Genomic DNA, 288,358 nt, shown 5'->3' with positions numbered 1-288,358 from the left:
GGTAATATATAACTGTAAAGGAACTTTGTTTTTTGGTGAAAATTGGGGCCGAAACTCAGATATTTTTTCAAAATTGAAAATTTCTTTTGTCCTTAGTTGAAAATTATGTTTTTGAATACCACTGAAATGTTAAATTTCAACACAGATGTATGTTTCAGATTGTCAAGTACATTTATTGGGGTTTTTTTTATTTTCTTCAGAATGAATTAATATTTTGATGAAATAGTCATTCCCTTTACTTTTAGTATGATATAATTGTAATATGCATTATACTTTTTCTTTTAGATGTAGATTTTGTAACACCTTTGTGCTCCCAGCTGACTTATAAAGGTCTACTAGATGATACATTTGGTATATCATGTGGTAAGTTGTATATTCTGATGTTCTTTTTCATTTCATTATCATAAATATATCCCATGATGTCTGCAAATTTACAATTCAATTAAAATCTTTCTTTTCTCAAATTATAAATAGAGTTTGTTACAAATGGACAACTTCAAAGAAAAATATGTAAGGCACACATTAAAATATGAAAATACAATAGTACACACTCATAGTTTATGTATCAATAGTCTCCAATCCTCAGTCATAAGTCTCCATGACTATACTAGTACCTTTTAGACATTTAGGTCTCAACCTAAATTATTTGACAACAGTCTAGTATTTATACAATGTCTCAAGCAATAAATCAGTCAAAGTCTAGAAAGTGAATAATTTTGTATGATCTGCAACATTCTGCGATGGAGATTCTTGTATTAATGCTAGTAGTTTACTTCAGTTGTTTATGTCTTACGTAATATTTAATAGCACTAACTTTTTTATGTTGTAGGTTATATAGAATTTGGTAAAGATGTAACTGGAAAGGATCAGAGTACCAAACTTCTACTTAGCAGTGAAGATCAGGTATAAAGATTGTTTAAAAATAAACATCAGTAAAACTAAAAAAAAACAAGCAGATAAGATAAGATAATTTTATTAACCAATCATGGTGCCCAAAATTTGAGCTATACAATCAAATGAATTACAAATTAAAGCACAGAAAACGATTAGAATGATAAGAATGATTGAAGTACATTTAAACTAAAACCAACATAAATACACATTCACACTAAGTTACCTGATTATAAACCAAGTTATTCAATTCAATTAAATTCAATTCAATTCAATTCAAATCTTTATTGCCATAAAACTACATATTTATAGTGTGTGACACAACACAACATGATTATAAACCAAGTTATTGACAAAACATAAAGTTATTTTGGGTGTCACTGTGACCTTGAGAAATTACATAATTTTTGGTCTATGGGAGACAACTCCTGGTCGATTTTATTACATATATATAAAAAATATTATATGTTATTCAGGTTTCAGACAGGGTATATACTGTGACATTCCCGGCTTAGAGTTTATATCCCCTGAGCCGAAGGCGAAGGGGATATAAGACCTAAGCCGGGAATGTCACAGTATATACCCTGTCTGAGACCTGAATTACACATATATTACGGATTACCCCTGACTTAATGTTATTTTCCAGTGCAGGTATTTGTTGACAACACATATATGTTGAAAAACCCAACCTGTTATGTACGGCATAAGTGAAGGATTTTCTAATTTGCTGTGAACATAATTTTATCGTGTATGTAATAATTTATAATAACACTTTTAACATTAAATTTCAGTATTAAAAGTGTAAATTGTGTCATTTTGTATTAAAAATGTATTATTGACTGACGTACGTCATTATTTTCCTTCTGTGAGCCTCTGACAGTCCCATAGCTTTTGACTACGTCATATAGTAACCAGTGTTATGATGACGTTTTTGAGGTTCCAATTGGGGATAAAAACGTCGTATATACCCCGGCAGTTTCCCGAATATATACTGACATCTCTGTGTTGTTATCCAATCACAAACCTCGACACATTTGTAATCCGTAATATATATTTATATTTTTCTTCTTCTATTTTTTTCAAACAACATTGATATTTTCTATGATTTTCTTTCGTTCTTCAAAAAGGGAGTGTCATGTAAGCATGATTATATATGGGATGATAATTTAAAATTTGAGTTGTTTCCCTTTAAACGATCTTCTGCAGTAACAATATGACATTAGTCCTTAGAAGATTGAACTTTATTTGCTTGTTTTTAAAAGAGGTCTATAGTTTTGATGCTAAATATAGGTGAGTTGTTAGTTTATCTATCATGACGAAAGAATTGATCCGGTATATAACTTTCATTTCAAAGTTAAAAGAGTTACCACCAATTTTTTTTATGTTTTGTAGATTTTTGATGAAGTGAGAAACAAGACATTTCTCCAATGTATTTGAATATCTGAGTTCTAAAGCCAAGTCTATACAGACTAAGTTTGATGTGAGTATTTGTCAGTTTCATGACATAATGTAGAAAATGTATGTAGAAAAAAATTCTTAGATTGATTTTGGAGAGGTATATCATGTATAATTTGAACATTCTGCTGCTTTTCATACAAAAAAATACAAAAAAACAATGAAGGGAAAAGTCAACCAGATAATCAGCAAAACTCATTCTTAATGGTAACATTTTGATGAAGTGTTCATATGAATATTTATACCCCCGCTTTAAAAAAGGGGAGGTTAACTGTTTTACCTCTGTCTGTCCTTCTGTCAGTCCGTCAGTTCGTTCATCCCATGAATATTTTTCGTCGCATTTTTCTCAGAAACTACAATACAATGATTTCTGAAATTTGGTTTCAGGGTTTATCTAAGTCAGCTATACCGTGTGATGCGTTTTGAGATTGATCACTTGACAACTTCCTGTTAACCGAACACTTGTATGATTGATAGCGTGAAAAGGATGATAACTCAATTTTAGAATTTAATATTTTTGGAGACGGTCAATTTCCGAAATTTCATGCTTGATCATCATGATTTTTTCTTTGGCCGTTGACGATATAACTATTGCTGTATTCTTTGACAATAAGGTATATTTAACAAGGCAGATTTATCAATGTATTATCGTGGTATCAATATATATTAGAAATGTTAGATACCTGAATTATTTGTAATTTTGGCAAGGACAGTTCATCACATCCACTGAAAACATGATTTGGTAAAATATCACTTATCGGCATCTCCGGGCGGCAAACCAGATTAATTTCCTGATGATCTTTACTACTGCATTCTGATTGTTGTAAATTGCTACATATTATCATTTTTTGTGAATCGATGTTTGTTTACATTATCAACAAATGTGAGTAACATTTTAGGTCGAGTTGTCGTTCGTAGTGATATAGTTTGTTCCAAAACCATTGTTTGTTTCTGGTACATAACACTATTCAGTACATATTTGTTAAATTGAATAGATATTACTGTTTTGAAATCATTTTTTAAAGAGACTTATCTATGTTCTAAAATTCAATTTTTGCATTGTTGCTTATTATTTATTACCCTTGTTGAAAGACTTAATCATTTTATATAATTTGTTTGGAAATATCCTGTTGATTGAAAAAAATGGCCGACCGTGCAAGGGCTGTATAGCCAGTCAAGGTCGTTAAAAACTTCCATTTGTTGTTGATTGAAAGCAGAAAAACTGTATGTAGTTTTTGACAACATCCGATGATTGAGATGTTTGTGGCCTGACGTTCAGTCCGACCATGGGGTCCGACCATGGGAAGCTGCGCTCTGCCGGCTGCGTTCTTATTGGAGTTATTCAATGCTATATTTCTCTTCTTTTGGTCTACATAATAAAAATTGTACTGATTGAAAAAAAATATATATTGTTTTCATTTATTTTATTTAGATAGCGCTATTACATTAGGCATCCATCGTATTTTTATTTATCAGTTGTCAAATTAGACCAATCTGTGATCTGTATCCCCTGCATAATGGATCCTTTTCTACCTCAGGCATAGATTACCTTAGCTTGGTTTGGCAAAACTTTTAAGAACTTTGATCCTCAATGCTCTTCAACTTTGTACTTTTATTTCACTTTTTTAACCTTTTTGGATTCGAGCGTCACTGATGAGTCTTTTTGTAGACGAAACGTGTTTGACGTATATATGTAAAAATTACGAGTCAGGTTGTTTTGCTTTAATGTGAATGGACATTTTTTTTTCACACATCTCATTTTTAGCTCACCTGATCCGAAGGGCCAAGTGAGCTTATGCCATCACTTGGCGTCCATCGTCGTCCGTCGTCTGTCGTCGTCTGTCGTCGTCCGTCGTCGTCTGTCGTCGTAACTATTTCAAGAATCTTCTCCTCTGAAACTACTGCGCCAAATACTTCCAAACTTTAACTGAATGTTCCTTAGGGTATCTAGTTTATAAATTGTATCCGAAGTTTTGATCTATTAACAAACATGGTCGCCATTGCTAAAAATAGAACATAGGGGTCAAATGCAGTTTTTGGCTTATAACTCAAAAACCAAAGCATTTAGAGCAAATCTGACAGGAGTAATATTGTTTATCAGGTCAAGATCTATCTGCCCTGAAATTTTCAGATGAATCAGACAACCCGTTGTTGGGTTGCTGCCCCTGAATTGATAATTTTAAGGAAATTTTGCTGTTTTTGTTTATTATCTTGAATATTATTATAGATAGAGATAAACTGTAAACAGCAATAATGTTCAGCAAAGTAGGATTTACAATTAAGTCAACATGACCGAAATGGTCAGTTGACCCCTTTAGGAGTTATTGCCCTTTATAGTCAATTTTTAACCATTTTTCGTAAATCTTAGTAATCGTTTACAAAAATCTTCTTCTCTGAAACTACTGGGCCAAATACTTCCAAACTTTAACTGAATGTTCCTTAGGGTATTTAGTTTATAAATTTTATCCGAAGTTATGATCTATCAACAAACATGGTCGCCATTGCTAAAAATAGAACATAGGGGTCAAATGCAGTTTTTGGCTTATAACTCAAAAACCAAAGCATTTAGAGCAAATCTGACAAGGGTTATATTGTTTATCAGGTCAAGATCTATCTGCCCTGAAATTTTCAGATGAATCAGACAACCTGTTGTTGGGTTGTCTGATTCATCCGAGCACACATGATAGCCAAGTTGAAAATTTTTGTCACATTTTTCTTAGAAACTACAATACAAGGATTTCTGAAATTGGTTTCAGGGTTAATCTAAGTCAGCTATACCGTGTGATGCGTTTTCAGATTGATAACTTGACAAATTCCTGTTTACCGAACACTTGTATGATTTTACACATGATAGCCAAGTTGAAAATCTTCGTCACATTTTTCTCAGGAACTACAATACAAGGATTTCTGAAATTTGGTTTCAGGATTTATATTAGTCAACTATACAGTGTGATGCTTTTTCAGATTGATAACTTGACAACTTCCTGTTTACCGAACACTTGTATGATTTTACACATGATAGCCAAGTTGAAAATTTTCGTCACATTTTTCTGTGGAACTACAATACAAGGATTTTTGAAATTTGGTTTCAGGATTTATATAAGTCAACTATACTGTGTGATGCGTTTTCAGATTGATTACTTGACAACTTCCTGTTTATCGAACACTTATATGATTTTACACATGATAGCCAAGTTGAAAATTTTTGTCACATTTTTCTCAGGAACTACAATACAAGGATTTCTGTAATTTTGTTTAAGGATTTATATAAGTCAGCTATCCTGTGTGATGAGTTTTCAGATTCATCACTCGACAACTTCCTGTTTACCGAACACTTGCATATTTTTACACTATTTATATTATCCACTTGCGGCGGGGGTATCATCAGTGAGCAGTAGCTAGCAGTTTCACTTGGTTTTTTTACTAGACATCCGGCTGAGTCAGTGTTAGTACCAGATTACAAGGCAACAGTTGACAGGATAACATGTCACCCTCACTTGACACAATATTCTGACTTGCAGTCACATTGACACTAGACACATGATGCATGACCTTTTTGTTAAAGCATTGATAACAACATGTTTGGTAAAGAATAGAAAAGAGTTACAGAAATCACCAAATACTTTGGAAAATTGAACAGAAAACACCCTTACAAAAACTCTGCAACTAAATTACGAGGTCTGAAGGCACAGAAAGCAGCTTTATCACACCGCATGTGTATTATGTTTGAATCTACCTTGTTTAGCAAGTACACTAAAGTATACACACAGCATAAAACAAAACAAATTTTAAGTTTTGTTTGCCAAAACTAATATATTTACTGTAAATATATTCTGTCACAAGAAAAACCATTTTACATCATAGTTCAGGAGGAATTTTCTTATGCTATGAGAAAGAAGATGTGGTATGATTGCCAATGAGACAACTCTTCACAAGCGACCAAAGTGACACAAAAAATAAAAACTATAGGTCACCATGCTGCCTTCAACAATGAGCAAGCAAATCCCATTCTGCATTGTCAGCTGTAAAAGGGCAAAAAATTACAATGTAAAACAATTCAAAAGAGAAAACAAACAGCCTTATTTATTTTAAAAAATGAATAAATAACAAATATGTAACACATAAACAAATGACAACCACTGAATTACAGGCTAGTTCTGTTTGGAATAAAGTTATATTATATTAACGGAATAAAGTTTTACTATAATAGATACAAAAAAAAGCATGTGTAGTTACTTTCAAAATGATTTACCTAATACAGCAAATAAAGAAATGTATAATTGCCAATGAGACTAGAATCCACCAAAATCAAACTTATTGATAAGATGTAGAAATTGTCTTCTAGAAAACATGATCTTTTTTTGATTGTTGAAGAAACTTGGATGTATATTTGCATTGTTTATTGGGTTTTAAACTATTTTACTGTTAGAAATATTGTCAAAAAATCTTTTGGGTAGGGACTGACAATACAGGATTTTACATACCACCTCTTCTAGCAATTAGAGGATATAGGGTATACAGTTATCAAATGTTCACAATTTGGTGAAATTGTTTCTATGACAGTCTCCTGAATTTTTTCCATAACATACACCAAACAAAATCAATGTTATTCATGTTTTGTATATAACATAGATATTGGTGCATGTGAGGTTATCATTGGAAAGAAAACTAAAGGAGAGTTTGAGGAATACTTACAAACAGAACACAGTGAGTTTACTTACCTTAATTAGAAATTCTTACCAGAACTATTGATCTGTATCAGTTATTGCTATATTTTGGTGCATCATTACGTTATGCTCCATTCATGCATTAAAAGAGTATCTTGTACATTTTTAAGCAATAAAAATCACTACAATGTATGTAGATACCATATTGTGCATTTTCAGCTTTCTTTTTTGTTAAATACTTAAGGAATGACTGTAATATTTTTATACCACCCCAAAATTTGAAAAAAAATTTCGTTGTATATTGCTATCACGTTGGCGTCGTCGTCGGCGTCGTCCGAATACTTTTAGTTTTCACACTCTAACTTAAGTAAAAGTGAATAGAAATCTATGAAATTTTAACACAAGGTTTATGACCACAAAAGGAAGGTTGGTATTGATTTTGGGAGTTTTGGTCTCAATATTTTAGGAATTAGGGGCCAAAAAGGGCCCAAATAAGCATTTTCTTGGTTTTCGCACTATAACTTTAGTTTAAGTTAATAGAAATCTATGAAATTTTGACACAAGGTTTATGACCACAAAAGAAAGGTTGGGATTGATTTTGGGCATTATGGTTTCAACAGTTTAGGAATTAGGGGCCAAAAAAGGGCCCAAATAAGCATTATTCTTGGTTTTCGTACAATAACTTTAGTTTAAGTAAATAGAAATCAATGAAATTTAAACACAATGTTTATGACCACAAAAGGAAGGTTGGTATTGATTTTGGGAGTTTAGGTCCCAACAGTTTAGGAATTAGGGGCCAAAAAGGGACCCAAATAAGCATTTTTCTTGGTTTTCGCACCATAACGTTAGTATAAGTAAATAGACATCTATGAAATTTAAACACAAGGTTTATGACCATAAAAGGAAGGTTGGTATTGATTTTGGGAGTTTTGGTACTAACAGTTTAGGAATAAGGGGCCCAAAGGGTCCAAAATTAAACTTTGTTTGATTTTGATCAAAAATTGAATAATTGGGGTTCTTTGATATGCCGAATCTAACTGTGTATGTAGATTCTTAATTTTTGGTCCCGTTTTCAAATTGGTCTACATTAAGGTCCAAAGGGTCCAAAATTAAACTTAGTTTGATTTTGACAAAATATGAATCGGTTGGGTTCTTTGATATGCTGAATCTAAAAATGTACTTAGATTCTTGATTATTGGCCCAGTTTTCAAGTTGGTCCAAATCGGGGTCCAAAATTTAACTTTGTTTGATTTCATCAAAAATTGAATAAATGGGGTTCTTTGATATGTCAAATCTAACTGTGTATGTAGATTTTTCATTTTTGGTCCTGTTTTCAAATTGGTCTACATTAAAGTCCAAAAGGTCTGTAATTAAACTTAGTTTGATTTTAACAAAAATTGAAATCTTGGGGTTTCTTTGATATGCTGAATCCAAACATGTACTTAGATTTTTGATTATGGGCCCAGTTTTCAAGTTGGTCCAAATCAGGATCTAAAATTATTATATTAAGTATTGTGCAATAGCAAGTCTTTTCAATTGCACAGTATTGCGCAATGGCAAGAAATATCTAATTGCACAATATTGTGAAATAGCAATTTTTTTTTTAATTGGAGTTATCTTTCTTTGTCCAGAATCAACTTAAATCTTTGTTATATACAATATACAATGTATATTCACTTTTTACTACCAACTGATAAATTAAAATAATCTTTACCATCCAGTGATAACAAGCAGTTTTTTTTCATCTTAATATTTTATGATGTATTTAAATGAGTAGTTATTGTTGCAAACTCAATTAGAAATTTTAATTGAGATTAGTTTTGGAATAAGGGAAAGGGGGATGTGATTAAAAAAATTGGGTTCATTCTCATTTGAAATTTCATAAATAAAAAGAAAATGCCTTCAAACATTTTTTTGAGAGGATTAATATTCAACAGCATAGTGAATTGCTCTAAGAGAAAACAAAAATTTTAAGTTCATTAGAACACATTCATTCTGTGTCAGAAACCTATGCTGTGTCAACTATTTAATCACAATCCAAATTTAGAGCTGTATCCAGCTTGAATGTTGTGTCCATACTTGCCCAACCGTTCAGGGTTCAACCTCTGCGGTCGTTTAAAGCTACACCCTGCGGAGCATCTGGTTTCTGTCTATGAAGACGTATTGTGCAATAGCAAGTCTTTTCAATTGCACAGTATTGCGCAATGGCAAGAAATATCTAATTGCACAATATTGTGAAATAGCATTTTTTTTTTTTAATTGGAGTTATCTTTCTTTGTCCAGAATCAACTTAAATCTTTGTTATATACAATATACAATGTATATTCACTTTTTACTACCAACTGATAAATTAAAATAATCTTTACCATCCAGTGATAACAAGCAGTTTTTAATTCACTAAGAAAACAATTATGAAGCTTAGAAATGGAAAAATACTAAATACTAAACTTGTTCAAAGGGTATCTACACGTCTCAATCTTCAAAATCGGTTATCTAAAAATACTACAATCGCTAACATTTTTAACAATAAAAATCGTGGTTACCCTTCTATCGATAAGTGTCATGCCAAAAAATGACTTACATGTCCCCGTCTTTCCACCAACAATACGGTAAGGTCCACGTTTAATGGTCGCACATTTTCTTTAAATTTTGAAACTGATATAACTTGAAAAACAAACAGTATTATTTATTTACTCACATGAAACAAACCGGGGTGTGGTATTCAGTACGTAGGAGAAACTGGACGATATTTATCTAAACGCACTCAAGAACATCTGTATCGTTTTAAAAGACCAAATAAATTCAAAAGTATCATTTACCAACACCTTAAGAAGCACAACCGTCCTTTTAAATATTTAGCAGTTCAACCTTTAGAAGTAGTAAATAAGCAGCCTGGTGAATCGCATTCAAAGTTTGCACGATCACGGAAAATAATTGAATTAAATTGGATTAAAAAATTACAGACAGTTTACCCTCTCGGTCTAAATGATAATATCATGGAAATTGGTAATATATCTAGAACCAATTCCGTTAACATTTTGGATATAGTTTCTAAAACTGTTCGTAAAAACCGTTCTCACGGTTGTAGAACAAATCGCAATCAAAGAAAATTTCGGGCCAATCATACCAATATTTCGGACCTAATTTCTATTTCAAAAAACAACGGCAGACATTATCTGTTAACAAAACTCTGTTCGTTACCGGTTAATAAGTTAAATAAAATTTTGGAGGATTGCAACACAATTTCATATAGCAGTCCTAAGTATGAAATTGTTCAAATTATTATGGCATATTGTTATTCTAAATTATTTCCCAAAATTGATCGCCCTGAAGATCATAAAAAACATTTTATTAAAATTAAGTATGTCAATAAAGGCTTTGATTTTGTAAATATTGCCGGTATATTTAACGACCATTCTGTTAAAGAACAAATTCCTGGATATTTTGACAATACTGAGCTACCTCTTATTTGTTATATTTACAAGAAATCTACCCGGAAATTTGTGTTTAATTATAGTCAATTGTGTAAAGATGTTAATATCAGTGAAAATACACCTACTTCATGTAATTGCAGTAATTCCGAATATATTTATGGACCCATGTCCCATGTTATAACAGGAGATCTTAACATCGTTCAAGACCGAGAGTTAAAATCATTCCTCAGTAAAGGACCTAAATATCGTCCCCCGTCAATTATTAATTGGAATGAGTGTCGTAATATCATCCACGACTCTCTCCATACTTACTGTATGAAATGGATAAAACGGGAAAAGGCTGACAAAAAATCTTTGGACTCTTTTTTTAATTCAGTAATGAAGATAGTTGATATACGTATTCAACATTTTAAAGAACATTTTACTATTAACAATAACCACAATAAACCTATTTCTCGTATCAAACATAAACTAAAAGAACTAGCCAAGGAATTTGTTTTTGTCCCAGCCGATAAAGCTGCTAATAATATTATTATTGTTTGACGGAAATTTTACATTGAGGTTCTGAAAAAGGAAATCACCAATTCACCAACATTCCAACTGACTCCATTTTCAGAAAACGAAATCTGTAACAAACATAAACTTCTAGCCACCGCTTTACAAGCAGAGCCAAATACAATGAAAGTCCCAACTATGTATTGGCTTCCGAAGCTACACAAAACCCCTTACAAATATAGATTTATTTCGTCTTCAAGCCATTGTTCAACTACTAAATTGTCTATTCTTCTTACCAGCACACTTGGTACAATTAAAAACCTTATAATAAATTGTTCAAATAAGGCCTTCGAAAATAGTGGAATAAATTACTTTTGGAGTGTCAAGAACTCGTTGGAAGTACTTGATAAATTGCATGCTTATATTGGTGATTTTGAATCTGTTCAAAGTTTTGATTTTTCTACCCTGTATACCACATTGCCTCACATTCTCATTAAGAAAAAATTCACACACCTAATTAAATGGGCATTCAAAAAATCAGAATGTGAATATATATGTTCAAACTCTTTTAGGTCATTTTTTAGTAGCAATAAACAAAAAAACTATGTTAATTGGACATGCTTTGATACTATATATGCCCTTGAATTTTTACTAGATAACATTTTTGTTCGCTTTGGGGATTCCGTATATCGTCAGATTATCGGAATTCCAATGGGGACTAACTGTGCACCACTTATTGCAGACCTCTTTTTGTATTTGTTATGAGTTACAATTTATGACAAAAATAAGCAAAGACCCATCAAAACAACATCTGATAAACAAATTTAATAATACTTTTAGATATTTGGATGATATTTTGGCTCTCAATAATGACGACTTCAGTATGTATATTAATGAAATTTATCCTGCTGAACTTACTTTAAATAAAGCTAATACTAACAATGACCACTGCCCTTTCCTCGATCTTGATATCTATATCACTAACGGAAAGCTGAATACTAAAATTTATGATAAAAGGGATGATTTTTCATTTCCTATCGTTAATTATCCGTTTTTAGATGGTGACGTTCCCTTGTCACCATCTTACGGTGTTTATATATCTCAACTTGTACGATTCGGTCGTGTATGTAACAATGTTTTAGATTTTAACGAGAGAAATTTATGTATTACTGAAAAATTATTACACCAGGGTTTTCGATATCACAAACTAGTCAAAACATTTACTAAATTTTATCATCGGTATAAAGACATCATTCGTAAATATAGCTCAACATGCAGACTTCTTATACGTTCAGGTATTTCACATCCAATTTTTTATGGAAATATTCTGTATAAAGCACAAAGGTGTCAGTATTCACCTCAGAAACTTACAAAACCTTTGAATAGACTTATTAAGAAGGGATATAATTACGATACTGTTGTCAAGTCATTAAAGATTGCATATTTTGGCGTTAATATTGAGTCACTGATAAGGTCTTTGCGTCGGAACTAAACACATTTATTCTAAAAACAGTTGTTGGCATGACACGGGTTATGTTCTTCTCATATATGTTATGATGGTATGATACTAAACCCCTAACAGGAAGGATTGTGCCTGATGTTCATATGATGAAATCATAATCTTTCAGTCAGTTTAATTGAAGTCTGGAGCTGGCATGTCAGTTAACTGCTAGTAGTCTGTTGTTATTTATGTATTATTGTCATTTTGTTTATTTTCTTTGGTTACATCTTCTGACATCAGACTCGGACTTCTCTTGAACTGAATTTTAATGTGCGTATTGTTATGCGTTTACTTTTCTACATTGGTTAGAGGTATAGGGGGAGGGTTGAGATCTCACAAACATGTTTAACCCCGCCGCATTTTTGCGCCTGTCCCAAGTCAGGAGCCTCTGGCCTTTGTTAGTCTTGTATTATTTTAATTTTAGTTTCTTGTGTACAATTTGGAAATTAGTATGGCGTTCATTATCACTGAACTAGTACCGGTATATATTTGTTTAGGGGCCAGCTGAAGGAAAATTGCATTATTTGTAAAAAAATTGATTTATTTCGTTTCTTTTAAAGAAATAGGTTATTCACAGAAAATCCTCCAGAATGACAAAACAAACTATATATAGGTTTAGCCGAACTATATCCTGCAAATTCATATTAGTTGATAGCAATCTATATATAATATCTAAGTTTTGAATACTGATAAGACATTAATGCTTGCATTTATAACTGCAAAACTTTTGACTGCACAAATGTGAGTGAAAATAAATGCAGTCGTAATAAAAAAATCACGTTATGAAATTAAAGTGTTTGTAAAGTATATAATCCCAAGTGTCAAAACAAGGGTCACCGTGGGACCTAAGTTTAGTTTGTAAATCACCGCATTCTAATTTTGCATCTGGGGTCAGTTTCACAACAATCTTACGACTTAAGCTGGTCGCAAGTCATGAATAGTTCAGTTTACTTGCGATAAATCTTGTCTTCAGTTTTTTTTGTAAAAACGACTTCTGTATCTGAAGTTTGTTAAATATATATAAAAAAAAAAGAAGATGTGGTATGATTGCCAATGAGACAGCTGTCCATAAGAGACCAAAATGACACAGACATTAACAACTGTAGGTCACCGTATAGCCTTCAACAATGAGCAAAACCCATACCGCATAGTCAGCTATAAAAGGCCCTTGACAATGTAAAAACTTTTAGTTTTGCAGCTATATATGTCGTGGACAGGACTCCATTATGATTGGATCCATATCATAGTGACCTGATTTTAGTTTATGACCATCCCCTATTATATGATGTATATGCATACTTAGTTGGGAAAACCCTGGTTCAAAGGTTCAAAATATATTGACCGGACACAAACCAAACAAGAACAAATCAAACAATGTTTGAAAACTTGACGGCTCAAATGTCAATGCCACTGCTAAAATAAACTGATTTAATTTATGAAGAACCACGTGCCATCCCATAATACATCTCTGAACTAAGTGTGTTTTACATCAGTTCTTTAGTTCAAGGCAATGCATTTGATAAGGTCTTTGCATCGGAACTAAACACATTTATTCTAAAAACAGTTGTTGGCATGACACGGGTTATGTTCTTCTCATATATGTTACATGTATGATGGTATGATACTAAACCCCTAACGAGAAGGATTGTGCCTGATGTTCATATGATGAAATCATAATCTTTTAGTCAGTTTAATTGAAGTCTGGAGCTATCATGTCAGTTAACTGCTAGTAGTCTGTTGTTATGTATGTATTATTGTCATTTTGTTTATTTTCTTTGGTTACATCTTCTGACATCAGACTCGGACTCCTCTTGAACTGAATTTTAATGTGCGTATTGTTATGCGTTTACTTTTCTACATTGGTTAGAGGTATAGGGGGAGGGTTGAGATCTCACAAACATGTTTAACCCCGCCGCATTTTTGCGCCTGTCCCAAGTCAGGAGCCTCTGGCCTTTGTTAGTCTTGTATTATTTTAATTTTAGTTTCTTGTGTACAATTTGGAAATTAGTATGGCGTTCATTATCACTGAACTAGTATCGGTATATATTTGTTTAGGGGCCAGCTGAAGGACGCCTCCGGGTGCGGGAATTTCTCGCTACATTGAAGACCTGTTGGTGACCTTCTGCTGTTGTTTTTTTATTTGGTCGGGTTGTTGTCTCTTTGACACATTCCCCATTTCCATTCTCAATTTTATGTAACATAGAAAATGTGGTGCACACTGAATAACGTGCGTAGTGAGTTATTTAACAGTGTGCACCACATATTTTATGTTATTTCAAATAGACAGAAAAAATATTACAGTAATTTCTTATAATTTAATGACGTCATGGTTACATGACTAAATTATGTCTATGGGCTCATAAACAAAATAACATCAACCAATCAAAAGAAGGGTTACATCCAAAATTAAATTATTTATGATTATTTTTGGTATACTCATTTTCTTAAGTATAGGTTAATCACAAATTTAAATATTTAACTAAGTACATTTCTTCTATTGGTTTGTATGGATACTTTTGCAAAGCCAGAAATCAAACATCAATGATAGCTGTATTTGTCCTGCAATACTCAGATTTGGGTATTATTACAAAATATTCTACACTAAATGTTTACTTTTTTGCTGTAAACTTTAAATAGTAACGGAATACAGACTAGTTTTATTGAGTGGACAATAAGGTCATCAAGGTGCATGAACATTTTATTGTTGGGTTGCAAAAACACCTTATAAGTGAGATGTTGTATGAGCCGACTGGGAAAAGTGGGCTCCTAATTATTCAGCAAAATGTACAAACAGCAATACCCATCAGTGGCAGATCCAGAACTTTTCTTAAGGGGGGCTCGCTCCAGTCATGCTTCAATGATTCCCTATATAATCAACAAAATTTTTCCCACTAAAGGGGGGGGGGGGGGCACGGGCCCCCTCCCTGGATCCACCTATACCCATCTTATATAATCAAGTCCTTTAATTTTCAACTCAGATCCATAAAACTGCACAGAAAGGTCACATGGAATACTGTGGATTCATTTATGTTCATGGGTATCAATTTTCATAGATTGCCGAAAACTTGCATATTTTTGGATATTTGATTTCTTGGTTTTGCCAATCTCTGTTTACAAAACCTATTGAACATTGTTGTGCATTTTCAGTTTTCTTTGTTGTTAAATACTTAAGGAATGACTGTAATATTTTTTCTGTCTATGAAGGGGGTTATTTCACAGTGTACACCACATTTTTCATGTTATTTCAAATAGACAGAAAAAATATTACAGTCATTTCTTATAATTTAATTCTAAATTCCATCTTAAACCGTAGAAAACAATAAAAAAAACCGTTAATGACGTCACGGTTATATGACTAAATTATGTCTATGGGCTCATAACAAAATAACGTCAGCTAATCAGAAGACGTGTTACATCCAAAATTAAATTATTAGCTCACCTTTCCTAAAAGGAAATGTGAGCTTTTCTCATCACTTGGCGTCTGTCGTCGTTAACAATTTTTCAAACATCTTCTCCTCTGAAACTACTGAATGGATTTGGATGAAACTTAGCATGATTGTTCCTTAGATTATCCAATCTCCGGCGCAGAGCTCACATATCTGTTCCGTTCAATACTTTGTAACACTACACTCAATAAGACCTCTGCCATACCTTTTTTTGCGTACTTTTCTCTTCCCAATCTCTAAACGAAATTAACAGTAATGTTTATTTATTTAAGATACTGTTCTTGAGAAAAGTATGGAAATTATCGTTTTAAAGAAGGTAACTACATTTACATTGATGCAAAATTGAAAAAAATCGCTATGTTTATTAATTTATACTTCCAGTTCCATTTCCGTTAGAGGTTATAAGTCATTCGAAAATTTTGTAAACACAGCTGGTTGTGAAGGACTATTTTGTTAACGTTATCAACCTTTTTATCCTATTTCAAAATATTTTTATATGGATTTCTACCTATAATTTTAATTTTAAACATGTTTTGTAATGCCTGTAATAGCACAGATTCTTGGAGATACCACTCTTTAAATTTTGACCTTACAACGTTTTTTGACAAATTTACATGCAACTTTATAAGCAATTACATTTCTACTTCTGAAAAAACAAAACTATGTAATGCTTGTTTCTGCATGGTAAAGAAGATTAAAGAATGGGGTGAAAAAATTAATAGGTAACTTGTTTTATACAGAAAACTAATTCAATTCAAACAGTTCAATAGAAGAGAAATTTTCCTACTGTATTTTCATGACCATGGCATGTATTGACAAGGTTCATTTTACAAACAAAGTAATCAATTTATGTATACAGACAAGACAGTATGAGGTGCCAATGACTACCATTTTTATTACATGTACCTGTATAACATCTGTAATTGGTCACCATTAAAACAAACACTACTACTACCTGTCTTCAACAATTCCCACAGCTTCAACTGGCCTCTATATGTATATGTATTAAAATAACATTTCTATGTTGTACATTGTACAGTCATATATGTTGACACTTACTTAGTGTATAATTTTTATACTTTATACTTTGCATTAAGTCATCTAGAGACTATATTTGTGGGTAGTTTAATACAAAACATACCATAAGGTACATGAACCCCAGTGGCATAACATCCTGGAATAGTACAGGGGATTGACTAATGTTAAGCTATCCGTGACATTTATACTGTATTAGTAATCATCTATAAACACATTCTCAGTAAATACACTTTAATAAGCAAGTTAAAACTACATGTACATGGACCACTAAACATGAAAAATATATCTGACATATATTTGAATATGGTTTTAATGAAATGAAACATGTTATATACGTTACATTACTTGCAGATGTTCCCAAGATCAACATCCAGCTGATTTGTTAATGAATGGAAAGTTTGGAATCATATAGTAAGTGATTATCAAATGTTTAAGTTGTTCACACAGCTGAATGTTCACCAGATTTTTTTAAAAGCAAAATCACTGTGAAACTAATTGCCTCATCTACTTCTCATTTAATTTAAAAAAAAATTATACTAGTTTTAGTTTTCAATTTTTAACATGGAATGTGTAAATCCTACATTGAAAACATTTTACAAATATACTATTATTATTATGGATTTCTATCCCTAATTTGGACTGTTATATTTTTAAGGCATAACAACTACTGTTTCTTCATACTATGGTTTTGTTGATGTATTGATAAAAAGTTATTTAGAATTTATGAGTGATATATTTGTTTTTAAAGACTACCACCAGTTTTGTCCAATACAGTATGTCCAGAAAGTCCACCACAAGTATTTTCCCATACAGTTGGTCCAGCAGGGGATGCAAGTACAACTGACAAAACAGAGTAAGTAATGTACTTGTATCAACATACATGTATTAATATGTTTTCTATCAAAGATTAGAAAGTGAAAGGGAACATTTAAGATATGATCACGACATATTTACATGTGCATGTTTATGAAGGGATAAATTTGAGTAATAAATATGATAGTCATGATAGTAGATGAATAATAAAATTAATAATAATGTTAGATTTACCATAATTTGTTTTAAAATAAAACTCTTTACACAAGTTTCAAATTAGTTTTTACACTAAAAAGTGCTTAGTTTTGCCTATTTAATTTGTGTCTGGTTTTGTGAATTCATTTATAAAGGTAGAAAGCATAGTTTATAGGTGGTTCATGTGCATTGGACATCACCTAACAAACAAAATATTCTATGAATTCTTACAGAAGGTCAAGTTATACAATTAATTGCTCGACTGTATGCTGTCAATAAAATGATAACCTTGAAATTAGAGCACTATTTATTTTAGACAAACAAACAACTTTAGATTTGATTAAGTTTATAATGAATATGAAAATTTTTATATTTTATAACTCTTATTGAATGTTTTAAACTTAACAGAATGTGGTTTTATTTTTCATTAACTGCTGCTTGTACCAATTCATTTTATTTTAGCAGTTACAACACAACTATGCCAATAGATGATTTAAAGGGGGCATCTGGAGTAAAAAGACAGATTACTGAGTATAACATTAAAATAGCTATATCATATAATAACAATGACATTAATCAATTTATAAATCATTTTAATATTTTCATTTTTCAACTTCAGTTTAACATTTTTAAGTAAAGACTAAGTAATTTCTCCAAAATAGTACTTGAATTACAAATATTACATAACTTAAAAGATATGTTGACTATAACGAGTAACAAAAATTATGACTATGCCAGTTTATTACGAATAAGTACCCAAAGAGACCTGAGTGAACAAGATATTTTTATGGCCATTATTCAGGAAATGAAAGAGCGGTATTATTAACACTCATTTAGTCATTTCATAATTAATACAATACAAATGATTACGGTTAAGTGGCATGATTGTCAATGAAACTCCAAATGTTGATATACATGTATAATATGTGAACAGTGACAGTTAACTGTAAAGCTTTTTACAACGATCAGACTGATTATTATTCATACTGCATGTGGAACATAATAAGCGAAAATTAAAGAGATACATTTGATACTGATTTATACTGTACATTTGAAATAAATTTATTGATGATACCAACTGAAAACCCCTTATTAAAGTCTCCTGACCTGAAAAAAAAAGTAAAAACACAAAAATAATGAACTCCAAGGAAAATTCAAAAAGGAAAATCAAAAATCAAAAGGCAAAATCAAGAGTCCAAACACATCAAACGAATGGATAACAACTGTCATATTCCTGACTTGGTACAGGCTTCTTTAAATAATATTTCAGGTATAGACAGTAATAACTGGTTAATGAGTGGCTTTTCTATGCTTTACACCAAAAAAAAATTTAGTGGAAAAAAGAAATTTTAAAATAGCACAGATCTTCCTCTATTGCTTAAAATATACCGGTATGTACTTAGTGTTTCTTAATTATTTACTTTTGAAATATCTTCAGCTGTCCCAGTTTGCTTGATACACTTATATCAGTATGTGTAAAAGATAAGGAAAAAGACAGTTAGACAAATATAACAAGTGTAGCAGTGGCGTACTCATGCCTGATGTTCTCCAGGAATAATAAAAATTCTGCTATGCAGAGAGTTTTGACTCTATTGGCTGTGAAATGAGATGCTAATGATGAGGTATGAACAATTCATCACAAAAACTGGTCAGTATAATCAAACTGAAGATAAAGAGAAGCACTGGAGTGAAATACACCATCAAAAATACTAATTTGCTTTATTCTTTTGCAAACAACCAATATTATAGTGTTCACATACTTGGGATTGCAGGCTATAGATGCAAACCGCTAATCAAGTACAGGCTATAGATACAAACCGCTAATCAAGTACAGGCTATAGATACAAACCGCTAATCAAGTACAGGCTATAGATACAAACCGCTAATCAAGTACAGGCTATAGATACAAACAGCTAATCAAGTACAGGCTATAGATACAAACCGCTAATCAAGTACAGGCTATAGATACAAACCGCTAATCAAGTACAGGCTATAGATACAAACCGCTAATCAAGTACAGGCCACCATACTGCAAATTAAGACCATTTGATACATTGCAACTCACATATTGCTATATTTTTTTGTGTTTTTTTTAATTCATTTGGCCTGTTTTCCTAATTGCTTTTTTGCTTGAATTACAATGTATGCTCTTTATGCTCTATACTACTAACAAAGTACATTATATATAAGTCTGTACCTAAGGGAAATACACTTGCTGTAGGTTGGTTCGAATCCAGCTGCAGACAAATAAATGTGTGCCATTTATGCTATTAACACTTACTTGTGAAAGCATTCTTTAACATTTTACAAAAAAGCCATGGTTTTTAGGACAATAGCCCATTTTTAAACTGATATGAATTGAAAGAAAAAAAAAACACTTTTCATTTAAGTGCCACAATGCAAAAAAATGGAATATGAAATATAATAGATTGATCAGGAATAGATATTAAAGAATGATTTCACAGTTAGCTTAACATGAATTAACATGCTTTTCTTTTATATGGTGTTGGTGTTTAAACTAACAGAAATACAACAGCTATTGCTTTGCTTTTTATGCTTATTTCTTGCATGCCTATAAAACTGTCTTTGATCAATAACTCATTTTTTTCAGACTAACAAAACATTTATTTTATATTCATTTTTAAGTAAAAAATACAATATTGCTAACTTTACTTAAAGCTTGGATTGTAATGTATTGTGTTGATTATCAAACCATATTTTCATACCTTTCTTTTTTTTTGGTATTCTATTTCACAGTTCATTAGAAGATTAAACAGGATGTCATTGAGCCTTTCATGTTCTGGGAAAATAAGGATATTAGACAAGGCTGTCAGTGCTTCTAAAATTCAGTTAGTTGAAGCAATTCGATCAAACCCTCTAATGAAAATTACTGGCGATAATCTAGACTTCTACATAAGAACTAACCACCAGAGCACTGAAAATAGCAACCAGGATATACACTGGTTTGCTTCAAATGCATTTTTTGCTAGACTAAGCTATGAAGGTCTTTCTGAGAATAAGCCAGAAGTTAGTCCTGTTTTTGTTGGTGTTAATGTTACCATGGTTACTTGTTGAAATATCATTTGTTCATACAATTTCTTTTTTAAATTATATTTCTAAGAAGCTGAAATGAATCATCTATAACAGCTTCTTTATTACTGTTTTTACATTGTACTTGTTCCGGTAGAGAAAGTCTTTGTTCTGAATAATTAAAGAAATTGTGCTCACCAAAACAAGTCTTTTAGTGAACTGTCATTTTTTTGTCCAATTTTACATACTTATTTTCAAATTCAATATATGTAAAGTGTCTCTAAAATCTGTCTCATTATGTTAGAGTGCATCTGATTATAAATTCCCCCCATGACAAACTTTAAATGGCAAAATTTAATATTGAAATGAGAAAATTTAGGGGAGACAATTATTAAAAAATGATTATAGAAGGGATTACTTCCCTTAGTTCAGTATTTAATAAATTAATGGATAAAAAATAATTTAAAAAATGATTTTTTTTAGGTAAGATTACAAGACATAGATGCAGAAATGTTTGTGTTGAATCAATGTGAAACTGTTAAAATGATTGATGTGAAGAAAGTACTGATTGGTCGTCTTCTGTGCGACAGTGAGGAATTTGAGTGGCTGAACAGAAAATTACCACAACACATACCACATCGGTACCAATATTAACTCTTTACTTGGCAAAAAATATCCTTATGATTTCTTTACACATTTTAGAATTTACTAAACACAAATTGATGTCAATAGTTACACTAGAAATAGTAAATATTTAATATACTGTACAGATTGTCTGTTTCAAATTGTGAATACAGTTTTTTCTAAAATTTCATATCAAATATTAGATAACTGGAATATAATAATAATACCTGAATCTCTTTGGTGTACTTACTGTTATATGATAAATCATCAATCTCATTTCAATTTAAATGTATTAGAACCAATGTCTTGTCCTTCATTCAAGAAATCCTGTTTTCCTGCATTTAATATAAAGTGTATATGCTTTCTTTTTTTTAAGTTACAGTGACAGTATGTCAAAAAAAACAACAGGTTTTTACATTAAAAATCATGTTGAAGAATGAGTCAAAAAATGAGTATTGTTTAAATATCATGAGTGACTATGAGGACCAAATAATAGAGTGGTACACAAAGGCATATGGTAATTACCTGATCATAGTTTTACAATAGAGTCAGGAAACCTTTTCTTTTAATTGTGCTTAATTGATTTTTCTTTAATATATGATCAGTTTATCTTCTAATTTTAACATCCATTAAAATAAAATTAGTATACGATAAAATTGAGAATGGAAATGGGGAATATGTCAAAGAAAGAACAACCAATGTGTCTTCAGCACAGCAATAAAATCAAGCATGTCATCAGCTGGCATCTATGCAATTGTGTTTCTTATTCAGAGAAAATGGACGTCACAATCCCAAACCCAAATGATCTGAAATTATATCACATACAAGACAATATATTAATCAGAATTGATATGGTATGATTTCAAATGACACAACCCTCCATAAAAAACCAAAATAACACAGAGATTAACAACTGTAGGTCACTGTACACCCCCCCCCCCCCAACAATGAGCAAAGCCTGTACAGCATAGTCAGCTTAAAAGGGCCCAAAATAAAATGTTTCAAAATTCGAAAGAGAATACTATATAAAAAAAAATGAAGGAAAAACAAATATATAACACATTAACAAACGGCAACCTGAAAATGTGCAGAAAAATAAGTTTTAATAAATGTATCAATATTGAGAAATAGAAAATATCAGATTTTTTTAACAGGTAATACAGATATGTTAGATAGGCATGGGGTTGTTTTGGGTGGAGATACGCTGACCAGGGAGAGGCTGCAAAATGCCAAAAATATAAGACTGTTAGCATTGACACCAAGGGGTCGATTTTAAAATTTGGCTCCAGTGATATGTGAACTTGATTATGTCATCTTTAATATCTTTTACATTAGCAGCAACATCCCTATTACAGTAATGTAAAAGTGGTGTTGAATCTTTTCCAGTTCTACCAGCACGACCTATCTCCTGTATATAGTCTGATAGTGACCTTGGAGGACGAGCATGTCTGACTCTCTTAATGGAAGGTGAATTAAAGTCCATCTCTACAACTGAAGTGCAAAAAAAACAGCTTTATTTTGGGCTTCTCACATGATAATTCTTTAATAACATGATTTTTAACCTCATCATCTTGCCCACTACATAAAATACCATATAGACAAGTATCTAAGGTTGGTCTTTCAAATATGAAATTACAGTAACTAGCTGCATTACCAATATACTGTAGAGGCATGAATAAAAGGGTTACTGGGAAAATATCAGGGTTTTTTAACAAATCATTGCAAATTGGTTTGTATAAATTCTCGTAACAATCTTAAATGTCAAGTGATGGCTCTTTAACTTTAATCTGTAGATAAATGTTCTCTCTGTCTGGACTTGCTCTTACTACTGCTGGATTAGTCATCCCAAGTGATGCAATGACATCTGTCTCGTCCTTGGTAGTGATGGTTGCACTTAACCCTAATCTAGGTACTCCTGGAAAAAATACAGGAAGCTCCCTCATGTGTTGGAAAGCCTTCCGAAAGGACTTCCCCCTGTTGAATGAAATAAATGTAAAAAATCATTACATGTACTGCCATTTCAATATTAATGTCAAAAACACCACCACCAAAATATTTGACCTCCACCAAAATAAATGGTTATTCTATTTAAACATACATCACACCAAAAGAAGACACTTTAAATCATTATTTCTGTAGGGTGTTACATGTATTTACCCAGTTTTTATGAGGGAATTCAATAAAAGTTTGTTAAAACTGCTTCACTCCTTGGTTGCCCTATTTTCAGAGTAAATTTCTGGGGTGTGATGTATATTTTGATGGAATAGCCATATAAGTATGGGAATAAAGCACTGTGAAATCATTTGTTTTTTCTCTATTAAAAATGAAAGGTTTAATTTTTTTAAATGAACGAAGATATTGTGTATTACCATTTTTCAAACTTGTCAGTGGTTTTTCTACATCTATTTAATTGTTATATAGAAAAGAAACACTGAAATAAATTGTGTTTAAAAAAGTCAATTGTCAACCACCTTTCTTTCCAAAAATACTCATATAAATATGATAATTTAATAATAACTTCCACATAATAGATAAAAATAGTGAGAAAAAAATGATTTCACACATTATAAATGTTATTAGCTGAGGACTTTAATACATTTGTTTGTCTGCAGTTGGATTTGAACCAACATACAGTAAGTGTATTTCCCTTAGATACAGACTTATTTATAATGTATTTTGTTAATAATCTGCATAATATTTAATATGCTGAAAACAAAAGCAAAATTCTTCAAACATAAACTTTGAATGCAAACAATGGGATAATCCATCACCAAAAATACCTGGGCATTCAATGGTTTGGATCCATTTAATGCCTTGTATACAGCCGCATACAATACTACTCAAAATGAAGTATACAAGTGAAAGTACCAAGTCAGGAGTCTTTATTTCAATGTTGACTGTGTGTTGCAGTAATTCATATCTGGTTTTGACCCTTGAATTCAATGTATGTTAATCAGGTCATTTGGTTTCTGTTTTTGTATTTCATTTTTTTTTTTGTGGTATGAGAATTTTTAACAGCTTAAAATGTGGTGCATGAGAATCCATTATCCAGCACTAAGTTACAAGTGTTTTTTATGATAAAGCAATCTATTAATGTGTATGAAATGCTACAACGTAATGAAGTTGGTACTCACCATTTTTCTTTCTTATACTCACATTTTCTTTTTTTTTAATATGTAAAATTGTATCTGAAGACTCTAATGAATTATAATGATTCAAACTCCAACATACAAGTTCTAAAAATAATAAATGTAAAACTGCATTGAAAATGTACAACAGCAAAATATCAATGATATATAGTTTAGTGTTTACAAATTGTCTGCATTTGATTTTTTATTCATTCCAATTTGGTCAGTATGGAGAATAGTACATATTTTAAATCGAAAAAGAAAATTTACAATCACAGGGGTACATGTTAAAGTCAAAGTGATTTGATTTTTTGGAATGCCATAAACATATTCAATGATGAGCTCAATTGTATGGTAAAACAAGATATGGTTGTGATACATTTACAGTAGCACAAGGGTTTATAAGTCGTTAGGATGGTTAGGATGTTAATAGTAACAAGGTTATAATATCAGAGAGGTCAACTTTCATTTGAGAATTTTGAAGAATATTTTCAAAAAGAAGGGCGTAGAAAACTGTGCTTTTTAGGGGAATAATGACTTTTTTCAATAATTGTGCATTGAGATTTTTAAGAAAAGTATCAAATTAATAGGTATAACATGTACACTAGTTAAAAGTATAATTTTTTAGTGTACCAGCGCAATCGCAACCATGAAATGCGCTAAAAATCCGAAGTCATTTCTTAAAGATGTAGTATGCTAAAAGAGACAAAAAGTCAGTAAAATATCCTGAATATTTTTTTGCCAAAGTTGAAATAGATGTAACAAAACATGATTTCGTCAGTGTTGGGGTATAAATAATACAGTTGAAAACACTTTGTTTGTTCAGATAAAGGAACTTCTTCTTCTTCTTCTGGAAGTCCACCCTATCTGCAGGGTCACCGCATTTAAAAATTTTGTTTATTTTTAAAATTGCGTTATTTAAAATTCTATCTACTGGTTAAAATTTAAAATAATATTAACAGAGTTAGAATAGGATAAAACTAAAAATTAGTTAAAATGTACACTATACATTTAAAATTATAAAATGGATAAAAGTAATCTTATCAGTTGTTTAAATTCTCTTAGCAAAGGAAAGTGAAAGGAACTACTAACCTGTACTAGTAATTGGTTAAATTTATGGACTAGTATGGTTTCTTAATAAGTTTAATTATATGTAATTAAAAGATAAAATGGTAAGGGATACGAATAAAACAAGAAACTTGTAAAAATTAGTTTTAAGTAAACCAGTAGAGTTTGTCAATAGAATTTGGGTCTATAAGATTATTTACAGGGGTAATTAATACATATGCTCTAGTTATGGTTTAACTATGAATTACTTAGTATTAATTAAGTATATAGACAAAGTAGTATAATACTTGTTATATGTTACATTCCCACGACTGACAGCCACTTGTAGTTTAAGCTCAGAACTCAACTGATTGTTCATTTGTTTTCCAAAAGTTGGGTTCTTTTAGCATGCAATGCATAGATCCAGTCTTTGCAGATTCGTTCCAAGTCTCTCTGCTGAGGCACAGCACATGTATGACCATGTATATTTCACTGAATTGGAAAATGACAGACTATAAGTTGATTCTTCCTATATTTGCGTAAAAATCATGCATTTACTCTGAGACTACTATAACACATAGTAGTCTCAGATTTACTGCGGCATCAAAATTATATCATCTGAACACATAATTTCTTAAAGAAATCAAACTGGGATGGGATCTTCTTAATTTTTTTTTTTCGATTTTGAGTTGTAGACTTAAGTACGAAAATTTCGAAAATTTCGAGTCAGTGCCAGTGGTACAGGGGTATGCTGAACTATCCCAAGGAAAAAAGGTTGCGTGTTCGAATCTCGCTGCCGGGGTTGCAAAAATCATCTCCTATAATTATTGTAACTTTTCTTTCGCAGACATCCATTATCACTCAACTATAGTACACAGTTCTTCAGAAAATAACCAAAGAACCAAATTTTAAGATATTTTGGGGGCATTTCAGAGACTTGTTTCATCGCCATTTGCTGACGTACAGATGTGGTTAAGGGCTCAAATTAATCCTCAGATAACCAGCAATGTGATTTACTGTGCATCAAACTTCTATCATTATCGGTTTATAGGCATGTCGACTCTAATGACATGTATTTTTTTCTGTTTAAACCATTTATTTTTCTTGGAATTTTGAAGAATATTTTCAAAAAGAAGGGCGTAGAAAACTGTGCTTTTTAGGGGAATAATGACTTTTCCCAATAATTGTGCATTGAGATTTTGAAGAAAAGTATCAAATTAATAGGTATAACATCATACACTAGTTAAAAATATATTTTTTTAATGTACCAGCGCAATCGCAAACTTGAAATGCGCAAAAACTCCGAAGTCATTTCTTAAAGATGTAGTATGGTAAAAGAGACAAAAAGTCACTAAAATATCCTGAATATTTTTTTGCCAGAGTTGAAACAGATGTAACAAAACATGATTTCGTCAGTGTTGGGGTATAAATAATACAGTTGAAAACACTTTGTTTGTTCAGATAAAGGAACACGTATGACCATGTATATTTCACTGAATTGGAAAATGACAGACTATAAGTTGATTCTTCCTATATTTGCGTAAAAATCATGCATTTAGCAACAAAAATATATCATCTGTATGTATGCCGTCATACGACAAAATTATTTTTTATGTCTACCTGTGCGAATTTCAAACGCGCAATTTTACACCAGTAATGAAAACCTTCTATCATTTATGGGTAGACTTTACATAGATAAATTCAGCCGTATTTGACGTGAAACTGTACTTATGTGTCCCGTCATACTTTGAACCACACCATTATTTTATTTATTATTTTTACTGTAAGTCTGTTTTTTGTTATATCTACTTTACGTGAGTCTGCATTTATGTATGCCGTCATACGACAAAATTATTTTTATGTCTACCTGTGCGAATTTCAAACGCGCAATTTTAAACCAGTAATGAAAACCTTCTTTCATTTATGGGTAGACTTTACATAGATAAATTCAGCCGTATAAGAAAAGCAAAATGAGAATGTTAAATTTGATGTATGCCTTTTTGTGCTACTTTGTTACATTTGTTGTTTATGTAGTGATATTAAGATGATAGCACAATATTGACTGTTGTACCCCTATTTTTGACATTTTTACTCTTTGAGTATGTTTGTTTTGTTCATGCATCGTTGACAATGTAATGGAATTTGATACGACTGTCATACAAGTGAGAGGTTTAGCTAGCTATAAAACCAGGTTCAATCCACCATTTTCTACATTAGAAAATGCCTGTACCAAGTCAGGAATATGACAGTTGTTATCCATTCGTTTGATGTGTTTGGACTTTTGATTTTGCCTTTTGATTTTTGATTTTCCTTTTTGAATTTTCCTCGGAGTTCAGTATTTTTGTGTTTTTACTTTTTTCTGAACACATAATTTCTTAAAGAAATCAAACTGGGATGGGATCTTCTTAATTTTTTTTTTTTTCGATTTTGTGTTGTAGACTTAAGTACTTAATTTTCGAAATTTTCGAGTCGGTGCCAGTGGTACAGGGGTATGCTGAACTATCCCAAGGAAAAAAGGTTGCGTGTTCGAATCTCGCTGCCGGGTTTGCAAAAATCATCTCCTATAATAAATGTAACTTTTCTTTCGCAGACATCCATTATCACTCAACTGTAGTACACAGTTCTTCGGAAAATAACCAAAGAACCAAATTTTAAGATATTTTTGGGGGCATTTCAGAGACTTCTTTCATCGCCATTTGCTGACGTACAGATGTGGTTAAGGGCTCAAATTAATTCTCAGATAACCAGCAATGTGATTTACTGTGCATCAAACTTCTATCATTATCGGTTTAGAGTCAAGTCGACTCTAATGACATGTATTTTTTCTGTTAAAACCATTTATTTTTCTTGGAATTTTGAAGAATATTTTCAAAAAGAAGGGCGTAGAAAACTGTGCTTTTTAGGGGAATAATGACTTTTTTCAATAATTGTGCATTGAGATTTTTAAGAAAAGTATCAAATTAAAAGGTATAACATGTACACTAGTTAAAAGTATAATTTTTTAGTGTACCAGCGCAATCGCAACCTTGAAATGCGCTAAAAATCCGAAGTCATTTCTTAAAGATGTAGTATGGTAAAAGAGACAAAAAGTCACTAAAATATCCTGAATATTTTTTTGCCAAAGTTGAAATAGATGTAACAAATCATGATTTCGTCAGTGTTGGGGTATAAATAATACAGTTGATTAAAACACTTTGTTTGTTCAGATAAAGGAACATGTATGACCATGTATATTTCACTGAATTGGAAAATGACAGACTATAAGTTGATTCTTCCTATATTTGCGTAAAAATCATGCATTTACTGCGGCAACAAAATTATATCATCTGAACACATAATTTCTTAAAGAAATCAAACTGGGATGGGATCTTCTTAATTTTTTTTTTCGATTTTGAGTTGTAGACTTAAGTACTTAAATTTCGTAAATTTCGAGTCGGTGCCAGTGGTACAGGGGTATGCTGAACTATCCCAAGGAAAAAAGGTTGCGTGCTCGAATCTCGCTGCCGGGGTTGCAAAAATCATCTATAATTATTGTAGCTTTTCTTTCGCAGACATCCATTATCACTCAACTATAGTACACAGTTCTTCAGAAAATAACCAAAGAACCAAATTTTAAGATATTTTTGGGGGCATTTCAGAGACTTGTTTCATCGCCATTTGCTGACGTACAGATGTGGTTAAGGGCTCAAATTAATCCTCAGATAACCAGCAATGTGATTTACTGTGCATCAAACTTCTATCATTATCGGTTTAGAGTCAAGTCGACTCTAATGACACGTATTTTTTCTGTTTAAACCATTTATTTTTCTTGGAATCACAGTTTGAAGAATATTTTCAAAAAGAAGGGCGTAGAAAACTGTGCTTTTTAGGGGAATAATGACTTTTCCCAATAATTGTGCATTGAGATTTTGAAGAAAAGTATCAAATTAATAGGTATAACATCATACACTAGTTAAAAATATATTTTTTTAATGTACCAGCGCAATCGCAAACTTGAAATGCGCAAAAACTCCGAAGTCATTTCTTAAAGATGTAGTATGGTAAAAGAGACAAAAAGTCACTAAAATATCCTGAATATTTTTTTGCCAAAGTTGAAATAGATGTAACAAAACATGATTTCGTCAGTGTTGGGGTATAAATAATACAGTTGAAAACACTTTGTTTGTTCAGATAAAGGAACTTCTTCTTCTTCTTCTGGAAGTCCACCCTATCTGCAGGGTCACCGCATTTAAAAATTTTGTTTATTTTTAAAATTGCGTTATTTAAAATTCTATCTACTGGTTAAAATTTAAAATAATATTAACAGAGTTAGAATAGGATAAAACTAAAAATTAGTTAAAATGTACACTATACATTTAAAATTATAAAATGGATAAAAGTAATCTTATCAGTTGTTTAAATTCTCTTAGCAAAGGAAAGTGAAAGGAACTACTAACCTGTACTAGTAATTGGTTAAATTTATGGACTAGTATGGTTTCTTAATAAGTTTAATTATATGTAATTAAAAGATAAAATGGTAAGGGATACGAATAAAACAAGAAACTTGTAAAAATTAGTTTTAAGTAAACCAGTAGAGTTTGTCAATAGAATTTGGGTCTATAAGATTATTTACAGGGGTAATTAATACATATGCTCTAGTTATGGTTTAACTATGAATTACTTAGTATTAATTAAGTATATAGACAAAGTAGTATAATACTTGTTATATGTTACATTCCCACGACTGACAGCCACTTGTAGTTTAAGCTCAGAACTCAACTGATTGTTCATTTGTTTTCCAAAAGTTGGGTTCTTTTAGCATGCAATGCATAGATCCAGTCTTTGCAGATTCGTTCCAAGTCTCTCTGCTGAGGCACAGCACATGTATGACCATGTATATTTCACTGAATTGGAAAATGACAGACTATAAGTTGATTCTTCCTATATTTGCGTAAAAATCATGCATTTACTCTGAGACTACTATAACACATAGTAGTCTCAGATTTACTGCGGCATCAAAATTATATCATCTGAACACATAATTTCTTAAAGAAATCAAACTGGGATGGGATCTTCTTAATTTTTTTTTTTCGATTTTGAGTTGTAGACTTAAGTACGAAAATTTCGAAAATTTCGAGTCAGTGCCAGTGGTACAGGGGTATGCTGAACTATCCCAAGGAAAAAAGGTTGCGTGTTCGAATCTCGCTGCCGGGGTTGCAAAAATCATCTCCTATAATTATTGTAACTTTTCTTTCGCAGACATCCATTATCACTCAACTATAGTACACAGTTCTTCAGAAAATAACCAAAGAACCAAATTTTAAGATATTTTGGGGGCATTTCAGAGACTTGTTTCATCGCCATTTGCTGACGTACAGATGTGGTTAAGGGCTCAAATTAATCCTCAGATAACCAGCAATGTGATTTACTGTGCATCAAACTTCTATCATTATCGGTTTATAGGCATGTCGACTCTAATGACATGTATTTTTTTCTGTTTAAACCATTTATTTTTCTTGGAATTTTGAAGAATATTTTCAAAAAGAAGGGCGTAGAAAACTGTGCTTTTTAGGGGAATAATGACTTTTCCCAATAATTGTGCATTGAGATTTTGAAGAAAAGTATCAAATTAATAGGTATAACATCATACACTAGTTAAAAATATATTTTTTTAATGTACCAGCGCAATCGCAAACTTGAAATGCGCAAAAACTCCGAAGTCATTTCTTAAAGATGTAGTATGGTAAAAGAGACAAAAAGTCACTAAAATATCCTGAATATTTTTTTGCCAGAGTTGAAACAGATGTAACAAAACATGATTTCGTCAGTGTTGGGGTATAAATAATACAGTTGAAAACACTTTGTTTGTTCAGATAAAGGAACACGTATGACCATGTATATTTCACTGAATTGGAAAATGACAGACTATAAGTTGATTCTTCCTATATTTGCGTAAAAATCATGCATTTAGCAACAAAAATATATCATCTGTATGTATGCCGTCATACGACAAAATTATTTTTTATGTCTACCTGTGCGAATTTCAAACGCGCAATTTTACACCAGTAATGAAAACCTTCTATCATTTATGGGTAGACTTTACATAGATAAATTCAGCCGTATTTGACGTGAAACTGTACTTATGTGTCCCGTCATACTTTGAACCACACCATTATTTTATTTATTATTTTTACTGTAAGTCTGTTTTTTGTTATATCTACTTTACGTGAGTCTGCATTTATGTATGCCGTCATACGACAAAATTATTTTTATGTCTACCTGTGCGAATTTCAAACGCGCAATTTTAAACCAGTAATGAAAACCTTCTTTCATTTATGGGTAGACTTTACATAGATAAATTCAGCCGTATAAGAAAAGCAAAATGAGAATGTTAAATTTGATGTATGCCTTTTTGTGCTACTTTGTTACATTTGTTGTTTATGTAGTGATATTAAGATGATAGCACAATATTGACTGTTGTACCCCTATTTTTGACATTTTTACTCTTTGAGTATGTTTGTTTTGTTCATGCATCGTTGACAATGTAATGGAATTTGATACGACTGTCATACAAGTGAGAGGTTTAGCTAGCTATAAAACCAGGTTCAATCCACCATTTTCTACATTAGAAAATGCCTGTACCAAGTCAGGAATATGACAGTTGTTATCCATTCGTTTGATGTGTTTGGACTTTTGATTTTGCCTTTTGATTTTTGATTTTCCTTTTTGAATTTTCCTCGGAGTTCAGTATTTTTGTGTTTTTACTTTTTTCTGAACACATAATTTCTTAAAGAAATCAAACTGGGATGGGATCTTCTTAATTTTTTTTTTTTTCGATTTTGTGTTGTAGACTTAAGTACTTAATTTTCGAAATTTTCGAGTCGGTGCCAGTGGTACAGGGGTATGCTGAACTATCCCAAGGAAAAAAGGTTGCGTGTTCGAATCTCGCTGCCGGGTTTGCAAAAATCATCTCCTATAATAAATGTAACTTTTCTTTCGCAGACATCCATTATCACTCAACTGTAGTACACAGTTCTTCGGAAAATAACCAAAGAACCAAATTTTAAGATATTTTTGGGGGCATTTCAGAGACTTCTTTCATCGCCATTTGCTGACGTACAGATGTGGTTAAGGGCTCAAATTAATTCTCAGATAACCAGCAATGTGATTTACTGTGCATCAAACTTCTATCATTATCGGTTTAGAGTCAAGTCGACTCTAATGACATGTATTTTTTCTGTTAAAACCATTTATTTTTCTTGGAATTTTGAAGAATATTTTCAAAAAGAAGGGCGTAGAAAACTGTGCTTTTTAGGGGAATAATGACTTTTTTCAATAATTGTGCATTGAGATTTTTAAGAAAAGTATCAAATTAAAAGGTATAACATGTACACTAGTTAAAAGTATAATTTTTTAGTGTACCAGCGCAATCGCAACCTTGAAATGCGCTAAAAATCCGAAGTCATTTCTTAAAGATGTAGTATGGTAAAAGAGACAAAAAGTCACTAAAATATCCTGAATATTTTTTTGCCAAAGTTGAAATAGATGTAACAAATCATGATTTCGTCAGTGTTGGGGTATAAATAATACAGTTGATTAAAACACTTTGTTTGTTCAGATAAAGGAACATGTATGACCATGTATATTTCACTGAATTGGAAAATGACAGACTATAAGTTGATTCTTCCTATATTTGCGTAAAAATCATGCATTTACTGCGGCAACAAAATTATATCATCTGAACACATAATTTCTTAAAGAAATCAAACTGGGATGGGATCTTCTTAATTTTTTTTTTCGATTTTGAGTTGTAGACTTAAGTACTTAAATTTCGTAAATTTCGAGTCGGTGCCAGTGGTACAGGGGTATGCTGAACTATCCCAAGGAAAAAAGGTTGCGTGCTCGAATCTCGCTGCCGGGGTTGCAAAAATCATCTATAATTATTGTAGCTTTTCTTTCGCAGACATCCATTATCACTCAACTATAGTACACAGTTCTTCAGAAAATAACCAAAGAACCAAATTTTAAGATATTTTTGGGGGCATTTCAGAGACTTGTTTCATCGCCATTTGCTGACGTACAGATGTGGTTAAGGGCTCAAATTAATCCTCAGATAACCAGCAATGTGATTTACTGTGCATCAAACTTCTATCATTATCGGTTTAGAGTCAAGTCGACTCTAATGACACGTATTTTTTCTGTTTAAACCATTTATTTTTCTTGGAATCACAGTTTGAAGAATATTTTCAAAAAGAAGGGCGTAGAAAACTGTGCTTTTTAGGGGAATAATGACTTTTCCCAATAATTGTGCATTGAGATTTTGAAGAAAAGTATCAAATTAATAGGTATAACATCATACACTAGTTAAAAATATATTTTTTTAATGTACCAGCGCAATCGCAAACTTGAAATGCGCAAAAACTCCGAAGTCATTTCTTAAAGATGTAGTATGGTAAAAGAGACAAAAAGTCACTAAAATATCCTGAATATTTTTTTGCCAGAGTTGAAACAGATGTAACAAAACATGATTTCGTCAGTGTTGGGGTATAAATAATACAGTTGAAAACACTTTGTTTGTTCAGATAAAGGAACATGTATGACCATGTATATTTCACTGAATTGGAAAATGACAGACTATAAGTTGATTCTTCCTATATTTGCGTAAAAATCATGCATTTACTGCGGCAACAAAATAATATCATCTGAACACATAATTTCTTAAAGAAATCAAACTGGGATGGGATCTTCTTAATTTTTTTTTTTTTCGATTTTGTGTTGTAGACTTAAGTACTTAATTTTCGAAATTTTCGAGTCGGTGCCACTGGTACAGGGGTATGCTGAACTATCCCAAGGAAAAAAGGTTGCGTGTTCGAATCTCGCTGCTGGGATTGCAAAAATCATCTCCTATAATAAATGTAACTTTTCTTTCGCAGACATCCATTATTACGGGGCGCCGAATGGGACTCTTGTGGTTTTGTACTCGAAATTCAATTTTGTACGGACAAAAGTGACTTTTGTTCAACAAAAATGAGTTCAGTTTAACAAAATTTGTATCATACTACAAATTTAAAATTTTGTCATACAAAATTATCTATCAGCGGACAAAAGTCACTTTTGTCATGACAAAATTCATTTTTGTTACACAGACTTGAGTTTTGTTACCTAATTTGAAAATTGGGCGACAAAAGTCAATTTTGTATTCAAATTAGTTTAGTTTGGATTCTGTGACCTAATTTACATACAAAATCGACTTTTGTTACACAAAATTGCCTTTTGTGAGACAAAATTGACTTTTGTGAGACAAAATTGACTTTTGTGAGACAAAATTGACTTTTGTGAAACAAAATTGACTTTTGTGCAACAAAATTGACTTTTGTCTCAACAAAATTGACAAAATTGACTTTTGTCTCAACAAAATTGACAAAATTGACTTTTGTCTCAACAAAATTGACAAAATTGAATTTTGTCTCGACAAAATTGACAAAATTGAATTTTGTCTCAACAAAATTGATTTTTGTCTCACGAAAGTCAATTTTGTCTCATAAAAGTCAATTTTGTTCTCACAAAAATGAATTTTGTCGTCACAAAATTGACTTTTGTCTCAACAAAATTGACAAAATTGACTTTTGTCTCAACAAAATTGACAAAATTGATTTTTGTCTCAACAAAATTCACAAAATTGATTTTTGTCTCAACAAAATTGACAAAATTGACTTTTGTCTCAACAAAATTAACAAAATTGACCAAATCAAATTTTGTCTCACAAAAGTTAATTTTGTCTCACAAAAGTCAATTTTGTCTCACTAAAGTAAATTTTGTCTCACAAAATTGAATCTTATCTCACACAATTGACTTTTGTGATTTAATTTCAATATCAGGTAACAAAAGTCAATTTTGTATGCAAATATGATTATATTTGCATATTTGCATACCTTTTAGACAAAATTGACTTTTGTCATGACAAATATGAATTTTGTCTACAAAAATGAATTTTGTCATGACAAAAATGAATTTTGTCTACACAAATGAATTTTGTCATCACAAAATTGAAGTTCTCATAAAACAAGTCTGTAGCACATAGTTTTGTAAGACAAAAATGATTTTGTTATGACAGAATTGAATTTTGTACAAAACCACAAGAGTCCCATTTGTCGCCCCGTAATTATCACTCAACTATAGTACACAGTTCTTCGGAAAATAACCAAAGAACAAAATTTTAAGATATTTTTGGGGGCATTTCAGAGACTTGTTTCATCGCCATTTGCTGACGTACAGATGTGGTTAAGGGCTCAAATTAATCCTCAGATAACCAGCAATGTGATTTACTGTGCATCAAACTTCTATCATTATCGGGTTTAGAGTCAAGTCGACTCTAATGACATGTATTTTTTCTGTTAAAACCATTTATTTTTCTTGGAATTTTGAAGAATATTTTCAAAAAGAAGGGCGTAGAAAACTGTGCTTTTTAGGGGAATAATGACTTTTTTCAATAATTGTGCATTGAGATTTTAAAGAAAAGTATCAAATTAATAGGTATAACATGTACACTAGTTAAAAGTATAATTTTTAGTGTACCAGCGCAATCGCAACCTTGAAATGCGCTAAAAATCCGAAGTCATTTCTTAAAGATGTAGTATGGTAAAAGAGACAAAAAGTCACTAAAATATCCTGAATATTTTTTTGCCAAAGTTGAAAAAGATGTAACAAAACATGATTTCGTCAGTGTTGGGGTATAAATAATACAGTTGATTAAAACACTTTGTTTGTTCAGATAAAGAAACATGTATGACCATGTATATTTCACTGAATTGGAAAATGACAGACTATAAGTTGATTCTTCCTATATTTGCGTAAAAATCATGCATTTACTGCGGCAACAAAATTATATCATCTGAACACATAATTTCTTAAAGAAATCAAACTGGGATGGGATCTTCTTAATTATTTTTTTTCGATTTTGAGTTGTAGACTTAAGTACTTAAATTTCGAAATTTTCGAGTCGGTGCCAGTGGTACAGGGGTATGCTGAACTATCCCAAGGAAAAAATGTTGTGTGCTCGAATCTCGCTGCCGGGGTTGCAAAAATCATCTCCTATAATTATTGTAACTTTTCTTTCGCAGACATCCATTATCACTCAACTATAGTACACAGTTCTTCAGAAAATAACCAAAGAACCAAATTTTAAGATATTTTTGGGGGCATTTCAGAGACTTGTTTCATCGCCATTTGCTGACGTACAGATGTGGTTAAGGGCTCAAATTAATCCTCAGATAACCAGCAATGTGATTTACTGTGCATCAAACTTCTATCATTATCGGTTTAGAGTCAAGTCGACTCTAATGACACGTATTTTTTCTGTTTAAACCATTTATTTTTCTTGGAATCACAGTTTGAAGAATATTTTCAAAAAGAAGGGCGTAGAAAACTGTGCTTTTTAGGGGAATAATGACTTTTTTCAATAATTGTGCATTGAGATTTTGAAGAAAAGTATCAAATTAATAGGTATAACATGTACACTAGTTAAAAGTATAATTTTTTAGTGTACCAGCGCAATCGCAACCTTGAAATGCGCTAAAAATCCGAAGTCATTTCTAAAAGATGTAGTATGGTAAAAGAGACAAAAAGTCACTAAAATATCCTGAATATTTTTTTGCCAAAGTTGAAATAGATGTAACAAAACATGATTTCGTCAGTGTTGGGGTATAAATAATACAGTTGATTAAAACACTTTGTTTGTTCAGATAAAGGAACATGTATGACCATGTATATTTCACTGAATTGGAAAATGACAGACTAAGTTGATTCTTCCTATATTTGCGTAAAAATCATGCATTTAGCAACAAAATAATATCATCTGAACACATAATTTCTGAAAGAAATCAAACTGGGATGGGATCTTCTTAATTTTTTTTTTTTTCGATTTTGTGTTGTAGACTTAAGTACTTAATTTTCGAAAATTTTGTGTCTGTGCCAGTGGTACAGGGGTATGCTGAACTATCCCAAGGAAAAAAGGTTGTGTGTTTGAATCTCGCTGCCGGGGTTGCAAAAATCATCTCCTATAATAAATGTAACTTCTCTTTCGCAGACATCCATTATCACTCAACTATAGTACACAGTTCTTCGGAAAATAACCAAAGAACCAAATTTTAAGATATTTTTGGGGGCATTTCAGAGACTTGTTTCATCGCCATTTGCTGACGTACAGATGTGGTTAAGGGCTCAAATTAATCCTCAGATAACCAGCAATGTGATTTACTGTGCATCAAACTTCTATCATTATCGGTTTAGAGTCAAGTCGACTCTAATGACACTTATTTTTTCTGTTTAAACCATTTATTTTTCTTGGAATCACAGTTTGAAGAATATTTTCAAAAAGAAGGGCGTAGAAAACTGTGCTTTTTAGGGGAATAATGACTTTTTTCAATAATTGTGCATTGAGATTTTGAAGAAAAGTATCAAATTAATAGGTATAACATGTACACTAGTTAAAAGTATAATTTTTTAGTGTACCAGCGCAATCGCAACCTTGAAATGCGCTAAAAATCCGAAGTCATTTCTAAAAGATGTAGTATGGTAAAAGAGACAAAAAGTCACTAAAATATCCTGAATATTTTTTTGCCAAAGTTGAAATAGATGTAACAAAACATGATTTCGTCAGTGTTGGGGTATAAATAATACAGTTGATTAAAACACTTTGTTTGTTCAGATAAAGGAACATGTATGACCATGTATATTTCACTGAATTGGAAAATGACAGACTAAGTTGATTCTTCTTATATTTGCGTAAAAATCATGCATTTAGCAACAAAAATATATCATCTGAACACATAATTTCTTAAAGAAATCAAACTGGGATGGGATCTTCTTAATTTATTTTTTTTCGATTTTGAGTTGTAGACTTAAGTACTTAAATTTCGAAAATTTTGTGTCGGTGCCAGTGGTACCAGGGGTATGCTGAACTATCCCAAGGAAAAAATGTTGCGTGTTCGAATCTCGCTGCCGGGGTTGCAAAAATCATCTCCTATAATAAATGTAACTTTTCTTTCGCACACATCCATTATCACTCAACTAGTTCTTCAGAAAATAACCAATGAACCAAATTTTAAGATATTTTTGGGGGTATTTCAGAGACTTGTTTCATCGCCATTTGCTGACGTACAGATGTGGTTAAGGGCTCAAATTAATCCTCAGATAACCAGCAATGTGATTTACTGTGCATCAAACTTCTATCATTATCGGTTTAGAGTCAAGTCGACTCTAATGACACTTATTTTTTCTGTTTAAACCATTTATTTTTCTTGGAATCACAGTTTGAAGAATATTTTCAAAAAGAAGGGCGTAGGAAACTGTGCTTTTTAGGGGAATAATGACTTTTTTCAATAATTGTGCATTGAGATTTTGAAGAAAAGTATCAAATTAATAAGTATAACATGTACACTAGTTAAAAGTATAATTTTTTAGTGTACCAGCTCAATCGCAACCTTGAAATGCGCTAAAAATCCGAAGTCATTTCTTAAAGATGTAGTATGGTAAAAGAGACAAAAAGTCACTAAAATATCCTGAATATTTTTTTGCCAAAGTTGAAAAAGATGTAACAAAACATGATTTCGTCAGTGTTGGGGTATAAATAATACAGTTGATTAAAACACTTTGTTTGTTCAGATAAAGGAACATGTATGACCATGTATATTTCACTGAATTGGAAAATGACAGACTAAGTTGATTCTTCTTATATTTGCGTAAAAATCATGCATTTAGCAACAAAAATATATCATCTGAACACATAATTTCTTAAAGAAATCAAACTGGGATGGGATCTTCTTAATTTATTTTTTTTCGATTTTGAGTTGTAGACTTAAGTACTTAAATTTCGAAAATTTTGTGTCGGTGCCAGTGGTACCAGGGTATGCTGAACTATCCCAAGGAAAAAAGGTTGTGTGTTTGAATCTCGCTGCCGGGGTTGCAAAAATCATCTCCTATAATAAATGTAGCTTTTCTTTCGCAGACATCCATTATCACTCAACTATAGTACACAGTTCTTCGGAAAATAACCAATGAAGCAAATTTTAAGGTATTTTTTGGGGCATTTCAGAGACTTGTTTCATCGCCATTTGCTGACGTACAGATGTGGTTAAGGGCTCAAATTAATCCTCAGATAACCAGCAATGTGATTTACTGTGCATCAAACTTCTATCATTCTCGGTTTAGAGTCAAGTCGACTCTAATGACATGTATTTTTTCTGTTAAAACCATTTATTTTTCTATATACTTGAAAATTTTATAGTTTTTTTATTTTACTATATGACTTTAAATTATTTGTGTTAATCATAGGAAAGACTCTTTGATAAAACATATTTACTTTGAAAAAAGATGTATTAACTGTAATCAAGAAACAATCATTGTATATTATCCATGTGTTTGTGTGCCACTGCAAAGTATTTGTATAGTTATTAATCAAGTCAAATATAGAGTTATCTCCCATATGAAAAACAGTTTTTCCATAATCACAAAGTAATCATTGGACTCAAAGTGAAAATGTATTAGTTCAAAGACTAAGTATGTTAATCTGAAGCCATAGACCATGAGTTTACATGCTGACAATGTTCCCTGAATGAAAACAGGTCAAATAGATCCTTAATAAGGAGGCTAGAGGGTACCAAAATGATAGCAAAATTTTAAACATTTCTTTTTTTCATTACAAATTTTAATTATTACACTATAAGTTGTTTCTTTATGTTATTGTACAAAAATCAACCAATAAAACCGATTAGTTTTGGCCCAGATGACTATATGTTTATATCATTGAAAAAGTTCCAAATTATCTCCCTTGTTATTTTTTTTTTTCAAATAAGCTGTACTTTAACAAATCAATTAACTAAACAACTGTAAAATTTAAGCAATTTCTGTAATATTTGATTTTGATATTACTCTTTTTTTTTTCCTATTATAATAGTTCAACAGAAAAAAGTATCCGAACAAAAATGCAAGCTTCGTTCAAGGCAGATTGTGAGCTTAAATGAATGGTAACCCCACTTTTTTTGTTTTTATTTTCTATTAAGTAAATGATAAAGTTTATTTATAGAAAAAAAAAGAGAAATGTTATATTTAAAAGTTATACCTGTGAGCCCACTTCAAAAGGATGTTCAATGTCACAGTAGATGGAATTGCTACAGGCCTGTGTTTTTGCGTATTTAGCTCTTTTGATTATTCATTGTACTGGTTTACATATTGTCTGTCAGCTTTATTGTCATAATTCATGATACCTAGTTTCACATTAAAGCTATCAAAAGAATTTCTATATTTTATCGTATAAGAATTCAAAATACAGTCAGGCTAAATTTAGCATCAAACTTGAAAGTTCTTATTTGTCTAATTTGGTATATATCAATATCTATTTTATTGAGTAGAGCTAACAATATCTTATCATTCTATCAGCTTTTCTCTCCCAATATTTCAATATTCAGTTAGTTTTTCCATTATTTTACATATTTCTTCTTTAATGCTCAGATCATTTTACAGATTAGTGACATGATCAAATGATCAATATATTTATATGCATTGTTATATAGATTCATGAATGTTAATTATTTAAATCATCATACTAATATTGCATTATATTGTTTATTGTATTATACATTATATGCACATGCAATAAAGACAGTTTAAATTTCTAATTGTTTGTATTTTCCAGTCAACCAATAGGCGAGTGACATTCAGACCTAAAAAATATTTTAATGCACCTATCTAACACACAGCTATATTATATATTATTCGAAAGGAAAAAATGTGCAGATTCCATTTTTCCCGGTCGTAAAAATGAAATATGGTGCAATTTTTTTTAAATTGGGGTCAAAGGTCATTCATAAAAAAGAAAAAGAAAAGCAATACATGAACCTAAGACCGCTGACTGCCGGGTCACCAAAAGATTGTTGCTGAATTTGCGTTTGCTTTTGAATTGAAGTAATCGACTGTCAGTAGAAGAATCTAGACGAAAGTATATATTTACAGCTTCTATTTGAATAGTCATTTTAAAGCTCGACTGTTTTATTTATTATTTGGGAATGTACATAATTTTTCCGATTGTAACCCTTTAGCAAATCCTAATTTCTACTAACAGACGATTTATGCAAATTGCACAAACCTTTTCGCAATATAAGTTTATGCTTATATATCACATTTCAAAAGCACGCTATTGGTTTGCGTTCTCAAAAATTCCGGATAAAATGTCAATGATTCCGGAATCAATACATTTAATGTAGGCCGTTTGACATTCGAATTCAACTATTAGATATTCCTGAATATCAGAGAGATGTTCGTGCGTTAAAATACTACTTGCATGCAATACTATTAAATTCACTCGTGAAAGCTTATGTTCGTTTTTGTTAATTAAATACAGGACACGGCAGACAGAGCTAAAATACATGTGACTTTCAAGCACGGTCATCATTAAAAACGGTATTCTGACCTCGAGTTGTTTCTATTTTGTTTCTTTACTTGAGTCACTGTCCTATTATAAACTTTGACCTGTTCGAAAAACTAAGGATTGTCTAACCAAAGAGTAGATTCCTTAACTTTGTAATGTATAAATACTTTTAACTTTTTTTCATTCGAGCGTCACTGATACTTTTCTTGTAGACTTTACTCGTGTCTGGCGAACAACATTTTGATTCTGGTATCTTTTTATATCTACATACCTTTTTATATAAATTTGTTATTCTTGAAAGTGTGTAAAGGTATTCATAAACTTCTGAATTAAAAATTCTTCGACAAAACTAAGTTTCCCTGTATAATGTTTGAATAGATTTAAGTTAAATCAGGAAATCCTTAAAATTTAAGATGGTTATATGAGACCAAAATAAGTCTCTTTATAAGAGGTCCCAAATCAATTGCATGCCACAGGTTTCACCGCATACAACATATGTTACTAGAACAAAATATAAAGATATGATAGATAAAATAAATGTATCCAGAATTCTAGATTATAAAGCAAACTGAGTATAATGTGAATGCATCAAGACGTGTAGGATAGTTGGTCAACACAATGAATACAAATTGAAAATCATGTTTATGAATTGAAAAGTATTTTAATTCACGACCGTTTAAAATTTTAATATTTAATAAATTTATCTTACTTTTTGTATCATCCATATATTATAATACAAAAAAAAATCTCATAAAACCCAAATAACAAAATGGTATGAAATAATTAACGTAGAATCATTGTGTATAAACATTTTTTTTGTAGATTCAAAGAATTTGCTAAGATTTAATTTTTATGCTTCCTGTACAAATAAATATTTTAAAATACCAAAGCATCTTATCTTGTCATATAAGATACTTATTTCTTAATTGCAACTCTGAAATCATTCTGATTTCAATCATTGTTAGTTTCTTTAGAAACATAAATATATATTTTATATTTACTTCTTTGATTCGGATTGAATTAAATAAATTTGATAAGAATATTATCTTTCTGTTTTCCGATCTAATATTAATATTTTAACCAGAATATTCTCTCTCGTAAGTTTATGATGAAATACACAGTATCTCCTGGTTCAATCTTCAAACATAATTAGTTTACATGTTATCGAGACAACAGACACTACCACGTTATAATTGACCTAGATACACACAGTGTACAGTAGTCGTTTTAAAACAAATATAATTGCATCTTCAAGGGCTATCAAAGGACCATATCAAAGACTTGATAACGACCTGTTGAGACCTGTATAAATGACCGAAAACTTTCGAGACGTTCCGAGAAATTTCTTCTGACTTCCGGCCGAGAGATATCGAGTGGCCCATAGACACATCCAAAACTCACCAATATATAAGCATGAACCCCTCAGGGGGTTCATGCAAAAAATATGATGAAATATTTGAGTTGGACGAGAAAAAGGGAGAGAAAACAACGCAATAAAGAGAGTAAAAAGTAGACGTCTTTGTCACATCAATAGTGACAATAGTCTCTTGTTTGTTATAACAGCCTACAAACCGTGTCAAGATCGGAAATCACTATCTTACATGTTTAATACAACCACAAGCAAAGTTTAAAAGGATATATGAATCACATTTTAAGTCTGTCCGTCCGTCAGTCCCCACTTGTGTGTGGCCCGTGTCGAATTAAATCAGGTAACTTAAACATGTATACAGATATACAGTTGATCAAAAAACCAATGATTTAAGATATAAAATAAAATTGAGAATGAAAATGGGGAATGTGTCAAAGAGACAACAATCCGACCAAATAAAAAAACAACAGCAGAAGGTCACCAACAGGTCTTCAATGTAGCGAGAAATTCCCGCGCCCTGAGGCGTCCTTCAGCTGGCCCCTCAACAAATATATACTAGTTAAGTGATAATGAACGCCATACTTATTTCCAAATTGTACACAAGAAACTAAAATTAAAATAATACAAAACTAACAAAGGCCAGAGGCTCCTGACTTGGGACAGGCGCAAACATGCGGCGGGGTTAAACATGTTTGTGAGATCTCAACCCTCCCCCTATACCTCTAACCAATGTAGAAAAGTAAACGCATAACAATACGCACATTAAAATTCAGTTCAAGAGAAGTCCGAGTCTGATGTCAGAAGATGTAACCAAAGAAAATAAACAAAATGACAATAATACATACATAACAACAGACTACTAGCAGTTAACTGACATGATAGCTCCAGACTTCAATTAAACTGACTAAAAGATTATGATTTCATCATATGAACATCAGGCACAATCCTTCCCGTTAGGGGTTTAGTATCATACCATCATACATGTAACATATATGAGAAGAACATAACCCGTGTCATGCCAACAACTGCTTTTAGAATAAATGTGTTTAGTTCCGATGCAAAGACCTTATCTAATGCATTGCCTTGAACTAAAGAACTGATGTTAAACACACTTAGTTCAGAGATGTATTATGGGATGGCACGTGGTTCTTCATAAATTAAATCAGTTTATTTTAGCAGTGGCATTGACATTTGAGCCGTCAAGTTTTCAAACATTGTTTGATTCGTTCTTGTTTGGTTTGTGTCCGGTCAATATATTTTGAACCTTTGAACCAGGGTTTTCCCAACTAAGTATGCATATACATCATATAATAGGGGATGGTTATAAACTAAAATCAGGTCACTATGATATGGATCCAATCATAATGGAGTCCTGTCCACGACATATATAGCTGCAAAACTAAAAGTTTTTACATTGTCAAGGGCCTTTTATAGCCGACTATGCGGTATGGGTTTTGCTCATTGTTGAAGGCTATACGGTGACCTACAGTTGTTAATGTCTGTCATTTTGGTCTCTTATGGACAGCTGTCTCATTGGCAATCATACCACATCTTCTTTTTTTTATATATATATTTAACAAACTTCAGATACAGAAGTCGTTTTTACAAAAAAACTGAAGACAAGATTTATCGCAAGTAAACTGAACTATTCATGACTTGCGACCAGCTTAAGTCGTAAGATTGTTGTGAAACTGACCCCAGATGCAAAATTAGAATGCGGTGATTTACAAACTAAACTTAGGTCCCACGGTGACCCTTGTTTTGACACTTGGGATTATATACTTTACAAACACTTTAATTTCATAACGTGATTTTTTTATTACGACTGCATTTATTTTCACTCACGTTTGTGCAGTCAAAAGTTTTGCAGTTATAAATGCAAGCATTAATGTCTTATCAGTATTCAAAACTTAGATATTATATATAGATTGCTATCAACTAATATGAATTTGCAGGATATAGTTCGGCTAAACCTATATATAGTTTGTTTTGTCATTCTGGAGGATTTTCTGTGAATAACCTATTTCTTTAAAAGAAACGAAATAAATCAATTATTTTACAAATAATGCAATTTTCTATTTTGTGATTTTTAACAATATAAGACAGTCGAAATTCATATTTTAAAACTGAGCCTGTGAAGCTTTTGCCTTTCTGGAACAATTTTTGATACTTCACTGTTAGTGACATAATTCTGTGTAACAGATGTTTACAATGATTTCAGTACATGTACCAGTACAAGTTCCCAAATGCATATGTTTTTCCTTCACAAGAACAAAATTATTAAATCCTGAAGAAAGTATGACGTATTAAGACCACTATTGTCATCCGTAATCATACTTAGGTAGATCTACTGCCGTATTAGTTTGTTACGAAGTGACACGATGGCAATCTTTTTGAAGTCTGATATTATGTAGCTTGCTCAAATCGTCTTGATTAGACTTATACATACGTATTTTTGGTTTCGGACACTTTAGAGTTTTCTTTCTGCACCGATCTACATGTCAATATGAATTTTGTTTAACTTGTGATAGACCCACTATCTATTGATGATTTCGAAAGCGTTAAAAAAGAGTTTTCTTAGAAACACAGATAGATGATGAGCTATATAACTTGTAAAAGCATGAACTGCTGGTAAAGATACATATATTTAATAAAAGAAACTATACATGCACAATAAACATGGTGCATCGCCAACCATAATTCACACTGGTTTTAGAACTCGTAAACATCACACAAGTGTTCTACAATACAACGAAGTGTCAGATCATCGTCGACCCTCTGACATTACTCCTCTTAAATTGTTAATCCGTATTTAGAATTTAGAATAAGAAGCCTGGTGATATCATATTATAAGCCCGGTACCTTTGATAAGTATGATTAAAAGGACACTATGATCTCTGTATACCAGAGACTAAATGCTTTGAAGTAAACAATTATAGCTTATCGTATGGCCTAAAGCAAGAAGCAATAGCCAACACCGTATAAGCTATAAAGGTTTTAAATTAATTTTAATTAGATAACCAAAATCTTGATTCATGCTCAAAACTACAAACAAAAGCAAAAATCATAAAAAGCAACTAACGACAACCATAATGAATAGCAAATCAATTTGAAAGTAAAACTTCGAAGAATATTTAAAAACACGTAATCCTATTTAAAATACAGCTTGAGTAATATATACCCCCTGAGGAAGAACAATTCTTTTTTTTTCAAATATTTACGAAGAATTCAAGATTGTCCACTGAACGAATAGATATCCCCAGATATTAAAGTATTTATAGCATGTCAATACAGGTTCTTGACGTGACCCTAGCACATACGCTATGCTTCCTCTAAAATGTGCATTGATCCAATTGAGAAAGCAGTATTTTTCAATAGTTATTCGTAATCTTTTTGTAAGTGCAAATTGACTAAGAACAGTTAGATATTGGTTTTCGGCCAAGAAAAAAAACGTTGACATTTCAGCTTCTATGGTCCTTTTAATTTTTTTTTTTTATACTTTGCGTAAAATTAGTACCAAAGAAATTGCCTGCGTGACTATTCATACTCCTTTTCGAAGCGTTTAGGTCCATTAACTTGAGGGAAATTAACAGAGAAAGCGATTTCGGAAATTTGATTGAAAAGGGGGAGCGTTTAAAAAATGTATAAAATCCAGAATAATACAGTGATAATGATATGTTTTAAACAAGTAATGAACTCTTGAATAATACGAGCATCATTAATTTTGGTTTCGAGCCGAAAATATCTAAGAAATGAAAAAAAAATATGAAAATTGGCACCATTTTTATAAAAAAATCCAAAATTGTTACAAAAACCTTTTTTTGGGGGGAAAGATTACTTCTTTTATTTTTGAAAAGTATTTTTTTATACATTGACATGTTAAACGTACATAATGTTTGCATTGTGACAACAGAAACTAAAGTTGCATGTTAATTTTTTCACGCTTCAACACTGTTGGTCATTTTTCAATTTTGAATTATTTCTCGATTTTAATTCAATTTTTACAAAAATTGCACCGTACGATTTTTTTACGACCGACCAAAAAAGGAAGTTCAGATATTATACTATATAACATATAAAAAAAATCAGCCGTGTGTTAGGTGGGTGCATTAAAGTCACTAACTAAGCGTCTTTTCTGGAAATGTCACTCGCCTACAATGGTTTACTTTTTTAAATTGTTATTTGGATGGAGAGTTGTCTCATTGGCACTCACACCACATCTTCCTATATCTATAGGTTATCTGTATTCAAATACAATTATTCAAAGTTGCAAGTCAAACATTGAACCATCATTCCCCCAACCCATCAAACACTACACTCAATAAAAAATTATGTATTACTTGATGTTCCAATACATTTCCATGTGTCAAAAATTATTGGTGGCCAAGCTTGGTCAAACTGATAGATTTTTGTGTTTTGGTTTGGTTTCCAAATGCTATAAATAGCAATATGTAAGCTATAGAAAAGAAGATTTGTTATGATTGCCAATGAGACAACTCTCCATAAGAGACCAAATGACACAGAAATTAAAATCAATTGGTCAACATATGGTCTTCAACAATGAACAAAGCCCATACCGCATAGTCCGCTGTAAAAGGTCCTGAAATGATAAATGTAAAACAATTCAAACGAGAAAACTAATGGCCTAATTTATAGGTACAAAAATAGAAAGTAAGCTGATGGGAGAGACATTTCAGCATGGGCACTGTTGTTTAGTTTGTTTTTAGCTTGGAACATTGCCAAAGAAGTCCAGTTATGGATATTCAGTAGAAACTACAGGAAACCCTGTGTAAAAAGAGGGGCAGTTGTATACCACTACATGAATGAGGCATATAAAAGACAGAACTGGTGTACAGGCAAATTTGACAGAAAAAAAGTGATATCAGATTCTGAAAGGGAAGCATTGACTGTTTTTGCCATGTCTGCTATATGGACAAGTGGCCAATGACATATTTAGTTATAAAGGTGGCAAAATATATTATTGTTATAGCTGAGAACTTAGTCTAGTATAAAAACAGAAGATGTTGTATGATTACCAATGAGACCACTCTCCACAAGAGACCAAATGACACAAAAATTACAACTGTAGGTCACTGTATGGCCTTCAACAATGAGCCAATCCCATACCGCATAATCGGCTATAAAAGTCCACGAGATGACAATGTTAAAAAAATCAAACAATAAAACTAGTCTAGAACTATTGACTATGATTATTTGTGACAGACTTAACCGTTAAAATTCCATTGACTTTCTGTTTAGACAGTAACACAATTAAGTGGACTAGTTCCGTTCGTTGTTGGCTTAAGCAAGAACGTATATATGTTAGTTGTACATCATTGACTTAATTAAGATAGACTTACAATGGGAAGAACATGTGACACCTATATCTGTGAAAACTTACTGCACAATTCAGGGTACTTTTAATTCGAAAGTTCGTTTTTCTGTTCATTTTCAAACTTAAAGTATTAACAGTGAGTATTGCACTAATCCAAAATTGGTTTCCGTTTTTTTTTACTTTAATTTGCCTCAACCAAATGTTAGGAAACTTATACACAATGCTTAACACAGATTTAGTTTAAACTATTTTAAACTAGTTATAAATACTTAGAATCTTGTATAATCACTGAAAAAAATAATAATAGGTAATTCGTCCTTTTTTCAGACATGATAAAATTCTCTATAGCGCATTGGTAGTGCTGAAAAATAATAATGAAGCGGTCGTTGTCTTGACAACTCTGCTGATATAGCCTTGACGTTGCGTAATCCTTTCGGTGACATCATGATTTTCCCCTCTTTTCCCGTCAGCAACACTCTTTCAACGGCTGATATATGAAAAAGGAGTTCAGTAACCCCTTGAAAATTATACACCAAAAGAAAGGAAAATAATACCTTAAAAATATTTAATTTTGATAGAAAAATCGTAGGATTGGTTTTAATTACAGAATAAATTAAGCTTGAAATTTCTTAATTTATTTTGTTTCCTTACCATTTTCAAATGTCTAGAACCCGGAAACTAGATCGGTTACCATATTAAATTTTTCGATTTTTCATTATCTTTTTAAAAGTTCTACGTGCATATGATTTCTTTTAAAAATCGCAGGACAAGCCATTTACGTACCTGTTACCCTAAGCAAGAACGTATATATGTTAGTTGTACATCATTGGCTTAAGATAGACTTACAATGGGAAGAAAAAAGAGGGACCAAAGATACCAAAGGGACAGTCAAACTCGTAAATCTAAAACAAACTGACAACGCCATGGCTAAAAATGAAAAAGACAAACAGAAAAACAATAGTACACATGACACAACATAGAAATTAAATCTAAAGAATAAACAACTCGAACCCCACCAAAAACTAGGGGTGATCTCAGGTGCTCCGGAAGGGTAAGCAGCTCCTGCTCCACATGCGGCACCCATCGTGTTGCTTATGTGATAATAAATCCGGTAAAAAGTCTAATTCGGTAGGTCAAATTCATGAAAGGGAAGGGGATTGTAGTTACGACGTAAGGAACATATCCGATATGCGACACCTATATCTGTGAAAACTAACAATGCACAATTCAGGGTACTTTTAATTCGAAAGTTCGTTTTTCTGTTCATTTTCAAACTTGTATTTATATGTGGTTTTATTATTGACTGAGGGTATAATATGTATAAGGATTCAGAGGCGGATTTAGAGGGGCAGGAGGCCCGGGTCCCCCCTTTTTGGGAAAACATTTGGTTGCTTAAATAGGGAATCAATGAAGCGTAACTCAGTGGAGTGGGGCCCCTCTTAGGCAGTCAGTGGGCTCCCATTCTTGTTTTCGTCCGCCACTGGGATTATACATGTATTTTCTATTCAAGATGGAGTATTACTTACTGAGTATTTTTACTGGTACATATGCTTTATAGAATTTACAATGGTTTTGTCCATTTTTTTAATAAAGCAATCATTATTTATTATATCAAACGGTTTTGTTTGTTGGCAACCTCAAATAGCTAAAGCACCAAACAGCAGATTCACTGTTACAGTCTTCAAAAGAGAAAAATAAAAACAAAAATTGACACTGACTAGCATTAAGTCATCTAAAAATTAAAAAAATAAGTAAAAAGCTGCATCGGACATGATCACGACTAACCTCTCTAAACAGTTTTTCGTTTTACCTGCGTTGCAATCGTTTTAGTAACCAATAGCTTGATTTATTACGTCCATTTGCAAATATGTCATTCATGTCCAGGACGTGAAACCATTCACGATGACTACAATTAATAGGTAGGATATGTAATCGCAAGCGTACTCCGTCCTGGTGTACAAAAACCTATTAAGGACCAGTGGCAAATATTTCATTCATGTTCAGGACGAGAACAAATTAACAATGAAAACATTAGATAGGATATGTAACCGCTAGACTCTGTCCTGTGTGTCCAACTGCGTATTAAGGTCCAGTGGCAACTATTTCATCCATGTACAGGACGAGGATCAATAACTAGATTGAAAAAATATTTTCACGGCTTCTACTAGACGAAATCCTTTTGTACTTGGTCTGCAGCTTGGTAATGTTGTAGCCAGTAAATAAGTACTCCCACCGTGTATATTTTTTAGCACTGTATCCGTATCACAATGTTTCAAAGATATTTTGTTTATTAGCTATGTTGCACGCTGTCTCGATAATATATATATTTCATTAGAAAAAGCACTGTGTTAGCCTGTACCAAGGATTTGTATAGTCTAACTATACAAATCCTTGCCTGTACCCAATCGTTTATATATATATAGTAGACCACACGAGTGAAGTTTAGGTGGTCGTGTGGTCTAGCGGGTCCCTGCAGTGCAGGTGATTTGGTGTCACGATATCTCAGTAGCATGGGTTCGAATCCCCGGTGAGGCAAGAACAAAACATATTAAACATTGTTGGGTTGATGTTTAGACGAGTTGTATTCACAGATCCGGACATCCTGGCATTTATGATCGTATATGTCACTGGATAATCAAGCAATTCAGTAAAAAAAACTGTAAAATGATCGATTTATCAATCAACTATTAAAACATCTGCATTCATCCACAAATTTTGCCAGTACTACATGTACTGTGGATGTCGGAACGGAAAAAGTAAATTCATTCAAATCATTTGAAAGAGATAAATACGAAAGAGATGCGGGCTTACACAACTAAGTTTATATCATCACTACATTTCCATGTGCCTGTCTCAAGCCAAAAACATCTTATTGAAGTTTTGTCCGCTATGGAATGATGCTTTTGGAAGAAATTGAGAAATTTGTTAACTTTTTGGTGTCCGGGATAATTTAAGGTTTACTGACATATTCTACATCAATAATTTTTCATTCCTTCATTGTTGGATTGTTATCTCATCTATGTTATACAAAAAAATATTTTTATTTACAGTTAAATGCTTACAATGTCAAATTGGCATTGAATGATTCAGTCACATGTATTATGTTATATTTAAATGCTTTTATCATTTGTGGGTCTGGAGTTTTCCCAGAAGTAATTAATACATTCCCAATTTCCATTCTTAATTATAAGTACAAGTAAAAACGATTATTTTTCATTTTCTTGTTTGATAGCTTACTTACAAGAATATGAAGTAGAGGATATAAAGAGCATGTGTTGATCACCTTGGTCTATGTGCATATTCAACAAAGGACACGTTCTAGCATTGTAAACAAGAATATAATTCGTCAACAAAAATCTCTGTTTTGTTTATCTTGTATTGCTTATTATTTAGTCAGTTCAGTTTCATTCTATCTTGAAGTTCTTTAGTTTTTGCTCAAGCCACAAAAGACGGTAAACAATCCTCATTTCAGGGGCTAGGTAATCTCTCATCTAAAGAGTGACAGCCTACTACCTTTATCAGCAAACTGTGACTTGTCAGAAGAGATCTTGTTTGCTGATCATATTTTCAATTCAATGTTTCTCTGCATCTATGTATCTATATATCATAGTTGTCAATTTAATAGACAAAAATGGAGAGAAAAAAATATGTTTTTTTCATTTAATAAAGGATAGTAACTCCTATTAGAAGTCGTCTGACAATTTTGACGTATGTATAGACAATTGAATTTATGCTCATGTCAGATTTTCTTTATTCATAACGGTTTTCAAAATAATAGAAAAAACTTGAATGTTTGCCGCATGTTCTATTTTCTATCACCATGGCTGCAATGTTTGTTGACAGGCCAGGTCGTCGGACTCACTTTTAATCTAGATACCCTAATTATGAATGTAGCCAAGTTTACTGATATTGATTTCTTGATTGACAACAAACCTGATACGTTTGGACAGGAACATATATATTATATTAGATATACTGTTCCCAGGTTTGGAGGACGTGTTTTTCAACAGACAGTCGGCATATCCATGAGAACCAATGGTGCCCCTCTTCTTGCCGACTTGTTTTTAATTATCATGAAACTGACTTCATACAGGAACTTCTTATGAAGAAAGATATGAAGTTAGCAATATCCCTTAACTTTACTTTTCGATAAATATAGATGATGTTCTCTCACTAAAAGATTCAAATTTGGTGACTATTTTGAACGCATCTTTCCCATCGATCGCGAACTAGAGATAAAGCATACAACAGATACAGTGAAGTCGGCCTTATATCTTGACTTACATCTATAAATTGACAATGAGGGTCGGTGGAAACAAAACTTTACGACAAAAGAGATGAGTTTCAGTTTTCCAATTGTGACTGACTTTCCATTTCTAAGTAGAAACATTTGGTATCTCTCGCCCCTCTTTTAGTTAAAGTTGGTCCGATAGTTTCAGAGGAGATGATTTTTTTAAAAGTTAATGACAGAAAAAGACAAGTTGGTCCATTGGACCCGGTGAGCTAAAACTGTCAATCATAAACCATGTCGATGAAAGGAACCATTTATACCGGAAGAAAAATGACAAGTACAGTTCACAAACACTACACAGGATTGGGAAACAAATACCAGAACAATAACCTGGGTTAAACTTTGGTGCTTCAGACGGATAACCATTTCCTGATCCACTATAGTTACCTATTATGGCAAGCAAAACTTGTGTGATTTTTATTCCATATGGAAGGACTCACTAATACTTTGAGATGTAGAACAGCAAAAAAAGTTATGTTCATTTTCTGTTTATGTGTTTGCTGTGCATGTACTGATGTCGTGTACTCAATGGATATCCCACATTCTTTGGTTTTCTATTATAAACTACATGCAGGAATGTCGTAAACAAGGATAGGATAGCGAGACCCCCCTTTAAAACTGGGACAGATGTATAACAGTACAACATAAGAACGAACTACAAAAAAACAGTTGCAATTGAAAAAGTCTGAACTCATCAAATGGGCAAACATTGAAGTGGACGTGTACTTGCATTTTCATCCGTATTATGCTTGAAATATTTGCCAGTGAACCTTCAGAGTGTACAAATTAGTTTTTTAATATGTGCAATATATACAAAAGAGCGTAATTGCTGGTCCTTTTATCATAGCTGACTACGCGGTATGGTTTTTTTTTTGGTCATTGTTGAAGTCCGTACAGTGACCTATTATAATAGTTGTTATCTTCTAGGTAAATTGGTCTCTGGAGTGAGAGTTGCCTCATAAAGAATGATACTATGAACGATCTTCCTATTTTTCTATAATCATTACATCTTTCTAACCTTTGTAGAGGAAATTTACTTTGATAGCGTTTGCCAAAGACAAATTGAAAATATTAATTTCATGGTGTAAAGTTTCGATTGAGGGACATGAACACAGTTGTAATTTATCAACAGCGATAGCAGTGAAAAAAATTATTGAAATAAGTTTTCTTAAAAAAATATAATGCTAATACAAGCAAACAGTGTCAACTATCAGGACTTGTTCCAGTATCGGGATAGTCTAGATCCCACTTTTATAAAGTTGTTACAACATATTCCTAGATACATCTGCATGTATGGCAGTCACAGCTTTCACCACATATTTTGTGTTAACAAGAGTGCACAAGCTGAAATATCTCACCTGCTTCACCATTCATGATTGATTTAATGTTCAGGTTTAAGTTTTACTACAATGACCAGAAAACAAGAGTGCACACGCTGAAATGTCTTGCATTCTTTACTAATCATTGATGTTATGATGATAGACCTAAATATAAAGCTTTATTACAACTGTCACATAAACTCATTGACAACATTAACCAAAGAAAAGAAACATTGATCAATGAACCATGAAAATGAGGTCAAGGTCAGATGAACCATGCCAGGCAGACATGTACAGCTAACAATTCTTCAATACAACAAATATAGTTGACTTATTTCTTACAAATTAAGAAAAACAGACCAAAACACAAACACTTAACGCTTAGCAATGGACCGTGAAAATGAGGTCAAGGTCAAATCAAACCTGTGTAACAGACATATAGATAATAAAATATTTCCATACACCAAATATAGTTGACCAATGCATAAAGTATTAGAAAAATAGACCAAAACTAAAAAATTTAACTTTGACCACTGAAACATGAAAATGAGGTCAAGGTCAGATGACACATGTCAGCTAGACATGTACACCTTACAATTATTCCATACACCAAATATAGTAGACCTATTGCATATAGTATAAGAAAAACAGATAGACCAAAACACAAAAACTTAACTATAACCACTGAACCATGAAAATGAGGTCAAGATCAGATGACACCTGCCAGTTGGACATGTACACCTTACCGTCCTTCCATACACCAAATATACTAGACCTATTGCTTATTGTATCTGAGATATGGACTTGACCACCAAAACTTCTTAACCTTGTTCACTGATCCAGGAAATGCAAATAATGCAACAGGGTGAGTATCTCAATAATAAGAACTCACATTCCGATAACTGAATTAATAAACATCTTAATGCAGAATGTTTTGTTATCCCAATAATTAACCTAAAAATTTAGTTGATTCTTGAAAATTGCAATAATAAGTGCATGCAATAATTTTAGAATTTACCATAGGTAAAAGGTTATCAATTAGTAAGACAAGTTTTTCCAAACAAAACATGTATATTAAATAAAATAAATCTTATCTTATCTTATATAATTCTTTTGTTTCTTTTGTTTGGTTGCTGTCTCATTGAACAAAACTATACTGAGTGCCAATAAAAACGCAACACTTAGTTTTCAAAAATAAAATTTATATTTGATAATCTTTCAAAATAAATTGTTCTTGGAAATGAACAATTTTAACAATAGATCGATATCAAACAAAAATGTGTCATTGTCATTTTTCGGGCGCAATAGGTAGACGAAACATCCAATGTCGAATCATCAACTCACAGTCCTAACAAAAAATGTTACAACCCCATGGTGCAGCGTAATCTCGACAGCGCCGTTGAATTGATCATCCCGGACGTTTAATGTGATCCCGAGGATTGTTTTCCACTTGTCCCGCAAAGCAAAATTAAGCTGACTTTTTGATATTGGTGGTGGTTTTCATCGTCTAAACCATGTCAAATCTAATGCAAAATTTGCGCGATCGGACCAAAATCCGGCGATAAGCATGACTTTTGGCCAAGGCGAGTTCCAAATGTCTATGTAACCACCAATGACAGTTTTTGGTACATAATGAATGATTTTTGGTCTACAGAATTCGATGTTTACGCCAGACGGCCGTTTAGATGTAAGATTGTGGTGCTCTTTAACAATTTCTGCGCAAATTGTGCTTTTCTGAAATTGCTCCACAGGTTCTACCGTGATCACCATAGAACTCTCGTGACCTTTTGACAGCCACCAGAGTTGATATCGGATATGTTAAAGACCAAATGTATCGGTCTTGCTGAGTGTTTCTTGCGTTTTGTACCCCGGGATGTGGCTAATCATTAAATGATCCATTTTGGTTGAATTTGTGGATGATTTGGGTTATTGGAGAACTTCAGTCTTCTCGTAATTGTATGCTGTGAATAGGTTCATTTGATCATGCCCAAAACTGCATGTCGCAAATTGTCAGAAAGTCCTGGCATTTACTCAGATGTTTATTGCAGTTTCTTAACAATAAGGGCGGGAAAATTCATGACATTAGCCAAGCTTTAAATGACAATATCGTGACAATGGTGAATGGTGCGTATGTTGAAAAGCGGTAAACTCGGTTTGTCCTTTCAAAATAACCCTTACTTCACATTTGTTCCAAAAAATCACTCAACCGTAAAGTTATCGATAATTGTCTTAAAAGTCATTTTCAACCAACTATACAAAGTTTTAATATAAATAAAATAAAAATTATAAGATTTTTTTGAAAAACAAAAGTGTTGCGTTTTCATTGGCACTCAGTATATATTGTATTTCTCCTTATATCCAGAAAATATAACTTTTGAAATAGAAAATGAATAGCATATAGATGGACAACAAATGCCAAACAAGTGAAACTGCGAGCTACTGCTCACTGATGATACCCCTGCCGCAAGTGGATAATATAAATAGTGTAAAAATATGCAAGTGTTCGGTAAACAGGAAGTTGTCGAGTGATGAATCTGAAAACGCATCACACGGTATAGCTGACTTATATAAATCCTGAAACCAAATTTCAGAAATCCTTGTATTGTAGTTCCTGAGAAAAGTGTGACGAAAATTTTCAACTTGGCTATCATGTGTAAAATCATACAAGTGTTCGGTAAACAGGAAGTTGTCCAGTGATCAATCTGAAAACACATCACACAGTATAGCTGACTTATATAAATCCTGAAACCAAATTTCAGAAATCCTTGTATTGTAGTTCCTGAGAAAAGTGTGACGAAAATTTTCAACTTGGCTATCATGTGTAAAATCATACAAGTGTTCGGTAAACAGGAAGTTGTCAAGTGATCAATCTGAAAACGCATCACACAGTATAGCTGACTTAGATAAACCCTGAAACCAAATTTCAGAAATCCTTGTATTGTAGTTCCTGAGAAAATGCGACGAAAAAATAAATAGTGTATAAATATGCAAGTGTTCGGTAAACAGGAAGTTGTCAACTGATGAATCTGAAAACACATCACACAGTATAGCTGACTTATATAAATCCTAAAACCAAATTTTCAGAAATCCTTGTTTTGTAGTTCCTGAGAAAAGTGTGACGAAAATTTTCAACTTGGCTATCATGTGTAAAATCATACAAATGTTCGGTAAACAGGAAGATTTCAAGTGATCAATCTGAAAACGCATCACACTGTATAGCTGACTTAGATAAACCCTGAAACCAAATTTCAGAAATCCTTGTATTGTAGTTCCTGAGAAAAGTGTGACGAAAATTTTCAACTTGGCTATCATGTGTAAAATCATACAAGTGTTCGGTAAACAGGAAGTTGTCCAGTGATCAATCTGAAAACACATCACACAGTATAGCTGACTTATATAAATCCTGAAACCAAATTTCAGAAATCCTTGTATTGTAGTTCCTGAGAAAAGTTTGACGAAAATTTTCAACTTGGCTATCATGTGTAAAATCATACAAGTGTTCGGTAAACAGGAAGTTGTCAAGTGATCAATCTGAAAACGCATCACACAGTATAGCTGACTTAGATAAACCCTGAAACCAAATTTCAGAAATCCTTGTATTGTAGTTCCTGAGAAAAATGCGACTAAAAAATAAATAGTGTATAAATATGCAAGTGTTCGGTAAACAGGAAGTTGTCAACTGATGAATCTGAAAACACATCACACAGTATAGCTGACTTATATAAATCCTAAAACCAAATTTTCAGAAATCCTTGTTTTGTAGTTCCTGAGAAAAGTGTGACGAAAATTTTCAACTTGGCTATCATGTGTAAAATCATACAAATGTTCGGTAAACAGGAAGATTTCAAGTGATCAATCTGAAAACGCATCACACTGTATAGCTGACTTAGATAAACCCTGAAACCAAATTTCAGAAATCCTTGTATTGTAGTTCCTGAGAAAAATGCGACAAAAAATATTCATGGGACGGACTGACTGACTGACTAATTGACAGACGGACTGACGGACAGACAGACAGAGGTAAAACAGTATACCCCCTTTTTTAAAGCGGGGGTATGTGTAATGATGTAAATTATGACCATATAGGTCAGAGGTCAGAGATAAAGCAAAGGCATGTACATTTACCAGGACTGCCACTTGGTATTGTGATTTCCAAAATGTACAAATCTCATTAGCTACCTTCTGTATTAAAGACAACTGCATATATTGCAGTTTGCATACCATGAATCATGTTTGCAGAAAAATTCACTACAGGCAGCAAAATAATTAAACTAAAACAACTCATTTAAAATTCATTTTTTGAAACATTTTTTATTTTTATTCCTCATATGTCTATAGCTATGAGATTAAATTTATAAGACATTTATTTACATTGTCAATTTCAATATTCTAGTAATGGTTGACATATTCACATCATGTACATGTACAATCCTTAACTGATCAGTTCTACATTTTCATTATTTTTATATCAATATTTTCTTCACTGTTTTTTTTTTAACAAGAATCAATAATCTGTATTCATCATTGGGACAGGTAGGTAAAGTAGGTCTCATCATTGGGACAGGTAGGTAAAGTAGGTCCTTTTGTGATCTTGGATTTTATTTTGAATTTAACCAGCAGTAAAGCATACAGTTCTAAATTATAATTGATATTTGGCTTCTTGAGTGCCTGGATTCTGACAACACATTGCATATACATGTAGACACCATGTGTAGATTGGTTCTCACATGGATTCTGGCAGTACATGTACTCTGATTATACATGATGATGTAGTCCCAAGTATTGTTGATCTTGGCTTCTTATGTTGTAGTCAAGTTCCATCAAGGGTTGAGATCTCATAAAAAGAAAGAAATGAACACAATTAAATTTTGAAACAATTATGGAAAAAATACAAACAGAACATAAAATTGAGAATGGAAATGGGGAATGTGTCAAAGAGACAACAACCCGACCAAATAAAAAAAAAAAACCAAAAAAACCAAAAAAACAACAACAGCAGAAGGTCACCAACATGATATTTGTGATAGTTATTATTGGAAAACAATTCAATGCTCTCTATCAACCAAAAATATGCTATACTACAAAAGAAAAAGAAACAAAAATCATCACAATTTATGGTTGAAATTCATTTTAAACTTATTAATTAAAAAAACAGGATGATCTAAATTGTGTGTGAAAACCCTTGAAATTTTTCTATCATTCCTTGTCATAATGACACAACATCCACAACTACCACAATCATGCACAACATACACATTATATACCATGCACATCGTCAATTAAGAGATAATTCATCATATATTTAGTACATAATTTATAACATTTGAAAACTCTATCTTCATCTTCTTATTTGACCATTCTTAAAATGTCTATCAGTGAGGAGGGATAGGCCCTTTATTGGGACCCTGGAATCAGGTGTTTTCAAGCTCGGGATTCCAGGATTGACCCTTTCATGATCTGGGATTTTTTTTTCGAATTACGAGATGCCGTGATTTATATTTATTAAAATTCAGGACCTTGGGATTTCGTGTTTTTAAGCCCAAGATTTGGGATCAGGACCCGTCGTGACCCCTGATCAGTGTAGAAGAAATATTTATTATTTCACCAAATTTGACCTGTAAAAAAAAACCATAAATCTATATTATGTACTTTTCCCTGTACAATTTTTCATTTTTGAAAATATTAATCTAAGACAAAAGATTGTTTTAGACGAAGACATGATTTCTTTCTGTTCATAAATTTATCTATCTTGTGCAAAGCAAACATTTAAAATGTTTTTTTATATATTAAACTTAATGCTCTTATCATCAAATGAAACCATCAAACCATACAAATACCATTACAATACTGGTACAAATGTTGAGCAAGAAGACAGTTGCCAAAATAGGGCAGTAATTGATTACCCTTCTGGAGCATCAGAAATCACCTCATTTTTGTTGTTATTTGGGATTGACTTTGCAGCCTTTAGTTTTCTATATATAGTATGCTGACTTCTATAAAGTCTTGTTTTCATTTAATATAGATCTAAAAAACCAAACTGAATATTTCAGATTTTTTTTATAAAAATATTAAAACACATAACTTTTTTCAGTGAATACTTACTTGATCATTATGGAAGTAATAAATTACATCTCCTATTCTTAATTTGTCACCATTTTTTGTTCTGCCTCTGGATTTTTTAATTTTTTCCATCAGGGCTTCGTTTTAAAGATCTGTGACCTAAAATGTAATAATAACAACTGTTAAACATTTATCGTTAAACGAAACCATCAGAAAGTGACAAATAAAGGTATATAATTTGAACAAAATCCATAAAATATATTTTTATATATACATATCAGGGCCGTAACTACCTATGAGGCAGGGGAGGCAACTGCCTCCCCTGAATTTTCTACAACAATAATTTTTTTTGAAGTAATAAAATGAAATATGGACAAGATGTACACAAAGAACTTGAATTTGTATTATAAACAGCACAAGTTTACAGTTTTAACAGTTAATATGATACGTGATATATCTGTCATTTGCTGGAATTTTTTTATCGAAAGTGAACCATTCCCGAGTCAGTATTTGTTTTAGGTTTTTTTCGTGTGGCCATGCATCCATCTGTTATAAATGATGCATTTCCTATGTCGTACGAGAACGCTTATGAAACTTTGCTTTAAACAATTTTAAATAAAGCTTTATTAATTACATTTATTTAGGGGTGCATGCAATTAAGCAGAGAAAGTTCCCATTGTATTGTGAATCTTTTATGATATCGGGACTTTGTTACCAACTGAATCAGCTGTTAGATTTTTTTTTAACGTATCTAGTCTAGTCAGGCAGTACGTCTCCCGATCATACGAGAACATTATGGTCATTAAACACTCCCTTTCGTTGTAGTTCTATACATGTCTGTTCAGCTTTCAACAATATTAAAATTCAAGGTCCTCGATAACAAAACATATCTTGCATTCTATTATCTTGCTGTTAGTCACTAGTAGGTCTTGTGTGGACAAAATGCACTTCTTGTGTATTAAAATTTTAAACTTGTTGCCTTCTTAGCTGTTGTTCGTGCGATTCTTTGTCAATTGTGTTCTCCAATTTATTTATATTGTAGTCCTGTAGTGTTGTGTTGTCATTTTGATATTATATTTCACATGGCCATAAAAGTTCGAGGTTTGGTATGCCACAAAACCAGGTTCAACCCACCATTTTTTCCTTTAAAAATGCCCTGTACCAAGTCAGGAATATGGCCATTGTTATATTATAGTTCGTTTCTGTGTGTATTACATTTTAACGTTGTGTCGTTTGTTTTCTCTTATTTTGGAGTGTAAATTCACATTGAGATAAGACGTGTCACGGTACTTGTCTATCCCAAATTCATGTATTTGGTTTTGATGTTATATTTGTTATTCTCGTGGGATTTTGTCTGATGCTCGGTCCGTTTCTGTGTGAGTTACATTTTGGTGTTACGTAACTGTTCTCATCTTATATTTAATGCGTTTCCCTCGGTTTTAGATTGTTACCCCGTTTTTGTTTTTTGTCCATGGATTTATGAGTTTTGAACAGCGGTATACTGCTGTTGCCTTTATTTGGATGGTTTTGTTTAACTTACCAGTTTGATTTCTAACAAAAATGTCTTTAAATACAGATAATAAATGTTTGCAAAACAAATTACTTCCAGGTTCAAGTATTACTGGTGAGTCCTAAAGTAAGGAAATCGAAGGAAAACCGGCAATTTTTAGCCATTTTATTGAGAGAAAAAAAATCGGCGGTCACAATGTATTTAATGTTAATAATTATAGTTCGAAGTACGGCCTTCAAGACGGAGCCTTGGCTCACCCCGAACAGCAGTCTCAGTTTGTTTTTGCATAAAATTGCTTCAAGGTTCAAGCAATATTGATGAATTTTTAAGTAAGGAAATCGAATGAAAACGGGTTATTTTTAGCCATTTTACTGAGGAAAAAAAATCGGCGGGGGGCTCCGCCCCCAAACCCCTGCCTCTCCTGAATTCGAACCCTAGTTACGGCCCTGTATATGTAGGACTCAAATCTATGGTGGGTTCCAAATCTATGGCAGATTCCTAATCTATGTCAAATGTGATGTCATGCCATCCCAAATCTATGGCAATGTTTTACAATCCTAATCTATGGCAAGTTTTGTAATTTCCTAATTTATGGCGGATTTTTGTTGTTTCCAAATCTATGGCAAATAATGTTCAAAAGGAAAGCAATGCAGTACATATACGACCAATGACTTGTCTTTAACAAGTGGACTTCTCGTTTCTCGTTTCTCGTTTTGATATAGATTAGACCCTTGGTTTTAAGCTTGACCTATTATGGTTTACTTTTATAAATTTTGACTTGGAAGGAGAATTGTCTTATTGGCACTCATACCACATCTTCCTATATCTATGTACAACAACGGGATCATGCCTATAAACTTTTGTGAAATAAACATTCCATAATGGTCAACCAGAACATTTTAATAACAATAAATTCATAGAACTTAAAAACAAACTTAAGTCCCTTATCAAACAAGAAGGCAGGTTTTTATATAAAAAAGACAAAAAAAAAGAACAGTTTGAATTTTCACATAATGCAGGGACTTTCTATACTAGTAATGTTACTGATTTCATTGTTAATACTTTTTTTTTACCTTATGACAATTTAAATCAGACTAGTATCGGTAATTTGATCTTCACTTTATAAACTTTGCTAGCCATAAAATATTTAATATAAATCCTTTTCTAAAACATCTGATACTGAAATCAGCGATGTCCTTTGCATCTGCAAATTGTTGTCTAGGGAAATACCCTCAGTTGGAAGAAATCTTTGGGTTCTGCCATCGACAATGTAATTTGGCGTTATTCAATTGTGACGTTATGAAAAAGATTTGCCAATATTAGATTTGGAGAAAATAAAAACCTGCCATAGATTGATTTGTTTGACGTTTGTAATGTCACATTACACAAACATCACATTTGCCATAGATTAGGAATCTGAATAAAGAATTCTTACAATTAAAAAGAAGATTTGTAGAGCAAACCCACAAAACAAGTTTGTTGATATAAGTCAGATGTTTTTATTGTCATATTCCTTTTAAAAGTATGTTGTTTTCTCCAAGCACTTTTAAGGTTCATCCACCAACAAAACCTAACCAACTGCACACAAAACAGAAATAATATAAAGAGAATAAACATACATTGTCTGGATCTAGATCTAAATGATCAGTGACTGATTCGGCATCATATAAACCTCTTACTGATTACTAATAACAAGTGCAAATAAATACTATGTTGAATATTTTTATATTAATTCTCAACATATTAACATGATTGCATACCATTGTTATTTTCAGTTTGGTTTCCACACAGAAAACTCTGAATTCTTCCATGGCATATTTCCTCAACTGTTTGTCTTGCTGAATTAACTCTGCAATTAATACTTCATGCATTCATTTTTAAATAACTATATAACTGATAAAATTTGAAATTCAATTCAATAGTAAACATGTCAATAAAGACCACACTTGCAAATATTTATAGTCCACTAAAGTCAAAATAAAAACTAACACATGTTATGATGATGCATACCACATATGTGACAGTTTATGTTTTAAAATCAATCATACACGTATAAAAATTTAATACTCTACAATTATAAGTACCAATTGTGATTTTAAATATACAATAATTTCATTACAGTCTGAACAAATGAGCAAATTATGTAATAAATGAAGAGACAAATGTCATCACTTATTGAAATTGATTTTTTGAAAAGTCAATCTATTTAGAATTCTCTCCCCTCGACTATAAATTTGTCAATAATAGTGTCTCATCTAAACATTTTGGAGCAGATACTGCTCTTTTTGTCCCCATTCAATTTAACAATTAACAAACTTCTTTTCAAGATGGAAGAAGGGGAAGGGGGGAGGGGATTTACATTTTTTTGTAATTGAATGTCACCAAATGTTTGTACATGATGTTCTTCCTTTGGTAGCTGTTTAGAAAAGAGGTTGTATGTTAAAACATGTGCTTGAAGTAGTGCCCCCTTATCAATTTGTTTTATTGCACAAATTTAGTTTCCTTGGTGACACACATAATTCAATTTCAACCATATTATCAGTGTAAATTAAATGTTCATTCAAGAGAATTCCGTGAAAAAGGTGTTTTCTTCTTAGGGACTCCAGATAATGTAATAAAATTTGATAAAAAGTAGATTTTTTGTGCAACAGGTGAGTTGCTTTGCTAATTATTGTAGAAATAACATGTCAATAAATTTTGTAATTTAAAAATGTCAGCTTCCTGAGTTACAGACAAGGAGATAGAGAATTTTACGCTTACTGTCAAAATAATTGCATTAGAATGTGTTGTACCTGTTGTGTACTCAGTTGGAACACCATGCATCCTTATATTGTCTTCAGTTTACAAATTGTGCTGCATTTTTTGTTTCCTTTTGGTCTCTGGAAACCTGTTAAACAATAATTACATTCATTGTTAACAATTACTCAATTTTATTATTACTGATATAGGTTTGGTTATTAGACACTGTAAACTTTAGATTCGCCTAGGTTAGTATCAATAATAGACTGCAGCAGGCTTCTTTAAAATATTCTCTCCCTTTTTAAAAATTATAAAAATTAAAAATGATGTCAATTTTAAACAATTTACTTATATTCAGCTAATTTGGTTACCGGCATGATTTGGAAAGATCATGTATCATTATAACTTATTATCATATTGGCATTCATACCACATCTTTCTACATCTATATGAGAACTGTGTTTCAAATTGAGGCAACTACAAAATTCATCAAAAACTCAATGCCCCCAAAACAGAATATGATGCACAGACTGCAAGTGATACTGAATTAAGCCAATATTCAAAGGTGTAAAAGACTAATAAAAACATATTCTTCATGTTAAAACTTGTATATAGTTTGCTACCTGTGAATGTATTAATGACTCAGAGAAAGAGTCCAGAAATAATGACCACACGTACATGTGAACAAGTTTGTATAGATCTGTTCTTTTCAAGTTAAATCATTAATTATATTTCGATTGAAAAGAAATGTATTGATCTATTCTTAGATCTGATAATTTTATTTTTTTTTGGAAAAAGTGTTTGTATTACCTCTGCTAGCATACACTAAAGTTGTACTACCTGCTCATATCCAGCCCTTTTCACTACAAATGGAGCAAGCTGAACCTGACACACATTAAAACATATCATGATTATAAATTGCAAAAAAAGTAACAAGAAGAAAATATGTCCACAGTACACTGATGACCCACTACCATTCAAAGTAACCTTGAACTTTAACTTTAACCTGAGAATATTCTGCTTTTATCTATCACATTTTTTAATTTTTATTGTTTAGTGAAATAAGAGTAAATTATTATAGGTCACTGGCTCCATATCACTTTTGTAAATGATTTTAAAACAACATTTCTGTTCTATAATAGGATGGATTTTTGTTTTTAATATAATGAGCAATTTGAAAAATGGTAAAACTTAATACTTCAAAATAGTAAATAAGTTAACTTTAAATTGTAATGTTCCATGCAGTCAAGAAACATTTTTTAAGGTGGTACTGAACATCTTGACTGAAATTAATTTGTCTTGCTCAATTTTCATACAATTTGGCAAAATATTTACTTTGATCCCTTGATCAAAATATTAAAATCTCAAAAAACAATATTAAAATTAAAATCACTTTTTCGAACAAAATCATAGGGTATGTAGCAGTTTGACAAACACTAATTTAGGCCATTGAGAAGCATAATATTTCCTTTAAAACACAGCTGATTGGAACTCTTCAATGATTATACAGAGTTATCTCCCTGTAGTGTTAGGTACCAGCTTAAATTAACATTTATGTAACTTTGTCATCACTTTTTGAAGGACCTTGTTGGCCAAGTGGCATAAGTTGTTTTACTACTGTAATCACAAGCCAGTCAACACATGAGTTGAAAACCTTTATGTGCTGGTGCACTTGACTCTAATTAAAATTGACTAGAATTGTCAGTTTCACAATCGAAGGTTGGTGGTTTTTTTTTCAGACACTCTGGCTTCCTCTAACAAGCTGGCCACCACAATATAGTCCAAAAGTGGCCCTAAAAAGTGGTGTAAAGCACCAACAATCAATCAATCAATATAGTCTTTTAATAATTCTAAATTGTTTGATTTCTAAAAAGATTTACTTACAACAGCTTTAAAATCCTTCCTTTGACTAGATTTATGGTAGCAGATAAAAGAACTTCGACATTTGTGATGGATACCATTTCACTCAGCACTGTTGATGGCTAGTTGTATGTTTTCCTGTTATGACATGCAAATTATTAAAACAAGATAATATAGACATATTCTATGAAATTCTAAATAAATGTACTTTAAAAGACTTACTAAGACTTTCAACACTATTTATCATTATAAAAGTAGGGAGATTTTTTTTCAAAATCAAATATTCATGATCAAGATATCAAAAATGGTACATGAAAAATAAAATTGGGCATTATAAACATAATTGATGTGGCTTAGTCTAAATAAGAGAAATACGACAATAAAACATATTTATTAACGGCTTCAATTTTCTTTAATACACATGTCTTTCACAAAATACTATAAATATAAATCTAAAATATATCCAAATTTCATAAAAGTCTCTATCTTGGTAGACAGACTCTCTATTACTACAAAAAGCTATCATTTGATTTAAAGGGGGTGAAATACTATATTGTCCAGCTTTCTTTTTAGTTGTAATCTTTCTCTTTTAAAACTCAAAACTCTTGTCCTGCTTTTTTTTATATTCATCATAGCCTAGCTCCACCCCCACCCCCACCCCAACTTAAAATCAAAATCAGAACCAAAAGCTACAACAGTTGGGACATAAAAAGTCAAGTATTTAAATCACATAATAAATTATTACTAGTATATTAAATACCTTCTGTATATCTGTGGAGCAACTGAGCATGGAGGATAGCAATATCAAAAAATATATCTCACCCAAATATCGGCAGTGCAGTAAATCTGGTGGGAGATCCCTTTCAAAAAGAAACAAATTCAGTTAGGAGTTCATTTGAGATGAAAAAAAGTCTGAAAAGAGTGTGTTAAAATTTGAATAGCTATCAATGTGTTTAGTTGCAGTACAAAAATATCATTAGGTAATGTCTAAAGCATTGACAGTGATGTTATATATTTATCATGATAATTGTAAAATATTTCTCACCTTACAAAATCTGCAATTTTCTTTAGCTGCAGCGCCTAGTACTGTGACAAAACTATGCTGCCATTGTATTGTCCATCAACCCTTTACCCAGCTGTGAAGTAACAATAACATCTTTTTTTCAAATAGGAATCACACATCACTTTCCCTTCACTTTTAAAATATAAAGAAAAAATCTGAACTCTGTGTTATTAAAAATTGTTTATACTATGTGGAATTTTATAGAATAGCTAGATTTTTTTTCTCACATTTTTATTTTTAGCTATGTAGCATAAAAACATGTTTTTAAGGACTGTTTTTACGGACAAACAGACAAATGTACAGATGAACAAACTTACACATCAATATGTATCTCTCCTTAATATTTAGGGTACATGTATAATAAAATGCATGTTTACATAAAGCAAGACTACAAAATCTTTGTAGTTCTGGTTATAGATTCTTTGATAGATTTTATTTGGCCATCCATCATATGTTAAAGATTATTAAAGTATTCTGGAAGATAATGAGCAATATTATGAATCTTATATTAGTTGCTTCACATTATTTATATTTGTATTATGTTTTTCAATCCTTTTCATACTCTTGCCATTACTGAGGAAATACAAAATATTGCAAGGCATGCTGGTTATTACAACTTTTGAGAATAAAAGTAATGTATAAAAAATCAACTTTCCAACTTTCACCATTGACTCCATTGCACACATGGTCACCAACAAATAATCTTTGTCTTTTGAGTTGTTGGCCATAAGAGACTCAATGTCTTTTCTCCGCTTTATCCTTTTGTTCTGGTGTGATATGAAATTTGATTCTTTAGGATACCTGTATCAGAAACGTTAAAGCAAAAGAGAATATTTTAAAAATTGTGGGGGTGGGAGGGGGGAGAGAAGGATCACTGCTACACGGTAAACAAAATTATAAGAATTTGTCAGAGAACACAATTATTCATTGCTTTTGCAAGTTATAAAGGGACTTAAACAGTTAATAATAATTATTCCATGATTGTGTCCTGCAACTGTAAAAAGTTGATCAATTTCATTCAAGCCATTAAAGAGGGTTGTCACATAATGATCTTACATTAAGACCTGTTGCAACATATTGCAATAAAGATTAAGTTAATTCAATTATCTCCCTTGAAATATTTTAAACCACAATTATTTTCCATTGTGTACATTCTCAATGGCTTATTGTAACATTATAAGTAATGTTTCATCAATACCGATCATACAATTAATGAGGAGTTGTGTTTTACAAGTCCAGTGTTGACACATATTGCAATATTAAACTTAGAATAGTTCAATTATCTCCATTAAAATATTTTGGACTATTCTTATTTCCCTTTATGCCCTTACAAGACATATGGAGGGTTTGACGGACAGATAAAAATACATTATTGCATTTGTTCGGCAATTTTAACTTTTAATAGCTGCAAATTGATTATATCAGATGGCCTTATATAAAAGATATCTTCATCCTCAATTGTAATCTGAAAGAAACATACCAATGTGTAAATTTAACTAATGCAAAAGCAACTTACTTCAGTGATCAAGTAATTAACCTGTACAGGAACTGCAACCATGCAAATGTGAATCCCATACCGGTATATAAGATACAAATTGCTGTAATTTTTTTAAATGATATAAATGTATTCTAGAAATAAGTAAATCATATAACATGAAAACACAACATTTCAAAACTTTGATCAATCAACAATTATCACATACATTGAGTTATCTCCCATATATCAAAGCTTGTAGAAATAGACTTGTTTCATAATTTTATTGTATGAATGATATTTTATATAAATCTTAAAGAAAAATATAGGACAATTAAATATTATACATATAGCAATATTGTGTTTCAAAAATATTTTCGAACACAGGCTTTGCTAATTGTTGAAGGCTGAACAGTGATCTATAGTTGTTAATGTCTGTGTCATTTTGGTCTTTTTGTGGGTAGTTGTCTCATTGGCAATCATACCACATCTTCTTTTTTTATATTTACAGTTTACAAGTATTTCTATTATATATTTCAAGAACCAAGCAGGATATAATAATAACAATGACTGACTATCTTGTAAGGCACTGTTTCTACTGTACTGAGACTGACTATCTTGTAAGGCACTGTTTCTACTGTACTGAGACTGACTATCTTGTAAGGCACTGTTTCTACTGTACTGAGACTGACTATCTTCTAATGCACAGTTTCTACTGTACTGAGACTGACTATCTTGTAATGCACTGTTTCTACTGCACTGAGACTGACTATATCTTGTAAGGCACAGTTTCTACTGCACTGAGACTGACTATCTTGTAAGGCACAGTTTCTACTGTACTAAGACTGACTATCTTGTAAGGCACTGTTTCTACTGTACTGAGACTGACTATCTTGTAAGGCACTGTTTCTACTGTACTGAGACTGACTATATCTTGTAAGGCACAGTTTCTACTGCACTGAGACTGACTATCTTGACATGTAAGGCACTGTTTCTACTGCACTGAGACTGACTATCTTGACATGTAAGGCACTGTTTCTACTGTACTGAGACTGACTATCTTCTAATGCACAGTTTCTACTGTACTGAGACTGACTATCTTGTAATGCACTGTTTCTACTGCACTGAGACTGACTATATCTTGTAAGGCACAGTTTCTACTGCACTGAGACTGACTATCTTCTAATGCACAGTTTCTACTGTACTGAGACTGACCATCTTGTAAGGCACTGTTTTTACTGTACTGAGACTGACTATATCTTGTAAGGCACAGTTTCTACTGTACTGAGACTGACTATCTTGTAAGGCACAGTTTCTACTGTACTGAGACTGACTATCTTGTAAGGCACAGTTTCTACTGTACTGAGACTGACTATCTTGTAAGTCACTTTTCTACTGTACTGAGACTGACTATCTTGTAATGCACTGTTTCTACTGTACTGAGACTGACTATATCTTGTAAGGCACTGTTTCTACTGTACTGAGACTGACTATCTTCTAATGCACAGTTTCTACTGCACTGAGACTGACTATCCTGACATGTAAGGCACTGTTTCTACTGCACTGAGACTGACTATCTTGTAAGGCACTGTTTCTACTGTACTGAGACTGACTATATCTTGTAAGGCACTATTTCTACTGCACTGAGACTGACTATATCTTGTAAGGCACAGTTTCTACTGCACTGAGACTGACTATATCTTGTAAGGCACAGTTTCTACTGTACTGAGACTGACTATCTTGTAAGGCACTGTTTCTACTGTACTGAGACTGACTATATCTTGAAAGGCACAGTTTCTACTGCACTGAGACTGACTATATCTTGTAAGGCACTGTTTCTACTGTACTGAGACTGACTATCTTGTAAGGCACTGTTTCTACTGTACTGAGACTGACTATATCTTGTAAGGCACAGTTTCTACTGCACTGAGACTGACTATCTTGTAAGGCACTGTTTCTACTGTACTGAGACTGACTATCTTGTAAGGCACTGTTTCTACTGAACTGAGACTGACTATATCTTGTAAGGCACTGTTTCTACTGCACTGAGACTGACTATCTTGACATGTAAGGCACTGTTTCTACTGTACTGAGACTGACTATCTTGTAAGGCACTGTTTCTACTGCACTGAGACTGACTATCTTGACATGTAAGGCACTGTTTCTACTGTACTGAGACTGACTATCTTGTAAGTCACTGTTTCTACTGTACTGAGACTGACTATCTTGTAAGGCACTGTTTCTACTGTACTGTGACTGACTATCTTGTAAGGCACTGTTTCTACTGTACTGAGACTGACTATATCTTGTAAGGCACTGTTTCTACTGCACTGAGACTGACTATCTTGACATGTTAGGCACTGTTTCTACTGTACTGAGACTGACTATCTTGTAAGGCACGGTTTCTACTGCACTGAGACTGACTATCTTGACATGTAAGGCACTGTTTCTACTGTACTGAGACTGACTATCTCGCAAGGCACTGTTTCTACTGTACTGAGACTGACTATCTTGTAAGGCACTGTTTCTACTGTACTGAGAATGACTATATCTTGTAAGGCACTGTTTCTACTGCACTGAGACTGACTATCTTGACATGTAAGGCACTGTTTCTACTGTACTGAGACTGACTATCTTGTAAGGCACTGTTTCTACTGCACTGAGACTGACTATCTTGACATGTAAGGCACTGTTTCTACTGTACTGAGACTGACTATCTCGCAAGGCACAGTTTCTACTGTACTGAGACTGACTATCTTGTAAGGCACTGTTTCTACTGCACTGAGACTGACTATCTTGTAAGGCACTGTTTCTTCTGCACTGAGACTGACTATCTTGACATGTAAGGCACTGTTTCTACTGTACTGAGACTGACTATCTTGTAAGGCACTGTTTCTACTGCACTGAGACTGACTATCTTGTAAGGCACTGTTTCTACTGCACTGAGACTGACTATCTTGACATGTAAGGCACTGTTTCTACTGTACTGAGACTGACTATCTTGTAATGCACTGTTTCTACTGTACTGAGACTGACTATCTTGTAAATAAGGAGATAGACCAGTCTGTTTATACAAATATTCTGCCCACACCTGTAACGGGTCACCCATGGTCACCCATGGTCAATCCTTGATCTCCTTGCCAAGTTTCAAATGAGAAATCTGTAAGGAAATGAAAAGGTAAGTGGTAAAAAAAATATGCCCACTTTTACTGTAACAATCTGAAGTTGTTATTAGCTAGTGGAAGTTGAAGTTAAATAATGATTTGAATAACACTTTATACTGTGGATCGATTTATTTTCACAGGTATCAATTTTTGTGGATTGCTAAAAACTTGCTTTTCCTTGGATATTTGATTTTTTGGTTAAGCCAATCTCTGTATACAGACCTTATTGAAAAGACTTTATTTGTTGAACAATTGAATTGTGGTTCACTTGTTCCCACAAAACACATGAAAATTGGTATCCAACGAATAATAATGAACTAGTACTTCATGTAAATAATTTACCAAATTTTTCCTAGGATCATAAGAAACTTTGATTTGAAAGAAATATTTGGCATGTGAACCTTTTAATAATCGTTTCCAATTATTAATGTTTTGATACCTTAGTCTGAAAACTTAACTTACTAAATGGAATATGGTAGTCCGCTTTCCATTCACACAGATCTTTAGGTAAAAACTGGTATTGTCAAACACTGTAGTGACCATATAACATGGCTGTCCATCCTCATAACAGTAGAATATATTCATACTGACCAAGTACATATGTAGTCGAGTGGTTTTCATTGGATTTGATAAACAAATAAAACACTCCTCAGGTTTTGGATTCTCTTTTATTATGATACGAAAAAGGTTGTAGTCAAAAGACCCTGTAATTAAACATAAAATTATAACCAATGGTTCAAGAATAATAACATGAGTACAATATAATCTCAATGAATTTCTAATTAAAATAATACAAGTTCTTAAATCTTTCTCTTATTTTGTTATTCTAACAAAATATCAATGTAACTCTAATTGAATTAAGTCGCTTATTAATGTTACAAACTATTCAATTATTATAATGTTTTTAAAATATAATTACATGCAAAACTAGATTCTACACGAAACAAACTAAATAGCTAATGTTAAGCAAAAGCAAAGCAATTAAAAATAAGCATAAGCAAGCAAAATAATAAGCATTGATAACAAAACATATAAAGCCCAACTCAATGCTTACCTCACACTTAGATGCAAAGGTCGAAAACAATATCCCCTCATGGGATGGAATCAGCAGTACATAGTAACTCCTTAATATAAAATAAGGAATATAACTATTGTGCCACAAAAATGCACAATTACACTAATACACATTTTGTACATGAAACTTTACTTTTAGTTTTCATTGACTAATTTTAATGAAAAATACTACTCAGATAGTTTATATTAATATCTTATGGTTTAAAATATTAACTCATAAACGTTTTTAATACTTTTTATAGTTTTTAACCATTTAATCTATTTAGCTGTATTATCCGTCAGTCAATCAATCACTCATTTCAAATACACTAGAATTATTAATTAAATGACAATTAAATATATGTGAGTAATCATAAATACCTAAATGAATAATATGGTGACAAATTAACACAGTGGCTGAGTATAAAGACTCAAATGGACATCAGAATAAGAATAAGTATATATGGTTCAAAATGTCTGCCTTTATGCTGAGTAAAACCAAAAGAATACTTTTAAAGAACAAAGAGATTTCCCTCCACACATATACATGTGATTTAACTGACCAATGAGAATAGACAAAGTGACCAATACTGACCATCAGTACAATTAATAGGCATTTAAAGGGTTCACATACCAGAACTCAGGTCATCAACTTAATTAGCATATAAAGATAAACAAAACAGCATGCTTTATTCTTTTATTATTGACATAATATTCTATTCTGTAAATAAGTAAACAAATCCAATAAATACGTTCCAATGGATATTTTATTATACAGAAAACCATAATATCATATATATCAAAGTATAATTCTGAAAGTTAAAACTATATACATACAAACCATTTAAATTTCACCCTTCCACATACTCTCTCCTGGTATATCTTCTAATACATATATAGCTGGAAATATGAAATGAGATGTCAAGAATAAAATTGAGAAAAGAAATGGGGAATGTGTCAAAGAGACAACAACCCAACCATAGAATAGACAACAGCAGAAGGTCACCAAAAGGTCTTTAATGCAGAGTAAAATTTTTGCACCCGGAGGCTTCCTTCAGCTGGCTTCAAAAGAAATATATATACTAGTTCAGAGATAATGGACGTCATACAAAACTCCAAATTATACACAAGAAACTAAAATTAAAATCAAACAAGACTAACAAAGTTCACAGGCTCCTGACTTGGGACAGGTGCAAAAAATGCGATGGGTTTAAACATGTTTGTGAGTTCTCAACTCTCCCTTATACCTCTAGCCATTGTAGAAAAGTAAATGCATAACAATAAGCACATTAAAATTCAGTTCAAGGGAAGTTCGAGTCTGACGTCAGAAGAAGTAACAAAAGAAAATAAACAAAACGACAATAATACATAAATTACAACAGACTACTAGCAGTTAACTGACATGCCAGCTCCAGACGTGTATGCTAACGATAAAGCACAATTTAAGGCAAAGGTTACTTTGGATGATATCTGAAGGAAAGTTTTGATTTTTCTATAATATGAATCCCGAAATAATTACATTGTTTAAGATTCACTAAAGAAAAAGAAGAAAGTATTTAGATACAATTAAGATATGGATGCTTCAACTACAACAGTGAAATATAAAAAAAAATGTTTTAAGTAGTGAAAACCAATGATTGTTATAAGTTAGAGCAATACTCACTTAATCATAACTGATCCAACCAGTGCAAACTGTTGCTTGGTTCCTAAAAACAAACAATATCAACATTTATCTTTCCATTGAAAACTAATAAACTGCAACCGGCCTGACAAGAAAATTAGGTTTTACATGCATGCAGGTTTTTTGTTGTTATTGGCTTTGAACTAGCTGTCAGTTATTGCAATGTTACATATTGTTTTTCATTAATTTTTTACATTACTTTGGCATTTAGTTTTCTTGTTTAAATTGTGTTGAATGTTGTACCTTGACATATGTATAATTTGTTTCTTTTTACAAATTGTGACTTGGATGGAAGAGGTGTGTCTCATCGGCACTATTACCACATATTCTTATATCTAAACATAAATTTGAGAATTGGGGCCTTTTATAGCTAATTAACTACCGATATGTCATATGAGAATTGCTCATTGTTAAAGGCCTTACTATGACCCATAGCTGTTAATTTCTGTGTAATTTGGTCTCTTGTATAGAGTTGTCTTATTGGTAATCATACAACATATTTTTTATACTTATATTCATTGTTGCTTAAGAATGTGGACTGACATGCAAATACCACATATAAATAACCACGATTTAGGTGCCTTTACAGATACAAGCTTGTTAAAGCTTTCATTTGACTGTGTAGATCCAAGATCATTTAAAGAATTCCTCGTACCCATCATTTTTTGCACTAAATTATTCAATTCAACAGTTAATCCTTCAGACTTGAGCGGTTTCCCATTTGATAAACTTTCATACCCGAAATGAAATTAATAAAATGAAAATAAAGGTTACATTTCAAATTTTCATTTGCACAAAATCTAAGCCTGAAACTTTAGTGTTAGTATATATGCTCAATATTTCTGAAAATGGGCCAGTGTCAATACAGAAACAGTCAGTTCATAACACTTTTATTAAATGATTATAAGAAAATTACAAACTGTTATCAATACGGCTTTTTTCCCACTTTTTTCTGTATTGGCCCTGTTTTTCTTAAACAAACGTGAACATTATACAGGGCCAATACGGCTTTTTTCCCACTTTTTTCTGTATTGGCCCTGTTTTTCTTAAACAAACGTGAACATTATACAGGGCCAATACGGCTTTTTTCCCACTTTTTTCTGTATTGGCCCTGTTTTTCTTAAACAAACGTGAACAATACAGGGCCAATACGGCTTTTTTCACGCCTTTTTCTGTATTGGCCCAGTTTTTTTCCGTATATGCCTTTTCAAAGAGCAATATTAAAACTTGATTTATATTGACAGTGAAACATCTTTTGTATTGCACATGCTGATTTATCCGTATAAGGGCTTATTTGCTCATATTATTTAATAAACGGTAAGATTCAGCATGTTAAAGAATCAATTTTTAGGATTTTAGGATTGACATATATATAATTGGTTTCTTTTTACAAAATGTGACTTGGATGGAAGAGGTGTATCATTGGCACTCATACCACATCTTCTTATATCTATCAATTCTTTGAGAAATAAGACAATACATAAAATAATATGTTGTCAGTACCAGTAGAGAAGATCTTACATACATTTGTCTGGATCTTGATGATAGCTCCACCAGTCAGCATCTTTAAAATATTCATGTGTTCCAAAAAAATGTGGTACAATTCTTTGCAATCCAATCTTCTTTTGTGGATAGTTGTCTCATTGGCAATCATATCACATCTTCTTTTTTTATAATTAATGTCATCTTCATTATCATATCCCTTAATGGCATACATAAAGCACCTCAATATATATTGTTTTGTTTCATCCTTTTGCAATTCTTTGTAACTACAAAATAAGAAACAAATAATTAATGTAACAAATTTAAAAAGCCGAAATATTTGTCAACACGATTTAATAACAACATTTTCGTTTAATAAAAAACACCTTATATCAGTACCGTTGTGCAAATCAACAGCCGAAATATTTGTCAACACGATTTAATAACAACATTTTCGTTTAATAACACCTTATATCAGTACCGTTGTGCAAATCTTTAGACTGATATAATTTTTTCCTTATCTGCATAGTATCGCCTATTCTAGACGATCCGGTACATAGTAAATTTGCTGGTTGGTCCTTTTTATAGATTTTTATATATATATATATAAATATATATACTAATTTAGTTCTTTCAATTTTCAATGTACATGTAATGTTTGTGAATTCAATCAACACAAAGACCTTTATATGTCTTTGAACAACACAAATTGAAATTTTATTGTTATGTTTTTTTAGAGTTAGTAATCTTCACAGATCAATATAATAAGATCTATAAGTATGATTTGATTTAGTAAAGGATTGGATTAATCCTTGTCATAGACATACTTGTAACACTAAAATTAATTTGTAAAAATACCTCTTTGGAATATTAGACAAGCTTGTTGATAACCCCTTCTTCACATGGCATTAAGCCTTGTCATAGACATACTAAAATTAATCAGTAAAAATACCTCTTTAAAATATTACACAGGCTTTTTGATAACCCCTTCTTCACATGGTTCTGGTCATCTTTTTTCTGAAGGTTTCCAAACTCAACTCCAAGTCTGGCTCAGATGTTGCTGCATCATTATCAGCATTTATCGCTATTTTGTACATTTTTCCTTTGATCTTTTTTTGTGATAATTTTCATATCTTGATTATTGCTTGAGATGGAAAAATTATCGCTAGAAACTAAGGAGGTCATGTGGCGTTGCTAACGAAATTGACATTGAAACTGACAACGTCGTCATAGGTAAAATAGCGATAAACAGATTATCATTGGTCATCTCAACTGTACCAGCTCAAGCGAGAAAATCAATCTCATTGAGATAATCAATGATAATATATAAATATGACTGAAAAGAAGATTGAATAATAATTATAAGCCTACAAAAAAGACAACACAAGAGCGGTCAAGATATACAACGGCAAGCATATTTCTTTATTTGGAAAATAGTGATAGCTGTTATATTGTGCCTAATTATCTAATTACATGTAGCTAATGTAAATAAAGCAACTTAAATAAATATAAACTGAACTTGTACATGACATTGGTATATGTCATAAAAGTGTAAGAATAAAATCCAAGTTTCCTGTAAAAATCACAAAATAATCACCTTTCAAATTTGAGAGTATATTTGAAATAAGAGTTCTTTCCCTTTATATGATAATTTCAATGCATTTTGAGGAACTCAAATTCTTTTTTTTTAATATGAAACATACCATTAATTTCACATTCATCATCTTTTAGTCTGTGGACCATTGACACGGTCATATCTGCCTCCATGGATTTACAGACCCATGACAATTCAAATGACACTGATGCTCCAGAACTGTCTCTTTTCTGTTTTGATGGAATTCACATGTCTTACATGTCTTGCTTCTTAAATCGAATGACAGCACATTTCCTGTCTCCTTTCCAATAAAAGTTGCATGTCCTGCAAGAATTAATATAAAAGGTATTACATGATGCAATGATAAATTAACAGTTAAGTAAATATTGTTATGAAGTTTGGTTTCAATTTGAATAGGGGTGTGAGTTAATGGATATTTTAATGAAATGTTAACAGATATAATATTACAGATATTAATATGACGAACAGATACTGATAATAAAGAGCCTGTAGTTCAGTGGTTGTTATATCTGTCATATTTTCTTCATAAATTGTTTTATTATTAATTATGTCTTTGGTGTCTTAATTTGAATTGTTTGGTATTTTTCATGTTAGATATAAGTTTTTCTCATTGTTGAAGGTTTTATAGTTGTGTAGCTATAATTGCCTACTTCCAATTCATGTGAGCTCTGGTGGACAGTTGAGTCACTGGCAATTATGTACAATGTAACACATCTTACTTCTATAATGTATACAAAATGATGGCAAAATTTCACCTTTTTGCTATACATGTAATTAAACCAGGTAAGTTAAAGAGATCTAGCCTAGGGAATGAATAAAAATAAGTATGGGGAGACATTTCTTTAACTACAACTTCTTTATATATCAAACTAAATTGTAAAATTAATTCTTTGTCCAATTAAGTTACTTTTATTAATAATTGATTCAGCAAAATTTAACAAAATACAGTAATTAAATCATAAATGTCAGACCCTACATTATATAATAATGTCTGAAAGAAAAATAAAGAGTATGAATTAGTAAAATTGTTTAAATGACAGGGTAGGGGCCTATGTAAAGTAAACTATACTCAACTTTCAATTTTCTTCTTCTGTACGCTTTCCCTACAGCATCTGAAAGAAAAATAAAGAGTATGAATTAGTAAAATTGTTTAAATGACAGGGTAGGGGCCTATGTAAAGTAAACTATACTCAACTTTCAATTTTCTTCTTCTGTACACTTTCCCTACAGCATCTGAAAGAAAAATAAAGAGTATGAATTAGTAAAATTGTTTAAATGACAGGGTAGGGGGCCTATGTAAAGTAAACTATACTCAACTTTCAATTTTCTTCTTCTGTACGCTTTCCCTACAGCATCTGAAAGAAAAATAAAGAGTATGAATTAGTAAAATTGTTTAAATGGCAGGGTAGGGGCCTATGTAAAGTAAACTATACTCAACTTTCAATTTTCTTCTTCTGTACGCTTTCCCTACAGCATCTGAAAGAAAAATAAAGAATATGAATTAGTAAAATTGATTAAATGACAGGGTAGGGGGCCTATGTAAAGTAAACTATACTCAACTTTCAATTTTCTTCTTCTGTACGCTTTCCCGACAGCATCTGAAAGAAAAATAAAGAGTATGAATTAGTAAAATTGTTTAAATGACAGGGTAGGGGCCTATGTAAAGTAAACTATACTCAACTTTCAATTTTCTTCTTCTGTACGCTTTCCCTACAGCATCTGAAAGAAAAATAAAGAGTATGAATTAGTAAAATTGTTTAAATGACAGGGTAGGGGCCTATGTAAAGTAAATTATACTCAACTTTCAATTTTCTTCTTCTGTACGCTTTCCCGACAGCATCTGAAAGAAAAATAAAGAGTATGAATTAGTAAAATTGTTTAAATGACAGGGTAGGGGCCTATGTAAAGTAAACTATACTCAACTTTCAATTTTCTTCTTCTGTACGCTTTCTCTACAGCATCTGAAAGAAAAATAAAGAGTATGAATTAGTAAAATTGTTTAAATGACAGGGTAGGGGCCTATGTAAAGTAAACTATACTCAACTTACAATTTTCTTCTTCTGTTCACTTTCCCTACAGCATCTGAAAGAAAAATAAAGAGTATGAATTAGTAAAATTGTTTAAATGACAGGGTAGGGGCCTATGTAAAGTAAACTATACTCAACTTTCAATTTTCTTCTTCTGTACGCTTTCCCTACAGCATCTAAAAAAAAAATTAAAGAGTATGAATTAGTAAAATTGTTTAAATGACAGGGTGGGGGGCTTATGTTAAGTAAACTATACTCAACTTTCAATTTTCTTCTTCTGTACGCTTTCTCTACAGCATCTGAAAAAAAAATAAAGAGTATGAATTAGTAAAATTGTTTAAATGACAGGGTAGGGGCCTATGTAAAGTAAACTATACTCAACTTTCAATTTTCTTCTTCTGTCACTTTCCCTACAGCATCTGAAAAAAAAAATAAAGAGTATGAATTAGTAAAATTATTTAAATGACAGGGTAGGGGGCTTATGTTAAGTAAACTATACTCAACTTTCAATTTTCTTCTTCTGTCACTTTCCCTACAGCATCTGAAAAAAAAATTAAAGAGTATGAATTAGTAAAATTGTTTAAATGACAGGGTAGGGGGCTTATGTTAAGTAAACTATACTCAACTTTCAATTTTCTTCTTCTGTACGCTTTCCCGACAGCATCTGAAAGAAAAATAAAGAGTATGAATTAGTAAAATTGTTTAAATGACAGGGTAGGGGCCTATGTAAAGTAAACTATACTCAACTTTCAATTTTCTTCTTCTGTACGCTTTCCCTACAGCATCTGAAAGAAAAATAAAGAATATGAATTAGTAAAATTGATTAAATGACAGGGTAGGGGGCCTATGTAAAGTAAACTATACTCAACTTTCAATTTTCTTCTTCTGTACGCTTTCCCTACAGCATCTGAAAAAAAAATAAAGATTATGAATTAGTAAAATTGTTTAAATGACAGGGTAGGGGCCTATGTAAAGTAAACTATACTCAACTTTCAATTTTCTTCTTCTGTACGCTTTCCCTACAGCATCTGAAAGAAAAATAAAGAGTATGAATTAGTAAAATTGTTTAAATGACAGGGTAGGGGCCTATGTAAAGTAAACTATACTCAACTTTCAATTTTCTTCTTTTGTAAGCTTTCCCTACAGCATCTGAAAGAAAAATAAAGAGTATGAATTAGTAAAATTGTTTAAATGACAGGGTAGGGGCCTACGTAAAGTAAACTATACTCAACTTTCAATTTTCTTCTTCTGTACGCTTTCCCTACAGCATCTGAAAGAAAAATAAAGAGTATGAATTAGTAAAATTGTTAAAATGACAGGGTAGGGGGCTTATGTAAAGTAAACTATACTCAACTTTCAATTTTCTTCTTCTGTACGCTTTCCCTACAGCATCTGAAAGAAAAATAAAGAGTATGAATTAGTAAAATTGTTTAAATGACAGGGTAGGGGCCTATGTAAAGTAAACTATACTCAACTTTCAATTTTCTTCTTTTGTAAGCTTTCCCTACAGCATCTGAAAGAAAAATAAAGAGTATGAATTAGTAAAATTGTTTAAATGACAGGGTAGGGGGCCTACGTAAAGTAAACTATACTCAACTTTCAATTTTCTTCTTCTGTACGCTTTCCCTACAGCATCTGAAAGAAAAATAAAGAGTATGAATTAGTAAAATTGTTAAAATGACAGGGTAGGGGGCTTATGTAAAGTAAACTATACTCAACTTTCAATTTTCTTCTTCTGTACGCTTTCTCTACAGCATCTGAAAGAAAAACAAAGAGTATGAATTAGTAAAATTGTTTAAATGACAGGGTAGGGGCCTATGTAAAGTAAAAAAATACTCAACTTTCAATTTTCTTCTTCTGTACACTTTCCCTACAGCATCTGAAAGAAAAATAAAGAGTATGAATTAGTAAAATTGTTTAAATGACAGGGTAGGGGCCTATGTAAAGTAAACTATACTCAACTTTCAATTTTCTTCTTCTGTACGCTTTCCCTACAGCATCTGAAAGAAAAATAAAGAGTATGAATTAGTAAAATTGTTTAAATGACAGGGTAGGGGCCTATGTAAAGTAAAAAAAATACTCAACTTTCAATTTTCTTCTTCTGTACACTTTCCCTACAGCATCTGAATGAAAAATAAAGAGTATGAATTAGTAAAATTGTTTAAATGACAGGGTAGGGGCCTATGTATAGTAAATTATACTCAACGTTCAATTTTCTTCTTCTGTACACTTTCCCTACAGCATCTGAAAAAAAATAAAGAGTATGAATTAGTAAAATAGTTTCAATGACAGGGTAGGTCCTACGTAAAGTAAACTATACTCAACTTTCAATTTTCTTCTTCTGTACACTTTCCCTACGGCATCTGAAAGAAAAATAAAGAGTAGAATTAGTAAAATTGTTAAAATGACAGGGTAGGGGCCTATGTAAAGTAAAAAAATACTCAACTTTCAATTTTCTTCTTCTGTACACTTTCCCTACAACATCTGAAAGAAAAATAAAGAGTAGAATTAGTAAAATTGTTAAAATGACAGGGTAGGGGCCTATGTAAAGTAAAAAAATACTCAACTTTCAATTTTCTTCTTCTGTACACTTTCCCTACAGCATCTGAAAGAAAAATAAAGAGTAGAATTAGTAAAATTGTTTAAATGACAGGGTAGGGGCCTATGTAAAGTAAAAAAATACTCAACTTTCAATTTTCTTCTTCTGTACACTTTCCCTACAGCATCTGACAAAAAAATAAAGAGTATGAATTAGTAAAATAGTTTCAATGACAGGGTAGGGGCCTATGTAATAATTGATAAGGGAAAAAACCGACTAAATTTAAAGAATATTTTTGCCACCAAAAAAATGCAAGTTGGCAATCAAATTTACCGCAAGTGAAAGAATAGTTATCATAGACTTTGATTTCATCTTTTATATATTAGACCTGTTTTCGCACCTTTTTTAAATGCTTGGATTGTTATTTTTTTTATGAATGGAATAAAGAGTTTGAATTTGTCCCGATTCACGGCATTGTCAGAATGGTTTGATCAGTTATAATATACATATACACCTCCTCGTCCATCTTTATACTTAAATGCATGTTTGTATTAAAAAAAGTAAACTTATTTTCTGAATATTGTCATCTTCGTCATTTGTGCATGGTATTATTCTGAGGTATTGCACACAAATTATATGTATTATATAGTCTACATCTTAAACCTATTAACATGTTCTTGGATTAATTTGCACTTCTCATAAGTGCAAATTGGAACCACACTTTTTTTTGTCGTAGAATCATCAAATTTGGCAATAATGTACCTCTGGGGATAAATAACACAATACAAAAATAAATTTGATATGGCTCGCCCGGTTCGGCAACTGGAGCGAAAACAGTGACAAAATCCTGTAGGATATTTTTTTCTCCCATAGGATTTTTAAAAATCCTACAGGATTTTGAGAAATCCTATAGGATAAAGTCATAATCCCGTAGGATATTTTAAATATCCTATGGGATATATAAATGCTATCGGATTTATTTATCCTATAGGAAAATTTATCTCCTATGGGATTAAATTAATATCCTATGGGATTTAAAATCCTGTAGGATTTTCAAAAAAAGTGTTAAATCCGATAGGATTTTTTTTATCCTATAGGATTATCATGAAAGACTTTTTGACAGAAACTAATGTCCCTTAGGATATTTTTTTCTCCTAAGGGATTTATTTTGTCCTGTGGGATATTTTTTCTCCCATGGGATATTTTTTTCTCCTACCGGATTTTTTTTCTCTCCCTTAGGATAAATTTTGTCCTGTAAGATATTTTGTTTTCCCTTAGGATTAACTTTGTCCTATAGGATTATTTTTTCTCCTATAGGATTATTTTTTCTCCCATAGGATTAAATTTTGATACGTTTTGTCATCTAAGATGGATTCGTCAGTTTTGTTGGTATCTTACAAACGTTAACAATTGTTGCTACATAGATATTGATCACTACGTAGCTACTACGATATTGAACTCAACCTTTGTATTTAGCCTAGCTGCTACATAGATATTGATACCAGGGATCAGTTCAATATCGTAGCAGCTACGTAGCGACTATGTAGCTGCTATCAAAATCTAAGTAATAACTAGTCTATAGCTACACGTTCAATAGTCAATATCTTATCGGCTATATAGGGCTATGTAGATTTATGACTTTTGAACGGGTGGCTAGCCTAGCTGCTACATAGATATTAATAGCAGCTAAGCTAGCTTCTCGTTCAATAGTCATAAATTTACGTCGCACTACGTAGCTGCTACGATATTGAACGCAACCCTGAAAAGGGTCGTTATAGTTTCAATAATTATCGTAACGGATACATGGAAATATTACTTTATAGGATTGTGCAAATCTTGCCTTCGTATATGGTTTTCATGATATTAATTATTAATGAGTCTGTTTAATAAATGTTGTTTGTTTTACGTCCTGTGGCAAATATTACATGTATGTTCATAACGAGAACACAATAGATAGGCTTTTCATAGCAAATATAAAAGGTCGACTGAGAGAATGGACATGGAACTTGGAATGGTAATGCAAAATGAGGATATATTGAATAAAAAACAGAGCTGCCTCAATTAATTGTGCAAGAGTACCAAATGTGCAGAAGTCTTCCGTGCATGAAATCTATGCTTAAATCGACCATCGTTTTTCAAGTACAGTTTTTAATAATATCAACTGGTTAAATGCATTTTGATGGCTTAAATAAAAGGGAGAGTTCTTTTAGATTGGATTATTTATAGCACTTTAGTTTTTTTGGTATGATGCTATATTTCAGATTTCTCTTGGTTATGTTTTTGCACTTAGTGCGGGAAATCGTGGGTTCAAATCCCGGCCTGGTCAATCCAAATACGTCAACATTTAAAATTGCTGTTCCTCCGCTAAGCAAGTGGAATTAATAATTTAATTACACCTCTCCTCCATTACATGATATATCTGTAAAAAAAGACTGGTATGCTCGAGTGGCTAAATGATGTCCAAATGCAGAGTGTTACCTTGTGAACTAGCACGTTAAAAATCTTTCTCGACACTATCAGTCTAGAACAGGGTTCATATTCAGTATAACATTTGGAACTTGAATTTGTCTCTGGACAGGTCTGGATATAAGGCATATTCAACGTTCATTATATATCTACTAAATCGTTAATAAATAGAGAAGTATTTTCCTTGTACTGATTTTTATTTCATGTACTTGGTTTGATTTCCACGAATTGATATTATAAAAATGGTATGGTTAAACTTTTCACAAAATATGTATGTGCCTTTTGTGATATTTTTAATGACAGGTAATATGAAATTAGCTCCTTACTTTATTTATACATGGAACGTTTTTGTTTGGCTTGATAAGGTGTATAGGGATCTCTCTATAATAAAAAAAAAAAAAAACCAAAAGACTGTAAAAAAAACTTTCAATATCTTGATTGTCTGTGTTGTTGGGTTGTTGTCTCATCAATATTTACTCTTAATCCCTTTTTTCGAACCCAAAGGGTAGACTTGAGCACAGAAATATTGTCCACTCTTAACTTCATCAGCTCGACTTTCGACTTAACCTTGCTGAAAAAGTAAAGCCCGCCCCCCCCCCCCCATCCTATTCCTACCAACGTGAAAATTAGTTAACAGACTAAGATGGCCACTACGATGCTTTATGCTGTTGTTTTTTAATCGCTGCCTATTGCAGCTATCATTCCCGGTTTTGGACAGAATAAAAAGTAGATGTGGTTCGATTGTGAATGAGACAACTTCAAACTATTGCTTTCCACCAAGGTCCACATGAAGCTGATGAACGCAAATTTATATAAAAAAAAGAAGATGTGGTATGATTGCCAAAGAGACGAATGACATAGAAATTAACAACTATACATGTAGTTCACCTTACGGCTTCCCACAATGAGCAAAGCTTTTGTATCTAATTTTATTTTATATGATTAATGTATTGCCTTGTGTCGTTTCTTTTGTTTACTAGTATATTGAATGTCTCTGGTGGTATGAATCTTACTTCATGAAATTTAAAATTATACCCTTTTGTGGCACCGTTAAAGTCCACAATTCCTCTAAAGTCCACAACACCGCTAAAGTCCACAACAATTTTCCGCTAAAGTCCACAACGCCGCTAAAATCCACAAACTTTCCGCTAAAGTCTACAAAATTACCTCCGCTAAAGTCCACAAGAAAACACCGTTAAAGTCCACAACAACAAGTTCCGTTAAAGTCCACAAAAAAGCACCGTTAAAGTCCAAACATTTTTTTTTCATTATCAAAAGACAATTTTCTGTTTTTTACACCCGATATTATAGATCTAATTAAAAGCACGGACTTTTGTTCTTAGAAAGTATTTCTTGTCAGCATAAATTCTATTTTGATGAATGAAAAAATTATGGTATTTGCGTTATCGATTTTTATGCGATTTTCTATCAATCACACAGACAACATTTTTGAAAAGTTATCTAACTATTATACTCTTTTTATTCTTCAGTAAATATTTGTTCATCCACAAGAAACTCCAACATAGCGTTCTCTTTATGTATATGCTGGAGACATAATTTGGAGCCTATATTTGATATTTAAATTTCCTTTGCAATATCTATAAAACATAAGTAAGATTTCCATTCAGTGTCTGTTAGGTTCACAGCAGCCAAAACGGTCCGTAAATCTCAAAAATAGACTTGGATCCATCATGTTCTTTTTTTAAATCAAAATAATGATAAAGAATACCACACATTCATGCATTTTGTGGTGCTCAGCAGATTTCCATCACTCTTTGGTTTGCATATAAAAAAGAAGATATGGTATGATTGCTAATGAGACAACTGTCCAACAAGAGACTAAAATGACACAGACATTATAAACAACTGTTTGTTTTGTTTTCAAAAAGGAAAATGAATTTGTTTCAGAATGAAAGATGAATTGAATAAATTATACGCGGATGTGGTTCTGTATTGTGTATTATCCTTGATGAGTACAAGTATAAGTTTTTTTTCAACAATGCTACATGTATATATATATATGTTCCAGACAATATGAGTATATCTGATTTGAACCCTTACGCGTACAATCTGGACCATATAAGTATACCTGAACGTATACTCGTACCGTATGAGTAAACTCGTATGGTTTAGTATGAGGTCGACCATACATGTGCATTTGTCAAATTTATCAAGAGTCAGAAAATGAAATAAAACCTTTAACCAAATAAACTAGAGTCTCTAAAGAGCCTGTGTCGCTCACCTGTATTTACTGATCCTTTGGAAATCACGTAAAATAAGGTTAAAATCATAATTTATAGTATAAGATATCATTAAATACTATAATAATATCTAAGATAATAGCAAAGAACTCAGAGACAGCAACCCAACAACTGGTTGTCTGAAAATTTCAGGGCAGATATATCTAAATCTGATGAACATTTTTGCCACCGTCAGATTTGCTCTAAATGCTTCAGTTTCAGAGATATAAACCAAAAACTGATTTTAACCTATCTTCGTTCGCGGGCAGGGTCATCGGACACATTTTTAAAACTATATACTCTTATGATGATTGTGGATAAGTTTAGTTACACTTTGTTTAAGTAATTTCAGAGGAGAAGATTTTTGTAAAAGTTAACGACGACGATGACGACGCCGGACGACGCCGAACGCAAAGTGATGAGAAAACCTCACTTGGCCCTTCGGGCCAGTTGAGCTAAAAAGTGACGCTACATTTTTTAGTATGAAATTAAGTTCAAATGCTCAAATTGCAATTGAAGTTATGGAAGTACATACATGTATATTTTGGAAGATTAGTTTTTAGAACATTTAGGAACGTTGTACTTCAAAAACCGATAAGCCAGTAAAGTAAAATGGTCAGAAGTATTTGTCACCTATAATTAGTTGTTATATATATCATGAAATATACGGATATTTTTCATAACAAATATTTAGGAACTATTTCATGTAAGATTTTAATCAAAATTAGTACCAATAGAAGCAGACCTCTCATAGGTTTATTTGTTTATTTGGTAATTTATCTATTTTGAAGCGTTAATTCTCAATTTCTGATAATATAACACAAAGTTTATATCTTATCCAAAAATTTTATTTACACCAAAAATGAAAAACAAAACTAACCGAAAAGTTTATGACCAAATAAAAAAAACAAACTTGCCGACGTATTTGTGTGTTGAGAAATCCAGAACTAATAAAAATAAGTGTCTATGAGCATTGGAGGGTGTGGATATAGGATAAAGACAGGATGTGGATATAGAATAAAGGCGATAGGAACGTTCATCTTGCATTGAGCCCGAACACCAACAATTGTTGAACTATCCTATAGTCATATTGATTGATAAAATGTACGTCACATCAAAGTTCACGGAATCGCTTTCAGAGTTAATTTCGTTTCTTTATTCTCTTTTAAAGATACTTTTTTTAGTATTTTGAAAAGGCTAAATGGAAGACTAGTATGAGGTTTTAAGCTGAAACTTTTACGAATTATATAATATCAAAGAATGTTTCTGTTCTTTTCAATGCGATTTTATTGGTTTAATACTGTAGAACAGATTTAACGTTTTGTGAGTTTATAGAAATTAATCTTGTGAGTAATTTTACATTTTACCAAGATAAACAACTAGTGTATGCATGTATATTTTCTTAAGCCCCATTTATGGGCATTGGTTTTTCCTTTTGAATGGTTTTACACTTGTAATTGTTGGGGACTTTTATAGCTGGCTGTTCCGTGTGAGCCAAGGTTCCGTGTTGAAGGCCGTACCTTGACCCATAATGGTCTTTTATAAATTTTAACTTGGATAGAGAGTTGTCTTATTGGCACTGTGACTCATACCACATCTTCCTATATCGATCAAATCAGGTTTTGTTGTGACATTTTGGTAGAAACCCATTCAACGCATCGATATCTGATACTAATCGATAAAAATATAACTTAAAGGATAGAATATTTTCTTTTTTATTTGGAATTTTTCATACTGGCTTAATTTTTCCGTTCTAAAAATCATAACAGAAATTAATAACGTTAAACGTTGGTTAAAAGTTTTGCGACAGGAGACCTTTGGGAATTCATAAACTTAGTATTTTTTTTGTTTAATGATATAATCAAGATTGTTGCATGCCGTTCAAATGTTATAGATTAGGAGGCACATTTGCTTTGTACATTATGTCAAAAAGTGATTATATGCAAAGAATAAGAGAAAAAAATTACTTGTTGAATGCAGTAATAATAAATAACGAATTTACAAACTTTTTAGAAATTATGTCCAAATTGGCCATCAAGATCAAATATGATAGAACAAAATCATATACCGATACTGTACTTTTTTCATGTAGCAAACTGATAAAAAAATACTACCGAGAAGAAAGGCCAATGCTTTGTATTGTACTAACGGGATAAAAATAACGAATAATATGTTTTTAACAATAAAAAAATTGGTGTGGACTTTAACGGTGCTTTTTTGTGGACTTTAGCGGAACTTGTTATTGTGGACTTTAACGGCGTTTTCTTGTGGACTTTAGCGGAGGTAATTTTGTGGACTTTAGTGGAAAGTTTGTGGACTTTAGCGGCGTTGTGGACTTTAGCGGAAATTTGTTGTGGACTTTAGCGGTGTTGTGGACTTTAGAGGAATTGTGGACTTTAACGGTGCCACACCCTTTTTCAATAATAGGCTACCGCTATAAAGATATAAGCTTAATAAAATAATTATTTCAGATTTTCACTCGTTCAGGAAATGTCATACGGGACAAGAATGAGTTTTAATGGCGAAAAATATTTTTTTAAACAAATGTGCATGTGTAAGCTGTTTTGTGATGTTCTATTTTATCAGGAGTTTCAGAAAAGGGGGAATAAAAACAATTATGCCAAAAAACAGTTTAACTTGCGAAGCTTTCTTTGGTATTCAATGTTACAAAAATAGTTATTCTTTTGTAGATTTAGAACTTTGAACACAATTAAAAAAATGTCTATTGAAATTGGTAGATGGCAAAATAGTTAAAGAGAACATTTTATTCATTATATATACTTTATGTAAAATTAGGTGAAATTGAGGACGAGTTTCATTATAAAGTTGAAACAAAACGAAAAGTGTATTTAACGTTTTTTGTAAATAGCTTCTCAAATATTGAATTGATTTTATCAAAACAAAAAGTATAAGATCAAAAATTAAATTTTCTATCAAGATTCTTTATTTCTTATAAAACCAAGTTTAATGGTACAAGGAACGATATTTTTACATATAATAACATACCGATTTTGCGCATGACAAGTTTGCACAAAACGAGCAACAAGAATGAGAGATTGGGGATCAACCTGGAGAACATACGTCTATATTGATATTTCTAATTAATTTACACAAATTTTTCAATACAAGAATATTTTTTGAAATAAATAAAGTGCCGAATGCATATCTATACCACATCTTCCTATATCTCACACTCACACCACATCTTCCTATATCTATACTGACTTGCCTTGGGTATACTTTTTATGTCCCTATTCGTACAGGAAGTCCTGTGTTGTTATTTAGACGTACCGATCCACAATATCTGACACACATTTGCAAAACAGGTCATTTGTAATATAAGCTGGAAAAATTTCATAGTTTTAAAATAAAGCGGAGCATCGCAATTGCGTTAAAAATTAATATTTAATTTCCTACCAAAAGATATTGGTTTTTGTTTTCAATTCTTTCTCAAATTTAGATAAAGAGTTGACACTGCAATGTTTTGTATCAGGTTTATTCCACTCAGGAACTATAGAAGGAATAAACGATTCAGGGAAAGCCTGCAAAATGGAACCACAATTCAAAATTTTTGTGTTTACTTTGCCTTTGTTTTATTTTGTTTCTAAGGAAATTGCTATGTAAGCTTCTTTGTTTATTTGAAGAAGCCAATTTTGAGATACAAAGTGAGAAACAAAGCTTTTGCGATTTCATTTCCTTATTTACAACACTAGAGTTTACAGACTATCATTATACCTTGAGAGACATATGAGAGTATGTGGCGTCCGTGGGGTTCTTCAAATTCGATTACAGAAGTAATATAGAAAAACTCCAAGGGGTAAATACTATATTACGTTTTTAAAAAAGAATATAAATCATAACTGTCTTCTATGAACGATAACTTTAAAACTGATGTCAATGCTTTTTTTTTTAACAATTCATCTTTATTCAATAATTGAAGATGAATACCATTTTATTGTATAATGTAATAAGCAGTGATGTAAGAAATATAATTCACAATGTGCATGGGAGAACTAAATAATTTAGTTAACTTAATCATATGACTCTAAAGCCCGTTCTGTCATTATTAAGAGACGCTAAAGAACTGGACAACTGTGGAAATATAAGATTTTAAGATTTGGAAATAAATGAAATTGGTGTCACAAATGGTATGTCTGCTTGTATTTGATTTTTTTTTTATAAATATATATGATGCTCTTATACACAATTATTAATGGTTGTTTTACTTTGCTTAGTTATAGCATTTAACAAATAACTCTTCGTATTCTTATTTTCGGCATCAAATAAAATTTATAATGGAATATTTTTTAAAAGACATGGAAAATGAAAAAAAATATATACAACAAAAATAAGCAAAAGGAGATGTGGTATGGCTGTCAATGAAACACCTATCCATAAACGTTGAAATTGAAGTAGCTGTAAGAAATAAATAAGTCATATTTACAGTCTAAAAATGTGTTTAGCCGGGGCCTGAACATCAAATTACACATATCTATACTTGTATTGCATTTGTAAACAAGTTCGTACCCTAAATATGTTCCTCTCCTAAACATGTCGAGGAAAGTGTTTAACCCTATATGTATTTAACCTGACCACATGTTAAAGATAAACATGTTTGGTACTGCCTCTTATAAATAAGTGAAACATTCTCAGTAAATCACATCAGAACTTAGATCAGACTAAAACCTCACTTAAACTGAATATATTTGTTTTTGTAGAACAGGAGTTTAGTATCCCATAAAACATAAATCATTATATAGAGACCTAGGCAGCAAAGATAGTCATTAGAATCTTTTTGCATTTGCCTGTGTTCTATCCTTTTAAAAACCTTGCGGTGAGGCATGGTTTCTGACATCAGAAAAAAAAGTGAAGTATAGGCCACTGAACGTTAAGCAACCAAGTATTAAACCTCACCTTTCCGTGAAGTGTTTACAATTATTTGTATTTTTATAAAAAAAAAAAAAAAGGATAAACATTTCCAAAAACTGAAAATATTTGAGAAGACGCTATTACCTTAGAAGTAAAAAAATTACCAGACAGAATAAACACGGCAGAAACAAACAAACGAAAAAAAAACCAAGAGAACAATTTGAAATACCATATACATGTTAAAATCGGTATATACAAGCGGATTATAAACGGGACAGGGTTGAGCGAACATGAATTTCTACTGATTACACTAAAGGTGGCAATCAACCGATTGAAGCACGTGTCGAGAAAATATTAGATAACTTTCTAATTAAAAATGACATAATTATAAAATTTGATTTTATGATTTTTTACAAATCTTTTTCTAGATGCCATATCCGTTGTGATAGTATCTTTCCATCAGGTCATTAGTGTACAATTTTGTTCTTAGTGCACTAAGGAGGTCCTTTGTAGTATTTCTACGAATCCCATGATTTACATGTATGCTGAGGGAAAAGTCGCACATGTTTTTATAAGTAGGACGAAAGTCACAAAAATGTAATCAAAGTGTACACGTTGGGAAAAAGTCTGTGAGAAAGGTTTAAATAATTTTATTTAACATCTTCATATTTTTTTCTGCGAAATCATAACTTTGCTAGCCGTTAAGACGGAACGATATTCCATACCGCAGATACCATTTAATGATAGACTTTGTAAATTTTGTAGTTCGAACTGTGTGGAAAACAAAATACATGTTTTAATGGTCTGTCTTTTATATACAGACTTCCGATATGAACTTTTTAAAACATCACGTGAACATATTAACTTTGACAGAATGAACACAGAGAAAAGATGTATTGCTCAGTCATATGAACTGTAAATACAAACAAAAGTTTTTAGCTCGTACAATAAATAGTTTTTTTATTAGAAGAAAAAAGTTTTTATGAAATTATGATTTACAAACAATATATCTTCAGTATTATTTTTGTCTTTCTTTGTGCATATTTGTTTCTTACATAAAGGTTACTGTGATGTGTTTCAAATAAAATCCCAAGTTTATATACCTTTATTTTCTTTTGCAAAGATAATTTCAATTGACAATTTTATTATAATATCCATCATCAGAATATTAGCATTTTAATAAAGATTGTATTCGTTTATTTTGTTACTTATGTATTATATGTCTCTGCTTATATCAAATGTGGATATTATTTTAATTTCATCAAAGATTTACTAAACAAATCCTGGATTTCATTGATAAAGATGTGTGTGTAACTATACAAATCCTTGTTGTAACTAATTCATAATTGTATATATTTTAATTAATTTTATTGCAAATTTAGTGTCTCGTAATTTTATGAAGGCTGGCTATCGATCTTTGTTTTAACTGTAAGACCAATGTGCGACACTATAATGAAATAATCATTATATTCATCTTTTATATTTAATCTCAATTACCAGATTAAAATTTCACACCTAATTGAACATTGCAGATGTACGCTGACCACTATGTGTATATACCAAGAAACTGCTAGGTGTGAAGATAAGATGTGTCAATTGTATGAGGACCTGTACGGGGGTCCTTAATTCTATAATTGTTCAGTCTTTTTCTGTGTTCTTTATATATATAAGCACTTCGTCATTCTCTATTCCTTATCTTTTTCTCTATGTTTCTGTAGTCATTATTTATTTTCCTTTATTCGGCACTTTTAACCCATTATTCACTATTCATCGACCCCATCCTGACCCTCTTTTTTAATGAACCGTTAGCAAATACGTCTCGAAGGTGGCAGCATACATCACAGTCCACGACATTATAAACTGGTAAGGCACACATACTGCTGGTGATCAACCTTTGATTTATAAACTAGAATAAATATACTAAAAAAATTTAAAGATAATATATATTTTTTACAATTTCGTTCGTCCGTTTTTTATCGACAAATGGTTCAGTTTTTTTTTCGCAGTTTTAAGTAACGTTATAATATATATATTTTATAGAATAGCTTAAAAGCAGATACATATCTTTATTTCGTGTCAAACCATTTCTTGGAACTTGTGAAGCTTTTTATGATAAATGGAATATTTTTTTCCCCGATTGACCTATTGATATCCATAATTTGTTTTATAAACCAATTGAAATACCAAACACATGACGAAAAAACAGTCGCCGAAAAAACATATTCATAGTCAAACTGTTTGTACACACGTGCGTGATTAGCGGTCCATGGTTGAATGATCATGAATTTCAATCGATTACACAGATTGCAATCAATATTGAACGTGGCATGTGTCGATAAAACATTAAATTTTGTAATTCTTAAAGATGTTATTAATATAAAATATTGAATTATTTATTTTGAAATAGTTTACTTCTATAATTCATTCCCTAGTGCCAATTATATCATATCGTCTGGTCCCTTGTACTTGCATCACTTTTTATTAAAATTGTCATAAGAATCTTTCGACAATTTCGATCACACAGATGAAGCTTTAAAAAGTTGAAAAATATTTTCACGAGTCCAACAGTTGACGTGCTTTCTTTATCATGTTTAAGCATGCGAAAATGTATTCTTAAAAAATCTAAGAGACACAGAAAACGTAATACTACTAGTATACGAAATCATTCAATTTTGCATAAAGATGATAACTTTAACTTTAAAAAAAAAAAAAACGTTCAGAAATATGAAAAGGAAAAGATGGACTTCTTTCTTGACCAAAATACAAAACTAGTAAACGGTGAATGTATATGTCCTACTGTAGACTTTGTTATGATGATCTTTAACTTAATAAATATTTATTTTTTATTATTTCAATCAACAGGTATACCTTAATTAATTTTTTTCCGGAATAGTAATTTCTTTTTCTGGAAAAGTAATACCAATTTGCGGAAACGTAAAAACGCCGCTACTTATTTCGAAAAAGTAATGCACGAAAATGCGGAAACGTGAAATTGGACTTTTGGAGAAAAAAAATAACTACTAAAGGACATGTTAGCGCCGACATGAGTTGTAAGAAAAGATTTCCAAAACAACCATATCATTAAGAAGGAATGTTTACATGCTATACTCTCGTACTAGTATTACAGGGTTCTTATGGCGTTCACCTTAGACACACATCTTTTTAACGATGTTTAACAAGAAAATCCCAATTTAGCGGACAAGCAATTTTTTTTTCTGTTATTGAATACAGAGAAAGAAAATAAATCCCGAAATTAATTTGGAACTTTGATACTCAATAGTTTCCCATCAAAATATTCACAATTAGTGTTCGTCCAGTGGCATACATAACAATCTTATTTCTATATGCAATCAACAATAAGCAAAACCCTAACCTTGTAGTCATTTATAAAAGACCCGAAATGATAAATGTAAAAACAATTCAAACGAGAAAACTAACGGCCTGATTTGTGTACAAAATGTGAAAATTCCTTGATAACCTGAATTTTCTTAATTATTTGCCTACAATATATAAGTCACTGTTTAAGAAAAATAAAAAATAAAATTCTGGACTATTATATTAACGTTAGTATAATAGTCCAAGAATTAAAGTGTTGATAAAATAAGAGCCTCACATTTGAAAGTTTTAAAACATTTCGAAGATAAAAAAAAAAGTAAAAAAATATACAAAACAGACTTTTTCGTTCATTTTGTAACATGAATGAGGAGGTTAGTTTTCTCGACTGAATTGTTTTACATTGTCATTTCGGGGCCTTGTAAAACAGACTATGCGGTATGGACTTTGCTCATTGTTGAAGGCCGTACAGTGACCTATAGTTGTTTATTTTTGTGACAATTTGGTCTCTTGTGAAATGTGGACTCATTGGCAATCATACCACATCTTTTTTATATATTTAAATCATTTTACAAGATTTTGTGTTACTGTTGCAGACAATTCTTTTCAAATATTAAAAATTATTTTAATTAAATGGAATTTTGCATTTGCAACCGCTTGAAAAAAATAAAAACATATAAAAAAGCAACATCGAAATTCTCTGAACTTTAAGCGGCATTTTCACATGAGTAAAATATAAGGTCAACGTTTGAAACTTTTTCAGTCTTGTTCCGTCTTGTTCCATAACTTTCAGTCTTGTTCCGTCTTGTTCCGTATTTTTCAGTCTTGTTCCGTATTTTTCAGTCTTGTTCCGTAACTTTCTACCCAGTCGTATAAACGAATCGTCGACAAGTGCGTACATTTTTTGGAACAACGTCAAAATCGTTGTTTTATTAGGAACGTCGTGTAACGCTAAGTGGCATCAATACCGTGCGTAACGTCAATATAAATCTGTGATTTTACTATGTCCACAACTTCGATGAACCAAAGCAAGTTAAACATCGACCTGTATCTAAATCAAATTGGTTCTCTTCTTCTTCTTCGTCTTCTTCTTTTGGTATACAATAGTCTATCGACATTCGATGATTACATACTGTTGGCATACGTGGACTAGTCTATTTACAAAACTTTTACCCCAATTTATTCAAAATATATGTTTTTTTTCTTATGTTTAATGTATACATGTATATATTTTAAATTGCGCTATAGTTCCGTAACTTTCTACCCAGTCGTATAGACGAATCATCGACAAGTGCGTACATTTTTTTAAATCAATATTTCTGGTATGTTCCAATCTGTCCTTTACTATTGACATCGAGTATATATTACATTTTCCCAAAGTCAACCTTGGAAAAAATATTTAAATAGATTGTTATTTCAAATCTTATTTTTTGGGTATTATTTATATTTTCATTTTACACCAGAAATTTTATTTATAATCAAGCGTATGAGTTTAGTTATGACAAGTAAGACAAGAGTTGTATATTATACATCTGATAGTTCAAAATGGAAAGTTATAAGTTATCGGCCGTGTACACTGAATATTACCTGCAGAAGTGAAACGATGCATGAACTTGCAAGTCCGACAGGAAATCGGTTGAATACCTGGAAGTGTCACCTCACACCCCTTACAATACCTTTGGAAGTAATACCTTAAGCCATGCTGGTGATCAGATGAGGGAAGATCAGAATTTATTTGAAAAAAGTTTATTACTTTAAAGAATTATGAACAAATTATATTTTCGAAAACAATTTTCACGGAACACTTATTCATGATTTCAACCTTGAGTGACTCTTTATTTAATTCCAATATTAACAGTTTAAAAACAACAGACCATGGTAATTTAAAAAAAATGCAAAAATTTTCCGTATAAAGTTAGTTAGTCGAATAAAACAACAGTACGATTGACAAGATATCGACACGCAATTACGACTACATCCTTATTCTTTCAAAAAGAGATTCCCAGGCAACCTCAGAATATAAAGTTTCAGGTTTTGTAAATATTAGTAGACCTGTTACTATTCTTGCGGCCTCTAATTGCAAATTTTCTAATTTCCAAGGATCCGTGTTGAAGGCTGTTCTTTGACCTATTCAATTTTTAAATAAAATATGTTTAAACTAAAAAAACTATAAAAAGGCTCAAATGTTGAAGGCTATTCTTTGACCTATTAAATTTTTAATAGTCTTCAAATTTCAACAAAATTCCGCGTAAGGGACCACAACTTGGAAATGGAGATAGGTTTTTATAAAAAAAAAAAAAAATCAAAGAGAACACAGAGTGTGTAAAGTTTTAAAATTTTTGATGGATACGAACATTTTTCTCCATTGCCAAATCAACTGTAATATTAGCACTCATACCACTAATTATATTTATATCTATTTTCAGCATAGAATATCTCAGTTTGTTATTGTCGACATTTCTATTACATTTTCTTGATAAAACTTTTTAATACATGTATAAAAATTTTAACAAGCTCACCATATTCTAATTTAAGAGTTGGCGCCCATCAAAGCCATGCACACGAAAATATTTATAGGAAGAAAAATAAAACAAAAGCAAAATGATTTGTCCTTTTAATCTCTGAAATTATCAGCAATAATGATTTTTTTTAAAGTTTTAGTTACGAATGATATTCTGGGTGTGTCTAAAGTAAACACTGCTAAGGAGTCCTTAGTGCACTAAGGACGGATAACATGCCACTAAGAACTAGATGGAGAGCTGTTACATGCAATTTCTTTTCATATTACGGTAGAAATTGTTATTTAATGCATAAATTTCAATAAATTAAGGAGATATTCAACATTATTTAGACACGTGCCTGTTTTTCTTTGATGTGCCGAAAATCCATGAACCGTTTGACACGTGTCAAATTACATATTAATTGATTACACGGGAATCCTTTTGGTAAAGTTGGATACTAATAAATGAATTGTTGTTGAAATTTTATTAATGCCCGCGTCACACTGTCCCGATTTTTACGCCGATGGCAACACGATTATGGAAATTTTCAAAATCGGGACTGATCGTATCCAGATCGGGCTATTCGTAGTGCCATCTTTAACCATCATAGAACCATCGGCAACTTTTTCTAGCTTTCGGGGACAACTTCGGGAAGGGTTCTAAATTTTTTAACATGTTAAAAAATCCCCGAAGGTGCGTCCGATGTTGAGGGTTCGTATTGAGTTCGTATCACCATCCTCACCATCGTAATGTCACCGGGAATGCATCTTTGAACATCGTATTGCATTCGTGTTTCCATCGTTTCCATTGGGCAGTATTGACATAACGATGTCTACACGAATGAATCACGAAACTACCCGGAGGTCTTACGATGACAACACGACTTCGTGAAGACCTCGTAATCCCGTCGTGCTGCCATCGAATAAAAGTACGAAGGCGACAAGATGGAACTACGACGGCAATAAATCCAGCTAAATGTAAGTTAATTTTCACGTTAAAATACATTTAAAGTGCCATGCGCGATATCCACTGGTCAGTCTAATACGACAGTTAAGAAAGACGCTCACAAAACATGGAGCTCATATCATATGATTCTATGAGAACAAGAAGGCGATAGCGTTGTTTCTATTAATTCAAATGGAACAAGAAGAGCAGCTATTACATGCTCAGGATTTACTTTTACAAGTAGAATATTATTTTTTGTCAATTTTTCATATCAAGTAACATAATGAAAATCATAAACGCGCCTCGTACACCAACACTGCAGATACACAGTATATAGGGAAACCAACTTTTTCTTCATTATTCTGATTTTTTATGTATCGTCTGAGTTGTTGTCACACGAATGTTTACTCCATAACCATTTTGTTTTCTATATGTCATATTTTTGCCGCATTTGTTGCTTTCCCCACATCCTTCCTTTTGTCTATATTATTATGATATTATCCTGGAAAGAGCTCTTTTTGAATAAAAGGGATCAACGAACCCATTACCTTATCTTTAAGATAGATCAGTAAACATGGGCATAGTTATGGGTGATTATTCAGACTAGTGCACACATTTAACAGTTCAAACAAGGCAATGCCGAGCGTGGCATCCCCTCGTATGTAACATATTGGGGACAAATATGGACACTATATTTGTATATGACACATGCAGAAAATAGTAAATTGAATAATATGCATATTTGATACATAAACTATTTTTTTTGGAAATCAACAAAAACATTCAGTAACTGGAAATACCTTTAATATTGTCTTTAGAACCAGCAGGTAAAAAAATGAGCAACCAATTTCCTGGGTATTATGCTATTTCAAGGAGAAAAAACAAGTCCATCTGCATGACCTTGACCTTTGGCCTTGAACGTAAACAATTTCAGTTCATTACAAGGAGGAACAATATACCAAATGTGGTTAAAATCTTTTGAAGAATATTGGTTTTAGTGTGTCCACAAGGGTGATATTGCCTTGTATTACAACTGCCACTGTGACCTTGACCTTTGAACTTTAAAGTCAATAGCGCTTAAGCTGTACACGACGTCTTTTAGACATCGTATGGCCATCGAGCCATCATCGTAATCCATCGTTTAGCCTTCGTAATCCATCGTATAGCCTTCGTGATCTATCGTGTAGGCTTCGGCTGCGATATGAAGCTTAAATACCCGTCTTCGGGTGCCTTCGTATGTCCATCTTTTGCTATCGTATATAATTTCGGCACCATCGTATAAACTTCGTTATTCTTCGTACTTGCTTCGGTCACTTTTTGGTATTTTAACGAGATCGGGACCAACTTCGTACGAACTTACAATTTTCGCATTCGGGTGTCCATCGTATATAAAAATCGGGACAGTGTGACGCGGGCATAACAAAAAAATCTGAATGAAGAAGTATTTTCTCAAGTGTATATTTCTTGTAAATAATAAATTTGTCACCAGAGAAATATATCTAATGTCGGATTTTTATTTGATGTTCATATTAATAAGTGACTGAAATACAAATTTTTATAGATATTTAATTCACATTTATATATATTTTTTTTAAAGTACGTGTTGAAGTTTGGATAACCGGCAGATGCTTGTTGCGTTTTCATTAAATTCATCTTGTTATTGGGCTGTGATATGCCCGGTAGTACCGAAAAATTAATCTAATATTTCGTAGCGTTCTTTGTCTCTTGAACCAATTTTATTTTTCAGGTGGTCGGACACATTATCTATAATGTGTTTTGTACCCGTATCTCTATTCTGTTTATTTTTTCTTGCAAGCGTGCTTTAATGTGGTGACAGGCGACGACGGACATGCGTTTGAACAATAGACTGGTTTGGAGCTGGAACACTTTAGTTTGTTTCTTATGGTGCACTGTTCAAAATTTATTTTCATATATGAAGACATTTTAAGAAATGTATTAGGGATGACATCAAAAGTTTAATGAAGGATAAAAAACTTAATTCACATAGTTTTTTCACTGACCCCCCACCCCCCTCTTAACTTAATTTGGGAAAAATTGATTGACCCATATGGATATATGTAAAAATCAATGTCGGATAACCAAATCTTGCAGCCGTTCAACCCCCCACCCCAAACTATTTGAATTAAGTTTTTTTTATCGTACATTGATCTTTTGATGTCGTCCCTAACTGGACAAAACGAAATCAATAAGATAATGCATTTTTACTACATGCAACACACTAAGTTCATATATGACCCGTTTGAATAATATATTTCGGGCCTTCAACAGTGAGTAAAGCGCATAGCACATAGTCATTATTTCATAAATTATTTCGTACGATATGTTAAGCAGACAATTTGTTAAAAACAATACAAATCGGATTTCCTTCTGACATACTTGCCACAGGCATTTGTCTCAGAAAAAAATTCCTATATACCTTTTCTGAGACAAGTGCCTGTGATACTTGTTCTTCTTTAAGAAAAGTAGATTTAAAGAAATTATAGTTGAAAATATTTCTGTCGGCTTTTTCTTTTTTTCGCGTGATATATTTAGGTTTAAATATTCTGATTATATTGCATTACAAAAAATAATTATTTACACATCATGTGGTAAAGGCATATTTTCAAGGCATTCATACGAAGCATTCTCTTTCTCTGTCAGAATTATATCTTTAGCTCTAAATTTACACATACTGAAAAAAAATTCGTGAATACTGTACTAAAAACTGTGAAACATTTTTAAAACATTTGTCTCTTTTATATATTTGAAAATGAAACTTAATCTGACTTAAAATCGGGAAATAATTTTTTTAACTTCTTTTACTTTTAGAAGAATAATAAAATGTCGAAATATACAAACAAATAAGTACCGTATGAAGCCTTTGTAAACAAATATCAAGCTGGTTGAAAACTAGTGGTTTGGATAAACCCCAAGAACGACACATAATTTTCTCTCTCTCAGTTCCATCGTATTGTTTTAGTGAAACCATTTGTATATATACACGCATCTTTGTCGAAATTAAAATAAAAACAAAACACTTATCAATATATATATTTATTTTGTCTTCATATCTCTTACATAACAAGCTGACCACACTCTAACTTATATTAGTCATTTAGTAGGCGCACATCAAAGTCGTGCACCTGTGGCAAATAACTTTGTCGGGAAAGAAGTAAAACAAAAACAAAATTATTTGTTCTGTAATCATTTTTCATAAGAACAACACATTTAATTATAAATATTAAGCATACATTTTTTTAGATACAATTGTTTATTACCTAAAATGAAAAGATTATGATTGTTTAATGAATTGTTTTGTCATTTGGCACGTGTCAAACAGTTCATTGATTTTCGGCATATCAAAGAAAAACGGGCACGTGCCTAAGTAATGTTGATTATCTTGTTTATTTATGATTATTTTTCTATAAAATTTGAAATTTATGCATGAAATATCAATCTCTAACATAATATGTAAAAATAATACACACAACAGCACTCCTTCTAGTCCTTAGTGGCATTGTATAGTCCTTAGTGCACTAAGGAGTCCTTAGCAGTGTTTAGACGTATATCATTCTAGCCTAACGTGTTGATGTGTCTGTTGTCAGAGATGCACATAGACCTAGGTGAACAATACTGTCTTTAGTTACATCTAGTGTTTAGTTCCATAAAATTTCAGTTATTATCAAATTTTGTTGAAGAATTTATTGGTGAAAGTTAATGTAAATGTTCAGTTGCAAATACTACATGCATATTGAGGACACAATAGAAGAAGTATGGTTACTGGCAAATCTATCCAGGCCTCTCCACAATAAAAATATCTTCACGGAAAGCAAGCTATACTAAATAAAAAAATAAAAAACACTTATGTACGATTTTCAAAGTTGTTTAAGTAATTGTAGTGTATTGGATATACCCGTTGGATGCATGTTTCTGTCTTGTCATTACTTTCAATGAAAAGCTGGTGGTATTCTTAGCCCCAACACCATGTGTTGTTTTAAAATTGCTTCTGATTTTATTCACAGGTTTTGTTCAGATGGTGTCACAGTCATGTCTCAGTACCCAACAAGTCGGTTGAGTACAGGAACCCTGATGAGTTCAAAATGATGAGTCCTCTATGCAGAAAGAAAATTCCGCACATAGAGGCGGGCCTCTTTTGGTCACTAAACAATAATGAATAATAGTTCAGAGAAATGGTTGCTACACTAATCTCTAAAATGCACTTTTGAACTTAAATTGAAAAAAAGCACATGAGATTACCAAAGGATAAAGGTTTCTGCTTTGAGACAGGCGATGGATGTATATTCATGACTTTTGATATCTCAACCGGCCCCTATTCCTTTAGCAAATGAGGAATAAACAACCACAATGCATTAAACAAGAGAAAACTCGATTTAAAAGAAGCCAGAGTCAAATGTAGAAATAGGTAACAGAAGAAACTACGCAAATGGCAATAATAAACATAAAATAACAAACGGACCAGTAGCAGTAACTCAATGCAAGCTCCATGTTTGAAGTACACTTATCGGTAATTTGTGTCATTGGTAGAAAAATTAACAATTCTTAAACAATAATATCTGGGAATATTTGGTCTGCTCCAATAAAATAATATCCTTACCTACTACAAAAACATATAAAACTATTCTCTGTTCTTTGGTTGAGTTCACAAATAGATTTTTCTCTAAGATATTTCATTCTCCCATAGGATATTTGTTTCTCCTATAGGATATTTATTTCTCCTATAGGATATTTTTTTCTCCCATAGGATTTTTTTCTCTCTTATGAGTTGCTTTGATCTCCCTTGGGATTTTTAATCTCCCTTAGGATTTTTAATCTCCCTTAGGATTTATTTATTAAATAAAGGCAACAGTAGTATATCGCTGTTCAAAACTCATAAATCCATGGACAAAAAACAAAATCGGGGTAACAAACTAAAACCGAGGGAAACGCATTAAATATAAGAGAACAACGACACAACACCGAAACGCAACACACACAGAAACGGACCAAGCAATAGACAAAACACCACGAGAATAACAAATATAACATCAAAACCAAATACATATTACCCTTAGAATTTATTTATTACCCTTAGGATTCTTTTTTATCCCACAGGATATTTTTTCTGTTATGAAATCCCTTAGGATATTTATTAATCCTATCGGATATTTTTAATCCCATGGGATTATTTTATTAGACTAATATCCTGTAGGATAAAAAATATCCTATAGGAAATGCTTTTATTTTTCCTAAGGGATTTTTTTAATCCTAAGGGCGAAACTATATCCTATAGGATATTTTTATTCTCCTAAGGGATTATAAATCCCTTAGGATTTAAATATCCTGTAGGATATAAAAAATATCCTATGGGATTATGACTTTATCCTATAGGATTTCTCAAAATCCTGTAGGATTTTTAAAAATCCTATGGGAGAAAAAAATATCCTACAGGATTTTGTCACTATTTTCACTCCAGTTGCCGAACCGGGCGAGCCACACCAATTTTTTTTTTGTATTGTGTTATTTATCCCCAGAGGTACATTATTGCCAAATTTGATGATTCTACGACAAAAAAAAGTGTGGTTCCAATTTGCACTTATGAGAAGTGCAAATTAATCCAAGAACATGTTTATTTCATTAGTTTTATTTACACACATGCTCGTGACGCAAATCTGCAAAACAATATTTTATTTTACAAAATTTCCTGTCTCGATCACTTTCTATTTTCTTTTTATAATTAAATGATAAAGAATAATGCAATTTTTGATGAATGGAGTTTCAGTTACGAAGGAAAATATTTGTTTATACCATTATTTGTTAAAAAATCCACATATCTGGATTTAAGAAATAAGCATTATTCATACTATGACTCTTCAACTATTTCGGTTCTTATACATCATTGGCTTTGAAATGTTATGTCTTTAGTGTTCCTTACCAAGGATAATCCAGAAAAGCGTTTCAGACTCATGAAATTTCCAGTAGCAGATATTTCATACATATTCAAGATGAAAACATACATGTACCTTATATGATACTTTTAAGATCGACATACCGAGTGCAATTACGAAAGGAACATTCCCAGGGTTATGCAATAGCATTGTGTATAGGGAAAGACTTTAGCAATGTGTATATAGTGTAATGCTTTCAGTTTACTGGTGTCAAATTAATGATATAAGAATGAACAAAAGGCGAACTTATGAGAATGAATCTAGTTTGATGCTTTAAAAATAAATTGATGTGATATGATTAACAATGAGACAACTACCAGCCACTGGTCAAATGAAGTCGATGTAAGCAATTACTCATGATAAATTACAATACTGTTTTAAACAATTGAAAAAAAAAAAACATAATGTGTAAGCTATTAAAGACTGCGACATAAAAAATGTGAAAAAATTAAAACAGAGAAAATCAACGGCCATATATTTCAAACAAAATATTTAAGAAAAATAAATACTATGTTACATTTTGTAATTGTGAAGTGAAAGACATGAACCAAAATGAATGACCATCAGTAAACCACAGGCTTCTCAATTCTTATATAATCATGAACTAGGTTAAATAAAATTGTGAAAGGAAATGGGGAATGTGTCAAAGCGACAACCGGACCATAGAGCAGACAACAGCCGAAGGCCACCGATGGGTCTTCAATGTAGGGAGAAACTCCAGCACCCGTAGGCGTCCTGCAGCTGGTCCCTTAAAAATATGTATACTAGTACAGTGATAATGGAAATCATACTAAACTCTGAAATATACACAAGAAACTAAATTAAAAAATCATACAAGACTAACAAAGGATTCGGACAGACGCAAATTTGCGGCGGGGTTAAATGTTTTGTGAGATCTAAAGCATAGAGCTAACCGGGCGAGATCCTCATGCATAATCACTGAGATCGTTAATCATCCATTGCAGGAAACTTTGGTTAATTAAAAAAAAACAACTTTAAAATGCTATCTAAATGTTAGTATTCACCTCTCATTCCATTAAATATTAGATTGCAGTTACAAGTGTCATATAACTTCCCTGACCTCTTTTCTTTAACCGTAATACAACTTATATCTTATTCATTCATAATCTTGAATATTGAGACTTGAGAATAAAAATGTTAGATCTACAAAAAAATTACATTCTCTAATCATGCTAATTTTGAATAATGCCCATACAAGCACAACAAAAGAAAACAAATTTCGCTATCCCTCAAAATTGGAATTTGATAAAGAAGAAATGACATGTTATATTTTTATCTTACATGACTTTGTGTACTTTCAATTTCAATTTGGTTCTGAATTTAGATTTAGTTTTCCCTTAAATTGCGGACGGAATAGAAGACACCAGTTTAATTTTTGCACATACATTTGACATATAAAATAAGTTGAAAATGGGATTTGAATGACATATAGTATTAACTTATTCTAAGATAATTGATAGACTGATCTCTTTATGGTTTCTGAGTAAATTTTATGTGGGCCTCATCTTTTTTTTGGTTTGTTTGTTTTCCGTCTTTGTTCTTCCGACTTTATAAGTGTTGCACCAGTGTTCTTCGTTCAAAACTACGACTTTCTATCACGATATTGTTGGATCAATTCAGGTTTCATATTATTCTATTGCTATCAATAGAAAAATAATTATCACATTTGTTTGTAATTTTGTTGTGCATGAGACGTTTTTACTTTCTGTTGATGTAAAAAATCTCGAAATGCCTTCTCCTTCGTGTGCCGTATAAAATAAAAACAGAATTCTAACTGGAGTAATTCAGGTATCCTCTATGAGGTTTTACGACAGCACAGACATGCTTTCTGGATTCATGATAGACCGCACAAAGTAGTTTCTCTTTCGTGTGTCCATTTTCCTTTCTTGGAGTAAGGGAGATAACTGACGTAACTAATGACCAACGTTTTTAATCCTGTATTCCGCTTGAGGCGTGAGGGCCCTCATGGGGTTTTTGATTATGTGATTACTTGGCCGTTTTTTTAATGATTATTTGATTATTAAGCCAAATATTTCATGATTATTTGATTACCTAGGACTGTATTTTTAGTTTATGATTATTTGATTACTAAAGATAAGCAAATATTTAATGATTATGTGATTATATTGGCAAAAAAATGGTGATTATGTGATTACTAGGACCCCCCCATGAGGGGCCTCAGGCGTGCAATTACATACACTTGGCCTTCAACAAAAATTCAAAACCAAATCTTTATGTCTACTAAAGAATTTAGTATTTGGTTTTAAGTATTTTGTGGTAAAGAAATCCCTGGCTTAGTAATTTACCAATAATCATGATAATACATAGATTATGTTTGTTCAAATCAAAAACATCACTACAGACACAAGCATTAAGCGAACAAGTAGTGACATATAAACACTGTAAGATGGTGCCATCACATCCAAAAAGGTAAAATTAAAAATAGGGATTGAAAAATCTAGGAAAGGATCGTTGTTACTGTTAAAATTTGGTTTATTTAAAGTAAGTTTGTTTGGGTGAATTTCCACAGTATAGCGAGAAAATTCTTGATTATTTAAAGGAAAAATATCATCAAGATAATGGAAAATTTTGTTGAATTTATCAATAAAATGCAATTTAATCAGGTCTTTACAAAGTTTTATGTCATGAACTGTGATTTATAACAGTACAAAATCAAGTCTGCTATAAAAGGGGCGCAATAAGTGCCCAAAGAAATACCTAGAACTTGTTGATGATCAAACTGTGTTGCTGAAACGTACATAAATATTATCAAGGAGAAAATAATAACAGCTTCAATAATCTCAGCAAACCTACGGTAAAAATATCTAGCTAATTTACCTTTCTCATTAGGGAAGAAGGTTTTAAATGAGTTGCAGCAAATAAATTTGCATTCAAATTTATCAAACATGCATTTAATTAAATAGGAAAAATTTTGTTTGATTCATGCATGTTCTAATTTCATCAATATATATGCGTGTGAAAAAAAAATAATTATCCAATCAAATTGTGTAAGATTCAATTCAACTGGTTCACATCATAATAAGTAATAGGGCATGTAGTGATTAACTGGGTAGGCAGAAAATTACAGTTATTTCAAGTCAACTTTTTTGCTATCACGAACCAAATTTTGTAAACCAAAAGTTTTGTTTTACTTTGATAACCAGATGCTCTGCAGGGCGCAGCTTACTACGGCCCCAGATGTCGAACCTTGAACAGTTGGGGCAAGTATGGACACAACATTTAAGCTTGATACAGCTCTGAATTTGAATTGTGATCAAATAGTTTACACAGCATAAGTAATTCTGACACAGAAATGAATGTAGTCTAATGAACCAACTGTTGAATATTAATCCCCTCAAAAAGAGTTTGCAAAAATATCATGAAATATCAAAATATAAAATGACCTACAGACATGGTTAAAATCAATACTAATTAATAGTAAATTCTAATATGTGACGTCTAAATATAAATTTACATCAAATCATCTCAAGACTATCATCATTTCTTAATACATAATTTTCCAGCAGTGTACATGTAAGGGAGCTCATCAAACATATATATAACAGTATTCTCTTAATAGAATTGGCTTACCTCCCTTTCCCTACTTTTAAATTGTCTAAATTGTCCAGAAAACCCATCGTTTCCTCCTTTTTGCCCCTAATTGCTAACTGATTTGAGCCATAACCCCCTATAACCATGCCTTAGTGGTATGGAAACTTGTAGTATAATCTCAGAGAGGTTCATACACTTAAACACAAGTTAATCCTGGAAACTACAAAAATGCTTATTTGGGCCCCTTTTTGGCCCAAAATTCCTACACCATTGGGACCATAACCCCCAAAATCAATCCATACCTTCTAACTGTGGTATAAAACATTGTGGTACAATTTCTAAGCAATTGAACTACTTATACACAAGTTGATATCCTGAAAGTATAAAAATTCTTGTTTTTGGGCCCCTGTTGGGCCCCTAATTTTAAAACGCTTTAAACCATCATCCCCAAATTCATTCAAACCTTCCTTTTGAAATTTGTGTCAAATGTTCGGACTCCTTTGTGTTTTTCCATACAATACAATGTAAAATATTTTTCCCCACAACACCCATTTATTTTTTCATATAAGACTTAATAGCTCATGAAAGGTCATTTACCAAAATTTTAGAAGGTTCATAATTTTCTTTCTTTTGTTTGGAGACCTAATAATACCAATGCAAATATAAGGTAAAAGTCAGAGTCAGCCTTTTCCCACCATATATTAAATCTCAAATATCTCAAAAAGGAGGTCCATGACCTATCAATATTTTTAACTTATTATTATCCTAATTTGATGCTCTACCAGCATATAGTATCAATTTTAACTTCTTAGTTTATTCATTTTCACCTAACCTCACCTAATTTGTGACGAGTGAACCAACACCTTCTAACGGAAAACCTCACCTAAGTACATCCTTAACCAAAAGTTATTGTCGAGACAAGTTATAGACTGGAAACTACAAAAATTCTTATTTAGGCCCTTTGTTTGCCCTAAATTCCTAAACTGTTGGGTCCATTAACCCCAACATCAATCTAAACCTTCTACCGGTGTTATGAAATATTGTGGAACAATTTCAGAGCAATTGAAATACTTATACACAAGATGATGTCCTGAAAGTAGAAAAAATGCTTTTTTTGGGCCCCTTTTTGGCCCCCAATTCCATAACACTTGGGACCATCAACCCCAACCTTCTTTATGTGGTAATGAACCTTTTAAAAGATTTCATAGAGATTGATTCACTTAAACTAAAGTTATTATCTGGACAACAAATGTGTCACCGGACGACGCAGACCACAACAACATCATACATGTACGGTGATGTACCATTTATATACGAACACAAAAAATTTTGCGGTCTTAAAGGTGTCATACCACCAATTAAAAGTCCCTATCTGTTCAACCAAAATTTGCAATTTTCACAGCTTTCTAAATATTTTACCTTAAGTTTAACTTCATAGAAACTAGGTATATCCTGAATTGTACAGGTGTCACCATCCTGCATGCCAATTTTCAACATACATTCAAAATCATATAAGAAAGAAGAGAGCTCCTGAAAGGAGGTACCACTAAAAATAACCGCTGGTTTTCTGGAAATCTTAAATTAGTATACCATGGAGTGTATTAATCCACAATTTGAAATGCAAACTCCTAGACAGATAAAATTTGGCTCAAAATGGTCTTGATATATTTCTCTTTGAACAAAAGTTTCATTTCTGCAAATTTATTGGTTAGTTTAGGTGAACAATGACCAAATGATAACATCAAATGCACTATTTTTGTCCGAGTAGGCCTACTTTCACATACGTTCTAAATTTGAGGGAGTAATTGGTGGTATGACACCTAAAGAGACAAAAAAGTTGATTAGAAATCTTTTGTTTTGCTTTATTCTTGATCCTTAGTCAATTTGAAGTTAAAAACAGCCTTTCTGAGCATAGCGCAACTTATATTACAAATTTCACAGCTCAATTTAAACTGACTGTAATGTCCCGTACGAAAAACATGACACGTACTCCAGCTGGACAGTAGCCGTACTGAGAACCGTACTTATAATAATCATTTGGACTTTTCTTTGAATGTCTTATAATGGATAACCCGGCTGGACTTTCAGCGAAAGTAGCCGTAAACCGGCTCGAAATATTTAAATTAGCAGGAGTCCGGTTCAGAAAGTCCAGCTGGACTTTCATAAAAGTACGTCTGAAAAAATCCAGCCGGCATTTCTGGCAAAAAAATGGCCTCTATAAAGTTCAGCTGGACTTTACAAAGTCCGGCTGAACTTTAAGAAGTCCAGCTGAACTCATAAAAGTTCAGCTGGACTTCAAAAAGTTCTGTTTGACCTTTAAAGATGATCTCAGCAGGGGTTGATCCACAAAAAATTAGGGGGGGGGGGGGGTCCACCCCCGCAGAACCCTCCCTCTTGATTACTACTGCTTAGTTTTTCTTCAGATGGTGGATTAATTCTTCTGATTTGATATGCATCCCTTGTTATAATCTGAAAATAAAAAAAAAAACAGATGGCATTATGCATATACGTACTGCTTATTTCTTTTTCTTTTTTCTACTGTCTTGCTGGCAAAATCAAGAAACAGGGAATTGTGAAGCTAAATGCTTACTCCTAAAAGTGTGTGGTTATAATTATCATGATCAATATATTAAGACTAAATAAATTTAAAGTGCATAAAATAAAGTAAAGCTTTGAAAATCACTCAAAATGAAATATTTTGCATAATTAAGTATTTAATGTAGTTTTTTTTAATTCTTTTTACTCTGACTTCAAAAATAAAAATTAAGCTATATATTTATAATGTTGTAATCATTTCATTAATATGTTGAAGAAAAAAGAGCATATCAGATTGTACTTACCAGAATATGCAATCCAAAATACATGCAAACAGCAATCTTCCTAAATTGAAATTGATGCATTCCAGTCAGAAGGATCCATCTTCTCTAATATAATGTGAAAAGAACAAACATTTGCTTTACATCCAATGTAAATTTCTCATTTTGTTTAAGTAAGAAGACAGATCTTCCTGTTTATTCCAAATTCAAATTTTGTTGTATTGCAATTACATGAGGTTGTTTGAGGAGCTGTGAAAAAATTTCTTCTTATGACTTCTTGCATATGTCTTAATTTTGAATATGTGATATATTAAAAAAAAGAAAATCAATTATTAATTTGTTCAATTTTGAAATGTTTAATAAAAGTGATAGTTATTGCAGATATATGTATTTAGAAATGTGTTATCCTTCAAATGGCCCCATGATCAACCTCTGTGTAGATGCTACTTCCTGTGACCTGTCCAGACTGAGGTTAATTGAAAACAGATGGCACTCTCTACAAGACTATAATACTGCTATTAAATCACTGTTATGGCTCAAGTTTCTACTTGATATTAATTTAAAGAATGATGATAATTATTTATTTTATGCATTCATCTAATTAAATATAAATATACTAGAAAATGTATAAATTTAACCTATTAATAGATGTAATTTTGCTAGGGGTTTTATTTCATGAAAAAGTAAAAATGTTAAATAATTGTTGAAAACATATTAACTGGGATATAATTCAATCAAAATTATATCAACTATGTTAAATTTCAATTTTCCATTTACAGTCTATTTTAAATATTTTATAATGGAATTGAAAATTTTAGGGGAAAAGATCACATCTGATAGTTTAATCTTAAAGTATATTGTAAAAAAATATGATATCATTATTATAACTTGCAAATTTTCATTTATAACTCTTTTCCATTTTGAAAGAAATTGTTATACTTTCAAAGAACAGAATCCTAGTGACAAACTTTTTATTTCTGTAAGGGCAGATTTGGCTGATGAAAATTTTCTAAGTCTTAATTCCTGCTCATAAATGACTGTAAAGTTTTCTAAGACAAAAATCCTGCTGATCATTCTACAGAAAGAATAATTTCCCTCAAAAGTCCAGCCGTGTTTATTTTCTTGTCAGAATTACAAAAAGTGCGGTTGGACTTTTAAGAAAATACCGGCTGGCAAATAACCGAAGTATAAGAAAAAGTACGTGTACGGCTCAAGTCAGACTGGACTTTTCAAAGTCAGACTGGAATACGTCTCAAGTCCAGCTGAAGTCCAGTTGAACTCCTGTTGAAATTTTCGTACGGGGTATAACTTTGATAGAAAATACTTGAAAATTTCATTTTGGGCTACAGGAACATAAACTTTCAATATCAAGATCAGTTTTTGCTGATTTTTCCTTGTTTGTTCTACTACTTTAAAGACTTTTTACAGTTTTCACAATGAATATAGTAAAAAATCCCAGGTATTGAAGTGTCAAGAAATATTGACCCCCCTTTTTCATCTGGTGTCAGTAAAGTACTACAAATTGATCAAAAGTGCAGTCATGGTCATTAAACTGTTTTTATTTACATCAGTTAATAAAATTTAAGATATAAAAATTTTATTTGGAATAATAAATGGTATTTTTGTGAGTTTCTGCAGTGTTTACATTATGCTATGCTATCTTCCAAGTACATAGTATGACGCAATAATATAAGGGGTAAAAATCAAATAATTTCATTAAATCTGCATGACAAATTTTTTTGGGGGGTAGTAAATAACCTATGTTTTAATGTTTAACACAACAGATACAAGTTTCTGTGCATTAAAAACAATTTAGGACATTTTTTTTATATTAAAGCATATTGTCAGGGTTAGAAAAGCTAAAATTAGCACAAACTCAAGTTTTAGGCTCTAAATATGCAGTATGTGACATTTTGCCCCCAAAAAGATTGAAATGTGGCTAGTATTATTTCATATGATCAGTTAAGACCAAAAAAATCAATTGTTTTCTGAATTTGATGTTTCACCGCATTTCGCTTAAAGGTGTCATACCACCAATAAAAAGTCCCTATCTGTTCAACCAAAATTTGCATTTTTCACAGCTTTTTAAATATTTTACCTTAAGTTTAACTTCATAGAAACTAGGTATATCCTGAATTGTACAGGTGTCACCATTCTGCATGCCAATTTTCAACATACATTCAAAATCATATAAGAAAGAAGAGAGCTCCCGAAAGGAGGTACCACTAAAAATAACCCCTGGTTTTCTGGAAATCTTAAATTAGTATACCATGGAGTGTATTAATCCTCAATTTTAAATGCAAACTCCTAGACAGATAAAATTTGGCTCAAAATGGTCTTGATATATTTCTCTTTGAACAAAAGTTTCATTTCTGCAAATTTATTGGTTAGTTTAGGTGAACAATGACATCAAATGCACTATTTTTTGTCCGAGTAGGCCTACTTTCACATATGTTCTAAATTTGAGGGAGTAATTGGTGGTATGACACCTTATAAAAACATGTCATTCATTCTGTATTGGTATAATTTTTCGGAACCATCTTCTGCATATATTTAAGGTGATAGAAAGTTTGATCATCAAAATGAAATTGAGAATGTCTACATCTTAATTGACTTTAAACAAAACAAAAAATACACCCTTTTAGAAAATTTTGTGCAGTGGCAGATCCAGAAGGGAGCATCCCTGTCCTCCCCCCTTTTGTTTTGTTTTTTCAATTAAAACTTTAAAATGATTAATCAGACCATCTGTGTACAAGTTTCATGACATTTAATTTAATAATTTAAAGTTAAAGAACAGAAACCAAATTTGGGATGTATGGACAGACTTACATATGTACAGAAAGACATAGGTAAAACTTAATGCCTAGAGGCAGATTTAGGGGGACAAGGGGCCAGGGCAACCCCTTTTAAGAAAAAAATTTGATTGCTTGTATAGTGATTCACTGAATCGTTAAGCGACCAGGCCTCCTCTTAGGCAGCCAGTGGGCCCCCTCTTAGGCAGCCAGTGGGCCCCCACTTATGAATATTTCTGGACCCGCCACTGATGCCCCCAATATATTTTTAAAATAGTGTCACATATTGCTCAGGTTGGGAATATGAACCCCCTGTATGGTGATTATACATGTATAGAGGGATAATCCTTTGTTAAAGGGATAAAATTATCTCTCTATGTTTACACTGGGTTAAAAGCAAATTAGGACAGAATGGCATATCTAGTTATATTGACCCATATCTCTAGCATTATATGTGGCAACATATGCTCTTTACTAAAATATGGGATGACCAGTTTTCTTTTGAAGTGAAAAAACTTGCTATCTATTGTACAATGTATACCTATCATCAACAACAAAAGGAATAGTTGACCTTTAAATTTCATGTTAAATCTAACAATAGAAATTCTGTTCAGTGAGGCATAAGTGAGTGGAATTTACCCATCATCACAGCTTTCAATCATGGTGAACAATAGATTGTATATTTAGTCAGATAAGCAACAAACTGGGCATGTGCATATTAAATTAAGTACATCAATTTGTGCATCTACTGTTGCAAGTTACTGCCATAATAAGTAGAAAATGCCTTTCTGCCCTATTTTGATATGAATCCAGTCTAAACAAAAATACCCCTCTACAGAGGGATAATTTTATCTCTCTATAGAAGGATTATTTCTATACAGGTATAATCACCATATAGAGGGTTTGTTCCCAACCTCTTGCTTGGCATACATAATATACAATAAGATTAAAACCTAATAGAAGTGTGGTTTACTATCCACACAATCATTATTTTTTGGTACAGGTGTCACCATGTGGAAAGTAAGCAGCACATTGACAGAATAGAACAATAAAAACCCAGTCATATCATTTGGCTTATGAGACACATTGCACAAAATATATTATTATATATACTCTTAGAAATTAATTTCGACATCACTTTAGATTTTTTAAAATTTTTCAGAACTAATAACTGATCATAACTGTATGCAGGCTAAATTATTTTCAATTCATATCCAGAAATCAACGCCACTTTGCTTATTTGAATATTATACTAAAGAAATCGGATACGGGTCACGGTATTACATTAAAATGATAGGGAATTTTGAAAAAAATGTCTGTTTTTATTTTAATTTAAGTAATAGACAGGTTGCCGGGGCAGAAAATGAATAAACACAACAATATACACCATTTAAACGAAACATAATGACTGTTGTTGCAAAAATACAGGTTCCTGAACTTATTTAAAAATTGAAGAGAGAGGCCTTTAACATTGCAGTGTAACATTCAAGCTAAAATGGCTGAAACATCAAATTTGCAAACTTCGTGTGGAAAATTGGCTTACAAGGTCTTTACAAAAACAGGTTGCCGGGGTGAAATTTGAAACTTGAATTTCTAAAGAATAAGCAAGTCCAAACCTTGTATGTGTAGTCGTTGAACTCTAGGTTCCCACGTAAAATAAAATGTCACTATTTCAAGAAGAATAAATTCACGAAAGCACGGAAAATTCACTAAATTTGGGTTCATTGTTTTGATTTTGACCGCCTGACAACTTTACGGAAATATCAAAGTGATTGTAAATAAGGACTCTGTGACGGGCAACTTATAATATCTGTGTTTTAAAGATTTTAATGATATCAAGCCTATCAAACCAGTCCAGTTCAAACTACTATCACGTGGTACAATTCTCATTTACATATTATGAATATTAATTAGCAAAAACCACTACTAATTTCTGGCTATGTATTAAAATAAAATAAAATTTCAAAATAAACATGATAAAGAAAAATAAAATAAAATAATAATATTACATTCTCAACAGAGTGGGTGCAAATTTTGGGTTCTTCAATTGTTTTTTTTTACACAATTATCGATTAACATTTTAAATAACAGCAGTCATATCGGTGTACTCGATCATAAATGATTATTTTTTTGGCAGGAGGATTTTGGGCTAACATAAATATCGTCGACTTGTAATAGTAAAAGACACTAACATAAACAGGAGGGATATGTATATTCTGCCGAACAAAATACATAATAGTAAACAATTTGAACAAAAGGCCCAGCAACAGGCGAAAAAAAAACGTCCGTGAAAACTGAAATTCCCTCAACAGAAAAACAAGTTGTCGTACCATAAATATATTTTGAAGTGATCGTAACATACATAATATAATTCTTCTTGAGTTTTAAACTCTTCCTCGGCATTAAAGTTAAACATTCATAATATGTTTATACAATTAAAAGATAATTACCCCAGCAGTCAGACAGTAAACGATCGCCATTTGTGTTGTCAATATGGGAGCTTCCATTTGATTCTTAAGGGGTAGTATGAAATTTGAAAACAAAACAAAAACACGAGTTTTGGGTCAAAAAGGGCAATAACATTTTCAGGGGTATAAAAAAGTCAGGACAGTATAATTGAACAATAAAAAGGTATGACAGAGACTACAAGTAAAAAAATGCAGGACATATTTATTTTCATCCTAGCCTCCCTAAGTATCAAATGGTACCTCCCTAAAAAAGACTGACCTAATTAATGCCAATTTGTAAACGTTATACATTAATTATTATTGTATGTTCTATATGGGGGAGGAGGGTCCTGATCTCGAAATCCTGGGCTTAAAAACATAAAATCCCGAGGTCCCGTATTTAAATAAATTTAAATCCCGACATCCCGAAAAAAAATTCCCGGCGATCCCGAAATCCCGAGCTTAAAAACAACCGATCCCGAAGTCCCGATAAAGGTCATATCTCCCTCTTACATGTCCATGTTACAATGTGTATTAGATAATTAGCTGAAAATGTGGTCATTGCTGTTCTTCTCAGTAGCGTATCCAGATGAGAAATTAATACAAGCGGGCTCTTTCACAGCAATCCGATTTTTTATTTTTTGGAAATTTTAAGTTTCAGTATTAACTGCAACCAATTAAAAACATTCTTTTTAATATTTCGTCTAATAAAATAGTTAAATTTAAATGGTCAACCCCCACCCAAAAAATTCAAGTTGTCCCCTGTTATTTTCGGTAAACTGAATACGACGTCAATTCTATTTCGAATTGGAATGCGCGTCTAATTCACTTTCATACTGTCCTTACGACGTTAACTTTTAATTCGGATTAACAAACACGTATTTCTAATGCGAATTGGTTAACTCGAATTTGCCAATTCGAATCAATTGGAATTAAAAAAGAAGAGTGTGTCAACGCGATTAGTGAATTCGATTCGCATTCGAATTCGCATTCGATTCGAATTCTATTCGAATTAAAGGTACGTATGAATGAGGAATTATTCATTCAAGGCTTGTGTATCATTGCATGTGAAACGTATTGGATTTAGAAGGAAGGTACATGGCATCGGAGCGGGAATGAAACGCGAAATATATACGAAAATTATCGCAATTAGTGATTTTATAGAAGTTTTATAAATATTTATACATGATATATAAATATTCTTAAAACGAAAGAGGGTGATATACAAGTGGGGAAGATATTTCAAAGTTGAATTGGAACAATTTGTTCAAAACTATCAGTCAATATTAATTTAACACAATTGTATTAACTTGGAGTCAATTGCAGCTGCAGAGAAAAGAAAAACTTCTAAAAAGTTCTAACTAATAAGTTCGACAGGGAAAAGGCCTAATACATGATCATATATAATTTCTGAAAAACAAAGGCCGATGCCAATAATCTTCCAGAAGCTTCTTTAATAAATAACAAAATATTTCACGAAAATGTAAACCTTCAGTGCATAAAAAAATATGTAACCTCTGAAGAGTGGTAGTAACTTACAATTGGGAGAGAATCATGCGAATTGACATGTAACAAATGTCAAAAAACCTACACAATCAGGACTCTTTGGCCTGTGACTGTTGTTAGGACTAGCAACATTTGAAATATGTGGCAAAACAATCCTATTGGATATATGTAAAATTTGTTCCAAAAACTTAATTTACTTATATGAATCGTTTTAGAATTGGTTTAATTTGACGCCTTTATAACTTGCTTCTTTAATTTTTATAAAGACACCCATTGCAAATTTTAATTTTACTCGTTAAAATATTTTAAAATTTCATGCAGTTTCTTTTTAACTTTTTACTCTAAGATTATTTTTAAATAGCATACAGGTATTTTTCAAATTTAGTAAAATTTGTATTTACATTTGAAAATAGCAGATACATATAGCAGTTGTATTATATGTCTCTGATAATAACTAATAATAGTTGTAAAAAAAAATAATGATTTCAGGTAGTCCTATAATATATGCCTTCGCATTCATGATATATTCACTATTTAAAGTTTCCATGCTGATATTTTCATATATTTTTTTATGGCACATTGATAATAATATACAACTAGAGGCTCTTAAAAGCCTGTGTCGCTCACCTTGGTCTATATGCATATCAAACAAAGAAAACAGATCGTCAGATGGATTCATGAAAAAATTGTGTTTTGATGATGGTGATGTGTTTGGAGATCTTGCTTTACTGAACATTCTTGCTACTTACAATTTTGTCTATCTATAAGGAACTTAGTCATTTAGTTTCAGAGGAAAATATTTTGTAAAAACTAACGAAAATTGTTAAAAATTGACTATAAAGGGCAATAACTCCTGAAGAGGTCAACTGACCATTTTGGTCATGTTGACTTAATTGTAGATCTTACTTTGCTGAACATTATTGCAGGTAACAGTTTATCTCTATCTATAATAGTATTCAAGATAGTAATCAAAAACGGCAAAATTTCCCTAAAAAAACAAGGGGGGGGGGCAGCAACACGGTTGTCAAATTCATCTGAAAGTTTCAGGGCATAGATATTGTCTTCATAGACAATTTAACTCCTTGTCAGATTTGCTCTAAATGCTTTGGTTTCAAAGTTATAAGCCAAAATCTACATTTTACCCCGATGTTCGATTTATAGCCATGGTGGCCATCTTGGTTAATTTTTTTTAAACTAGATACCCTAATAATGATTGTGGCTAAGTTTGGTTAAGTTTGGTCTAGTAGTTTCAGAAGAGAAGATTTTTGTAAAAGATTACTAACGAAAAATTGGTAAAAATTAATAACTCCTTCAGGGGTCAACTGACCATTTGAACATGTTGACTTATTTGTAGATCTTACTTTGCTGAACATTATTGCTGTTTACAGTTTATCTCTTTCTATGATAATTTTCAAGGTAATAACCAAAAACAGCAAAATTTCCTTAAAATTACCAATTCAGGGGCAGCAACCCAACAACCGGTTGTCCGATTCATTTGAAAATTTCAGGGCAGATAGATTTTTAATTGATAAACAATTTTACAGGGGACAACCTGAATTTTTTTCAGATTTGCTCTAAATGCTTTGGTTTCAGAGTTATAAGCCAAAATCTACATTTTACCCCTATTTTCTATTTTTAGCCATGGCGGCCATCTTGGTTGGCTGGCCAGGTCACGCCACACATTTTTAAACAAGATACCCCAATGATGGTTGTGGCCAAGTTTGATTTAATTTGGCTCAGTAGTTTCAGAAGAGAAGATTTTCATGCCAAGAAATTGCCTCCGTTGAAATTCTGCAAACACCCCATAAAGCAAATTACATGGATGATTAATATTGACCATTTGGTATATGGCCGTGTTCTAAGCGACTCGTACATGAATGTCATAAATTAATTTCTTGAATGAAATCAAATCTTTATCTACTAATGACTGCCGTAGGGGGTCGATCGGAATTTTTAGCGAGGATTTCTTGGCATGTAAAAGTTAACGACGACCGGCGACGACGACGGACTACATCGGACGCAAAGTGATTAGAAAAAAAGGAAAAATAGCAAAATTAGTAAAAAGAAAACAGAATTATAAAATAATGCCGCCGAGTTTATATCTAATATAGGACTATAGTCCGTTTGACTTCTATAAATCTTCAAAAAATAATTCTTAAAAATTCATTTTTAAAGATAAATATTTTTTTTCTTCATGTATGTTAATGTATGATATATACGAACTCTGACTATGAATATCATAATTTTAAACCTATAATCAAGAAAGTTACTCATTAGGTCTCTATGTTACTTCAATTTATTTTAATATAAAATACTCAATGGAGTACGTATGAGTAGTGTAACAGCCTTCCATTCAAAACAAAAACATTAGACATGTGCTCTAAACCTGTTTCATTGTACCATGTGACTTTACTCATAAAAATAACTCTGGTCATGTGTGCATGCTTTTGTATTTCTCATTGAATACAGAAAGCTCAGTAATCACATGACCAGAGTTATTTAAATGAGTAAAGTCACATGGTACAATAAAACAGGTTTAGAGCACATGTCTAATGTTTTTGTTTTGAATGGAAGGCTGTTACACTACTCATACGTACTCCATTGAGTATTTTATATTAAAATAAATTGAAGTAACATAGAGACCTAATGAGTAACTTTTTTAATTATAGGTTTAAAATTATGATATGCATAGTCAGAGTTCGTATATATCATACATTAACATACATGAAGAAAAAAAATATTTATCTTTAAAAATGAAATTTTAAGAATTATTTTTTGAAGATTTATAGAAGTCAAACGGACTATAGTTTACATGGACTGTAAAGTTTCATTTTGAATCAGTGTGTATTAAATTTGCAATGTTTATTAATTATTATTAACTTAAAAATACAATTTGAAAAAAATATTTTTCGGGTGTTGCTAAATGGCGGAAACGGAAACTTGACGGAACGGAAATGGAAACGGAAAAAAACATTTATATATTGATTGATTGTTGGTTGCTTTACGCCGCATTAGAACAAAAAGGCTATATCGCGGCGAAAAGAAATATTTATATGGACGGAATATATTAAAGGTGAGAAATAGAAAGAACTACGAAAAAATAACGACTGAGTATAAATGTATTAAACAACAATTAAATATATGTTGACAATAGAATATGATTTAGATAGCAAAGAAAATAGCAAACCGTTTTGGAATACATAACATTGATAGCTAAACAAAAATAAAGATGCTAGAAAGAGCACGTGCCGTTCATCTAGGTTTATGTGCATCTTAAACAATAGAAACTCTCCAACATTATAACCTTGAATAGTTCATCATAAAAATCTCTCTATCTTCTTTAGTGTTTACCAAAAATACAAGAGAGGATGAAAAGTCGTACGTCATTTAAGGTCAATCATTACTTTGAAAATTCTACTTACTATAACGGAAATATTAACTTGTTTGTCTTGCTGACCATTTTTATTTCAATAGTTGCTCAGCTATCGGTTATACTTTTCAAGATATTTGGTAACAACACTTTTTTATTCAAATATATTCGGACCTGCCCTTATCTGATCATATGACCTATGAAATTTGGTCCAGGACATAATTTTATTATAAAATATTGTCCACTTCTATGTAAAATTGTCCCTTGACCAAAGATTCTATTGTGACCTTCGTTGGACATTTTTTCATTGTTAAATCATGTCCATACTGCATAAAAGTCTTGTCTTATACCAAAAAAAATATTTAACAAAAAATAATAAGACTAAATTGACATTTGTTTTTAAATATACAATAGGAATCTATGAATTGATTTAACATCTTTGAATTGTCCTTTTTAACAAGATCAATAATGTCAGAAATAATATTAGTATCGAGACACATCTGTGTTGTCTTTATTTAAATTTCAATTAGGATTTAATAACTAATTGATTAAAACATTTCAATGATTTCTAAATTATTTCCCTTCTTTAGGGACAGAAAAAATAGCTACACTATGAAATTATGTGCAAGTATTAGGGACAATTTTTCACTAAGGCAGACACTATTTTATAGTTTACAAATGTGATATTCTAGCTGTCCCATGAACAAAATTTCACAGATGAACTGTGAAATAATGTTATAGAGGACACAATTTCATGGGACACTTTTTTGGCTCACAAAAATAGTGATTATTATTAGTTATTAAGGTCTTTCCTCTACGCGAGGAAAGACCTTATTGTTTTTCTAATGTTTTTAAGGTCTTTCCCCTACGTGAGGAAAGACCTTTCTAATGTTTTTTTTTTCTTCCAACATTTCTTTGACATGCCCTCCCCCCGTTTCTATTGAAGTCATCAAGACCAAATATTGACCATCGATAGATATCATTATGACGTATTACCAGATGAGGCTGTGTAGGATTTCAGCATCCCCTTTAAGAGTTATATCCTCTTGAAGCATTTTTTTTATTTGCATTTTTCTTAAAAATTATTAGAGATAGAATAGAATTGAAAAAGACAGCATATACAGGAACAGATGGCAATGTTAATAAACATAAAAAAAGTGTAGGTTATTTACACTGATAAGGAGTTATTCCCCTTGAAAAATTATAATTTTTTTGAAAAATTATATTTCGAGAACCGGAAGTCGTAGAGACTTGGGACCTTCAATTATATTCTTTAATTCATTTGACCTTCAATTTGCACCCAAGGTCAAAGGTCACTGAGTGCAAAAAAAAATACGCCGCAATTTCAAGCTTACATATTAAGAAAACGATAAGAGTTTGCTGCATACATACTCTGTATTAAATGTTCCTCTCGACGAGCTCTACATTTTATATTATAACCCCAAAAATGTCCGACCGTCTGTTTCAAAGTTACAACGGGATGATTCTTAAAAGTATAGTATTGTGTGTATATCTTTTTAAAGGTAACAGATATCAACCTACTATAAACAGCAAAGATGATCAGTTATTCAAGACCTTCAATTTGAAGTCAATGTCAGGTCATGATGAAATTTCACCTTGACCTTCACATCATACTATGACCTTGACCTTGTGATATTTGAAAGGTCAAGTGGTCCTGAGTTGAATGGTGATAGTCCCATGTCTCTACGACTTCCGGTTCTCAAGTTTGTTATTGCATCATATATTTGATGATTAATTGTGACCTTGGTAAACTTTGAAATTGACCCAATTCTTTTTCTATAATGTTGTCCTTTAATTCTCAACTTGAGTGCTTTTTTTACTTTTCACACTCAGACTCAAGCTTGAAAATCAATGTCTTTGAGATTATTAATGATAATCTATAATTCCGGGAATGACATAGCTGCGGAACTGTACATGTAGCTTTTAGGTACATGTAGGTTCTTGTGTTATTATTTGACTATATTTGCGGACTATACACCTTATCGCTATTAGCCTTGTCGGCCGGCTAACCAGGCTGCTTGAACTTTTGACGCATACAACAATCACTTTTCCATTGTGGTGTCAGATATTTTGCTTTATGAAGTCAAAATTTTACGGGAACCTGTGATATCCAGTAATGGCGGACAAATAGCGATAAGGACCATGGTTTGCAAATAGTAAAAGAATAATAGATGGGCCTAAGAGGGGGGTCTGACCTTTACAAGGACTCTGGTATCGGGTGTTTATAAGTTATGGATTTCCAGATTTGAGAATTCTTTTTTATTTAATTTCTTTCAATTCAAAGACATTTTCAAAATATTGAAGATCTATTAAAAACACACAGGAGAATACACTTAATAGACATGTTACGAAAAGGTATATTCTCGACGCTGAGGTTGACTAATTAGACTTAAAATGTGGGGACGGTGTCAAAACATTGATTATAGATTTAAACAGGTAAACTTTAAATCAAGTGCTACTTGGTTAATTTAAATAATTTTCTAGAACATCATAGCGTACATCGAATATGACAATTGCTAAGACGTGAAATGTTTACGCGTGCAGGATTGAGTGAGGGTTACGAGGGGCGATCGAAATGGATAAATTTTAACCGCTAAGATGACAAAATTCTGAGGGAAATCTAACTCTAAACCGGGTTCAATTAAAAGTATGACAGGGTTAAACATGTTTGTGAGCGCCCAATGTTGCAGTTCAACATTATGGAAAACTACAAAATAAATTCTAATTGGCTTAATTCATAAGATCGACAAGAGGCTTATAAACAACCAACAGACAACCGATAGACAAAGCGCCGAAGTAAAAAAAAAAAAACACTCGCATATACTGCATGCTAGTTCAAAGACAGTTAAAACTAAAATACAAAACATGTTCACTCAAACTAAGGGGTACCATTTGATTTTTATTTGGGTTTGGGGGGTGGGGTGGAGTGGGAGTGTTTTTTTTTGGGGGGGGGGGGGTAAAATAACAAATTTTGTTCTGCATTTGTTTGTTTTTTGTAATCTCTCACTGTCCCGCCTTTTTATTTATCACTCTATTTGCTCCATCCCTTTTAATTAGCTTATTCTGACCTTTTTTTTACATAAACTGTCATACTGCCTTTTTTCTTGGCTAAGTTGATCGGTCTGCCTTTTTTCAAATTTCATCATAGCACCCACCTCCCCTCTAACACTCACACACCCCTCTCGAAAAAAAAACGACTGGCACCTCCATAAATTCTCAATAGGTACACATGGTTTTAGAGAAATCCTTAACATGGATGGTATCTCAAATAGAGGAAAGACCGGCAGCATTTTTTCTAAAACTATAATGCAAACATGTTTTTGCTGACTCGTGTAAAAATCGTGTTATAAAATATACCACGTTAGATAAAAAATTAGGGTGCAAAAAACTTGCTCCAAATACATATGGTCACTTCTTTGTTTGCTTTTCATAAGAAAGTACATGTATATAAAAAAAAGACCCTTACATATATATCCCGAGTAGGTATAAAAAAGATTATAAAACTTAAGATTATTTGCAAGGTCTATTAAGGGCTTGCATGTCCATAGAGATGACACATTTGTCATACATACATACAGTTTTTCCTAAAAATTAGGTACCTCGTGTCTCCGCTGCTCTGCACATCTATCACATTTACCTGCCCACCTTTTCCTCCCATCTTTTTTTGCATTAAAGTTTCTTAAATATTAAAGAATTTATGATTATCTATTTCATATATTTCTTATGGTTCAAATGCTATTGAATATTCTTTCCATACGGAATATTTGTAATAAGTTGTCTCCAAAGAATCAATATCCAATGTATGAAAAGCCAATCTCTTTTGTGTTTTTGTGTTTTGATTGTTAATTCAAGACCTTCAATTTGAGGTCAATGTCAGATCATGATGAAATTTCACCTTGACCTCCACATTATACTATGACCTTGACCTTGTGATATTTGAAAGGTCAAGTGGTCCTGAGTTGAATGGTGATAGTCCCGTGTCTCAACGACTTCCGGTTCTCAAGTTTGGTATTGCATCATGTATTTGATGATTAATTGTGACCTTGGTGAACTTTGAAATTGTCCCAATTTTTTTTCTATAATGTTGTCCTTTAACTGTAGATCATTTACCATTTAACAGATTTGAGATATCTATTGTCGTTTTAGAGATAATGCAGTTTGAAATTTTGTGAGCCGCCCCATGTGTTTCTGAATCAACAACATCTTACCACTTAAAATGTCTAAGAAATTGAAGAGGTTAACATAGTTATATGTTTGACCAAATACCAAAAACATTCCATGGAAAAAAACACCAAAAAATCAATTTGAAAATTTCAAGTTTTGCATTGACTTTGTAAGTTTCATAACTTCTATTTATATCGTTGATATTGCATCATTTTTGACACTTTGTCAAATGTGGTCATCTGATATATCAAATTGAAGGTCTCAATAAACTCTACTTAAAAATGAAAATTTTAAACCTCTTTTTCATCCCAGGTGGAAGGGTGGGGTCATTTAGTGCAAAAATTCAAATTTCTCAGATGGTAAGGTTGTCGCATATCAAATGAAAGAACATAAAGCGTTCATTTCAAATTTCAAATTGATGTCCCCCAAAAATTGGTTGGGTGGGGTCATTGAGTGCAAAAAATAAATTTTCTTTTACGATAGGGTTGTTGTATATCATATGAAAGGTCATGATGTGTACATTTGAAATATCAAATTCCCGACCCCCAAAAATGAATTGGATGGGGTTATTAACTGCACAAATCAAACTTTCTAGAACATGGCGTTGTCGCATATCAAATGAAAGCTCATCTACCCTGTGTTACATATATCATACTTCCGATCTCAAAAATGTAGGCGGATGAGGTCATTAAGTGTAAAAAGGGAAAAGTTTCAGAAGGTATGCTTGTCGTATATCAAACGAAAGGTCATACAAAGTACATTACGAAAACATCACTTTTACAGGAAAGACCTTTCAATTGTTTTACAAACAAATGAGATACTAGTTTGTCTTGTTAATTTGCCTGCTTTGTAACTGATCGAATTACAATGATTATGATAAATTGACTGTTTTTGCAGATAATGTGAACAGTAATCCTGGAAGAATCAATCTTACGTACGCAGAAAAAAGGAAAAGGGTAATGGGAGCATGGGACTTGCTGAGAGACAAGCTCATTGACACCAGGTTGGAGGAACAGTCCCCAGCAACTCATTGTTGTTGCTTTTGTGAATCATCTGTTGATGATGTTATTTTTTGTCAGGATTGTGGTCCCTCTGCATATTACTGTGATACTTGCTGTACATTCTGTTCCATAAACCACACCAGTGGAAGGTAAAATATGGCCATAATATATAAATAAAAAAAGATGTGGTATAATTGTTAATGAAACAACTCTCCACAAGCATACAAGAGACCAAATGACAAAGAAATTATTAACTAAAGGTCGCTGTACAGCCTTCAACAATGAGCAAAGCCCTGAAATGACAATGTAAAACAATTTAAATGAGAAAACTAACAGCCTAATTTTGAAAACGAACGAAAAACATATGTAACACATAAGCAAACGACAACCATGGAATTACAGGCTCATGACTTGGGTCAGGCACATACATACAGAATGTGGTGGGGTTAACATGTTAGCAATATTATCCCAACCCTCTCCCTAACCTGGGACATGTTTTGATAGTTTAACATATGAACGAACTATAAAAATCAGTTGAAAAAGGCTTAACTCATCAGATGGATAAAAATACAAATGTTACTAGTACAAGTGGACGTGGCCGGGTACTTGTACATCCCGGTGCGGGAATTTCTCGCTACATTGAAGACCTGTCGGTGACCTTCTGCTGTTGTTTTTTCTATGGTTGGGTTGTAATCTCTTTGACACATTCCCAATTTCCATTCTCAATTTTATTAATTTTAGTTAGTACAGATTTGAGAGTACTCTCAGTTGCTGACAGCTAGTTCAAATAAAAGAATCATGCATCTAAGGCTAATGTCATTTTTTTCATGTGTTTAAACGTAGTTTAAAAACTTAACCATGTTAACTGAAAACTAGGATAGAAAAGCAATATTGCAGCTTTTAGAAATGTTTAAAAATTAATATACTTTACAATGCTTTTTTAGGTTATCTAATGAATATCATAAACCGTTAATAAGTTTTAAAAATTGAGAAGTTATTACTCACTATTTTCAATAAGAATGTTCAAATGCTTAAAATGTACACACAAAAAAAACCCCATGAAATTCATTGGAAAATTGTTAAGACGAGATTGTTCTAATAGCCTACAAGATACACTGTATATTGATCTAAAGATTTTTTATTCCATAAAAAAGAATAGTTTTGTTTGTCCAAACGCTGCCTACCCAGAAAAAAGCTGCCTACTCAAATTCTTTTATTGTCCTGATCTGAAGAAGTTTTTTTTAATCAGATAGACAAGGAAGACTAATAAACACCAGATACTTCAATTTCTCTTTTTGAAAAAAAAAGAAAATGCCTACCTACCTACCCACTGTCTCAACCTTTGGGTAGGGTTTGGGCAAACCCAAAAAATTTTGATTGTGACTTTGTCTTGTGTTAATATATCTTTTTCAGGATTATATTTGATCGTATTAACCTCATACAATAATACTATAATTTATATACATACTTTACCTCTATTACAGCAAACCATGTATGTACCTATTCAAATGACTAATGAACTTGCCAGGAAAGACCACATTTGTGAATCATCATACTCTACTTCCATATATGCTGTTGATGTAAAGGGTAAATATTTATGCTGCCCCAAAATAAATGTTTCAAATAATGGGTTATGTATGGTTACTTTAGTATCCTCTTTTTCTTGATTGAAATTAACTTTATAAAGTTGAAATAATAATTTTGAAAGGGTTTAAGAAACTGAATTTATTACTCTTTAGAGCCTCTAGTTTTTCTTTATTTAATAATTTTTTCTCATTTTGCAGGTTTACAACATACATGTAAAATCCAGCTATGCAGATCTGAGATCAAAGCCAATTTTAGGGCTTGTAGGTGTAGCTGGTTACAGCTTATGGCCAGCTACACCTACAAGCCCTAAAATTGGCTTTGATCTCAGATTTATGGAGCTATTGTCTGTTCTGCAACTTGAGTGCTGTTTACCTGCAAAATCTTTTTGTGATGCTTTAGATGCTATGCACTCCAACTACATCAAATTAATCTCCAACGTTGTAAGTTAATTTTAACAGTTTTCTGATGTTGGAAAGTGTTTTGTCTCTGACATTACTCATTTGTTAGAAATGCATCAATGTAGACAATAAAAATGTTGATATATTTTAAAATTATTTATTGTCACAATGTGCTGTCTAGATGTAGACAAAATCAGAAAAAAGATGGGAATTGTGGTTTTGGACTAGAATGTAAGGATATTTGGTTCACATCTTGCAAATTAAGTTTGTAAACAAATGCTGGTATACACTGTGTATTGTGGGTACTTTAAGATTTGTTTTCAACCTCATCAATGTATATTGTAAATACTTGGTATAAAACATAAAAATAACATCTTTCAAATATAACACCCAAATTATTATATCAATATAACTTCTTGCGATCATTGGTTTAGTTTTAGGGCTCACGCTACCGTCAGTTCCCTTTGCCCGACCCTCAAAGCGAAAACAAGTCGCCCTGTTGTTTACAATACTCGCTTTCAGTAGCTTACACCATCAGACATTTGTTAAAACCTTATTTTTTTTTATTGATAATCAAAGAAATTCAAACATAAACAATTCATTTTCTTAAGAAAAGAGGTTACAGCATTGACTTTACAGTGTGTAACAGGTTACTTCATTTGAATCTGTTTTAATAAAATTCTCTTCTCTTCTTTTTTTTTAGGAAAAAAACATATATAGAGCTGTGGTTGGTGATTGCCTCACTGAGTACAATTACCATAGGTATTCACTGAATACCCGAGCAAACATAACAGAATCTTCTTTTGCCACAGAATTAAGAGATAACTGTATTGTATTTGAAGCTTTAAGGACGTCCATCGGTAGTTTTACTGTCGCAAATTTAGTTTACCTGGCGACGCGGAGCGGAGACAGGTAAACGGGTATTTGCGACAGTAAAACTACCGATGGACGTCCGCAAAGCTTCAAATACAATACAGTTATCTCTATTCTAATGCAAAACAAGTTTATATTTACATTTCAATCATTATTTCAGTATAAAATCTTCATTAAAGAAAATTCCGCGAAAAGATGTTATCTTCTTTGGTTCCTACACTAGGTGACGTCATAGGTATGCTTCCGGCGTCAAACATAAACACCGGGCGTTTTCATACTTCTGTGCCGCTTCAGAATGTAATAAAATTTGATAAAAAGAAGATTTTTAGGCGCAACAAGTGAGTTTTTTGTTTATTATTGTAGAAATAACATGTCAATACATTCCAAAATTCAAAATGTCGGCTTCCTTAGTTACAGACAAGGAGATAGAGAATTTTACGCTTGCTGTCATCCAATCAGAACAATTGTTACAAAATAATTGCATTAGAATGTCCGATATGTGTTAAGGTAAGTTTCCAATATATATTTATATTATTTCTTTTTGAATTGGTTTGTTTGAACAAACTTTAACTTATCATATCATTTTGGAAAACATATTAGTGATTTCATGTGTCATTTAAGATAAATTTTACAAATACAATTTTTTAATTGGTCTGTCTGGTTTGTCAAATCTGAAACAACGTACGCTATAATTGTTTAATGATTTAATTTCGAGTTCTATATGACTTTATAATCTTTTCACAGACACCATCAATAGTTTCCATGGATGCCAACTTTGGCCTTGTTCACAAACAATCGTCAGGATCTGGTCAAGACAGACAATCAGCTAGACATAAAAACCTATATTTTCTTGATCATGGGGATCTCAGAAGATTTATCAATGATTACGCTCTTGACAGTAAAGCACCAAATAGTGTAAGTTATTTTAATTTCTAGCGACAGTGTATGGTAATCATGATCCATCAGTGGAATAATACATTTTTTATTATCTAGACTTGGGTAAAAGGTATTCAGAAAATAAGAACCAAATTCACATTTAACGTGTAATCATGAAAAAAAAAATATGACGAAAGTTCTATAGCTGTTTTTTTTTAACTAATTTATTAAGTGTATTTTAGATTGTCAAATTATGTGCACACCCAAGAATTATACAATAACTAATCAAAGAACTTTAATAGATATAAATATTAATTAAGTGACTGAACAACACATTAATTCACATTTGCGGTAGTCCAGCCCTGGCCTCAGTGACTCATTTTTTTTTTTGATTTTTTTTTTGTTGTTGTCACTGACGTAATATAGCGTTACTGATGTAAACAAGATGTCCACAGCTCCGACTGCAAGGGATTTTCTTCTGTTAAGATGAGTTTCAATATAGTGTACAAGCATTTCAGGTATGCAACTTGTTTATTTTATCAAGTTTTACCATTTGTGATACAATTTTCGTACTTGAGCGCTCTGGCATTGTCTCTATCGTCCCCGGGTAATCTACCCGGGAGCTTGCACCATTGAAGGTAATGGAGGGCGAGCTGGACTCAGTGACAACAAAAACAAAAAAAAATCAAAAAAAAAATGAGTCACTGAGGCCAGGGCTGGACTAACATTTGCGGATATTAATTTTCATTGTTTAAATGAAAACTTTGCATTTAATCAGAGTTTGCGAAAACTTCGTTTGACCCGTCGGTCATGGGACCGACAAAGCAAGATTATTTGTCAGTCCTACAAAATTTTTGCCAGTCCTAAAAAATCTGTCAATTTGATCATAAAATAAAAGTAATAATATATTTTATCCAAAAATATCTTTATTAAAATTTTTAGTTTTATTTTTCACAGCGGCCACAGACAAATTAATAATGAAGGACAAGTTCTGTTCTTCTGATTGTTTAAGTCCTCTTCGCTATCTATTTCATCAACTGAATCATTTTCTCAGTATTTGTTATCTCCATCTAAGATTCACTCGCCGATTGTTTGCCAAGAACAAATTTAGCAGGCCACATGTAGATCGGCACTAAGTTTTCCATAGGTTTCAGTTTGTTTATAACCATCAATATACGGCAGCCGGTACGGTCACAGAACCGTACGAATGCAGCACCGGAATACGTCTCCAGAACCATTTAAAAGTCATGCGCAACACTTGTTAGCTAATTACCGACAAACAACTATGACCTGAATGTACACCAATAAACACGACATATATTTTTTTTTAGGTTTTTAATCACAGTAGTTTTAGATTAAAATTATACACGTTTCGTTTGTATATCTGATAAAATGATAAAATATAGAACTTAAAGACTTCATTAACTGCATGTTAGCCGGTGTTTTGGTTCAGTCAGAGGCTTATATATATATATAACTGATATACACATGTAAATATATGTACTGACATGCGTCCTTAATTAGATAACTTTATAAATGGTAAACTTTATAGGACTTTATAGTTTATTATCTTTGTCAGTTATATATTAGAAACATCTGATATATACACTTCATGATCTATTGGTCTCAAGATACATATTTTGATTTGATTTTGTGTGTTAGATAGTGCTGAGACTACTATAACATTGTATAACACATGTGTTATAGTAGTCTCAGGATAGTGTAACCTACACGGAACAAAATATGAATATTATATAAATGGGCGTCAAGTTGGTTACCTATTCCCTATTCCCTATTCGTTACCTATTCCCTATTCCCTATTCGTTACCTATTCGTTACATATTCCCTATTCCCTATACGTTGCCTATTCGTTACCTATTCCCTATTCCCTATTCGTTACCTATTCCCTATTCCCTATTAGTTGCCTATTCGTTACCTATTCCCTATTCCCTATTCGTTACCTATTCGTTACCTATTCCCTATTCCCTATTCGTTACCTATTCGTTACTTATTTGATTTTTAATATCCTTCCCCCTTTTTAATTATGGCATGGAATAGTTTAATATGGCTGCCGCTACCATGGAAACGGCACAATTGTGAAAAAAATCAGTTTTTGGTTTTTGGTGAACTGTTTGGATATGCTTCAACTCAGAATCATCATATTTTAAAACATTGTAGGTGCCCACTATATACAGGTGTTGGATGATTTTGGCGATCATTGGAACTACTATGTTGCCATGGAAACTACACCAAAATTTTCAAAATTCTCAAAATGCTCAAAACTTCATGAAACTTCACAGTAATGATAAGCAACATTGGTAGATATGGCATTTGGAGTTGGAATTTCCAAAATAGGTCTTGTTACCATGGAAACAGTGCAAAAAGGTCAAAAATTTCAAAAATAAGAATTTTGAGTAAACTGGATGAAACTTTACAGGAATGGTAACTGGCATAGGGAGAGTTGGATTTTGAAGTTAGAATTTTCAAAATGGCCGCCGTAACCATGGAAACAGCAAAAATATCAAAAAATTTAAAATTTTCAATTGTGTCCGTGTCTCTGGTGGTAAAATGTGTTCTTAGAGATGAAAAAACCCTATTAGCGCGCATGTACCCGTTCCAGCGCTCGGTTAATACCCTGTTACCTATTCGTTACCTATTCGTTACTTATTCACTTATAAAACGTTTGTTGTACGTTGCACCTTTTAGAAAGGAATTTTCAATTGTGTCCGTGTCTCTGGTGGTAAAAATGTGTTCTTAGAGATGAAAATACCCTATAAGCGCGCATGTACCCGTTCCAGCGCTCGGTTAATACCCTGTTACCTATTCGTTACCTATTCGTTCCATATTCACTTATAATACGTTTGTTGTACGTTGCACCTTTTAGAAAAGGATTTTCAATTGTGTCCGTGTCTCTGGTGGTAAAAATGTGTTCTTAGAGATGAAAATACCCTATTGGCACGCATGTACCCGTCTCAGCGCTCGGTTAATACCCTGTTTCCTACTTGTTACCTATTCGTTCCATATTCACTTATAATACGTTTGTTGTACGTTGCACCTTTTAGAAAAGGATTTTTAATTGTGTCCGTGTCTCTTGTGGTAACAATGTGTTCTTAGAGATGAAATGACCATATAAGCGCGCATGTACCCGTTCCAGCGCTCGGTAAATAACCTGTTACTTATTCGTTACCTATTCGTTACCTATTCACTTTTAATATGTTTGTTGTACGTTGCACCTTTTAGAAAAGGATTTTCAATTGTGCCCATAAGTCTGGTGGTAACAATGTGTTCTTAGAGATGAAATGACCCTATTAGCGCGCATGTACCCGTTCCAGCGCTCGGTTAATACCCTGTTACCTATTCGTTACCTATTCGTTCCATATTAACTTATAATACGTTTGTTGTACGTTGCACCTTTTAGAAAAGGATTTTCAATTGTGTCCGTGTCTCTGGTGGTAAAAATGTGTTCTTAGAGATGAAAATACCCTATTGGCACGCATGTACCCGTCTCAGCGCTCGGTTAATACCCTGTTCCCTACTTGTTACCTATTCGTTCCATATTCACTTATAATACGTTTGTTGTACGTTGCACCTTTAAGAAAAAGATTTTTAATTAAGTTCATATCTCTGGTGGTAATAATGTGTTCTTATAGATGAAATATCCCTATTAGCGCGTATGTACTCGTTCCAGCGCTCTGATAATACCCTGTTACTTATTCGTTCCTTATTCGCTTTAATGCGCGGGGTGAACATTGCACCTTGATATAAATCGTTTTTTAATTGTGTTCATGTCTCTGTTGGTAACAATGTGTTCTTAGAGATGAAACGACCCTATTAGCGCGCATGCACCCGTTCCAGCGCACGGTTAATACCCTGTTACCTATTCGTTACCTATTCACTTCTAATACGTTTGTTGTACGTTGCACCTTTTAGAAAAGGATTTTCAATTAATTATATGTTTCTGGTGGTAACAATGTGTTCTTATAGATGAAATACCCCTATTAGCGCGTATGTACTCGTTCTAGCGCTCGGATAATACCCTGTTACTTATTCGTTCCTTATTCGCTTTCAATGCACAGGAGAATACGCTGCACCTTAAAATAAATCGTGTTTAGCTCACCTGGCATAGCCATGTGAGCTTATGCCATCACTTGGCGTCCGTCGTCGTCCGTCGTCTGTCGTCATCTGTCGTCGTCGTCGTCGTCTGTCGTCGTAAACTATTTCAAGAATCGTCTCCTCTGAAACTACTGGGCCAAATACTTTCAAACTTTAACTGAATGTTCCTTAGGGTATCTAGTTTATAAATTGTATCCGACGTTTTGATCTATCAAAAAACATGGTCGCCATTTCTAAAAATAGAACATAGGGGTCAAATGCAGTTTTTGGCTTATATCTCAAAAACGAAAGCATTTAGAGCAAATCTGACATGGGGTAAAAATGTTCATTAGGTGAAGATCTATCAGCCCTGAAATTTTCAGATGAACCAAACAACCCATTGTTGGGTTGCTGCCACTTAATTGGTAATTTTAAGGAAATTTTGCAGTTTTTGGTCATTATCTTGAATATTATTATAGATAAAGATAAACTGTAAACAGCAAAAATGATCAGCAAAGTAAGATCTACAAATAAGTTTCTATGACCAATATTGTCAATTGACCCCTTAAGGGGTTATTGTCCTTTAATGACAATTTTTCACAATTTGTTCATCATATTTGCTAACTTTGAAAAATCTTCTCCTCTAAAACTACTCAACCAAATTCAACCAAACTTCAACTGAATGATCAGTAGGGTGTATAAAATAAAGTTTGTGTTTTATTTTCTATTTCGTCAAAAAACAATGCCGTCATGGCTAAAAATATAACACAGGTTAAAATGCAGTTTTTGGCTTATATCTCAAAAACTCCAGCATTTAGAGCAAATAAGACAAGAAGTTAAAGTATTTAATAGGTCAAGGTCTACCTGTCCTGAAATTTTCAGCCGAATCGGTAACTGGTTTTGCAGGTATAATGCCCCTGAATTGATGATTTTAAAGAAATTTTGCAGTTTTTGGTTATTATCTTGAATATTATTATAGATACAGATAAACTGTTAATAGCAAAAATGTTAAGCAAAGTAAGATCTACAAATAAGTCAATTTGACCAAAATTGTCAATTGACCCCTTAAGGAGTTATTGCCCTTTAAAGACTTTTTACACAATTTGTTCATCATGTTGACTTACTTTAAAAAATCTTCTCCTTTGAAACTGCTGTATCAATTTCAGCCAAACTTAGGCTAAATGAGTTTCAGAGTATCTAGTATAAATTTTATATTTTATTTCCTTGTATGTCAAGAAACATAGCTCCTATGGCTAAAATAGAACATAGGAGAAAATGATTTTTTTTTGCTTTTGAAGAAAATAAGACGATTCAAAGAACATTTAAAAATAAATTGAAAAGCCAAAATAATCATTGATCAGAGATTTAACCAAAAAAAAGGTGAGCGATTCAGGCTCTTGAGAGCCTCTTGTTTAATTGTGTTCATGTCTGTGGTGGTAAGAATGTGTTCTTAGAGATGAAATGACCCTATTAGCGCGCATATACCCGTTCCAGCGCTCGGTTAATACCCTGTTACCTATTCGTTACATATTCGTTACCTATTCGTTACCTATTCACTTTTAATACTTTTGTTGTACGTTGCACCTTTTAGAAAAGGATTTTCAATTGTGTCCATGTCTCTGGTGGTAATAATGTGTTCTTAGAGATGAAATACGACTATAAGCGCGCATGTACCCGTTCCAGCGCTCGGATAATACCATGTTACCTATTAGTTACCTATTCACTGATAATATGTTTGTTATACGTTGCACCTTTTAGAAACGGATTTTTAATTGTGTCCATGACTCTGGTGTTAACAATGTGTTGTAAGAGATGAAATTACCCTATTAGCGCGCATGTACCCGTTCCAGCGCTCGGTTAATAGCCTGTTACCTATTCGTTACCTATTCGTTACCTATTCACTTATAATACGTTTGTTGTACGTTGCACCTTTTAGAAAAAGATTTTTAATTAAGTTTATATCTCTGGTGGTAATAATGTGTTCTTATAGATGAAATACCCCTATTAGCGCGTATGTACTCGTTCCAGCGCTCGGATAATACCCTGTTACCTATTTGTTACCTATTCGTTACCTATTCACTTATAATACGTTTGTTGTACGTTGCACCTTTTAGAAAATGATTTTCAATTGTGTCCATGCCTCTGGTGGTAATTATGTGTTCTTAGAGATGAAATGACCCTATTAGCGCGCATGTACCCGTTCAAGCGCTCAGATAATACCCTGTTACCTATTCGTTACCTATTCTTTACCTATTAACTTATAATAGGTTTGTTGTACGTTGCACCTTTTATAAAAGGATTTTTAATTAAGTTCATATCTCTGGTGATAATTATGTGTTCTTATAGATGAAATACCCCTATTAGCGCGTATGTACTCGTTCCAGCGCTCGGATAATACCCTGTTACTTATTCGTTCCCTATTCGCTTTTAATGCGCGGGTAACATGCTGCACTTGAAATAAATCGTTTTTCAATTGTGCCCATGTCTCTGGTGGAAACAATGTGTTCTTAGAGATGAAATGACCCTATTAGCGCGCATGTACCCGTTCCAGCGCTCGGTTAATACCCTGTTACCTATTCGTTACCTATTCACTTATAATACGTTTGTTGTACGTTGCATCTTTTAGAAAAGGATTTTTAATTAAGTTCATGTCTCTGGTGGTAATAATGTGTTCTTAGAGATGAAATACGACTATAAGCGCGCATGTACCCGTTCCAGCGCGCGGATAATACCCTGTTACCTATTCGTTACCTATTCACTGATAATACGTTTGTTGTACGTTGCACTTTTTAGAAACGGATTTTTAATTGTGTCCATGTCACTGGTGTTAACAATGTGTTCTAAGAGATGAAATTACCCTATTAGCGGGCATGTACCCGTTCCAGCGCTCGGTTAATACCCTGTTACCTATTCGTTACCTATTCGTTACCTATTCGTTACCTATTCACTTATAAAACGTTTGTTGTACGTTGCACCTTTTAGAAAAGGATTTTTAATTAAGTTCATATCTCTAAAGGTAATAATGTGTTCTTATGGATGAAATACCCCTATTAGCACGTATGTACTCGTTCCAGCGCTCGGATAATACCCTGTAACTTATTCGTTCCTTTTTGGCTTTTAATGCGCAGGGGTATACGCTGCACCTTAAAATAAATCGTTTTTTAATTGTGTTCATGTCTCTGGTAGTAACAATGTGTTCTTAGAGATGAAATGACCCTATTAGCGCGCATGTACCCGTTCCAGTGCTCGGTTAATACCCTGTTACCTATTCGTTACCTATTCGTTACCTATTCACTTATATAGGTAACGAATAGGTAACAGGGTATTAACCGAGCGCTGGAACGGGTACATGCGCGCTAATAGGTACATTTCATCTCTAAGAACATATTCTTACCACCAGAGACATGAACACAATTAAAAAACGATTTATTTCAAGGTGCAACGTATACTCCGCGCATTAAAAGCGAATAAGGGACGAATAAGTAACAGGGTATTATCCGAGCGCTGGAACGAGTACATACGCGCTAATGGGGGTATTTCATCTATAAGAACACATTATTCCACCAGAGATATAAATTAAATTGAAAATCCTTTTCTAAAAGGTGCAACGTACAACAAACGTGTTAAAAGCGTATAAGTAGCAAATAGGTAACAGGGTATCAACCGAGCGCTGGAACGGGTACATGCACGCTAATAGGGTCATTTCATCTCTAAGAACACATTGTTGCCACCAGAGACACGGACTCAATTGAAAATCCTTTTCTAAAAGGTACAACGTACAACAAACGTATTATAAGTGAATAGGTAACGAATAGGTAACGAATAGGTAACAAAGTATTAACCGAGCGCTGGAACGGGTACATGCGCGCTAATAGGATAATTTCATCTCTCAGAACACATTGTTACCACCAGAGACTTGGACACAATCAAAAATCCTTTTCTAAAAGGTTCAACATACAACAAACGTATTATAAGTGAATAGGTAACGAATAGGTAACAGGGTATTAACCGAGCGCTGGAACGGATACATGCGCTCTAATAGGGTCATTTCATCTCTAAGAACACATTGTTACCACTAGAGACATGAACACAATCAAAAAACGATTTATTTCAAGGTGCAACGTATACCCCGCGCATTAAAAGCGAATCAGAAACGAATAAGTAACAGGGTATTATATGAGCGCTTGAACGGGTACATACGCGCTAATAGGGGTATTTCATCTATAAGAACACATTATTACCACCAGAGATATGAACACAATTGAAAATCCTTTTCTAAAAGGTACAACGTACAACAAACGCATTTAAAGCGAATAAGTAACTAATATTTAACAGGGTATCATCCGAGCGCTGGAACGGGTACAAATGCGCTTATAGAGTTATATCACCTCTAAGAACCCAAATCTACCACCAGAGACAACAAAACAATTGAAAATCATGTTTTAAAAGGTGCAACGTATGATACACGTATTATAAGCGAATTATAAGCGAGTGATGGAACGAATTAAACAAGGTAATAGCATGCTCCGAAACGATGTACACCCTGCTTACATGTTTAACCCCACCACATTATGTTAGTATGTGCCTGTCCCTAGACAAGAGCCTGAAATTAAGTTGTTATCGTTTGTTTTTGTGTTACATATTTGTTTTCCTTTTTTTTTTGTATATGAAATACGGCCGTCAGTTTTGTTGTTTGAATTGTGTGAGATTGTCATGTCTGGGCCTTTTATAGGTGACTACACGGTTTGGGCTATGCTCATTGTTGAAGGCCGTACAGTGACCTATAGTTTATAATTTATGTGTCATTTTGGTCTATTGTGGAGTGTTGTCTCATTGGCAATCATACCACATCTTCTTTTGTATGCAAGCGCTAACACGGTGATTTCATCCCGTCGAACCAAGATCCATCTTCAAACATACGGACATAAAGCAGTTAAAAGGTAGAACGTATAAAAAACAAATAAGGAATAAATGCGTATCGAACATGAAGTAAAAGGATCGGTTGAGCTCAAACACATATAAATAGGTCATAAACAGATCATTTTACCTCAACAAATTTAGAACTATTACCAGATATAAGAGTATTAACAACTAGATTTGTAATTGCTAGCAATACCGGATGGCACTCTTCCCCCTATTGCCAGGTGAGCGGCAGCCATTTTGACAATTCCAAAGTCAAAGAGAGCATCTACAGATGTTTAGTAACATTTTTGCAAAGTTTCATTAAGTTTGAACATTTTAAAATTTTGGATATTTTTGCTGTTTCCATGGTTACGGCGGCCATTTTAAAAATTCCAACTTCAAAATCCAACTCTGCATATGCCAGTTACCATTCCTGTAAAGTTTCATCCAGTTTGCTGAAAATTCTTATTTTTGAAATTTTTGACCTTTTTGCATTGTTTCCATGGTGACAAGACCTATTTTGGAAATTTCAACTCCAATGTTGCTCATCATTACTGTGAACTTTCATGAAGTTTTGAGCATTTTGAGAATTTTGAAAATTTTGGTGTAGTTTCCATGGCAACATAGTAGTTCCAATGATCGCCAAAATCATCCAACACCTGTGGGCACCTACATTGTTTTAAAATATGATGATTCTGAGTTGAAGCATATCCAAACAGTTCACCAAAAACCAAAAACTGATTTTATTCACATTTGTGCCGTTTCCATGGTAACGGGAGCCATATTAAACCATTCCATGCCATAATTAAAAAGAGGGAAGGATATTAAAAATCAAATAAGTAACGAATAGGTAACGAATAGGGAAGCCATAATTAAAAAGAGAATAGGGAATAGGGAATAGGTAACGAATAGGTAACGAATAGGGAATAGGTAACGAATAGGGAATAGGTAACGAATAGGTAACGAATAGGGAATAGGGAATAGGGAACGAATAGGTAACGAATAGGGAATAGGTAACGAATAGGGAATAGGGAATAGGTAACGAAAAGGGAATAGGGAATAGGGAATAAGTAACCAACTTGACGCCCATTTGGGATATCCTGATTTATTTCAGAACCTGCCGAAAAAAGTGTTGATTGATTATTTTCGGAATATCCTCAAACCGAATTATGAAGCTTTTCCTACTATCCAATAACATAGCAATGATGTCAAAACTTAAATCGAGCAGATTATACAGACAGGCACATGTACATCTGGCGGCGTTCAAATAATTGTTGTCTTATTGATGCGTTTTTGGTATTTATCATGTTTATCTCTATCTTCAATACCTTTGCCAAAACCTAAAAGAGGTGTAAAATAACGTCTGTAACACTTGAACTGACAATTTTGGCCATACTTGGCCTTTTTGTAGAAAATGTCTTGCTGAAAACAATTACTATTTTATCTAGGGTTTTAGCCTAGAATGTGACAAGAGTGCACACATTGAAATGTCTCGCCTTCCTTACTAATCATTGATATTATGTTGATGGTCCTAAATATAAAGCTTTATTACAACTCACAAACAACTTAACATTAACTAAGATAACTAAACATTGACCAATGAACCATGGAAATGAGGTCAAGGTCAGATGAAAAATGCCAGGCAGACATGTTCAGCTAACAATTCTTCCATACAACAAATATAATTGACTTATTGCTTAATTGTTTAAGAAAAACAGATCAAAACACAAAAACTAAATACAGAACAATGAACACTGACATAATTAAAGATAATAAAATATTTCCATATCCCAAATATAGTTGACCTATGTTCAAAACTCAAAAACCTAACTTTGACTTCTGAACCATGAAAATAAGGTAAATTTCAAATGACATCTGCCTACTAGACATGTACACCTTACAATCATTCCATACAACAAATATAGTAGACCTATTGCATAAAGTAAGAGAAAAACAGACCAAAACACCAAGACTTACTTTAACCTCTTAACCATGAAAATGAGGTCAAGGCCAGATGACACCTGCTAGTTGGACATGTACACCTTACAGTCCTTCCATACACCGAATATGCTAGACCTATTGCTTATAGTATCCAAGATATGGACTTGACCACCAGGTCAACTGTCTGACAGGCATGAGGACCTTGCAAGGTTTTGGCCACGATCATCACTGAAGACATGTATTGTCGAAATGCGCATCTGGTGCAAGAAAATTGGTACCGTTAATTTTAATACGCACATACCAAATATAGTTATCCTATTACTTATAATAAGAGAGAATTTAACATTACAAAAATCTGAACTTTTTTTCAAGTGGTCACTGAACCATGAATATGAGGTCAAGGACATTTGACATGTGACTGACGGAAACTTCGTTACATGAAACATCTATATACAAAGTATGAAGTATACAGGTCTACCACCTTCTTAAATATATAGCTTTTAAGAAGTTACCTAACACCGCCGCCGCCGGATCACTATCCCTATGTCAAGCTTTCTGCAACAAAAGTTGCAGGCTCGACAAAAATCGATAGCAATCATTAATAATATAAAGGACAATAACTTAAATTAAAAGGTTGATTTCGAATTCTGGCTATTTTGACATATTTGTAGATATAGCCCTGGCAAACGTTTTTTGCCATTTAGAATTTCTCTTTATCTGTTATAATGGTTTAAAAGATACTCAACAAAAACACATAAGATGATAAAAAAATCATTAATCAAGGGCATTAACTCCTATTAGGATTCGACTGACGATTACACCTATGATGACTTATCTGTGGATTTTATCTTGCCATGTTGGGTCATTTTGCTGGTTAAAAAGCCTTTTACTAGTATATTATTTCAAAATTATAGTCAAAAATGGTTTTCAAGTCAAACAAGTATATTCCGGACACTGAAATTGTTTTCTTTTGATAATGGAATTAATCTAGTATGTCACGTTCTCCCAAGCTGTACTGAAAGATGTCATAAAAAAGCAAATTCAGTCTGATAATGGAAATAGAAAGAATTGTCTTTGTGATGATGTTTAGGTCGGTTTAAATAGTTTATATAAATTTCAATAATTCTAAGTTTCTTTTGCTTAGAAAAAATTGAACCGAGTGGCAGATTCTGCATCTGTGTCAACGTAAACACCGAAGAGATTAGATTTATTGCCGTGAGTGACCATTTGTGACCTAGAGATTGTTTAACTATTATGGACGATACTAATAGTATGGTACTTTTACCAAACATGAGACTGAAGGGCAAATATTCATTAACAGAAAGGCTCAATGTTATTAAAACATCAGTGTTAGGTATAAAATAAATACATTGGGTGCTCTTAGTGACCATGCGATCGAAGGGCTCCTAACCATAAAGTACGGTAGTGTTTAGGTGTAGAGAAAGAAAGTCTCTTTCCCCCTCTATCATCATTATTTCAGTTTAATCATTCGTTAGTCGTCACAAAGAATATATGTTTTTATTATGTATTCTAACTAGCGTGGCAGTTTAGACGCATCCCTTGATTGACTGCAAGGGTACAGTGGATCCATGTACACTTCCTAAGGTTTAATGGAGATGTGTCCTTTACAATATTATCCCACCACCAGAACAATCCCCACACAAAACCGCCCAAGGGAGAGTGTAGGACACCGGGAAGTCTGGTATGATGATGGAGGAAGCCGAAGTACTCAGAGAACCACCAGGCTTCTGGGTGGGAACAGACAACCCGAAGTGATTTTGCCTATAGGGTGCACACACAGACACTTGTCTCAGAAAAGAAAAATACCCTTATATATAATACCTTTAATAATATAACAATTAATCTTAATAATATTTCATATAAACGTATATAAAGGGGGGATTCTGAGACAAGTGAATGTGAGGACACACACCCGCAGTGCACCGTGCAGTTCCAAACACTACTAAAGACAGTTGCCCTATTGGCAATCATACCACATCTACTTATTTTCAAATCGTATATAGCTAACATAGAAATATGACTAATCTGATAATCTGACAGACAACCCCCTGCTTAGACAAGGTGGTATACAGCTAGATGTTTAAATACGGATCATCGTATGGTAAAAAGGGGGAATTTTGCCAATACGAAACGTACATTGTCTTTTCATTTTCTTATGGCAGTCCATATATATCGAGATCCTCATATTTTGCATAACTTTCATATGATACTATTATCACTATATATATATGTCTTATCTATATATAAAAAAAGAAGATGTGGTATGATTACCAATGAGACAACTCTCCACAACAGACCAAAAATGACACAGAAATTAACAACTATATGTACTGCCTATAAAAATGAGCAAAGCCCATACCGCATAGTCAGTGATAAAAGGCCCCGGAATGACAATGTAAAACAATTCATAGAGGGAAAACTAACGGCCTTATTTTTATACAAAAAATGAACGAAAAAAATATATGAAACACATAAACAAACGACGACCACTGAAGCTCCTGGCCTTGGACAGGCATATACATACATTATGTGGCGGGGTTAAATATATATCTTTATTCTCAATAAACCACCATTTTGACAAGGTATAGAGAAATACACAATATTATGTACAATATTTACAATATATACAATATTCAATAAATACAATTAGTAAAAGACATGTTACATAATAATTAATAGGGGTGGCGTCACACTAGATAAAGCCAGGAGTTCACACAGATTTATTTATAATTTTGATAAATTTGCAGAGTTTAATCAACTTTACCTTCTTTTTTTATGACATTAATAATTTATACTTTAAAATATTTGGACTTGTGTAGCTATACTTTTCAATGTAATTTTTCCTCTCTTGTTCAAAAAAGTTGCATTCCAAAATAAAGTGAAATTCATCCCCGAGTTCATTATTTTTACACAGAGTACAGTTTCTATTTTGTCTACTGGTGTTTGACCATCTACCAGATTCAATGGGTAATTTATGATAAGTCGTTCTAAATCTGCAAAATTCTACAAGATTTTTTTGTTATCTAAAATATCTAAATAAGCTTCAGAACTAAAACTTATCTTTAAATATTTTGTAATTTACAGCTTTTGGTGATTCTTCTAACAGTAAGTGCCAATTCTGTTCAAATTGATCTTTAAGGTTTCTACTAACTGTAAGACGTAGCCAATTCAAATTAATAAAAGTTTGTGAATTACAAATATATGTTAAGACACATTCATACAAAATATGTTTTATGTTATCTAACCATAACTAAAAATTTATCTCCATTTACAAATGACAATTGAAAACATAAATTATAGACAATTTTTGACAATTTTGACTCCTTTCCAGAGAGAATTTTACCCCAGAATGATATTCTCTTTTTTATGTCAATTTCTAGAGGATATCTTCCAAGTTCGCCATATATCATATACGATGGTGTAGAAGATTTTAAATGTAAAAGCAATTTGCAAAATTTTAAGTGGACTTTTTCGATTATTTCATTATTGCTAAAACCCCATACTTCGCACCCATATATTAAAATAGGCTTTGTTATCTTATCGAATAATTCTAGTTGCGTTTTGATTGAAAGTCCGTTGTTTCTGCCTAATTTTAGAACCTCGTAGAAAGCCTTCGTAGCTTTATTAGCTATGGACTGTTTCGCTTTCTTAAAATTCCCACTTCTAGCTAAGTCTATCACTAGATAATTAAAACTATTCACTATTTCTAATTCTATTCCGTTCAAATTGAAATGTAGGTTTCTTGGAAGTAATCCTTTAGAAAAAAATCATGATTTTACTTTTACCTGCATTTACTTTCAGTTTCCATAAAGTACAGTAATCTTGAAATGAGTCGAGTTGCTTTTGAAGATCTGCAGCTGATTCTGCCATTAGCACAGTATCATCAGCATACAAAATTACAAATAATTTCAAATATGTATTAAGTTTGATTTCAATTTCGTTAGTTATCGTTTGAAGACCATCTAAGTTACAGTTTGATAAATGGCACTGGCTACGGTTACATGGAAATGTTACAATAATAAAAATATTATTGTTACATTGGAGACTAATTACCGGAATGCAAAGTTGGGTGAGGAACCGATTAATTACGAATGTAACAATAATTAATGAGGCTACGGTTACATTGCGTTATTGTTACATGAAAAACGGCAATGCACGATGGGACTAGTAATATGTACTAAATAATAAAAGTTGAAGACATTTATTTTATATTTATAATGCATACAATTATCACAAACAGTTTCTTTTTTTTTATTTACAATGACAGTTTCTACATATACAGTAAGTGGTTTTTGGAGCATGTTAAAGTTTATTCATAAAACCATTCCAAACAATATTCGTATATAGGCAAAATTGTGAATGGAAATGGGGAATGTGTCAAAGCGACAACAACCCGACCATAGAGCAGACAACAGTCAAAGCCACCAATGGGTCTTCAATGTAGCAAGACACTCCCACACCCGGAGGCATCCTTCAGCGGCAAGCCCCTTGACAAATAGAATCATATTCAAACCAGTGTGGTCCTGGCCATTAATTGACGACCTAAATTATCCCATTGACTAGGACAGATTAGGTGAACGTTTGTCGGTAACAATCACTGCTCACTATGTACTTTTTAAAGACACTGAATCTGTGGGGTCACCAAAGGTTCTCAACACCTAAATAAAGCAATTCGAAAAACGAATCCGGTATAATACGATGTGCTGATTTATATCAATAATATAAATCAAAACATAAAGGTTATTCCTGAATAATTTTCCGAATTATTTTATTATTAAAGGCGTTAAGAACCTTTGGTGACCCAACAGTTTAAATTATATAATAAGTAAGAAGTGAGCAATGGTCGTTACAGACAAACGTTCACCTAATCTGTCCCAGTCAATGGGATAATTTAGGTCGTCAATCAATGGCCAGGACCACACTGTTTTGAATATGATTCTATGTATACTAGTTCAGTGATGATGGACGCTATACTGAACTCCGAATTACACACAAGAAACTGAAATTAAAAATCACACAAGACTAACAAAGGCCAGAGGCTCCTGACTTGGGACAGTATCTTTAAGAACATCAAAAACATTAATACGTAAAACTATTCAAACACAATTTGTTGAATAATAATATTTATCATTTGTCATTATTACAAGTATCATTTGGTACATATGAAAGAATTAAGCAACAAAACTATAGAAAATTTAAATTTGATAAATCTAGCGTATATTACTGTTTTTCATGTAACAATAACGCAATGTAACCGTAGCCTCAATAATTATTGTTACATTCGTAATTAATCGGTTCCTTACCCAACTTTGCATTCCGGCAATTAGTCTCCAATGTAACAATGATATTTTGATTATTGTTACATTTCCATGTAACCGTAGCCAGTGCCTTGATAAATATTACTCGAGGTCGTTCATAAATAAGTTAAAAGTTAAACATGTTAGCGGGATCCCAATCCTCCCCCAACATGGGACAGTGGTATAACATCTTCATCTGAACGAACTATAGAAATTAGTTGAAAAAGGCTTAACTTATCAGATGGACATTGGGTTTTAGTCATTGTTGAAGTCCGTAGAACGAGAAAGAAAGTTGTTATCTTTATGTAAATTAGTCTCTGGGGAGAGTTGCCTCATAAACAATGATACTACATCTTCCTATTTTTCTCTCTAATCCACACATCTCTCAAACCTTTTTAAATGAAAATTTGTTTTGGAAAGGTTGCCAGAGACAAAATGTTAATTTCATGGTGACAAGTTTCATTTGAGGGACCTGAACATCGCAGTTGTAATATATATCAACGATGATAGAGCTCTGTGTCAAAAGTATGGAAATGAGTTTGTCTTAAATTTTTTTTAAAGCTAATACAAGCAAACGGTGTCAACTATCAGGACTAGTTCCAGTATCAGGATAGTCTAGATCACACTTCTATAAAGTTGTTACGACATATTCCTAGATGCATTTGCATGTATGACAGTCAAAGCTTTCACCACATATTTTGTGTTAACAAGAGTGCACACACTGAAATGTCTCACATGCTTCACCATTCACGATTGATTTTATGTTGATATTCCTAACTATCAGAAAAAATAATATTATAAATGATCATGAAAATGAGGCCAAAAACAGACCAGATGCTCTGCAGGGCGCAGCTTTATACGACTGCAGAGGTCGAACCCTGTACAGTTTGGGCTAGTATGGACACAACATTCATTGATACGGCTCTGAATTTGGGTTGTGATTAAATAGTTGACATAGCATAGGTTTCTGACACAGAAAGAATATGGTTTAATGAACCTAACTTTTTCTTTGCTTTTGAGCAATACATTATGCTGTTAATCCCAACAATTTGCTCTCAAACTCCAGACTTAAAAAATGGCTTCAGAGTTATGACCAACCAATGAGCTATCACCCTAAATCTGACTCTGCTACAAATATTCCCACCAACCAAATATTTTTAAACATATTTAGTATTCAAGAAACTGATAGAACCATCAAAATGAGGTCATTTTTTGTCTATCTGATGAGTTAAGCCTTTTTCAACTGATTTTTATAGTTCGTTCTTATGTTGTACTGTTATAACACTGTCCCAGGTTAGGGGGAGGTTGGGATCCCGCTAACATGTTTAACCCCGCCACATTATTTATGTATGTGCCTGTCCCAAGTCAGGAGCCTGAAATTCTGTTGTTTTCGTTTGTTTATGTGTTACATATTTGTTTTTCGTTCATTTTTTTTACATAAATAAGGCCATTAGTTTTCTCGTTTGAATTGTTTTTCATTGTCTTATCAGGGCCTTTTATAGCCGACTATGGGGTATGGGCTTTGCTCATTGTTGAAGGCCGTACTGTGACCCATGGTTGTTAATGTTTGTGTCATTTTGGTCTTTTGTGGATAGTTGTCTCATTGGCAATCATACCACATCTTCTTTTTTATATCATGTTCAGATAAACCCTGCAAGACGTCAGGCATATTTGTTTTTCATTCATTATTTTGTACATAAATCATGGGGTAAGGTTTTTTATTTGAATTGTTTAAAACTGTTCATTTGTCATTTCGAGGCCTTTTATATCCAACTATGCAGAATATGTTTTACTCATTGTTGAAGGTCATATATTGTAACCTATAGTTATTTCAGTGTTATTTGGTCCCTTGTGGAGTGTCTCATTTACAATCATGTCACATTCTCTTATTTAATATTTCAATTAAAGGAATTTATACATTTAATAATCTTTCTATATACCAAATATAGTTGACATGTTGATTACACATTGTAGTAAATTAAAAGAGGACTCACTATTGACCAATGAACCATGCAAATGAGGTCAATGACAACTGCCAGACAGACATGTACTCCTTACATTTGTGAATCATTGCATACATATAGTTTATCTACTACATGTACATATACTTCTAGTATTTGAAAAACACAAATTTTTAATACTTGACATTGGCAAATGACATATTGCTAATTACAGTATCTGATAAACAGCCATGATCAGGTAGCTTTAACCTTAATCCATGAATTCGAAAAGCGGTTGAGATCTTTGTTGCAATTTATAGCAATTCAAGTGCATATCTAATTTTACAAAACAATATTTATCTGATTTCATGATATTAAAGTCATCTGGATCATTACCATGATTATAATGCTGTAAATTCAGAAATTATTGTGATGTTTTATTAAATGCAAATAATGTGACAGGGTTAGAATCACAATAAAAACACTCACATTCTGACAACTGAATTAATAAACATCTTAATGCAAAAAAAATTGTCATCCCAAAGATTCCCAATAATAAAACAAAAACATTTAGTCCCTTCTTGATTAATAGAAATAATAAATGCACACAATAATTTCTGAATTTACCATAGGTAAAAGGTAATCAGTTAGTGAGACAAAGATTTTCCAGACAATAAAAGTATATAAAATAAAATAAATCTTATCTTATCTTACATAATTCTTTTGTTTGTTTTGTTTGGTTGCTGTCTCATTGAACAAAACTATATTTAATTTCTCCTTATATCCAGAAAATATAACTATAAACTGAATAGCATATAGATGGACAACAAATGCCAAATGATGTAAATTATGGCCATTTAGGTCAGAGATAAAAGACGATGCAAATGCATGTGCATATACCAGAACTGTCATTTGGTATTGTGATTTCCAAAATGTACAAATCTCATTATCTACCTTCTGTATTAAAGACAACTGCATATTTTGCAGTTTGCATGTCATGAATCATCTCTGCAGAAAACTTCACTACAGGCAGCAAAACAATTAAATTAAAACATCTCAATCAAAATTCGTTTTTTGAAACATTTCTTATTTTTATTCCTCATATGTCTATAAGATCACATTTATAAGACATTTATTAATATTGTTAATTTCAATACACTATTAATTGTTGACATGTATACATTATGTAGTTAATTTCAATATTAGTCCAGTCAAACTAAGATTTAACCCTAAACTAATTGCAACAGACAATGTTTTAGTTCTAATCTATAGCATTAAGCCCTTAATATACACAGAAAAAAGTCCCATGAAATCTAACTTGAGAAAAACTCAAATTCGGAATTTTTAATTTCCTATGGAAATTAACATTGGGAGGGGAGATAATCTTTTTTTGGTTGATTTTCTTAAAATTTATGTAATTATGATACTTTGATGGGGTTAGTTTGTAGTTTACTAAATTATATAATCTTCTGCTCATGAAATGTACAAAACAGAAGTGTTATGGGTATTTTTATTTTTTTGTGCATTTTTCATTAAAAAAATTGCAAATTTGTAGCTATGTAACCATTTTGAAAAAATAATTTGAAAATTTGGTAATGTTTGAATCTGTATATTATATTTTTCAGCTTCTTACTTTTTTAAAGAAATCTTAAACCACAAAAAGAAGAATACATGTTTATTCATTTTTTTTTATTAAATTTGAGATTCTTTCTTTTATTACCTTGATATCTTGAAAAATCCAATAAATGGTCAACGAATGAATTACGAAATCTAAATTTTAGCTTGAATAAACATATGAAAACACCTTTAGAGTTGTTTATTATACTCTAAAGACGGCTTAGATATCAAGAATCAATACATTCTGATGAATAGAAGAGGTAAAGTTATAATTTTGTATCAGTTTTTCTTGATATTTCTGCCATTTTTGCAGAGTTATCTCCCTTTTCAATGCAAATCTCCATAGGAATTTTAAATGGCGATTTGTTAAGTCTTCCCAAAGTAAGATTTTATGGGACTTTTTTTCTGTGAATATTTGGGATATAATGCTAAAGATTAAAACTTCAAAATCTTCTGTTGCAATTACTTCAAGGTTAGGGTCAACTAGTAATTGTAGACATGTATACATCATGTTCATGTGCAATCCTTATTTTTCCTTATTTTTATATCAATATTCTTCTTCACTTTTTTTTTACAAGAATCAATAATCTGTATTCATCATTGGGACAGGTAGGTCAAGTAGGTCCTTTTGTGATCTTGTGTTTTTTTTATTGATTTTGACAGCACTAAAGCATAAAGTTCCAAATTATAATTGATCTTTGGCTTTATGGATTCTGACAACACATTGGATATACATGTAGACACCATGTGTAGATTGGTTCTCATATGGATTCTGGCAGTACATGTACTCTGATTATACATGATGATGTAGTTCCAAGTATTGTTGATTTTGGCTTTTAATGTTGTTTTCAAGTTCCAGCAGTTAACATATAGTTTCCAATTGCAAGACAAGATGATACTGGCTTCTAGTGTAAATTATGTCCATTCTCATCCAATAGTTTCCAAATAAACTTGAACATTCCAGGATTTTTCACAATATATAACTCCTTCCTCTTACATATAATTGGAGCCTGAAATTAAATATCAGAATAATTTTGTCAGAAAAATGACATCATATAAATGCTTATTTAAAGATTGTACTTAGGTGATCTAAGGTAAAATTAAATAAATCAAGAAATTCATATTGATACTTTAAGCTGGAAGATTATTAGTTAAGGATCAAAATAAGCTAAAGATATTGATAGGTCATGGTCTCATGGAGCTCCTTTTCAAGATATTTGATTTATAAAATATGGCGGGAAAAGGCTGACTCAGACTTTTACATTATATTTGGATTGGTATTATTTGGGTCTCATATCAAAAGAAAGAAAATCAAGAATCTGCTTAAATTTTGTCAAATGACCTTTAATGAGCTATTAAGTCTTATGTTAAAAGATAAATAGGTGTTATGGGGCAAAATATTTTACCTTGTATCATATGGAAAAACACCAAGAAGTCCAAACATTTGACACTTATTCCAAAACCCCACCTAAGTACATATATATATATATATATGCATCCTTAAGTAACAAATGATTGGTCAAGATTATTGAATGCACTTAACTCTAGATCTGTCAAGCAATATTTAGAAGTTACTTTTCTTACATTTCTAATCTAAGAAAACAGTGTCAATTCTAGGTATAAATTAAGGTAGATCAGAGGTATATATTTTCCTGAGATAATTTTTTATAAAACTTTGCCAAAATAAAGATTTTTTTATGTTTTTATCCAAAAATATAATAAAAAGAATGGATCAAAGTGCTATTTTTCAAGCAACCAGTCGTACAAAATTGCCCAGATTTGCTTAGATTGTTCATGAAAAAAACACATTTTTGTGCATAACAGAAATTTATAAGATATCATTTTGAAATAGAATATATGAAGATTGATTTTATGATATGCTTTAAGAAATCCCAATTTGTTTTCAAATTTGCAATTTTTGCAAACATCTACCCCAATTGTGTACAATCTAAGATGGCGGTAAACCATTAATCTACCTTAAATCATATCACAAAACAAGAATGTGACCAAAGTACACAGATGCCCCACTCGCATTATCATTTTCCATGTTCAATGGACCGTGAAATTGGGAAAAAAATCTAATTTGGCCTTAAAAGTAAAAAGATCAACCAAAAGGGAACATTCAAACGGGAAACTTCACACTAAATTTACGACAAAAGAGACGATTTTTCATTTCCTATTGTTAATTTTCCTTTTTTAGACGGCGATGTGCCTTTGGCTCCATCATACGGTGTTTATATATCGCAACTCGTTCGGTTTGCCCGTGTGTGTTCTGATGTCATAGATTTTAACGAACGTGATCAATGCATCACTGGTAAATTGTTGTGTCAGGGATTTCGATACCATAAATTACTTAAAACTTTTACTAAATTCTTTCATAGATACAAAGATTTGATAAGTAAATTTGGCTATACCTGTAGAAAGCTTATTAAAAATGGTATTTCACATCCTAAATTTTATGGTAATATTGTACTTAAAGTGAGGAAATCACTATATGATCCTTGTAAACTCATCGAACCTTTAAACAAACTTATAAGTAAGGGTTATCGTACCAATATTGTAATAAGATCTCTGAATATAGTTCACATTGGCACTAATATTGATATTGTCATTAGCAAATTAAAACATAACTAAATTTCATTATCTTTTGAGGCGAGATGTATAGAGACACAGACACGTTAACTTTTATTTCTATAGAAGTCGCTCTTCACTATACTATTACCTGTCGATACATTTATTTTTGGCATTGCACAAGTCATGTCTTCTTTGACTATTAATGACGTTAAAATACTAAATCCCTGTGATGTGTTTTAGTCGATTTTAGTCTCTGATGCATGATTTTTTATTATTAATTGGTTTTGGCTTTTAACTAGCTGTCAGTAACTGCGAGTACTCTCAAATCGTATTTTCTTGTTAATTCGACCTGTTGATACTGTTTATAATGCTTTTTTGTTATTTTTTTATTTATATGGATCTTGTCTGTACACCAGCTTTGATTATTTGTAATATCTTCAATTTTTCACTTATTCTTACAACATTTGTATAAACTTCAAGATTATAAAAAAAACGTTTTTTTTCTAAAGTGAACATTGATTGGTTAAATATTTCTCAGTCATGTCCTGTTTTTGAATTTGTTTGTTAGCTTTTTGGTCATGAATGTTTGTCTCTAATATTTAATTAACTGTGCATTTGTATTCAGATATCGCAGATCAAATTTATTCGTTCATTGTTTAATCATACGTTTTTTGATTGAGTTAAGTCTGCCAATTGATATTTTATCGTATGTTTTTCTTTGTTGTGATGTTATGCTATTGTTTCAGAAAAAGGGAGAAGGTTTGGATCCATTAAAACGTTTAATCCCGCTGCAAATGTTTGCACCTGTCCTAAGTCAGGAATCTGATGTACAGTAGTTGTCGTTTGTTTATGTAATATATACGTGTTTCTCGTTTCTCGTTTTGTTTATATAGATTAGACCGTTGGTTTTCCCGTTTGAATGGTTTTACACTAGTAATTTTGGGGCCCTTTATAGCTTGTTGTTCGGTGTGAGCTAAGGCTCCGTGTTGAAGGCCGTACTTTAACCTATAATGGTTTACTTTTTAAATTGTTATTTGTATGGAGAGTTGTCTCATTGGCACTCACACCACATCTTCCTATATCTATGTGTACTAAGTTTCAAGTTGATTGGACTTTAACTTCATTGAAAACTACCTTGACCATAAACTTTAACCTGAAACTCACACTTTTAATTTCTATGTTCAGTGGACCATGAAAATGGGGTCAAAAGATTAATTTTGTTCTAAAATAAGAAAGATCATATCATAAGGAACATGTGTACTAAGTTTCAAGTTGATTAGACTTTAGCTTCTTCAAAAACTACCTTGACCAAAAACTTTTACCTGAAATGGGACGGACGGACGAACAGAATGAAGGGCGCACAGACGGATAGACGCACAGACGGGAGGACGCACAAACCAGAAAACATAATGCCCCTCTACTATCGTAGGTGGGCCATAATTACCAATTAAGTTAAGTTATAGGTTCTGTATAATGCTATGATTGATTGTTGTTTGCTTAAAGTCCAGTGCATGCATATTCAGGACAAGTATAATGATATGTATAAAAACAACTTGATAAAAGGTGTATAATGATATGTAAACAGCTTTTATCAAAAAAATTTATAAGTCTGTTACAAAATGATTTTAAATGATATTTTTTTTGGAAAAAAGTATTTTTATTACCTCTGGGCCGTCTGCTAGCATACACAAAAGTTGAACTACTTCCGGCTCATATCCAGCCCCTTATCACTAAAAATGGAGCAAGCTGAACCTGACAAACAAAGCATATCATGATAATAAATTGCAAAAAAAACCCAAGAAAATATGTCCACAGTACACTGATGACCCACTACCATTCAAAGTCCTTGACCTTAAACTTAAACATGAGATTGTACTGCTTTAATTTATCTATCACATTTTTTAATTGTTTATGTTAAGTGAAATTAGAGTAACTCATCATAAGAACAGGCTACATACAGCCCGTAACAGAGAAGTGATCGAATTGATGTTTCTTTACCGTCAAAATAAGCTACATTATCGACAAACTTAATAGAGTAGTGACCGAACTATTGGTACTTTAACGTTAAAAAGATTGACAATGCTGACAAACTTTCATGTGTCGATAGTCAAGTTTAATACCGGTAACATTGAAAATTATTCTAATAATATGAACCAAAATATGTCCATGCACCCTTTAGGGCGATTGGGCGAAAAAGTAGTCATTTCTTCAAAGTTAGAACAGAAAAAAAAAGATTTATGGAAGGACGTCTTAAAAGTATTATTTCCTTTACAATTTTACCCAAAACAAAAAGATATATACTGGTAAACAATTAAAAAGGTATTTGATAGGAATGAAGTCCTTTATTTTTTCGGACTACAATGTGTACCGTATGTGTGATAGATTTGAATTCAATCAATAACTTTGAAATGTTTTCTCATATGTATACATAAAAGGGAGGCCTGGTATTTGTACTTCTGTTAGAATATGTCTTCGTCCGTTTCACATGCCAAACTTTTTTCTAGTAGTTTAAACGGGAAAATTTTGTTGAGATTTTTTTTTAATATGACAAAATAACAAGCAAAACTATTTCTTGCAATGGCCCACACAGAGAATACTTTTTTCAATAAAAGTCAGTAAAAAAATATTTCTCCAAAATATACCATGGCTAGGACCTGACAGTTTTTAGCAGTGTACACATGAAAATCGTCCGGAAAACTCCGCTTGCTGTCATTTTGAGGGATCATGCAACATTTCACCTATTACCCATAAACAACATAGGTTCTCAATTACTGAAAAAAGTCAAAAAAAATAATTTCAAATCAGAGTAAACATATTAACTTCTTTATATACAGTCAAATTTGTCTTTAGGTTACACAAAGCTGGTTCTTAAAATGTTTGTATCAGAGTAAACATGTGCCATTTATTTTTGCTGGTCTTGAGGAAGACAATTTACAATTGTGCAGTAAACGGAGGCACTTATACATAACCTTATAATTCTGTTCGGAAACAAAAATAAATTCCCAAATATGAATATCAGTTTAATTGAAGTCTGGAGCTGGCATGTCAGTTAACTGCTAGTAGTCTGTTGTTATTTATGTATTATTGTCATTTTGTTTATTTTCTTTGGTTACATCTTCTGACATCAGACTCGGACTTCTCTTGAACTGAATTTTAATGTGCGTATTGTTATGCGTTTACTTTTCTACATTGGTTAGAGGTATAGGGGGAGGGTTGAGATTTCACAAACATGTTTAACCCTGCCGCATTTTTGCGCCTGTCCCAAGTCAGGAGCCTCTGGCCTTTGTTAGTCTTGTATTATTTTAATTTTAGTTTCTTGTGTACAATTTGGAGATTAGTATGGCGTTCATTATCACTGAACTAGTATATATTTGTTTAGGGGCCAGCTGAAGGACGCCTCCGGGTGCGGGAATTTCTCGCTACATTGAAGACCTGTTGGTGACCTTCTGCTGTTGTTTTTTTATTTGGTCGGGTTGTTGTCTCTTTGACACATTCCCCATTTCCATTCTCAATTTTATACATGTATGAATATACATGTATTTCATACATGTATTATGTATTTCATACATGTATTATATGTCGTGAACATGATTGGATTTTGTAGATAAAATTACCGCACAGAAAAAGTATCATGGATTTCGAGGCTTTCATATTCAAGGTTTTGAATTCTACCCTTGTTGAAAACCTGTGGAGACCTCTACAGTTCCTTAAAACATCAATTATTTTTTTTGTAAGTTGAGTGCCGTCTCCCTGAACATGTTAACACTTAAGTCATATCTTTTCATTTTCATATTTGTTTCCCTGTTTGTCTCTGTTGTCTTGATTGTTGGAAGATTAGTGGTATCTAACAATATTTACGAAAACTTTCTGAGAATTATGAATATTTCTTCTCTGTCAAATATGGATCATTGCAAATGATAAAATGAAATGCCGTACATCACATCTTATAAAGGTTTAAATTTCAAATATTCGACTTAAATAATGAAAATTTAAACATTGGAAATATTTTGTTGATGAAGAAAATTAAATTATGTCACTTCTGATATAAGTTTGTCGATAACGTAACTTATTCTGACGGTAAAGAAACGTGAATTCGATCACTTCTCTGTTATGGGCTGTATCACTTTTGTAAATGATTTTAAAACAATATTTGTGTTCTATAATAAGAACTTAGAAGGTTTTTTGTTGTTAATATAAAAAGTTATTTGAAAAAATTGTAAAACTTAATACTTCAAAATAGTAAATTAGAAAACTTTAAATTGTAAAGTTCCATACAGTCAAGAAACACTTGTTTTAAGGTGGTACTGAAGATCTTGACTAAAATTAATTTGGCTCGCTCAATTCTCATAAAATTTAGACAAAATATTTACTTTGACCTATCGATAAAAATATTTAAATCTCAAAAAACTTTTTTCAATCCCTTTCTCGAAAAATGTTTTCATAGGATATGTAGCAGTTTGACAAACACTAATTTTGACCATTGAGATGCGTAATATTTCTTTAATAATACAAGCTGATTAAAATGTTAAGATGATTTTACAGAGTTATCTCCCTGTTGTGTTAGTTACCACCTTTAATAAACATTAATGTAATTTTGACAATACTATTTGAGGGACCTTGGTGGCCAAGTGGTATAAGTTGTTCTACTACTGTAATCACAAGCCACTCAACACATGAGTTGAAAACCTTTATGTGCTGGTGCACTTGATTCTAATTTGAATTGACTAGAATTGTCACATCTCAGAGGTTGGCGTTTTTTTTCAGGCACTCTGGCTTCCTCAAACAAAGCTATCCACCAGAATATAGTCCAAAAGTGGCCGTTAAAAGGGGTGTAAAACACAGACAAAAGCTATCCACCAAAATATAGTATAAAAGTGGCCCTTAAAAGGGGTGTAAAACACAGACAATCAATCAATCAATAAAGTATTTTGATTATAAATAATTTCTGATTTAAAAAAAAAGATTTACTTACAAAAGCTTTAAAATCCTTCCCTTGACTAGATCTATGGTAGCGGATAAAAGAACTTCTACATTTGTGATGAAAACCATTCCACTCAGCACTGTTGAGGGCTAGTTGTATGTTTTCCTGTTATGACATGCAAATTATTAAAACAAGATAATGTAGAAATATTCTATGAAATTCTAAATAAATGTTGAACAGATATATCATGTTAAGGAGGGGTATTTGTGAAAAATACCAGTCGAGAGAATGGTATTTTCGCCAGCCGTAAGGCAAGAGAAATTCATTCTCAAGAGTGGTATTTTTCACAAATACCCCTCAAGAACATGATATATCTGTTAAATTACACCGAAGGTTAATGTACTAAAACACATTGATGATCATGAAGTTACAAGCGTCCAGTGGGATAGAGTATTTTTGGGCAAATACCACGGGAGAGAGGTTAAAAAAGCATATCCTTTTGTCAAATACCCCGGCGGCATTAAAAAAAAAAGAACAATATTCATTTGATAACAGTAAATTGGTGAAAAATACACTGGCTATCAACCAATCAAAATCCAAGATTTTTACATCAGGTGTAATTAACACTAAAAGACTTTCTATGACTTTTAACACTATTTATCATTATAAAAGTAGGGAGATTTTTTTTCCAAATAAAAAATTCATAATCAAGAACATATTACTGTTTCTTTTAAGTCAAAAATGGTACATGAAAAATGAAATTGGGCATTATGAACTTAGTTCATGTTACTTAGTCTAAATAAGAGAAACAAGACAATAAAACATATTTATTAAGGGCTTCAATTTTCTTTAATACACATGTCTTTTACAAAATACTATAAATATAAATCTAAAATATGTCTAAAATTCATTAAAGTCTCATATCCTGGTAGACAGACTGTCTTTTACTATAAAAAGCTATCATTTGATTTATAGGGGGTGAACTATTATATTTTGACCTGCTTTCTTTTTAGTTGAAATCTTTCTCTTAAATCTCTTGTTCTGCTTTTTTTTAAATTTCCTCAAAACCTAGCTCCACCCCCACCCCCAACTTAAAATCAAAATCAGAATCAAAAGCTACAATTGTTGGGACATAAAAAGTCAAGTACTGTAAATTCAGAAATTATTGCGAGGTTTTTATTATTGCGAATAATGCGACTGAGTTGTAAACGCAATAATTAAAACCTGCATTTTGTAATATTTTAACTGAATTAATCATGACTTTTCTCAAAATCGTAAAAATTAAAATCGCATTCAAGTGTAAAATGACAAAATCGCAATAATAAATGCACGCAATAATTTCTGAATTTACAGTATTTAAATCAAATAATAAATTATTACAAGTATGTTTAATACCTTCTGTAAATCTGTGGAGCAACTGAGCATGGAGGAAAGTAATATCCAAATATCACCCAAATATCGGCAGTGCAGTAAATCTGGTGGTAGATCACTTTCAAATAAAAACAAATTCAGAAATAATTAATTATTTCACAAAGTTATGGCATTTTATTCCAAATGAATGTTTTATATTTTATTTTTCATTGTTATTTTGGTTCAAAATTAATACACTTCTGTATAATACATATACAATATAATAATTATTATAATGCACAATTATTGTTGGCATTTATTTTGATTGGATAATGTCACAAATTTTCATGGCATATGTTCACAATCCAGGTGCGGATCCAGAGGGAGGGTTGGAACCCCCTTTTTTTGGACAATCAATGCATTTAAATAAGGACATGTAATTGGAACCCCTACCCCCTTTTTAAAATGGCTGGATTTGCTCCTGTAATAAATGGTCAAAAATTAGCATGCAAGCACAAACACATATTACAGATTTTAAAGATATGATTTTACATTGTTTTCATTAAGATTAATTAGAATTTGGTATTTGAAGAGTTTCTAGCATTAAATTAATTTCATCAATGCTTGCTTTGCTGAATAAACTAACGATTTAATGGGTACTTGTATACTTGCTCTGCTATAGACATTTCACCACTGAAATATATATTTTGTACTGTTTAGTAACAATTCTTTCATACGTTATTTTCAGATTTACCCTGTACATGTTTAATTACCTATGAGGATCCCACAACTCTGCTTTATTTAGCTCATCAGCCTTTTTCTTTCTTTTGATGCCATGGTTAGTGGAATGTGATGGATACTGATCTTCTCTTGCAATATTTCCTCGTTTGTTTCTTCTTTGCTAAAAAAAATTTACCTCTATACTCAAATTTGAAACAATTAATTTAGAAATGACAAACAACAACAACAACAACAACAAATTATTTGTAAGAGTCTCACCTCTATAAAATGTTTGATATGAAACACAATATAATTTTAACAGATCAATTTATAAATTTTTTTAATACCTTAATTTAGGTTGAGGCAAACTAAAGTTACAAAATATAAATAAGAAATTCAACAATTTTTATTATTTTTAAAATGCAAGTTGTAGTTCTAGAACAGTTAAAGTGACACCAATAAAATTCAAACTTGGGTCTGATTTTTTTTAAGGTTATATAAGCATATATATAGTGTATAAGTTACATTTGGTCGAGGAAATCTAAATTTAGAGAATGAAAACCATCTTTGGGATGTACATGTAACTATGAACGAACAGATGAACAACACTATACAATTATGGTGAATATCCAAAATTGTCAACACGAGAAGGTTATTTCAATGAGGGTGCAGCCCGAAGTGAAATAACTTTAAGGGTTGACAATTTTGGATATTCATTGATTCTAAGGGGCCACAATTGTGTAATCATACCAAACTAACAGTGGAGAGGCCTTTTGAACACTCTCTATATTCTTTAAACTTTAAATAACAAAGACAAGCTGAATTTTGAAAATACATTTGTGTTCTAGAATTTCTTTAATGTACAACAAAGGTAGAATCTTTTTGTAAAATATTGATGGCCCTGAAAAGGACCGTTACTTTATAAGAGATATCATCAGCTGCTGGCACTCTCTTCATGTCCAATGCCTTATTTTCTCATCTCTCAGTGGGCTTCCAGTGTAATGTGAAAGCTACCATTTTGTTTACTTACGTCTGTGACGTCATTTTCATGGGAGATAACTCAAGCACTAATCAACAAACTCCTTAGCTGCAGCACACATACTGTGACAAAACTCTGCTGCCATTGTATTGTCCATCAACCCTATATCCAGCTGTGAAGTCACACTAACATCTGTTTTCAAATAGGAATCATATTTCACTTTCCCTTCACTATTAAAATATAAAGAAACAAGAATGTGTCCAAAGAACACGGATGCCCCACTCGCACCATAATTTTCCATGTTCAATGGACCTTGAAATTTGGTAAAAATCTAATTTGCCATTAAATTTAGAAAGATCATACCATAGGGAACATGTGTTCTAAGTTTCAAGTTGATTGGACTTCAACATCATCAAAAACTACCTTGACCAAAAAATTTAACCTGAAACTCACACTTTCATTTTCTATGTTCAGTGGACCGTGAAATTGAGGTCAAAAGTCTAATTTTGCTGTAAAATTAGAAATATCATATCATAAGGAACATGTGTACTAAGTTTCAAGATGATTGGACTTCAACTTCATCAAAAACTACCTGGACCAAAAACTTTATCCTGAAGCGGGACAGACGGACGAACAAACAGATGGACGAACGAACGAACAGACAGACAGACGGATGAACGGACACACAGACCAGAAAACATAATGCCCCTCTACTATTGTAGGTGGGGCATAAAAATCTGAACTCTGTGTTATTAAAAATTGTTTATACTATGTGGAATTTTATAGAATAGCTTGAATTTTTTTCTCACATTTTTATTTAAAGCTATACATGTAGCATAAAAAGATGTTTTACTCCCACATTTTAAAAATTCATAATATAATAACAACTGACAGATAATTAAGAATGATCACATCCTCATGAACATGAGATAAGTTTAAAGTGTATGTTACACATTCATCATAAATTCCCATACACAAAAACTTTAACCTGGTACATGTACAGGACAGATGTAGGAATAAACAAATATACCAACAGATGGATGGAGACCAGCATGACCAGAAAACTTAACTGTTATCAGAGATGGGACACATTATGTGGAGATCTGTAAATAATAGATGTACTGAGTTGGAGAATCTGTCCATTTATATAAATGTTTAAAAACATAATTAGTTAACTTACTGTTAAAGTGTGTTCAAGTCTTCTACAACTGTTGTTGCTAGAGATTTAGCATCTTCTGACGTAACACCAAGAAAATGATGAGAATCTTTTGCCATTTTTTATTAAGCAGGAATACCACCTATTTGCAAGGTCCACATACACATTTATTGGATTCCATTTAGTTGATCTGAAAAAAAGAAGTCCAAACTTGATCGGAGAAAACCTTTAATGGTACAGATTTTGTCACGTAAAGTTAAAGTACAGTCTGATCAAGAGTAGACACAGACAAGTGTGGATACTCTGGATAGGACCCAGAATTCTGAAGTATTGCAAAGCAAATATAGTCCCTTAATTAAAGAACCTTAGTGAGCACGCTCACATACCCCACGTCCCCACATTGTCATTGGAGAAATTAAATAAGTGTAAGAAAAAAAAATTGTATAAGAAAAATTAATTTCCTGCCAATATGCACATCTAAATAGTATGTCCTTATTATCTACAAAATTTCATGAAATTCTGTTGTGTGGTTTGAGAGGAGTTGCGATGACAAACTGTTGCAGTAGTACATTAAAGTAAATAAGTTCAAAGGGGCGTAACTCCTAGAAAAAAAAATTGAATCACAATTTCCGGTCGATATGCACAACTACATAGTATGTCCTTATTATCTGAAAAGGTTTCGTGAAATTCTGTTGTGTGGTTTGAGAGGAGTTGCGATGACAAACTGTTGCAGTAGTACATTAAAGTAAATAAGTTCAAAGGGGCAAAACTTCTAGAAAAAAAATTGAATCGCAATTTCCCATTGATATGCACAACTACATAGTATGTCCTTATTATCTGAAAAGGTTTCGTGAAATTCTGTTGTGTGGTTTGAGAGGAGTTGCGATGACAAACTGTTGCAGTAGTACATTAAAGTAAATAAGTTCAAAGGGGCGTAACTCCTAGAAAAAAAATTGAATCGCAATTTCCCGTCGATATGCACAACTACATAGTATGTCCTTATTATCTGAAAAGGTTTCATGAAATTCTGTCGTGTGGTTTGAGAGGAGTTGTGATGACAAGAAACAGGACTGACGGACGGACGGACGGGTCAAAAACATTATACCCTCCGCAACTCGTTGCGTGGGGTATAATTACAGTGGTTGACTATTTCTTGTACCAAAACAAAATTTTAATTTTATCTGTAATTTGCCAACTATATACCTGGTATCAAATCAATATCTTTAAGCTTGATTACAAAAAGTGTTGAAAAACTGAATTTGCGTTATTTTCAAAGTGATGTAACTCTGAGGACGAACATCAGCAAACTGTCATATCTAAACTATGTTCCAAAAATCAAATCCAAGCATGCCTATACATTTGTATTTATAAAACATTAAGACTAATCGAATGAATAAGTATGCTCAGATTCAGGAATTAGATTAAAGGCCAAATGAAATGTATAAACATGTGGATTTGTAGAGAAATCTTTTATTGTTTGTTGAGATGGATACATTTCACCTTCATTATTCTGGTCCTGAATATGAATCAGACAACAGTTTGCCACTGGATGTTCATAAACAATCCATTTATCCATCTTAAAAGAGGGTAGTAATGGGGGTACTTTCATGATAATTAACTGTAAAAATTATAGCCAAATGATTTTAACTGTAACTTTTGGAGTATGACAATAAAATGTACACTTTCTTCAATAGATGATAAAAACATCGTCTGTTTTTGCATAATCAAGTTATTTATTTTCCAAAATGATGGTAACAATAATTATCTGAGATCTCTGACGAATCATGATAAAATATTTTGACGAGTCACAGTAAAATTTTAACCAATTTGACGCTAACGGTAGCGTAAATGACTGTTTGACGCCTGACGTTAAAGGGCATTACTACCCTCTTAAGATAACATGATACACTTGGTTAATCATCAATTAAAAAAAAACAAAAAAACTTATGAAGATTTTTTAAAAAGCCTTCAATGTAACAGATTTTCAAGTCGCTGTTCAGTTAAAAACAAATTTTGATAAAATGGTACCTATTTGCACTAGTATCATCAACAAATACATTCACTGTGACATCTACAGATCCATACGTTTCTCAGTTGATAATTGGATCAGATTTTTAATTCTAGCATGATCATTTCCTTCATATACCTGGAAAATAAATAAACACATTAACTAAAGACTCTTAGAAAGAACCAGATTATTTAAAAGCCTTTGTGTTAATTTAAGGTGAGCTCACCAAAATGCATATTAACCCGCAAATCATAAAAATTACTAGTATCAGTTTTTGTAAAGATCAGACAATATGTTTGAATAAAAACTCAAAATCTCTGTAGGTAAGTTTTGGTTAGAAGGAAGTGCACCAATAATTTGTGTTCCCTTTGCTCTCTATGTTAAATTCCTCCATTTCAAGCAGGCACACCTCTTTCATTGTAAGTTCAAATAAAGTGGCAATCATTGCATATCAAAGCAACACTTTATGGTGTCTTAAATTCTACTGAACAAATCAACATACCTTTAATGCTATATAAGAGAGAACTGGTTCCAAGAACTTCAGATATACCAAAACAGGTACTTCAGATCTGACAAACAGACAAAATGTACCCTCTTTATTAAATTTACTGCAGATTTTTTAATATTCAAAATTATAAGTCCAAAAGTAATCTACAATGATCACCAGTCCTTCAGCTTTTATTTGATGCCAAAAATACCTAAATATTCTATAGATTTTGAAATTTACACTGATGTGTATAGGAACTAATACTGGAATATAATGAGCAATATCATGAATCTTATATTATTTGCTTCACATTATTTATATTTGTATTATGGTTTTTTTTCAATCCCTCCACACTCTTGCCATTACTGAGGAAATGCAAAATATTGCAAGACATGAGAATAAAAGTAATGTATAAAAAAAAGAAACCAAGTTTTAAAAAGAATTCCTTAACTTTCCCACTTTCACCATTGACTCCATTGTGCACAGAGTCACCAACATATAATCTTTGTTCTTTTGAGTTCTTGTCCATAAGAGACTTCATGTCTTTTCTCCACTGTATCCTTGTGTTCTGGTGTGATATGAAATTCAATTCTTTTGGATACCTGTATCAGAAATAATAAAGCAAAAGAGATTATTTTAAAAAATTATGGGGGGAGGGGGAAGGGGGGGAGATCACTGCTACACGGTAAACAAAATTAAAAGAATTTCTCAGAGAACACAAACGCATTGCTTTTGCACGTTATAAAGGGGCTTAAACAGTTAATAATATATTCCATGCATGTGTACTGCAACTAAAAAAAGTTTAATCAATTTCATTCAAGCCATTTAAGAGAGTTGCATGATCTTACATTAAGACCTGTTGCAACATGTTGCGATGTAGATTTAGTTAGTTTAATTATCTCCCTTGAAATATTTTACACCACAATTATTTTCCATTATGCACATTCTCAATTGCTTATTGCAACATTATAAGTAGTGTTTCATTAATTAATACCAATCATGCCATTTATGAGGAGTTGCATTAACAAGACCAGTGTTGACACATATTGCAATATTATATAAAAAAAGAAGATGTGGTATGATTGCCAATGAGACAACTATCCACAAAAGACGAAACACAGACATTAACAACTAAAGGTCACTGTAAACTTAGAATAGTTCAATTATCTCCCTTCAAATATTTTGGACCATCCTTATTTTCCTTCATGCATGTGCCAGGTTGTGTGCTTCCATTGTGTAAATATTAAACTCATCAGCCCATTGGTTCAAGAGGAGTTGTCCTTGCAAGACATATGGAGGGTATGCAGGGTTTCCCCTGGGTCAATTATTTTTTTCGCCACCTCTTTCGCCAGAACAATATATTTTTCGCCACTTTATTATTTTTTTCGCCAAATAACATAACTGTATTTTTCGTTTAAAATTTACATTTTTGTCTACCCCTCCCCCCTCCCCCTTTACCTTAAATAAGATGATTTTGCCCATTGTGTCTATGATTATGCTCTCAAACTTATTTTTAGAGTTTACATGTTAATGAATAAACACTAAAAATTTTACTTTAAAACAACAGATTTTTTTAATTTAAAAGGGAAAACTATTCATTGTATTTTAAACAACTTTTCTAATTGATTGGGCCACTATACTTTTAATAATAAAGAAGATATACATCCTGGAATATAACAAAATTAATGGACATGTTTTGATTATATAATACCAGTATAGTTCGTAGGGAAAGTTTCTTTAAAAGAAAAATACTGATGTTCCCTTTTGTACTAAGAAGGTTTTTTTACAACAAAACAAAAGCTTTTATCACATGAAATTGATCCCTCGTTTCATGTGAAGTCATTACATTGAAGGGCTACTCTCATTCGAGCCAACCTTTTGGATAGATTTCTTCATAACGACAGTTTTCTTTTCTTGACCATCGTAAATGAAAAAGTTGACACGTAAAACTAGGCTTGAAACACGTGTGTCACTCAAACGACTTTAAAAACGTCTTCCTATTTAATTACCGATATTTAAGTCAAAGGATAAGTAAAGTTTTAAATCCGAGAATTTTCTTGCTTTTGGACATTTTTTGTCACAACAACAGCTTTCTTTTCTAAACTATCTTTAAAAGCGGAGGAGACGTCAAAAGTTTGCTTCAAACACGTGCGTCTCAAAGTGGTAAATAAATTCTGTATGTGACATTTAGCAGAAGCCATTTAACCATATCATTTTGTCAAACAATTCAATCAACACCTTTGTTAAGGTAGCACTACAGTATGACAATGATTTTTTGAAGATATTTTTTTTATCACATAATTTTGAAATAAGTATTATTCTGGACTGTTTGTAAAAATCCCAACGACATTATCATATCACAACAGGGAGTAAATTGATAATGAACTTATGTAAATAAAAGCACATGGTAATTAGTCTAAATATATAGGCATTTGGGAGGGGCTAATATGTCAATCATCTGTTGATACCAGTGTCCAGCTGCTAATCCCTGACCACAAGATAAATATTGTAGTCTTATCTCATTGTTTTGCAACAAAAAATATTTATATAACATGGAAGTGTAACAAAGATTAGAAAAAAAAACTAAAGGGAAAAAATCTACCAAACATGAAAACAAATACTATGGAAAAGAGTGGGAAATTATTTTTGAAAGCCTCTGACTGCCTGTTTAAATTTCTACTCTTTGGTCTTCTTCTTTTAAATACAGTTTTATACATTTTTTAATAACTTATTTTCAGTTTATGTGTAATTTTTCAGTTCCATTAAATTAAAAAATCATGTGGGAAAGTGTATTTTCAAGAAAACGGTGGTCTTTTTGGTGGTCTTGATCTTTTTATGAACATGTTTTTGGATGCACCCTTTTAATGTTCTAGCTAATTTCAGACATAGTTTATTTCTTTTTTAAAATTCAAATGAAAATCATTCTTGATATTTTGAGAATAATGATGTTAAACATTGATTAAATGCAGCTGGCCAATCATGTTATTCTCTTATCTTAGACTGTCTGGAAAGAGGCGGAGCTTTGTCTATGTTGGTCAAATCTGTGACGTCAAACTCCCGCCAAATGCCAAGTTAGTGTTGGACAGTTCACATATAATGCAAAATTTACAGCATTAGAGCATCAAAGACACAAAGTTTGTGGTTCTATTGATATAGTAATGGTATCAGAACACTCCTGGGGTGTTCCCAGTGGAATGTTTGTATTTATATTGACTTTAAAGGGGTTCTAAGGGGGAAATTCAGTTTTTAGGTCATTTCTCAAAACAATTTTTCATGAGAATTGTAAGGAAAAAATGAAAATAGAAACTTTATGGCTACCCCCTTTGGCTTGACCTTGATATATATGATTAAAGGGTGTATTTTCTACAATACCGTGTCCCAGTTTTTGGATAATTTGTTTCTAAATGTATAGGTCTCCAAAGATGAAAGGTGAAATGGGGTTTGGCACCCAGCAGTTAAATCAATATATCTTCTTACTGGAGGCATATATCAAAAATCTAAGACACGGTTTTGGAGATGGTTGATTAAAGGGATGAAAACAAATGTTTACTACCATTTGACATGAATGTGCCATTTTCATTCAAGTTGGAAGACCATTTTTTTGGAAATTAATGAGCTATATTTTGAGATTTATCAAACCAAAAATAAATTTATATATAGATTAAGAAGGAGTTATATTTCAGCTTTAAAATGAGTTAAAGATTTTAAAAATCCATTGAGCAGTTCTGGAGAAATTAATCTTTAAAGACTGTTGATTGGAGTCAGAAAATTCTGACTGTAGTGCTACCTTAATATAGTCCTTTGTTGTCGATAGCTATAAAATGCAATCAGCTGATTATTGATTTTCTGTCCAAACCTTAATGAGGTCAAGGTGAATTCCGAGTATTGTCTGATCAGGTAAAGTCCGAGAAACTCGAAAAAAGTAAATAAACAAGATGGAGGAAAATAAATCGTTATTTTCTTTCGCCAAATTCTTTCGCAAATGATGATTTTTTATCGCCACAATTATTATTTTTTCGCAAATTGCGAAAATGGCCATCGCCAGCGGAAACCCTGAGGGTATGACACTGACAGACATATATATACCTTTAAATTTGTTTAGCAATTTTATCTTTTGATAGCTGCAATTTGATTATATCAGATGGCCTTCTATAAAAGATATCTTCATCCTCAATTGTAATCTGAAAGAAATATACCAATGTGTAAATTTAACTAAAGCAAAAGCAACTTACTTCAGTGATCAAGTAATTAACCTGTACAGAAACTGCAAACATGCACACGTGAATCCCATGCAGGTATATAAGATGCAAATTGCTATATTTTTTTAATATGATTTTAATGTATTCTAGAAATAAGTAAATCATTTAACATGAAAACACAACATTTCAAAACTTTGGTCAACCAACAATTATCACATAAATTGAGTTATCTCCCATATATCAAAGCTTGTAAAATTAAACTTGTTTCATAATTTTATTGTATGGCTGATATATTTTATATAAATCTTAAAGAAAAATATAGGATAAATACATATAGCAATATTGTGTTCCAAAAATATTTTCAAACACCAGTCTTACAGTTTACAAGTATATCTATTATATATTTCAAGAACCAAGCAGAATAATAATTAAAGTATATATATATGATTAAGAAAAATCCAAAAAGTTTAAGTAAATGAGTTTTTGTGGTGCAATTAAAATATTTGCAGATGATGTATACCTCCCATATTTTAAATACCCCAAAAACATTAATAGACTTTTGCAGAATTTTATTTTATTTTTATTTTGTTGGTTTCTCTTAGCTCTTGTGCATTACTTCTTTTTATTATGTATCCCAATAAGAATAACAGTAATTTTGTCTTTTTTTAATTGCAATTTTTAAAACAATAAAATCAACAAAGGGGTTTGCAAATAGGTTTCTATACATGTGGATTTACGTGGGAATTATATTGTAACAGCCATCATTATGTACATCTCGGAGTCTGCGCTAAGTATAGATATATAGAGAATTTTATCACAGTGTTGTTTACAAAGCGAAAGGAGCACGTCATATTAGAATATCTAGCTATATCAAATTTATCAATTCAATTGAAATAAAGATTACTTATTAGTCTGGAAGAATCAATCAATTTACTGTTTATCCCACAAAAATAAGAATAAAAATCATGTGACCAGAGTTATCTCCCATTGACTAAATGTAAACTTGCAAAAAATTTATAGTACCGTAGAAACTGTAAAAGAAACAATCTGAAATATTAAAGGCTAATGAGAAGGTTTCTAATAAGATGCATATTATAATAAAGAGCTGCACCATGAGCACATGATAAACCCGTTGGAAGATTGACTTTCAGTTTAGTTTACAAGTAGACTTAGTAGAGTCAAGAACATGCAGGTTTATTAATACATGTTCTTGTCCTGAATATGTATGTAATTATTATTACTCATATAAGCCTTTGGACACTACTATTAGGTAAGTTTCTGTACTCTTTCATAGCTATCTTTTTCATGAGAGAATTGATTTACTGTCACTCCCTTCTTTAAATGTGCTACTGCATCCGCTGAACTAAAACTATGAATTAATTATATATTATATACTGGAAGATGGTGTACAGGTCAATGAAAAAACATGTATACTTAACTATCAAATATTATATACTGGTAGATCATGTGTACAGGTCAATGAAAAAACATCTATACTGAACTATCTTCATGCTTCTGTATCCTATATCTTCATGTGGACGCCTACATCTAAAAGAAAAATAAAGAGTATGAATTAGTAAAATACTTTAAAAGAAAGTATATGGCTCTATTTAAGGGGGTACCCAACACTATGCACAAAAAAAACCTGTTGTTTTATTTTTCTTCTTTTTATCCCATTGATAAACTAGGCCAAGCTAAACGTCTTATAAAAGTTTCAAAGGATTTGAACCATACATTACAAAGATTTGGAATCTTTTACATGCTAATATCAGCCAAATTTGGAAGTTTCAGAAATATGGGTAATAAAAAGAAGAAGAAAATAAAAAAGGAAATAAAATGAAGAAATTGTATTCAAACACTATGTCATCCTTGTTCAAATAGAAGATGTAAACATTTTCATAGTTACCTTGGATAAGTAGCCATATCCTTCATTTTTCTCAAGCACAGCTGTAGATAGCCTATTCTGAAGTGAGCATGATCCACCATTATAATGTCTGAAAAAAAGTATGAAGAAATATTAAAGTACATTAAAATATATTCCCCTCTTCCCTTATTTGAATAAGGTGCAGGTATCAGTAATATACCAACTCACCAAATATGAAGACCCTTTACAAAAAAATTATATTTTTATATAAAGTTTAACTATGGTAGTATTAACTCCCTTCATTGAAAACTAATAAACTGCAACCTGCCTGACATTAAGGAAATTAAGTTTAACATGCATGCGTTTTTTGGTTTTGTTTTGTTATTGGCTTTGAACTAGCTGTCAGTAATTACAATGTTATATATTTGTTTTTCATTTATTTATTTTTTACATTACTTTTGCCTTTATTTTTCTTGTTTAAATTGTGTTGAATGTTGTGCTTTGACATATGTATAATTGGTTTCTTTTTACAAATTGTGACTTGGATGAAAGAGGTGTCTCATTTGCACTATTACCACATCTTCTTATATCTTTACCTAAATTTGTGAATTGGGGCCTTTACTAGCTAACTATGTCATATGAGAATTGCTTATTGTTAAAGACCTTACTGTGACCAATAGCTGTTAATTTCTGTGTCATTTGGTCTCTTGTATAGAGTTATCTTATAGGTAAACCTACAACATGTTTTTTTTATACTTATATTAATTGTTGCTTAAGAATATGGACTGACATGCAAATACCACATACAAATTACCTTGATTTAGGTGCTTTTACAGATACAAGCTGGTTAAAGCTGTCATTTGATTGTGTAGATCCAAGATCATTTAAAGATTTACTCCTACCAATCATTTCTTTGCACTAAATTATTCAATTCAACCTTTAATCCTTCAGACTTGAGAGGTTTACCATTTGGTAAACTTTTATACCTGAAATGGAAATGAATAAAATGAAAATAAAGTTTACATATCAAATTTTAATTTGCACAAAATACTTTGCCTGAAACTTTAGTGTTAGTATATATGCTCAATAATTATGTAAATGGGTCAATCAAGAAATTTAAAAAAAAGGGGCAGGAGGTGTTAAGAAAAAAAAGGGGAGTTCTTAGAAAAAAAAGAGGGTGCGGCTTGATACGACCACAGAGGTCTGACCTAAAATCAAAAATCTAAATACATGGTTATATTCAGCATATAAAAGAACCCCAGATATTTCTATTTTGTTGAAATCAATTAAAGTTTAATTTTTGACCCGTAGGATCTCAATATTGACCAATTTAAAAACCCTGCCATAAATCCAAAAACTTAATACATGGTTAGATTCTGCATACATTGTATTAAAGAATTAATTTTTAGGATTTTAGGATTGATATATGTATAATTGGGTCCTTTTTACAAATTGTGACTTGGATGGATGAGTAGTGTCATTGGCACTCATACCACATCTTCTTATATCTGTTATTTCTTTGAGAAATAAGACAAATAATATGTTGTCAATACAAATAGAGAAGATCTTCATAAATTTTTCCGGAATTTGATGATAGCTACACCAGTCAGCATCTTTACAATTTTCATGTGATCCAAAAATATGTGGTACAATTCTTTGCATTCCAATCTTAGTGTCATCTTCATTGTCACATCCCATACATAAAACACCTCAATATATCTGCCTTTCAATTTAAAAAAAAAAACGGGTCCTAGTTTCTATTTTTTCAATGTATACATTTTTGTTCTAAACTTTATATAGTCTCACTAAAAACTATTTGGTTGTTCCATAATTTAAGCCACGAAGATTACTCATACATGTATATATGTCGTGTACAAGTTGCAATTTTGTACAGGTTATAACATGTACAAAAATATTGTACATGTTATAACCTGTACATTGCTAAAATACAAGTTATAACATGTACAAAAGTACCTCATACATGTTATAACATGTACAAAATATTGCTTAAAATTGGTTTTAACCTGTACAAAATTTGAAAATTTTAATAAAGCAGAATATACATGCAAGATCGAAATTTAGTTTTAAAAATAATAAAGAACAATAATCAAAACCAAAAGAAGAAAATTGACAAATGGCTACTAAAATTTCACCCTTAAAAATGTAAATACATGAACATATGTAAGAAATTAAATAACACTGACCACTCAACAAATCACAGTCTACTAAATCATACAATAGCAAAGGTTATATATCTACTAATAGTTCTTTCAATTTTCAATGTACATGTAATGTTTGTGAATTCAATCAACACAAAGACCTTTATATGTCTTTGAACAACACAAATTGAAATTTTATTGTTATGTTTTTTTAGAGTTAGTAATCTTCACAGATCAATATAATATGATCTATAAGTATGATTTGATTTAGTAAAGGATTGGATTAATCCTTGTCATAGACATACTTGTAACACTAAAATTAATTTGTAAAATTACCTCTTTGGAATATTAGACAAGCTTGTTGATAACCCCTTCTTCACATGGCATTAAGCACAATAAGCCTTGTCATAGACATACTAAAATTAATCAGTAAAAATACCTCTTTGAAATATTACACAGGCTTTTTGATAACCCCTTCTTCACATGGTTCTGGTCATCTTTTTTCTGAAGGTTTCCAAACTCAACTTCAAGTCTGGCTCAGATGTTGCTGCATCATTATCAGCATTTATCGCTATTTTGTACATTTTTCCTTTGATCTTTTTTTGTGATAATTTTCATATCATGCTTATTGCTTGAGATGGAAAAATTATCGCTAGAATCTAAGGAGGTCACGTGGCGTTGCTAACTAAATTGACATTGAAATTGACAACGTCGTCATAGGTAAAATAGCGATAAACAGATTATCATTGGTCATCTCAACTGTACCAGCTCAAGCGAGAAAATCAATCTCGTTGAGATAATCAATGATAATCTATAAATATGACTGAAAAGAAGATTGAATAATAATTATAAACCTACAAAAAAGACAACACAAGAGCGGTCAAGATATACAACGGCAAGCATATTTCTTTATTTGGAAAATAGTGATAGCTGTTATATTCTGCCCTATTTAATTACATGTAGCTAATGTAAATAAAGCAACTTAAATAAATATAAACTGGACTTGTACATGACATTGGTATATGTCATAAAAGTGTAAGAATAAAATCCAAGTTTCCTGTAAAAAACACAAAATGATCACCTTTCAAATTTGAGAGTATATTTGAAATAAGAATTATTTCCCTTTATATGATATTTTCAATGCATTTTGAATGTTTGAGGAACTCAAATTCTTTTTTTTTAATATGAAACATACCATTAATTTCACATCTTTTAGTCTGTGGACCATTGACACGGTCATCTCTGCCTCCATGGATTTACTAGACCCATGCCAATTCAAATGACACTGATGCTCCAGAACTGTCTCTTTTCTGTTTTGATGGAACTCACAAATCTTACATGTCTTGCTTCTTAAATCGAATGACAGCACATTTCCTGTCTCCTTTCCAATAAAAGTTGCATGTCCTGCAAGAATTAATATAAAAGGTATTACATGATGCAATGATAAATTAACAGTTTAGTAAATATTGTTATGAAGTTTGGTTTCAATTTGAATAGGGGTGTGAGTTAATGGATATTTTAATGAAATGTTAACAGATATAATATTACAGATATTAATATGACGAACAGATACTGATAATAAAGAGCCTGTAGTTCAGTGGTTGTTCGTTTATATCTGTCATATTTTCTTCATAAATTGTTTTATTATTAATTATGTCTTTGGTGTCTTTATTTGAATTGTTTGGTATTTTTCATGTTGGATATAAGTTTTTCTCATTGTTGAAGGTTTTATAGTTGTGTAGCTATAATTGTCTACTTCCAATTCATGTGAGCTCTGGTGGACAGTTGAGTCACTGGCAATTATGTACAATGTAACACATCTTACTTCTATACTGTATACAAAATGATGGCAAAAGTTCACCTTTTTGCTGTACATGTAATTGAACCAGGTAAGTTAAAGAGATCTAGCCTAGGGAATGAATAAAAATAAGTATGGGGAGACATTTCTTTAACTACAACTTCTTTATATATCAAACTAAATTGTAAAATTAATTCTTTGTCCAATTAAGTTACTTTTATTAATAATTGATTCAGCAAAATTTAACAAAATACAGTAATTAAATCATGAATGTCAGACCCTAAATTATATAATAATGTCTGAAAGAAAAATAAAGAGTATGAATTAGTAAAATTGTTTAAATGACAGGGTAGGGGCCTATGTAAAGTAAATTATACTCAACTTTCAATTTTCTTCTTCTGAACTCTTTCCCTACAGCATCTGAAAGAAAAATAAAGAGTATGAATTAGTAAAATTGTTTAAATGACAGGGTAGGGGCCTATGTAAAGTAAACTATACTCAACTTTCAATTTTCTTCTTCTGTACGCTTTCCCTACAGCATCTGAAAGAAAAATAAAGAGTATGAATTAGTAAAATTGTTTAAATGACAGGGTAGGGGCCTATGTAAAGTAAACTATACTCAACTTTCAATTTTCTTCTTCTGTACGCTTTCCCTACAGCATCTGAAAGAAAAATAAAGAGTATGAATTAGTAAAATTGTTTAAATGACAGGGTAGGGGCCTATGTAAAGTAAACTATACTCAACTTTCAATTTTCTTCTTCTGTACGCTTTCCCTACAGCATCTGAAAGAAAAATAAAGAGTATGAATTAGTAAAATTGTTTAAATGACAGGGAAGGGGCCTATGTAAAGTAAATTATACTCAACTTATAATTTTCTTCTTCTGTACGCTTTCCCTACAGCATCTGAAAGAAAAATAAAGAGTATGAACAAGTGAAACTGCGAGCTACTGCTCACTGATGATACCCCCGCCGCAAGTGGATAATATTAATAGTGTAAAAATATGCAAGTGTTCGGTAAACAGGAAGTTGTCGAGTGATGAATCTGAAAACGCATCACACGGTATAGCTGACTTATATAAATCCTGAAACCAAATTTCAGAAATCCTTGTATTGTAGTTCCTGAGAAAAATGTGACGAAAATTTTTAACTTGGTTATCATGTGTAAAATCATACAAGTGTTCGGTAAACAGGAAGTTGTCGAGTGATGAATCTGAAAACGCATCACACGGTATAGCTGACTTATATAAATCCTGAAACCAAATTTCAGAAATCCTTGTATTGTAGTTCCTGAGAAAAATGTGACGAAAAATTTCAACTTGGCTATCATGTGTAAAATCAGACAAGTGTTCGGTAAACAGGAAGTTGTCAAGTGATGAATCTGAAAACGCATCACACGGTATGGCTGACATATATAAATGTTGATACCAAATTACAGAAAGGGTGGATGTGTAGTTCCTGAGAAAAATGTGACGAAAGTTTCATGGGACGGACTGACTGACGGACGGACTGACGGACTGACGGACGGACTACAACTTCTTTATATATCAAACTAAATTGTAAAATTAATTCTTTGTCCAATTAAGTTACTTTTATTAATAATTGATTCAGCAAAATTTAACAAAATACAGTAATTAAATCATGAATGTCAGACCCTAAATTATATAATAATGTCTGAAAGAAAAATAAAGAGTATGAATTAGTAAAATTGTTTAAATGACAGGGTAGGGGCCTATGTAAAGTAAATTATACTCAACTTTCAATTTTCTTCTTCTGAACTCTTTCCCTACAGCATCTGAAAGAAAAATAAAGAGTATGAATTAGTAAAATTGTTTAAATGACAGGGTAGGGGCCTATGTAAAGTAAACTATACTCAACTTTCAATTTTCTTCTTCTGTACGCTTTCCCTACAGCATCTGAAAGAAAAATAAAGAGTATGAATTAGTAAAATTGTTTAAATGACAGGGTAGGGGCCTATGTAAAGTAAACTATACTCAACTTTCAATTTTCTTCTTCTGTACGCTTTCCCTACAGCATCTGAAAGAAAAATAAAGAGTATGAATTAGTAAAATTGTTTAAATGACAGGGTAGGGGCCTATGTAAAGTAAACTATACTCAACTTTCAATTTTCTTCTTCTGTACGCTTTCCCTACAGCATCTGAAAGAAAAATAAAGAGTATGAATTAGTAAAATTGTTTAAATGACAGGGAAGGGGCCTATGTAAAGTAAATTATACTCAACTTATAATTTTCTTCTTCTGTACGCTTTCCCTACAGCATCTGAAAGAAAAATAAAGAGTATGAACAAGTGAAACTGCGAGCTACTGCTCACTGATGATACCCCCGCCGCAAGTGGATAATATTAATAGTGTAAAAATATGCAAGTGTTCGGTAAACAGGAAGTTGTCGAGTGATGAATCTGAAAACGCATCACACGGTATAGCTGACTTATATAAATCCTGAAACCAAATTTCAGAAATCCTTGTATTGTAGTTCCTGAGAAAAATGTGACGAAAATTTTTAACTTGGTTATCATGTGTAAAATCATACAAGTGTTCGGTAAACAGGAAGTTGTCGAGTGATGAATCTGAAAACGCATCACACGGTATAGCTGACTTATATAAATCCTGAAACCAAATTTCAGAAATCCTTGTATTGTAGTTCCTGAGAAAAATGTGACGAAAAATTTCAACTTGGCTATCATGTGTAAAATCAGACAAGTGTTCGGTAAACAGGAAGTTGTCAAGTGATGAATCTGAAAACGCATCACACGGTATGGCTGACATATATAAATGTTGATACCAAATTACAGAAAGGGTGGATGTGTAGTTCCTGAGAAAAATGTGACGAAAGTTTCATGGGACGGACTGACTGACGGACGGACTGACGGACTGACGGACGGACTGACGGACGGACTGACGGACTGATGGACGGACTGACGGACAGACAGAGGTAAAACAGTATACCCCCCTTTTTTAAAGCGGGGGTATAATTAGTAAAATTGTTTAAATGACAGGGTAGGGGCCTATGTAAAGTAAACTATACTCAACTTTCAATTTTCTTCTTCTGTACGCTTTCCCTACAGCATCTGAAAGAAAAAAAAAGAGTATGAATTAGTAAAATTGTTTAAATGACAGGGTAGGGGCCTATGTAAAGTAAATTATACTCAACTTTCAATTTTCTTCTTCTGTACGCTTTCCCTACAGCATCTGAAAGAAAAATAAAGAGTATGAATTAGTAAAATTGTTTAAATGACAGGGAAGGGGCCTATGTAAAGTAAATTATACTCAACTTATAATTTTCTTCTTCTGTACGCTTTCCCTACAGCATCTGAAAGAAAAATAAAGAGTATGAATTAGTAAAATTGTTTAAATGACTGCCCAGCTAACAATGTTACGTCATAATTACGTCGTGACAATGTCATGTTTTCGTCGCATTGACGTCAGGTTATTACGTTGAATTTACGTAAAATTGTATGGTTTTCTTGACGTTGTCACAACGTCGTACATCAACGTTGTGGTGACGTAAAATTACGTTTCTACAATGTTATTACTGACATTACAACAACGTTTATATCACGTTATATCGATGTTGTCACAACGTCATACATCAACGTTGTGGTGACGTAAAATTACGTTTCTACAACGTTATTCCTGACATAACAACAACGTTAATATCTCATTATGTCGACGTAATATACTTGCACTTTTATATTATGCTATATAATTGGCCCAAAAATGATCATATATATACATGCATAGTATCAACTGTGTTTGAGACCATGAGGTGACCTCTAGATGATACATGTTGGTGCTATTCTCTGAACATGCTGAAGGAATTCGTATATTCTGCATCATCATTTTTTTTTTTTGTAGCTTCAATTGAGTTACTGTTTCAGTAATTGTGATATAACAGAAATGAATCCTAGGGCCATCCATAGCTAAGTCGCTGCCTATTCGTATGCAGTTCTTGATAGTTAATGCTGGTAAAAATAATATGCACTTATCATATATGTTACTCTATAAGGAGGATGTTGCCCCTGTCTCTTTTAACCCATCTTTAATTGCTGCCTATACGATATGGAATTTGCCCATTGTTGAAGGCTGTACAGTGACCTCTATAGTTAATTTCTGTGACTGGTCTCTTGTGGAGAGTCTCATTGACAATCATACCACATCTTCTTCTTTTATACTAGTATTCAATTTATTTCATCGTAGTATACATTTCTCATTTAGCATGTTCACGTTCTGAATAAAATATATGGCTAGCTAAATACCCACCCAGGCCATGAAAAATTTATAAAAAAAAGTTTTTTGAAAGGTAAATAATGCCTGTATATCAAAAAGTGAAGATTTGATCATCGTTAACTTTGTTTATTTTAAATGTTCTCCTATGTCCCTGGTAGTGGTATTTCCGGATCTGCTGGAATTACCCTCTTAGCAATTGGTTCCTGCAATGACAATAAAAAAACTTATTTGTAAAAAAAGTTAAATTCTAGGTCTAACATTATTGCAAATAAATACTAGATGTAGCTGTGTGTAAAGACCGTTAGACCTGGCTTTCCAAATCTCCTTGAAAAACTCATTAACCACATAATTATATATTCAGTTAAATTTAATGTTACCCTTTATTGTCGCAAAAGAGAATCTTGATCTTCACAATGCTAGTTACAAATACATATCTATAATAACAATTTCGTACTGAATTAACTTGAAAAAAATAAGCAACATAGAATACAAACAATAATAATTTTGGGAAATAATCCAAGATAGGTTGCACTATACGGGGGAAATAAGGGTATTCCTACCTTATCATGCTTATAGCGTGTTCCGCCTGGTTATGAAGGTGCATGTTTTAGGGTTTCCCAATCAATTCTTCATGTAAGACTCTACAAAAATTGACATTAATAAAATTTGCATCGTGATATTTAATATAATTTAAAAATAAACCTTAGACTGTCAGGGAGCAACAATTTAACTTCAAGGAGAGTCATGGTGTTTGCTTGAGTCAGATTTTTTTCGTGCAAATGGCAAACAATTTTATTTCATTTTTCAACGATATCAATCAAATTATTTTGATCAAATCTAACATTATAAGGTATGGGAGGAATCTCGATTCAGAATATTTTTTTTCCTGTACTCGAACAGAATATTTTGTTTCATCAATTTGGAAATCAGAAGAAAAAAAATTAAAGAAAAATATCCATGACCCCCCTTTTATTAAAGTTTAATGGTGGTTCAAAGGCAAATTCGGTATTTTCATTAAATATCTATGATTTTGAAGCTAGCCTACAGTGGTCATTGGACAAAAGTGAGTTCCCAGTAAAAAAAAGTTCTATCATTTCAACTAAAATCGATATTTTTCAAAAAAATATTTATACGAAGTAACTGTATGAGCGATTTTCATAATATAGATACCAAAAGATGCGGAAATGTCTGAAGTTTTATTGTTTGTTTGGTTATAATATTATTCATGCTCATTTAAATTTTCTGACGAGATGGACACAAAGAAAAATATTTCTTGAAAAGTTTGCTATTATTCTAACCAAATTAAAATCGTAAAAATTTGCATTTGTGTTTAACTCATCAAATGATGAAAACGAAACTCAAGAAAATTATGACTAAATAAACAATAAAATTTCAGACATTTTTACATCTTTTGGTATCTATTTTAAAAAAATCGCTCATACAGTGACTTGGTAATATTTTTTTGAAAAATACCGATTTTAGTTGAAATGATAGGACATTTTTTGAGTGAGAACTCACTTTTGTCCCATGACTGTGTATATGATTGATTTTATTAGATGGCATAATGATTTATCATTTATCAAATTTAAAAATACACAGCTCCTTATTTTTTTATTAATTTTTACATTATGACATATATTCCAATCTTCATTATGACTGATATATCTTTTTAAACTTCACAAAGAACCCGTAAAATAACAAATTCACAGTATTGCCAGCGCCGGAAAAATTATTTATACTAAGCTGGCTTTTAATCGAGATATTTTAATCAGATCATAACTACGGTTGCTATTGTAAATTTAAGAGACATCGATAAATTACGTTGCAACAACGTTTTATTTACATGATTTATTTGATCGATGTACAGTACATATGGCAATTATTTTTTTTTTTTTTTTTTTATTATCACGATACTATTATTAATGACAAAAACATATAGTTCCTCTTTTTTAAAAGCTTTAAAATCAACTTAATACTTTATCGACCAAAAATCTGACGACGTTGCTATAACGTCACAGATACGTGACAGATGCGTCGCAATATGACATTGCAACAACGTAATATAAACGTTATTTAAAAAAAACAATAATAACGTTGTCCTGACGTCGGTTCTACGTCGTATCTGACGTGACGTAAAATTACTTTCTCACAATGTTGCAACAACGTCGTACTTACGTAACGTCAGTCATGACCTTCCAGCGACCAATACATAACGTCGCAAGGACGTCATGTGTTTCCTGGGTAGGTGGGGGGCCTATGTAAAGTAAACTATACTCAACTTTCAATTTTCTTCTTCTGTACGCTTTCCCTACAGCATCTGAAAAAAAAAATAAAGAGTATGAATTAGTAAAATTGTTTAAATGACAGGGTAGGGGCCTATGTAAAGTAAATTATACTCAACTTTCAATTTTCTTCTTCTGTACGCTTTCCCTACAGCATCTGAAAGAAAAATAAAGAGTATGAATTAGTAAAATTGTTTAAATGACAGGGTAGGGGCCTATGTAAAGTAAACTACACTCAACTTTCAATTTTCTTCTTCTGTACGCTTTCCCTACAGCATCTGAAAGAAAAATAAAGAGTATGAATTAGTAAAATTGTTTAAATGACAGGGTAGGGGCCTATGTAAAGTAAACTATACTCAACTTTCAATTTTCTTCTTCTGTACGCTTTCTCTACAGCATCTGAAAGAAAAATAAAGAGTATGAATTAGTAAAATTGTTTAAATGACAGGGTAGGGGCCTATGTAAAGTAAACTATACTCAACTTCCAATATTCTTCTTCTGTACGCTTTCCCTACAGCATCTGAAAGAAAAATAAAGAGTATGAATTAGTAAAATTGTTTAAATGACAGGGTAGGGGCCTATGTAAGGTAAATTATACTCAACTTTCAATTTTCTTCTTCTGTACGCTTTCCCTACAGCATCTGAAAAAAAAATTAAAGAGTATGAATTAGTAAAATTGTTTAAATGACAGGGTAGGGGCCTATGTAAAGTAAACTATACTCAACTTTCAATTTTCTTCTTCTGTACGCTTTCCCTACCCCATCTGAAAGAAAAATAAAGAGTATGAATTAGTAAAATTGTTTAAATGACAGGGTAGGGGCCTATGTAAAGTAAACTATACTCAACTTTCAATTTTCTTCTTCTGTACACTTTCTCTACCCCATCTGAAAGAAAAATAAAGAGTATGAATTAGTAAAATTGTTGAAATGACAGGGTAGGGGGCCTATGTAAAGTAAACTATACTCAACTTTCAATTTTCTTCTTCTGTACACTTTCCCTACCGCATCTGAAAGAAAAATAAAGAGTATGAATTAGTAAAATAGTATCAATGACAGGGTAGGGGCCTATGTAAAGTAAACTATACTCAACTTTCAATTTTCTTCTTCTGTACGCTTTCTCTACAGCATCTGAAAGAAAAATAAAGAGTATGAATTAGTAAAATTGTTTAAATGACAGGGTAGGGGGCCAATGTAAAGTAAACTATACTCAACTTTCAATTTTCTTCTTCTGTACGCTTTCCCTACAGCATCTAAAAGAAAAATAAAGAGTATGAATTAGTAAAATTGTTTAAATGACAGGGTAGGGGCCTATGTAAAGTAAATTATACTCAACTTTCAATTTTCTTCTTCTGTACGCTTTCCCTACAGCATCTAAAAGAAAAATAAAGAGTATGAATTAGTAAAATTGTTTAAATGACAGGGTAGGGGCCTATGTAAAGTAAACTATACTCAACTTTCAATTTTCTTCTTCTGTACGCTTTTCCTACAGCATCTGAAAGAAAAATAAAGAGTATGAATTAGTAAAATTGTTTAAATGACAGGGTAGGGGCCTATGTAAAGTAAACTATACTCAACTTTCAATTTTCTTCTTCTGTAAGCTTTCCCTAAAGCATCTGAAAGAAAAATAAAGAGTATGAATTAGTAAAATTGTTTAAATGACAGGGTAGGGGCCTATGTAAAGTAAACTATACTCAACTTTCAATTTTCTTCTTCTGTACACTTTCCCTACCGCATCTGAAAGAAAAATAAAGAGTATGAATTAGTAAAATTGTTGAAATGACAGGGTAGGGGCCTATGTAAAGTAAACTATACTCAACTTTCAATTTTCTTCTTCTGTACGCTTTCCCTACAGCATCTGAAAGAAAAATAAAGAGTATGAATTAGTAAAATTGTTTAAATGACAGGGTAGGGGCCTATGTAAAGTAAACTATACTCAACTTTCAATTTTCTTCTTCTGTACACTTTCCCTACAGCATCTGAAAGAAAAATAAAGAGTATGAATTAGTAAAATTGTTTAAATGACAGGGTAGGGGCCTATGTAAGGTAAATTATACTCAACTTTCAATTTTCTTCTTCTGTACACTTTCCCTACAGCATCTGAAAGAAAAATAAAGAGTATGAATTAGTAAAATAGTTTCAATGACAGGGTAGGGGCCTATGTAATAATTGATAAGGGAAAAAACTGACTAAATTTAAAGAATATTTCTGCCACAAAAAAAATGCAAGTTGGCAATCAAATTTACCGCAAGTGAAAGAATAGTTATCATAGACTTTAACTTCATCTTTTATATATTAGACCTGTTTTCGCACCTTTTTTAAATGCTTGGATTGTTATTTTTTTTATGAATGGAATAAAGAGTTTGAATTTGTCCCGATTCACCACATTGTCAGAATGGTTTGATCGGTTATAATATACATATACACCTCCTCGTCCATCTTACTTATGCATGTTTGTATTAAAAAAAGTAAACTTATTTTCTGAATATTGTCATCTACGTCATTTCTGCATGGTATTATTCTGAGGTATTGCACACAAATTATATATACTATATAGTCTACATTATAAACCTATTTCATTAGTTTTATTTACACACATGCTTGTGACACATATCTGCAAAACAATATTTTATTTTACAAAATTTCCCATCTTGATCACTTTCTCTTTTCTTTTTATAATTAAATGACAAAGAATAATGTAATGTTTGATGAATGGAGTTTCAGTTACATTATGGACAATATTTGTTAATACAATTATTTGTTAAAAATCCACATATCTGGATTGAAGAAATAAGCATTATTCATACTATGACTCTTCAACTATTTCGGTTCTAAGTATACATCATTGGCTTTGAAATGTTAGGTTTTTAGTGTTCCTTACCAAAGATAATCCATTAAAGCGCTTCAGATGCATGAAATTTTAAACGTGTTGATTTCATTTAATCTTTTTATTTTTTTAGGCCGTAACAAATATGGTAAAAAAGAAGGCCTCACAAATACATTTTAAAAACAAAATAGAGCAGATCAGAGTATTTGGTATAACTTCGGGTAGCAGATATTTCATACATATTCAAGATGAAAACATACATGTACCTAATATAATACTTTTAAGATCGACATACCGAGTGCAATTACGAAAGGAACATTCCCAGGGTTATGCAATAGCATTGTGTATAGGGAAAGACTTTAGCATTGATGTGTATATAGTGTTATGCTTTCAATTTACTGGTGTCAAATTAATGATATAAGAATGAACAAAAGGCGACCTTATGAGGATGAATTTAGTTCGATGCTTTAAAAATAAAGAGGTGTGATATGACTAACAATGAGACAACTACCCGCCTCTGGTCAAATGAGGTCGATGTAAGCAATTACTCATGATAAACTACAATACTGTTTTAAACAATTGAAGAAAAAAAAACATAATGTGTAAGCTATTAAAGACTGCGACATAAAAAATGCGAAAAAAATTTAAACAGAGAAAATCAACAGCCACATAATATTTCAAACAAAATATTTACGAAAAATAAATACTATGTTGTGAAGTGAAAGACATGAACCAAAATGAATGACCATCAGTAAACCACGGGCTTCTCAATTCTTATATAATCATGAACTAGGTTAAATAAAATTGAGAAAGGAAATGGGGAATGTGTCAAAGCGACAACAACCCGACCATAGAGCAGACAACAGCCGAAGGCCACTGATGGGTCTTCAATGTAGGGAGAAAATTCCACACCCATAGGTGTCCTTCAGCTGGCCCCTTAAAAATATGTATACTATTACAGTGATAATGGACGTCATACTAAACTCCGAATTATACACAAGAAACTAAATTTTAAAATCGTACAAGACTAACAACATGAACAAAGGCCAGAGGCTCCTGACTTCAGACAGGCGCAAAATTGCGGCGGGGTTAAACTTGTTTTGTGAGATCTAAAGCATAGAGCTTACTATGAGAGATCCTCAAATATAGTCACTGAGATCGTTAAACATCCATTGCAGGAAACTTTGGTTAATTTTAAAAAAAAACTTTAAAATGCTATCAAAATGTTAGTCTTAACTCATTTCACCTCTCATCCATTAAATATTAGATTGCAGTTACAAGTGTTATATAACTTCCCTGACCTCTTTTTTTTAACCTTAATACTACTTATATTTTATTCATTCATAATCTTGAATATTGAGACTAGTGAGAATAAAAATGTTAGATCTACAAAATCAAAGCACCAAAGGCGCTGTAGGCAGTTAAGTAAAAAAAAGCAGAGGCAAACTTGGCAGAAGTTTATATAATAAGACAAATATTGTTGCTTCAATTTGTTTTTTAAAGATTTTTTAAAAAGAACAAACATTAAACAATCATATATTGTACATTTATGTTCATTTATGAATTAATCATTGAGGCAAATAATTCATATTTTGTCAAAATTTTTAAAAGCAACACATATATCAAGTATATTTGTTTCATGGTCATGAGTCTGCAGTGGTACAAGTTTGCAATGATTGCAGTTCGTTAACGTTAGTATTGGTTGACTGTTAGAAGTTCAAATTGACTTTAGTACGAGCTTGTAAAAGTATGAATAGACTTGCTTCCCTGGAAAGAAATCTGAGTTTGTGTTCAACAGTACACTAAGTTATCAAACAGGAGTGGGTAGGGTGACCCTAAAGACTCTCCCTATATTTCATTTAATTTGTTATAAAGTCCCATACATGAGTATATATGGTTAAGGGGTGAGGATCTCGAATTTTTCCAAGTTCTCAAACAGGAGGGTGTACAGTGACCATAGGGACCCCCTTATAATTTATTTGATTTGTAATATTATCCCATACATAAATATATATGGTTTAAGATTGTGGATTTCGACCATTATAAATTCTCAAACAGGAAGGGGTAGAGTGGCCCCACGAACTCCATCTACATTTCATATGATTTGTTATATTGTTCCATACATAATATATATGGTTTAGGGGTGGGGATCTTGACCGTTACCAAGTTCTCAAACAGGAGGGGTGGGGTGACCCCCAGGGAACCCCCTATATTTCATTTGAATAGTTATATTGTCCCATACATGAATAAATATGGTTTAGGGTTGAGGATCTCGAATGTTTCCGAGTTCTCAAACAGGAGGATGAACAGTGACCCTAGGAACCCGACATTATTCCTTTGATTTGTAATATTGTCCCATTATACAAGAATATATATGGTTTAAGATTGGTGATCTCAACTGTTTCCAAATTCTCTAACCGGAAGGGGGAGAGTGGCCCCACGAACTCCACCAATATTTCATATGATTTGTTATATTGTTCCATACATAAATATATATGGTTTAGGGGTGGGGATCTCGACCGTTTCCAAGTTCTCAAATAGGAGGGGTGGGGTGATCCCCAGGGACTCCTTCTACATATTTCATTTGATTTGTTATATTGTCCCATACATAAATATATATGGTTTAGGGGTGGGGATCTCGACCGTTTCCAAGTTCTCAAATAGGAGGGTTGGGGTGATCCCCAGAGACTCCCTCTACATATTTCATTTGATTTGTTATTATTGTCCACTACATGAAGATATATGGTTTAGGGATAGGGATCTCGACCGTTACCAAGTTATCAAACAGGAGGGATGGGGTGATCCCCAGGGACTCCCCCTATATTTCATTTGATTAATTATATGTTGTCCCATACATAAATAAATATGGTTTAGGGGTGGGGATCTCGACTGTTTCCAAGTTCTAAAACATGAGGGGGTGGGGTGACCCTGGGGACTTCCCCTATATTTCATTTGATTATTTATTTAGTCTCATACATGAATGTATATGGTCGAGGGGTGGGAATCTCATCCGTTTCAAAGTTATCAAACAGGAGGAGGTATAGTGGCCCAATGGACCCCACCTATATGTTATAAGATTTGCTTACATTCAGGTATCATATATATAGTTGCACTATTTGTGCCTGTCCCAAGTCAGGAGCCTGTAGTGTAATTCAGTGGTTGTCATTTGTTTATGTGTTACATATTTGTTTCATAGTTAATTTTTTTATATAAATAAGGCTATTAGTTTTCTCATTTGAATTGTTTCACATTGTCTTATCGGGGCCTTTTATAGCTGACTATGTGGTAATGGTATGGGCTTTGCTCATTGTTGAAGGCAGTACGATGACCTATAGTTGTTAATGTCTGTGTCATTTTGGTCTGTTGTGGACAGTTGTCTCATTGGCAATCATACCACATCTTTTTTTTATATAAGAAACTTCCAGCTATTTTAACTGACCCATTAAAATTGAGAAGAAAAAAATACCCCTTGAAATTGCAGTAATATGTTTAACTTTAAAAGCATCTAACATGCATTACCAACATTTATCACGGATAAAGAAAATTTATACATATTTTCGAACATCCTGGCACTTTAAATTTCTAGGAGGTGAATTTCTCGGGATTTACCAGGAACCAGGAACATATATATTGTTAGATAAACTGTTCCCAGCTGTCACATTGTATTGGATTTTGACATTAAAATTTGTGTACAAAATGTTTTCTGCTTTTTCTTTCTTTTACATATCTTTTGGTTTTCAATTCTAGTGTTTATATTTATTTAACATGCATAGATGTATTTTGTCACCTGTCTGGATTTTTTTTTAAATGATAGCCAAACCCGGGATTACCATTATCCGCTTCCGGAATCGGATCCGATATTGTAATTGTCTTCCCGGCAGCCATTTTATTTTCAATGTTGTTTTTGACAGATGGAGTGAGATACGATTTTACTCGGATTTACACATTATTTGTCGGCAATTTTCTGTATAAATCTAGCGGTTGAACAAATTGAACATCCCTGTCATGGATAGTAATGATGAAAATAAGTTTGAGATCGTTTATTCTATTATTAGAAAACTTTGGTAAAAATGTTTGGAAAGTTATTTTTTTATTTTCTTTCAAGGTCCGTCGGGCATGTCGGGCGTAGCTAGTAACCAAGTAGAAAGTCCGACTGAAAAAATGGAAGGTCGCAGACCTCGGACCACCGCTAATTTGAACCCCCTGAGTCCAAATTGAAAAGATACGAAATTTCGTATTCTAATTCAAAATTGCCGCCAACAGCGTGATCAGTCGAACTTATTTTAATAGACTTCTGACGTAGTTGACTACATATTGATGACAAACAATATTCCTACGACTTTTGCAATTTGGGAAATCTAAACTACTTGTCTTTAGAGATTTTCGGCGATTAAATATTTCATACATTTGTTCTTTGACATCTTAGCAAAAAGCTCAGGGGATAATAAAATACATAAGGATTCCTAATAGGCTCTACTTCCTATGTGCAACTTCAAAACTTTTGGGAAAATCGACGATCATTTAAGGTTTTTTTGGTCATATTTTTTGTAATCCAGAATGAAAAGTATGAAAAAAATGTCCAATAAGTTATAAATAACATAATATCCAGCTAGATAATAACAATGGCACGTATTTCAGCATTTATTGGGTAGGACACAAATCCAGGGTGCTCGCATAAGGCAGCTTAACTGCCTAAAAATTACATTCTCTAATCATTCTTATTTTGAATAATTAATGAACATACTGGCACAAAAAAAGAAAACAAATTTTGCTATCCCTTCAAAATTGGAATTTGATAAAGAAGAAATGACATGTTATATTATTATCTTACATGTGTACTTCAATTTCAATTTGGTTCTAAATTTAGATTTAGTTTTCCCATAAATTGTGGACGGAATAGAAGATACCTGTTTAATTTCTGCACATATAAAATAAGTTGAAAATGGGATTTGAATGACATATAGTATTAACTTATTCTAAGATAATTGATAGAGTGATCTCTTTATGGTTTTTGAGTAAATTTTTGTGGGCCTCATCTTTTTTTTGTTTGTTTGTTTGTTTTCCATCTTTGTCCTCCTGACTTTAAAAGTGTTGCACCAGTGTTTTTCGTTCAAAACTGCGACTTTTTAACACGATCATAATATTGGATCAATTCAGGTTTCATGTTATTCTATTGATATCAATAGAAAAAGAATTATCACATTTGTTTGTAATTTTGATGTGCATGAGGCGTTTTTACTTTCTGTTGATATAAAAAATCTCGAAATGCCTTCTCCTACGTGTGCCGTATAAGATAAAAACAGATTTCTAACTGGAGTAATTCAGGTATCCTCTATGAGGTTTTATTGAGACAGCACAGACATGCTTTCTGGTTTCATGATAGACCGCACAAAGTAGTTTCTCTTTCATGTGTCCATTTTCCTTTCTTGGGGTAAGGGAGATAACTGACATAACTAATGACGAATGTTTTTAATCCCGTATTCCGCTTGAGGCGTGCAATTACATACACTTTGCCTTCAACAAAAATTCAAAACCAAATCTTCATGTCTACTAAAGAATTTAGTATTTGGTTTTAAGTTTTTTGTGGTAACGAAATCCCTGGCTTAGTAATTTACCAATAATACATAGATTATGTTTGTTAAAATCAACAAGTGAAACTGCGAGCTACTGCTCACTGATGATACCCCCGCCGCAAGTGGATAATATTAATAGTGTAAAAATATGCAAGTGTTCGGTAAACAGGAAGTTGTCGAGTGATGAATCTGAAAACGCATCACACGGTATAGCTGACTTATAAAAATCCTGAAACCAAATTTCAGAAATCCTTGTATTGTAGTTCCTGAGAAAAATGTGACGAAAATTTTTAACTTGGTTATCATGTGTAAAATCATACAATTGTTCGGTAAACAGGAAGTTGTCGAGTGATGAATCTGAAAACGCATCACACGGTATAGCTGACTTATATAAATCCTGAAACCAAATTTCAGAAATCCTTGTATTGTAGTTCCTGAGAAAAATGTGACGAAAATTTTTAACTTGGTTATCATGTGTAAAATCATACAAGTGTTCGGTAAACAGGAAGTTGTCGAGTGATGAATCTGAAAACGCATCACACGGTATAGCTGACTTATATAAATCCTGAAACCAAATTTCAGAAATCCTTGTATTGTAGTTCCTGAGAAAAATGTGACGAAAATTTTCAACTTGGCTATCATGTGTAAATTCATACAAGTGTTCGGTAAACAGGAAGTTGTTGAGTGATGAATCTGAAAACGCATCACACGGTATAGCTGACTTATATAAATCCTGAAACCAAATTTCAGAAATCCTTGTATTGTAGTTCCTGAGAAAAATGTGACGAAAATTTTCAACTTGGCTATCATGTGTAAAATCAGACAAGTGTTCGGTAAACAGGAAGTTGTCAAGTGATGAATCTGAAAACGCATCACACGGTATGGCTGACATATATAAATGTTGATACCAAATTACAGAAAGGGTGGATGTGTAGTTCCTGAGAAAAATGTGACGAAAGTTTCATGGGACGGACTGACTGACGGACGGACTGATGGACGGACTGACGGACAGACAGAGGTAAAACAGTATACCCCCCTTTTTTAAAGCGGGGGTATAAAAACATCACTACAAACACGAGCATTAAGCGAACAAGTAGTGACATATAAACACTGTAAGATTGTGCCATCACATCCAAAAAGGTAAAATTAAAAATAAGGATTGAAAAATCTAGGAAAGGACCAAAATTGTTACTGTTTAAATTTGGTTTATTTAAAGTAAGTTTGTTTAGGTAAATTTCCACAGTATAGTGAGAAAATTCTTGATTATTTAACATAAAAATATCATCAAGATAATGGAAAATTTTGTTGAATTTATCAATAAAATGCAATTTAATCAAGTTTTAAGTCATGAACTGTGATTGATAACAGTAGAAAATCAAGTCTGCTATAAAAGGGGCGCAATACATGTAAGTGCCCAAAGGAATACCTACAACTTGTTGATGATCGAACTGTGTTGCTGAAATGTACATAAATATTATCAAGGCAGTTTCATTATAATCTCATCAAACCTCCAGTTAAAATATCTAGCATATTTACCTTTCTCATTAGAGAAGAAGGTTTTAAATGAGTTGCAGCAAATATATTTGCATTCAAATTTATCAACATGCATTTAATTTTTAAAAAAATAGGAAAACTTTTGTTTGATTCATGCATTTTCTAAAAAAAAAAAATCTTCTGCATATATTTAAGGTGATAGAAAGTTTGATCATCAAAATGAAATTGAGAATGTCTACATCTTTATTGACTTTAAACAAAACAAAAAAAACACCCTTTTAGAAAATTTTATGCAGTGGCAGATCCTGTCCTCCCCACTTTTGTTTTGTTTTTTCAATTTAAACTTTAAAATGATTAATCAGACCATCTGTGTACAAGTTTCATGCCATTTTGTATAGTAATTTAAAGTTAAAGAACAGAAACCAAATTTGGGATGTACAGACAGACTTACATACGTACAGAAAGACACAGGTAAAACTTAATGCCCAGAGGCGGATTTAGGGGGACAAGGGGCCAGGGCAACCCCTTTTAAGAAAAAAATTTGGTTGCTTATATAGGGATTCACTGAAGCGTTAAGAGATCGGGCTCCCTCTTAGGCAGCCAGTGGGCCCCCACTTATGAATATTTCTGGACCCGCCCCATGATGCCCCCAATCTATTTTTATAATAGTGTCACATATTGCTCAGGTTGGGAACATGAACCCCCCCCCCTGTATGGTGATTATACATGTATAGAGGGATAATCCTTCGTTTTAGGTGTTATACCACCAAATCATGGTACGTCACATCCGGTTGTATACGAAAGTAGGTCGAAAAAAATATTCCCTTGAATTTGACCGTTGTAGGTAATTAATCCTACATTTTATTTCAGTAAAACTATTTCTGTGTCATAAACATATGTCTTGGGTATTTCAAAACACCGTTATTTTTTATTTGTGATTTATAAATAGAAATTTTTGTAATCTTGAGGTTACATGGTGACTAAACCTTGTACACAGATAGAATAAGGGGAGAAATTTGATTGGTTAACTTCCAATGATGGTTACTTTCTTATATGCAATGAAATGTTATGTGAAAATTTTTCTATAGAACTGGACAGGATGAAACTTTACTCATGCCAAGTATTTCTTTATTTGAAAAAAAGATAAATTCTGCACAATTTTTTGAAAAGTGCAAATTTAACAAAGACTAATAGGGGAAAATCAATGGTGGTATTACACCTAAAGGGATAAAATTAAAAATTATCCCTTTATAGAGGTTTTTTTTGGTTTACGCTGGGTTTAAACATTAAAAGCAAATTAGGGCAGAATGGCATTTTCTAGTTATATTGACCATTATCTCTAGCATTATATGTGGCAACATATGCTCTTTACTAAAAATTAAGGTGACCAATTTTCTGTTGAAGTGACAAAACTTGCAATCTATTGTATACCTATCATCAACAACAAAAGGAATAGTTGACCTTTAAATTTCATGTTAAATCTAACAATAGAAATTCTGTTCAGTGAGGCATAAGTGAGTGGAATTTACCTGATCATCACATCTTTCAATCATGGTGAACAATAGATTGTATATTTATTCTGATAAGCAACAAACTGAATCCAGTCTAAACAAAAATACCCCCCTATAGAGGGATAATTTTATCTCTCTATAGAAGGATTATTCCTCTATACAGGTATTATAATCACCATTTGGAGGGTTTGTTCCAAACCTGTTGCTTGGCATACATAATATACAATAAAATTAAACCTAATAGAACCTAATAGAAGTACTGTTTACTATCCACACAATCATTGTTTTTTTTGGTTAATTTTTGGTACAGGTGTCACCATGTGGAAAGTAAGCCGCACATTGACAGAAACAAGTGCTTGTCAATAGAACAAGAGGCTCTCAAGAGCCTGAATCGCTCACCTTAATTTTTTTGGTTAAATCTCTCATCAATGATTATTTTGGCTTTTCAATTTATTTAAATGTTCTTTGAATCATCCTATTTTCTTCAAAAGCAAAAATGTTCTATTTTAGCCATAGGAGCTATGTTTCTTGACATACAAGGAAATAAAATATAAAATTTATACTAGATTCTCTGAAACTCATTTAGCCTAAGTTTGGCTGAGATTGATACAGCAGTTTCAAAGGAGAAGATTTTTTAAAGTAAGTCAACATGTCAGATGAATAAATTGTGAAAAAAGTCTTTAAAGGGCAATAACTCCTTAAGGGATCAATTGACAATTTTGGTCAAATTGACTTATTTGTAGATCTTACTTTGCTTAACATTTTTGCTTTTAACAGTTTATCTGTATCTATAATAATAGTCAAGATAATAACCAAAAACTGCAAAATTTCTTTAAAATCATCAATTCAGGGGCATTATACCTGAAAAACCAGTTACCCAATTCGGCTGAAAATTTCAGGACAGGTAGACCTTGACCTAATAAATACTTTAACTTCTTGTCTTATTTGCTCTAAATGCTGGAGTTTTTGAGATATAAGCCAAAAACTGCATTTTACCCTGTGTTCTATTTTTAGCCATGACGGCCATGTTTTTTGATGAAATAGAAAATAAAACACAAACTTTATTTTATACACCCTACTGATCTTTCAGTTGAAGTTTGGTTGAATTTGGTTGAGTAGTTTTAGAGGAGAAGATTTTTTTAAAGTTAGCAAATATGATGAACAAATTGTGAAAAATTGTCATTAAAGGACAATAACCCCTTAAGGGATCAATTGACAATTTTGGTCATATTAACTTATTTGTAGATCTTACGTTGCTGATCATTTTTGCTGTTTACAGTTTATCTTTATCTATAATAATATTCAAGATAATGACCAAAAACTGCAAAATTTCCTTAAAATTACCAATTAAGTGGCAGCAACCCAACATTGGGTTGTTTGATTCATCTGAAAATTTCAGGGCTGATAGATCTTGACCTAATGAACATTTTTACCTCAGTCAGATTTGCTCTTAATGCTTTCGTTTTTGAGATATAAGCCAAAAACTGCATTTGACCCCTATGTTCTATTTTTAGCAATGGCGACCATGTTTGTTGATAGATCAAAACTTCGGATACAATTTATAAACTAGATACCTTAAGGAACATTCAGTTAAAGTTTGGAAGTATTTGGCCTAGTAGTTTCAGAGAAGATTCTTGAAATAGTTTACGACGACAGACAACGACAATGACAGCCGACAGACGACGATGGACGCCAAGTGATGGCATAAGCTCACTTGGCCCTTCGGGCCAGGTGAGCTAACAATAAAAACCCAGCCATATCTATTTGGCTTAGGAGACAAAAACATTGCACAAAATATATTATTATATATACTCTTAGAAATTAATTTCAACAAGTTACATTACTTAAGATTTATTTTTTATTTTTCAGAACTCATAACTGTTGCAGGCTACATTATTTTCAAAATAAAATAAAATTTCAAAATAAAATAAAATAAAAATATTACATTTTCAACAGAGTGGGTGCAAATTCTGTGTTCTTCGATTGTTTTTTTACACAATTATCGATTTACATTTTAAATAACGAGGTATATAATATACAAGGTTATAGATATTGTAACCCGGACTGTAACCTCGTATTTGTGCGCATGCGCGACCGGAACTGGGCGGATCCGTTAATTTCTACTTTCACTTTTTGAAAAAAAATCTTCTATGTGGAGATAGATTTGTGTTAATAGGACATGAAACTTGAAACTGGTGAAAATGTAACAAATCTTGTAAAACGAGAGTGGTTTGATGTTGATGGTAATTTTTCATACACCTTATCAGGGGCGAATCCAGCCATTTGAAAAAGGGGGGGTCCAACTATAAGTCACCATTCCAATGTATTGATCGTTAAAAAAGGGGGGGTCCAACCCCCCTGAACTCTGCCCTGGATCCGCCACTGCACCTTATCACTATTTGTCCGCCATTACTGGATATCACACAGGTTGTAGTAAAATTTTGAAGTAAAAAAAAATATCTGAAGCCACAAAGGAAAAATGATTGTTGTATTCGTCAAAAGTTCTATGCAGTCGGGTCAACCGGGGTTACCAATAATTAAGGTGTATTCAATATGATAGATAATTGCTATATATCTAGGACCTTGATTTATCTCTTCTGTCACTTTATGATATTGGTCGAGGGTGATGCGGCATGTGATACGGATTTTGCCATGTTATATACGCTCTATCATATATTTCACCAGACTTTATATATATGTCACCATACTTTATATATCTGTCCCCACACTTTATATATATATGTCACCAGACTTTATATATCTGTCACCACACTTTATATATCTGTCACCACACCTTTTATATCTGTCACCACATGCACATTTTATATATCCGTCACCACACTTTATATACCTGTCACCAGACTTTATATATCTGTCACCACACTTTATATATATATGTCACCAGACTCTGTCACAACACTTTATATATCTGTCACCACACTTAATATATATCTGTCACCACACTTTATATTCTGTCACCACACTTTATATATCTGCCACCACACTTTCTATATCTGTCACTAAACTTTCTATATCTGTCACCACACTTTATACATCTGTCACCAGACTTTATATATCTGTCACCACACTTTATATATCTGTCACCAGACTTTATATATCTGTCACCACACGTAATATATATCTGTCACCAGACTCTGTCACCACACTTTATATATCTGTCACCACACTTTGTATATCTATCACCACACTTTATATATCTGTCATTACACTTGACAAATCCATTTCCACACTTTATATGTCTATCACTACTTTATATATCTGTCACCACACTTTATATTCTGTCACCACACTTTATATATCTGCCACCTCACTTTATATATCTGTCACTGAACTTTCTATATCTGTCACCACACTTTATATATCTGTCACCAAACTTTATATTTCTGTCACCACACTTTATATATCTGTCACCACTCTTTGTATATCTATCACCACACTTTATATATCTGTCATTACACTTGACATATCCATCACCACACTTTATATCTCTATCACCACTTTAAATATCTGTCACATGACTTTATATATCTATCACCACACTATATATATCTATCACCATACTTTATATATCTGTCACCACACTTCATATATCAATCAGCACACTTTATATATCTCTCATTACACTTTATATATCTATCACCATACTTTATATATCTGTCACCACACTTTATATATCTGTCACCACACTTCATATATCTGTCATTATACTTAACATATCCAACACCACACTTTATATATATCCATAATGTCTTTATATATCTATCACCCCACTTTTTATATCTGTCACCACACCTTATAGATCTGTCACCACACTTAACATATCCATCACCACACTTTATATATCAATCACCTCACTATATATATCTATCACCTCACTTTATATATCTATAATTACACTTTATATATCAATCAACACACTTTATATATCTATCATTTTGTCTATCACCACACTTTACATATCTGTCACCACACTTTATATATATCTGTCACCAGACTCTGTCACCACACTTTATATATCTGTCACCACACTTTGTATATCTATCACCACACTTTATATATCTGTCATTACACTTGACATATCCATCACCACACTTTATATATCTGTCACCACACTTTATATTCTGTCACCACACTTTATATATCTGCCACTGAACTTTCTATATCTGTCACCACACTTTATATTTCTGTCACCACACTTTATATATCTGTCACCACTCTTTGTATATCTATCACCACACTTTTTATATCTGTCATTACACTTGACATATCCATCACCACACTTTTTATATCTATCACCACTTTATATCAATCAGCACACTTTCTATATCAATCAGCACACTTTATAAATCTATCACCATACTTTATATATCTGTCACCACACTTTATATATCTATCACCATACTTTATATATCTGTCACCACACTTTATATATCTGTCACCAAACTTTATATATCTGTCATTATACTTAACATATCCATCACCACACTTTATATATTCATAATGTCACTATATATCTATCACCCCACTTTATATATCTGTCACCACACCTTATATATCTGTCACAACACTTAACATATCCATCACCACACTTTATATATCAATCACCTCACTATATATATCTATCACCTCACTTTATATATCTATATTTACACTTTATATATCAATCAACACACTTTATATATATTTCACCACACTTTATATATCTGTCACAAGACTTTATATATCTATCACCACACTTTATATATCTATCACCATACTTTATATATCTGTCACCACACTTTATATATCTGTCACCACACTTTATATATCTGTCATTATACTTAACATATCCATCACCACACTTTATATATCCATAATGTCACTATGTATCTATCACCCCACTTTATATATCTGTCACCACACTTTATATATATATCACAACACTTTATATATCTGTCACCACACTTTATATATCTGTCACAACACTCTATATATCTGTCACCAGAATTTATATATCTATCACCACACTTTATATATCTGTCACCACACTTAACATATCCATCATCACCCTTCATATATCAATCACCTCACAATATATATTTATCACCTCACTTTATATATCTATCATTACACTTTATATCTGTCACCAGACTTTATATATCTGTCACCAGACTTTATATATCTATACCCACACTTTACATATCTGTCACCACGCTTTAAAAATCTATCACAACACTTTATGTATCTGTCATCAAACCTTATATACCTGTCACAAGACTTTATATATCTATCACCACACTTTATTTATCTGTTACCACACTTTATATATTCATCACCACACTTTATTTATCTGTTACCACACTTTATATATCTCACCAAACTTTATATATGTGTCACAATATTTTATATATATGTCACCACACTTTATATATCTGCCACCACACTTCATAAATCTTTCACCACGCTTTTAACATCTGTCACCACACATTATATATACATCACCACACCTTATACACATCACCACACCTTATATATATATATATATATATATATATATATATATATATGACCACACTTTATATATCTGTCACCAGACTTCATAAATCAATCACCACACCTTATATATCTGTCATCAGACTCTGTCACCACACTTTATATATCAGTCACTATACTCTGTCACCACACTTTATATATCTGTCACCAGACTCTGTCTAAACACTTTATATATCCACCACCTCACTACATATATATCTATCACCTCACTTGATATATATTTTACTCCATTATTTATGACTTTATAAATCTATCACCACACTACATATATCTGTCTCCATACTTTATATATCTGTCACTACACTTAACATATCCATGATCACACTTAACATATCCATGATCACACTTTATATATCACTCACCTCACTATATCTATATCTATCTATCTACTCACTTTATATATCTGTAACAACACTCTATATATCTGTCACCACACTTTATTTTTATCCACCAGACCTTATCTGTCACCACACTTAACATATACATCATCACACTTTATATATCAATCACTTCACAATATATATCTATCACCTCACTTTATATATCTATCACTACACTCTATATATCTGTCACCAGACTTTATATATCTATCCCAACACTTTATATATATATATCACTACACTCTATATATCTGTCACTAGACTTTATATATATATCACCACACTTTATATATCTGTCACCATACTTAACATATATATCACCAAACTTTATATATCAATCACCTCACTATATCTATATCTATCACCACACTTTATATATCTACCTCCACATCTAATATATCAATCACCTCACTTTCTATATCGATCACCACACCTAATATATCAATCACCTCACTTTAGACATTTGTAAGTACACTTTATATATCTTATCACCACTTTATGTATCTATCACCACATTTCTATATCTATCACCACACTTATATATCCATCACCTCTCTTTGTACATCTGTTTCTACACTTTACATATCTATAATCTTACTTTCTTTATCTATCACCTCACATTCTTTATCTATCATCTCACTTTCTTTATCTATCACCTCACTTTTTTTATTTATCACCTCAATTTATATATCCATCACCTCAATTTATATATCCATCACCTCGTATGATATAGCCATCACCACAGTCTATATATTTATCACCTAACATGATATCTTCACTTCATTTATCTATCACCACCTTCTATATACATATCACCTCAATTCAATTTATTTTTTTCTATCCCCATACTTAATATGTTTGGTATATTCTCTTACTGTATAAGGCTATCACAACTCTATGGGTATCTGTTAAAACCATGTTTATACCAATTTGAAAGTGGATATAAGCATACTAACGATTGATTTATATTTGCAGCAATCTGTGTATGTTTGCTGAAAACTAAAAATGATTCAGTTCGGCACCTATCATTGTAACTATTTGTTTTTCAACATGGTTGATTTTGTTGCACAATCATACACATTTCAATTTTGAAAACTATTATTGTCATCGTAGAAAAGACTGGTGTTTGTGTGTGTATCTTTTCAGAAAATGGGTGGGATTCTTATTGCTATATAGAGATATTTGAAAAACAAACAGAACATATTAAAGCCATCACATGACTGATATCTGGATAGTATACAGCCTAGCGATATATGTAGGACTGTATCTGTAGGACACCAAATTGAGAAATAGATATCTATGACCACACTCTACATATCTATCACCACTCTGTATAATTAATAACCTTACTGTATATATCTATCACCACTCTGTATCATCAATCACCAAACTGAATATATTTTTCACCACTCTGTATCATCAGTCACTATATTGTTTATCTCTATCACCATACTAGACATCTATCCCCACTCTGTATCACCAATTACCACACTGTATATAGCTATCACCTCTCTGTATATATCTTTCACCACTCTGTATCATCAGTCACCATATTGTTTATCTCTATCACCACACTAGACATCTATCCCCACTCTGTATCACCAATTACCACACTGTATATAGCTATCAACTCTCTGTATGTATCTATCACCACTCTGTATCATCAATCCTCATAGTGCATATATCTTTCACCACTCTGTATCATCAGTCACCATATTGTTTATCTCTATCACCATACTAGACATCTATCCCCACTCTGTATCACCAATTACCACACTGTATATAGCTATCAACTCTCTGTATGTATCTATCACCACTCTGTATCATCAATCGTCACAGTGTATATATCTTTCACCACTCTGTATCATCAGTCACCATATTGTTTATCTCTATTACCACACTAGACATCTATCCCCACTCTGTATCACCAATTACCACACTGTATATAGCTATCACCTCTCTGTATGTATCTATCACCACTCTGTTTCATCAATCCTCATAGTGTATATATCTTTCACCACTCTGTATCATCAATCACCCTACCCTTTATATGTATCACCACTGTGTATTACCTTTCAACACTCTGTATCATCAATCACTTCACTGTATATATATATTACCACTCTGTGTCATCAATTATCACACTGTATAATAATCACTCTGTCATTAATCACCTTACTTAATATATCTATCATCACACTGTATATATTTATCACCACACTATATACAACTTTCACCTAACTCATCATATGTCAAAACAACTTATGTATCTATCACCACACTTTATATATCTATCATCAAACTATATATATCTATCATCACACTTTATACATCTATCACCTACCTGATCATATGTGACAACACTTTATATATCTATCACCACACTGTATATATGTCACCACACTTTGTATATCTATCACTTCATTCTATATAAGAAAGACCTCATTTAATTGATACACCATCTCAGTTTATATATCTATCATCTTATTTAATATATCTATCAATACACTGTACATCTATCACTACATTTTATACATATATCACCACACTGTGTATCTGTTACCACAATTTGTATATCTATCATCTCACTTTATATATCTTTCTATTAAATTTATATATCTATTTCCTCATTTTATATATATATGATATCCCTGAAAATATTTTATTGACCTCACTGTTGATATTTTTTCACCATATTTTATATATGTATCCCCTCCACATATGTCATGTATGTATCTTTTAACTAACTGCACTGTTTAAATCAATCACAACACCATTGATATATATGTCACCACATAGTATATATATATATTTTACAGATCTAACATTGTTGGATTGATGTTTAGATGAGTTGTATATACATTATGTACACAGCCATGTATCACCATCATTGATGGCGATCCGATGGATTAATCTGTTGGAAAGTTGTCACTGACTCAGACGTACTTATATATATATCAGCAGGGTTAAAGAACATCAGTTGTTCGACCTGTTAGTCAAATGCGTTTTGTTTAAAAATACTTTTTCACTTTGTTGGTCTTTGGAAAATGTTGTTTGTGCTGTTTTTAGACCCTTCTACAACGAAATTTGTTTGACATGCACACGTATAAAAATTGCGGTTTTTATCAAACGCAATCATAGGTTTGAACGTAGTTTTCAATTTAGACTCGTTTATATATATATATATATATATATATATATATATATCATCCTTTTGTTTATATATCATCACACTGTATATATCTTAATACTATTCTGTGGACCCTTTTCCTCACTGTATATACACATAACCCCACTATAACTAAGTCCACACTTATCACCTATCTATATATATTTATCACCATCATATCATATTTATAGTAACACAATGATTATATCTATCATCATTATTTATCTATTTTTCACAAGACTGTATACTATAACTTGTTGTATTTTCTCTAAGTCAGAGAAATGTACTGGTCATTGTATAATTTGCAGTGGAAGGAGATATGCAGATATGCAATGTCCACTGAGATATGTTTGTATAAGCTTGTATACTTGTTATGTAGCAATTATCAAATTCATTATTTATATTTGTGTTCTTCTTGCAGAAATACCAAACAACATTTTGCAGGGATTTAGAGGTCATTGGTGAAAATGGAAAAAAGGAAATGGTTCATCTAATTTTAAGTGAAATAACAAGAATAGTTAAATGATTTACAACCAAGCAGCACTCAGAAATAGTGATGGTAAAGTATTTTTAGAAAATAATACTCGAAAAAAGATATATACAGTGTGGTGCTTTATAAAATATATATTCTTCCATTGCTACAGTCGCTGTATTTAGCACCACATTCTTCATATATATCACAACAGTCTCAATAGGGACCCCCATACTATGATTATCTATCACTACAGTCTCAATAGCTATCCCCATACAATGATTATCTATCACTAGTCTCAATAGCTATCCCCATTCTATGATTATCTATCACTACAGTCTTAATAGCTATCCCCATACTATGATTGTCTATCACTACACTCTCCATACCAATGCCAACAGTCATTATGTATATATCATAATAGTATCATAATATTCTCTATGTATATCTCGGGATAATACAAACGCTACCCCCTTACTTTATTTATCAATCACCTCACTTCATATATTAATCACCACACTCTCTATATATATCCCTAACTCTCTGTATCCGCCCCAAAAGTCTCTCTGTATATCTCCACAAAATAAACACCTATCATCTTACTTTATTTATCAATCACCTCACTATATGTATCAATCACCACTCACACACTTTCTATATCTATCCCCCACTCTTTTTTGTATACCCCAAAAGTCTCTCTGTATAACTCCACATAATAAACACCTATCACCTAACTTTATTTATCAATCACCTCACTTTATGTATCAATCACCACACTCTATATATATCCACAACTCTCTATATTGGCCCTAAAAGTCTCTATGTATATTTCCACAAAATAAACAACTATCATCTTACTTTATTTATCAATCACCTCACTATATGTATCAATCACCACTCACACATTCTCTATATCTATCCCCCACTCTTTTTTGTGTACCCCAAAAGTGTCTCTGTATATCTTCATATAATAAACACCTATCACCACACTTTATTTATCAATAACCTCACTTTATATATCAATCAACACACTCTTTATATATGTAAGACTCAGATCGACGTCCGGTCTCTAATCGACGTCCGTTCTCAAATCGATGTCCAAATGTGACGTCACAATAAAATAACATTCCAAATCGACGGCCAATTTTATGCCTGTCTAATCGACGTCCATTTGTTGGCATTCTCTGATCGACGTCCGATTTTGAGCTTCTCTAATCAACGTCCGTTTTGGACACATACTACAAAACTGAACTGATCTGGTAGCAGTTGAAGCAGTTAGACCTTTAAACATATTATGTGAGACAAATAAGATCTAGCAGAAAAAGTCCAGTTATAAGTAAAATACGGAATAAATAAGAAATGTGTGCTTTAAAAAAAATTATTACATACTAATACTAAGTATGTTAACAGGTTATGATATCAATTTTTAAATTTCAGAGATTGGTATGAATTGCAAAGGGACAACTATACACCAGAGTTCAAATAAAATGTATGTAAGCAATTATAAACCATACCACTTTCAACAATAACAAAAACCCATACCGCAAAGGCTATAAAAAGCCACGACATAAATAATGTTAACAATTGAAATAAGAAAATTAACGGTCTTATTTATAAAAGACAATTCCGAAAAACAAATATGACAGACATAAACCATCGAAAACCAATGTACTGCAGGTCCATACAGATTATGTCTGGGGTTAAACATGTGTGTGAGCACTTAACCTTGAACAGTGGTGTAAAAGCACAACATAAAAACATAATGCCAATTATCTTGCGCTTTCGTAAAAAAGAAGATCTTATGTGATTGCCAATGATACAACACTCCACAAAAGACCAAAATGACAGAATTTAACAACTATAAGTCACCGTTCGGCCTTCAACAATGCGCAAAGCTTTGGTAATAAATGCCGTCACATTGGACGTAGATAAGAGTATCAAAATATTGGACGTCGATTTGACAATGTGACGTCAGATTTGGACGTCGATTGAGAAAAGGACGTCGATTTGAGGAACGGACGTCGATTTGAGAAACGGACGTCGATTAGAGGCTGGACGTCGATCTGAGTCTAACATATATATCCCCATAATCTCTGTGTCACTGACCACACTGTCAATATCTATACCCACAGTCTCTATGTTTTTGACCACATTATCAACACCTATCACCTTACTTTATTTATCCATCACCTCCCTTTATATATTTATCACCACACACTTACTATATATATCCCCATACTCTCGATATGTATTCCCACAGTCTCTATGTTTATGACCACATCATAAACACCTACCACCTTACTTTTTTTAATCAATCACCTCACTTTATACATGAATCACCACACACTCTCTATATCTATCCCCAAACTCTCAATATCTACCCCCATAGTCTCTATGTTTATGACCAAATAACAAATAACAAACACCAATCACTTTACTTTATTTATCCATCATCTAATTTTATATATCAATCACCCCACAGTCTCTATGTTTATGACCTCACAATAAACACCTATCACCTCATTTTATTTATCCATCACCTCACTTTATATATCAATCACCACACACTCTCTATATTTATCCCCAAACTCTCAATATCTATCCCCATAGTCTCTATGTTCATGACCAAATAACAAACACCAATCACTTTACTTTATTTATCCATCATCTGATTTTATATATCAATCACCACACACTCTCTATATCTATCGCCATACTCTCAATATCTATCCCCATTGTCTCTATGTTTATGACCACATCATAAACACCTATCACCTCATTTTATTTATCCATCACCTCACTTTATATATCAATCACCACACACTCTCAATATCTATCCCCATACTCTCAATATCTATCCCCAATGTCTCTATGTTTATGACAACATCATAAACACCTATCACCTCATTTTATTTATCCATCACCTCACTTTATATATCAATCACCACACACTCTCTATTTCTATTACCCCTTCTCTATATCTACCCCCCACAGTCTCTATGTATATTTCTACATATTAAACACCTTTTATACTTTATTAATCAATCACCTCACTGTATATTTTCACCTCAATTTATATATTATTTCTATCACACCACTGGGTATACCTTTCAAAGCCCTATTTATATCATTTTAAAAGTAGATATGAGCATGATAATAATCCACCTTTCTGTACAGAAATCTGTTTATGTTTATTCAGATTTTAAACTAAAAATTACTCAATTGTTATTATTTTTTTTTCTTCAGAAAAGTGAAACTAGATTTTTGAAAGATAGAACATAGAAGAAAAAGGAAAAGGTAATCTTCATTAAAATTAAAAGTATTACTCATAGTTATCAAAGGTACCAGGATTATAATTTAGTATGCCAGACGCAAGTTTCGTTTCTACATAAGACTCATCAGTGACGCTCATATCAAAATAGTTAAAAATCAAACAAATACAAAGTTGAAGAGCATTGAGGATCCAATATTCCAAAAGTTTTGCCAAATACGACTAAGGTAATTTATGCCTGGGATAAGAAAATTCTTAGTTTTTCGAAAAATTCAAAGTTTTGTAAACAGGAAATTTATAAAAATTGACCAAATAATTGATATTCATGTCAACACCGACACTTTACTCTTTACATATGTATGTAAAGAGTTAATAAGCAATTAAACAATCCTGGTTGAAATGAAATAATTTAAAAGAAATGTTTTTTAAAGAATAACTGCTCCAACATATCGTGCAATATTTTATGTAAATATCATGTCAGATATCTTTTCAATAAAAGTAGCAAATATGGTATACTAACTGTCAGTCAAAGATTCTATCATTCAAGATGAGTAAACCTTAAAAATATATTGTTTCAGTGTTATTGTACTTGTAACTATGTCTACATGATACTTCTGCTGGCACACACATAATGTATATACCACCACATATTATGTATCTACTGCAACACATAGTATAATTATGGCCACATATAATATATCTACCGCCACACATAATCAATCACCACACTACATAAGTCATTCACCACAGTCTGTGTATTTATCACCACAATATTTTTGTCTATCACCACACTATTGTCTATCACGACACTATGTGTTGTCTGTCACCACGCTATGTTTGTCTATCACCACAATTTGTTTGTCTATCACTTCAGTATGTTTGTCTATCACCACACTATTGTCTATCACCATGCTTTGTTTACCTATCACCATGCTTTGTTTACCTATCACCACACTATGTATGTCTATCACTTCGGTATGTTTGTCTATCACAACACTATATATTTTAATCATCACAGTTTACATATTCACCAACACATTCTTATTACCAATACTTGATAAAAAGAAATAGTTATGATGAAGCCTTGTTTTCTCTCACATTGTCATTTCATAAAACAAAAAGGTAAATCATTTGAGTCATGGTTCTGTGTAAAGTCATTACTAAAGAAAAAAATAATTTTAACTTTTCATTTAAATGATTGGTCTCACAAATGAATTGTATTTCTGCATTACAAATTTTACAATTTGATACAATCTTGGGATTATGTTCTGATTTTGCACTGATGAAACACGCTTTATTCTTAGATGGAAAATAAATAACAACTGTTTGAGGCATTGAAATTCTGTATTGTATTGGACTAATTATATATTCAACTGAACCATATATTATTTTGTAGGCTAAACAAGATTTAGTGCCGGCCACACAATTAAGAAAGAATACGAACAAGAATTCTTTACAGAACAGGGGAGACTATTTTACTGTGCTTAGATCTGTGTTTTTGTTATAATTAATTAATATTGTAATTTGTTCTTGGATAAAATATCTGCAATGTGGAGGACAACTGAACTGTGTTCTTATATATTGAAGACGTGCAATGATTTAAAATGCATTTAAGATGAACTTTTTACTACTCGGAAAATGGTTATCATTAAAGAAACAAACATAGAATTCATTTACATGAATACATTTTATGTTCTATGTATAAAATGTTATCTAAAAGGTGAAAGTAAACAGATTCCTGGCTGTTTAAAATCAAATCAAAGCAGTTTTATTGTGTAGTTAAGAATGTGTATACGTTGTTCATGCATTTATATATTTGAATATTTAGAATTGTACAATGTATTGAGTTTAGTGGATCTTTCATTCTATGTTATTTAGGTTTGATTTTCATGAAATAAAAAGTTCTAAAATTTTATTATAACTTTTACTTTGTATCAATGTGACAATTTTCCAGCAACAATCCTATATGATTGCTTTTCTGTATATATAATGAAATTCCTCATCTCTTTATTGACAAGAAATAAATATTGTGTCTATGATGATGATAAGAAAATGTAAACAGTCTTATGATAGGGAGACTTGGAAAATCTTGAAATAATTGTATATGAAGCTCATAAAATAGAGTCAGTGGTTTCCTAAAATATTCAGATTATTCCAGAGGGAACATCTACAATCTTTTATGCACATTTTATATGTTATCGACTGTTAGTAGATATAGGAAGATGTGGTTAGACATGCATAGTTACTTTAGTCAGGGTGAAATATATCCAAAAGACACTTATAGAGTAGGCTGTATGTGTTGAAATTCTCCATGAAAATTTATTCAGTAGGCTGCAAGTGTCAAACTTTGAGGACATCTACAATGCTTCATACACATTTGATATTTTACTCACTGCAAGGGATATATAGGTACATGAAATCTTTCCACAAACATTTATACAGTAGGCTGCAAGTGTTGATATTTGAGAGGGAAAATCTACAATGCTTCATACATATTTGGTATTTTCCCAACTGCAAGATATATATTAAAGAGGAACGAAATATACAAGAGGAACAGTCAAACTCATAAATAGAAAATCTTAGGTACATTAGTAAGGATCAAATCTTTCCATCAACATTTATGCAGTAGGCTGCAAGCGTTCATATTTGAGATAGATCATCTACAATCCTTCATACACATTTTGTATTTTACTGAATACAAGACATGTAAAAAAACATGAATATGAAATATTTCCAGGAAAATTATAAAGCTGTGGTTTGTGCTCATAGTTGAAGGCCGTATGGTGACCTTTAGTTGTTATTTTCTGTGTCAATTTGGTCTCTTGTGGAGAGTTGTCTCATTGGCAATCAATACCATATCTTCTTTTTTTATAATAAGGAGGATGTAAGTGTTGATATTTGAGAAGGAACATCTACAATCCTTCATATATAGATATAACAAGATGTGATATTAGACAAATCTTCATCCAAGTCCCAAGTTGTAAAAGTAACCAATTATAACATGTTTAAGTCAAAGTTCGGTTTTCAACACAGAGTTTTTGCTCACACCGAACGGCAAGCTATATAGGGCCCAAACTATTGTGAACCATTCAAACGGGAACACAAACGAATTTATCTAAATGAAAAAAACGAGAAACACTTATGAACCACGTCAACAAACAACAACCACTGAACATCAGGTACCTAATGAGGACAGGCGAATAACAAATGCAGCGGAATTAATTTTTTTGATAGGTACCAAGCTTAACCCTTAACAGAACAACAGTGTGACATCACAACATAGAAAGACTCACTATGAAATATGAATTAAAATGGGTTAACTTAATAAAAAAAATTCTAAGGGTTCCGCGGAACCCAGTGTCTCGCCTACTTTTGCTGTAAATCGCAGGCTCAACAACAATGAGGAAAAAATCAATAAAAATATTCCTCTTGATACTATCTTATGATTGTAAGAACCTTCTGTCCAAGTTTGGTAAATATCTAGGATAGTTAATGAATCTAATAAGAAAAATTTAACTGCAGACTGTATGTAATGTTAACTGGAAGAAAATCTAAATCTATTTAAAAGAAAAATACAGAAAAAATGGAGTTATCTTTTTACAAAATTTACTTCTGGATACTATCTTATAAACATAAATAAGCTTATGTCCAAGTTTAGTACAAACCCAGGATAGTTTAAGAAAGTTATTAAAATTTTAAAAACTTTAACCACAGAGTGAATGTAATGTTTCGCCACAGAAAAACTAAGTCCATTTAAAAGTAAAATACGGAAAAAATGAATTTATTTTTTTACAAAATATACTTCTGGATACTATCTTGTGATCACAAACAAGCTTCTGTCCAAGTTTGGTAGAAATCCAGTATAGTTTAAGAAAGTTATTAAAATTTCAAAAGGAATGAGTTTGATATATGCCACAATGATAATACAAAATCATTAGAATAAGGGATTATATGTTAAACAATTTCACATGGATAACCACAACCTTTATTGTAAAGGATCACGTTTGGGAGTTTACCGACTACAGGAGCTATATTGATACTAAGGTATAACTGAAATCTATCAATGTACATTTATACAGTAGGCAGTATGTGCTTGAATTCGAGAAACAACACCTACAATCCTTTGTGTACATTTGATATAATACAAATTGCAGGATAATGGTCAGAATTTGTTCAGTAGGCAGGATGAGCTTAATTCGAGAAACAACACCTACAATCCTTTGTGTACATTTGATATAATACAAATTGCAGGATTATGGTCAGAATTTGTGAATCTGCACAAACTATCGTATCGTTTATGTTGGCACCACCCACAAAACATAAACCGTTAGTTCTTTATCTGTATTTTTATCTTCAAGTTGTCTTTGTGTTTACTTTTGTAGGACATGTATCTGCTCATTATATTACTCGTTGTAATTATCACCATCTACTCTAAAACTCCTAACCGAAATGTAATAATCTTTTGGCATAATGTTAACTTTCTAATGTTGTAGTGCAATTTATATTGTAGTAGATTTTTTGAAGCATGAACGTATTTTACAATAGGTTTATTTGAGAGATACACAGTGTTAAGGATTTGTATAGTGAGAAGGATTTTGCGGTTTATACAAATTCTTGCCAATATTAATCCATAAATTCTGAAAACCCTTTATTACAATAATTTATACCTTCTTATAATCTGAACCATATTACATGTTAATGGATTTTACACTCATTTTCTGAAACCCTATATTACAATAAATTAAACTTTCCCATTACAATAAATTAAAATTTCTCATAATCTTAACCATATAATCTTTAAGCATCTCATTCTTTTATCAGATTTTTTATAGCGTATACTTTATACACTTGGAGATTCACTTATATTCCCATGAAAAGCCTGAAATTAACAGGTACGCAAGCTCAAAATATAATTGTAGTTCTCTTTATTCGTTTTGGCATTACTTATATCTCAATTATTATATAAATTAGGTTAAATCTTAAGGAGTTAATATACAGTTACACGAAAGGCTGTTCTCTCAGTCGTATTGATTTAAATCAAGAAAGGATTTGTCTTCAGAATAACCGATATTGCTTCAATTTAATACGCCGTTTCACAATGTGTTCCTTTTTTGAATAGCAGGTACACTTGTTCCAAGTTGGGGAGTAATTTTTAATCAATTATGCGACAGTTATATCAGTTGTCCATATAGCACTTGACCCTTTTTCAACATGGTATTGAAAAGTCCAACATTATAGGGGTAAATCATATGTCAGCTGGTGTTCGCACACCAAACTTCAAGATCATTTAAGATCGACAGGTTATAGTTTATAAAGTATCATCATTCATCGAAACATTTAACAGAGTGTTATGTAGACGAAACGCGCGTCTGGCGTACTTAATTATAATCCTGGTACCTTTTGATAACTATTATAAGCAATTAAGATATTTTCTTCATTTCATTGTAACATATGTTATAAATCTGAACATCGGACAGACGCTAAATTAATTTTTAGTCAAGCAAATCTGTTAATGCTACATCCATTTCTATGATTACTGATAGAATAACTGAATGCAAACAAACAGAAAAATATATTGAAAACTTCTTCAAATCTTGTATCTTGTACGTTTTAACAAATTACAAAGTTTAGTCATATATTTTTTTAAAGTTTATTCATAAGTATCATGACAAATGTACACGTATCAAGTTGAACTTCTAACTAATTTTACTACTGACTTCTGTGCGTGAAATATTCGTCGCTGGGCGTTGAACATTTGTTCTAAAAACAGTTGTTAGCATGACACGGGTTATGTTCTTCTCATATATGTTATGATGGTATGATGCTAAACCCCTAACGGGAAGGATTGTGCCTGATGTTCATATGATGAAATCATAATCTTTCAGTCAGAAGGATTGTGCCTGATGTTCATATGATGAAATCATAATCTTTCAGTCAGTTTAATTGAAGTCTGGAGCTGGAATGTCAGTTAACTGCTAGTAGTCTGTTGATATTTATGTATTATTGTCATTTTGTCTATTTTCTTTGGTTACATCTTCTGACATCAGACTCGGACTTCTCTTGAACTGAATTTTAATGTGCGTATTGTTATGCGTTTACTTTTCTACATTGGTTAGAGGTATAAGGGAGGTTTGAGAACTCACAAACATGTTTAACCCCGCCGCATTTTTGCGCCTTTCCCAAGTCAGGAGCCTCTGGCCTTTGTTAGTCTTGTATTATTTTAATATTAGTTTCTTGTGTACAATTCGGAAATTAGTATGGCGTTCATTATCACTGGACTAGTATATATTTGTTTAGGATGCGGGAATTTCTCGCTACATTGAAGACCTGTTGGTGACCTTCTGCTGTTGATTTTTATTTGGTCGGGTTGTTGTCTCTTTGACACATTCCCCATTTCCATTCTCAATTTTATGCAACAGGAATTAATCAATATATATACCATTAAAAAAATCAAGTACTCAGAAAACGTAGAAAAGTTGTTCCAGCTAATGATTTAGTAACAAACAAATGTGGTAGTCGTAAGAGGTAATACTTAATTAAATTCCATAAGAGTGAAATTATCTTTATTCATGATAGCAAGTTATCTATGTCAAGTAATTTTATATCACAACCAGATCTGAGCTTAAATCATGCCTTGAACATTCAACGATCCGTGTATATGAGAGAGTCGACAATTTGCTTAAATAAAATGACTATCTTCAGTTAAAAACCAAATCCTCTAAATATTTGCGGCTTCTGGTTGGTACTCCACAACATATTTATTTTTTTATCTTTTTATCTGTATCTCTATTATTAACAAATATCAGTCTTTCTTCAATAATTCTAAACCACCCACGGAAAAAGATATATTCAGTGAAGATTTTTGGTGTGGTTTGTGTTGCTAAGTCTTCAGTTTTTTATGTTTTTTTAAAACTGTTGTTTGTGTTTGTGATTTGGTCTTTTTCTTTTTTATCCCTGGCGTTGTCCCTTTATTTTCTACGTCTCAGTTTGTAAGTCCCTTTGGTATCGATCGCCTCTCTTAAGCTTAACTTCTGCGAGGTTTTGAATAACTGCATCTGCTGTATGTTCCCTTCAAATCGATTGATAGTTTTGACTTTTTGAATCGCTATACTACATTTTCAATCAAATGGTAGAAGTTTTTTTTATAGATAGCCATTTATTATCAGCAACTAATAATTGTATGTCCACTTCGGTCAGGAAAATGATGAATACGGCATATATACTTGTAAAGAACTATGACGAAATCATGTTAGCTATATATTTTCTCCATAAAACTGTATATTAATGTTCGGCAAATAAGTTAAAATGCATGACTGTAGTTTTTCGTATTTTTCGCCATTGTCCATAGATTTGTTCGTGTGTTCTGTACAAAAGTGTATTATTAAAAGACATTTTCTTCATGAAAACTGAATATCAATGTTCGGCAAAAAAAGTTAATAAACGCATGACTATTTTTTTGTATTTTTTTCCCAATTACCCTTAGATTTGCTCGTGCACATGTGTTGTTATGAACAAACATGTATTATCAAAAGACAGTAAAGACCGTGTAGATTCCATTCACTACAAACAAGTTAAAAATATCTAACGGTACCTTTATGATTTTTTTGCTTTGAATAATTAAGACTTGATTTTCTCAATGCTAGTATGAAGAGATCAACTCTTTCGACATATGTCTTTCGGGATTAGATATTTCACTTTATAATAAATTCCAAGTATTACCTAAATTATGAAATAACGTCTTTTGAGTAACAAACAAGTTTTAACTAATCAACTGTATAAATTATTCAATGGTTTCAGTACATACAAATAAACAAAAAAATATTCAGAACCACGGCTGATACAAACTGGTTCCTAGAATTCGAAACAATACCAACTGCCTATATCTCATAACCATAAACAAAACATATACAGACTGTATATGGGATTCACAGACAATAAAAAGACTAGATGTATCATACAACCATAGAAATGAAAAGACTGTTTTAAAAACCATGTGCAGACTATTTACATTCAGATAACTTCAAAGAACCACAGACAATACATTCAGACTGTGAAGGAGAACCACAGACAAAACACACTAACGTACCTTACAATTAGACAATACTTAAGAACACATGCAATACATATAAGTTTGAGCGGATTAACGACCAACTATAATGTAAGTTTTTTTTACACATTGTTGTCAATATAATCGAATTTTATACATGTGAGAGGTTAAGCTAGCTATAAAACCAGTTTCGTTTAAAGCCACCAGTTTCAAAATCAGAAAATGTCTGTACCATTTCAGTAAAAAGACAGGTATTATACCAAATATGTCCGTTTTTTAAGCATTGTTATAAATAAATGGAATTTTATGTGACAGTCATTCAAGCGAGAGGTTTAACGCTATAAAACCAGGTTAAATCCACCATTTTCTGCATTTGAGAATGCAGGTACAAAATCAGGAATATACAAATACAAATACAAATATAACAGTTGTTGTTTATTCATTTGATGCATTTCATCATTTGATGTATTTCATCATTTGATTTTGCCATTTGATTGCTTTCCTTTTTGAATTTTTACTCGGAGTTCAGTATTCATTTATTTCACCTTTTATGCATTCTGTTTGATGTGTTTTTGCCTTTGATCAGGAACGTTCCATTTCTGCTTTTCCTAGGAGCTCTGTATTTTTTTATTTTACTTCATACAAATCAAGCATATTCTTTTTGCTCTGCATGTTCTTAATTTGTATCACGGAAGGAGACCCATATCATGCGTTATTCTAATACATGAAGAAAATCTTGAAGTAATCTTTCAATTAAACATTGTTTTACACATGCTTAAAACTTAAAAACTTGAAATGTGGTATGTTTATCAAGAAGATAACTATCCAATGGAGACTTTCAACAATGGCAAAACACATGCAATCTTGTATAATGTAGTTCAAAGGAGAAAACCAACCATGTCATTAGTGTAGACAACACATTTAGAAAGTGAGTAGGTTAAAATCAATCCAGTTTAGTCTGATGTAAAATCATTCTGTAATTGCCAAAAGTGCATTTGATATAAAACATGTATAAGGCAATTTCCTATAAAAATTCAATTTCCAAGGGACATTACTAATAGTGAAAAAGTGGATTTGAAATGAATTTCAATCTAACCCTAATACTTGCTAAGATAAACCTTCAATATAAATTTCGTAGCAATCCTATGAATGATGTAGATTTGAAAAGGCTTTCCATGCAATTTTTCGTATAATTTATATTTCCAAGGGGAATAGCTCCTTCAATAATAATTATTTGGAACTGAATATGACTCCCCTATAAAAAGAATTCTAAACACTAACTTTCCTAGGAGCTACATTCAGTTAAAGGGTAATCAAGTATAAAGGTATATTAAAACTGCTTCTGCATCTTCTAGTTGTTACAGATACACATGTTAGAAAATGGTTAAAAAAAGATATGCATTTGTCACTTTACTAGGAGAATCCAATGTTGTCAAAGAACACCAAGCATGAGAAGGAGAATTGACATAAAGTATTTTTTAAAGAACATAATATAACATGATTTATTGTACATAACTCTTTAATACTAATTGAATATAACTATAACACAAATCGAAGTGCAGTACAAATAATCTCCTCTGTTCTGTAGACATTCTTGCCTCTCATTCTTTCTTAATTGTGTGGCAGGCACTAAATCTTGTTTAACCTAAAACATAACAATATGGTTCAGTTGAATAAATAATTATTCCAAAACAATACAAAATTTAAAAGTCCCAAACAGTTGTCATTTGTTTTCCATCTAAGGACAAATAGGAGTGTTTCATCATTGCAATGGCAGAATCCCAAGACAGTATCAAAATGTAAAACTTATAGAAATACAATTCATTTGTGCGACCAATCATTTAAAGTTCAAATCATTTTTTTCTTTGGTAATTACTTTTCTTTGCTTTACAACTGTGATGATTAAAATATAAAGTGTGGTGATAGACAAACATAGAATGGTGAGAGACAAACATAGTGTGGTGATAGACAAACGTAGTGTGGTGATAGACAAAGATAGTGTGGTGATAGACAAAGATAGTGTGGTGATAGACAAACATAGTGTGGTGATAGACAAAGATAGTGTGGTGATAGACAAAGGTAGTGTGGTGATAGACAATAGTTTGGTGATAGACAAACATAGTGTGGTGATAGACAAACATAGTGTGGTGATAGACAAACATAGTGTGGTGATAGACAAACATAGTGTGGTGATAGACAATAGTGTGGTGATAAACAATAGTGTGGTGATAGACAAACATAATATGGTGATAGATATACACAGTGTGTTGATTTATTATGTGTGGCGGTCGATATATTAAAATTTACTGTTACAAAATGATAGAAATTATTTTAAATTAAGGAATGTATCTCCCTCATGCAAAGCTCTGGTTCCTTTCACGGATTTGGCTATACTTTTTGGACCTTTTGGATTATAGCTCTTCATCTTTTATATAAGCTTTGGATTTCAAATATTTTGGCCACGAGCATCACTGAAGAGACATGTATTGTCGAAATGCGCATCTGGTGCAAGAAAATTGGTACCGTTAATTTTATTACTACCACTGGGTCGATGCCTCTGCTGGTGGACTATTAGTCCCCGAGGGTATCACCACCCCAGTTAGCCAGTACTTCGGTACTGGCATGAAAATACGGATTTTTTTTGTGTTATTAAAATTTACTGTTACAAAATGATAGAAATTATTATAAATTAAGGAATGTATCTCCCTCATGCAAAGCTCTGGTTCCTTTCACGGATTTGGCTATACTTTTTGGACCTTTTGGATTATAGCTCTTCATCTTTTATATAAGCTTTGGATTTCAAATATTTTGGCCACGAGCATCACTGAAGAGACATGTATTGTCGAAATGCGCATCTGGTGCAAGAAAATTGGTACCGTTAATTTTATTAAATGTTGGAAGGAAAATTGTGAGGAACTGATCGATATCGATTTACCACCATTGAATGACAAATTTCCTCATACCCCCAATGAATATATTGTTAATTTTGCAAAAGAATTGCCAAATATTTAAATTTTCTTAAAAAATGTATGTGAATCAATATTTAATGTAGTAAAAAGACAATTACATGATCACTTAGATACAGGTGTTTACAGATCATCTCCAGAAAAAGGTTTACTTTATCGATCCTCTCACAGCAAATTAACAAATATACCGGCTAAATTTGTTTTTGGTGACTTGGATTTTTCAATGAAAAAGAAGCCAAATGCTAGTCTTTTTCGTGTATCTATTATCACAGTAACTATGTTCAAAAGAAATTACACTGCACTGGCTTAAAAAAAGTCAGACTTTTCAAGGAAACTACTATAAACTGAGGCTCGAAAAAAAGCAAAATTGATAAAGTTAAAATAAAAGGCATATTAAAAGACTTTGATGGAAGAAAGAAAGAAAATACTAGAAGAAACTAAATGTAAAAGAAATGAAAGTTTTGGAATAGAAAAAATCAGAACTGAATAAAATAGAGAAAAGTGTTAAAGGAATGGATGGAATTGTGAAATCCAAAAAAGACATTGACAGTTTATTAAAGAATGCAAAGTCTGTTAAATTGAAAAAAAAAGAGAAACTGAGATTTCAATTGTTATATTGTTAACAGTTTTAAAATATAGAGATTCCAAATAGTGACTTTGCATACTGTACTATTATGCATATTTTAGGGGCCAGCTGAAGGACACCTACGGGTGCGGGAATTCTCGCTACATTGAAGACCCATTGGTTGCCTTCGGCTGTTGTTTGCTCTATGGTCGGGTGGTTGTCGCTTTGACATATTCACCATTTCCTTTCTCAATTTTAAAAACACTGTTATTAAAATGGAAAACAAGTTAGATGTGCCAAAAATATTAAATGAATGTACATGGGTTGGCATTTCATATGAGGATGACTGGTATCCTGGCGAAATTATTAAAGTAATTGATGAAAATAATATAACTGTAAAATTGATGGATAGAGCGAAGAAAGGTGGATTTACATTTGTATGGACAAGAACCGATGATATTTGTAATATCGATAAATATATTTATTATTTTTTCTCATTTTTATATTGTACCATGCCAGGATTAAGACCGTGGTTGATTTCTGATTTTGATGATATAACCAATGTCATAAAAAATGTATTGCAGATTATTACATTTGAGAATAAATAAAATGGGAAGATGTGTATAAATTTTCGGTAAAGATAATCTGCTTTATGTAAATCAAAATTTAAATTTACATTGAAGGCTTAATATTCATTATTGTTTACCTGTATGCTAATGATTTTGACACTGGATATACTAATACTTTTACATATCAATAATTAAAAGTAAATAGATGGGTAATTCTAACTTCCGTGGAATATACTTTAAGGAGCATGAATTAAATTAAACAAAAACAAAAACAACAGATGATTTGTGGTATTTAAAAGATTGCGGTGCTAACCTTCTTGTGACTGGATGCCAACTATTTTAACCTTTTCTGTATTTGCACATGTATGTTCGTGTACAGATGTTCATATTTCAATTGTATGTTTTACCATCTTGTTATCTATGATCTTCCCCATGGAAATTTATTTTAATATTCTGTTTTTTAATCTTATAATACATAAATTTATTATATGACATGTTGTGTGTATTTTGTTATTCTTTTTAGTAAAATTTTAGATTTCCAAATGAAAGTGCTGGCATTTATTTCAGGTTCATACATTTCAGGTTAAATGTCAATAAAAACTATATCAATTCAATTAATGTTTTTCCTCTAACATGTCTAAGAACTTGCATGGTCTCTCTGCCTTTAAAAAAATGTGAGACATTTTTGCAACAAAACATTCATTTGAAAGAATTCAATATATCTAAATAGTAAGAGATAATTGGTTGATACCGTTAAATTTATTACTATCACTGGGTCGATGCCTCTGCTGGTGGACTATTAGTCCCCGAGGGTATCATCAGCCCAGTAGCCAGTACTTCGGTACTGGCATGCATGAAAATACGGATTTGTTTGTGTTATTAAAATTTGCTGTTACAAAATGATAGAAATTATTATAAATTAAGGAATGTATCTCCCTCATGCAAAGCTCTGATTCCTTTCACGGATTTGGCTATACTTTGTGGACCTTTTGGATTATAGCTCTTCATCTTTTATATAAGCTTTGGATTTTAAATATTTAGGCCACGAGCATCACTGAAGAGACATGTATTGTCGAAATGCGCATCTGGTGCAAGAAAATTGATACCGTTAAATTTATTACTATCACTGGGTCGATGCCTCTGCTGGTGGACTATTAGTCCCCGAGGGTATCACCAGCCCAGTAGCCAGTACTTCGGTACTGGCATGAAAATACGGATTTTTTTGTGTTATTAAAATTTGCTGTTACAAAATGATAGAAATTATTATAAATTAAGGAATGTATCTCCCTCATGCAAAGCTCTGATTCCTTTCACGGATTTGGCTATACTTTGTGGACCTTTTGGATTATAGCTCTTCATCTTTTATATAAGCTTTGGATTTTAAATATTTAGGCCACGAGCATCACTGAAGAGACATGTATTGTCGAAATGCGCATCTGGTGCAAGAAAATTGATACCGTTAAATTTATTACTATCACTGGGTCGATGCCTCTGCTGGTGGACTATTAGTCCCCGAGGGTATCACCAGCCCAGTAGCCAGTACTTCGGTACTGGCATGAAAATACGGATTTTTTTGTGTTATTAAAATTTGCTGTTACAAAATGATAGAAATTATTATAAATTAAGGAATGTATCTCCCTCATGCAAAGCTCTGATTCCTTTCACGGATTTGGCTATACTTTGTGGACCTTTTGGATTATAGCTCTTCATCTTTTATATAAGCTTTGGATTTTAAATATTTAGGCCACGAGCATCACTGAAGAGACATGTATTGTCGAAATGCGCATCTGGTGCAAGAAAATTGATACCGTTAAATTTATTACTATCACTGGGTCGATGCCTCTGCTGGTGGACTATTAGTCCCCGAGGGTATCACCAGCCCAGTAGCCAGTACTTCGGTACTGGCATGAAAATACGGATTTTTTTGTGTTATTAAAATTTGCTGTTACAAAATGATAGAAATTATTATAAATTAAGGAATGTATCTCCCTCATGCAAAGCTCTGATTCCTTTCACGGATTTGGCTATACTTTGTGGACCTTTTGGATTATAGCTCTTCATCTTTTATATAAGCTTTGGATTTTAAATATTTAGGCCACGAGCATCACTGAAGAGACATGTATTGTCGAAATGCGCATCTGGTGCAAGAAAATTGATACCGTTAAATTTATTACTATCACTGGGTCGATGCCTCTGCTGGTGGACTATTAGTCCCCGAGGGTATCACCAGCCCAGTAGCCAGTACTTCGGTACTGGCATGAAAATACGGATTTTTTTGTGTTATTAAAATTTGCTGTTACAAAATGATAGAAATTATTATAAATTAAGGAATGTATCTCCCTCATGCAAAGCTCTGATTCCTTTCACGGATTTGGCTATACTTTGTGGACCTTTTGGATTATAGCTCTTCATCTTTTATATAAGCTTTGGATTTTAAATATTTAGGCCACGAGCATCACTGAAGAGACATGTATTGTCGAAATGCGCATCTGGTGCAAGAAAATTGATACCGTTAAATTTATTACTATCACTGGGTCGATGCCTCTGCTGGTGGACTATTAGTCCCCGAGGGTATCACCAGCCCAGTAGCCAGTACTTCGGTACTGGCATGAAAATACGGATTTTTTTGTGTTATTAAAATTTGCTGTTACAAAATGATAGAAATTATTATAAATTAAGGAATGTATCTCCCTCATGCAAAGCTCTGATTCCTTTCACGGATTTGGCTATACTTTGTGGACCTTTTGGATTATAGCTCTTCATCTTTTATATAAGCTTTGGATTTTAAATATTTAGGCCACGAGCATCACTGAAGAGACATGTATTGTCGAAATGCGCATCTGGTGCAAGAAAATTGATACCGTTAAATTTATTACTATCACTGGGTCGATGCCTCTGCTGGTGGACTATTAGTCCCCGAGGGTATCACCAGCCCAGTAGCCAGTACTTCGGTACTGGCATGAAAATACGGATTTTTTTGTGTTATTAAAATTTGCTGTTACAAAATGATAGAAATTATTATAAATTAAGGAATGTATCTCCCTCATGCAAAGCTCTGATTCCTTTCACGGATTTGGCTATACTTTGTGGACCTTTTGGATTATAGCTCTTCATCTTTTATATAAGCTTTGGATTTTAAATATTTAGGCCACGAGCATCACTGAAGAGACATGTATTGTCGAAATGCGCATCTGGTGCAAGAAAATTGATACCGTTAAATTTATTATATGTGCCCATAATTATATTATGTGTGGCAGTAGATACATAATATGTGGTGGTATATACATTATGTGTGTGCCAGCAGATGTATACTGTAGACAATGCTTCAAGTGCAATAACACTGAAACAATATATTTATAAGGTTTACTCATTTTGAATGTTACAATCATTGACCCCCAGTTAGTATATCATATTTGCTGCTTTTACTGAAAAGATGCCTGACATGATATTTACATAAAATATTGCATGACATTTTGGAGCGGTTATACCTTAAAAAACATTTCTTTTAAATTATTTCATTTCAACCAGGATTGTTTAAGTGCTTATTAACTCTTTACATACATATGTATAATACTTTGCTAATTAACTCTTTACATACATATGTATAATACTTTGCTAATTAACTCTTTACATACATATGTATAATACTTTGCTAATTAACTCTTTACATACATATGTATAATACTTTGCTAATTAACTCTTTACATACGTATGTATAATACTTTGCTAATTAACTCTTTACATACATATGTATATTACTTTAAATTTCAATGAAGATTACCTTTTCCTTTTCTTCTATTTTCTATCTATCAAAAATCTTGTTTCACTTTTCTGAAGAAAAAAAATAATAACAATGATAGATGTCACATTGAGTCATTTTAAGTTTAAAATCTAAATTAACATAAACAGATTTCTGTACAGAAACATGGATTATTATCATACTCATATCCACTTTCAAGTTGGAAGTTGAGAGATATACCCAGTGGTGTGAAAGACATAATGTATATATTGAGGTGAAAATATTAACAGTGAGCTGATAGATATTTTGAGTGAGGTGATACATATAAAATGAGCAATTGATTTACAAAGTGAGGTAATTGGTATTTTCAGTAAGGTGATATGATATATTGTGTGGATATATACATAGAGAATTTTGGGTAAATATAGAGAGAATGGGGATATATATAGAGAGTATGTGGTGATTGATATATGTAGTGAGGTGATTGATAAATAAAGTAAGGTGATAGGTGTTTATGTTGTGAAGATAAACATAGAGACTTCTGGGTTAGATATAGAGAGTGTGTGGTCATTGATAATTTTTGCGAGGTGAAAGTATATAAAGTACGGTGAAAGGTGTTTATAAAGTGGTCATAAACATATGGACTGTGGGGATAGATATGGAGATTATGGGCATATTATACATATATAGAGAGTTTGATGTGATTGATATATTTAGTGAGGTGATTGATAAAAACAGGAAACTGATAGGTGTTTATGATGTGGCCATAAACATAGAGACTAGTGGGATAGATATTGAGAGTATGGGGATGGATATAGAGAGTGTGTGGTGATTGATATATAAAGTGAGGTGATGGATAAATAAAGTAAGTTGATATGTGTTTATAATGTGGTCATAAACACAGAGACTGTAGGGATAGATATCGAAAGTATGGGGATAGATATAGAGAGTATGTGGTGATTGTTATATAAAGTGAGGTGATGGATAAATAAAGTAAGGTGATAGGTGTTTATAATGTGGTCATAAACATAGAGACTGTGGGGATAGATATCGAAAGTATGGGGATAGATATAGAGAGTATGTGGTGATTGATATATAAAGTGAGGTGATGGATAAATAAAGTAAGGTGATTGGTGTTTATAATGTGGTCATAAACATAGAGACTGTGGGGATACATAACAAGAGTATGGGGATATATATAGAAAGTGTGTGGTGATTGATATATAAAGTGAGGTGATGGATAAATAAAGTAAGGTGATAGGTGTATATAATTCGGTCATAAATATAGAAACTGTGGGGATAGATATCGAAAGTATGGGAATATATATAGAGAGTGTGTTGATTGATATATATAAAGTGAGGTGATTGATAAATAAAGTGAGGTGATGGGTGTTTATTATGTGAAGATATACAGAGAGAATTTTAGGATAGATATAGAGAGTGTGTGTGTGGTGATTGATATATAAAGTGAGGTGATTGATAAATAAAGTAAGGTGATAGTTGTTTATTGTGTGGAGATATATACAGAGAGACTTTTGAGGCAGATATTGGGAGTTGGGGATATATAACAAACAAATGGAAGTTTTTAGCGACCTTGACTGGCTATACAGCCCTTGCACGGTTGGTGGGGATATATATATAGAGTGTGGTGATTGATACATAAAGTGAGGTGATTGATAAATAAAGTAAGGTAATCTAAGGTGTTTATTATGTGGAGATATACAGAGAGACTTTTGGGGTAGATATAGAGAGTATGGGGATATATATAGAGAGTATGGGGATATATATAGAGAGTGTGGTGATTGATATATAAAGTGAGGTGATTGATAAATAAAGTAAAAGGGAAGCTTTTGTATTATCCTGAGATATACATAGAGATTATTATGATATATACATAATGACTGTTGGCATCAGAATGGAGAGTGTAGTGATAGATAATCATAGTATGGGGATAGCTATTGAGACTGTAGTGATAGATAATCATAGTATGGGGATAGCTATTGAGACTGTAGTGATAGATGGTCATAGTATGGGGATAGCTATTGAGACTGTAGTGATAGATAATCATAGTATGGGGGTAGCTATTGAGACTGTAGTGATAGATGGTCATAGTCTGGGGATAGCTATTGAGACTGTAGTGATAGATAATCATGGTATGGAGATAGCTATTGAGACTGTAGTGATATATAATCATAGTATGGAAATAGCTATTGAGACTGTAGTGATAGATAATCATGGTATGGAAATAGCTATTGAGACTGTACAGTCATTCCCAAAAAATGGGTACAATTCGAATGTAGACACTGTTAAAAAATAAATTTCAACTGAGCAGAGAGATAGTGTTGTTTTCTTCTGTGTCTATATCTAGTCTGTCATTTTTAAAATTTTTACTTACACCATTTTAGTTGTTTTCTAGTTTTAGCATTTTTTGTAAGACAAGGTAAGTATGAACGTATCGGAGGTTAGCGTTGTATAAAGTCATCTTAAAAATTGCATTAGAGAAAAACACAAGATTTAAATCCAGGCTCATGTGAAATGGGTTACATTTACCACCATAGCAAACTGATTTATACGTATTATTCTGTATATATTGAAAGCAAATACCAATTTTAAGGTCTGAATTAATATAGTGTATAAAAAATAATTCAAATAAGTAGTTTTCACAACTTATTTAGTAATAAATTTAAACTAATGAAATGTTATTCTGTATAATATTTTAGTTTCATAATACAGCTTTCCAGGAAAAACCCTATTATTTATGTTTTGAATCACTTGTATGTATTTTTTATGCTTGTATTAATCCACACCCCCATCTTTGTTACGGAGGTTGATATCAAACCAGTATCTGAATGCTGATACATAGTAACACTTAACTCTTTAATGCTAGCTTTTCTAAACAATTTATTGACATTACAAACTAAAAAACTGTTTTCTATCAAGTTATATGTTTCTTTTAGTCAAATGGACTTGTTCTTGTCAAAATCTCCGTAACGATTCATGAACTTTCACTCAAAAATATGTTTTACCTAAACCGAATACTGTTCAACTTAATTTCATTAGCTCTATACAGATAATGTCATCTTCCAGCACACCATAATGTATGTATTATACTCAACTATGAAGTTTTGGAGTCAAAATAGTTTCATTTCGAAAATTTCTATCCTCCGTAACGACATTTAAAACCTCCATAACGGACAATTCCAGTTCTTACCAACAGCAAACATATAAATGAATATAAATATTGGAATTAAATGACAAACAAGACAACAGAATTAAACATTTTTCTTAGTAAATCGTTATCTAAAAAGAGTATTAAGTCCTGTTAGAGAAAAAAAACTTTTTTTCCTTAAATTTCTATCCTCCGTAACGTAAATCAATGATGTCGTCTATGATTGACATCACCTTTTGATTTTTATTAGTGATAATTGATGAACTGATTTGGTATCTATAACAATGTACAAGAATTTCAATTGGTATGATCGTGTTTACATGCATCTTTAGATTTTTTTTATTTGCATAACCTCCGTTACATTGATGAGTTCTAAATAATCTTGAAAATGTTTGCCATAAACCGCTGTTAAAGTTATGATTGTCGTCGTAATTACACAAGTTGTGTTGTACACTATTTCAAATCTAAGAAAATGGCTGATATAACGTTTATTAAACGTTATAATGTTGCTCACATAATAGGGAAAAAACAAGTTAACCTACCTTATTAAAACTACATTTTTTTTTTGAAAATCTGTATTTTGTTTGTCTGTTTTCTTTATAATAAATGATGTCTGCTACAGAAATGACTTTCGGCAGTGTCGGCAGCCGCTGATACTGATAAAAAAAGTCTGACAACTTAACTGTAAATAACTGCGTCACGGAGGTTATTTAAACGGAGGTTAGTTTTATTTACATTATACATGGAAATATGTAACAATATTGTTGAGTTGCTTTCTCAAAACTGATTATTGAGAAGCTTTATGGGTGCTTTCAATGAAACAATCATCATTTTGATTTGTTCTTGGTTAGTGCGTTCCAAAATACGCGTTACGTAGGTTGGATTCTTATATGCGACAATCGGAAAAAAGAGAAGGAGAAGATTTTTTTTGATTTTTCGTTTCATTGCAATAAAAGTTAAAGGCAGGATTTTAAAATTTGATGTATCAACTTTGCTTAAAGTCACTTTGGGCATGATTTCCAATCATATAAATATGTTTTGACTGTACCTAAAGAGACGTTACGGTAGGTTATACGTTTATCGGCGACATTGGTTTAATGGGTAAATCAAAGTGTATGTTATGACTTTTGATTCTAAAATATTTTTGTGGATAAAAATCAATATAGTGTCAAATAATAAAAGCAAATATAATCATGATTTAGATGAAATAAAGTATTTTAATTCACACCGATATTTGGAGTTTTTCTTGGCGACATTCGGAATTCGTGTGATTTCCGTATATTGAATAGAAAATCACACAAATATATTTACGATATACATCACAAAAGAATATAATTTTATTTTAGTATACATATTAATCACTTAGAACACGAAAAAGGTTATCTGTGACATATGTTAAGCTTGCATTTTGTGGTTATTTGCCGGCGACACTGAAATTTTGTAATTGTACCCATTTTTTGGGAATGACTGTGTAGTGATATATAATCATAGTATGGGGATAGCTATTGAGACTGTAGTGATATATAATCATAGTATGGGGGTAGCTATTGAGACTGTTGGGATAAATGATCATAGTATGGGGGTAGCTATTGAGACTGTTGGGATATATATGGAGAGTGTGGTGATGAATGCAGCGACTGTAGCAATGGAGGAATATATTAAACACCACACTGTATATATCTTTTTTTGAGTATCATTTTATAAAAATACTTTACCATCACTATTGCTGAGTGCTGCTTGTTTGTAAATCATTTAACTATTCTTGTTATTTCATTTAAAATTAGATGTACCCATGTCCTTTCTTCCATTTTCACCAATGACCTCTAAATCCTTGCAAAATGTTGTTTGGTATTTCTGTAAGAAGAACACAAATATAAATAATCAATTTGATAATTGCTACATGATTAGTATACAAGCTTATACAAACATATCTCAGTGGACATTGCATATCTGCATTTCTCCTTCCATTGTAAATTATACAATGACCAGTACATTTCTCTGACTTATAGAAGATACAACAAGTTATAGTATACAGTCTGGTGAAAAATAGATAAATAATGATGATAGATATAATCATTGTGTTACTATAAATATGATATGATGGTGATAAAAAGATATAGATAGGTGATAAGTGTGGACTTAGTTATAGTGGGATTATGTGTATATATACAGTGAGGTAAAGGATCCACAGAATAGTATAAAGATATATACAGTGTGATGATATATAAACAAAAGGATGATATATATATTTATATATATATGCTGTGTGGTGACATATATAGCAATGGTGTTGTGATTGATTTAAGCAGTGCATTTAGTTAAAAGATACATATGTGGAGGGGATACATATATAAAATATGGTGAAAAATTATCAACAGTGAGGTCAAGAAAATATTTTCAAGGATGTCATCTATAATACTAAAATTACGAGGTCCAATTTGTCAGCTGTCATCACGTAAAAACGATGAATCAAAGAATTCAACTTTATATATAAATAATATAGTACAAAGGTGTAGATTAAAAATTACACCACTCCAGGCCCTTTTGTTTTCCACGTAATTAATATTGCTAATAATTAAGAAGTTCCGGGTCGAGTCCGATACCGATACCAATAGTATATTCATCTGTTTAATTTTCTGCATTTGACAGGCGCACCACCAAACGGTGTATTCAGGATATGCTGTATACACGGGTCATAATCACAGGGTTGACAATACTAAATTGTCAAATTGTTACCTATTGCAGTAAGACTTTATAAGATAACAATACGAATACTAAAAATAAGGCGTATAGGTACAGTTTTCAATTTGTTAGCGGGCATGACGTAAAACAGCGAATCAAATAAATCAACTTTATTTATAACTAATATAGGACAATGCTGTTGATAAAACAAATACTCCATCCCAGGACTTTTCATTTTCCAAATAATTAATATTACCAATAATTGATTAGTTCCAGTTAGACAGGTTCAAACAGAAAGATTTGAAAGCAGAGAAAACTGTGATAGCTATATCTTATAATCGGCATGACTTTATCAGATGACAATACTAATACATAAATAAGTCTTGCGCATAGTTATATACTTTAATTCAGTCACGGACCCATGATATCACGGGTGTGTTCTAGTATATATATAAAATGAGGAAATAGATATATAAATTAAGGTGAAAGATATATAAAGTGAGATGATAGATATACAAATTGTGGTGACAGATACACAGTGTGGTGCTATATGTATAAAGTGAGGTGATAGAGATATAAAATGTAGTGGTAGATGTACAGTGTGGTGATAGATATATTAAATAAGGTGATATAAAATGAGGTGGTATATTAATAAAATGAGGTCTTACTTATATAGACTGAGATGATAGATATACAAAGTATGGTGACATATATACAGGGTGGTGATAGATATACAAAGTGTTGTGACATATGATCAGTTAGGTGATAGATGTATAAGGTGTTATGATAGATATATAAAGTGTGATGATAGATATATAAAGTGTGATGATAGATATATAAAGTGTGGTGATAGATACATAAAGTGTTGTGACATATGATGAGTTAGGTGATAGATGTATATAGTGTGGTGTGGTGATAGATATATACAGTGTGTTGATAGATATATAAAGTAAGGTGATTAATGATAGAGTGATACTAGATTATGCCACTGTCCCAGATTAGGGGAGGGTTGGGATCCCGCTCACATGTTTAACACCGCCACATTATATATGTATGTGCCTGTCCCAAGTTAGGAGCCTGTAATTCAGTGGTTGTTGTTTGTTTATGTGTTACATATTTGTTTTTCTTTTATTTTTTTCTAACATGAATAAGACCATTAGTTTTCTCGTTTAAATTGTCTTATCGGGGACTTTTATAGCTGACTATGGGGTATCGGGTTTGCTCATTGTTGAAGGACGTATGGTGACCTATAGTTGTTAATGTTTGTGTCATTTTGGTCTTTTTGTTGGTAGATGTCAGTTGTCTCATTGGCAATCATACCACATCTTCTTTTTTAAATATATAGTGTGTGATGATTGATGATACAGAGTGGTGATAGATATATACAGAGAGGTGAAAACTGATACAGAGTGATAATAGATATATACAATGTTGTGATTGATGATACAGAGTGGTGAAGGATGATACACAGTGGTGATACATATAAACAATATGGTGGCTGATGATACAGAGTGGTGAAAGATATATACACTATGACGATTGATGATACAGAGTGGTGATAGATACATACAGAGAGGTGATAGCTATATACAGTATGGTAATTGGTGATAACGAGTTGGGATAGATGTCTAGTGTGGTGATACTGATAGAGATAAACAATATGGTGACTGATGATACAGAGTGGTGAAAGATATATACACTATGACAATTGATGATACAGAGTGGTGATAGATATATACAGTAAGGTGATTAATTATACAGAGTGGTGATAGATATGTAGAGTGTGGTCATAGATATCTATTCCTCAATTTGGTGTCCTACAGATACAGTCCTACATATATCGCTAGGCTGTATTTATATACTATACAGATATCAGTCATGTGGTGTGCTTTAATATGTTCTGTTTGTTTTTCAAATATCTCTATATAGCAATAAGAATCCCACCCATTTTCTGAAAAGATACACACACAAACACCAGTCTTTTCTACGATGACAATAATAGTTTTCAAAATTGAAATGTGTATGATTGTGCAACATAATCAACCATACTGAAAAACAAATAGTTACAATGATAGGTGCCGAACTGAATCACTTTTAGTTTTCAGCAAACATACACAGATTGCTGTAAATATACATTAATCATTAGTATGCTTATATACATTTTCAAATTGGTATAAACATGGTTTTAACAGATACACATAGAGTTGTGATAGCCTTATACAGTAAGAGGATAAACCAAACATATTAAGTATGGGGATAGACAAAAATAAATTGAATTGAGGTGATATGTATATAGAAGTTGGTGATAGATAAATGAAGTTAAGATATCATGTTAGGTGATAAATATATAGACTGTGGTGATGGCTATATCATATGAGGTGATGGATATAAAAATTGAGGTGATAAATAAAAAAAGTGTGGTAATAGATAAAGAAAGTGAGGTAATATATAAAGAATGTGAGGTGATAAATAAAGAAAGTAGGGTTATAGATATGTAAAGTGTAGTAACAGATGTATAAAGAGAGGTGATTGATATATTATATGTGGTGATAGATAATAGAAAGTGTGGTGATAGATACATAAATTGAGGTCATAAGATATATGAAGTGTAGTTACAAATGTATAAAAAGTGGTATATTGGGTATGGTTATAGATATATGAGGTGATGTAAATTAATGTGTAGTGACAAATTATAAAAAAAGGTGACAGATTTATAAAGTGTGGTGACAGATATATATAAAATTAGGTGAAAGTTAGTTGATTGATATATGAAGGGTGGTGATATATATAATATATTGTGTAATCATACGTCTTTTGATTGAGTAAAGTCTGCCAATTGATATTTTATCGTATGTTTTTCTATGTTGTGATGTTATGCTATTGTTTCAGAAAAAGGGAGAAGGTTTGGATCCATTAAAACGTTTAATCCCGCTGCAAATGTTTGCACCTGTCCTAAGTCAGGAATCTGATGTACAGTAGTTGTCGTTTGTTTATGTAATATATACGTGTTTCTCGTTTTGTTTATATAGATTAGACCGTTGGTGTTCCGGTTTGAATGGTTTTACACTAGTAATTTTGGGGCCCTTTATAGCTTGTTGTTCGGTGTGAGCCAAGGCTCCGTGTTGAAGGCCGTACTTTAACCTATAATGGTTTACTTTTTAAATTGTTATTTGGATGGAGAGTTGTCTCATTGGCACTCACACCACATCTTCCTATATCTATATATATATAAAGTGTGGGGACAGATTTATAAAGTGTGGTGACAGATATATTGAGTGAGGTGATAGATGTATTTAGTTTGATGATAGATATATAAAGTATAGTGATAGATATATAAAATGAGTTGATAGATATATATATAGTGACCTGATGGATATATTAAGTGTGGTGATGGATATGTTAAGAGTAGTGACAGATATATAAAGTGTGGTGACAGATATAAAATGTGTAGTGACAGATGAATGGTGTAGTGATAAATGAAGAATGGGGTGATAGATGTATAAAGTTTAGTGAGAGATAAATATAAAGTGAGGTGATTGATATATAAAGTGAGGTGATAGATATATAAAGTGTGGTGAACGATTTATAAAGTGTGGTGACATATATATAAAGTGAGGTGATAGATATATAAGGTGTGGTGATGTATATATAAGGTGTGGTGACAGATATAAAAAGTGTGCTGAAATATTTATTAAGTGTGAAGACAGATATATAAAGTGTGGTGACATATATATAAAGTATGGTGACATATATATAAGGTGTGGTGATAGATATAAAAAGTGTGGTAATAGATAAATAAAGTGGGGTGACAGATAAATTAATTTGGGTGAAAGATACATAAAGTATGGTGACAGATATATAAGGTGTGGTGACAGATATATAAAGTGTGGTGACAGATAAATAAAGTGTGGTGTCAGATATATAAAGTCTGGTGACAGATATATAAGGTGTAGTGATAGATATCTAAAGTGAGGTGATAGATATATATATATATATATATATAGTAACGTGATAGATATATAGAGTGATTGATATATAAGGTGTGGTGACAGATATATAAAGTGTGGTGATAGATATATAAAGTCCGGTGACAGATATATAAGGTGTGGTAAAAGATATTTAAAATGTAGGGATAGATATATATAGTAACGTGATAGATATATAAAGTCTGGTGATGGATATATAAAGTCTGGTGATGAATATGTTAAGGGTGGTGACAGATATATAAAGTATGTGACAAATATATTAAGTATGGTGACAGATATATAAAGTATGGTGACAGATATATATAGTGAGGTGATTGATATATAAAGTGTGATGATGGATATATATAGTGAGGTTATTGATATATAAAGTGTGAAGATGGATATGTTTAGTGTATTGACAGAAATATGAAGTGTGGTGACAGATATATTAAGTATGGTGACAGATATATATAGTGAGGTGATGGATATATAAAGTGTAATGACAGATATATAAAGTATAGTGACAGATATATTTAATCTGGTGACAGATATATTTAATCTGGTGACAGATATATAAAGTATGGTGACAGATATATAGTGAAGTGGTAGATATATAAATTGTGGGGATAGATATAAAGTCTGGTGACAGAAATATAAAGAGAAGTGATAGATATATATATATTGCGGTGATGGATATATAAAGTGTGGTGATGGATATGTTAAGTGTAATGACAGATATATAAAGTATGGAGACAGATATATAAAGTATGGTGACAGATATATATAGTGAGGTGACATATATATAAAGTATGGTGACAGATATATATAGTGAGGTGATTGATATATAAAGTGATCAGGTGATAGATATATATAGTGAGTGAGTGAGGTGATTGATATATATAAAGTGTGATAATGGATATGTTAAGTGTTTTGACAGAAATATTAAGTCTGGTGACAGATATATAAAGTATGGTGACAGATATATATAGTGAGGTGATGGATAAATAAAGTGTTATGACAGATATATAAAGTATAGTGACAGATATATAAAATATGGTGACAGATATATATAAAGTATGGTGACAGATATATAGTGAGATGAAGGATATATAAAGTGTAATGACAGATATATAAAGTATAGTGACAGATAAATAAAGTATGGTGACAGATATATAAAGATGGTGACATATATATTAAGTATGGTGACATATATATAGTGAGGTGTTAAATATATTAAGTGTAGGGATAGATATATAAAGTGTAATGACAGATATATAAAGTATAGTGACAGATATATAAAGTCAGGTGACAGATATATAAAGTGTGGTGACAGAGTCTGGTGATTGATATATAAAGTGTAATGACAGATATATAAAGTATAGTGACAGATATATAAAATATGGTGACAGATATATAAAGTGTGTTGAATGATATATAAAGTGTAATGACAGATATATAAAGTAAAGTGACAGATATATAAAGTGAGGTGATAGATATATATAGTGAGGAGATTGATATATAAAGTGTGGTGATGGATATATCTAGGGCCAAAAATAAAATATTGTTTGTTTCCCCTCACACGACCGACCCGGTAAAATAACCGCTACCCGATAAATTTTATTGACCATTCTTGTCCACTATTTTTTTTTTTTTTCTATGTTGGTTATTTGTGATATCTTTCCGATGCTGTAGTCAACGAGCGTTGTGTTTTTGTGATACCTTTTCGATGCTGTAGCCAACGAGCGTTTTAAATCAAGGTATTTTTGCATTGAAGCGTCAAAATGCTTTGACACACAATTTGTTTGTGTGCAAGGGTGATCTTTTTTAAAAATAAAAAAAAAACTGAAGCATCTTTCAACCCGCTGATTGCATCTATATTTGCTTTGTGTCTAACCTCTGTTCCTGTTTAAAGGATAAAATCTTAAAGACTTTGAGTAAAAGTGGCCCGACTCGTGCTTTAAAATCTATCTACTTTGTCTTTGAACAGGTTGGGCACAAGTCAGGAAATGTGGGACACATGTATTTCCTGCTTTCAGGGAACGTCCCTGTTTTCTGGTGTTAAACAAACCCAGTTTAAATGGGGTTTCCTGTTTTAATTTATGGCATGGAAATTACAAAGGGGGACGTTATAACTGCATCAGTAGAATTCGTAAATACTTGTCAAGTATTTTAGGAAATACAAAACATGAATATAAAGTGAAGCCTTGTTTCTTCTAGAACTCGAAAAAAAAAACATAAAAATCTTTGTTTAGGAATGAATTGACCAAGCTGCATGATCCAGGTGTAACTGAACATAACTGAATTATGTTCACTTCTATTGAAAATTTTTATTCATAGAATTTTAATTCCCAAGTGATTAACATACCTGTATCTTTTTGTCATCTCATAATTGATGATCAAGGTATGAATTGGTGAACAAAGGAATTGTTTTGTTGTGAGTTATGCATCAAATTAGACATAAAATAAGCTTGATTTTTTAACTTAAAAAACACTTGCTATCATTAAGCATTGTTATCACAAGTAGAATGTGCGCTTTTATAGATTTCATTACAGTAAATGAATAGGAAAAAAAGGAGTTCCCTGTATACTGTTTTTTTTAACACCAGAAAACTGGGGTGTACACTGAATTAGAATACAGGGAATATCCCACTTTTCTTGACTTGAGCCTTACCTGTTGAATTTTGTACAAATTCAATATAGAAAACCATATCAAGGAATAAAATAAAATAATTTGCCTACCTACCTACCCATACCCTAACAACCTCAGTCGGGAGAGGGGAAACAAAGATATTTTTAATGTTGGCCTAGTGAGGTTATTGATATTTAAAGTGTGGTGATGGATATGTTATGTGTATTGACAGAAATATAAAGTCTGGTGACAGATATATTAAGTATGGGAACAGATATACAAAGTGTAATAACAGATATATAAAGTTTAGTGACAGATATATAAAGTGAGGTGATAGATATATATAGTGAGGTGATGGATATATAAAGTGTGATAATGGATATGTTAAGTGTAATGACAGATATATATAGTGAGGTGACAGATATATAAAGTGTGGTGACATATATATAAATTATGGTGACAGATATATATAGTGAGGTGATTGATATATAAAGTGATCAGGTGATAGATATATATAGTGAGGTGATTGATATATAAAGTGTGGTGATGGATATGTTAAGTGTGGTGACAGATATATAAAGGCTTGTGACAGACATATAAAGTGTGGTGACGGATCTATATATAATGAGGTGATTGTAGATATATAAAGTGTGGTGATGGATATGTTAAGTATAATGACAGAAATATAAAGTCTGGTGACAGATATATAAAGTATGGTGACATATATATAGTGAGGTGATAAATATATAAGGTGTGGGGATAGATATATAAAGTGTAGTGATAGATATATAAAGTGTAAAGACTGATATATAAAGTATAGTGACAGATATATAAAGTCTGGTGACAGATATATAAAGTGTGGTGACAGAGTCTGGTGATTGATATATACAGTGTAATGACAGAAATATAAAGTATAGTGACAGATATATAAAGTATGGTGACAGATATACAAAGTGTGTTGAATGATATATAAAGTGTAAAGTGTAATGACAGATATATAAAGTATAGTGACAGATATATATAGTGAGGTGATGGATATATAAAGTGTAATGACATATATATAAAGTATTGTGACAGATATTTAAAGTATGGTGACAGATATATAAAGTATGGTGACAAATATATAGTGGGTTGATGGATATGTAAAGTGTGGGGATAGATATATAGTCTGGTGACAGATATATAAAGAGTAGTGATAGAATGGTGATAGAGATATACAGTGTTGAACAAAGTGGTGATTAATACAGAATGGTGATGATTAAATAGTGTGTTGATAGATTAATAGAGTGGTGATAAATATACAGAGTGGTGTTATATATATTCAGTGTGGAGATTTTAATATATTGGTGATATAGAGTGTAGTGATAAATAAAGTGAGGTGATAGATATTTATATTGGTGATACATATAAAAACAGAAGGATGATAGATATATACACTGGTGATAGATGTTTGCAATGGTGATATATATATATATACAATTGGTAATATATGTTTACATTGGTGATAAAAAATAAATATTTTTTTTATTATGAAGATTTTTTCAACTCGTTTTATGGCATTCCCGACCTGATGATTATTTTCATTTAATGTAGGTGTGTTTAGTTTTATCTTAGTTGTTCATTGGTCAATATTTGATTATGACGTCAAATTTTCAGGCTTTTGAAATTCCCATTGTGACGACATGAAGACAGAAAAACAGATTTCACCACCTAATCTCTTGCAATACCATATTTATCCACTCTTGACAGTGTCAAAATTAATTGATTTTGATATCACCTAAAGGAATGTGTACATTTTTATAGTCATGCACCCAAAACTACTGTTATAAACGTCATTTGCCAAATTTTTTTACGGTTATTTGTGATTTCCAGATTTCCCAGGGATTACAAGTATCACCCTCATACATGACCAGGGGTAGGAGGGGTCCTGATCCCTTAAACATGAAATCCCGATTTTTAAATAAATTTAAATTCTGACATCCAGAAATTCAAAAATAGAATTCCTGTATCTCATTATAGATCCCAAAATCCTGAGCCTAAAAACACCAGATCCTGGAGTCCCGATAAAGGTCCTCTCCCCCCATATACATGCATGATCCATATCCATCTTTTTAAAACTTCCTGGACGCCGCAAGAAATCATTTGGTCACCTCCTATGAACACTGACATGATAATTACACATGAAAAGTATTTATTGTCGGACTCTTTTGAACCAGATCACATTTTGTAGTTTGAAAAGGAAAAGGGGGGGGGGGGGGGGGGGGGGGGGGGGTGAAGCCTCCTTTCCTAGTTAAAATGTTATTTTGCATTTTGAGTTGATCATGTATGTTTTCATTGTTACAATGCATTATTTTTCAAACCTTTCACATGTTTTTGTTATGTGTGCTCTTAAGGACTCGAAAGAGAGCCACTTCAGCAAATGAGCACGACGTGTATTTTCTTTCGCAGATAAGAGATAAATGTAAATAAAAGCGTACAAATCTATCTCCACATAGGAGATTTTTTTTCAAAAAGTGAAAGTAGAAATAACCGGATCCGCCCAATTCCGGCCGCGCATGCGCACAAATGCGAGGTTACAGTCCGGGTTACAATATCTATAACCTTGTATATTATATACCTCAAATAACAGCAGTCATATCGGTGTACTCGATCATAAATGATTATTTTTTTTGGCAGGAGGATTTTGGGCTAACATTAATTTCGTCGACTTGTAATAGTAAAATAAATTAATCTAGACATAAACAGGAGGGGCCAAACAAAATACATAGTAGTAAACAATTTGAACAAAAGGTGAAAAAAAATCCGTCCGTATTATTGCCTTTTTATGACCCGAAACTCGTGTTTTGTCTTGAACAGGTGAAAACTGAAATTCCCTCAACAGAAAAACAAATTGTCGTACCATAAATATATTTTGAAGTGATCGTAACAAGACATACATAATCTAATTCTTCTTGAGTTTTAAACTCGTCCTCGGCATTAAAGTTAAACATTCATTATGTGTTTATACAGTTAAAAGATACTTACCCGTCAGTCAGACAGTAGAACGATCGCCATTTGTGTTGTCAATAAGGAAGCTTCCATTTGATTCTTAGGGGGTAGTATGAAATTTAAAACAAGACAAAACACGAGTTTCGGGTCATAAAAAGGCAATAATATTTTCAGGGGTATAAAAAAGCCAGGATCGAAAAAATGAACAATAAAAAGGCATGACAGAGACTACAAGTAAAAAAAATGCAGGACATATTTATTTTCATCCTAGCCTCCCTAAGTATCAAGTGGTACCTCCTTGAAAAAAGACCAACCTATATGCCACATTTGTAAACGTTATATATATGTCCTATATGGGGAGGAGGGTCCTGATTCCGAAATCCTGGGCTTCAAAACAGGAAATCCCTAAGTCCCGTATTTAAATTAATTTAAATCCCGACATCCCGAGATTCGAAAACAGAATTCCCGGCGAGCTTAAAAACACCCGATCCCGAAATCCCGAGCTTAAAAGTACCCGACCCGAAGTCCCGATAAAGGTCCTATCCCCCTCCTTTATGTCTAAAATATTGTATGTTTTGTTATTGTCATTCTAGACTACATATATATGAACTTCCGGCCATCCTTCAGTGATTCTCTATATGAGACAATATCTGAAAAAGTCTAATTTCCATGTCCCATCTTTCACCAGCATTTTTTTTTTTCATTCGGGCATCTTTTTGGATTTGGAAATTTTAAGTTTCAGTATTAACTCGAATATATAATGCACCAACTACAACCAATTAAAACATTCTTTTTAATGTTTCGTCTAATAAGATATTTAAATTTAAATGGTCAAGCCCCTCCCAAAAAAATCAAATTGTCCCCTGTTATTTTCAGGCTGAGCTGAAACTAATCATTCAATATTGTTTCTCGTGTATCATTGCATGTGAAACGTATTGGATTTAGAAGGAACGTACACGTATGGTTTCGGATCGGGAATGAAACGCGAAATATATACGAAAATTATCGATTTTATAGAAGTTTTATAAATCTTTATACATAGATAAGTGACCAATTTTTTCTCAGTAAAGAAATATTCTTAAAACGAAAGAGAGTGATAGAGTAGACTGAGTAGGCGGATTTAGGGGGGTCAGGGAGCCCGGGCCCCCCTTTTTGGGAAAAAAATTGGTTGCTCATATAGGAAATCACTGAAGCGTGACTGGAGTGGGCCGCCTCTTCGGTCAGTCAGTGGGCCCCCACTTATGAATTTCTGGATCCGCCAGTGGGTGGGGAAGATCTTTCAAAGTTATCATGAATTGGAACAATTTGTTCAAAACTATCAGTCGATATCAATTTTATACAATTGTATTAAAGAAACATTTGGAACACCATTTTTGACTTAGAAAATGCATTTGTTTTTTTTTTTATTTGCAGGAATCGTTAGATGGAAATGTTCGAATTAGAAATCGGTAGCCAATAATCCCATGAGGGTCATTTCTGCATGCTATAAAGTGTTGGAAAAAAGAAAGATGTCAAAAAGGTATGACAATATATGTATATTAATAGCTTATGTAGGTGTATCATTTCTTTGTCTGTATACCTTAGGTCAAGAAATCGACTTATGTAATTTATAATGTCAAAACTTGCATTTCACTGTCATATATATAGAATATCAATTTGTACTCTAGTATATATCGAAATTAAAGCATAACAACTATTTCATAATTTGATGCTTTATGAAAAACTCTCTTGTATTAATTTTAAATTTTATTTTGCAGGATATATAGGCTCATAGACATTACTTGTTGTGGAGGATTTTGACATTGGAAGTTGATAACAACACATAAAATGCCACTCAGTTGACAACTTTAAGTGAAGATGCACTGAAAAATTGAGCGTACATTGTGTGTGATCGTACAAGAACTGCTGGAATTTGCAAAACTTTTAAACTTTCATTTTGACAATTATCTATATCATAAACTATCTACAGTAACTTATCACATTGACATGCTTTTTTGGTTAGGATACACATGATGTAGCAACTATATCATGTCATGTAGGGGGAAATCATTATTTTGTATATATTTAATTCGTTTTAAAAACATTATGTATGTGATTTCACTGACTTTTACTTGTAATATCATAAGGTATTCTTTTGCACTTTTCTTAAATATATGCTCATTTGATTATATAAAGAATTACGTTTTAAAATAAGTTTTATTGTTGTATTTTGCCTGATTCAATATAGTTATTATAACAAGTTTAATTAACTTTAGTACTTATGGAAAATTATGTACGCTTAACAATATACCATGTTCCACATTTGAACACCGTCAATTTGAACATCTATGTCAACTGTTCTGAATGTAAACGTCTGGTGTTCTGAATCTTAACATTTTGGTTTTTGAACATATTCTGTGTGTTCAAAAAGTATTACATGGCTGTTGAACGCGTAGACGTATTGAGATTTTGAACATTCAGACACGTTAAATCGTTGAACACTAATGTGAAGGTCTTTAACATGAAGTGTTCAAAAATGAAACACAAAGGTATTAAAAACTGAACACCACACATTCAATTGATGAACACTAGTGAATACATTTGGAACACCATTACACGTTCAAAAAGTGTTACAAAAAAGCGTTCAAGCAGTGTTTTATTTCATAACACTTAGATTTACAGTGTGGTAACAACACTTTTTTATTCAAATATATTCGGACCTTTCCGTATCTTATCATCAGCATGGTCAAAGGTATTACTCCCAGAGGTATTGTGAGGTGGGCGCATTACATTTGCGCGCATTTGGGGATTAAAATGTTTTACGTTTGCGCGCAACTTTCGATTACGTTTGCATGTATTTGTCTTACATGTAAACTCAGGTATAAAGGGAATATTATAAAATATAAACTTATAAAAATATAAAAGACTATTATTTTCATAATAATTCCGCCCCTGCAATTGTTGTTTCCTGTTTTCTAAAAAGAATTGTATTTATCCATTTCCTGCTGAGGCGGATCCAGCCATTTAAAAAAGGGCCCGCAGTGATGTTAAGGTTGTTCGCCACATGAAAAGATACAAAATTGCAGTGTTTCCAATTTCAGTGTCCGGTAAATAAATAGTTGTCTCCAATCATGGTATAGTCGGTGTGTATAAAGACAATAGATGTAGATTTTGAAAAAAAAAATACAAATCTATTTTTAGACCAAGGGAAAAGGTCACGTGACCACCCGAAATAGAAAGTAAAATACTGACAAATAAATCGTAGTAGAACAAGGGCATGCCGACGTTAAAATTTAAAGTTTAAGACACCTTTCGGTAGCCTACGATCTAAAGTTCATTAAAAAATCATGGCAAAGTGTTGTTTTTAAAGATAATGCATATAAACCCAACTTCAAAGTCAAATCGTTTCACATTTCGTGCTTTTTCGGAGTTTCGGACACATTTTTATCACTTCTTATAATATCTGTATTCTTTGCCATATGTTAGGGAAGTGTAATTTCAAATTCTCTTTCTGGGAAACCAAAAAATATCGACCTTAGTGGCCAGTATGCCCTTGTTCTACTCGTTTTTATAACCGGCTCTTCAGAATTTCAGTTAAATCGTCGATATTAAAACGCTCCATTGACTTTCAATGTTCCAAACGAGTTACTCCCCTTTGTTAACAGAGAACGCTGATTTTCTTTCTAATAATCAAAATTAAGCTTGTTTTTCTGTCCGTATGATGTTTTCATTTTTTATAAATACTCTCACATTACAGTTACTTTGTATTTGTTTGTGTTTTCAGTACAGTTGGATAAATAATATAGTTGGAAAAAAGGGGGAGGGTTCGGAGAACAACATATTTCATCAGCGAATTTTGAAATCTTCGTTTTCATATTTTGCACTGTAATAAAGGCACTGCTAATTTATGAAATTTATTGTATGCAGTTGCAGTCATTCTTACATTGATATGCAAATATAAAAATAAGACGATGTGGTCAGATTTTCATTGGCATTGACCATTCATATTGACAACTACATGTATCCAGATAAGATATTCAAATATTGTGGATATAAGCAATAATAATGATAGGTCATTGTACAACACTCATTAATGCAGTGCATTCTATAAAGATAAATTAGAGTCTAGGAATACTTGAGAGCGCCTTCATTTCATACATTGTATTTTTTTATGTCTACTGTAACCTTTTCTGTTATTTACTGTTTTGCCTGATAATCATTACAACAGACATACACTAACCAGCACTATCTTCCCTTTTTATTTTTGTGCAGTGAGTATATAATTGGTCATTATTATCCCTTTCAGACTCTGATACATGAATCATGAATTCTTGCTCAGAGAAATGTTGAATTTATTTTGGTGTACTTGTTGCATTGTTATTCTAATAATGTCATGTTCTCCCTAGATCATAATGGAATTGCCCATTGAGTAGCAATTAGCTATATATTTAAATGGTCTGCTTTAGGTTCATTAATGAGCAAATACTTTAACCTATAATGGTTTCTTTTTAAATTGTTATTTGTATGGAGAGTTGTCTCATTGGCACTCACACCACATCTTCCTATATCTAAATACATTAACAAGCAGGGCACTATCAGCCAAGGCATGTTTAGGCTTTTGACTTGGCCACTAAATATGTTTAATTGCAAATATCCTTAATGCTTATACTTATCTTTCATATTTTTCACAAGTCGGGCCCTATATTGATAATATTAGTTTTTCCCCTTGCTTTATACCCCTGTTATAATATTCAGCTGGAGAGGTTTTTGCATGGTCATATATATGTAATTTAATATCATGCTCAAATGAGAACCATTTTGATATATAGGTATAAGTTCAAAATCAGCATTATAGGAGTAATAGTGGTTCTACTCAGAATTGGTCTATCTGTATAAAGAATTGGAAATATTGTCTAACATAAGAACACTTTCATTTTTATTGCTAAAAGTAAAAAAAAAACTACATTCACGTTTTGAATAAAATACATTCATTTGGTAGTTTTACTAATGTCATAGACAAAGAATGTCACCTGTCAAACTGTTGATAAACATTTCCAATAAACAGTGTAATATCCTAGAAGGAATAATGTATACTTCCTACCTCCTTAATAATGAATGATTTCCTACACATTTATTTTAATCACTGAATCCTTGTAGTACATGAATATCACATTGAATTTTCTTTTTCTATTCACATTGATTTATCACTTTTTATTCTCATAGCAATTTTGAAGTAAAAATAACACATGACTGGTGATGAATATTTTGGAATCAATCCTTCCTTTTTAGGGTTTATCCAGTTGACATCATAAAAGCTATGTTTTACTTCTAGTGTAAATATATAGGTCACTTTAACACAGTTTGGATATATTCATTTGATCTGAAATATAATAATAATGAAAATTAACAAATCATTGATCATTATGCATTTAACTCACTGTAAACAAGTCAACCACCATTATTCATTATAATTAAACACAAAATTTCAAACAAGTCATGTACATTGTAGATGTTTCAAATGCATTGGAATATTTTAACTAATATACAAATATACTATGATCATTATAACATCTCCAAAGATTGTGATCACCTTCATCATAAATGCTTGTTCAAAACACACTATCTGGAATTCATCCTGTCAACAAGACTTGTGAAATCAGGACCCAAGAAAATACATGTCATATACCATTTATACATATGTAATGAAACTGTTTGTAAAATCTAATAATGTGCAGCTCTAAATTATTAAAAGTCTTGATTGTTTTGAAATTTCATAAAAAAATTAGCTGATCATATTTTAAAAAGTGTTATTGTGTTATGACATGTAAATATAATGACAGCAATGAACATGAGCTTGAAGTTATATAATTAAAGAGATGCATTTTGTTCAATGGAATTTCTATAAATTCAAATCTAGTACCATATTTAAATTATAATCATTAATGCAAACAGTTCATTAAATGAAATTATTGATTTCAAATTTAGTTTGAAATGACAAGAAAACTAGAGTTTAGGTTAAACTACTGATAAATTAATAAAACAGAATACATTTTGTAGTACAGATGGAAAAACTATCATTATTTAATCATGATTGGCAATCACACCTCAATTCTTTTTTATACTGAAATTTACCTGTTTAGTCAATTCCAATTGATGACATATTAATTTCAAAGTACAGCACAGTTTGGTCACATCCTGTATTAAAGAAAACAGAGAACACATGAATAATTGAAAAACTTGATATGCCAAAATTAAATCAGATAATTTATCCAAACAATCTTGATCAATCAAATAAATAATTAAAGATCTATCTATACCTTTTATATTGCAAGGCTATCTTTTTTTACACCTTTTTTTTGTATATTTATTTACTTATTCATGCTGTGATATGATAAAGGATAAAAAAAAGGCATTTTTCCTTAAACTATGAATACTTTGTACTTGCTAGCTAGCTACACAGACATTTATATAATGTGCACACACTTACAACTTTTTAGCCTGATACTGGATAATTATAATTTATAGAGAAATAAATGAAACATTTATGAAAAGGGCAATTATGATCCTCCTCTTTCTCCTGAATGAAAGTTATAGTTATTTTGACAAAGATTTATAAACAATGAAGTTTGTCATACAATATATTTGAACTCTCAATATATTCAGAGTTATGGTTTTTTTTATACATCAATATTTAAAATTGATTATTCATAACTTTTCATTTGAAAAATATCCCCACATTTTTATTTCTATACTATTTTCCATGAAATAAAGTACCGATGAAATAAATACAAATTCAGGTTTGTCTAATGATACATGTCAGTCTGATTAGACAATCAATCAGTAAATTTTTGTAAATATTTATAATTGAATTTTTCTGAAATCAAATGGCAATTTATTGTAAGTAAATAACGAACACTACAAATAACAAATACTGTTATATGCCCGAATCCAGATTTATTTTCGACTTAAAAAATGAACACTTCATAGTGATCACGCGGTCAGATTATAAAATTAACATGGTCAAGTTGGAATTCGATAACACCTCCCCCTTTTTTGTAAAGAAAAAGAAAACAACACCTAACGTTTCGCGAATTTAACACATCGTATGAAAACAAACATGACATAAGTCATATTGTACTTACAGTTGGATACTTGAGTCATGTTTTCCGTCAGGAACATCATCAAATCGTATGAAAAACTCATAAACAGCTGACACGCACTTGCTTGTTTTGATGCCTTTTCAAGCTTTGAAATGACGTTGAGTGTAAGAATAAATGTGCTGACAACCAATAGAAACGACTACATGACGTCACAATTAGATTGCGATAGAATCGTTGAAAACTTATGGAGAACTGCCTTAACATTACTGCGGGGGGGGCTAACCAAGGACAGGAAAAAAGGGGGGTATTTCCAACTACATTTCCCCATTCAATTGCATAGATCGTCCAGCTGCCCCCCCCCCCCCCCCCCGTGACCACCACACCCACTCCCAAACCCTGGGTCCGACACTGTCATGTTTGAATTTGTAGAAGAGAACTAGACCTATCTTAATCGTCTATTTTCCAGTGATTACCAATTTATGCCCGTCATCATTTCACCAGAAACTGGGCTATTATAAGAGGGGGACGGGTCTTTTTTTCGGAACATCGGGTTCGCCGGGTGTTTTTAACCTATGGCTCGGTATTATGGGAATGATCCTTTCGGGATCCGGGAATTCTTGTTTCTAATTTCGGAATGTCGGGTTTTAAAGTCCTGGACCTCGGAATGGCATGTTTTAAGCCCGGGATTTCCGCGGAATCAAGACACTCTTATAATAAGAGAGGCCAGTGGCGAATCCAGAACTTTTCCTAAGTGGGCCCTCTGACTGGCCTAAGGGAAGGCCCGCTCCAGTCATGCTTCAGTGATAATGATTCCCTATATAATCAACCAAATTTTCCCACGAAAGGGGAGTGGCCGGCCCCCAGCCTCCCCCGATCCGCCTATGAGAGGCGATTGCTTTTTTTCGAGCGATAACAAACCCTTTTCCATCCCAAATTAATGTTCTATACAGCGAAATTTATTTAAGGTGGTATGGGAGTCTAAAATAAAAATGATAGAATTTGTTCATACTATCCCAAAACGTAGTATCTATTGATATATGTTGAAATATATAATAAAAATGAAAGGTCACCGTGCATTTTCTCAAGCTACAGGTCGCGACAAAATGACACATTTTGTAAGGATTATTCAGGAAAAAACACCATTTTGTGGTTAGAAACTAAACAAAATGATAGAATTGTTAAATACTTTATAAGGAAAAGATAGCTTTCTGAAAATGCTTTGAAAATTTCAAAAGAAAAGATAGGGTCACCGTGGGTTTTTTCCGGCTAAAATACAAAATAGGAAAATTCCAGGTAAAATCCTTCAGAAAATGCACTATTTTAGAGTTACCTCCCCTTAAAATGGCAATTTAAAAAAAACCCCAACCAAACAAAAATAATCAATTTTTGCAAAAATATTAATATTTATAAGTTATATTCTTATAAATTGGTTCTTTTAAATGAAAATTCATATTAAATATCTGCATTCCTGCATCAAATTTTGCTAACTTGATAGAAAATATGGACCTTCGGTTCATTGTTTTTTACAATCTAAGATGGAGAAAGACACCCATACCACCTTAAGCAAGAATTTTTTATCAAATTTTGATTTGGGCAGCCTCTAGTTGTGTTGTGAAATAACCAGTTAGTAATAAAGTATTTTCTTCAACTTAAAATCTATTAAATTCCCAAAAAAAGAAGAGAAAACCATGACAACTGAAACAAAGACTTAAATCATTGAACTATGCTTCGACAATACATTTTGGTGTGTTTTTTTCTTTCAGAAACTATAAACACTATCTTTTAAAACACGACTGAAACAAACACCATTTTTAAAATTAAAAAGTCGGCACTTTTAAAAATTAAAAAGACGGAACTTCAATGGTATACGGAAGTTGGATTACAATTAGTTCTGCTTTCATTTTCAGGGAAAACGGTACTATTTATTCTGCCATAGGCGACAATACTAACATTTTCTAAATTTACCAGTTTTTATAATAAAAACCTGGACAAAACAGTTATGTGTGGTGTTACAACTTTATTATTGTATTCTAAAAATTAAAGCCAAATAGTATCATGACCAATTTCCAACGGAGCTAGTTTATGTTATCCATGCCCACCGTCATTTTGCACCAAATTTTTGAAATTTTGTAAGCCTTTTCGAATAATTCTCTAGAAAATATTTCAATAGGTTTTAAAATTTATTTTATAAATTTACACACTGCAGTTATTCATAGATAAATAAAAAAATATATTGTACCCTACATCCAATCACAGCGCTCCTAATTTGACTTCCTTCACCTGTCTTGGGTACACAAAAGGCCAACCTAATGCTGGGAAAATTAAATACTACCGTTTTCCCTTCAAGAAAATGGCTGGATCAACAACAAATTTTCCAAATGTTCAAAGAATACGAGATATGGTTCGAAATGACCTTGCATCCCTGCTTGATTCTGTACGAAATATCAGATTTAAAAGTGATAATTAGATACATTGTTCTACAAGTATTATGGCATTTGAAAACGAAAAATCATAATAAATCTGGAGTGAAGTCAGGATATTTTACTTTTTGACCCTTAGTCCGAGATTACTCTGACGTCCGACGACTGTTTTGCCAGACAAGCTGGGGCCCCAGCTTGTCTGGCAAAGCAGCCGTCGGACGTCAGAGTAATCTCGGACCATTTGACCCTATAGTAACGATTCTGTGGATTCGGAGTTCAGAGAGCTCTGTTTTCTTATCAGATTTCCTGTCGAATGCTTTATTAGAACTACTTGAAACTCTACATTCACACTGTTTAATTGAGACCCCTTTTAGAAAACCAAGTCTAGATAACTTGGAAATCCATGTTGGGCATGAAATCTTGTAAATATTTCTGTTGACAACATGTACATGTAGCAGGTTGAGAACCACTCCAAATGAGGTGCATCACAAAAATATTGGACAAAGACCGATAGATTAGGGGATGTTTTGTTATAGTCTTAGAAAATGAAGGAAAAAAATAAGCCTCTATAACTTAAGGATGTACATACATGACATATTATACTAAAAATTTCTAGAATTAAACTTTTTTCTTAATCGATTTTTGAGTTTATAAGACTATAAGAATATAATTAAAAAAATAAAAACTGAATGAAAAACAAATATATGCATGATATGTAACTTATCAACAAAGGACAACCACTGAATTACAGACTCCTGACTTGTGACAGACACATACATACAGAATGTGGCAGGGTTTAACAAGCTAGCAGGATCCCAATCCTCCCCTAACTTGGGACAGTGGTGAAAAAGTACAACATATGAACTATAAAATCAGTTGAAAAAGGCTCCACTCATCTGATTTAAGCTTGAATCAGAGCGTTTTAAATGACTAAATCAGTTAAAATCTTCACATATACTAATCGAATCAATTGAAATAGACACTTACATGTTTAAAAAGTGTCCAAAAACTTTTGTTAGATGAACCTGAAATTTGTGGCCAAAATCGGCCCTTACCGGACCTACACCTTTTAAATATTCACATTTTTAGGTATAAATGAAAACAATAATGATTACAAAAATGTATCTCTAAGATGTTAATTTACATTCAATTTCATATTTTAATTATTTCAATATGTATAGACATTTACTTAGTGAAAAGCAAATTATAGATAGAATTATTATCTTTTGAACAGTTCAAAGGAAAGAAAGATTTAGTACTGGATACAGAGCTTATGAAACCATTAGACAGAGTGGCTGGAGCTACAATGCTTAAGGTATTATTATAATGGATATATTATTCTCGAAACTATATATAAAAAGGAAAATGTGGTATGATTGACATTGAGACAACTCTCCCCAAGAGACCAAATTGACACAGAAATTAACAAATATAGGTTACCGATCAACCTTCATCAACGAGCAAAGCCCATACCACATAGTCAGCTATAAAAGGCCCCAAAATGACCTTGTAAAACAATTCAAACGAGAAAACTCACTGCCTTATTTATATAAAAAATGAAACGAAAACAAAAATGTATGACATAAACATTTGACAACTACTGAATTATAGGCTCCTGACCATATTCCCCAGTCCTCATACAAAGCTATAGCAAGTTCCTTTTTTTATAATCTTTCAAATGTGATTCATCTGTACCCATAGAATCCACAAAAATGGGTATTGAATAAATATTGATGAATCCAAAGTAATTGGTCCACTATATGTATACATTTTATGGAATGAATGATATTTACACTTTTATGATTTCAGCAAAGAAATGTACTATGATCATGATTAATTTGTCCACTTTTTATGTTATATAGACAATAACTGTTAGGTTCTTTAAATATCAGCTGCATTTGTACGAGGCTAGGAAACAAGGTGTATTCAAGCTTTTAGCGAGCTACTACACCTGTTTCGAGACGAGCTGATACTATACAAATATAGCCTTTGTATGAGGTCTATACAAGGATATACATGCATTGACCTGAAAGAAGTATATTGACTGAGGACGATATATCCTGTATTGACCTCATACAAAGGTTATATTTGTTATATTATTAATTTCCAACCATATTTGTATCAAAATCGTCATTTAGGATTATTGGAATTTTATAGATATTACATTGTCTCCTTGACAGTAACAACATATTTACTTTTTTTTTTTACATCTTATGTATATAAAGATTTTTTGTCAAATAATCGATGCCAGATATCATGTGTTATAAAACGTTAAACAATATCTTGAAATTCATTACATGACGTCACAAAGTATATTGGTTTTTAGATATTCTAAAAATTACCGTGCGATATGCTTTTTGCCGGTCAATATGCTTTTTGCTATCCGCCGTTTTCTCTACGCCGTTTTCTCTCTACCTTAGGAAATATAGTTTAACATGTGACTATCTCTAAACGAATCAAATTTGTTAAAATATACGAATTAATAATATTTAAAGACACTAAACAGTTATTGTCTTTATCCTGCAATTAATTCTGTATATTGTTTGTATTTTTGAAAGACACAAAAAGTAACATATTTAGCATATATTTGATATGTAATCTCTTGAGGTTGGCATAGTAATATCAAAATCACACATTACGCTGAAGACGGGTTCACAGAAAAGAATCTCAAATGGTCAACAATAATACATCGCTCAAGGTGAATAATTATCTATTTTAACATAACAACTAATTTCAACAGTAAAAACAAATAACAAAACATTGTCAAATTTGAAACAGAAGTGTACAAGTTGTCCTATGCTTCAGACTTGACATTAACTAAACATGCATGCTGAAATTGACATGGTTGATTTTGTAACACAACCATGCATACACATTCAAGTTTTGAAATCGACAATTGTCATCGTCATTGGAATGCAACTGGAATACACATTCTGATGTCACACAGGTTCAAACAATACTCATTCCGGCAGTGGGCAGAGCTTTAAAGCGAGTTCTGTATAGTATACAGATACATTATAGCGATATCTGTAGGGCTGTATCTATAGTAGGACACCCAATTGCAGGATAAATATAGTTTATTATAGATTATAACTTAATACGCCAGATGCATGGTTCGTCTACAAGCTAAAGCTTGCATTACACCGGTTTCTAAACCTGGTACAAATACAGCTGATATTTAAATACACTATACAGTTATCGTCTATATAATTGGCTATAAAATTCACTTATTTCTGATTTCAGCAAAGACATGTAGATAAAATTTTCAAGCTAGACCCAACACAGAAGTCAATACATGGATGTGAACAGTATGTATATCATGTATATCTTGAAGTGCTGTTAAATTTTTCATTTCAAAGTGAAACAAAACATGCCATTTCACAAGAATTCCTAGTTTTTTTTTTAATTTGCACAAGCAAGATTTAAATTAGTGAAAGTAGAAATATTATAACTTAGGAGTAGAAAGAAGGAAAATTTGTTTCTCCCTTGAATACTTTCAGTCTATTAAAAAATCTGTGATCTAGGACAGGTAAACAATAGTGCTTTTTAATACTTGTGACTTCTACCATTTACAGTACCTGAATTTACTTGTTCTTTGCAACAAACAGTCTACATACATGCATGTCAGAAATTTACCATTTATTGAAAATTGAATTTCGTTGTTCACCTATACCCAAGAAATCAACGAAAACTGGTTTCAAACGAATAATAATGAACCCACAGTATCATGTAAATAGCTTACTCATTTATGTAGAATATATTATTTTTTACAGGAGGGTGTATTTAGTACGGCCACAAATGACCACCATGAAGGTCATAGCTGACCATGTCAACTCAGATAGAAGCAGCAATATCAAAAGAGAGTATAGAATTATTATGGTGCCTCGGAAGGTCAGTTTTCAATTTCTTCCATTTGATGGAACCATTAGTCTTTTTTAAAAATGACTTCGTCAGAATAGGACCTCCATAAAAATACTAATGAATAAAAGGAAATAATGGTATATATGTAAATCAGACTTGGGAACATTACAGAAAACTAACTGAAGACATCTAGAGGTCAAGATACATATTTTCTTAAATTCTCTTATGGTTTTAGCCTGTTATCTATTTCTTGCATGATTAGATATTTCTTTTTTCACACTTCATGGAGTGTGATATGATAAAGTGACACGAAAAAATCTCTTAATTTGATTGGCTTATCCAGCATCTCAAGATGATATTACTGTGTTTCTATTGGTTATTCGTTAGGTCAATGATGACATTCAAAGGTTAAGACTATGTAAATTTGGTCCATGACAACAGACATTGTGATTTCTTCAATAAAATACAAAACCGTCATATATTTATTTCACCTGACAAATTTTATTACATTCTGAAGCATATACATAAAGTCTTTAAATGTCTGATGTTTAAGTTTGACACAAATTTTATTAATTTGAAAAGTAGTTGACATTTACATGTATTGTAAAAAATAAGACATTAAATTATCTATGATATGTTTATATTTCAGTTACATGTATGTGAGATGATACTTGAACACGAGGGTGTTATGGGATATATAACAATACATGAGCTACAGATGGATCTGATACCACTAGACAGAGATATACTCTCATTAGAGTTACCCCAGTTCTTTAGGTCATTTTATCTGGTTTGTATTTAATTTATTACTACTAATTATGGTGCCCAAAATTTCAACTATACAATCAAATGAATTACAAAATAAAGCACAGAAATTGATTAGAATGATAAGCATGATTAAAGTAAAAAAAAAAACATGAATACACACTCACACTTAGTAACCTGATATAAACCAAGTCATTGATAAAACCTTAGTTATTATGGGTGCCACTATGACCTGGAGAAATTACATAATTCTTAATAGTTCTAGGTCTATGGGAGACAACTCATGGTCGATTTTATTTCATTTATATCTATAATATGTTCACACTTTTATTGTTTGTTAAAAAGGTTGTACTAACATACCCATGTGGGGGCTTTAGTGAAATAAAATGTCTTATGTCTTTATCTATATATATATATATATATATTATTTTTTTTTTACAAACAACAATGAAATTTTCTATGATTTTCTTTCCTTCAAAAAGGGAGTGCAATAAATTAGATAAGTTTGAAGTAACACACAAATCTTTAGATGAAAGATTCCAAACAAATTTCATTTCATTAGATAATCTTTATGATTTGTGCTTTTTTACAGGAAAGTGACCATACCTGGATACAAACAATAGCCAAATCACTTATCAACATCCAGGCTCTATGTGGAATTATTCCTAATGTTTATGGTATTGGCAAGGGATCAAAGGTTAGACATGAAAATAAAAAACCTTTACCCCTTAACCTATTCTTGGAGGCATATATAATGTTTATTTGCTGTCTGTTAACAGTATGTACAGTTGTGCATCTCTAAATCTATACTCCGCATTAAAAAAATGGGGGTAAACTGTTTTAACTCTGTCTGTCCATCCATCAGCCTATCCATCAGTCCGTCCGTCCGTCCCATAACTATAATCTTCACAATTTTTTCAGGAACTTCAATACAAGGATTTTTTAAACTTTGTTTCAGGGTTTATATAAGTTAGCTATACCTTTTGATACATTTTCAGATTCATTACTCAACCACTTCCCATTTACAAAACAGAAAAAAATTCTAATTGACCAATCCAATTGAAGTATTAATAGAATTGCAAATCATATAAGAATTATTTTATATTATATTTTACAATAGATGGTGAATGATCTGATGAAAAATATACTTGGAGAGAAATTATCAGGACCAGACTACAGCAAGTGTGATATAGGAAATCTCATTCTCATAGACAGAGGTATTAATCACTCTTTTAAGCTTTGATCACAAGATCTGTATTTTTATGAAAGAATAATGTTTCTGTTATATAATTTCTATTCTTTAGTTTTGTCTAGTAGTTTAATAGCAAAATTAGCTATTTGAATTAGTTATTTTTTACTTATCTTTCTAAGGAAACTAGCATCTGTGAAAAAAGGGTACATTTTTTCATCTTAAACAGGGTTATAAATGTTTAATCATGTACAACTTACAGTATGGTAGCCCAAAAATTGTTTGCCAAATCATACAAGCCATATCTTGTACAATGCTTTTTTGTTCCCTTTAATATTCATGAATGGCTTGACAGAATTTAGTGAAACTTTCGCAGAATCTGACTCGCATGATTTGAACTGTGTCCCTCTTATTTTAATTTCCCAATCTTAATGTTTTTGAGTATACTTTGTCATACAGCACTATATAGGACCAGTTGTATCAACTTCTCCTTTAAACTTTAATCAAATTTTAACAAATTTTTCTCAGAATTTTCATCGTAGAATGCTGTTCTGCACCTCCTATTTTCTTCTTGACACAAATTATTTTTAGGGTTCCTGTAGCAAGTTATGGATTTTGAAAGATAGGGTTATGATTTTGTGAGCTTTGCCCTAATAGTACTGCAACTGACATCGAAAAAGACGCTTAGTTAACGAGTTTAATGGTCCGGAATAACACACGGGTGCAACTTGTTTTAAATGATAGAATACTATCTATATTTTAATTTCCGTCAGGTCGTAAAAAGTTTCTATGGTCACATTTTTGTATTTTATCCCTTTAATGGCGATACCCCTCAATTTACGGTTTTGGGTAGTTACCTTAAAATCCAAAAATATATTTTTTGGTTAAATTTCTTGCTATTTTCGTAAATATTTTCTATGCACATATCATCAAGGATCATCGGAATGATGAAGACATAAATATAATACCATCTCCAAGTAAAAATTTCAAACTTAAATTGGCTGTTTTTTTAGATAGAAATTTAACACGTTTTTCTTTAAAAACGAGAAAACATATGATTCAAAAACAGTATTTGACATTTGAGAGGACAAAACATGTTATTGCGATACTGCATGCAAATTTTGTTGGGTAAATTCCAAACAATTTTGTCAAAATCTCAAAAATAAAAACATCATTTGTACCTTTTTTAATTACGGAAATTTCCTATCCGTCAATCAGCTCCACCATTTATTTTTTCCTTCACAATCAATTTGATAGTTTCGATGTGATTATGTAGATTTTGTAGGAGAAGTTAATTTATTTTTGAGTGATTTGAATATATATAGTAGTTCTTTCGTATATTTTCTGTAAATAAGTTATATTTTTGTTAATAAAATTTTGACTTTATATAAAAGTTAACCAAATCCTTCGGATAAGAGGTTTTTCTGGATAATGACTATAGCTGACATTGTGTGAAAATACATTGTATGTCAATGTTTAACCTCAGAGCAATTAATATGCATGCAAGTGGTCGGGGGAAAAGTACTATTGAAGTTTCGCAGAGATTTGGTGTGTAACAAGGTGATGCTAAAACTTCTCTTGATATTCTGCTTTCCGTGGGCGAAGCATCAGTGATGTTATGAGACTTGCACCAGAAGGTAAAATTGGTGCGTCTTTAAATTAGATTGATTGATTGATTGTTGGTTGCTTAACGTCCAGTGGCAAATATTTATGCATGTTCAGGACGAGAACAAGTTAACAATAAAAACAATAGGTAGGTTTTGTCATAATAGAGGCCATTCAGGATGATGATCGGGAAAATTTAGACTGCCACTGAAAAATAATGGTATATTGGATTGGGACAGAAATTTTCCATTGCAACATGCCACCTACGGACCCCTCAAAGAGTTGATGCAAGGGTTTTTAACGTGCAAAGAACGTGACACTCCCTTTACACAAGGCATCGGATTTAACGTTCCCATTCTGACCGGACATGACTGCGAATTTGATACATCCCGCATAGCCAAACGGACGCCCCACTTCGTTTTACTGCCGGTCAGGAGAAGACCAAGTGACCATATTTCGTTTCCCATGTCACCCTTGGGGAATTTTAAATTAGAAACAACAGAAATCTATATATGTGATCAAACTGATCAACATGTATCCTCACAACCTACACTTTTATACAATCTCGCGCTCAGTTTCTTCCTTGTAGTTTGGATGTGAAAACAGGGTTTTAGTGTAAAAGAAAAATCTTCAAAAAAAAACAAACAGAAAACTACGCAAAACTGAGTCCTCTAAACGTGTTGATAGTCTTTTAAGTTGTGCTTATAAATGTGAGTAATCATTTATCCATGCATAACCAAGTACTTATTGTAGTCAACACCTGTGCAATTAAGTAAAACAGTTACTGAAAAATTAGAATTTGAACTTGCTGTCAGTTCATTAATAACGATTGTTAGTGATGTGATTTGTTCTTCCATAAGCAAAAGCCTTTCTCATGTAGCACATCTTCTATATATATCGATCACTTTTACCCAAGATTGTCTCTGATGCTTACCAAACTGCCAAACTCCAGAGCTAACTAGATATTGTGACACCTTACAATTCAGACACAGTTGGGCCAAGGGATATGAAATATAGAGCTTAGCTCTTAACTCAATTTAGGGGATGCCATATCTGCTGCAGGAAAATTGAAGTCTATGTTAAGACTTTCAGAATGACACCAAGGTGTGTCTGAAAATATCAAGGATACATTAAAAGAAGAACAATTACTTCACCCTGCCACCAGTGCTCTTATGAGCTATGTCCTCGTTTTGGTATTTCTATGGAAACGATGCTCGCATAGTTTGTTAATAGATATAGGAAGATGTGGTATGAGTGCCAATGATACAACACACCATCCAAGTCACAATTTATAAAAGTAAAGCATTATAGGTCACAGTCCGGTCTTCAACACGGTTAATTGAAGAAAAATAACACAAAGGCACTGCTGAACCGTATATTGTTCCTAAAGATAACAAAAATTCGTAAATGTATGGCTATTACAAAATCAATCGTTTCTGTAGCAACATTCGCCCTATTACATTTGGGATTGGCAGTGCAGATACATCATTCATATGCATTTGGGAATATGGGTCACGAACATTGATCGAAACTTTGTACTCACATCATTTCTTTTGTGTTTCCTATGCAAATGTAAGACTATATCTGACTAGTTTGACCTAATCATGACGGTATTTACGCTCCAGGTAGCATTTGTACTCAAAAACTGTGTTTGCTTTGAACAAACTCTGTACTGCGCCGAACTTGTTCTTATAAAAAAGGAAAGTGTTTTGTAATGCTAATACGCGTACTGAAGCCGCATATGATGACTAAGAGATTGATTCATGTCCTTATTTTATGAATACTTGAGCTATTGTGTCGCTTTTAAAAGTTATATAAGGATCATGGCTGCTTTTAAATTACATCGTTAGAAAATTGGCATTGCATTGTATAATTTTTCATCCTTCCCTTTAAAATTTTTTAAAAGATTATCCTACTAAAAAAATGTTCATGCACCAAACTGTCTTTGCTTTTCACTCATTTTTTTTAAACCTCGCATTCGCCTCGGGTGACAACCCCGGTATAGTATATAATGTGTTATAATTGCTCTGTTCAGACTTTGCAAATACACAATATGTATTTATCTATAACTAGATACTAATTTTCAAAAAATACACAACTTTCAAGATGCAAAATTCAAAACACTTGAATTTTGTTTTTTTCAAAGATAGAAAAAATATTGAAATAATTTGATAAACTGGTGTTTTATACTTTAGAAAATAATTCTGTAATATACTATAGTGAAACATTATACACAATTTTATGGATGTGAAAAGGTCAAGGTCACTTCTTCTTTTGCTATGTCTTAAATGGAAAAAAATCAGAAGGTTCCAAATCAACGCCATTTTGTAATGGCAGCTCTTCATATAAGTAGTCAAATTTGTCGTTTTAACATCGTTTATAGCATATGCTTATGATTGAATCGTTTTTGTAGCATTCTATAGAATACATTTCAGAATATTTCTCCTTTTTATCCTTGTGGTTGAAATATTGATATTTTTAGTTCTGACCTTTGACCTCAATTTCACAAAATTGTGACTACTCTGGATTTTTACGACCCAACTTTTCTTTTTGTACACGTTTTCCTCTTTCCATCGATATATAATTTAGGTGTGTGTTCTTCCGGACCATTAAAGTTTTAAAAAAATGAACTCTGGTTGCAGTACTATAAGTACTAAATGTTTATAGTTTGATAGTTAAGGGCAAATTTACCATTGTCTACAGATCTAGAGTTATGGTCCTTTGTATGTTCAAAGAAGGAACTTATGCTCAGTCAAGATCTAAATGCACCATTCAGTGTTATTAAATTCCTATTTGTTAAAACAGAATGAAATATTAAAAAGGTCTATCGGATGATATCTTAAAATTTACCAAAATTATGAAATGTTTTTCATCCTTTGTTGAAAATTCTGTTATCAAAAGCCACTGAAATGTAAGATATAAAACAAGTATATATATGTCTAAAAGTTGTTTACTTCTTGTATTGAATTGTTTATTTTCTTGGGATTTAATTTATATTTGAGGGAATACCGTATTTATCCCCCCTTCTAATTAACGCCCCCCTACCGAAAATAGTGTGTTCAGAACTTTTGACTTCTAATAAACGCCCCCATTTTGTAGTTAAAAAAATTAATTTAAAACTTACCCATTACAATATTTCAAAGACATCAACCCCGGTCGCTCAGAAACATGAAACGAAAAATCAATAACGTCCATGGTGGGTCTCATTGGGGTCTAAGCGTGACGCAGGATTGCGGATTTTTTGTAAGCGTAACACGTGAAAATCAAATTATTGTGCCGTGAAAACGGGAAATGAAGTCTAGCGGGACACGGGAAATTGCAAAAAAATTGAGAATTGCTTACGTACATAGTGTAAGCGGGAAACGGGAATCTTGACAAAACAGTAAGCGGGATCCGGGATCAGAACCCCCCAATGAGACCCCCTTCATGTTTTAATCCACTCCGATAATACAACACAGTGTGTACAAGTTCCAAAAATAGATCTGTCAGTTACCCAGTACGTTATAAATTTTAATAAATTATTAGATGAGGTCACATTACCGATAAACGCTATTTGTAGATTATGGAGACAATAAGAAACACGTGTATGTTACTATAGTCTGTTTCAACAAAATTCAGGTAAAGGTCAATGAAGTAAGGTACGAAATTCGTTTCTCTAATTGAAGCCACCCTTTCGGAAATTGTCTTCGACCCCGGGGCGTTTAATAGAATAAATACGGTAGTCAGTCTTATTACTTTTAGTATGATATAATGTTAATATGCAGTATCCTTTCTCCTACAGATGTAGATTTTGTAACACCATTATGTTCCCAGCTGACATATGAAGGTCTGCTAGATGATACATTTGGTATATCTTGTGGTAAGTTGCATTTTGTGATGTTCTCGTTCATTCTATTATTGAAAATGGTGCGAAAATGGTGACTGCCAGCGGAAACTCTGGTTACCAGTCATAAGTCTCCATGACTAACCTAATATATTTATTTGATATATATAGTGTGGACAGGAGTATTTTTTTTTGATAGATCAACTAAATTATTGTGAAGTCAATGAAAGTTCTCTTATAAGAAATTTAAAGGTCCCAGTGAATAAACTACTCAGAACAATAGCTATTTTAAATACTTGGTCAAAATAAAGATGGAATTGTGGAAAACTTTCATTGGGTTCACAATAAATAATAGTTTTGTATTTCATTAAATTAAATATCTCTTAATTCTTCTTTAATTTTTCCAGTTGCAATTTCAAAGATTAATCTAATTATTTCAGCAAATAAAACCAATTTTAGATTGCTTTTGTGTTTAGATTCCTTGCATTTTGTTGTCTGTTGTTCACAGTGTAAAATATAAAGAAATATGAGGTAAACATCAATTACTGAAATAGACAGCAACCCAATATCACAAAAATATTAAGCTAAAAGACTTATAGATCTCAACGTAAATTCTTTGACAACAGACTAGTATTAATACAATGTGTCAAGCACTAAATCAGTCAAGGTCTAGAAAGTGAATAATTTTGTATGATATGCAGTAACCTGCGATGGAGATACTTGTATAAATGCTATGTTAGTACAGTGAAACCTGGCTAACCTGAATCCTGCATAAACTGAAAACCTGTAAAACCAAAGATTTTCTTAAGCACCGTCATATCAAATTGTATGCGTTGTGAACCTGATAAAACCAAAAACATCAGTCAAACCCGAACAAAATCGCAAGTCCAAAAGAGGTTCGGTGCAGCCAGGTTTCAATGTAGTTTGCTTCAGTTGTTTATGTTTTAAGCAATATTTAATAGCAGTAACTTTTTTATGGTTTTAGGTTATATAGAATTTGGTAAAGATGTAACTGGAAAGGACCAGAGTACCAAACTTCTACTTAGCAGTGAAGATCAGGTATTAAGATTGTTTAAAAATAAACATCAGTGAAACTCAGTCTGCTTTTTTTTGCTTATGTTGAATCTTTGGAAAAAATGTATACTTGAAATGATTTTTATAAGAATGAATTATTTAGTTGAAGATTAAGATAATAATGAAAGGAGAAAATATGTATCATGGGGCTTTGAGTTATTCCCCTTTGATGCTCTTACTAACAGAAGTAAAAATGTAAAGACTGCATATGAATTAAATAAAAAAACAAGCAGATGTAAGCATGATTAAAAAATGGGATGATAATTCTAAATTAGAGTTGTTCCCCTTTCAATGATCTTCTGCAGTAACAATATGACATTAGTCCTTAGAAGATTACACTTTATTCTCCTCCATTTTAAAGAAGTCTATAATTGATGACAGAATTGATCAGATAGATAATTTTCAATTTAAAGATAAAGAAGTTACTGTCAATTTTTTTTTTTATGTATTGTAGATTTTTGATGAAGTGAGAAACAGACATTTCTCCAATGTATTTGAATATCTGAGTTCTAAAGCCAAGTCTTTACAGACTGAATTTGATGTGAGTATTTGTCAGTTTCATGACATGATGAAGAAAATGTAGGTAGAAAAAAATATTATTTAGAGTGTGATTTTGGAGAGGTATATCATATATAGTTTGAACATTTTGCTGCTTTTCCAAATTTTATTACACAAACAAAAAAATATAAAAAACAATTTAGGGAAAAGGCAACCAGATAATCAGCAAAACTCATTCTGAATGGTAACATTTTGATGTGGTGTGCATATGAATCTTTTTTTTTACTATACTATTGGCTGAGTCAGTGTTAGTACCAGATTACAAGGTAACAGTAAACAGGATAACATGTCACCCTCACTGGACACACTATTCTGACTTGCAAGCACACTGACACTAGACACATGATGCATGACCTTTTTGTTAAAAATGTGAAAAGCATTGATAACAAGATGTTTGGTACAGACTAAATATATAAGAAAAGACTTACAAAAATCACCAAATACTTTGGAAAGTTGAACAGAAAACACCCTTACAAAAAAGTCTAACTCTGACATGGCCTTCCATTATGAAAATTAGTTTTCTAACTTTTTTTCAAAATTAGAAAAAGATTGTGTATTGAACAAAGTTTTGTACTCTTAAGAACTCTAAAAATTCCAAATATTCCAATTTAAGCAATTTTCATTTAAACTGGGAGAATTTTTAGCATATGTTTTTCCTTTATTTACTAAAAGTGGCTCTATTTTTCTTTGGTGGCACATGTTTCTGTACCAGAATGACCATTCATAAAAAGTTTCAATTAATGATAATACAGATTTAACTATGCTGTTATCTTTTCCAGCAAAGACATGGTCTGGAATCTGTTGGGGACATGAAAGATTTTGTTTCAACTAAATTACGAGGTCTGAAGGCACAGAAAGCAGCTTTATCACACCGTATGTGTTTAATGTTTGAACTTAACATTGTTTAGCAAGTACACTAAAATATGCACACCATAAAAAAAAACACAAAAAAGCACAAATGTTAAGTTTGTTTGCCAAAGTAATATATTTCCTGTAAATATATTCTGTCACAAGGGAAAACATTTTACATCATAGATCAGGAGGACTTTTCTTATGCTATGAAAAAGAAGATGTGGTATGATTGCCAATGAGACAACTCTCAACAAGAGACCAAAGTGACACAGAAATTAACAAATATAGGTCACCATACTGCCTTCAACAATGAGCAAAGCCCATTCTGCATAACCAGCTATAAAAGGCCACAAATTGACAATGTAAAACAATTCAAACGAGAAACTAACGGCCTTATTTATATAAAAAATGATCAAATAACTAATATGTATCACTTAAACAAACGACAACCACTGAATTACAAGCTATTTCTGTTTGGAAAAAAGTTTTACTATATAAATGGAATAAAGATTTACTATATTAGATACAAAAACAAGCATGTGTAGGTACTTTCAAAATGATTTACGTAATACAACAAATAAAGAAATGTATGATTGCCAATGAGACTAGAATCCACCAAAATCAAAATTATTAATAAGATGTAGAAAATGTCTTTTAGAAAAAAATCATCTTTCGGTTTTTGAAGTAACTTGGATGTATATTCGCATTGTTTATTTGGTTTTGAAATATTTTACTGTTAGGTATATTGTCAAAAAATCTTTTGGATAGGGACTCATGAAACAGGATTTTTACATACCACCTCATCTAGCAATTACAGGATATAGGGTATACAATTATCCAATGTTCACAACTTGATGAAATTGTTTCTATGACAGTCTCGTGAACTTTGTCCTTAACATACACCAAACAAAATCAATGTTATTCATGTTTTCTATATAACATAGATATTGGTGCATGTGAGGTTATCCTGGGAAAGAAAACTAAAGGAGAGTTTGAGGAATATTTGCAAACAGAACATAGTGAGTTTACTTAACCTTATTAGATATTCTTGTCCTGATCCCGAAATCCGGGGGTTAAAAACACAAAATCCTGAGGTCCCCATTTTGAATAAATTTAAATCCTGAAATTCGAAAAAAGAGATTTCCCAAATCCTGAAAGGGTCAATCCCGAAATCCCAAGCCTAAAAACATCAGATCCTGGAGTCCCGATAAAGGTCCTACCCCCCTCATTAGAGGAATATACAGTTTTACATCTTTCATTGCAGTCATCTTCTTTTACATTTTTTAGCAATAAAAAATCCCTACTATTTACGTAGATACCATGTTGTGCATTTTCAGCTTTCTTTTTTGTCAAATACTTATGATAACTTTTGGTATACTCGTTTTCTTGGGTATAGGTAAATCTCAAATTTAAATGTTCAAATAAGTACACTTTTTCTATTGTTTTTTATGGATACTTTTTCAAAGCCATATATTAAACATCAATGAAAGCTCTATTTGTCCTGCAATATTTAGATTTGGGTATTTACAAAATATTCTACACTAAATGTATACTTTTTTCCTATAAACTTTAAATAGTACAGGAATACAGACTAGTTTTACTGACTGGACAATAAGGTGGGTGTAAATGATTATTTTGTTGCTGGGTTGCAAAAATGGCTTATAGTGGAGATGTTAAATTAGCCAATTGGGATAAGTGACCTCCTGATTATTCAGCAAAATGTACAAACCACAATACCCATTTTATGCAATTTAGTCCTTTAATTTTCAACCCAGATCCATAAAACTGCTCTGAAAGGTCACATGGAATAAGTGAGGCACATTTCAGCCTAAAATCAAAGGTTTTAGTACAGTTTTTACAGACATCTAAAGGCATATAAGTTTCTATAAATGAAATTGCGCACTTTTAAAATATTTGACAATCAAAACAAGTTCTCAATAAGCCAAAATGTATATCTTTATAAAGGAAGAGACCCAGGGTCTAAAAATGCACATGCTTATTAGAGTATAATGACAGTTTATTTAAATGAAGCTATTCAGATAAATGATGTAAAAAAGTGTTGAAATACCAAACTTTTAAACAATTTTAAAATGTAAAGATAAAATAAGAAAAAAAAACTAAAAGTATTCAGCATTGGATAGTCCACATTCTTAAAGAATAAAACCTTTATGGTATTGCAATGCTTTGTCAATATAAGGAAGGTAGCATAGCATGAAACCTATTTTAACACAGAATACAACAGGAACCTGTCTAAACCAAACTTTCTCCAAAGACCTTTTTAATACCCATAAATATTGTACCCTTTATGTGCTTACACTACATTTTTGAAGTAACCATTAATCTATAAACTGAACCATCGTTGACACTCAATTGATGAAAGTCTTCAGTTCACAATTTTGTACAGTTTCTTACTGAATGGATTATATTTTGTACGTTAGATATTTTACAAATATTTGGACCTAGTTACAATGTATAATCTATATCTAAAAAGATCTTGAAAGTTTGATATCTGTTATGCAAGGAGAAAAAAATAGAACTTCACATCTAGAAAAATCTCTTATATATTTGAGAATATACAGTGCAACCTGTCTTATCTGACACACTGGAGGACCAGAAAATGATGTCAGATTAAGCAGGGTGTTGGAATATTCAGATTTTTCTGCAAGGATAAGCATATTTTGGAACCAGAAAAATGTGTTGGTTAAAGCAGGATGTTGGAATACTCAGATGTTGGATTAGGCAGGTTATACACTGTAATGCATTAATTTTTAAAAGTCCTTCAGAATTTTCAAAAAAAAAAGAAAACAGAAGAAATATCAGTACACCTGACCTTGTGTTATATTGTAGTTGGTCAGCAAAGGTTGTGGTCAGCATATAGAACAAAGACATACAAAATAAGTGTTAACAATGATGTGTTGAAACTGTTGATCACAGTGTCCAAGTAATTAAATTTGCAGTAGTCCAAATAATTATGACGTCTTGAAAGGCTATTTTAATATTTTGCTGTCACACAGGAATAAATAAAATTAGAAATAGCCTTTCAAGATGTCATGATTATGTTGACTATTTACAGGTAGTAAACCCCAAGATTAAAAGTTTTGGTGCTAATGATGTAAAACATAGTTTTCACAGTGACGTCACAGCATGATTAGTCACTAAGTTCCCAGTAATGATCATTATAAATTGATTTGTGGCTGCAGATCTAATTTAAGAACTGAAGTGATTATATATCAGTTTTTAGTTTAACAATTTTTTTTTATTGGTCTGAAACTATACATAAATAAAACTTTTCAATGATATTTGTAGTTGCCTTAAAGTTGTAAAAAGGTATTCTAAGATTTGAGTAAAATTTAATGTGCAAGACTCAGTATTTTGCTTTATACATGTAATTTGAGGAATATTTGACATTGTAGATGCATTTGGCATACTGAACAATATATCATTTTGCTTTATTACATTGTAAAAGTTAGCAGAAAGTCATGTGGATCTATCATTTTAGCAGATCAGTGTTTGCTTTCACTTTCTTATTGCCATGTGCTTGGACTAGAAACAGTAAATATCAATATCATTATAAAAGTTAAGCAACTGACACTAAGCAGGACATGTCGTTTTTCGTAAATTCTTTTATTTTAAATAAGGCAGCTAGTTTACTCATTTGAATTGTTTCACATTTTTTCATGAATGCCTCTTATATTGGACTTTTACAATAATGGGCTTTTTTCATTGTTAAAAGCTATATAAACAGCCTTTAATTTCTTTTATCCCCAAATTGAACGCTGGTGGATAGTTGTTGCATTGGCTATCAACCCAATCTAATTAAAAACCGATCTCTCATCACTCTTGTTTTCTGATATGTCATGTGGGAGATCTAAGGAAACCCGCTTTGAGGTCACATGTGAGTGAACTAGAAGTTATGAATTTATAATGATATGCAAATGAATTGATGACCTATCAATAAGCCAATCAAAAAAGTTTATGAATGCTTTTGACTGACGATTTCTTCGTAAATAAAATGAGTTACATCCCTTTCCCGCACGATAAACTTTCAAGATCATGGAAGACTCATTTTCATTGGTCGAAAAAGACACCTACAAGGTCACTCACATGTGACCTGAAAGCGGGTTTCGTTAGATCTCCCACGCGACATATCAGAAAACGGAGCGATGAGAGATTGGTTTTTAATTAGATTGCTATCAACCACATCTCCTTATTTTACATTGTAAATGTTTTGCTGAATGTCTGATTTCAGAATATAATGCTTTTTTTAAGGGCATTTGGAATTTGCTTACCCTCCCCAATCACCTGAGATCACCCCCAGGTTTTGGTGGGGTTTGTGTTGGTCAGTCTTGAGTTTTCTATGTTGTTTCTTGTTTACTATTATTTGTCTGTTTGTTTTTTTCATATTTAGCTATGGCGGTGTCAGTTTATTTTTGATTAACAAGTTTGACTGTTCCTTTGGTATCTTTCGCCCCTCTTCTATAGATGTTTTTGTACCTTCTATATATGTTTAAAGTAATTATGAGTACTATTGACCATGAGTATTTTTGGAGTCTGTCACTGAAGCTTGTGGTCAGCATATAGACCGATGAGACACAAAATGAGTTTGGTCATCAGATGTTATTGCTATGACGTGCTGATCACATTGTCCAAGTAATTAAATTTATGAGGATATGTTCTAAGAATAAATATTTTGGTCCTAATGATGTCACAAACATTTTAACGGTGACATCACAGCATGATTAGGGTTGTCACTAAGTTTACTCCATAATGACGCCTTTTGACGCCTGTGTAAGTACCTCTGTTGAAATGCTTTGACTACAAAATGTCTGCATCAGACTTAAAAAAAATTGTATCCAATATGAAAAGGAGATTCATGAGAATTATCTGACTTGAATTTCATTGATGAAATATTGGTTTTCACAATGCATTAACACTTTAAAACTGATGATTTTTTTTTAACTGAAAAAAATCCTATGCGAATCAAGTATATTAAAAAGAAAATCCATGGAGGAAAGGGTTAAAATGATTGTTACAGTAAACTTAGTGTTTTGTAGCGGTATGCATGCAAAAAATAAGATATTTTTGGTATTGATGATTGTTGGTTGCTTAACGTCCAGTGGACAATCTTTTTGAGAATGGAAGTGAAAATTAATCAAACAGAACACAATAACATAACTTCATTGTACATGTATTTTTTTGTTTCTTTGTTCTGAGACTAAGTATACTAATTTTTTAATAATTTTTCCACTATTACCTTGAAATTTTAAATTATGGTTACAAATTCCTCTTCATTTTGAAATTTATTGTAGATATAGTTATAAGGGATAACAGAAACACATAATTCAATTTGTTTTGAATTAAATCTCTGCACTCACTCATTTGAGTGGGACGACCAAGCGTAACAAAATGAGCAAGTGATGAGATTTAAATAATCTATTAAAAAAGAAATAAAACATTTAAAAAATCAGTTTCTAAAATTTTACTAATTTAGTAATACATGTAATTTGAAGCATATTAGTACATGTACATGTATTGATTTCAATATTTGTAATAGACATTGATTGAATCATATTTACTTGTCTATAATGGTTATAACCATTACCAGTATGTTTGTTAGTAATTAGCATACAGATGTGCAGGTGCTTAGTTTAGAATAATGATCTGTTTACCACCATGGAGATATAACATGCTTTAGATTTCCATGTTAATTAAAATAGACCCGTTGGACATGTTTGAGTTAAAAACTGATAATTACTTTACTAATAATTGATCATTTACAGATTATTTGATCTGACGTTGTGAGCTTTTGATTTTTATGAATAAATAAATAAGTTACTCCATATCTTTAAGGATGTACTTAGGTGAGGTTTTGAGATTTGTGTCAAATGTTCGGACTCCTTGGTATTTTTCCATTCAATACAATGTAAAATATTTTGCCCCATAACACCCATTTATTTTTTCATATAAGACTTTATAGCTGATGAAAGGTCATTTACCCAAATTTTAGACAATTCTTGATTTTCTTTCTTTTGTTTTGAGACCCAAATAATACCAATGAAATATAAGATAAAAGTCCGAGTCAGCCTTTTCCTGCCATATTTTAAATCTCAAATTTAAAAAAAATATCTCAAATATCTCAAAAAGGAGGTCCATGACCTATCAATATTTTTAGCTTATCTTTATCCTTAATTGATGCTCTACAAGCTTATAGTATCAATTTTAATTTCTTAATTTCTTAATTTTTACCTAACCTCACCTAAGTACATCCTTAATTATAGAAGTATTCTTTATAGTTTAATGAAAAATATAACTTGATTTGGTCAGTAGTAAATTATTTTATAGTGTCAAATATTGACCATCTTGGTAACTAGTAGTGAAAAAAATACAATGAGATTATTTAACTAAATAAATTGATCATAAAAATTAGGTCAATATTCTGTTTTTTGGGGTGCAGATTACAGTAATAACATAGGACTATAAAACAGGCTAGGTTTACAGGCCAAGGGTTGGTTATATATTGTATCATAAGGGATTGTTTTGGGATGAAACAATATTAAACCAGTAGAAAGGAAAGTCATCATTTATCTCCCTACAAAATCATGAAATAAAGGAGACAATTGTTATGATTTTCTTAGGCCAACTAAAGCCAACTATCCACCAGAGTCTAAATTAGGTGAGATGTTGTACTGAATGGTCACAATGTGAGTAGAGAGCAGGGTTCTTGTGGACAGAATCTCTTTTTTGTCAATGTTTTTATTAAATTGGATGTTACCCCTCCCCTTTCCAAATTGTAGCCCCCTTTTAAGCCATTAATATATGGACAGTACACAGTATTATACTATTACATAACTTACATAAGGCACATACATTTAAATATAACATATATTATATAAGGATTGTATTTATAGGTATATAGATATTTTGTTTCAGAGACAATTTCCTATGACACAGTGCTTTCTTTACACCATATGATTTTCTGAATAAGAAGTATAATGTCAAAGCTACAGAATAGCATCAGATACCATTCACATGCATATGAACCATCCACAATCATTGGCAAGCATCTTTTGGAATAGGTTTCACATACAAACTCCACAATGAATAAGACAATGAGGATTTTCCCCGTTTATATCTGTGGTGTGATTGGGTCAGTTTCACCCTTTGAACCTCTTTGGTGTCCTCTGGACAGCAGCTTTGGACATTTGATTGAAATATATATGACAGGTCTAACTCTTTATTAGCCTAGGCTCTTTGGTTGTTATACTCTCAAATGCTTTTAATGAACTTTAGTCTTTTTTTTTTAAACCTTGTGAACAGAATCATACTGGATTGCAGCAATTCAAGAAGTATGTGTTATGCAGCATGGCACAGAAATTATACTGTCTATATTTTGACAATAAATATTAAGTCAAGGCTAATTTGTTTTTCCCATATTGTCTATATATCATAGTTATTTACCTAAAATGCTAATGTTATTGTTGTTGAATACCCCAATGTTAAATTTGATAGTGGTTCAATTGACAGACTTTTCTGTCTGCTGACTGGCTACTGCTGATTGGATACTGCTGATTGGCTGACTGCCGATTGTATCCAATCAAGTCTGACCTTGGTCTATTTGTACTCATGCTGTATAAAAGGACAGCTATAGATTTATCTAACTTGACTTGTAGTAAACAATATAAACATACATCTATAAGCTGCTGCACACTTTCTTGACAGAAGTTGGTTAAATAATTGCATTTATATTGAAAAGTCATTTAAAGTAGTGGTTTGAATAACAAATATACGGAGCGTTTATATGTACAAACACATTTTAATTTGAAAGAAGGCTCCCTGGAATTAAAAGCCACTGGAATCACTTGGAAAATAAATAAGATTTGTCTATTGGAAAGAAACAATTTAAAATGAAAAATGATTCATCAGGAATTCTTCTAACTTACTTTATTTCATTAGAGTACAAATTTCTAAGCATGCATTCAAAAGAGAAATAGGATGCAAAATGAATTTATTGCATTGAATTTAAAAATCAAAACAGTTTGACATGTTGATAACAATATAAACATCCATCTGTAAACTGCTGCACACATTTTCATGACAGAAGTTGGTTAAATAATTGAATTTGTATTGAAAAAGTCATTTAAAGTAGTGCTTTGAATAAAAAATATACTGAATGTTTATACAAAAACATTTTAATTTGAAAGGCTCCTTGGAATTACAAAAAGCTTTAATCACTTGGAAAATAAAATAAGATTTGGCTTTTAGAAAGAAACAACTTGAAATTTAAATTTTTCATCAGAAATTGTTTTTATTTCCTTAAAGTACAAATTTTTTTACTACTATCAAAAGAAATTGAAACCAAATAAAAACCAATTTGACATTAAGTAAACTAATACAAACAATTATTAGCTGCTGTACACATTTGATACATCTACATCTACATCTACATCATACGATGATCCATCAGCACATTGATGACTATACGTCGGCGCATCGCAAACAGACACTTAATAAAATATAATAACTAATTTTGTGCAATAATTCAAAGATAATTTTGTGCAATAATTCAAAAATAATTTTGTGCAAAAACAAAACAAAAATTAACACATTTACATTATTTACAAACAGGTTAGATATCTAAATATACTGACTCTGGATCAGTATTTTAAACTGATCCAGGGAGTTAACGCTGATGATGTTTTGTGGGAGTGAGTTCCACAGTACAACAGTGAATGGAAAAAAGCTGTACTTGAAATAGTCTGTTCTTGTGCTAAATGTCTGGTATTGTAATGGATTAGTGAATCTGGTATTTTTGACTGGCTGTGGTACAAGGTAAAGGTTTGGGTCTACTGCAATGAGATGGTGAGAGATTTTGTAAAGCATAGTGACTCGATTGATGTTTCTGCGAGTTTCAAGTGACTTCCATTGAAGATGGTCAATCATGGAAGTAACACTACTGGTGTTGTGGTATCTGTTGGTGACATAGCGTGCTGCCCTTCTTTGTACTTTTTCAATGTTGTTTTTTTGTTTTTGGGTGTGAGGTGACCAAACTGAAGAGCAGTATTCTAAATTAGAACGTACCATGGATTTGTATGCCAAACTTTTAGTTTCTTCCTGGTTTATTTTCAAGTTTCTTTTTAGAAAGCCTAAGATCTTATTTGCTTTTGAAGTAATATTATTTATGTGTGTATCCCAAGACATGTTGTGAGAAAGGGTGATACCAAGATATTTTGCAGTGCTGACGGATTCTAAGATGTGGCCTTTTAATACATAATCATGTTTGAATGGTGACTGTGATCTTGTTACAGTGAGGGAGTTGCATTTTTCAGGATGGAATTGCATACCCCAAGTTTTTTCCCAATTGGCTAGGCAGTTTAGATCATTTTGTAGTATGGTACAATCTTGTTGGTTTGTTATGTTTCTGTATAAGATACAATCATCTGCAAACAAGCGTGTTTTTGATGTTACTGCTGCAGGTAGGTCATTAATGAAGATGAGAAAAAGTAGTGGACCCAAAACCGAGCCTTGGGGCACCCCACTTACCACAGGCATTTGACTAGATACCTCTCCGTCAAGGGCAACCTGTTGCGTTCTGTTACTAAGGAAGGCTGATACCCAATTCCAGGTATTTCCCCTTATGCCATAATTATCCATCTTCCTTAGTAACTTTTTGTGAGGTACCTTGTCAAATGCCTTGGAGAAGTCTAAAATAATAAGATCAATTTGTACACCATTATGGAGGTTACTAAGTAGTTCATGACTTAAAGTAAGTAGCTGCGTTTTGATCTGAAGCCATGCTGATTGTCCACAAGGATGTTATGTGTGTCCAGATGTTTTAGTATGTTACTTACAACAATGTGTTCGAGCAGTTTGCAGCAAATGCATGTTAGAGAGACAGGTCTGTAATTACTGGCTAGGTATTTTTCGCCTTTTTTAAAAATAGGGATCACATTTGCCTGTCTCCAGTCTGTTGGTACATCTCCTTTCAAAAAAGATGTGTTAAAGATGAAAGCGAGATGTGGTGCAAATTCTGGTGCAAATTGTTTAAGAATTCGTGCTGGTATTTCGTCTGGACCTGTAGCTTTAGATGGATCAAGATTTTTCAAAAGTTTTTCTATGCCATTTGGTGTTACATGTATTTCTGCCATAGATGGATAGTTGTCGGAAAGAGTTGGTATTTGTTCTTTATCATTTTCAGGTGTAAAAACAGAGTGGTATTGTTTATTGAGTATTTCAGCTTTTTGTTTTGTGTCGTCTATCAGCATACCTTCAGATCTTAATGGTGCAACTCCTGAACTGTCTTTTTTGGTGGACCTAATATAATTCCAAAATTTTTTCTGTTTTTGCGAGGTTTGTAAGCTCTCGTCGTAACAAATAATGTTTTCCAGATATGTCCAGTAAGCTTTTCTGATGACAGATGTTGGTTATAAAATGTGCACTTTTATTGACAATTTAATTAACAAGTTGTTTGAAAGACAATTAAATATACAGAAGTATTGTACAACATTTTTTTTTAAATCATAAACATATGCATTGGTATTGACATTTCTATTTACAAGTTGTTTGTATGAAACATATACACAAGTTGAAGGATATATTGAGGGACCATGTTTATAATTAGGATGCTAACATTAAGGTTATTTTAATTAATATTTTGCTGTCCCAGAAGTCCATACTTCTGAATTCATGAGTGTAAAAAAGAACTCTATATATTTTAAAAATGTTATGGTAGTGACTGTTAGTGATTTTAGGGGGATCTAGGAGCCCCCCCCCTTTTTTGGGGGAAAATTTGGTTAATTATATAGGGAATCTGGATCCTCCACTGGTGATTATAACATATAACATACAAAACTCCTAAAGATCTAAGGAAATAAATATATGAGTTTCAGTTTTCAACAAATCTTTGTCTAATATCTCAGATTGTATAGAGAATAGGTAAAGGATTAAGGACCATTGGAATTCCTTGGTAAACAGGGTTTCCGTTGGCGGTCGTCATTTTCGCAATTTGCGAAAAAATAATAATTGTGGCGATAAAAATTCGTCATTTGCGAAAGAATTTGGCGAAAGAAAAATATATAACGAATTATTTTCCTTCGTCTTATTTATTTACTTTTTCGAATTTCTCGGACTTTACCCAACCAGACAATACTCGGAATTCACCTTGACCTCATTAAGATTTCGACAGAAAATCAATAATCAGCTTCTGAGTGCATTTTATGGCTATCGACAACAAAGGACTAATTAATAAAGGTGTTGATTTAATTGTTTGACAAAATGATATGGTTAAATGGCTTCCGCTAAATGTCACATACAAAATTTATTTACCACTTTGCGGTGCACGTGATTGAAGCAAACTGTTGACGTCTCCTTTTCTTTTTAAAGATAGTTTAGAAAAGAAAGCTGTTGTGACGAAAATGTTCAAAAGCAAGAAAAATCTCTGGTTTAAAACTTTCATTATCCTTTGATTTTAAAATAGGGAATTGATTAGGGAGACTACTTTAAAGTTGTTTGAGTGACACACCTGTTTCAAGCATAGTTTTACGTTTCAACTTTTTCATTTACGATGGTCAAGAAAAGAAAACTGTCGTTATGAAAAAAATCTATCCAAAAGGTTGGGAACAACCCCTCGAATGAGAGTAACCCTTCAATGTAAAAACCGCTTCTTATTACAAAAGGGCACATAAGTATTTTTCTTTTAAAGAAACTTTCCCTACCAACTATTATATACTGGTATTATATGATCAAAACATGTCCATGAGTTTTGTTATATTCCAGGACTTATATCTTCTTTATTATTAAAAGTGTAGTGACCTCTTCATTTAGAAAAGTTGTTTAAAATACAATGAATATTTTTCCCTTTTAAGTTAAAAAAAATATGTTGTTGTAAAGTAAATGTTAAGTGTTTAATCATTAAAATGTAAACTCTAAAATAAGTTTGAGGGAATAATCATAGACACAATCATCTTATTTAAGAAGGGGGGGGGGAAGGTATATTTGAAACAATATGTAACTTGGCGAAAAAATAATAAAGTGGCGAAAAATATATTGGTTTGGCGAGAGAGGTGGCGAAACAAATATTTGACCCAGGGGAAACCCAATGGTAAATATACAATGATTTAAATGCTTAAATCTGACAGGCTATTTGGTAATTGATATTAAACTTTTCATTCAGTGCAGGAGGTTTTATTATCCTCTTTGTTAACTTTAGGTGTCCATAATGTTATTTGAACTAAAACCTGCCGAACGTCCAATTATGAGCGAGAATCTCATGCACATTATGTAATTCTGGAATTCTCTGTGAGCTAAATACCCTTTTTGATTTAAAGGGGCACTAGCTGTCAAATTCATGTTCACAAATTTTAATCAGATTCCCATATTTGATTTATAACAGTGTAAAACATATATCCAAACTATTAATAGTCTAAAATAAACAAGTAACAGGGCACAGGGATGTTTATTTCTTGAATGTTTGTTTCAGGTTTGTTAGAAGGTACAGCTCTGAGAGAAAACATGACATTTATTGAAGAACTCATTAACAAACAGGTGTGTCCTTTCACTTGACTAATATATTTTTGTAAAGATCATAATTATGCATAAATAATAATACGAATATATTAATGAAATAAGTCATGTTTTTATAATTGTATGAATTCAAGATGGCAGCAAAAGGTCAATAATGAGTACTGATGGGCTGATACTTAAATGTTCTAGTCAGAAAGAACTAATTGACTAACAGTTGTTAAGTTTGAATGATCTATCTGTATTTCTTCCACTACCAAAAATGGTATTTTTGTGACTGTCTAAAATCCAAGATGGCCATCTTTGAAGAACATGATTTAACCTTTTGACTTAGCTCAAATTGTGTTTATCTCAACAATATCTTCTCGAAAACTAAAAACTTTTTCACACTGACTTTAGTTTAATTTAATTTGTAAAAACCACCATGCATACCATAGGTATCATCTACTTCTAGGATAGTGAAATGTTGGTTTAACTAAAATATTCAAAATTTAATGAATATACAAATGTTCATAAAACAATAAATCTTTTATTCAACTTTTCAAGAGATTTGAGTATTTAAAAAAAAATAATCTTTTCTTACACCTGATACATGTGAGTTTGAAGTCTCCTACACAAATTTCATGATATTGAGTCATTTAAAATTGATGTAAAATTAATACATGAATATGGTAGATTTTATATATTTCTGTCTGTAATTTCAGTCCAGCATGATACAGACTCTTAAATTGTTATGTTTACTGTCGCTGACCCTGGATGGCATACCAGCTCGTGACTATAAATCATTAAAGAAACAATATTGTCAGGTAAAATACTTGTCTAAGAGGGACTAAAGACTGTCATGATGAAGAACTGTAGACAGGTCTACCAGATTGATAAAAACTGCTTGTAATGCAAAAGACTAACAACAAGTTGAGGAACAGCCCAACATAGAACAACATTTTAAAAATGTATATTCCACACAAAAAGACAATTGGAATCACAAAAAATACTGCATGATACAACAGACATCAACACCCAAATCCTGTCTATGCATTTCTGATGTCCAAATTAGCACGTTAAAGAACACCAACATTGACACATTCTTCAATTCAAATTTAAAATACTTTAAAAAATAAAAACTGTTTAGTTAGGCTACAATGCATAATGAACTTGTAAATTAACTGATCTTTCAATTTTGAACAGGGTTGGCAAAAACCCGGGTTTTATGAGTATTGCCCAGCCCAGCGGGAAATACTGGAAAAACCCGGGTTTTACTGGGTTTTACTGGGTAATACTGGGCAATACTGGGTAATATGAAATACTGGCCTGAATTTTGAAGAAGATTCAGTGATTTAAAACAAATGCAATACATTTAAGGTATTCATAAACCCAATTTGATTTACAAATCAGTATCATACTTGTTTAAGAGACTTATAATACAAGTGAATACATTTGAAAATGTATTATTTAAGCAACTCTGAGACAAGTGTACAAGAAGACATTTTAGGCAACATAAATAGCAAAAAGCCTTTCTCAATATTTATCCTAAAAATTTATTAAATCACCCTTCTGTCTAGATTGGTCAGACTGTTAGCATTCATGTAAAGCCAAAGAATTCAGTTACTTCAAATATATACAGCTAATATTAAGTATTAACAATTGCATGTAAGAAAAAATTCTTTTAAATAATATCATCAGTCATCACTAATCATGCTAATTAGTAAGTAATTATTCAGATTAGAATACAGATATATTTATATAACAATAATCAGCCTTTTCATTTCTATAAGTGTTAATGACATGACCCTGTAGGGTGTTTATTTAGCAATATGATTGTATTTCTATTTGAATTAGCCACACTGCAATAAAATGTATTTTTTTGCAAAGTAAGCATTATTGAAACAATGCCAGGAAATTAATGAGGTATCCTAAAATGTGCAAATCTTGTATTCTGCCTACATAGAATAAGGGAAGTAGAGAATGAAATTGAATTTTCAAACTTGTAGCAATGACTCTCAATGGTAATATGCATAAAATGTATATATTTAGCTATAACACTATGAAACTAACACAAGTCTTTACTTTTTTGTGTTGAAATAAGCTTAAAAACTCATATTGCCCAGTATTGCCCAGTAATACCCATTTCAGGGAGTATTGCCCAGCCCGGGAAAACCCGGGTTTTCCCACCTGGGTTTTCCCAGGCGGGTAATACTTTGCCAACCCTGATTTTGAAAATATTCACAAAATCAAGTAAAAAATATCCTGATAATTGCTGAAAGTGGTATTTCTGATAAGATAATTGTTTTAATTATTGATCATAAAAGTAATTCAGACCATTAAACATTTTGAATTAGACAATAAATTATTTCTTATTAAGGTGGTACCTAACACTACAGGGAGATAACTCTGTAATATCATTTAAAGGTTTTAATTACGTTGCCTTGTGAAGGCAATATAAAGCTTCACAATGATCAAAAATAGTGTTTGTCAAAATGCTATATAACCAGTGTAATTTTTCTGATAAAACACTTGGTTCAAATATTTTGATTTTTTTATATTTCTGTAAAAGGGTCAAAGCAAATAATTTGTCAAAGTTTTATGAAAATTAAACGAGCCAAATTAATTTTTGTGAAAGTGTTGGGTACCACCTTAAACAGAAAATAAAGAATACAGGGGTATCTATCCATGACACAAAACCAGTGTATGCACAGCAATAAACACAAATAGCAATGAAACAGCACACATTTATTGCTGCTCTTCACCCTTAAAATTACTATGAGGCCTTCAACATTGAGTAAAACAACTATCACCTCACTGCATGTTTAAAATTATTGTTTCAGAGTCATGGATTTGAACAAATGTTGACATTTTACAACTTAAGTAAGCTTGGAATGATAACTGATCAAGAGCTAACGACTATTCAACCAGCGACATCTCTTGGTAAAGTAACATCTAGTATGGCAGCCATGACTAAACACAGCTCGTTTAAAAGTTTGTGCAGGAGACTGGCCCTGGTAAGTTATATAATTGGAGATAATATAACAATGTACATAGATAAAATTCTATTTTGGCTTGCATGACCATAACCTTTGACTTAGACCTCAAAATAAAGTAACTTTATCCAAGGGCAATAATCAACAAGTTTTGAAAATGAAAAAGATGATGCAGGTTATTCATTCATTTTATGACTGCATGCAATCTTGACCTTTGCTATAACATGAAATTAAAAGGAATGTTGATAAGATTGATCATAAATATATATAATTGATACAAAAAATTTCTGTTGATCAAAAATAATACTAAAATATTGACTTTTGTAGATACCTAAAACTGATGATATTAACTTGAAGAGCCCAACTGACATGTCATATGTGTTTAGTGGAGCATATTCACCTTTGTCATGTAAACTTGTTGAACAGGTAAACTATTTTTCTTAAGTGTATTTCCAATTTATGTTTAGTTCGTTTTAATATTTTTTGAAGTTTTTGTCAAAGATACTAGGCCATTAAGGTGGTCCTAACACTACAGGGAGATAACCCTGTAAAATCAGCTAAACGTTTTAATTATGTTGCGTTGTAAAGGGAATATTAAGCTTCTCAATGATCAATGTTGGTGTTTGTCAAACTGCAATATAATCAGTGTAATTTTTCTGATCAAACGGTTGGTTAAAAATTTTTGAAATTTTTACATTTTTGTCAAAGGGTCAAAGTTAATACTTTGTCAAAATTTTATGAAAATTAAACAAGCCAAATTAATTTTAGTGAAGGTTTGGGTACCACCTTAATTAAGTAAACCAAACACCCATTTGATCTACACAAGACTCAGCAGTGTGGCTATAATCTAAGCAGTTAGATGGCCAGATTTAAAAACAAATTTAAAGAGTGGGTCATTTCTCATTATTTATAAAAACCACAACTGAGTAATTTTGAATTTTTTTTTATTCAAATTTAGTAGTTTTTATCCTCTTCCATTTTTCTGCTTTTCAAAGAACACCTTCAGAAATAATCAAAATGACCCCCACAAAATAACAAAAGGTGATGCTGTATAAAAAAAATTAAGCATAAACTGTGTGGAAATTACATAAAATCAGTAACAATTATTGCTTTTGTTTTAGCCTCAACTTTTAGTTTGTGGCTGTAGTATTATATTGTGCAATTTTTACATTTATATTATTTATATTTACTAATTAGTATATATAAATATATTAGGAGACTTAGTAATATTTGAATAATTTCAGAGCTTTGAATAAATTTCCATTTGTTTTCTTAGGCACTAACGAGAGAAACATTTATTGGTATGGAAGAAATAACTAAACATTTACCAGGCGGCGTCTTTGCTGAAGTCAATGCTAAACAGTCAAAAGGTACAACATATTTATTATTTTATACATGATGCTTTTAATTATAATCACATCAAGGATTTCTTTGAAAAAAATATCCTGGCTATCAACTTGCATTTTAAGGCTCAAGTAGTATGAAAGTATTTCCCTCTAGCATTTTGAGTGGAAAATCACAATTATAATTCATAAGGTGAGAACACTGAATATTGTTTATTGACTAATACTTATAGTGTATTTTAAAAGCCATTAATGTAGTAAGTAATTATAAAAACTATTAATCTGGTCAATAAATGTATCAAAAAGGACAAAACACACTAACACAAATGGACAATCAAATATGATGAAAATATTATTGCATGTGTTGCAATAATAGAAAGATATTTTTATTTTCAATTTTTGTACAAGTTGAAACCATTTTTAAGCAATATTTTGTACATGTTATAACTTGTATGAGGTACTTTTGTACATGTTATAACTTGTATTTTTGCATTGTACTAACATGTACAAAATATTTGTACATGTTATAACCTGTACAAAATCACAACTTGTACATGTTATAACCTGTACAAAATCACAACTTGTACACATCATATATTAACAGATAGATCAGTTACTTGTGAAGATTTAAACCAGTTTCCTTTCCTCATTCATGATAACTTTAAAATTTCAAACTAAATCACAAGCAGCCTACCCTTAATATATGGATAAATGCATCCCTTCATTGTAGGATATAGGGATATTATACACATTTTTTTCCTTTAAAGGATAAGTTGTATACAGGACAAGAGTGCATTTATTTGTGTTATGTCTGATGTGAATGATAACCCAACGTAATTTCTCTCCCTTCTAATGTAGTTTTATTCTGTACCACAATTGTTATTTCACTATTTTTGCACGAGTAATATGCATTTGACTTACTCTTTTTTTACCTATTGCAAGTAACAACAATTTGTGAAAGCAATTGTCATAAAAATATATATGCCCTGAAGCATTGACACTGAGATTATTTCATATTATGTATTTTTTTTCCACTATTTGTTTTTTCTTCACTAATTTTTTTTCTCACTCTTTCATATTATATATTGTATTTCCATTTTGATTGACAGTTTTACCTAACAGAAATCAGCATTGACCTTTTTGTAGCATATTGAGACCTTTGGGAATGCTTTTTTTATGATCTTGCTGATTTTTAAAAGTAATTTAGTACCCATCACTGCTGGCAACTGGTTATCCTTTTCAATCAGGCGTTTGTGATGCAAAGGAGAACTTTGGTTAGGATCTAAGGATAAGTAGCCCCTACAAAGAGTTGTTTCCCTTCTCTCAGCATTTTTCTGATTTCTAATTTGATTATTAACTCGTCAGTCTTACTGCAAGAATAAATGTCCAAGACAACACTAATGTTTTGACATCTGTTTTATCAGAAAACTAATTATGTGTGGTATTTTATATGTGATTCTATGAATGACAAATAACAAATTGATTATAATTCATTTGTTTATTTTAATTTTAGGAAAGATGCCCTCCTCCTTACCTCCATCCTCTAAGGTAGTCCTGGTCTACTTTTTGGGAGGCTGTACATACTCGGAAATATCAGCATTAAGATTTCTTGGAAGATTAAAAGGTAAATGCTATGTTATACAACTGTTATGCTATGTGAGAAATGTTATGTAATGCATTTATTTTGTCTTGTCAGATCACTTTCTTCACGGCCAACTGCAGTTATACAGATGCATCTTAAATCTCAATTACAAACTGTTCTGGCTAAAATGTCACTTCTTTTATCATTCTTAACTAATTGATAACTTTATTTTCTGTTATGATGCAAAGGTACAAATAGGTTTATGAATCAATAATAGAAAGTTAAATAATAGCTTTGTTTTGGTCAATTTTTGTTTTCATCATGGCCTTGTCAATATGTCATCCACTTATGAGTTTGAATAACCCTTTGTTATCTTTCGAACTTTTTTGATTGGGTTCCATAAATATGTCCACCAGAACTAGAAATTAGGGGAACAACAGACATGACTTTCACCTCATTTTTAGACTTGTATCTGGAAATTGACATACACAGTCATCTCAGTACCAAAATCTATGACAAACGAGACGATTTTAATTTTGAAATTTTTAATTTCCCTTGCCTTAGTAGCAATATACCAACTTCACCTGCATATGGGATATACATTTTCCAACTTATTTGATATTTAAGAGCTTGCAGCTCCTACTCAGACTTTGTAAAACGTCACTAATGTCTGAGCAGAAAGTTGATGAACCAGGGATATGTCAAAGAACGTCTCGTCCTTTTCCTTAAAAAGTTCATCGGAAGGTACCAAGACCTTGTTGATAAATATTCTGTATCAATTTCACAAATAATACATGATGGTCTTGATGTATAGATTATCATCTTAACAACGTGTTATATTGTTCTTTCATTTGTCTTTGTTCTATTATTAATATTACTTTTACTGTTGGATTGTTTTATGTTATATTCATTCGACGTGGCTCGGTACTTATACATCCCATCAATGTGTTTGTATTAATTTTCATTTTTGCTGGTGTGTTTTGTATATGCAACTTTTTGTGTTTCTTTGGTTCTTATAACGTAACTCTGTACTTTAAAAGATCCCGTCATTGTGTTATTCTTCTATTATATGTCATTATGTTATAGTCTTAATATAAATTAGAAAATACATTGAACGACAAACTACAAAATTATTTTAATCGAGTAGTGGTATTAACCATTTATGGATTCTTAGAAATTCTACAGAACTTCTGGACAATTTTAAATCTCGGTCTATTTCTGAAATTATTTCTAACATACTTTTGATTTTTTAACCCTGTATGCTTACATTCCCCTTGTGAAATTATAAAATTGTTTTGTGTAAACATTGAATGACAAGATTTCTTCCTATGTGACGTATAAATTTTCTGATGTCAGACACGCAAAGCAATGAATGTGTTTTTAATTTGATAGATGCTTGTGTGCTTTTTTGTAAATTTTTGATTGTGATGACTGCTGAACACATATTTTGACTATTTTATTTATTATGTCTGTTTTGTTCATGCATCATTGTAAATACAATGGAATTTGATGAGACTGTTTCGCGCTATAAAACCAGGTTCAATCCATCATTTTCTACATTTGAAAATGCCTGTACCAAGTCCGGAATATGACAGTTGTTGTCCATTCGTTTGATGTGTTTTGTAATTTCATTTTACCATTTTGATTTTTCTGCTTGAATTTTCCTCACAGTTCATGTGATTTTACTTTTTTCTGACTCTCATTTATCAAATTATGGAAACAAATGATAAAAATCGGCCAAAAAATAAATATTCCCTCTTTTGTTAAAACCTAATAAAAACATAACCCATTATTGGTATTAGTCATGTCTTGTTATAAAAGCAATAAGACATGAATCATTATTGTTGAAATTTGAAAATTTTAACCTTTATCTGCTCCTTTTGTAAACTGAAACCAGATTCAGATTCAAAATACAAAATTCCTATATGCATGCTGGACAAAAACTAAGCTAAGGAGTAGAGGTTTCATTTCAAATTAATTGTAAGACTGTAATATCGAAGCAAAAACTCAAAACTAAATGGACCTAAGACCCCCTTCTTTAAATTTACTGATTTGCTTTTATGAGCATTAAAACATATGCAAGTTATAATATACAAATTATAAATTTTAATGGGAAAAAGAATTTTGAAAGAAATCTAACATATACTGGTTAGTTTTTAGTTACTTGTGAAAAGTATAAGGTTTTCTGTTTGATAAAACAAAACTTATTTTGTTTGGCCTTATTGGTAATTTTCCCTTATTGCTATGCATAGGCTAATTAACTAGAACAAGTGGTCAGTATCAATTGTCAATACATGGTCATTAATGAGTTGACCAGTCACATTTATTGAGACATAAATCCATCCAAACCAGACTATTTGATAAAATAGGACAGCTATTGTGTAATCTTAAGTGCAGGTAGACTAGAGTTAGAATTGATTCAGTCTGAGTTATTAATGATAGGCAGATATATACCGCATGTACTTTGTATTGTTGACAAATCAATGAAAATTTAAAGGTTACAATTGTATGTTAATAAGATAAAAACATCATTTGGGAGAAAAAAAAATGAAGCAGAAAGGTTCATTTAATATAATAAAACTGGGTTAATAACATTGTAATCCACAAACAATTTTCTTGTTTTGATGCCCCATTTAAAGGCATTATTTTATTTTTTTCTGTCTTTGCATCTGTGCCTTCGTCCCTATAATTAACCTATTTGTACATCCTTTTGTCATATTTTTCCTCCGTCTGTTTGTCCATCTGTCCATCCATCTGTCTTAATGTTTTTGGTTAAAGTTTTTGTTGAAGGTAGTTTTTGATAAAGTCCAATCAACACATGTGCCCTATAATACGATCTTTCAAATTTCAATGCTAAATTAGAGTTTTGACCCCAATTTTACAGTCTACTGAAGATCGAAAATGATAGTGTGAGTGGGGCATCAATGTACTATGGACACAGTCTTGTTTAACATATAATCCAAAATATTCTTGATGATAAAAATCAAGATTTATGAAAGTGAATTGGAACTTTCTTTACTTACTAGTAACCAATTACTGTATGAAGGATTGAACAAAGCTAGCATGGGTATGTTTGACCACTGTACTACACTCTTATAAAGATAACTCATGTAAAATGATTGAAAAGTAATAGATATATTTATGAGTATGAAAAAGGAGATAAATAATATTTTATCTAAGTTACATTTTTTTTTCAGGATACAGATTTCTAGTAGCTACAACATCCATAATAACTGGAACTTCATTATTAGAACAAGTAGTTGAGAAACCTCCAATCTGATATATATATATACTGAACATTCCTGTGATATAAACATTGTGCAATATGACATTCCTGCATAATAGATATGCAATTTTTTACCGAAGACTTATTATGTTTTTGAGTGAAGTTTATGGAAAACTGACACATCAGGAGTGCAAAAGATGTGTAAGGCACATAAACAAATAGTTTTTACTGATGCAAATAAAGAAATTCATTGAAATAATACAAATAGAAAACTACTTATTCAGATTAATGTCTTTAATCATATCACTCAAATTATTGATTGTTAATGTGTAATAGCTGCACATGTATGTATATGAGATATTTCAAACAAATAAATATATAAATATAAATTAAGTTAAAGTTAATATATGATAGACCTTTCTTTTAGATAAGCAAACAAATATGGATATTATAGACATTTTAGAAAAGCATGTACAATGAAAACTGTAACATAAACATTGTGCTAAACCAAAAACACATAGCTGTCCCTGAATCAACACTTTTAAATTACATGCTGTTTTTGTCAAGCCTGTGACTTTTGTCACAGAAAGGTGTACATAGGGATAGTGTTCTGGTGGTGGCAGTAGCTCACTTTTTAAAAGCTTTATATTTTAGAAGGTAGAAAACCTGGATGCTTCATACTTTATATATAGATCACTCATGTTATGAAGTTTCCATCTGTCACATGTCCATGGTCCTTTACAACATTTTCATGTTTCAGTGACTACTTGGAAAAAAGTTAAGATTTTTTGTAATGTTAATTTCTCTCTTGAGTAATAGGATAACTATATTTGGTATGTGAGTACCTTGCAAGGTCTTCTTGCCCATCAGACAGTTTTCACTTAACCTCAACCTAATTTTATGGATCAGTGAACAAGGTTAAGTTTTGGTGGTTAAGTGCATATCTCAGATACTATTAAGCAATAGGTCTAGTATATTCTGTGTATGGAAGGACTGTAAGGTGTACATGTCCAACTGGCAGGTGTCATCTGACCTTGACCTCATTTTCATGGTTCAGTGGTTATAGTTAAGTTTTTGTATTTTGGTCTGTTTTTTCTTATACTGTATGCAATAGGTCTACTATGTTTGGTGTATAGAATGATTGTAAGGTGTACATGTCTAGCTGGCAGGTGTCATCTGACCTTAACCTAATTTTCGTGGTTCAGTTGTCAAAGTTAAGGTTTTGAGTTTTGATCTTTTTTTCGAATACTATATGCAATAGGTCAACTATATTTGGTGCACAGAAATATTTTAAGATGTATATGTCAGTCTCGCAGATTTTATTTGACTTTGACCTTATTTTCAGGGTTCAGTGTTATTTTTTTGTGTTTTGGTCTGTTTTTCTTAAACTATAAGCAATATGGCAAATACATGTATATTTGTTGTATGGAAGAATTGTAAGATGTACATGTCTGCCTGGCATGATTTATCTGACCTTGACCTCATTTTCACGGTTCATTGGTTAATGTTTAGTTTTCATGGTTAAATCTGTTTCTTAGAAACTATAATCAATAGGTCAACTATGTTTAGTCGTTGCATTGAAGACCTGTTTGGTGACCTTCTGCTGTTGTTTGCTCTATGGTTGGGTTGTTGTCTCTTTGACACATTCCCCATTTCCATTCTCAATTTTATTAGTGTATGGAATGATTGTGAGGTGTATATGTATTTTTTGTTTGGTTTATACGACCTTGGCCTCATTTTCTTGGTTCATGTTAGTTTTATATGATAGTTGTAGTAAAGCTTTATATTTAGGACTATCACCATAATATCAATGATTAGTAAAGAAGGCGAAACATTACAGCAAGTGTACTCTTTTAGTCTGTTTATAACAAAGTATACATTAAAGAAGATTGAGTATACTTAGTATTTTGTATGCAGTACAACTGATGTTGTAGTATGGCCAAGTAGAATACAGCGATAAAATATGTGTGGGAGTGATATTAACATAGTTTTCAATATAATCCCTGATTGAAAATTTGTCTGTGACCTATGATTAACACATTCAATGTAGTCATGGTACCTTACCTAGCTATTTGAAGCCCTTAAATCTCTTAGGAATGTAGGACTTAAATCCATTACAAGAATCATGGTTGTAAAATTGGAAATGGAAATTCACTAGTCAGAAGCAACAAGATACTAGGTATACTAAGTGCCACCGATCCTCTCAAGGTAATAGTGGCAGAAATATTGTGACCTAAGTTTACTCCAAAAATTGCATTAATAAAGTCTTGATTGTAAAAACTTCATAAATATATGACTTTAACAGCACATTTATAATCCATACACCCAAGATGACTGAAGGGCCAAACTCATAAAAAAGTGTTCTGACAATTAGAATTTACCCAAATTACTTTTAAAAAAAAGTGTCCTTTATTATGTCTTCATATTTTTTTGAGGGGATTAGGGTTTAATAGCCAATCTCTAATGTATTTTTTGAGGGGATTAGGGTTTAATAGCCAATCTCTAATGTATTTTTTGAGGGGATTAGGGTTTAATAGCCAATCTCTAATGTATTTTTTGAGGGGATTAGGGTTTAATAGCCAATCTCTAATGTATTTTTTGAGGGGATTAGGGTTTAATAGCCAATCTCTAATGTATTTTTAAATTTTAACAAAGATGTTTACACACTGGGTGCATTAAAGATTGACATACTGTCTAGACCTGATGATGTCTATTTTTGAACACTGTATGCTGAACTTTAGTCTAGACATAATTTGTGATTTATATACTATTTGATTGCAATCTCATTGTTATATATCTCGAATTAATATCTATTTAAACAGAAATTGAAGAAAGATTACAGAAGATTTAAAAATAGGTATTTTTTCAGAAATTTGTATCTTATCGATAATAAGAAAAGTATTGACACTTTCATCCTTAAATTCATTTTATTTTTCTTCTTATCCAGTTTATTCTTGGATAAAATACATACAGAGACATATATGTGTATATATTTCTCTGATACATTTACAGAATTAATCCAGTGTATCCCTGAATCATACTATATTTTGGAGTTCGATTTTAATTGTTTTAATTCTTTCAGTTGTATAATTGATTCTGCTAGAATTTAGTACAATCAACGTTCCTCAGCGTATATATCTTGATATACGAAATGTCTTTCTTGATCCTGTTGAATTCCAAATCAAACTGTAACATAATCATGTGCGCCACTTCTTCGTCTTCTTTAGTGTGTATGATCCACCACTATATTGGTGCGCCCCAAACATGGGTTAATGTTCATTCATGAAATGTATAGTCACATTAGGGGTTACATATAAAAAAATTTGGGCTTAAGAAATTATGTACATTCTGGTATTAAGGGCACAGATACAGTTTTGATCCTGTATTTACAAGTTGATGAAAATTTGCATAAAGGCTATTTCAAACCGATCAAATCAAATATGTTATAAAAAATATAGCTTCATGTGCTACTTTTTGAGTAAATTGAGACTCAAATTTCAGATATTTCCTCAAAATACGGATTTGTGGACATATTTTTCCTTTCGATAGAAATACATAACACGATCTGTTTTTTGTTAAATTATTTGTAATTTGTGTGTTATATAAATATTGCATACATTTGCACATTTTATTTTTAAAAATAACTCAAATTTATCAAATGATCATGGATGTAGGGGAAAAAACGTAATTTTTGCTGTATATTTATCAAATTAAAAAAAAATGCACTATTTACGTTTTCATGAACATTGATACACATAATCTTTTTACGTAATCAAACCAAATGTCATTTTAAAAAGGGGGTCCATGAACTCGTTTTCAAGTAAATCAGTTTGAATGCTAAAAATTAGCCGAAACCTGCATCTTTTCCCGATAAGTCACCGTTTGACGTCACGAAAATATCAATTTACGTTAGCAACGTCATTACCTCCCCTGTAACTGTATCGTATGCCCTTCAAGGGGTTCATATATATTTGACGTGAGTCGTTTGACATTGACCCAATTAAAATGGTCCATTGATCAACGTTATTTCTGTATGATGACTTTATTTTCTCTCAATTACTTAAGAAATATGTCAACTATATTTGATCTATAGAATCATTGTAAAATTTACATTTTCTTCGAATAGAGTTCATCTGACCTTGATCTCATTTTAAATTGGACCATTGATGACGATAAAAGATGGACGAAAGATACCAACATAGACAAATAAAGACCAAGCAACACGAACCCCACCAAAACTGGGTATGATAAGTGTTTAGATCACACTGTCCTACTGACCATTTACTCACCTCCATTGTTATCGTAAACATTACAAAACCTTCTGTAAAAGAACCAATTGTAACAAAATTAAGGCTGCATGATCCTTTGCAGTAGAAATTTAATGTTTTTTGTTACTGTCGATCAACAAACATTGTCACACTGGCTAAAAATAAAACAGAAGGGTTAAATCCAAAAGGAATTCTAGTATCTTAAAAACTATAATAATAAAGAAAACAAGTCAAGGCAAAAGGGTTCAGAATATCAAGATCTAACTCTAAGACTTCCTCATTTACAACCGCCTCGTTAATCTCGTGGTAGTTTGCTCACCTCGACTACTAGGGGTCGTGGGATCGATTTCCGTTCGGGTCAAACCATAGACTTGAAAATTATTGTTTTAGCGTTCTTCTCGCGTAGTTTTTAACAGTAATAGCAAAGACTGTCTGCCCGCTTCATTTATCCAATCTTCCTATTTACTCCTCCATTATCCGTCGACTCCGAACAGGTTCTACTGCATTCCAAAGTACCATCTTGTGGCATTATCGTTCGACATCTCAGTCAAGAAATCGTAAACAATATTTATATAGTTACAAGGTCACATCTGGTGATATTGAGATATAAATATAAATAAAGCAAACACTACCTCGATAATTTCAATGAAAATGACAAGAGAAAAGTTAACTAAGAACTACATTTTCTGACCTTGAATTGAATACCAATATAAAAACTCAGGATAAATATAACTATTTCATATGTAAACAGAAGTGACTTGTTAGAATATTACAGAAAAAACAAACAATTTCCATATTTTACCTAAACAACATTTAGACATCATCTATTAAATTTCACATGTCCGAAGCGCTGCTCTTGAGTTATGTCCATCATGAACGCTAATTGTCGAATATTTCAAATCCAACGACGCACAAGTATGACACAGTTCAAGAGACAAAAATTGACCAAATAATATACCCAAATCCTTCTATATTCAACTTTACCTGAGGGAATCAAAGCATAACCTTCCAAAGGATTAACAAATTTACAAACAGTTAGCGGAGGTATGTTAAGATACTTTTGAGCTGACGATACACTAGGAGACTGATAGTGCACATGCAGTTGTATCGATCTTACAATATTCATTATTTAAAATCTTTTTTTTAAATATGTATTAGGCCGTGGAGAAAACATAATGTGAATAATTGAACTTTACACATGTAACCCATATTCTTTAAATTAGTAACCACATTAAATTTTCTGATGATTGAAATCTGAATTTCCCAATTGGGCCACATTCCAATTGATTGTATATATTTTAACCCAAGTTCAAATGGAATAAATGTAGCTTTAATAATATTAAATTCAAGGATCACTATTGACTGTCACCAAGAATTGATGTTGACATAAAACCATTACTGTGAATCATTTTGATTATTATAAGATCCAAATGGTTTGTTTAAGTGTTGTGGAAACAGGAATTATGATTACATTGTGTGTATTATCTATCTGATAATAAGTGATGAGCTTGAACAAATGGTTTGTTTTATAGCTTGTTTCAAAATTCTAGAAACAAAGGATTGTTATAGTAGTCCTTATAAAAATTTACAAAAGTATTCTTTTTTAAATCATTTTCTGAATAACTGACAATACGTTTTTGTAAGTCTGTAGCAAAGTCCATGGAATCATGCATATAATTTTTCATTGTGCAATTTACAATCACCCAATTCTATAAAACGATTATAAAGTTTGACCTTTTTAAACCTGGGAAAAATAATTATCCCAGTAAAATCGTACAGTTATCTATAGTTGCATTTTATATAAACCAGGTTTAAGAACTTACGATCCAAACTGTGTCAGAATCTTTAAGAAACAGATACCACTATATATGTGGGCAAGGATCAGATAAAGTGTAACATTTGTGTGACAAAACGTCCGTCACATTTCAGCCCATATATCAAGATTTTAAATATATCAAAGGAATCTTCAACTTTTCAGTGTTGACTTTTGGGATTATAGAGATAGTTCTTTGTTTCAATGCTTCTCAACAGACATTCAAACAAAGGCACAACTTTTGTGGTGGACGTTACATTGACAAATTTGACATGCTAATTTTAGATTAAAGAAAGTTTAAATGTATTTCAAATTAATTAAATTATATGGTTTTCATTCTTGTTCTAAATTCATGAAAATGCACATCTTGGAAGTTTAAAGTTAAAAAGAATAATGGGGTTAAAAAATAGTAACAGACTTAAAAAAAAATATGATGCATATTTGTTCAGTTTCCATTCCAACTAATCACTACTGGATACCAGGAGAGTCAAAAGTTTTCGGATTATATAACTGGTAGTAGTGAAAACCCTCAGAGTCAATGGGAAATGGATATTAATAATCATGAAAATGGTTAATTTGTTAAGTGTGATGGAAGTTTTGTTTGACAGTTTGACATTTTATAAGTCACATGTGACATCCGTGTAACGAGCGTCACAAAAATATGCTGTATATTTTTTTTTATTTATTAACCTAATTTCTCAAAACTGGACCCCTGTAGAGTCAAAATTGATAAAAATACATCAAAATGGTTGTATGTAAAACATAAAGAATCAATAGAAAATGGATACGTGTAATAATTCATTTGTATAGTGTGACAGACGTT

General features: G+C 32.0%; 1 protein-coding gene, 6 long non-coding RNA genes and 1 pseudogene across 14 annotated transcripts; 3 read left to right on the top strand and 5 right to left on the bottom strand.

Annotated features, from left to right (window-relative positions):
* LOC143071037 (vacuolar protein sorting-associated protein 33B-like) overlaps window positions 1-2,970 on the top strand; it is a 10,490-nt pseudogene extending 7,520 nt beyond the window's left edge.
* Window positions 2,971-58,809: 55,839 nt separating this feature from the next.
* LOC143072281 (uncharacterized) lies at window positions 58,810-165,328 on the bottom strand. 6 transcript variants are annotated; one of them, XR_012977103.1, is made up of 11 exons: window positions 164,941-165,328; window positions 164,009-164,126; window positions 162,005-162,170; window positions 160,876-161,054; window positions 159,899-160,026; window positions 159,171-159,264; window positions 157,827-157,940; window positions 64,843-65,674; window positions 63,811-63,899; window positions 60,583-60,699; window positions 58,811-59,314 (listed from the first exon to the last, which is right to left on the bottom strand). It is a non-coding gene; the product is annotated as an uncharacterized LOC143072281 (long non-coding RNA). The 6 variants fall into 6 exon arrangements; XR_012977102.1 differs by lacking the exon at window positions 164,941-165,328 and adding an exon at window positions 164,491-164,701; XR_012977105.1 differs by lacking the exon at window positions 164,941-165,328 and adding an exon at window positions 164,491-164,701 and having other exon boundaries at window positions 160,876-161,016.
* LOC143072288 (uncharacterized) lies at window positions 67,409-70,388 on the bottom strand. Its single transcript, XR_012977120.1, has 2 exons — window positions 67,695-70,388; window positions 67,409-67,509 (listed from the first exon to the last, which is right to left on the bottom strand). It is a non-coding gene; the product is annotated as an uncharacterized LOC143072288 (long non-coding RNA).
* LOC143070637 (uncharacterized) lies at window positions 73,000-75,896 on the bottom strand. The gene is made up of 5 exons (XR_012976612.1): window positions 75,740-75,896; window positions 75,067-75,109; window positions 74,245-74,303; window positions 73,405-73,474; window positions 73,000-73,054 (listed from the first exon to the last, which is right to left on the bottom strand). It is a non-coding gene; the product is annotated as an uncharacterized LOC143070637 (long non-coding RNA).
* Window positions 117,675-281,843, top strand: LOC143072279 (vacuolar protein sorting-associated protein 33B-like). Of its 2 annotated transcripts, none has more exons than XM_076247147.1 (19): window positions 117,675-117,692; window positions 247,320-247,400; window positions 249,329-249,393; window positions 249,859-249,976; window positions 250,596-250,736; window positions 251,304-251,408; window positions 251,832-251,928; window positions 257,287-257,364; window positions 258,314-258,387; window positions 258,857-258,943; window positions 259,740-259,833; window positions 260,757-260,831; window positions 272,288-272,352; window positions 273,033-273,134; window positions 275,151-275,324; window positions 275,631-275,729; window positions 276,580-276,673; window positions 278,160-278,270; window positions 281,426-281,843. In XM_076247147.1, exons 2-19 carry the CDS (start codon window positions 247,359-247,361, stop codon window positions 281,506-281,508), a joined length of 1,704 nt encoding a protein of 567 aa, XP_076103262.1. In that variant the 5' UTR covers window positions 117,675-117,692; window positions 247,320-247,358; the 3' UTR covers window positions 281,509-281,843. The 2 variants fall into 2 exon arrangements, with proteins under 2 accessions (XP_076103262.1, XP_076103261.1); XM_076247146.1 differs by lacking the exon at window positions 117,675-117,692 and adding an exon at window positions 245,987-246,099.
* Window positions 194,516-207,182, top strand: LOC143072276 (uncharacterized). Of its 2 annotated transcripts, none has more exons than XR_012977101.1 (4): window positions 194,516-194,665; window positions 201,946-202,083; window positions 205,243-205,293; window positions 206,664-207,182. It is a non-coding gene; the product is annotated as an uncharacterized LOC143072276 (long non-coding RNA). The 2 variants fall into 2 exon arrangements; XR_012977100.1 differs by lacking the exon at window positions 206,664-207,182 and adding an exon at window positions 205,846-206,530.
* LOC143072275 (uncharacterized) lies at window positions 214,816-236,080 on the bottom strand. Its single transcript, XR_012977099.1, has 4 exons — window positions 235,959-236,080; window positions 226,038-226,176; window positions 221,196-221,245; window positions 214,816-214,959 (listed from the first exon to the last, which is right to left on the bottom strand). It is a non-coding gene; the product is annotated as an uncharacterized LOC143072275 (long non-coding RNA).
* On the bottom strand, window positions 241,599-243,931 carry LOC143070636 (uncharacterized). Its single transcript, XR_012976611.1, has 3 exons — window positions 243,708-243,931; window positions 242,698-242,760; window positions 241,599-241,945 (listed from the first exon to the last, which is right to left on the bottom strand). It is a non-coding gene; the product is annotated as an uncharacterized LOC143070636 (long non-coding RNA).
* Window positions 281,844-288,358: the final 6,515 nt, after the last annotated feature.

Source organism: Mytilus galloprovincialis, chromosome 4 (assembly GCF_965363235.1).
Source record: "Mytilus galloprovincialis chromosome 4, xbMytGall1.hap1.1, whole genome shotgun sequence".
In the NCBI taxonomy this organism is placed as follows: domain Eukaryota; kingdom Metazoa; phylum Mollusca; class Bivalvia; order Mytilida; family Mytilidae; genus Mytilus; species Mytilus galloprovincialis.
The sequence above is the reverse complement of the archived record's forward strand: the minus strand, read 5'-3'. Positions and strand labels throughout refer to the sequence as shown.

Bases quoted from the DNA above. Each gene is read 5' to 3' on its own strand.
- LOC143072279 (XM_076247146.1), top strand. From the start codon at position 246,016: ATGGCTGGATCAACAACAAATTTTCCAAATGTTCAAAGAATACGAGAT. The intron at 251,929-257,286 runs GTATTAATCACT...TTTCTCCTACAG, and splicing joins TCTCATTCTCATAGACAGAG to ATGTAGATTTTGTAACACCA. The intron at 272,353-273,032 runs GTGTGTCCTTTC...CTGTAATTTCAG, and splicing joins AAGAACTCATTAACAAACAG to TCCAGCATGATACAGACTCT.